Source organism: Sorex fumeus, unplaced genomic scaffold, assembly GCF_029834395.1.
Source record: "Sorex fumeus unplaced genomic scaffold, SorFum_2.1 ptg000033l, whole genome shotgun sequence".
In the NCBI taxonomy this organism is placed as follows: domain Eukaryota; kingdom Metazoa; phylum Chordata; class Mammalia; order Eulipotyphla; family Soricidae; genus Sorex; species Sorex fumeus.
Genome location: NW_026606090.1, coordinates 27,828,040 through 28,116,397, shown reverse-complemented (window position 1 = coordinate 28,116,397; position 288,358 = coordinate 27,828,040). Strand labels below are relative to the sequence as shown.

Here is a 288,358-nt window from a genome sequence, read left to right as displayed (position 1 = left end):
CTAGGAGTTTCTTTGTAGAAGTTTTAGGGTTCTCTACGCATAGTATCATATCATCTGTGAATAATGAGGGCTTGATTTCTTCCTTTCCTACATGGATGCCCTTAATATCTTTTTCTTGCCTAATCGTTATTGCAAGTACTTCCAGTACTACATGAGTGGAGAGAGTGGGCATCCTTGTCTCGTCCCTGATCTTAGAGGGAAGGTTATCGGTTTTTCCCCATTGAGGATGATGCTTGCTGTAGGCTTGTGGTAGATGGCTTTAACTATATTGAGGGAAGTCTCCTCTATCCCCATTTTGGTGATGGTTTTCATCATCAACGGGTGCCAGGTCTTGTCAAATGCTTTCTCTGCATCTATTGATATGATCATATGATTTTTATCTTTTCTTTTGTTGACATGATGGATTATGTTGATTGATTTCCGAATGTTAAACCATCCTTGCATCCTCTGGATGAATCCCACTTGGTCATTGTGTATAATCTTTTTGATGAGTCGTTGAATTCTATTTGCTAGTATTTTGTTGTGTATCTTCGCATCCATGTTCATCAGAGATATCGGCCTGTAGTTTTCCTTTCTTGTAGTATCTTTGTTTCCTTTTGGTATTAGAGATATATGGGCTTCATAGAAACTGTTTGGGAGAGTTTCTGTTTCTTCTGGAAAAGCTTGGGAAGAACTGGCAATAGGTCCTCTTTAAATGTTTGGAAAAATTAGCTAGTGAATCCATCTGGACCCGGGTGTTTCTTTTTGGGAAGACTTTTGATTACAGCTTCAATTTCCTTGATGTTAGTAGGTCTATTAAGATACTCTAGATCTTTTTGATTCAGCCTTGGAGACTATAGGAATCCAGGAATTTATCCATTTCTTCTAGGTTCTCTTGTTTCGTGGCATACAGACTTTCAAAGTAGTCTCTGATGATCTTCTGAATTTCTTTGGTTTCTGTTGTGGTATCCCCCTCACATTCCTTTTTTTACCACTCTCTCTTACCACTTTATCTGATTATAGAACTGAAATTGCTTTTCCCACCTCAAAAAAAATAAGACATTTATTTTTTTAAAAAAATTTTATTTGTTTTTTTATTTTAATTGAATCATAGTGAGATACACAATTAAGTGTATATAATGTTTACAGTCATATAATGTTCCAATACTCCTCCCTTCATCAATGTATTTTTAGCACCACCAGTGTCCAAAGTTTTGCCCCCTCCCCCGCCTCTCCCACCCACTCAATTCCACCTCTATAGCAGTCACATTCTTTTTTTTTCTCCTTGATTTTTTTAAAGTGATTTCTATATTAAAAATAGTTTCCTATACGTTTGTTCTCCTTGGGTTCTCAAATGATTACCAGTACTTACCACTCTTTTCTCTTTATTATTTCCTTCTATGGCACCAAAGCTCCCTGATTTTTATTCCTTTTTAATTATCCTTTTCTCTCTGATCTGTCCTGAATTTTCCCTCCTTAGTTACCTTTACATACTTTGTTTAAATATTTTTTCCTGGGTCTGGAGTGGTAGCACTGCGGGTAGGGCATTTGCCTTGCAAGTGGCCAACTTGAATTTGAATCCCAACATCCCATAAGGTCCCCTGAGCACCGCCAGGAGTAATTTCTGAGTGCAGAGCCAGGAGTAACCCCTGTGCATTGTTGGGTGTGACCCAAAAAGCAATATATTTTTTCCTATTACTCTTCTTATGCTTTATTTTGAGATCTGAAGATTTTCCTCTGGTATCAAACAAAAAGTATTCCCAATTGCCAACTGAATGTCTTTATCTTAGTGTCCATAAAATAAAATCAAAACTTAACTGCTTTTCTTTTAATAGTTTTTCCGATTAGACCATTACTTCAACTATAGGAGTTTATACTTTTAGTTATTCAGTTTTAAAACTCCAGGGTTATTGTGTGTTTGTGTGGTGTGTGTGTGTGTGTGTGTGCATGTTTGTGTTTGTGTGTGTGTGTGTGTGGTGGTAGTGCAGGGTGGGGATGGGAGAGTGGGGGTTAAGCAGGCTCAGTGGGGGCCCCCAACAGTTCTTGCCAACTAGATTGCCCTTGTCTTGATGCAAGGGCCACAAAGTGGGGTCCTGCCCAACACAATATCAAGCCCTTAAAACTAAAGCTCAGGGATCAAGTGTCTTTAAATGAGAGAAAGACACACTGCTCTCTTTAAATCAGGGAGCTGAGCCCAGAGATTACTAACTTTCTGCTTTCTGGAAACTGGGAAAAGATAGGAAGGTGGAATTCATCGTCATTCTAAATTAGTCTTTCACTTAATTGCCCTATTTTCAGTCTGAGGACACATATTTACACTTCTCTTGATTTGTGTCCCCAAGCTCCAAATCTCTCTGCCTCTATTTCTTCACAGAGTAAACTTCCTGTCTCCCGCCACGTGGGGAGGACTGAGTCATCACTACTCCAGGTGTTGGAGTGGATCAGCTCTCTAAATGCTTCTTACTCCGACTTTCATTCAGTTCTTCTGGTCTCAACCCAACTAAGTACACACCTACCAGCTTCTTATCTGACAAAATTTTAATACTATCTTTGTTTCATCTCTTAGATGTTCATTTTCTTGTGAGTTAATATAAATTTTCTTCATTTCCTTACATTTTAGTGACATTTTGAAAGATTCATTAGTTATCCATTGCTTTGGGTTTTGAGTTTTTTTCTGTTGTTGTCCTGTTTTATTTTGGATTTTGGCTTTTGAGCCACACCATGCACCACGCAGTGCTCGGGGCTTACTCCTGGCTCTGGCTCTGGTTTAGGGAAGGTTCCTGATGGGGCTGGGGGAACCATATGGGGTGCCACAAATTAAACCCAGGTTGGCTGTGTGCAAGGCAAGTGCCCTAAACTATTCTATCAGTCTGGCCCCAGATAACTTTCTTACAATCTGCAACCAGTTATGAAGATTCAAACAACATCCCCTAGTTAGCATTCTTATCCTGGTTTCAGTGGGTCCTCTTCACTCAGGTGCTTTTCAGGACTGGAGTTTTATGTGAAGACTTGAAGAGAGAGGCTGCCACATCTGTATTTAAGTAGTTATTGGGTTTTAGTTGCTTCTGAGCTATTGAACAGAGACCCTCCATTCCTAAGTGAAGAATGTTTGGCAGAGGTCAACCTTAGTCCTTAGTTCTCTTCTTTGGGCAGCTTGCTTCATTTAAGTAAACAATGGTGAATTTCATTTAGCAAGATGGAAGCCACTAGTTAAAAAGCCACTGTGCCACTAGTTAAAGCTCACTGTTCCGTAAAATTTATCCAAACATGACTGCCACTCAATGCCTCTCTGGCAAAACACAGTACCCGAAAGAAGAGAGAGAGAACAAGGGGGAATGCTCTGCCACAGCAGCAGGGTGCGACGGGGGAGGAGGGAATGGGGGGGAGGGATACTAGGACCCGTGGTGGGGGAGGATGGGCACTGGTGGAGGGATGGGTACTTGATCATTGTATAACTGAAACCCAAGCACAAAAATTTATAAGTCTATAAATGTACTTCATGGTGTTTCACTAATAAAAAAATGATTAAATAAAAAAAATTTATCAGAAATGTTACAGCCTGTCTCTTTCACCACATTCTGTTGGTTAGTAGCCCAACTTGAAGGTAAAGGGGTTACTTAAGGGTAATATCAATAAGTAGATTGGGGTATATTTTACAGAGTTCCAGGCATAAAGATATCTAGATAATAAGCACATGCCTAAGTTCCTTGTCTAACTGGAAGTACCCAATCTCTTTCCCTTCATTGCTTTTATCAAGAATGACTTCTATTTTTAAAAATTCAGTGAAAATCTCATCATTCTCATATGGCAAGCAGCTATTAATCTAGTCTCTTATCGAAGTATTACATTCCCCTGAATTTTGGGATACTTCACCTCCCTGCCCTCACCCCAACCCCCTGACACTGTGTCTTAGTGTTCTTTATTCATTCTTTCTTCTCTTCCTGATTTCTGAATGTCATTGAAGTATAGGGATCTATATGTAGTGCTCTAGCCTTCCGTAATCAAATGCTCTACCTTGGAAATCCAGTGTTATGACTTTAAATTGCATCTTTGTTTTGATAACTTTCAATTTTTATCTCTAGTGCCAATCTTTCCCCTGAACTCCAGAAAGCATCCTATTGGTATCTACACTTGAACTCATGGACATCTAAAAATTTAATAACTAATAGAGAATTTTTGATTGCCTTATCACTTCTGCCATCAAATCCCATTGCATTTAAGTGTCACTAAGTCTCAATAAATTTCAGTAAATGTCACTTACCCAGTTGTTCCAATGAAAATCTAGTAGACTCTTCTGATTTCTCTTCTTTTGTATATAACATTTTCTTGTTGTTGATATAATGCAGTTACAATAGTATTAATAGTAATTTGTTGGTGTATAAACTATTGCATTCTTCTTACCACTGGGTGTCAAAGTCCTTCCACCTCTGTTGTTATCTTTAGATTCCAACTACAACTTTCACTCAACATAGTTTGAGTTTTTAGAATATATAATATTCCAGCTCCGTTTTTAGAATATATAATAGTCCATTCACTTCTTCAAACTTTATTATCAATCTGTTCCCCTTTTCCCTCAAGCAAATAATTTGTCCAGTTTTCATGATTCTACCATTTCACTAAGAATCTCCCCAAATAATTAAAGTGGTCTTTAAGGTTGTATTTATTAGATCATCTTACTTTTATTCATTAAATTATCTGATAACATCATAAAGACTCAGAATTCAATTCATATTTCTACAGTTTCCTTCAAGGCCCATATACCTGGCCTGCCTTTCTCTCTTCTCTGTCTTATGATCTGTGATCACCTCCTTTCTCATATGATTCTAGTCTCATTGCATTTTCTCTCTTGTTATCAAGTTTATTTCTATGGCAAAGCTTTTCTAACTACAATTGTAGCACTGTAGCACTGCCCTCCCATTGTTCATCCATTTGCTCGAGCGGGCACCAGTAAAGTCTCCATTTTGAGACTTGTTACTGTTTTTGGCATATCATATACATCACTGGTAGCTAGCCAAGCTTTGCTGTATGGGTGGGATACTCTCGGTAGCTTACCAGGCTTTCTGAGAGAGGCCGAGGAATCGAACAGGGTTGATGGCGTGCAAGGCAAATGCCCTACCTGCTGTGCTACTATTACTATTTTTATCTGTATTATTTTTATGTTGGGGGCCACACCCGATGATGCTCAGAGTTTATTCCAGCTCTGCACTCAGGAATAATATCCTGGCAGTGCTTTGAGGACCATATGGGATCATGTGCAAAGCAAGTGCCCTATCTGCTGTGTTATCTCTCCAGTCCCTATTACTATTTTAAAATTTGATATACTTATTGTTATGATCCCAACTGGCATAATCTTTTATGCTTACTGAACTATCTCCTTAAGCTTTATTCTTTTAGGGAAGCCTTTTCTGACCACGCTTTAACAAATTGCCAGCAGTCTTTTACTGTCCTCTTTTACGATTATATTTTTCACTTGAAAGCACTGAGTGGTTATGCATTTGTTTTAGTTGTTTATTGTCGGAGTATAAATAAGCTTTACTCGAACAACACTTCACTTCAGTTACACTGTGCCCCGGTAATCCAAAACAAAGCATGGGACGTAGCAGGCAGTGTTGAACATATGAATACATTATTGGACACAATTAAACTTGTGCAATCCACAAATACAAGCATAATTTGAAGGTAGAAATCTATCTTATTCTAATACAAAGACCGTTTTTAAAAATATAATAGTGACAACAACTCTACTCATTTGTTGTGACATGGTTTCTTTTATCTTTGTTATTTTCCCAGTATGTCTTCCTTTCCCTACCTTTGAATAGAAAATGGAGGAACTGTAATATATCACTTATTTTCAGATGATGAATTATTTTAAAAACTTCTTTCTTTGTACACTGTGGTTTAGAAAATTGTGTATAACAGGGTTTCAGGAATCCAATGCTTCCCCCTCCAATCTCCCCACTCCATAATCCCATCCCTCCACTAATAAACCAAGATTTCCCTCCTAACCCTCAACCTGACTCCTTGACAGATACATTTAAAAGTTTAATTATTAGTGTTTAGATCCCATGCTTTCAGTATTGTTGGGTCTAGTGGTTTGGCAGTTATTAAAAAGGCTAGAAAAAAATCTGTTTGTCAGTGATGTGGAGTAAAAGGAACTCTTCTGCACTGCTGATGGGATTGTCGCCTGATTCCAACCCGTGTGGAAAATAATATGGGAAATCCTCGAACGACTAATAATAGAGCTCCCATAAGACCCAGCAATCCACTGAATATTCTGACACACTGACACAAAATCATTCTTTCAAAAAGGTATAAAAATACATATGTTCATCACAGCACTTAATTCAATACCCAGGACATAGAAACAACCTAGGTGTCATGAGAGAAGACTGCATAATAAACATGTGATATACATATATATACATATATATATAATAGAATACTCTTTAGTGCAAAGAATAGTGCAATCATTTGTTGCAACTTGAACGGAACTGGAATATTTCATGTTAACTGAAGGAAGTCAAATTATCATAAATTAACTTTACCGTGGAGAATTGGGTGTCTCACTCCAATCCTGATCTCAATTTAAAATTTAAACAAAAGCATGAGAGGCCAAATAGTACACTAAATATTTATAGGTTAATTGTGAAAAATATTTTCTAGAGTAGTTCAGTGGATATATTTACAAACACCATTCCCACTAAATGTTTAATTTGTAAACTAAAAATTATTTTGATAACCATGAAGTTGAATTTGGTTTTTTATCTTTATTATTTTGGGGTCATGCCCAGCAGTGCTCAAGGTTTAGTCCTGACTCGATGCTCAGGTACAACTGATGGCAGTGCTCAGGGGGCCATATATGTTGGTAGGGATTAAACTGGGTTAGCTGCATTCAAGGCTATTGCCTTAATCCCAGTACTATTTCTCTTGTGCCTCGTATTGTTGAATTTAAATTTTAGGTTTCTCAGTTAAATCTGATTTATATTTACATTTCTTTTTCTTCTCCTTGGTTTTATCTGCATGCCACATACTTTTGTGATAACCAGATAAAAACTAATGGGGGGGGGGCAAGGAAAAAATTAATATTTTAGTAAAGGTGTTATAGTAAAACTTAAAACTTAAGCATCTTGTTTTCTTGAGTAACAATTTTACTATTTCCCAAACTATCTAGTTATATCAATTAGTTATTTGGGCTAAAAATTTGTGTTTGAGTTATGCTGTCTGTGTTAGTGAAAATAAAGAGGGAAAAATAAGTAAGAAAGTACTGAACATAAAATTCTAATGTAAATTTTAAAAGCAGATATGGGGAAGGAGAAGAGAGAAAGAAAAAACCTGAAAACACTCTACAATCTCCTGGATTCTCATAGTTAAAGGAAAAGAAAAGCAAAGTCATTATAAGTACGTCCAAGGAAGCCGCTATATTTTATTCATATATGTTTCTTACTCCCCCACAAAAAACTAATTACATGTTGATCACTTTTAGATACAAAATTAGTTTGACAATATCATCAAGAAAAGTTCAAATTTTACTGTTTCTCTGTCAAACATTTTTGGCTAAGTTATAAAAGCAGATTCTACAAAAAACAAACTATGCGAATTGAATAAAAAATACATTTTCAAATGCTGTTGTGTCAGTGTAAAATGATACTCTGCTCAGATACCTAAAAATTTTGAAAATTTGGAAAAAGTTTTAGTATTACTTAAAAGACCATATCTACATAGTATTAAATAAGTTTTTAAGAACTTAAAAACTTCAGAATCTAACTTAAAAAAGGTAAAGGTAAAGGCCCTCCCGTTGATCGTCGATTTGCTCGAGCGGGCCCAGTAACGTCTCCATTGGAGACTTTGTTGTTACTGTGTCTGGCATATCGAATACTCTCGGTAGCTTGCCGGGCTCTCCGAGAGGGGCGGAGGAATCGAACTCGGGTCAGCCATGTTGGCCGCTTGTAAGGCGAACGCCCTACCCGCTGTGCTCTCCGTGGCGCAATGGATAGCGCATTGGACTTCTAACTTAAATATTTATAAAATAATACATGTTTCATAGAGTCATTGATGAAGTTTTACTATCATAACTGCATACTTAGCACAATGCCTGGCATGTAAGTCAACGTTAAATATGTGTGTGGTAACTAAATTCAAACAAAAAATTGATCCCAAAAAAATCTTTTATATCTCAAGTGACTCTAATTTATGTTCCAACACAAGCATGTTTTGATGGCACAAAGTAATTACACCTGGATCACACACCTGAATGATTCTGGGACTACTAAAGCCATGTGTCTTCACTATCAGTAATTATTATAACCATCAATCATAATGCTTTTGAAAATCACACAAACACAAAACATGCAGAGCCTTGATTCAGTAGGATACTGGTTAATTCACCGAATTTTCAAGAATTAATACATTTTGATTATGCTTTAATGATAGCTTGCATTTATCAAGTAAAGATCACCATGACCTTCAAATATGCTACTGGCTAACTTGACTTATATCTACTTTTATTATATATCAGAAAATTTCCCAAGATTTTACATTCTGCCTGATTGAAGTTAATACGGATTCCAAATGTTTTCAAAATATCTCTTTGCCCCCTCAAAATATTCTTGCAATCATTTCAAAGTATCTATGACTTCCTATCAGAAATTAAAATGCTTAACAAGAACAAAACAAGCTTTCACTTGAAATCCAATTAAATTAAAAAAGAGAAAAGAAAATTTTCTGACAAAAGTGTAAACATCTGTGTTCATCAAGCTGCCTCTAACGGTTATAATTTCTTTTATAGAAACTTTGCTTTGAGACATATAATTTTCTAAATTATAATTGATACGACTGATAATGCTCTATTCAGTAAAATTTATTTTTAGTCAAGTTATTGTTTAGAGAATTCTTGTTCTTGTAACTTAGTGGGCTTCCTTGATCATGTATTGATGGAAATTTTGTGGAGATGTATTTCTAAAGGTTTGTATATAGAAGGACTCCAGTAATAAACACATTTTATGAGCATGTTAACTATTTATTATTGTGCTATAGTTTTAAAAATTCTCCACAAAACAAAAATTTAAACACCAAAATTTAACATTTACCAACAGAACAAAATTTGCAGATAATTATTACAGTTTAGGAAGAAAATCTTAGTTCTGTAGTTTGCTACTTTTTCCCATCTTCATTGAGTTTCTTAGTATTTTATAGATAACAATCTACATCTAATTTTATTATATGTTGATGTGCCTGCTGATGAGTTTCTAAAAATCTGAAATGGGAGAATGCTTTTATTTTCATAGAGTGCTTCCCCATATGTTAAGTACTTCATAGAGTACTTAACATATGGGGAAGGTCTTTCATAGATTCCATAATGTTGGGAGAAATAAATGCTCTCTTCTGTATATATAAATGCAGATATACAAACAATAGAGGACATATGCTGTTTCCTATGATAACATTTAGGCAGATCATTACCAACAACCTACACGAAAACATTACCGCTATTAAGAGCTTGACCTTGAAAGTATAATCTTAGGACTCTTCTGGAAACAGCATGTAATGAGGATATGAAAGTTGAGAAATTTAAGTAGAATAAAAATGATTCTAATTAATTATGTAGCTATAAAAGAACTCTATATCTTAATTTTAGACTTGGTCTGCGCTGGGCAGCTAATTTTATGTTTTGACTAGATAATTGATTTTAGTCAATTTAACTTAAGTAACTCATCTCCGTGCTATTTTTCTCCTTTGGAACACTTTCTGAACAGACTTTCAGAATCTGAGACAACTCTTGAATTAATATTGTTTTATTATCATTAAAACTATTTACTTCATTCCTTCTCCAGAATACTTGTGAAAAATAGCACTGTTTAAGAGAAAAAAATTGGGATCTCTTACATTTAACACTGTGAATGAACTAAATAAATACATTAGAAATAGACTTATTCAATCTCCACCAAACATCTTCAGCAGACCAAAACATAAAAAGCACTACAGTCAGAACCATAAAAAAGACAGACTTCATAGCATATAATTCACCCTCAAAAAATTTTCCACCTATGGGACTGGAGCAATAGCACAGCAGGTAGGGCATTTGCCTTGCACGTGGCCGACCCAGATTTGATTCCTAGCATCCCATATGGTCCCCTGAGCACCACCAGGGAGTAATTCCTGAGTGCATGAGCCAGGAGTAACGTCGGGTGTGACCCAAAAAGAAAAAAAATTTACCACCTATTTCCATGTGAAATAATATGCACACATTCTCTAGAAGGCAGAGATTTAATCAGTGACATATGAGCAATATAATCAGACATAGTCCTTATTTTCTAGAATTTGCAATATAGAAAAAGATTAGGTCATGTCAGGTTAAAATATTGTTTTGTACTTAACAGTTTTTATAAGAAATGTATACAAATAGAACTGTGTTTCAGGTATTCTAAATCAAGATCATCGAGAGGAAATAGGTATGGTGACAGGAAAAAACACAATGCTCTTTCCAGTCATATATCTCTTATCCAGGAAGGCTAGGTAAAGCTTGGAAAACCATTTTCTCAAAACATAGTAATGTGGTGATGGGAACTGCAGCAAGAAAGGAACTAAAACATTCAAGGTTGATAATGCAAAAGCCATGACTTGAAAAGTTAAAGAAAAAATTTCGTCCACTATCAATAAAGAAAACCCTGTTTAATGTATCTGAATTTTTACCAAATTCCTCAAAGTACAGTTGTAGTATCCTTAAAAAGGAGTGAAATTAGGAGGAACTTTAAAGAAATAGAAAGTTAACTAAGACAAAATGAGTCAGGTCCCCAAAAAAGGACTCTAGAAAGTTTGATACACTGAAGCTTAAGTGTTATTAGTTGCATGTACGTAACTCACAGATATTTTAAAAATGGAAGAAATATGATGCAAGATCTTCATAAATAAGCATTAGTTCTTGCCAGTATAACAGAACATTTAAGGTGAAAAAGTAGACATAGTTTATGAGAAACTTTAACCCTGATATCCAATTGTGTTTTATTACAACAGTATGGATGATTCAGATACATTTCTAACATGTTCCTGTGATTTGAGGTTCAATTTGTCACAATTGGCCTCAATTTATTATTTTATTATCCGTTTCACTTTGTCTATATTGTTAGCTTGTGGACTGAGTTAAAGTGCATTATATGTCGCGTTCTGAGGTGGTTCCAGCACATGAATGTATTTTATGACTTTGGTTTCTTGGAATTAGTTAATGCATACCACAACTTTCCTTGAAAAACACATTTGAGCCAAAGCAACTTTAGGGAAGTGTTTTATGTTTTTAATGAGGTCGGCAAAAGAAGATAAGTTCATCTAGTAACCTGAGTAATACATTAAATCTTGTTCAGAGGAATCTTTATTCCCCTAAATAGCATAGCTATAATTTTATTCAAGCTGATTTTGTGGATTTGAAACATTCTTACTCTGCCTTTCCCTCTCCTAACGAAGTTCCCATTTGTGTTATTTATACAGATCAACAGATAAAACTTACGCAGTAGAGAAAAACAGCACAGCTAAGCACATAGCTCCTCCATGCCAAAATTTTTGCTGCTTCAGGACCATGGACCTTCCTTAAGACTATGTATACATTTCCCTAATGAATCCTTAGACCGTGATATATATTTTGAGCTGAAATGTTATTATTTATGTCCACACAATGTGTATCAAAGTTTATGTAGCATTCATCTCCATGGCAGGCACTTTATCTCACTGATTATTTTGGCAGAAAACATATACCAAAAACATCCCTACGAGAAATAAAACAAGCCTCCACCTTCTGAAAATAGTTAAAAAAAAGCCACAACTCGTCGGGTCCTCCTTGGAACCCGTGGACACTCATAAACCTCGTTGGAATGTGCAGGAGATGTGTGTGCGTCTGGCCAAAGCTCAGACAAAGAGTTGGAGACAAGACACTCTACAAATAAGGGAGCCAGAATTGTGAATCTAGTTTGAGCTTCTGCTCTTGGTGAACTTTTCCAAGTTACTGTCCTGATATCTAGTTTTATCCTTTCAGAAAAGAGGGGTTTCACGGTCTGAGAATATAAAATAGAACTCAAGAGAACTTTTATTTTTTCTTAAATTGAGGTTTCCTGCTTTACAGTAGTATGGATATATTTGTTTTATTTTATTATTATTATTATTTTGCTTTTTGGGTCACACCCAGCGATGCACAGGGGTTACTCCTGGTTCATGCACTCAGGAATTACTCCTGGCCGTGCTTGGGGGGCCATATGGGATGCTGGGAATAGAACCCGGGTTGGCCGCGTGCAAGGCAAACGCCCTACCCGCTGTGCTATCACTCCAGCCCCGGATATATTTGTTTTGGACATTCAGTATTACTGCATACCCCCATCACGGAAGTGTCATTACCCCACTACCACTGTCCAGAGGTTATTTCTCATTTGCGCCTCAGTCCCCACCCGTCACCCTTTTCCCAAACTCAATTCTGCTGGCACTTTCTCAGGATTGTTTCACTGGCTGTTGTGTATTCCTTTGCTTTGTTTCTTTATAGTCATCGTACAAAGGAGATACCCCAGTTTTTGTCAGCCATCTAACTCACTTTGCTTACTATGAAAACCTCCAGTCTCATCCATAGTCTAAGGAAATACAAATTTCAAAGTTTCATCTTGTATCGAGAGTAGCATTTCATTTTCCACTCATCTGTTGTTGGGCCTTAGTTTGTTTCCAAGTCTGGGCTATTGTAAGTAGAGCAGAGTGAATAAAGACTCTATTTTTTTGGAGTTAATGATTTTATGTTATCAAGGAATGGAACTGATATATTCTCTCTGTTTTCAATTTTGTAAGAAGTCTTCACACTGTTTTTCCACAGAAGTTAAACCAGGTTACTTCCCACCAATAGTAAATGATGGTTCCTTTTTTCCTCACATCCCTGCCAGGACTGATTATTTCTAGAATTTTAAGATACTTTTTTTTTTTGTTGTTGTTTTTTGTTTTTTGCGTCACACCCGGCGATGCACAGGGCTTACTCCTGGCTCTGCACTTAGGAGTTAGTCCTGGCGTGCGCAGGGGACCATATGGGATGCTGGGAATCAAACCCCAGTTGGTCACATGCAAGGCAAACGCCCTACCAGCTGTGCTATCTCTCCAGCCCCCTAAGATACTTTTAAACTCTTGAAAGTGCCTGGATGTGTCTTGTTCATTGTCAGTTCCTAATTTTGCAAGAAAATATAGGATGGGGAAGTTAAGTGATTCCCAGTAGCTATAGGACTAGGAAGTGCCCATGTTGGGAAACTTAATCTATTTCCCAGACTCACTATTTGTAATATCCCCTTCATACCTTGAGATCTAAAGTATCAGAGACATTAAAATATTTTTTGAATAAGTGCATTTCCTTACTATTATTATGCAACAAATTATAATTTGATACATATAGTATATGTTTGTTACATATAATTTATTGTGTGTAATTTATTATAATTACATAATTTGTTGCAATTACTTACTTGTCATAATTGTAGCAAATAATTATAACAGTAATAATTTGTTATAATCATTATTGTGTACCTCAATCTTAGCAACCAGAAATGAACACACATTTTTAGTTTTTAGTTATGTCAATCAGAAGGTTCGGCAAGCATAAGGGGGTTCTCAATTTAGACTTTAGGAGGCTGAAATCGAGGTATTAAACATTGTAGTACTAAAGTAGTTTTGTAGTACTGAACTACTATGTTTTAACCTGGAACTCAAGTTTTCTTCTAGGTCATTCATGTTCCCAATTCAGTTCCCCATGGTTGAAGTACTGGCTCTCTTACTGGCTTTCCCATCTGGAGGCCCTAGTTAGGACCCTCTCATCACTTCGCAGATACTCCTTCAAATCAGCAGCAGAATCTTCAGGAAAGACCTAGCCCCCCCCCCCTTTTTTAAATTTAATTTTTATTAGTGAAACACCATGGGGTACAGTTGTAGACTTACAAACTTTTGTGCTTGGGTTTCAATTATGTAATGATCGACTACCCATCCCTCCACCAGAGCCCATTCTCCACCACCAATGATCCCAGTAACGCTCCCACCCTCCATCCCTCTCTACCCTGTCTCTGTGGCAGGACATTCCCTTTTGCTCTCTCTTTCCTTTAAGGTATTGTGGTTTGCAATAGAGGTATTGAGTGGCCATCGTATTCCGTCTATAGTCTACTTTCAGGATGCATCTTCTCTCCCGAGTGTGCGGTTCCCTTTACTTGGTGTTCCCCTCTCTATCTAAGCTGCCTTTTCCCCCAGCATGCGCTGCTGGCTTCCAAGACATGGAGTAGACCTCCTGGTACTTATCCCAACTATTCTTGGGTGTTCGTCTCCCATTCTGTTACTTTATATTCCACAGATGAGTGCAATCTTTCTATGTTTGTCCCTCTCTTTCTGACTCATTTCACTTAGTATGATACTTTCCACGTAGAATCACTTGTATGCAAATTTCATAACTTCATCTTTTCTAACAGCTGCATAGTATTCCATTGTGTAGATTTACCAAAGTTTCTTTAACCAGTCAACTGTTCTAGGGCACTTGGGTTTTTTCCAGATTTTGGCTATTGTAAACAGTGCAGCAATGAACATACAATTGCAGATGATATTTTGACTTTACTTTTTTTTTTTGCCTCTCCGGGATATATTCCCAGGAGTGGTACTGCTGGGTCAAATGGGTGCTCAATTTCTAATATTTTTTTTGAGGATTGTCCATACTGTTTTCCAAAAGGGTGAACCAGTTGGCATAAGGTACATTGAAGAAAAGATCGGCAAAATCCTCCATGACATTGAAGCTAATGGTATCTTCAAAGATGACCAGCCCTTCTTTTAAGTCCATAGATCCCACCCACACTAAAGCGGCGTGATCTCATAATGTGTGTAGAGCAGAGACAGGAATCTTGTGAATAGAATTAGAATTTTACTTATTAGATTTATAACATTCTACTTATTCAAATACTAGTTTTCCCACTTACCTTATTTTCCCCTCTTCTTAGATTCCTTTGTGCCACGAAAACCCTGGGAGGAATTACAACAGGTATCAAATTAAGAGTTGTGTGGCGAAAACTTAAAATTCATAAAAATATGTGTTTATTAAGATGTTCTTCTCGATTCTTTGTAGCCTTTAGTAACAGTGGTTTGGGACAATTCATAATTATCCTTTCACTATTTAGATTGGTGTTAGGATTTTTTTTTTTTACCATAAAGCTCCCTTTAACAAAGTTGGGCTGGATTCAGTAATGTTTGGGGAAACCTTTGCTGGATTGGTAGGAGCTATAAGCAGCTGGGAATCAAGGGACAGTTGCCACCAAAAAAGCTGCCATTCCCTCAAGACCAACTATGTACTGGCCACTTGACTCTAATGACTACCTTTAATTCTCCCAACAGTGACCAGTTATGATAGGTATTATAACATCCCCCCACGTCCATCCTCCACCCATTTTACTCAAGAGGAGACAGCTTCAAAGCAGCAGCAGCAGAATTCAAGGTGCTTGTCTGACTCGCTGGTGCTGTCTTGAATATGAAAGGCAGCCCTTGGTTAGGCTTCTATATAGGACCACATTGGCCTGGGACCCTCAGAGGTCTTAGAACACATGGCAGAGACGGGGTTGGTAGATGGGAGCTGCTGAACACACACCTCTTAAAGAGAGACATCTTTAGCGATGAAACGCCATCATTTATCCAAAGAACTCATTGCTACTTTCTTCTAGATATATAATTCGAATTTCCAGAAATCAAAGCAAAGGCTATTTATAATAAATGCTTTTTTTCTCTGCGGAGGGATTCATAAATAAGGATTTAGCTGGACTCTATAATACCTCATTATGATGGCTACTGAGTAACAGGTGTTGATTTTATTATGCCTTTTTTTTTTTTAAAATAGGAGGCACAGTGTGGGTAAACAAGGGAAGACGTGGATTTAAACATCTAGAAATGTGGTTGTAAAAACCAGCTAGCCTCCTTCTCAGAACCTGTAATGAAAGTGAATCAGCAGGACTTAAAAAAGTTTTGGTTACTGAATGAAAGTTCAATTTGTATTGAAATAGAATTGAAGTCTGGAAGGATTTCAAAATTCTTCAACTGCTATATAATCTCTTTGACTCAAATTAAACATAATTGTGAATTATTTGAATACATTGATGCCTATTTGTGCGTGTGTGTTTGTGTGTGTGTCCTTTTAGGAGATGAAGAAATAACAATTGAGGCAACATTTCTTCATAACAAAGGAACACACATTTTTTTCAATTTTTATACATCTTATTTTCATAAAGTAGTTCACAAGAGCTCATTACAGATAATATTCAAAAACCCAATCTACCAGCAAGCATCTTCCCACCACAATAAGAGGGAAGTGTGTGAAGGTTGTTGTATTTCATTCTGGAGCAAATTAAGCCCATATATAAGAGAATACAAGCAAGTATGTTAAAACCAAAGGGACATACATTTTTTCAATTAAAGAAGCGGGGGGGGGGGGGTCTGGGAGAATTTTTCCCCCATTATATTAATGTAGGTGTTAAGCTGAAATGACATAATGAAGTCACAAGGACTCTAGCAAGTGGTCCTGTTTGGGAGCATTGGGAATAAAACATAAGAGGTAGATTTTGAGTTGGGTTGAAGTGTAATGGTAGAACTCTACTAGACAGAAAAGGACAAGAAAATTCTACGTAGTATACTAGTGATGTTGAAGTCATGAAAATGAGATCTTTTATTTGAATGTGACAAGAGTACACAGGATGCACATCAGATGAAATAAGCGTGAAATATTTGTGTGGCACTGAAACCAGTGCGCCATCTACCTTCTATCTACCTGCCTTATAAAAAGCAACTTCAACTTTTTAGCAACAACAATCCCACAGAGATATTATGCAAGAAAAACAAGACAAGAGCTGTATTTCAGAAAAGTAGTTAGAGGGAGGATGGACTCCAACTGAAGGAGTGAGAGGTGGACTCACAAAGGCCTGGTCAAAGGATGACAGAAATTCCAGACTAGGGAGAGAGCAAAGGAAGCTAGAGATGATCATATAAGCTGAGAACCCTGTAACTGGAAGAACCAGATGGCTAGAAATCTGGGAGGCAAGAAAGATATGAGGAGAAAACAAAGAATGATTCCTAATTTTTAATTTTGAGTTATGTGGTATTTGTTTTGGGAGGGAGAGGAGCAACTAACAGTGCTCAGGGGTCACCCAGAGTGGTTCTCACCATATGGGGTGTCGAAGATGGAATTAGAGTTGGCCACATAAACGTCAACGTTGTAACTCAACTGCCTCTCTGGTCCAATCATTCTCAGTGTTTGTGAGGTGGGGGTGGGAAATAGGGAGAGATCTTCTATCATTCCTGGTGGTGCTTGGGGGAACATGAAGTACTTGGCATCAAAACAAGCTGACAACATGCAAGGAAAATGCTATAACCCTTGTACTAAATAGTCTGACTCTAAGGATTTTCTGTAATTTTTTTTAAATCATAGAGTGAGGATTGGGAATGATCATATATATGTCTTTTGGACATGTTCAGGTTGAGTTATCTGGAATAGAGAACTGGTGATATAGAATTGGTAAACAAGTGCATTTGTGTATTATCAGTTCTTGGAGTAGTGGCAATATGTAATTTACATGGGATTATTATGATGTTGCTAAAAACAGTTTTAAATTATTAGCCATTAGCATAGTACTTTAGTGGCAGGTAGAAGGGAAACAGGAATTTTTTAAAAAAAAAAAAGAGAGAGAGAAAGGCTAAGAAAAAAAAGAGGGAAAGGCTAAATTCTACTACTGAGATATTATTGTGAGTCGGAAGAAAGGTAAATTCTACTATTGAGATTTAGATGTTTCAAAATGATGTGTGTATCAGATTCCCTAAGTAAAAGGACAGAAGAGATGTGTGTGACAGAAAGACATTGGTGAATTTTGCACAGTTCGATTTGGTAAGTAGAGATAGATTCCTGGAATTGGTAAGTCAAAGAACTAAGAGTGGTAGTGAAAGAAAGAAAAACGTCAAAATTTGGGGGGGATTTTGATACACAGTGGTGCTCAGGACTTACTCTGCACTTAGGGATCATTCTTGGTGGGCACAGGGGACCATGGGAAATGCCGTTGACTAAATCCAGGTTAGCCACGTCCAAGGCAAGCACCTTACCTGCTGGACTATTGCTCTGGCACTTAAAATAGTGTTTTAAAATCATGGCTTCTTTGTTAAAGTGGGTGAAGAAAATGCTTATTGAGAAAACTCAATACATGGGGTGACTTAAATTGGTGAGGCAGATATAAAAGTAGGACGAGGGAGGCAAAGATTTAAAAATACTCTTGTGAGAGCTTTTGAGGTAGGTAATAGGAAAAAAGGGGAACATTTTCAAATTTCAAATTTTCAAAGGGAAAAAATGAGCGGAGAAAAAGTATATTAAATTTCTTCATAGTGTACTTCTGAGGTAAGACAGTTCAGTAACTAACCTGAACACACATTGATAGAATTCTAGCACAACGCTGGCTTACTACCATGGAAATACAAATGCGAGTGAATTTCAACCTTATTTTGTCAAATTATACTTTGGAAAAAAATAATGGAGGCACAGCCATGCAATTCCGGGGCTAAACAAATGACACCTAATTAAAGCGACACTTCCTCCGACCTACAATAGCAGGGCTGGTTTGGGTCTTTCTGGAAGACAGGACTCTCCATTAGAATGATGAACTTCTGTGCCTGAAAGATCTGTGGTGGGATCTCAGAACCCTTAGTCCACTCCAAAACTCAACAAAGATAACTCAGTCCAAAACTATTTTTAAACATTCAGTCCATTATGTAGGCTTGAGGAATAATTCCTTCAGAATTTTTCAGTCCCAAAGACGTTCACACGCTGGATAAAAAAACCTAAGCAAGACCAGAGCTCTCCCACACCATTAAGTTAAGTGGTTTCCATCTTGCACCTATGTGAAAGAGTTGGGACAAATCCAAGCTTTATGATTAAGCAGAAAAGACAACATATTCCATGAGAATGTAATCTTCTGCATGATTGGTCACCAGTTATTTTTTGAACGGTCATTTGGTTTCTGTCAAGTTAGCTAATTGTTCTGCTAAATTATCTATTTAAGATGACTTGACTTCTTGCATCAATACTTGTGAAAGTCTTTTCCAAATGAATGAGAATTGAAAGATATATATATATTTTAAACACATACATACACAAAAGCTCTCCAACATATAATGTGCTGAAAGTTGGTCAGTTGCAAACTGTATTCTAGGCTGGGGTCCAGGGGTGGAGATGACTGTAACATTGCTCTGAGAAGTTTGCTCTTATTGGCTCTCAACTCAAAAAATGAAACACTCAAGACCGAAAAACAAAATCCCTAGTCAAGTCAAATATATGAAGTACTGGGCTGTATCAGGAGGTGGAGGAGGAACAAACATGGAGGGATGGGAATATTCATAAATATTTAGAAGAAAGTTAGAAGGAATTATGTGGGAAAGGAGAAGGAATAATTGTGGTGTTCTTACATGTTCTGGGGATAGAGTATTGTGAGTCGGAGTTTTATTCCATTCAGCTCAGTTATCATGATGACATTATGAAGTAATTTCCTATATGCTATAATCTGTTTTGGAAATGCTTTCTACCAGGTGTCTTTTATGGGACACACCGAAGAAAGGAGTTGATCTGCTAAATTACTCTTATATTCAAATATTTGAAGTGCTCATTTCTCACTTATAACATGAAATTTCTATTTTAATGTTGTGAAAAATTTAACACGGGTGATTTTTTTAAAATAATAATGAATAAAGTGACTCTAGACAGAAAAGAAGATTGGAAAGGATTTTGTGGAATGATTTACAATAGTGGGAGCAGATGGATCTTTCTCTCGGCTATAGGTTAGATGTACATAGAATCGGAGCCCTAAATATGCACAAAGAAATCCCTTTCATTTTGCTGCCTGGAGATGGAAAATGGGAAGGGAGTAAACGATTAGCGGAAATAAATCTGAACTCAAACAGATGTCTAAGATGGTTATTGTGCACTGTTTGTAACCACATATAAATTCATCACTGGTCTATGAAATGAAAAGTTATTTAATTGGGAGAGGAAAGAGCTTCTAACAGAGATGTATTTGTAGGTTTTGATCTGTTACCAGGACATCCTTGCTAAAAATCAGCGCTTTTTTCCCCCCTCTCTTATTTTGGTCTCTCGGAGAGCCCGGCAAGCTACAGAGAGTATCCTGCCCGCACGGCAGAGCCTGGCAAGCTCCCCGTGGCATATCTGATACGTCAAAAACAGTAGCAACAGGTCTCACAATGGAGACGTTTCTGGTGCCTGCTCAAGCAAATCGCTGAACAACTGGGAGGACAGTGCTATGGTGCTACAGCACATTTTGGTCTCACTGGCACCTTGTAAAAATGCAATGGAGGAGCTGGAGCCAGTAAATGTAATCTACAGTAATTACAGCCTAAAATGCAAAAGCAATTTAGGAACAAACATACTTATCCTTCTTGGGATAGTTTTCATATGATTTTGGCAAAATTATCATCACCACAAGTCTTAAGGTATTGAGAAGTTTTAACAAGAAGAAAGGATTTAATGGTTTTTTTTTCTTGGAAAAGATTATTAATCGTTATTCCAAAGTGTCATCCTTGGTATTAAAAGCACCGTTGTCACTGAAAAACACCATCGAGTAAGCAGAAGTACACACATACATAGTTTTATATAAAGTACTTATATTTATCCTCAATTATCAATTATTAAGATGCAGTTGGCTGTGATGAGACTGGCATAGTGCTACAGAGATAGCATGGCACACGAATAGTCAAATCTTTGTGGTGCCTCTGCAGCGTTAAGGATAATGGGAATGCTCCTGGTGATGCTCAGGGTTAAGGCAGTGGTGGAATCAAATCTAGTATCTTATAGTATCTTACGTATGCTAAGCATGTGCGTTTCCCCTTAAACCACATCCTCAGCTCCTCTTTTTTTGTGGGGGAGGGGCACACTCAGCTGTCCTCATGGCTTATTTCTGTCCCTGTACTGAGTGATCGCTCCTGGTGGGGTTCAGGGGGCCATAAGAGGTTCTAGGGATCGAGCCCAGATCAATTGCTTGCAAAGTAATGCCTTATCCACTGTACTTTCTCTCCTGCCCTTACATTTGTCTTATTAACTTTTTGCTATTTTCCTTTACAATATGTCCTCAAGTTTATGTGCTTCGGTTCCTGGAATACTGATCTGGCCCTGTTTTGAATTCTTACAACAATGTGTTTTTAAAGGCTTCTATACTAAGTTCTAACTTAGTGAGAACTTCGGGGTTTGCCTCTCATTTTTCTACTACCCAGGATTTAAGTTCAGTAAAAATTGATGAGTGAATGAACAAATCATACACAATTAGTAGTTGTTTGGGAGTTGGGTGAGTGAGATTTTCTTTTTTTTCATTAGTGTATCTTCATTAATGCCAATTTTGTTGCAAACATTCCGAACAGATATTTTTATTTAAATTAGCTCAAATTACTTCATGAAACACTCATAAAAATTAAAAAATAACTATTTCAAGAACTCTAAATTAAGTTTCCATGACTGTCAATATGCACAGTAGTTTGCCAAAAATGCACTCTATCTTCAAGTTAACGTTCTTTTACTTGATTCTTCTGTATTAAAAAACTGTCCTTGCGGGGCCAGGAGATGACTTGGAACACTAGGGTGCTTTGCATGCATAGTCCTGCTTTTATTTTTTTCTTTTTGGGTCACACCCAGCGATGCTCAGGGGTTACTCCTGGCTCATGCACTCAGGAATTGCTCCTGGCGGTGCTCAGGGGACCATATGGGGTGCTGGGAATCGAACCTGTGTCAGTCATGGCTGAGTGCAAGGCGAACGCCCTACCCGCTGTGCTATCACTCCAGCCCCACGTTGTCCTGCTTTTGGTCCTTAGCACAGCATGGCTTCCAGAGCAGTCAGGGGTGACCCAGAGCACAACCCGTGTGTCCTCATTCACTCCCCCCCAATTGTGGGGTACTTTGCAAGATGGAATTCTTGAGAGAAAGGATAGAGTAGGCTGGACTTCGCGAGTCTAAGAGTCTACATTCTTTAAAACATATACCTAGTCAAAGAAAACTGTTATGACACATGGTTTTAAACTGTCATTTAAAGACCTTAATTTTCCATCTTTATTTTTCAACTTGTTTATATAAAATCCCTACTCAAATTTTTAAGAGTTGAGGTCCGTTGACAAGTTGACATGTTATGTTACATGAGAGCTGAAATACCCATTCTGATGTATATTCTAAGAACTGAAAAAATAAAACGAATTAGTAGATTTATACCAGAAAGATAGATCATCTTATAAAAGGTTATAAAAATTCATATTTTGCTTCTCAAGAAAGCAAAAAGTCTTCATTCTTTTCCCTCCTGTTTGGATCACTTCCAAAAATGCAAAACAAAAACAAAAAAGAAAAACACAATTGTTTGCCATTTCCACAGGACAGGTATGGATAGTTAAGGACAGTCTTGGTAAACCTTAATAGTTGTTTTCACTATTGAAGAAAATATTTTTCCTTGTTTAATCTTTTAGCTAGTCTTAAATTATGGAAATGATCCCCTGGAAAAGAATTGCCATGAAGTAACAATTACTATTGTAGATTTGTTCAAATAGATCATTTGTTGGCTCTTCCATTCTTCTCATTGAAAATCACTGTGACAAAGAATTAATGCTGTTTTGTGAAGTCAAATATCTAGACACACCGGAAGTTAGAAAGTGGAATACAAAATTTTCATAGCTCTAGGCTAGGCTACTGCCTCTTCATTTTGAGAAAATCCTAAACAGTCTTTCTATTCGCCAACACAGTTATGCCTTCTAAAATAAGGACGTAACTGGTAACACTGCTGTAGAGTTCCTCTACAGAGGCCTTCAGCCTAAAGTTTAAGTATCTTGTTGAAAAGCTCCTGGTCTCTGAATTTCGCTGTTTCCTGCTTGCTGAGCAGTGGCCTCTTCTGGGAAAGCAGAGTTATTTCAGCCAACATACAGGCTTCATTTTACTGTGGACTCTGGAATATTATAGTGCTATTCAGTAATTGCCATACCCTTTTCCATTATTTTGCTATTTTTACAGCTCACTAGGACATGTATTTGGTGTTTGTTAGAAGGTTGAAGGTACTGGAATTCAAACTTGTGAGAGAGAGAGAGAGAGAGAGAGAGAGAGAGAGAGAGAGAGAGAGAAAGAGAGAGCACTCCTGCTTAGAAAGGTTTTAATGATTCAACCAACAAAATTGTTTCTTATTGAAATGAAGACGCAAAGAAAAAAATCTTTGATTTAAGGCCGTTTCAAAATGAACATTTTGGCTACTTCCATCCCACGGACCTAACAAGGAGACATCCCAGAGTTAAAGCATTTGTCTTCATTGCGTTGATTAGAAACCGAGAAGGCCGGGTGCAGGGAATGACCCAGTCGGCCTGGAACCCGGGATGGGGAATCACGAGCCAGCTACTCTGCAAAACGGAGCCAGCACCTCTCCGAGAAGGGTGGCGCGCGCTCACCTCTTTCCAACCCCCAGCCGGTCCCTGAGCTAGATCCTACACCAGCCACCGTGGCGAGGACCAGCCCTGCAAGAGGGTTTTCCTCCCGGGATTCTGGATCATTCCACAGTGCAGATCAAGCCGGTCTTTTAACTTTTGTCCTTTGCGGCAGGGTGCCAACTTTTTTTTTTTTTTTTGATTCCACCGCTTTTTAGAATTCTCCACCAGAGGGAGGACGAGGGAAGGGGAGGCTTCGTGCGCGAGTTCGGAGGGGCCGGCAGCAATGAATTAAGGCTCCCCAGATGCATCACTCTTGCCTCCCCCTCGCCCCTCGCCCCCCACCCCGCCGCAGGACTGCGTTGTCCTCGGCCAGAGCGGAGGCGTCAGGGCCTCTCGCCTTCCAGCTCGGGTTCTAGGAGTCCCTTTGCCAATTGCGCGGCGGCGGCGCGTTGCGGGGTTGGGGAATTTGCAAAGTCGAGCTCATCTCGCTACTCGTTCGGGGTCTGAGGAAGAAGGCGAGAATTTTGACAGGCACGTCGCTAGCCCCGCGAGTGGCAAACGCGCCCCGCCTCTGCAAGAAGCAGAGCAGCAGCCCGAGTGGGTGCCAACCAACCATGCCCAAGGCCCGCGGACCCTCCGGAGGGGATCCCCGCACCCCGCACCCCAGGGGCGCTTGGTACGACTCCCGGGAGAGGGTGCACCGCACACGCTCCTCCCCGCTCCCCCCGGGGTGCCCCGGCCCTGGCCGGGGTCCGGCTGCAAATCCCCCGGCGGGCGCCGTGGCTCGGAGCGCGCGGCCCCTCCGGAGCGGCCGGGCCGCGGCGTCCAGCGACCCCTGTCGGGGCTTCCCGGCAGCCGGCGGCCCGGGCGCAGGCTCCTCCCGGTGCGCGTCAGCGCCTCGGGGTGGGGGTGTGGTGGGAGCGGGAGGGGGCGGGCGGGGAGGGTGGGAGGAGGCGCCAGCCCCGACCTGCGGGCGGGAGGTGGGTGCTGCCGGGCGATTGAAAAAGGGCCGGCGCGGAGTTCCCCGAACTTGCGGGACTCGGCCCGGGCGGAGCAGGGCGCAGCGACGGCAGCGCCCGCGGACGGGAGTGGACGGACGGGCGCGTCTCGGCCGGCGACCCAGGTCCCGGGGGCCCCGCGCCACCGGCCCCCGCTGCTCGCGTGCCCCCGAGGGACCCGCTCGGCTCGCCCAGCGCCGGGCAGCGGTGCGCGTCCCGGGCGCGCGGCTCCGGAGAGATGTCCGAGCGGCGCGCAGGCCAGGAGCAGGGCAGGAAGAAGGAGCGCGGCGCCGCGAGGAAAGCCGCGGCCGCGCCGGGGGGCCGGAGCCCAGGTGAGTGCCCGGCGCCGCGCGCCCCTCCCCGCGCCGCGCCCGCACCTGCGAGCCGCGCCCCGCGCGCCCCCCCGCGCGCCCCGGGACACGCGCCCCCGAGCCCGCCGCGCGCCCCACCTGGGCGGCCGCCGCCCGGCGCGATGCGATGCGCGGGGCCCGGCTGCCCTCTAGCGAGGGGAGCCCGGAACCGGCCTCCGGAGCCCCGCGCGCGCCGGCCTGGCACCGACCCTCCCGGCTCCTCCTGGCCCGGGGCGCGCCGGGCCCGGGGAGCGCGCGCGTCGGGTCCCCTCTCCCCCCACGCACCCCGTCGGTTACCCGGCGCCCCGGGAACCCGCATCAGCTGGGAGGGATCCCTGCGGGGGGCAGCGGAGCGGATCCGAACCCGAGCCGGTGTCGGGCGCCGGGTCCGTCCCGAGTGAGCGCGCAAACTTTCGGCTGAGTAGTAGTTGGACTTGGCAGGACCAGCCCGAGCTGGGTGTTGTTCCCAAGAGGTGAAGATCTGGAGAGAAAATTAAAAAAAAAAAATCAATAAATAAAAAGGAAAGGGAAGAAAAAAAACCCATGCCAATATGAATTGTTGAGCCTAGTGCCTTACTGGTTATATAATCAAGTGGAGTGGCAGTTGAGCGAGGCTCGCTGGAAGCAAATCGTGTTGGATCACCGGGACGCATTCGAACCGTAGTTTCAACTCGAATTCTCCAAGAAGGGCTGGTTACTTGGATATTGTCCAGGACAGAGAAAGTAGCCAGAAGAAGTCCGTGCGAAAAAAATGAAGTTAATGGGAGAATTTTATTTCTCGAGTCTTAATTGATTCCCCCCGCCCCGTTTTATAAAGCTCTTCTGAACATTCAATAGCTGCTGATAAATATTAAGACTGAAAAGCATAAACACAAGTATTTTCCTGTTCCTTGCAGGGAAACAGTATTTAACGACTTCTCTTTATTGGCATCACTGATAGCATTTCAGAACCGGCTTATTGGCAGACACCAGGCAGGTTTTGAGCAAAACAGAAATTGAACAGAGAGTAATTGTTTGGCCCCTGACTATTCTTGTGCAGGCTTCCAGAATAAGATACTGCCCATCAGAGTCACCTTTAATTACCTTTCCTTTAGACTTCTAGCGGGTGTGTTCAGTTTTTTTCTTGCCGTGTTTTTGAGGTGGTAGAGAGTCTTTTATTAGCAAGCATCCAGTGGGGAGCTGCATTCTCACTCTAAGTGACTTTTCCTATCCTCCTTTCAAAAGTTCATCATGGCAAATTGTAAGAGATCTGAAACTGCACTGAAACTGTAAATTGGAAGAGTTATTCATAGGGCCACCGTTTGTGATGTGGTTCTCCTGCCCTGCCTTAAGGTTCTGTGGCCTTCTCAAGGAGGCCTGGTGAATCCGAAAACAGGTGGCCTTTGAAATAGCATCCAGGTCAGGTAATAGGTTTGCGTTTTGTCAAGGGTTAATCCAGTAGTGCCTTAATTGGAGCATTTTAGGTGGATAGTTCTGGGAGTCGGGGAAGGGGACAGAACCAGAACAAGCAGGCGTTTCTGTTCCCTGCAGATTTGATCTTCTAGAGAGACAGCTGTGTTGTGACTTCTTAATATTCTCTCTTTACACAGTTCTAGCACTTTCTTGGAGGCTCTCCCTCTCTTTTCCAGTCCCATAGTGGTTATTTTCTCTAAGCCAAAGAGGTTGGCATCTTTAATGCCATTCTGATACCTTTCTGGAAATATTGGGGGCGGACCTGGATCAAGGTTCTAGGGTGTGTGTTTTGTATCTTAGTCTTTGAGGAGGGATGTTCTAACCGCCCCACCCCTACCTTGCGCTTGTTAAATGATTTAAGGATATATGTTCTCTCTTTGATTTGTAAGGAATGGTAAGACTGGGGAGATGTCCAAATGGTTGAAGGGCATGCTTTGCTTTCAGGAACTTTGGGTGGGGTCCCTGAACACCACCAAGAGCAACCCCAAACACCCTCGGGTGTGGCCCCAATCCAAGCAAGTCCATTTGAAACCATCTTTAATGTGAAAGTACAAGGTTGTCAATAATATTACTTTGAAAGTCAGGGTCTCTCCTTCCTTGTCACTTTGCTCGTAAGTTTCTGGCTACATTATTCCTGCAGGGAAGTATGTGACTAGCAATGACAAATGGTGGCAGAAACCCATTACTCTTTCTCAGACTTTTCTCACACTCCTTTTGCTGGAACAAGCCTCTAGGTTTGCCATAACTACCTAGTGTTGTCCTTTGCCAAGCCAGCCTGAAGACTCACGACCCGTATTTGTGTTCTTCAAACCCCCATTTTACCCATGTTTCAAAACCACCACTGAAGATACACATGCAATAGCCTGTCAGCTCTGTGGCAGTGATGACATCACCTCACGGCAGTCAGGGGAGATACAGTGCTGAAAGAACTCAGCCCCTCTGTGTGCGGTATTTGTGCAAAGGCATAAGCACATCTGTTGGAAGGACATTTTCAGGGGAAAAAGACGTAACTTTCATGTGATCTGTGTGACTGGTATGTGACACATCCATGGCTATGTTTCATAATATCCACATTTTTATACAAATAACTGAAGGTCGAATTACATACTGTGGGGGCTACAGATACTCACTAGGATGATCTGTTCCATAATGATGCATGTAATAGGTCTCCAGCCCTTAGGGTCACTGATCCTCTTCTTTTCTCAAAATAAGCATCCTCAATGTAATCGGGGCTTTTACACAGATTGTGCCAAGTGCCCTGTGACTTCCTGGGCCTTGGAGATGGCTGGGTTCTCATATCGAAACTCTTCCTAGTCAGCATGACTTTTTTGTTCTATTAAAAGCTGAATTACAAAAACCAGAACTATTTTATTTCTTTGGGGCAGACGATGGATCACACATGATGGTGTTGAGGAGTTATTCCTGGTTCTGTGTTCAGAAGTGACTCCTTTGGCAGTGCTCGTGGGAACGCAGGTGGTCCCAGGTCTGGCACAAGTGCTGGCAAATGCTTTCTGCTGTAATTATGTCTTAGGCCCTTTATTTTGTTTTTATTTTCCCATTTGGTATTTGGCTTTAAACTTCCTTTGCAGATTTATCTTTCCTGAATTTTCTTTTTTCATGGAAACACGGCACATAGTGAATAAAGTGCTAACCTTGTGTATAGCTGAATCCATAAAGTGCTAATCCTTGTGTATTGTTCGATTCCCTGAGCACCACCATGAGTTAACTCCTGAGCACAGAACCAAGAGTAAGCCCTGAACATGGCCGGGTGTGGATGAACCAAAAACCCCTTCCCCAAAAGCAGACAAACAAAAGCACTGTGAAGGGCATTTTTTTTTCTTTTCCCAGTTACTCTAGAATGATCTGGAACAAATTCATTAAACCTCGTGTTAGACCTATTGGGTCTGACTTCTCTCCTGGCTGAAGGGGCGTTTGTGAGACCAAGTGGTAGAAACATCAAGTGATCAAAAGCCCCAGATGACATCACCCACCTGTTGCCTTAACTGAGTGACTCCGCCAGCGTTCTTGGACTTAGAGTGCCCTGTCACCAACAGGGCTGTGTTTGTTGATAGAGCAAGAGGAATGTCCAGTGATCTGTTTCAACTTGGTGACTTGTGAGCACTTATGTAACTATTAAAAACACTAAATACTATTCATAGATGTAGTAGGATTTATTGTCAAGAATTAGTTTGAAGTCGTGTGGGAGAAATTGAGCTATTGTGTTCATATCTGCAAAGTGATATAATGACACTGACAAAAGGGAGGAAAATAATTCAGAGGTTATGTACCAGTAGAGAGTAGCAAACTTCCTACTACGTGTCAGGCACTGTGCTGGTCACTGTATATTTATTAAGAAGGGAACTGTTTATCTTTGCATGTTCTAGGCAGTCTAACAGATGATTTTTGTATCTTATTACTTCTCATTTAAAATGCCAAATGCCTAACTAACTTTGAGGCAGCAAGACACAGGATAGCCTAATTTTCAAAAGCATTTCAACCAGATTTTCTGGGTTTAAATCTTAGTTTTGCTGTAGCCTAAACACTTTAGCCATTGGAAAGTTCCTTGATCTTATTATGTAAAACTCCCTTATTTGTAAAATTTTGATTTTATTATTATTTTTATTATAATCATCATGAAGTTGTTATGAGACTTAAAGAAGATAATTCATGGAAACTTTCTAAACATTTCCCACATGCAATAAGTTAGCTCTTACCCAATAAACGTTAGCTCTCTTTTAAGAAACAATCTTTGTGTCTCTGCAAAAATATTTGATATAATTCTCAAAATTTGCCTTTTATGGTAGAAAATAATTCATAGCTGGCCTTAGATTAGAGTGAGTATAAATATTAATATATACTACCTGTAAATACAGAGAAAAATGGATAAGCATGTCAGATGCTATAACTGCACATAAGTATTATGAAAACAGCTCTGATCTCAGTCTAAATATTGAAAGTAGAGTGAGGTGCCACCTAATTTTATCTCTGGCAGAAAAACGTTGAGGTTTCAAGCTCCGAGGAGATTTTGAAACCTCACTCCTCTAAAACACTCAGGAGTTGATGGCCGAAACTCACTTTATTATAGAGAATTCATAATCTCTTTAGGGACCCATACAAAGTGTAGGAATTTAAAAGGAAAGTATGTGTTAACATACTCTTAAAAAAATCTTTCTATCAAGTTTAACAGTACAATATTCATAGAACAAGATTCTATCATAAAGTGCAGATGTTCCTGAATAGAAATAGAATTATGCATATAATAAATTCACATTGTTCATGATTTTCTTCCCTCTTCTTATTAGAATGTCTAATGTGTACTATTCAGCGTTTAAAGTTCTTGGAGTAATAAGAATATTTGATTAGTATTCTTAAAGTCAGAATTTAAATGTGACCTTAACAACCAATATTTAACATAGCCTATTTGGCAAAAAAAAAAAAAAGCAACTAATAAGTGTTTTTAGTGAATTAATTTATTTGCTTAGAGAAACGAGTGAACGTTCAGTAGTTTAATTAAGCCTAGAACTGTCCTCTGGAAAACAAACTAAGACGAAAGATAAGAGTATTTGAATTAATTTATTTGCTTAGAGAACTAAGTAAACTTTCAATAGTTTAATTAAGCCTAGAACTTTCCTCTGGAAAACAAAATAAAACAAAAAATAAGAGTATTTGATTAAAAACAGTTCTTTTTTCAATTGAGGAAATGATCTCTATTAAATATCTAGTGTTCTCAGAATTCTTCCAAGTTTCCAAGGGATGTTAGGGAGTTATCCTAATTGTACACATACCTGTGTTTATGTGTTTGTTCTCAATGAATTTTAATAAAGATTAAAAAAACAAATAAACAGCAAGCTACCTAAATGCCAATAGATGTCAGTGTTCGTTGCTTTACAGATAGTAAGGTGATAGGAGAGAAATAAGAGTAGCTTTTAACAAAGTTTAAGAGACAATAATTTTTGGTATTTCCTTGCTTAAATTTCTTTATGACAATATAATATTTTTACATACCAGCCTTCCCTGTATTAAAAGATGCCTCCATAGTGCATTTCATTAAGAATTCTTAATAGAGCCTACAAATACTTGAAGCAGTGTTCTTATTTTGATTTAATGTTATTAATAGGAATATTTTGCAGTTTGGATTTATCTTGCTATTTTAACCAGATTATTCATATTTTTATGTCATCTCAGTTTTGGGGTGTGTCGTTGCATTGTCTTGCTGCAGAAAGCCAGGGATAATCAGAATTCTCTTCTTGCTTGAGCTCACCAGTGTCACCTTTCTCTGGCCTCCAGAGGGTGCTCCAAGAGCATTGCACAGCTATTCCCCAAAGGACGACTCCTTTTAAGTCTTTTCAGTTACTGCAAGGTTCTGGGTGGTTTAAGGAAGAGCAGAGACCTGACCACTTCAGATTGAACCGCATCTCCTAGTTTATTTTTCTATATCAATTAGCCCAAATGAGCTAAGAATTCTGAACATTCTGAAATGTTACGATGATAATCCGATTTTCGTCCAAGCGAGAGGAGACATCTGTGAGATTAATTTCAGCCAGCACATTTCCCCCGGGGGACCAGCAGTTTATAAGCACCTTTGAGGTGACTTTTCACAGAGGTATAGTCTTTTGTACAAAGAGGTTTAGTTTAAAAAATTATTTATAGAGTTTCATGTCTTATAGAGTTTCAGACGTACAGTGTCCCACCAGTGTCAGCATCTGTCTGTGAATGTTCTGTAGCCCACCCCCCATGCCCCAAGCACCCTTAGTCTTACTTAAGTAAGTTCCACCATAAGGTAAAGGTAAGGTAAAGGCCCTCCCGTTGATCGTCGATTTGCTCGAGCGGGCCCAGTAACGTCTCCTTTGGAGACTTTGTTGTTACTGTGTCTGGCATATCGAATACTCTCGGTAGCTTGCCGGGCTCTCCAAGAGGGGCGGAGGAATCGAACTCGGGTTGGCCATGTTGGCTGCGTGCAAGGCAGACGCCCTACCCGCTGTGCTATATTTTGTGTTAAAGCATCAGAGATAAATAGAGTTAAACAGAGTATTTGATTTCATTATTTCTCACTGCACAGTTTGGGCAACTCTGGCTTGATGTTTTTTTCTTTTTTTTTTTTTTTTTTGCTTTTTGGGTCACACCCGGCAATGCTCAGGGGTTACGCCTGGCTCATGCACTCAGTAATTGCTCCTGGCGGTGCTCAGGGGACCATATGGGATGCTGGGAATCGAACCTGTGTCGGTCATGTTGGCTGAGTGCAAGGCAAATGCCCTACCCGCTGTGCTATCACTCCAGCCCCTGGCTTGATGTTTAACTTCTTTGGTTTACACATTTTGAAAACGAGTCGAAGGGCTGATTTTGGGGGGAGTACGGGATGCGATTGTAGTACTTTCAGGTAGCCCGTGGTATTTGCTCCTGACTCCTGCCTCATCACGCTTGTCATCTTCGCAGTGAGTTTCTCCCGTTATAATACCTCATCCTCGGTTTGCTTGTTTGTTTACTTAGCCTTTTGGTGCTGCACCTGGGCGCTTCAGAGTTTATTCCTGGCTCTGTGAAATGACTCCTGGTTTGACGCAGGGGACCACATGAGGTGCTGGGGGTGGAGCCGGGGTCTGCTGCATGCAAGTGCCTGCATGCTTGTCCTCTCTCCAACTCACACTATTTCTTGAACAGAAGATTATTATTTTCTGGGGGAGGGGGACGCCCAAGGAGTACTCAGGAGGCTTGAGGGTTCCACAGCTGTTCTTGGCACCTGAACCTGTTGTTTCCATGCCAGGACCTGAAGAGGTGGTTGTGCATGGGCCTTGTGCCAGGCATACCTAGTCCACCCCGGCGGGGGCCTCCAGTTCTGTACCTGGTTATGCTCAAGGAACCTATGTGTCAGGAATTTCAAGAGAGGCTTGATGGGCAGAAAGTAACCTTGGCCCTGCACCCTGTCCCAAGCCTTCCATTTCCTCGCTTCGGCTGACTGGCAGCAGGCTCCTCTGGTCAGCTGTTAGGCTTCGTTTCAGTGATGCTATAGCCAAAAGTGTCTTATTAGGTTGACAATTACATTGTCAGGTCTCACATGGTAACTGTTGTCACTGTCATAAATTGTAGTCTAATATGAGCTCGAGTAACTTGGCATTATTTGTGCTTTATGTGTAGTTATAAGTAACATAGAAATGACAACTTTGATGAGGCTAAAGCAATATATGAGAGTTGTCTGGGCCAGGGAATCAGTGAACCGGTGATATTTCCTGGAATAAACAGAGCAGGTTCTTTACTACCCGCATAAAATGAATTTTGCATAAAGTGTACCAGGACAACTACATTGTTCTCTTGCAGAGATAAATAATACAATTATTTGTACAAACCTGTAGCACACTGGCATCATGCTTCGTCTTCCCCAGCACAGTTCTACAGAGATCCTAGATTTGTGTGTAAGGATTATTGGCGATGAATAATCCTGGGTTTATTGAGATCTTTTTAGCTTTAATTAGTAGTTGAACATTAAAGGAAAAGTGAATCTCATTATGAATGGTCTCTACTACTTTATGAATGAGGTTTACATTTAGAGCCAGTTGTTTTATTTTGTTTTGATTTGGGGCTCCTCTCAAGTCCTGCCCATGGGGCACAGGGGCCCTTCCTGTCATTGCTTTGATACTGAGCAGGTACCTCAGTACTAGGACCTGTGTGGGTGTTGCTGTTCTCAGGCCCTGAGTGCTGGGATCACCAGGTCATCTGTGTGTTGGCACAGAGTTGGGAATATTAGGGTGCTCAGGATACCACTTGGTGCCGGGGGTCCAAGAGCTGCAATGCAGGGCATGTGCCTTAGACCATGGACGGTCTCTCCGGCCATTCAGGCCAGTTTTTAAAGACCTCTACAATTCTGCTTGCTACTCTAATGTTCTGTTTGTTTCAAATAATTCCACAATTGTGTTGAAGGACTGCATTTTTAAAGTATACAAGTCTCCCCAGCTATTCATCGCTATTTAGATTTAGAAAACCTAATAGTCATCTTTTTAAAAAAGGCCTGCTTTTAAATGAAATTCCTTTTGTTCAGAACAAATATATTTTATAAATATAGTGAGTTTTTAAAACTGAGTGTCATACATACTACAGACCCCAAGATTGAAAGTTAAAGTCCTATGTGTTATGGATCAAGGTATATATCTATCTGTGAATATTATGTATAATTCATATACATATATATGGATATCATATATTTATATGCATATACATATATAATATTCACATATTTGAATATTGATCATCCATAGAAATGTTTGTCTAATAAAGCCCTAATTCTTAGAACCTCAGTTTTTTTCTTAACTCCTTAGTTTTATCACTCATTATTGTGTTTTTTATTTGTACAGAATAGTAGTAAATTTAGTTCGCTCTTACATGCTAGTGCATCCAGAAATCAAAGAACAAACAAGTACTTGGCATCAACAAGTATTAAAACTAAAACTAATATTTTATGACAAGAGAACCTTTTAAAAACAGATAGATATGTTGCTATTTAATGTTTAGAATCATGTACTTTGTGAATTCAGCCTTCTTGCTGTTCTCAAGTTACTCTCAAGTTGTCAAGAAACTTGCCGTGGGCTCAGGTGAGTTTCTGGTTGTCATGAATAGAGCCGCGGAGGCTTGGTGACTTGCTCTCAGAGTAGAGGGTGTGAAGCGAGCTGTGTAATGAGCTGAGGCGAAGTGCACACCCTTTTTGGGTCTAATGTGAAGATCTGTACTATAACACTGCACTGTGGCGCCGTCCTCCCTTTGTTCATTGATTTGCTCGAGCGGGCACCAGTAACGTCTCTATTGTGAGACTTGTTGTTACTGTTTTTGGCATATCGAATATGCCACCGAGAGCTTGCCAGGCTCTGCCATGCGGGTGGTATACTCTCGGTAGCTTGCCAGGCTCTCTGAGAGGGGCGGAGTAATCGAACCCGGGTTGGCCTCATGCCAGGCAAACTTCCTACCTGCTGTGCTGTCGCTCTAGCTCATCTGTACTATGTTTTACATAAATTGGTATATCAAAAAAGGTTTCCTTTTTTCCCTCCCTTTAGCATGCTTTCCACATGAGGAGTATATGTGACATTTGAAAGAAAGGGATTCTGGTTTTAGCTCTTTCCTACATTCATGTAATGTGGTAGTCTACAGTTCGAAGACTTTTTTGGATGAAGGAGACTATCATGTTCATTTGTAATCTTGACTACGACCTTTGCTGAGGTACCTGGCACTTTCATGAAACCCAAGTTTCATGAAATGTAAGTTAGTACTCTGATGAGCTTGCATAAGTTTGCATAGTCACGATCACGACCATCCTGTTGTTCGTCGATTGCCTCGAGCAGGCCCCAGTAACGTCTCCTTCGTCCTAGCCCTGAGATTTTTTAAAAAGTGCCATATTCAAGGCTCTTTCAAGGTTAGGAGAATGAGACCCATCATTGTTACTGGTATTTTTTGCATAGTACTTGCAAAAAATATTTAACTTCTCTCTATACACACTGGAGTGAAGTGCAAATACTTATGTACTCTTCAGGGAATGGAATGATAAAATTAGATTAAAAAATGGGGCGAGGGCATACCTGACTGCCTAGTCTCCTAGGGTCTGGCCCTGAATATAACTTACACCTTTGATCCATCCTTTTCTAAACCAGCAGTACCCTGGCCTTTGGTAACATCATAGAACTGAGTTGTACTTAATTTCTCTTCAAATTGTCTGATCTATCCATCTTAATGTCGCCATTTAAATAGGAATAAAAAAAAGTGGGGGCCATTCTCTTTTGATTTAAGCAGCCAAATGAGAATTCTCATGTTTGAATTCAGTGCATGTGAGAAAATAAGATGGGGTGTGGGGGGGCAGGGCTGTAGCTCAACACCTCAACACATGCCTTGCATGTATGAGGGGCTTGATTCTATTTCTGGCATTACAGAAAATGAAGCAAGCACAAAAAATCAGACCATATTGGTTTGAAAGTTTGACTTGAAGCAGCACTAAGAGGAGGTTTGACTCCACAAGTGCTAACCGCAGTATCTGTCCCACACTGAGAGGTGACGGTGCGGGTCAGACGAGCAGTCGTGGGGAGACCAGATACTGGCTCACCCTCTCATTGTGCAGATAAAATGCCAGGCAGCTCTCCTGCTGTTGTGTTTCTCACCCAAACTCTTGAAGCCTCAGTTTCCACCTGTCCACACACTAGAAGGTAGTACTGTGGAATTCACATGTCATTCTATGGATCAGTATTTACTATATGATCTGTTTCAGTAAGTTGAAATATCAATAAAATCTGAGCATTCATTTTTTGACAGTTTCTCATCTCATATGGTCTCCTTGGTATGTGTGTCCGTATCAATGTTGTCTGAGCTTTAAGCTCTTAGAAGATGAGAATATAGACACTGCACATCGTTTCAGAATCTTATAGAGAGGTTCTGTGTGAATAATGACTATGCTACTGGGTTGGAGTGAGATAGCACAGCGGGTAGGGCGGTTGCCTTGCACACCGCCGAACTGGCCAACCAACCTGGGTTCGATTCCTCTGCCCCTCTTGGAGAGCTCAGCAAGCTACCAAGAGTATCTCACCCACACGGCAAAGCCTGGCAAGCTACCCGTGACGTATTCAATATGCCAAACACAGTAACAGTAAATCTCACAATGGAGATGTTACTGGGTCCGCTCGAGCAAATTGATGAACAATGGGAGGACAGTGCTGCAGTGCTACTGGTAATAAAGCCCAAATATTTATTTGACAGTTTCTCTCACTTTGTAGTACACTTAAGATTTGAATGCCAAATATATTGCACATTGAAGAACTGCTCAGTCTTCTCACCCGGGGTTAGTTTGAATTTTGGTCTCTCTTTAAAATAGAAAAATTCACTTTTGGAAAATAGATGAGCACTTGTGGTACTTTGTTGCAGTAATAGGTTATGTGTTATTCTGTGAGCTATGTGTACCTTAAAAATAGCATAAGCACATACACAATTGCTTCAAGTATATATCAGTGTACCTAAAGCAGAACACATGTGTTTGGTTTCAACACGCTTGCCCGTAGTCTCTCATATACATTCTCCATCCCTCTCGGAGAGCCTGGCAAGCTAACGAGAGTATCCTGCCTGCACAGTAGAGCCTGGCAAGCTCCCCCTGGCGTATTCGATAAGCCAAAAACAGTAACAATAACGGATCTCATTCCCCTTACCCCGAAATAGCCTCCAGTATGTCACAGTTGGGAAGGACGAGTAAGGAGAGGCTGCTAAAATCTCAGGGCTGGGATGGATGGAGACATTACTGGCTCCCGCTCAAGCAAATCGATGAAAGATGGGATGACAGTGATACAGTGACATATCAGTTTCTTCTTTTAATACAGTTTTCCCACTTCTAGTCTCTAATATCTTGACACCAAGGACAGTTCATTCCTTATTTCTTCATGGTCTTGCAATAATGTGTTTCTATTCTATTTTTCACATAGTAGAATACTTTGCATATGGATATTTACAGGAAAATTAATGAAAATCATTTTATATACCTTTATTAAATACTGAGTTCGTTCAGTGAGTACAAAGGTAGATAATTATACTTTATTAATTGATTTGATTGGAGCCTGTTGTGAAGGATGGTAGGCTTATTCATATTTTTTCATTGTTTCTTAAGTATGCATTGTTTTGCAAATATATACCAAACCTGCTGTTTCTCTTTTGTTATTTGCTCTATTCTCTGCCAGTCTTTGGTTAAGCACAGCATTCTTCACATTCTGTACCATATATTATTTTTAAATAAATGAACAGTGGGTGCTTCCTTGAGATTCATGAAGTGGGAGATTATTATAAAGTCATAATAGCAATAGCATTGAAATTTGTCATATTTTTCTGAGAAACATGTTGGTGGCTAGTATATTGTCCCCAGAAGGATTAATTTAGATATAGAAAATAGGATTGTGATTATACCATGTGCTAGTGAAATCACCTTGCTGTATACTTGTCATCTTCCCTGAGGGAGAGGAGTAACTACTCAGATGATATCTTTTTGGGAAAGAGAGATACATATCTCTTTGGAAATGAGTCGGTGGGCTTGTCAAGAAAACACCAATTATTGAATATGGAGTGTAAAGAGAGATTAGAATATAATTTCTATATATTAAATCACTTAGAAATGAGAGGCTTGTATCTTAGTGGTTGGGATTTGTGTGTGTGTGTGTGTGTGTGTCAGCCGCATACAAGGCAAACGCCGTATCTGCTGTGCTATCGCTCCAGCCCATTTGTAGCTAAAAACATTAAGTAATAACTGATGATTTAGTGGAAAAGATCACTTTATTTCTGCCATTTGAGGAAATAGGGGAAACAGGAACTGTACATATTGCTATACATACACAAGGTTCTAAGTATTAAATTTACATATCGTCAGAATTAGGGGAGTATCATTTTTTGAATACAGACTTTCTTTTCAATTGCTTAGAAAATGTTAACAAGTGATCAGAATTGACTAGACATACAGGGCTGGAGAGATAGCACAGCGGGTAGGGCGTTTGCCTTGTATGCAGCCAACACGGCCGACCCGAGTTCAATTCCTCCACCCCTCTCAGAGAGCCCAGCAAGCTACCAAGAGTATCTCACCCGCACGGCAAAGCCTGGCAAGCTACCCGTGATGTATTTGATATGCCAAACACAGTAACAACAAGTCTCACAATGGAGACATTAGTGGACCGCTCGAGCAAATTGATGAACAATGGGAGGACAGTGACAGTGACAGACATACAATTCAGAGATCATATTAGGCTTACTTTCTTTAAGATTGTTTTGGTGATGACTACTCCTATATGTCTTATTTTAGGAATTGGTACAAAGGCAGAGTCATTGGATTATAAGGACTTTATAAATTGTGTTTGCATTCATAAAATGTCATTTGCAAGATTACCATCTTTTATCTATGATTCAGAAATTACAATTAGAATAGTGTTATTGTTTATCTTTTTTGGTTGGCAGGTTAGAGAGCAATGCAGTCTCTTCTAATTTTATGTTTAAAATTAGATATTTCAATTTTATGGTTTTAAAAATATATTGCATTAATATAATGTTTATTTTATATTTTCTCTGAAGTACATGAGGACTGTGAGATTAATTGAATGAATGCAATTCAAGGAGTCATTTTTTATAAACACTTAAACTTTTGCTTGGAAAATATTATTTGTTAAGAGTTTGTCATATAAGTAAATAACATCTGTTCATGATAAGAAATGAAAATTATCTTAGATGATTTTAGCATTGCCTGAAAGTAAAATCTTGACTAAAAAACTCTGGGGTTGGGGGTGGCGGGGAATCATGGAATATTAAAACTGAAAAGGTTACCTTAGAGGCTCTCTGTTCCTGGCAAAGCTTTTTGTATGAGATAAACCATAAGATTCTTCAAGAACAAAAGTCTGGTGCTAATCTTTGGCATCTAAATTCCAGGAACCATTTAAAGACTCCTTAGCTGCTTACTTTAACATCTAAGGTCGACACCTGTGAGTTCAGCTTCATTTTCACTGTATTTGGGGTGTTGTTATTTTTCCAGATAATAGAGGTAGATTTCTGCACCATATAATAGCATCGAACCTGGGCTGACTGGGTTGGCCGCATGCAAGGCAAATGCCTTACCCACTGTGCTACTGCTCCAGCTCTTAATAGCATCAAGTATACTATTCATATGGATTTAATTATGCTGAGGGATGTGGTAAATCAGTCCAAATTATCAATTTTTCCTTGTCATATTATTTTTGTACCAAAGTAGGTTAGCACTGTAGCACTGTCCTCCTGTTGTTCATTGATTTGCTCAAGTGGGCACCAGTAATATCTCCATTGTGAGACTTGTTACTGTGTTTGGCATATCGTATACACCACAGGGAGCTTGCCAGGCTCTGCCATGCTGGTGGCATACCCTTAGTAGCTCGCCGGGCTCTCCAAGAGGGACGGAGGAATCGAACCTGGGTCGGCCGCGTGCAAGGCAAATGCCCTACCTGCTGTGCTATATCGACTGTCAAGATAAAATAGCAGAAAAAAAGTAAATAGTACTTATGTCAAAATCTGGAAATAGAGGGTAATGTGAATGCTCATGATTTAAGTTACAGCATGGATGTGAATTTGTCTCAATCTCTGAAATTTCCTTTGCAGTTACCCTTTAATGCCAGAGGTGCTAGCAATATGCAACAGTGCCATGAACTTTCTGGAAACTCTGTGTAGAAATGCTGCATGCACAAAAATGGGTTGTGGACACTTGTGCCTTGGCAGCTGCTTCGGGATCAAGTTAGTCACTCAGTCCAATTTGTGAGTCACTGATCACGGAGACATTTTATCACTAATAACCTGAATTATCTTTGACCCGGGGACCTCGGGGTCAAAGGTCTTCTGGTCCATTACTTAATTTCCAGGATGGTAGTACAGTTTCCATTAGGATAGCTATTTATTTTTTATTTCGGTCTTTGGTTGGGTCGGGGGTGGGGGGTGGGGGATGGTGGCAGAGAAGTGTAAGAAAAATGAGAGAAGTGTTCCCTCCCCCCCGTCCCGTATTGGATTGTTGTTTTGTCCAGAGCTTTATTTGTAAGATTTTTGTTTGCATCCTAAAAGAACAGGGAGTTCAAAGACCATGCACTGTCGTTCTTGTGTGGGTCCTACATGGGCTGCCTTGTAAGTTCCTGGGAACCTGCGTCACACTGGAGCATCACAGAGGAATGGCACTCTGCTGGGTGCAGCAGGGAGGAAGGTGCCTGGAGGAGAAGGCAGGTCCCTTGAGGGTGGCAGGCGCTCAGAAAGTGTGCTGATTCATATTCCTCTGGCCTCCTTAATGAGGGACTTAAAAAGTGGCTCAGAAAGGACCGAGTTCACTGGGAGCCCATCCAGGTTGCTGGGAGGACAAAAACTGCTGATTCCCAGCCAGCCACGACTGAAGGGCGCTCCCAGGCCTCAGCCTGAAAGGCTGCTGGTGGCAGAGGTGGAAGGCCAGGGGTGCAATTCTGCTTGCAGGCAAGGTCATAGAAGCAAGGAGCCAAGTGCCCTCCTTGGGGAGGAAGGGCGAGGCAGGAGCTCTGGGAAAAGGCTCACGGATATCTGGGATGTCTGTTGCTATGGAAATAGCATTTCATTCCGCATGATGGGAGAGAAAGGAACCTGCCCTTGGGGTTTTAACCGTCCTTTAAGACATCTGCGCTTACGAGTTTGTTCACTAAGAAAACTAATTTCGTTGGGGTCGAAAACTTTCAGCTGTAGAAGAAAACTGGGATTTGATGTTTGCGTTTTCTTAGGTCGGTGGCCTCTGCAAGGTCACGGTGCACGGTGCTGTGTGATGCTTTCCTGGAATGCCTCCACTTAGATCTTCCCAAGTGAATGCCTTTTTAGAAATCCATAGTTGAAAAAGCCTGATCACAAGAGCACTAGGCCGCTGAGCTTAGGTTGGAAAGGGTTTGACTTCTACGTAATCATTTGTGATGGGTGAAGTAGCAAAGTGGTTAATTTATCTTGGCAAACACGTACAACAGTTCACCCAAGTATGTGAAGTAGTTCGTGAAAGTAGACAAATATGATTGCAGCTGCATTCATAAATTACCAGTTATAGAAGCCATTAAAATGAAATTCCCAATGGAAAGTGGGTACAGATTATGAAATTCCGTCTGTTTTGTCTTTGACATCTAGATGTTTCTTGAAAGCAGGTTGTCACAGGAGAAAAAGGAAGCAGTAGGGCTCCTTGGGTGTCTTGCAAATAATGTTGTAGGACAGCTCATTTCTGGTCATTGTCCCCAGTGCTGCCGAGGACAGGGGAGGGAACTTTGTCAAAGAAACAGTGTTTCTACTGCCCTGCTCAACCCTTGGTCACCCAGGGAAATGCGTGTGTTTCCGTGTAGGCTTGGTCACATCGGCTCTGAGCAGCATTGTGGAGTGATGTAGCTGTCCAGCTGCACCTACACCCTAACTGTTCTTTACTGTGTGGGAACACTCAAATTCTCAGGGACCCTTGGAGTGAGGAATTGCTCTTTGCAAGAAAAGGAAGTCAGTCCTAATTTCTTTTGTTTTTTGTTTGTTTTTTGCTTTTGGGGTCACACCTGGCGATGCACAGGGCTTACTCTTGGCTCTGCTCTCAGGAATTACTCCTGGCGGTGCTCAGGGGACCATATGGGATGCTGGGAATCGAACCCGGGCTGGCTGCGTGCAAGGCAAACGCCCTACCAGCTGTGCTATTGTTTCAGCCCCTCTGTCCTAACTTCTGCCCAGATAGAGATTTTGCCTTCTTTGCAGAAAAGAATGCCAGGAGGAAACCAAATAGTGAAGTAAAATAGTTTTAGTTCAAGAAATTTACTAAGGGGCAGAGTGACAATGCAGCAGGTAGGGTGCTTGCCTGGCATCCCGTTATTGTTCCCTGAGCAGCACCAGACGTGATTCTTAAGTGCAAAGCCAGGAATAGACCCTTAGCACAGCAGGGTTGTCCCAGAACCAAGAGAGAGAAAGAAAGAAAGAAAGAAAGAAAGAAAGAAAGAAAGAAAGAAAGAAAGAAAGAAAGAAAGAAAGGGAAAGAGAGGAAGAAAGAAAGAAAGAAGGGAAAGAGAGGAAGAAAGAAAGAAGGAAGGAAAGAAAGAAAGAAAGAAAGAAAGAAAGATAGAAAGAAATTTACCTAGAGAAAGGTGAAGGGAGACATAAAGAGATGTGTTCAAGATAGAACATGGGCTTTCCCAGAAGTGAACGAAGTCCAGAATACTTCCTTGAGGTAAGTATTCTTAGGTCAGTGACTCTGCAAGGTCATTTCAGACCAATGAGCCAATCTCCAGGGTGGAGAATAGGCCCTGCAGAACTTCACAAAAGCGATTGCTCTGGCCTAGACTTCTCTAAATACGGAAAAAAAAATACTTTTTTCTTGTATAGTCTTATCTTGACCTTTGAACTCTGTTGAAGCTTCTTTCCTAAGGACTTTTATCCTTCTCAGGGAGGTAGTTCATTTTGTCTATCTTGTAGGAACTCAGGATTCCCATCTCAAAGGGATAAGGTCATCTTGTTTTCAGGCTACTTCAGAGTGGGCAGTTTGTTGAGTTCTGAGATTAGCCTGCACGGGAACCAGAATGGTGTGAAGCAGTAAAGGCAGAGTAGCTCAGAGCTCCTCAGCCTTAAAGATTCATTGAACTGGGCTGGAGGGATAGTTCAGCAGATAGGGTGCTGCCTTTCACACTTGTGACCCAGGTTCTTCTACGACACCTAATGTGGCCTCCAGAGCCCCCATCAGGAGCAATCCCTGAGCACAGAGCCAGGAGTAGACCTTGAATTGAACACCATGGGGTGTGCCTCCCCCCAAATAAAAGATTATGAAATTATTTTTTAAGGTTTTAATTTTATTTTTTTAATATTTAATTTTGGTTTTCTACATTTAACTAGATAAAATACTTTCTTTTTTTATGGAATTTTATTTTATTTATTTATTTATTTTTAAACTTTTTTAATAGTGAGACATCATGAGGTACAGTTGCAGACTTGCACATTTTTGTGCTTGCGTTTCAATTGATAAAATACTTTCTTAAAAAATTCAGCTTATTTATTTATTTTTTAAAATTTTCTGGAGATCAAATTCTGCGCTCAAATTTTCAGGAAGCTTACTTAGTATTACTTACTGTCTTAATGGAACAATCATATTGTTAATTTATGATATAGTATTTTTCTCCACACTAAGTCTGAATTTTCATTCATTTGTTCATTCATAAGATACCTCTTAGGGCCAAGGAAATAGCTGAGATTTATTGTGCATGTGCTTTCCGTGCTGGGTCTATGGCACCACAAGGTCCTGTGATATTGCTGGGAGCAAACCTTGAGCACCCAATCAGGAGGAACCACTTAGCATTGCTGGGTTTATTAGAAAATCTGGGATTTTGCAAGGAAGTGGATTAAGTTCTGTGATTTTTATGGTGTCTCAGCCACTGCCTTAAAAGGTCTTCTTAACGTCAAAATCACAAAGTTCCACATAAAGAAGTATAAAATTCATTTCTAGCATTTCACAGTTACAATTAAGTATTTATTAGTAAGATAACAAGAATCTGAAAAATATAGCACTGTAGCACCGTCCTCCCGTTGTTCACCAATTTGCTCCAGCGGGCCCAGTAACCTCTCAGTTGTGAGACTTGTGTTACTGTGTTTGGCATATCGAACACATCACGGGTAGCTTGCCAGGCTTTGCTGTGAGGGCAAGATACTCTGAGTGGGCCACACAGCTCCCTGTTCCCCAGGACACTGGCTGGCCCTTGGGTGGTCTTGGGTGCAGTAGCTTGGCGTGGAACGGGGCTGTATGTTTTCTATTTGTTCACTTAAAGAAGGTAGATTTCTGGGAAGGTGCGGAGTGATGATGTTTTTTTTTCCTGAAAAGGGGGTAGTAGGATATACAGGTTTGGGAAGCTCTAGCTGTCCACTTAAGAGCAGAAAAGAATCAATCCTACTGACTCTCTTTCTCTGGGGCACAACTCCAGAAAGGTATTGTGATTGATTGGTGGGAAGATTTTTAACTCAGACAAAACGTAGAAGCCAAGCACCATTATTTCTAGTACAGTGACTTTACCACATTATTGGGTAATATAGCTAAAAGCTGCCAAATATTTTAGAATTATTTTCAGAAATTCACATCCTCTTTATCCCCATTAACTTAAGAGAGAGTTCAGAGAAAGGTCTTAGTCAGCATCCAATTATGGGATTAGGGAAGATATCTCAGTTGGGTCTGAAACCTCCATGCAGCTAATTGGTTGTGTACTTTAATCAATCAAGACCCGTTGAGGAGTTGGTTGTCATTCTGCCTGCCACTCCTTTGAAGGTAATCTGCCTTTTTTCTTTGGGTACTTTTAAGGTTTTGTCTCATTTTTCTTTTATTCCTTTACAATCTATTTAGGTGTAGATTTCCTTTTTATTTTTTCGGCTCAGGAGTCACTGAACTTCTTCAACCTGTACATATGATTTATCATGGGAAATTCTCACCCGTATCTCATTAAAAATTTTGTCTCTCATTCCCAACTCTTCTTCTGAAATTTTAATTAAACTTAATTAAACATATGTTGGATCCGTCTGCTCTAATCACCTCTTATTCACGTGTTCTGGTTTTTAAAATATTTTAAAAACTTTGGTTTATAGCCAGTGCCACTCAGGGGTTGGGGGTCACTCCTGGAGGGGCTTGGTGGCCATATAAGGTACCGGGCTGTAATCAGGGCTTTCTGCATGCAAGGCAAGTGCTCTATCCACTGTACTATGTCTTCAGCCCTTCTTTCACGTTTATGTTTATTTTTTATTATTGTTTTCTTTTTCATTTCTCGCAGTCTTTCTTGATCCCTTTTCATATCTTTGTTATTGCCTTTTATATTTTTCTGGTTCCCAAAGGTATTTTTTCTATTATTTCTTTTCAAAGAGTGAGCATAATTGCTTCATAATTCAAGAGAACTCATTTCGATATGAGCTAATTTTCACTCCATGTAGAATTTCTTTTCTTACTTGATGTAGACTCTGCCCTCTTACTGTTCTGGAAAAATGATCTCTGTGGCGTTTGTGAAGGCACAGGATAAAAGTGCAGGAGGTTGTGTTGTTCCTGCTGGATCTTTGGGACCCTGCCCGGTCTATAGCTTATGGTTCCATAAACCATACACTTTTCTTACCCGGACTTCAAGACTCTGGGTATAGACTCAGTTTTCCTTCCCATTTTTTTAGAGTTGAGATATTGTCGTTTAATTATCTGGAACTGTAGAAGGGATAGGTTTGGTCTTGGTTAGTGGGAGTAACTATTGAAAGCTTCTCTATAGGACAAGCTGTCTTGGAGTGCCATCTTCCTGTGGGAAATACCTTGGTAGGATTTTCCTTGACGTAACCTTGGACTTTGACCTCAATCTCTTCCCCGAGGATAGGCAAGTTTCATAAAGAAACAAATGGGATAGTGACCAGGCATTTTGCTTAATTTCTGTGTTCAGTATTTTCCAAGAATTTGCCTCCAAAGCTCCATTTTTATGCCAATACCTTTAAAGAAGATTTTATTGTATTAATTACGTGTTTTCAGTTGTCCATAGCAGAGTATTTTGGGGAAAAACATCTCTATTAGTGGAAGAGATAATTATTAGCAAGGAACTAAAAATTTTCTTTCAGGCAATTTTGGGTGGTGATCTTGAAGAAATGCTTCAAGTAGAAGTAGGGAGGACTTTATAAACCAGAGTTTTACTGGAATTGATCCCAAAATATTTCAATGAAGTAGAAAGAAAATTGGGTTTAAGGTCTTATTTTGGGCCAGGAGAGAATAGAGGGGTGGGTACTTGCTTTGCAAATGGCCTCGCCAGGGTCATTCTCTGGCATGGCATAAGTTCCCCCAAGCCTGATAGGAGTGATCCCTTAGTGCAGAGCCATTTCTGAAGGGAGGAAAGTGAAGGTCAGCTTCTGGGTGTGGTGGAAGGACTGAACTTGGTAAAGGTATTCATTGGGGGCTAGAGATAATAGTACTGGGGCTAAGGTGATTACCTTGCAAGCAACCAATCATGGTTAAATCCCTGCACCCACAAAATGTTTCCCATAGCACCACCAGGAATGAACCTTGAGCATAGATCTAGGAGTAGACCTGAGTACCCCTTGGTGTGGCCCACCCATAGGAAAAAAGAATCATCAGGCCAAGAGTAAGTTTTATCTTGACAAGATATGGGTGGTACCCTGGCTAATAAATGGTGTTAACAGAACTTTCAGGTATTTCCATTATTTTCTATGCCTAAGCGTTTTTCAGCAAACCATGTTTTAGATATAAAGGGAGGGAGTTGGTCATTGACTGCTCGGAGACCAGTAAAAGTCACTTACTTCTTTTGGAGCCTGTCTTCTCTGGACTGATACTTGCAATAATCCATGAAATTTTATCTGGATAGGTTGTTGTCATTTTTGTTTTTGAGAGAATGCTAGCTCAGTAAATCCCTTGGAGCTATTGGTGGGTCTTCATGGGCTTTTACACTGAGGAATTTGAATTTTGCATTGGCATAGCCACAGTACCCAAATTAAATTGGAGAGGAAGAACATTTAAATAATTGTGCTTGTTTTTTAAAACCTCAGGTTTTACTGAATGATGAATGATAGAAATATGTTTTAGAAAGTATTTCCAAGTACTAAATTGTAGAAATTAGAGCACAATGGGATTCTCTCTCTCTCTCTCTCTCTCTCTCTCTCTCTCTCTCTCACACACACACACACACACACACATACACACTTTTCTTCCCTCTCTTCTCCTTTCTTCCTTTCTTTTTCTCTCTCCCTTCCATCCCATTCTCTTCCTTTTCCTTCCCTTTATTCCCTTCACCCACGTTTTGTTGATATGGATCAAACGCGGTGTCTCATACATGTGACATGTGAAGGATGTGCTCCATCACTAAGCTGCATCTCCAACCTTCAGCATTCAACATGAAATGGTTCTGCTGTTTGAAATGATGGTTTCAGTTTGTTAACTTGGCACAAAAAATATAAAGGGCAGTTGGCAGTGACACTTAAGACATTTTCCCCCATAGGCCTTTTGCTTATTTTGATCTTAATCTGGTGCTCTCCAATCTGGGATGAATGGAGATGCTACTGGCACCCGCTTGAGTAAATCGATGAACAACGGGATGACAGTGATACAGTGAACCTGGTGATATGGAATTAATAGAGATACTTCCTCTTTTTGAGGTGTGGGGCTCCCAAGTGATGCTCAGCCACCACTTTCAGGGAAGACCTTCCTTCGCTTGTCCTGTGGCAACTCTGCTTTGTAAAGCACCGTTGCGTTTCCTGTATCTAAGTGTGTCATCTTAAGACCCCTGAAATCATGGTCTTTGTACCGCTAGGTATTCACAAGATATTTTTGTGCTACTCTTTCTCTCCAGCTGCACACTTACCTCTGTCATATCGAGCTTCTCTGTCTTCTTAGAGATGTGAGACCAGTTTCATGCTCGCACCCGTGTGGTTCCTCTTCCTCCCTTTTCCTTCTCCCATCGTTAACGTAGTCAGTTCCTATCTTCAGTCTTTAAGTTTAAGATTCCTCCTTTCTAAGCCTCTGTAGACTCCTTTGCAAAGCTAATTCCATCTTTCATTATGCCTCCAGAGTTCCATTTTCTTTGTTCTTCTATTATGGTCTTTTTGATAAGTTTGTCTAAAGTATTGATTCCCTCACCCCCTCCTGAAAAGATTTTTCAGTCTTAGAGCACATTATCACCATGCAGAAGGCCTGCTGTATGTGTTGAAAGAATGACAGTATCGAAATAATAGTTTCTAGAAGGATCTGCAGCCTCTTTCCTAGGAGTTAACCTTGCCATTTATTCAGGCAGTTATTCTATTAGCATTTAGAACGTATTGGCCACATTACAATAATATCTTCAAGGTAAGACCTCCATGAAGGGTCATCTTAAAAAACCTCATTCTGCAATGTTAAACTTCTTTCAGTAATATATATATTAAATTGCATAAATAAATATTAGAAGTTTTTGTTTGTTTGGTTATTTGTGTCCATGTTGAGGTCAAAGGAATACCTTCATGTCTTAGGCTTTTTCTTAAACCATTGTTCTGTGGTTTTAGGAATTAAAAGATGAATTGCTGGTATTGTTTCAGTAATCTGCTATCACTCGAACTTCATCATTTCTCACAGGTGGCCATCAGTTCTATGTTAATTAACTTGTTTCCCCCACATGTACAAATCCAGTGCAGTCTCTGGACACTGCACCAACATCCCCTGGAAACAGGTTGGCCGTGGAGAACCGGCCTCACCCCTGACCTTTTGAATCAGAAACTCTGGAATCAGGCCTCAACCTTTGCCTTAGCAAGTTATTTTTTCAGTACTGATGTTCATCAAAGTTTGAGGATTATGCTAGGAAAGAATGCTTTTTCATATCAAAGTTTGCATCTCTGAGCAAGTGAGAGTTCTTTAAAAACAGTGTCCTGGGGGCTGGAGTGATAGCACAGCAGGTAGGGCGTTTGCTTTGCACGTGGCCGGCCGGCCTGGGTTCGATTCCCAGTATCCCATATGGTCCCCTGAGTACTACCAGGAGTAATTCCCGAGTCCATGAGCCAGGAATAACCCCCCTCCCTCAACCCCCCCCCCCCCGGCATCACCAGGTGTGACCCAAAAAGCAAAATAAATAAATAAAAATAAAAACAGTGTCCATATCTTAGAGACTTCTGTGATAATGTAGTTTCAACAAATTGGTCCAAATTTATTATGCAGGCTGTGATTTACTACTGGTGCAAGGAATTTTAAAGAATAGGTGATAATACGCACATGAGTAATTCATCCAAGGTTCTTGTGACTCAGAAGTAAGGTAAGGTAAAAGGTAAAGGCCCTCCCGTTGATCGTCGATTTGCTCGAGCGGGCCCAGTAACGTCTCCATTGGAGACTTTGTTGTTACTGTGTCTGGCATATCGAATACTCTCGGTAGCTTGCCGGGCTCTCCGAGAGGGGCGGAGGAATCGAACTCGGGTCGGCCATGTTGGCCGCTTGTAAGGCGAACGCCCTACCCGCTGTGCTATCGCTCCAGCCCCTAGTAGAAATGAAAATCATTGAAAAAGAAAAACAAGTCTTAGTATCCTGTGGAAGCAACCAAATTGCACATTAAGACCAAGCTGTTCTTTAAGTGATTTTGTTAGTGTCTGTGTATACACCGATACAGGAGTATGCATTAATGTGTGTTTGTTTCTCAAGGTCTAGGTACTTTGGCAATACGGCAGTTAGAAGTATTAGTTGGATGTATTAGTAGTTGGATGTATTTAGGTAAAACCTGCTTCAGTTGAAGGTGATGAAAATATTGTCATAATTATTTTTGCTGTTTTGCTCAGTTAGATAAATTTTTACAGAAGACACACTATATTTGATATCTGTCAGTAATACATACATGGAAGCTATGATTTCTGCAGTTGAAACACTCTTTTGTTCTTCATATCCCTATTTCCTCTGCCTACTCCCCTGTCCCCTGTCACCTCCCCGTATACATTCACGTGGTACTTTTCATATTATGGCCATCTTTGTTGATCCATGAGAAAAGTTTTGCATCAATCTCTGATTTATTTCAGATGTGCATTCATTTATTCAAACAAGTAATTATTCGTTGTGTTCCTTGATATGTGCTCAGAAATAAATGGCATTTTTACCCATGAAGAGTTTATATTTTAAAGATGCATCAGAGTGCTTTGTAGCCAAGTTCTTAGTTATAAACGTAAATTTCAAGAGGACTGGGTTCTGTCTTTAAAATTTATTTTGTTTCCTTACTTGAACTTCCTTTGACTTATCAGAAAGCTGAAATGCTAGATTCTAAGAAAATATTTTGCTCCATTCTATTATATAGTGCTAAGAAATATTACTAACTTTGTTTTAAAAATTTATTCATTGTTTTTGTTTGGGGCTACATCTGACAATGCTTATAGCTTACCCCTGGTTTTATGCTCAGGGTTCATTCCTGATATCACTTGGGTATCCAGTGCTAGAACCCAAACTTGGGTCAGCTTTGTGCAAGGTTCCTTACCTGCTAGACTCTCTGTCCCTTAAAATTTATTTTTAACTATTGTTGGGAAAGCAATGTTGTTGATGCTTGAAAGGAATTTAGAGTACCAGAACTTCTACTTGAGCTCCATCCCTGATTCATTATTAATTTTTTTGGGGGGGTATGAAATATGGTTTTGCTAAGTGGTTGTTAGGTGACCTGGACCCCCTCTTAGTAATTCTTAGCTAATCTCAGTTTGATGCAGTGACCTAAAGATGCAGTACTGCTCGGGCTCTGCAGAGCCAGGGATTATCTGGAGCAACAGTCAGTGCTCAGAAACTTCCAGGGATGCTCCAGAAGATGCTTTGTGGGGACCATGTGGTTCAGCGATCAGTGTTTCTGCATGAAAGGCATGAGCCTGAGCCCCCTGGGCTAGCCTTGTACATTAAACATTATCAAAATAAATTTCATCAAGAATATTTTTAGTTAGCACCTCTGGTTAAATTTCTCAGCTACTTGGAAATTAGGCAGAAAACTCTAAATTCTTTTTTGTAAAGAACCTTTTAAATTAAAGATAATATTTTTACATCTTTTTTTATTATTGATCATCTTGGTAATTAATCAGTGCTAAGGTAATTGAGTTCATATACATTGTGCCTATATGGTATTGGTAAAAGACAGGGTTGGAGGTGATAGGCATCCATTTACGTTGAGCTCACATACCTATAAAGCCGTTTTGTGAGGCAGGTCCCTAAGAAGTGCTTTCCTTACTGCTTATGTTCTTTCAGGAATAAATATAGTTCTTATATGAATATATAGCAGTATATCTATAGATATATGTGTAATCCCATCAATGGCCAAGACCCAGAGACTATAAAACCCTGCTCCCGGAAGAGAACAGCGTAGTCTCCTGCCTCTGTTCCTGGCTATCCTCACCGGGGCCCCTTGGAGGAGGGTGGGTTGAGTTTCCCTCCCCACCCCGAGCAGAACTCCGGGAGCTGAAGACCTCTGGTTGCAGCCACAGCCATGCTTAAGACCACTCTCCACATGTTTGAACGAGCCTCATGCCTGAAAGACCCGGCAGAGGAACCCAGGTGTGCAGGACCTGGGGTGTAGATCTCCAAGCCTGCTCGGATTGGGACTGGGGCCTCTTCTACCCAGATCCCCCATCTTCCAGTATGTAGGCATTACACCCACCAACTGCCCCCGGTGCCGTGTAATCCCATCAACGGCCAAGACCCAGAAACTATAAAACCCTACTCCTGGAAGAGCAAGGCCATACAACATCTTATTATCTAGTTCTTACCCTGGAGAACCTGGCAGGCTACCAAAAGTATCCTGCCCACAGGGCAGAGTCTGGCAAACTCCCCGTGGCATATTTGGTATGCCAAAACCCAGTAACAATGATGGGTCTCATTCTCCTGACCCTGAAAGAGCCTCGAATGTGCCACTTTTTAAAATCTCAGGGCTGGGACGAAGGAGACATTATTGGGGCCTGCTCGAGGCAGTCGATGAACAACAGGATGACAGTGAGATCTATAGATGCCCATGTAATAGCTCTGACTGGTTAAGTTCTGGAAAAGTCTCTGGTGAGAAAGGTAGAGTAGGAGGACTGATGGTGTGAAAGAATTTGTAGCCTCTGTGCTATTTTTATGAACAGGAAAACAAACAGTAGTTTTAGTTGACGATGAGTAACAATATCAGTATTTGAAATCAATAATAATGTTTGCTGGACTTGATTGTAAGTTCTATTTAGCTTCTTTTATTCATTAGAAATACGGTAGGACCTTGGACTTTTGAGAGTGTGCAAGTTCATTAAACTCTGTTTCAATGAACGTACTTACAAGGAGAGCGTAACTCCACCTCGCAAGGGTCTGCCAGCACCCCCTCAACTGTGCAGCACCTGAGGAGATGCCCACTTACAGGATTTGACTGGCACCTTTTTGCTGCTTCCGTCCTGTCTTGGCATCTCTTCACCTTTTTGTTCATTCTCCACAGTCAGGTTTCTTTCATCTTAATACTTGCCAGTCGTTACTCAGAAGGAAAAGTAGGAGTAAGTTCGACGGTAATTCAACTCATTGTCATCAAGTAGTTACATATAGTGATCATATGTGTGCATTTATTTTAGTTGCATTTATACATATGTATACTCTGTGATTCTAAACCATGTAATATTTTTACACAGTTTATGGCTATATTTTTTAAATTTTGTATTTGATTTTTATCTTACGTGTTTTCTATATTATTCGGTTGCCTGCATTTTATAACCTTGTTTTTCTAACTTCTTTTTCTAAAATCGTTTTCCCCAATCCTCCTCTGGTCCCCCTTTTAAAGAAACAATTGTAACCTATTGTTGAAATACTATTTCTAACATACTTCCCAGGTTTTTCTAAAATCTGCCTGCCTCAACTGCTTACTTCCTGGGTTTTCTTTTAGCTTTATCCTGTTAACCCCTGTTACAAAAACAGCATAATTTTGTAAACAGTGTAAATTAATGCAGAATCTTCCCAGGAACACACTGGGAAAAATGTCTTCCGTATGGGATAAGCAAATGTAGAATTAAAAGTCTTTAAGACATAGTTTGAAAAATTTCCTAATATTGTTACTGTCCAGTTTGATCCATTAAGCCAGAGTTTCATTCTTTCTAAAATAGTAATTTATAGCCATAGTTCCAACTCTGCCACAGCTCCTTCTTAACTGCAACATACTATTCCAGCTTACTTTCGTCTATCATTGTGACTATTGTTGGAATAATTAACTGTTACTGGAGAGGAATGTCGTATTCTTTCAAATTTAAATGGCGAAGGTTATCTAGAACCAAATTTCCTCTGTGTGGTACACACAGCACAGATTTCAATTAGATTTTTGTAAGATGTCTCTAATTTTTTGTCCTCTCGTTTCCTCTCTGATAGCCATCTCCACCTGCTGAGTTTTCTTTAAGGTTTTGAATCAGTCAGACCTTTTTCTTTCTTGGGCAACATCATCATCAAATAAAGCCACCTATGCCAAAGTAAGTTTGTATTGAAGTGTTGATTCAAAGATTCATATCTTTTTCTACTTTGAGATTGGTTTCCCTGGCTTCTTTTTCTAATGCATATGTTTCACACTCATTAATAGCTTTCTTTTTTTTCCCCTGGATTTGATAATTCCAACATTTATCCTAAACATATCATAGACACTGATGCTTATCTGTGAGAAGCAGATTTATTTCACATTTACAGATAATGTTTTGGTCATTTCGTTCTGTTAACTTGGGCTTCAAAATGTATATTCCACATTAATCCTTCCCATGATATACTCTGCTTTATGAAAGCAATCAGTTCTAATTGCTAAATGAAGTTATACTGACTCTAAAGACATTCGCAAACATTTCTGTAAAAAATCCACTCAACATTTAACTGTTAAAGGAACAGTAGACAATTTATTTTAAAAATGGGTATAATTGTTCCTATAAAACTTTATTTACGAGTAGAGATGGTAAGTGATTTTTAGCCAGAGGACCATATTTTGCCTACCCCTGTTCTGTAATATCTGAATAAAAGTATATCCAGAATAAAAATGTATATCCTCCTATTTACACTAGGAATCCTTACTCTTTTTTTTAAAAAAAAATACTAATTATTTATATTGTCAGCCAGTGCTATCTTTTTACTAGGAATATGGTTCTCACAGGGTCTTTATCAGGCCTTCAAAATGGTCATTGGTAAAATGACTCAAATATAATTCTAAGAAATCACAGATTCGGTAGTTGATTAGATCACTGAGTAATCGTATTTCAAGAAATTATGCTCTCACCTCTGTCCTACACTTTTACATTAGAAGAGAGAATTGATGAACCTTGAGTTCTGTTCAGAGTGCCATTTTTGGGGGGAGATAATCAGTTATCCTTTCCTCTTCCGATAAGGAGTTTTGTGCTATTAGGGAAACCCAGATGGCTCAGGAACAGAAGCAAACACTACATAAAGCCAAAAGGAAAGTTATTAATCTTTCTGTGGTCTCCACCTAGGGCTACATAGGACCTGAGTTCTCATCCTTTTCAAGTTTGCCTTGATTGTCATACGGATGGACTCCACCGCTGTGATGTGGGTGCCCACAGTGAGGACCATGATGCTTCACGAGGGCTGTCTTTTCTGGCTCTTACCTTCTCTCTAGGATGCAAGATTTAGCTCAGTGAATACTCATAATCTACTTTCCACTTCAAAATTTTACTTCTAGGAAGGATTGAGAAAGAGGAGGTAAAATTGAATGAATTTTGTACAGAGCCCCATATCATTTCGGTTCAGCCTTGCTCAAATGAATGGGTGTGTGTGCCACTTTTTAAGAATTAGAAACAGTGACAAAAATGTAGAGATCAAAGTAGCAATTGAGGCTGGAGATAGTAGAATCTCTGGGCATAAGTAATGCTCCTGGTTGCTTAGAAGAGAAATGTAAGGTAAGAATATTTAGAAGTAATATTTCTGTAAAGATTGGGTAGTGACACTTAGGTAGGTTTTGAATATCTTATTGGAGGTTAGCTAGTTCTGGGAATAAAAAGTTCTCAGACCTTTCGTATTTTCAAACTATCATTCCTCGATCTAGTCTTTCAAATCTGAGAGCGGGTATATTACAAAGTGCACAAATTTAAGGTGGGTTATTTCTTTCTCATCACAGTTTTGAGGATTAAAAGATAGGTATTTTTAACCTCCATGTGAACACTACTGGGTTTGTGCCTGATTAATTTAAATTTAAACCATTTTTTTTAATGTTGTTTTTTGCTATTATTGAATTTTCGCTTTTGGTGCAGTACACAGGGATTGCTCCTGGCCTTATAAGTAACTATACACAATACTGGGGATCAAATCCCGGTTGGCCCTCTGCAGAGCAAGTGCCTTATCCACTATACTATCCCTCCAGCCTCTTAAGTAAGGTTTTAGAGTACTATAAAATTACACTTGGCCCATATGTAAAAATCAGTGTATTGCTTATAATACATAGGTGTGGATACAGGTTTTTAGTTTTGAAGAAAACCTTTTGGAATATCTTATCCCCCCCCCCCAGTCGCCCCCCCCCCTTGCATTTTCACTTCCTTTATTATTCCAAAACATTTGAACTTTTTTTCTTTAATTAGTGACAAATCAAGAGGTACAGTTGTAGACTTACAAATTTTTGTGCTTGGGTTTCAATTATACAATGATTAAGTACCCATCCCTCCACCAGTGCCCATTTTCCACCACCACAGAGCCCAGTATCCCTCCCACGCCCCATCCCCCCATCCCACCCTGCCTCTGTAGCAGGGCATTCCCTTTTGTTCTCTCTCTCCTTTTGGGTGCTGTGGTTTGTAAAAGAGGCATTGAGTGGCAATCATGGAGTTGAACTGTTTTTTCAAAATGTTTTTTAAGCTACCACTCACTCTCAGTTAACTGTTATTATGGAAATAAAGGCTTTAAATATTGTAGATAACTAGCCATATGCTACCCATTTAGTTCTACTTACAAATCTGTAAGAATTACGTTATATACTTTCTTCTGTGAGATTATCATTTCACCAGAGAAGTTTTTTCTTGTCTCTTATTTATCTCTAATTGTATGGGATAATCAACTTTAATAATTCAAAAAATTTTTTTTCTGTGCTTTTATTTTGCAAAGCTGGAGATCCCACCTCCGGCCTCAGCTGGCAAGACAGCTGCTCTCCTGCTCAGTTCCATGCCTGAGCCTCAGGAAAATCAGGGATAAACTTTAATATTATATTTAAAAATGTGTTCTTTATAGGTATCTCCCCAAGTCCAACCCTCAAACATGGAACATTCGTATTTGATATGATTTGATACATTGCATTGGAGTCTGGCAATGCTAAAAAATATTTCCATATAAATTAATAGTAATAGCATTTTATCTGGAGAGTAGGTGAAGAGAAATGAAAACTTACAGAAGTGTAACTGAAACATCAGTAGAATAATAATGATACAGGCTAGGAATATGCTAAGCAGAGATATATACGTATCTAAACAGAGAGCACTGGCCTTACCTGTTCAGGATCCTCTTTTTAATCCCTGGCACCACAAAAAGGCAAACAAGCACAGTAATAATGACTGATTTATAACAGTTACAGGACCATTAATATTTATTCTCAAACTTTTCTATATCCTTCCTCCTTATACTGATACTTATTTTTTATGTCTTTGTTCTTGAGAGCATTCTGTTTTTTTTTAGAATAAGCAGTTTGAATCATTTTTTCTAAAAAATAAGGTTGTTGCTATCATTATGGGGAAATTTCTTTGCAACTTTTTCACTTATCAGCGTCTCGTGATTCTTGAGCCACTAAGCCAGCCCCGTGGCAAGCCAGCCAGTGAGGGTCCATCTGATCGTTTCAGCTTCCCCCCCCATAAAGTCTTCATATATTTTTAGGGATCTCTTGTTAACCATAAAAAAGCTTAGTGCTTCTGATCATTAGTGTGCTGATCAGAGTGGTAGGTAGGATTGCTTATCATCACATTTCTAGGACAGAAGCTTTATGAAAATTTTCACTTTTTAAAAAAATCTTTAATTTGTCACTATCACTGTAATGTGCTTATAAGTCTCAATTTTTGCGTCTCATGTAAAAATACAAGTGGCCCACTGTGGTGTTGGCGATTTTTTTCCAGAATGCTGATATAGCACTTGATTAGGAGGGACCTTGGTGACCTGTTTATAAGTTTGATCTGGGCTAGGCTCTTAAGTGTTGTATTTCTATATAGTTTTTATTTTCCAGAATAATTTCCCTTGTTCCTAGCCAGAGCATTGCTCTATTTATTCACTTCAGACTTCTATCCCTCTATTCAATTTCTCTCTGTGTTATGTGGAATATTTGAGGTAGACCAAAGTGATTCAAGCAATAACTTTTTGAGCAATAAAATTTGAAGCAGAAATTAGGTCATCTTACCAAGATCTTTGGTTCCCAAGGGTGAATTTCATTCAGCAGTGAATATAATGTTAGTGTATGGACTTCTTTGTGAGAATTTTCTTAAACTGTTGATAAAATTCCTAGATGATTATATTTTCAAATAATCAAGAAAATAATAAAAGCCAGCTACTCGGATAGTAAAATCACTAGAAAGTCTTGTTTGCTTAACTGTCAAATTGAAGCATATTCCTGACATTTTTATAATTTGGATTCTTGAATGCCTTGAACATGTAAAAGTCCTTGCTTAGCCATTTTTTTGGAGGTATACCATTGCTACTGAGATGTAAATATTTCTAAATCATATTTAGATATAAAAACTAGGTTGGTTTTCTTAAATTCTTGAAAAACCATGTGCAAAGGAAGATGAGCCCCTAACCCTCACACCAATTCCCTCTGGAACGTAACACCTCTGAGTGATGATGTCACCTACAGGAAACTGTGTGCTGGAGGAGGAGAGAATGCTTGTCTGACCACACTGTGTGAGGTCAACTTCTCGACCTGAGCTTCAGTTCCTGAACTAATGTCCTCCAGACTCTTCCCTTAGGCCTATGATTCCTTTGTTGTGGACTGACTCTTGGACCTCAAATAGAAGGAATGAAAGAAGAGTGAAGTGATGCAGATCTACTATGCCTCTAACTCATCCTGGCTCACCGACTTTTATACCCCCAGGTCCTTTATAATATTTCACAACATAGTGTTCTGTATTCTTCCACCCCTCTCGGAGAGCCCAGGAAGCTACCTAGAGTATCTCGCATGCACAGCAAAACCTGGCAAGCTACCAGTGACGTATTTGATATGCCAAAAACAGTAACAAGTCTCACAGTTTGTTGTAAGACGTTACTGGTGCCCGCTCGAGCAAATCCATGAACAACGGGAGGACAGTGCTACAGTGTGCTGTAATTATTAATATTGGAAAAATCAACACAATTGGTCTATCTTTGGGAATAATACTAGTTTTCTGCGGCTTCTGAAATAAATTGCCATAAACTTAGAAGCGTAAAGCAACACCCTTCTGTTGCATCAGAGTTCTGTTTCTAAGGCATTTCCTAGAACTGAAAGAGAGAAATGTGTCCATAGACCTCATTCTCTTCTGCTGTTTCTAGGAAAGCATCCATTTTCTTGGCCACTTTCAGATTTTAGAGGAGACCTCAGCTCAGGTGCTTTGTTCTGAGTTCACAGCCGGCTGTTTTAGATACTACACCCTGCTTCTTGAACTGCACCAAAGAAAGATGAGCTGCTACTAGAAATTTACATGACTGGATTTGTAGTATGGACACTGCAGCATAAATTCTTCACCTTAATTGCCTTTGCACCTCCCTTTCCATGTGATGCCTCATACTCATTCAGAGGTTCTAGGCATTTGTCTCAGCTCCAAATGGACAGTTTCTTGAAACCTGTATTGATTCTGAAAGCTTCATGAACCTTTCTAAAACTTGTCAAGCACTTAAATGGCAATATGATAAAATAGCTATCAACATTTTCTGAATTCTTGCAATGTGACATACATTGACTGCTAAATGCTTTCATTGTATTATCTCGTTTAGTTGTTTTTAACAGCCCTGTGAGATAGACTCCGCTATAATTTATTTTACATTTCAGGAAACTCAGACCTAAAGACTTTTAATATATATTTTTTGTTTGTGTGCGAGAAGCAAGGTAGATTATATAGAGTGAAACTTAATTAAAAGTGAGGGGAGCGGAAGGACGTATTCAAGAGAGCATACACACTTCTCCAGAGTGAAAGAGGCAGCAAAGAGATGTAGAGACCAGCAAGAGAGAGAAGGACTTCTTCAAGGAAGAATATGGGGTTGAAGAACAGGGTAGATTTTTTTAAAAATTTGAATTGTTTTATTTATTTTTATTTTTTATTAGTGAATCACCCTGAGGTACAGTAACAGACTTACAAACTTTCGTGCTTGCGTTTCAGTCATACAATGGTCGAGTACCCATCCCTCCACCAGTGCCCATTTTCCACCACCAGTGGTTCCATCATTCCTTCCACCACCCCTACCCCGTCCCCTCCATCCCACCCCACCTGTGTGGCAGGTCATGCCCTTTTGTGCTCTCTCTCTCTCTCTCTCTCTCTCTCTCTCTCTCTCTCTCTCTCTCTCCTTTTGGGTGTTGTGATTAGCAGTTGAGGTATTAAGTGGCCATCATGTTCGGTTTGTAGTCTACTTTCAGCCCGTATCTCCCATCACGAGTGTGCCCTCCGAGCACCCTTTACTTAGTGGTCCCTTCTCTGATCTGCTTCCCACCCCCACTGTACCCCCCCTCATGTGAGGCTGGCGTCTAAGCTGTGGAGTAAGCCTCTTGGTACTCATCTCTACTGTTCTTGGGTGTTAGTCTCATAACAGGGTAGATTTTTAAAATTTTTTGAAGGTTTACAACTATGGAATAGTGGCATTTGAATTTAGTCCTGTCCAATTCAGGCTTTTGTTTGTTTGTTAGGTTTGGTTTCTGGGCCACATCCATGAATGCTCAGGAATTACTTCTTTCTCTGTGCTCAGGGATCAATCCTGGCAGGTTAATGGGACACCAGGGATTAAACTCAGGTTGACCACGTGCAAGGCATCAGTCTATTCGCCATCATATCTCTCAGGCTCCCCCAACTCAGATTTTATTCATTATACTTTACTACTTAATTCATAGAGTTGTGAAAACATAATATATAATAAATTATTAAGAATACAATGTATGCAGATAAAGCCTATTTGTTGTTTGTAATAGAAAAATGTTATTGTAAATAAATTCTTTCAAAATACAGTATACCAATTGAGCACTATTTAACTGATTAATGTTAGTTGATTATATATAGATTTAATTCTCAAATTCTCAATTTAAATAGAAAGGCTATGTTGCATGATTAAGTGGGAAAGATACTGCTATTGCAACAGTTTTTTAGTGTTCACCTATTGTAGGGATAAAGAGTTTATTTGACAAATCACATATTCTTTTTCTCTTTCTGCACCAGAAGGATAATTTGTATATGTTCATAACTATATCTTGAGTTCTTAAAACAGTGGTAGACATGTTATAGGTACACAATATTTGTTGAATGAATAAAAATTAAGAAATATCTCAGAGAATAGAGTCAGTTACCTATATTAGCACTAGTTCAAAAGATACTCGGAAGAATTTATTTTCTGTATAGAATATTTTAATGTGTTAGACTCAGCTGGCCATATGACAGTTAAATAGCCTTTGAGAAAGCAGTGATGATAATACTGACAGTGGGTACTCTGTGTACCTGTGCGTTAGAGAGAAACCCTCATTCTCTTTCAATTACTTGAGTTACAGATTGGCTATTTTTTTTTATTTTTTTCTTCAACAAACATTATTAAATACTGTGCTAGATACTAAGTTAAAAAATGAGTTTAAAGAAAAAGTCCTTGGTTGAATAAAGATGATACTTATGAAATGCATTATATTGAATGGAATAAGGACTTTATGAGAACATAATGATGTATGTTTCATTTTCTTTTAGAAAATGTGTAAATTAAGCTAGTGAATTTATCTTGTGGGGGCAGGGAGATTGCTAAGATCTATAGGAATATTGCAAATATAGGAAGATTTCTCTGTCTTTTCTAGAGCTGCCATTTAGGGATAAATCCCAAATGAATGTAATACTGATTAAAACTAAGGAGTTAGCTGGTCACAACGCTTCACCTAAAATTAGAGACCTTATTTATATTTCACTGTCTTGAGTATACCTGTCAGTGCTGAAATGAGATGAGATATGAATTTGTCTTGTACACAGTAGCATATGTCGTTGTAATAGTTATGAAAAATGCCATCTAGTGAGGCCTGACTAGGTCACTGATGGAGTAAGTTGCATTCTCTGAGGGCAATTTTAATAGCCTAACCATAAGATTATATTTTTAGCTTCCTTTTAATAAGATACTTGGTTTCATCTGTTTCACCTGAGTGTAATTAATCCCTTATGAATATGCTATCTTTTAAAAAATGATATTGATGTGGTGCTTATTGTGTATCTGACAGTGCCGTATTCAGAGACACATGGTGCAGTACCCTGATTCTTTCACTCAGCCCTGTCAAAGGTGAATTATCATGCAAATGGGGAACTGATAGATTCATTTTCAGTAAAAGATTGAGTCAAGCTGGATTTGGAACCTGGGCTTGCCTGACTAGAGCTCTTGTTTTCTTCCTGTGTATTGCAACCTGATTCATTTTCTTGTTCATCCAACCTTCCAGAACAAGCATTGCCCAAATTAGGCTCTTGATTTTTTTCAATTTTATCTTTCCTTTTCTAAAACATTTCAACGTATTGTATCATTCTGTGATTCTAAAAGGATGCTTTTTGCTCCAAGATCTATGATGTTTGCAACTCATTGCTTCCTTTCTCTGCAGTCTTACAACAAGTATTAGTTTTTTTGTCATTGTCCTCTTTTCTTCTGCTTCTTCCTTTTCCTCTTCCTCTTCCTCCTCTTCCTCCTTCTCTTCCTCTGCCTCCTCTTCTTCTTCTTCCCCTCCTACTCCTCCCCCACTTTTTTCTTCCTTCTTCTCCCTTCTCCCTCCCCCTTCTTCTTTCTTCTTTTCCTCCACAACTAACCAGTGGTCTCACTGTTACACTCTTGGCTCTGCGTTCAGGAATTACTCCTGGTAGTCTCCAGGAACCCGTGAGATGCTGGTGGTTGAACTTGGGTCAGCCAGGCAAAGGCCCTACCAGCCGTGCTATTGCCCTGTCTCCTCCCCTCTTCTTTAACACAGTCATCCTTTGCCCTTGAACATCTTTTTGATACTACTTATTAGCTTTTAGATGAAGATTTTTTTTCTTATCTTACAAATACAGGATAGAAAGGAATAGTTCAAACCTTTGCACTTTTTCCTTGTGTTATATAACTTTGTTCCATCAGGACATGTGATCTGATATTTTCTGGCTTTTCAGATGATTATAGCTAATGATAATCAAATCAGTACTATATAAAATAATTATTTTTGTAAGATACAAAATGCGCTTAGCCATATCCTTGTAATACTTTTCATGACTTTATTTCAAATGCAAGGCAGATGCTACTGTTCTACTGTTACCAAAGCACAGGATTATTGAGGTTTGGAGCAATTATGTGACATCTTAGTCCTACAAACCAAGTCAACACTATATCCCTGTTTTGCTAAATCTCTGTTGTTGCTGTTACATGAGAGTCTCAAGAGCTTGAGGCAGAAATGCTGGTTGTCACATAAATTAAATAAATTAAAGTCATTTAAATTCTTGGGCTAAGAATCTGATTAAATATACTTCTAAATAAAAACAAACATTTTTAGTGGCATTTCATTGTCTCTCTGGAGAAAAGCTATATGTTGACATGTTATGTAAGTATCATTTAGGTTTCTTTAGTATGAACTCTATGGATTTTGTGTTGATAAGATTTTATTGCAATTTAAGAGTAAGTGAAGACAGCGTCACACAGTGTATAGGTAGCTCACTCTTACTCTCAAAAGATGCTTAAATAAATATATTTATGAATATAAAATTAAACAGATAGTTATTCTCTCTCTCCTGTTGTAACATCGTTTTGTGCATTGTCTGAAACAATCTGACTTCCAAGGACTTTGCTGGATTGGGAAGCAACATAGCCTTGTAGTTACTGTTAAGTAGGTCACCAAATTTGATTGCTTTAGATAGTGGTTTTCAACCCGTGCTTATCCTTAGTGTGAAACAGTTTAAAGATACTCTTTGAGATGATCGGTAACACAGAATAAATTTTCTTACTACAAATAGCCCATCTGATTTGACTAAGTACAGTCTCTGCTTCTCCAACTAAGTAATCGGACTGGGATCCCTATGATAAGAATCTTGCTTTTGTGGGTTTTCCTTGTGTGGTAGAAGTAAAAGTTAATAAGGATTCAACTTATAACTTGTTAAGTTATTGATGTACCTGCTTTAAAATGCAAGGAGTGGGTCAGAGACACAGTGCAGCAGGTGAGATGCTTGCCTTAGATATGGTCCCCTGAGCCTGCCAGGAGTGATTCTGAGTGTAGAGCCAGGAGTAAGTTCTGAGCACAGCTGCATGTGGCCTCAAAACAACAACAACAAATGGAATGTAAGGAGACTTATTCACAGTCACAATCACAAATCATCCTGTTATTCATCGATTGCCTTGAGCAGGCCCCAGTAACATCTCCTTCATCCTAGCCCTGAGGTTATATTCAAGGCTCTTGAGGAGAATGAGACCCATCATTGTTACTGGTATTTGGCATATTGGGTACGCCACGGGGAGTTTGCCAGACTCTGCTGTGTGGGCAGGCTAGATTCGGTAGCCTGCCAGTTTGTCCAAAGTAGGGATGAGATGTCATAATTCGCGGCCGCGTGGTTCCGGGAGCTGGTTTTTGTAGTCTCTGAGTCTTGGCTGCTGATGGGATTACACGGTGCCAGGGGGCCAGTTGGTGGGTGTGACCCCCACCTACTGGAATTTGGAGGATCTGGGTGGAGGATGCTCGGCCCAAATCCGAGTAGGCTTGGAGATCTCGGCCCCGGAACCCGCGTGGCTTTGTCCCTCTGCCGGTACCTTCAGGTGTGCGGAGAGTGGTCTCAGCATGGTGGTGGCTGGTCCTGGAGGTCTTTGGCTGCCGGAGCCCTGGTCGGGGCGGGGAGGAAAGCTCAACCCTCTCCCCTCCAATGGGCCCCAGCGAGGACAGCCAGGCACGGGGGCAGGAGACTGCACTCTTCTTCTAATAAGGAGACTTATTAGGCTTCATTAAAGATCTTCTGCATGTCTACGTTGAGCCCCACTTAAAAAGGGATGCTAGGATGTTTATTATATTCTGTAGTCACCAGAACAGATAGAAATTTGATTTTGATCTTCTGGCCTCAAAGAATCAAGAAGGCTTTTGTCAATCCTGACCTACATTTTTAGTTCAGTCAGTTTCATAAGTTAGTTATCTATGAATAAAATGTAAAACCAGAAACCTGTGGATTCCAAGAAAGGTGGCCAGCTTAAAAGGACAGATAAACCTTAGAGAAACTGAAAGAACACAATTATTTAATGATTAGTTCTGCTGCTTTTTGTTTTATTCACAAGAAAGCATAAGTTTTAAACGCATGCCGAAAATAGATCTAGGAAACTACTATTGGTAGATCATTCTGGCGCCTTTTTTTGTTTATGTACAGTACTTATAGATTTATAAAAGACATTGACTAAAGCTAATCATATTCAAGTAGGAAGTTATTTTAGCTAGAAATTTTTTCCAGTTGGGAGTGTCTAAAGAAATTCAAATGGAAAAGAATGTTCATGGTGTACTTTAAATGACTGTAAATAAATGGGAATAAAGAAATAAAGGCTATAAAGACAAATGTCAGCTCATCATGTCATAATCGCATAATGCATTTATTTAAGCAATAAAAATATCCAAGCATAAAAATCTTGTTAAAATAAATATATAACTATCTATCAAAACTAGTAGGTCCATTGCTCTGTTTAATGTCATATTGCAGGTAAATATAGCAGGCATGACAAAAGAGAAAAAAAGGAGAAAACTGCTTTTTAACAACAGAAAAGATCACATTTGTAAACTCTTGGCAAATGAAACTTGCTGCATATCAATTAGGTTGTTCTGTGATGGATCCATTTTTAATCCTGAGTATTGATGACCTTAAAGGAAGTGTGTGGGGGGAAATCCTTGCGTCTGCTTGTGAGATGTTCATATAATTAGAGGCAGCCTTGGTGACAGCGTTAATTAGGGTGTCCTGTTGAACACTCACCTTAAGAGTGCTGGCACAAATGCTGTGAAGTACTCCAGCAGCCTTGTCAATGTGCGTTGCCTTTACAGCTTGAAAGAACAACTTGAATATGTTAAGACACTCTCCGGGCTCTATCCACGGGGGGCTATTGGGTTTCAGTCAAGGCTGGAGTGAGTTTACCTTGTACCATTTGCGGGATGGCAATCACACGGTTCAAAAATGTCTGTAACACCAATGTCAAGCATTCTGCCTCATGTCATTTTCTCATAAACTATCAAAGTAGTTCAGAAATGTTCATGTCTCTCCCAGATGATTTTCTGTACTTGGAGTAAGTGCAGCAATGATTTGTCACATGATGGATGCCAGGTCTCATTTTTTAAAATATAGTCACTATTAATATATAAAAAAATAAAATCTCAATTTTGAGTCATACATGTCAGCAAAGTATGGCATAAAGAATTTGGTTTATTGCTTAGTTGTTAAAAGAGAATAAACCCTCCCTTCCTTCCTTCCTTCCTTCCTTCCTTCCTTCCTTCCTTCCTTCTCCGCTTTTTTTCTTTCTTTCTTTTTTGGTTTTGGGGCCACACCTGGTGATGCTCAGGGCTTTCTCTTGACTCTGTGCTTGGGGATCACTCCTGGCAGGCTCAGGGGACCATATGAGATGTGTGGTCACTCTGGCCACTAAAGCAGGAAATCTGGAGTCATCCTCCTATGCTGATATGGGCTCCATGTCAGCTGCGTGCTTGCAGGCCACTTGCCTTTCTCTGATTCTGTTTTAGTACTTGTGAGTTGGAAGTAAAAGGAAATTATATTTTTAAAAATTGTTATAAAATTTAAAGGAGTCCATTAATATCAAGTTTTTAGAACTGTGTCCGGCACATAGTAGGTCCTTGACAGTGTCAGCAGCTATTATTCTGGAGGAATTTATGGTTCAAAGTACTGTGAGAACCTTATTTTAACTTGATTTCTTGGAGGCCTTGGGAAAGCTATTATAATAGTTTTATAATTTTATCTTTTGGCCTCAACTGTGAAATGCTGGAAAGAGAGCTATGGAACTGTGTAAAAGAGGGGATTGCAGAGCCAGGAGTAAGCTATCAATTTTCAGCCTGGAAAATTCTCTTACCTAATAAATCTATACTTATTTTCCCTGGTAGAATTTTAGTATTATAACTCTTTCGCAGACATGTGTGGCGAGGTGATCTGGTTTATATAGCTTATAATAAGAAACAAAAAAATGGCTTCTTCCCGACATTTTTCCTCTATTGTCCTCAGCTCCCTCTCACACCTCAACCTCCAGCCGCGCAGAGGCTGAGCAGAGAAAAGTCTAGGTGTCAGTGCTGACCTGCAGCTTGTTTGTCTTAGGACATCGAAAAAGTTGCAAAGTAAGTCCCTCCATCCTCACTTGCAAAGTGGAAATAATTATCCATTTTGCATGAAACACGTACAAAGGTTCTTGGCTGGAGAAGAGAATTAAACGCAAATGGCAAACTTGGAGGTCAAGGTTGGGTGGGGGGGGGAGAGAGAGAGAGAGAGAGAGAGAGACAGAGACAGAGACAGAGACAGAGACAGAGACAGAGACGAGACACAGCAAGATATAGAGAGAGATAGAGACAGAGACACACAGAACGAGACAGAGACAGACAGGCAGAGACAGAGAGATTCAGAGACAGAGACATAGAGCGAGACAAAGAGAGCCAGACAGACACAGAGAGAGTTCTCACAGTGAGTTGTGAACACAAGAAACAAGTAGGAGCTGTGGAGTTAACCCATTTAATGTAAAGGCAGCAGAGGAGATGGTGTGAAATGTGTAGGCTTCTCTTGCTGGAAGCGTGCAGAATATGATCTCTATGGGGAGACTGAACTAAGGCAGACTACATAAGACTGGAAGGAACCTAACCTTCTTCAAACCTGGGCTAAGGTCTTGACTGAAGTGAGGTCCAAGGGAGCAGTAGATAAGAGAAGCATAGGAGAATATAAAATTTCCAAGCGAAGACAATTCTGTTTACTTGACAGGTTTCCAGTTAGTATGACATATTCTTTTCATTAGGTTTATCAGACAGAATAATGTCAGAGTCTTAATCTAGTGGAATGCTTAAAAGCAACAATAATGTCACATGACCCTTCATTCTTTTGAGAGTAGATGTGGCTTTTGGGATCATTTTTGTACCTGGGATTATTCTATACTTTACCTGAATTTTCAGGCTCCTTTTTCATACTTAGAATATTTTAGTGAGCATTTGAGGTTCTATTTTGTACTCAACCCTTGAGAGAGTATGTCTTTTGGTCAGTGAATGTTGTCATAGGATAAAAACAGGTAAACATCTTCCCCCACGTCAGCAGTACCGCCACCATCTCCAGAACCACCACTCCCAGCTGCATCCCTCTGCCAACATCATCACCTTCATCATCACCACCACCACCATCACCATCACTATCACAGTCACCATCAGCACCATTACCACCACCAACATCACCATCACAATCAGTACCATTATCACCACCAACATCACCATCACCGTCACCATCACCACCATTACCACCACCATCACCATCACCACCACCACCATTACCATCACTGTCACTATCACTACCACCACCACCACCATCTCCGCCATGACTGTTACCACAAATAAACTAAGCACCAAATATGGACTGTGATCACATACTAATAACAACCCACCAGTTAAAGTGGTCTGTTTGGGAAATGGCAGCTGCCACTAGATAAATCCAAGTGTGACCTGAGGCACTATCATAGTGAATAATAGAAGTGAAATGCTGACATATTGACCCCCAGTTTTATTTTATGATTTGCAACACGTTCTGTGTGTATGTTATGAGAGTTATTTATTGTGCTCATAAAGGGATCCAGTAATACACATACATACTTGCACTTTTTAAAGAGTTGGACTTGGACTGTTAAAATGGTATTTCTGGAGCCCAGGCATCTCAGTTTTTCTTGACATATAGACCCTGTATGCTGACTGGCTTGGGTTAGTTGACTGCCAGCGGTGGTCAGCTTAAAACTATAGTGCAATGGGTCTCTGAGTTAAAGAGCGGCTCATCACAGGCACCATGTTTTTCTGTATCTCTCATCTAATATTCTTGCTGAATACACAATGACAAAGAATCCCATTGTTGTTCCTGGAAAAGCAGAGGAAGAAGAGAATATTTGAACGCTGATTAGCTGGAACCGGGGACAGTGTGAGTGGGGGACAGTGTGAGCAGGGGCCAGTATAAGGGGAACGGTATGAGAAGTGGGGAGGGGCAGGGTGAGTGGGGGACAGGGTGAATGGGTTGCAGCCTGAGCAGGGGGTGGTGTGGCACAGGTTTGACTCCTGGTGACCATGTTGGCTGGTTCTTAGCCGAATCCTAGATCTGCCACTGCCTCAGATAGTGCCTTTAGTGCCAGGGATATACAAGACTCTTCTGAAATGCCAGTGCCACTAGATTTGCTGTTTGGTACTTGACTCTATTTACATATTTTAACCCTATAAGAGAAAGGTGCCTCTTAAAGTCAGATTTGTGAGTGTGGCTCCGAAGAGAAGACCAGATGGGAGAGCTTAAGCTTTCTTCACCCTGTGCGTGGCCGTAATCTTCTCCGTAAGTCAATCCAACATAGAAATATGGTAGAAAAATGGAGTTTGGGGTCTGTCCCCAGTAATTAATTATTTCTAACATGAACCTGTTTAAAGGACAGCATTATGCCGGGCAGTGATAGCAGGTTGCACCTTCCCGGCCTAGCACGATCTGCAGTCACCAGCTCTCACCGTGACATCTGCACATCTGCGAGGCAGGCTCTTAAAAGGTTTTACGCAGGGAAGAAAGACTTCTCTGGGGTCACAGCTGAAAGCTCGCTGTGACTTGATAATATTTTGCAGGTTTCCTGTTTAATTTGTTCAATGTGCTGAAGTGCTTCAGATTAACTACACAGTGAAACATGGAGAGTAATGATAGGAGCTAGCTTTGCATTGTCAGAGCCTTTAGAGAACAGAACAACAACTTATCTTGTGACAAATGCTATCACCATATCTCAGCAGCAAACACATGTTAAAATTTGTTTCCTGCTCTTAACAATGCAGTACTATATTTGATATAGCAGCACAGAATTCATTTGGAAAAAGATAAAAAAAAACCAAGAGAATTGCTTGCTTAGATGATCTTTTCAAATACTGGTTTTATTTTTATGACCAATACCTATGCACACATTATTATTGTAACAACTAGGCACACTGAGGTAAATTTTTGTTATCATAATGTGAAAGAAACACTTTGGATTGCGGTTATCATTTTTCTACATTGGAGGACCTGTCAAATACGAAAAGTTGATGTAACAAAAATAGGCTTTCAAAAAGTGGGTCTAGAATACTACTTGCCTTGAGTTTGAGTGGGATAAATATATCTGTGAAGTTTTAAAAAGTTTTTCAAACACTTAAAACCTGTAAAAAGACATACCTATAAAATGTGTAGCATTGCTCTTGGGGATTTTGAATTTCTCTTCTTAAAGCCTGCTCTTTTTATACTTTACTGTGTCTGGTAATACATTTCTACGGGTGTGGATATGTTCACATGAATGTCAAGCATATTTGAAGTAGAATTAGGTAAAGTCTGTGTAAAACTTGCTCTATCATTAAATTGTTTCAGGGCGTAGAACGTCTGCTTCATTTGAAAACACATTGAAAGCAAAAATATGAACCGTGGTAGACCAAATGCAATTTAATCAGCCCAGAGAGTCTCAGAACACTTACTGCATTTAAAGCATTAATTTAGTATTATATTTGTTTTAACTAATTATTAATTAACAGGTTATTTATTCTTAGACAAAAATAAAAAGACAAGTAGAAGTTTTTTGCAGTTTTAAAATAGCACTGCATTACGCCGTCCTCCTGTTGTTCATCTATTTGCTTGAGCAGACACCAGTAACGTCTCACAACTAATTGTGCGATTTATTGTTACTGTTTTGGGCATATTGAATACGTCACGGAAGGTTTGCCAGGTTTTGCCATAAGGGCAAGATACTTTCGGTGGTTTGCCAGGCTCTCTGAGAGTGGTGGAGGAATCGAACCCTGCTCGGTCATGTGCAAGGCAAACGCCCTACCTGCTGTGTGCTGTGCTATCTCTCCTGCAGGTATATACATAGTAAACTTTCAGTATGTATTGCAAACCATAATGCCCATTGGGGCGGGGGTGGAGGTGTGGGGGAAGAGAAGGAGAGAGAAGAGGGGAGGGAGGGAGAAAGGGAGAGAGAGGGATGGAGGAAGGGAGGAATAGTGAGTTTGGTGGAAGTATGGCAGGAGGAAAATTGGGGACATTGGTGTTGGGAAGTGGACACTGGTGAAGGAATGGGTGTTGGAACATTATATAACTGAAACCCAACCCATGAACAACCTTGTAACTGTGTATCTCACTGTGATTCAAAAAAAATTTTTTTAAATAAAGTAATAGTACTGGTAAAGATAAAGGCCCTCCCGTTGATCGTCGATTTGCTCGAGCGGGCCCAGTAACGTCTCCATTGGAGACTTTGTTGTTACTGTGTCTGGCATATCGAATACTCTCGGTAGCTTGCCGGGCTCTCCGAGAGGGGCGGAGGAATCGAACTCGGGTCGGCCATAATAGTACTGCAAAAAGGCTGGATAGATATAGTACAGCAGGTAGGGTGCTTTCCTTCCACATGGCTGCCTGGGCTCAATATCTGACAACCCGTCAGGAGTGATCCCTGAGTACAGAGCTGGAAAAAGCCCCTGAGCATTGTTGTATGGGACCCCAAAGCCAAAAAATTAAATGGAATAAAATTAAAATACTCCAAAAAAAGTATTCCCAAGTTTAGGAACTACCCCAGCCTTATAAAATCATATCTGGATGCTAGAAAGTGCTTTGTAAAGTCCTTAGAGTATTTCCATTGAATAGATTGTTTCATGTTGGGTAAACCATATGCCAGAGAAATACACAAACTTTAAAATGGATTTCTTTGACATGTAGTTGCTATTTTATAATCAAAAGAATTGGATGTATTGAAAATTATCTCATTATGGAAAGATGAGAAAAACCATACAAGCCATATGTGCTCAATTTTAGTTTCTATTTTTGTCAAAATATACATGAAATATCTAAGGCAATTCCATCAGTACGACAGTATTGGAAGACTGAGGAGAATTTAAGTTGTTTGTAGGTTTTCAGAATGTTCGAATTTGAATTCCCCCAGGAACAACTTAACAGCTTTGTAGTACTAGTGAGGCCAGAACTTGTTCCAGCCCTGACCCTCGTCCCTGGCTCTGTTGGTGATGCCCAGATTGTTTCTCCATTTGTGCCATGGATATGCTTAAGTATGCCATGAGTATCCCTAAATTTATATTTATCCAGTAGTTTTCCTAAAATTATTCAAAACTATTTTTTTATGCCAGAGCAAGATTTCTTTGTGAGTTTCATAGTCATCTTTTGTCGCACATGACATTGACTTTTTTTTTAAAACTAGTTTCATAAAATATCTTTCAATTTGAATTAGTCTCTTCTGATTGTTAAATCACATCTGAGATTCGCTGTCACTGTCACTGTCCTCCCATTGTTCATAGATTTGCTCGAGCAGGCCCAGTAACATCACCATTGTGAGACTTGTTACTGTGTTTTGACATATCAAATATGTCACGGGTAGCTTGCCAGGCTTTGCTGTGTGGGTGAGATACTCTTGGTAGCTTGTGGGCTCTCCAAGAGGGGCAGAGGAATCGAACCCGGGTTGGTTACGTGCAAGGCAAACACCTTACCTGCTGTGGTATCACTCCAGCCCCCCATCTGAGAATTAAGATAAATAAATAGGAAATAAAAAAGGAGGAAGGTGAAAGAATGGAACAAGGATGGGAAATTAGAGGAAATAAAAGAATATAAGGGTTAAATTTATTAAAAATAATTTATTAAAACAAAAAAAAAGGCTAGTATGTTTATTTTCAGAGTGCATTGATAGGTCACTTTATTGAGTAGTGGGTGAGAGAATTGGATACTATGTTTAGAACATTTTGCTTAGAGGAAAAGAGATAAATCATTAGCTTTTATGGTGTACCAAATATAATTTAAAATTCAGTAACAAAATTTGAAACTACTTATTTCAGCCTATTTGATAAAAAGGCACTTTATTTTCTATGGTACTGGATGAATGCATTTCTTTGGTTCCACTCAGCTCTAACTAATTTGATTCTTTAAAAATTCACACTTGCAAAATTAAATATTTTGTGAAGTTAATTAGAAATATTCAAACAATCTTCCAGATATGTGATCATTTAAATTTTTTCAAACCTCCAAAGCAGATTCCTAAAGGGCATCTTAAAATATGACTCCTATGAGCTGCTCAGGAAATAAATCTTATTTTCGAGCTGTCAAAAATAGATACATTAAAAAAATAGACATAAAAAAGAACCGTGGACAAAATCATCAGCTCTCAAAGCCTCAGAACAGCTGAATCACGTTTTCTAACTGGCTGCAACTGAATATTCACATGAAATCCTTGCTTTTCCTCCTCACCTCCCAGCCTCCAGATAAATAAATAAAAGAAAGGGAGTAGGCAATCAGAAGAGTTATGCTAAGAAATCACAGTGTTCAAATGCTCCTTGCTGTAATTTATTGAAACCTTCACCCACTCATTTCTGACATTTGGGGGGGATTTATTTGGTCAGGGCAGAGTTGTAGAAAAACAAACAACCCTGAGTAGGAAAAGTGCTCCATTTCCTGTCCGTGTCTGCCAGGCTCCGAGGCTGTCCTTGGAGCTGGGCCTCAGTGCTAGGGAGTAATTGCCCGCTGGAGTGGGACCCTGCGTTCTCATTTGCCTGGGTTGGTTTGCTGGACTTCCTTCGAGTTCCTGAAAGGCAGCAGATGTAGACTTTGTAGTTGTATTTTTTTGCGGCCCAATGGAAGCAGAGTTATGGAGATTGCTGTTTCTGCAACATTGATTATCAGGTCAAACTTTGTATGCAGAGAAAAATCTGTTTATTAGCTTTAATTAAAAATATATGTACAGATTGGGGCCAGAACAATAGCAGAACGGGGAGGGTGCTTGCCTTGTTTGTGGCTGACCCTGTTTTAATTCCTGGTTTAATTCCCAGTGATGGAGCAGAGGTCTACCACATGAAGACAAGAGCATTACTCCCCTTTACTATCTCTCAGACCTAAAAAAAGTCTTTGTGTGTGTGTGTATGTGTGTGTGGGGGGTGATTTGGGGGCCACACCCAGGGGTGCTCATGGCTTATTCTTAGCTTTGTCCTAAGACACTTCTGCTGGTGCTCAGGGGACCATATGTGATGTCGGAGAGCAAACTGGGTCCTTACTTGCTGTACTGTCTCTCTAGACCCCTTAATTCTTTTTGTTTGTTTGCACCTTATGTGGTTGTGCTTAGGGTTCTCTCCTGGCTGTGTTCGGGTATCACTCCTGCTGGGCTCAGGGAATACCTGTGGTGCAGAAGATCAAACATTTTTTTAGCCCTTGCAAGGCAAGCTCCTGGCCTCCCATACTGCCTCCTGACCCTTCATTCTGATTCTTCAGAAACGTAAATAAACGTGGACAAATTAGCCACTTTCCAATCTCAGAAGTTAAAGTTCCTTAATTAAAAATGAGTCTAATACCTACTCTTCTGAGAACTGTGATGAAGATAAATTTGTGACCTGGACTGCGCACGTACTTTAGAAATAAAGTCTGATTACATAGGTCATTGTTTGAAATGACCAATGTTCAGAGTTGTTAATGGTATAAGACAATGAATGTAAATATTGAAGGAAGATCTAGAGTATTTTTAAAGAAGAATTTTTATAGTCTAGGTTCTCTTTTTTTCCTCCTGAATAGATTATCCTTGGGCATTCAATGTTTGTCTCCAAATTGAAATCCATATTGGCTGACCTGTTTTTTTTTTTTCTCTCAAATGGCAGAGGCATTTGGAGTATTGGATCTCACAAGTTCACCTAAAATGAATTTATGTTCCTTCTTGACAGATTATCAGGTGATCAGAAGTTTCTTCTTTTTTCTTCTTTAGCTCTGCCTCCCCGGTTGAAAGAGATGAAAAGCCAAGAGTCTGCGGCGGGCTCTAGACTGGTGCTTCGGTGCGAGACCAGTTCTGAATACTCCTCTCTCCGATTCAAATGGTTCAAGAATGGGAATGAATTAAACCGGAAGAACAAGCCACAGAACATCAAGATACAGAAGAAGCCGGGGTAAGTAGAATGCATGTCAAAGCACACGCAATGATTAGCTAGAGAAGGAGAATTATAAAGTTGGCTAAAAGTCTAATACATACATCATTTTTTTAAAAAGCATGATATATACTGAATGAAAAGATTTTAAAATTTATAGTGATCAGAAATTACATCATGATGCAGAGAAGAATTTGAGTTTTCTGATGATTGTAACTTTTGGCTGAGGAAAGAAAAAGATGCATGTTGAAAGAGCTATGGGCTTTGGGGAAGCAAAGAGACAAAAGACAGCATTTGTGGTAGTTGTTGTAATTATTAAAAGTTAGCTGGATCTCATATTTAATTTTAAATGTAGATAAAGACAAGAGACTAAAGAGAGACGTGCCCAGCTTCTACAGGGCTTTGAATTTGAAATTTGTGCTGGGTGTGGTCCTGATGACCTCCCTATCACCCGGTCCGTATCCCACAAAAGTCAGATAGTACGGGGGTTAAGACACTTTTCTTATGGGAGACTAACACCCAGGAATAGACTAACACCCAGGAATGGCTGAGATTAGTACCAGGAATTTTGCTCCATGGCTTGGAGGCCAGCCACACATGCTAGAGGAAAAGGTAGCTCAGATAGAGAAAGGAGCACCAAATAAAGGGTGTTGGGAGGACCCTCCCAGGGTGGGAGAAGCATGCTGAAAGTAGACTATAGACCAAACATGATTGCAACTCAAGGCCTCTCTTGCAAAAAACAGTACCCAAAAGAAGAGAGAGAGAACAAGGGGGAATGCCCTGCCACAGAGGCAGGGTGGGATGGGGAGGATGGGGGGTGGGAGGGATACTGGGCTCTGTGGTGGTGGAAAATGGGCACTGGTGGAGGGATGGGTACTTGGTCATTGTATAACTGAAACCCAAGCACAAAAATTTGTAAGTCTATAACTGTACCTCAGGTGTTTCACTAATAAAAAAAAAAGACACTTTTTTTGTATCCTGCTGAAACCAGCTCAAATACTTGATAACGCATGTGGTTCTCAGAGCACTGTCAAGTGTGTTCATTCACCTCCAAAAGAAATCAATGCAAATGAGAAGTTTTAAGGTGCATTTTCCATCTTGGATGTTGCTAGCATCTCAACATGAGATATATAATTCCTTTTATTTTATGGTGTGTTCTCTGTCTTAGAGAGTCACCCTCATCTAAAGTAGATGACCTCTTCCCTCTAGAGAAAACATTTCCCTCTTAGATTTTTTCCTCTGAAGAAAACATTTTTTTCTGTCTCTCTCTTCCTCTCCCTTTCCCTTCCTTCTTTCCCCCCTCCCCTCTCTTTTCTCTCTTCCTCTCCCTCTCTCTCCTTCTCTCTCCCTCAATATCTCAGCTTTCTCTGAATAAAACTATTTTGCATGAGAGAAAATTTAATTGGCATTTCAGTTAAGCTACTTACCAATTTAAAAAAAATGATTAAATGAATCAGATAGACCTAGGTGGCAAGGATCTTAAATTCTCTGATCTTAAGATTTTGATTTGAAAGGGCTTCATGAAATTCTTCTTACATGTTTGTAGATTATTTCTGTAGTTTCTAATATGATGCTCCTTTTTTTACTCCATACTTTTGGTTTTTATTAGTCTAAGAATTTCTTCAGGACAGAGAACTAGTTTAGGGGTTCAGGTGCTAGCCTTGCATGTTGCAAATCCCAAGTCGATCTCTAACACTGCAAATAGTATCTTCTGTACCTCCAGGAGTTACTCTTGAGCACCAAGCCAGGAGCACCACCAGGTGTGGTCCAAACACTTTGTTCCCCACAAAAACTTTATTTCTTAAAACCAAAGAGCTAAATCAAAGACCTGTGCTCATGCTTCATATGCAGGGACTTCAGATTGATCATTTGGTTACTTCATGAAATTTGTGTTAGACAGTTAAGTCCCAACTCCTTCCACACAAATAATTTCTTCTTCTTATATATCAAAGTACATTTTGAAATAAACAAAGAGTTGAACTTTTGATTTTGATCAGTTCTCTTTTCACTGTGACAATTGTAATGATGGCTTCAGACTCAAAGATTGTTTCCTTTACTCATATTTTTTAAGGATTTTCAAAAAAATCTAAAGCATATGATAAAGATACAACAACAAAAGTATTTTCACCTATATTTTGATTGTATAAACTCTTGACCACAAGCTTTTATGAGTGAAAGAAATTAAAGTGATTATAATGGAAATATAATTTGATTTAATGAGAGACACTTTAGATGGCTGATGAATGATGCTATGAGCCATGAGAATTGAAGGAGGGGGAGACCCTAAGAGTGGGAAGCCATTCTGAGGGTTGGAAGTGATTCAGCTGGAGGGAGAGAATTCCTAGTGGCTGGTGGGTGATTCAGGTGGACAGGTACAAGACAGGAATAATAATAATCTGATTTCATAATCAGATTTTATCAGATTTTATTTAATGACGATAGCACAGCGGGTAGGGCGTTTGCCTTACAAGCGGCCAACATGGCCGACCTGAGTTCGATTCCTCCGCCCCTCTCGGAGAGCCCGGCAAGCTACCGAGAGTATTCGATATGCCAGACACAGTAACAACAAAGTCTCCAATGGAGACGTTACTGGGCCCGCTCGAGCAAATCGACGATCAACGGGAGGGTCTTATTATTTATTTAATAATGACAATTAGAGAATTTTTCTACTGTCCAGTTCGGTGATGCTGCTTGTTCTTATTGCAGAGGGTGATAGTACGGTGTGTTGATTTGGACATGTAAAAAGGCATGAAAACCAGTATTGGCATCACACAAAATATAATACTGTAGCATGATATGTTAGACATAAACTAAACTATGTTTTATAATATCCCCACTGGTGGTAAGGCCAGTTAAACTGTCCGTAAGGGACTACCTAATTTTATAGATCTAGAAGTTTGGAGAGAAAGTCTTAGCATGCCAAAGCCATGCAGCCAGTAAGTACCAACACTGTAACGTAGATTTACATTAAAATGAGAAACATGTGTTAAATAGTAGGCATACATGTGAGGAGGAAGCGATATATAAAGGAAGTAGAGTGAGAGTAAAAATGTTGTCCTTAATAAAGTTTAGGAAGGAAAGAATTAGATACTGGACTGAATAGACTTTTGTTTTGCTTTTTTGTTAGTCACATTAGGGAAAAAACAAATTTATCTGCGCGCACAAGGTGGACTTTTTTTATGTGACTGTCTGATGATAATGGGCTGGAGCAGTAGGACAGCAGGTGGGGCATTTGCCTTGCAAGCAACCGACTTGGGTTCAGTTCCTCCATCCCTCTTGGAAAGTCCAGCAAGCTCCTGAGAGTATCCCGCCCGCACGGTAGAGCCTGGCAAGCTCCCTGTGGCATATTCGATATGCCAAAAATAGTAGCAACAAGTCTAACAATGGAGACGTTACTGGTGCCTGCTCGATCAAATCCATGAACAACGGGAGAACAGTGCAGTGGTACAGTGCTACAGTCTAATGATAATAATATTTAAGTACCCACAAAGGGCTTTATGCTAGGAATAGGGGGGATGGAAGCAGTATAGAATTTCATCTCTATACATAGTGTTTGTATGCATTATGTAGTTTATCTTTATATAATCTAGAGGTCATGTGCTAACATTTTTAGAGCTAAAAGTTTTGGGATACACACACACACATACACACACACACACACACACACACACATACATATAGTACTGGAGCAATAGCACAGTGGTAGGGCATTTTCCTTGCATGCAGCCGGCCCGGCCGAGCTGAGTTCAATTCCTCCGCCCCTCTCGGAGATCCTGGCAAGCTACCAAGAGTATCTCGCCTGCACGGCAAAACCTGGCTAGCTACCTGTGATGTATTCGAGATGCCAAACACAGTAAGAATTGTCACAATGGAGACGTTACTGGGCCCACTCAAGCAAATCGATGAACAACAGGAGGACAGTGCTATAATGCAGTGCATATATACATATATGTGTGTGTATAAAATGTATGTATATATATATTTTTTTAAGTTTATATAAAGGATATTTTATTATGGAGAGGAAAATATAACTTACTAGTCTTCATACATCTTAAAACATTCAAGCAAAATAATAGACTATGTCGATTGAAATATCTTGTGCATAAATTCAAATTTATAGCAAAACATAGTAATCATGGAGATTTATTTTTGTAACCTATACAAAATAAAGCTCTTTATTTTGAGAGCAGAAATCCAGAGCAAAAATTTTCATCAGTCTCTTAGTGGTTTTAAAAGAAATTATTACATATATTGGGGGGACAATTCAGCTTCATTATCAGTGGAGTTTTAATTAGAGTAATGAAGTAGCTAACACACCATGCATAAAATAAAACTGCACTTTAAATGGCTGATGGATGATGGTATGGGCCATGGGAATTGAAGGAGGGGGAGACCCTACGAGTGGGAAGCCGCTCTGAGAGTTGAAAATGACTCAGCTGGCGGGAGAGAATTCCTGGTGACTGGTAGGTGATTCAGGTGGACAGGTACAACAAAAGGAACAGAGAAACACCAGTTAGTAGCAAGTTCTGTAGGTAGACAGCATAAGGTCAGTTACATCCTGACAGTGGGAAGTATAAAAGCAGTTTTGCTTTTCATTGGGCAGGCTGCTATGTGGTCAGGGGTCCTGGCTAGAAGCTGGGAACATTGTTATAAGATGTGCCCTCTGCTCCCAGGAGTCTTCCACTAAGGAGGAGATGTAAGCTTTTAGAATACTAGGTTTTGAATTCTGCAGTGTGTTCATCATGGGATACAGTAAAAAGACTCACGCACAGATGGGGGTTGGAGAAGACCCAATGAGCAGGGTTCCCTACAGAAAGGAGGTGGAAAGACAGAGGGAAGGTTGATGTAGCATGAAATATCTTATTTCAAGGAATGAAACAAAATATTTGCATAATGCACATAGTCATATGGAAGCCAGTGAAGTTGAGCAAATAAAGTTTTTTTTTTTAAAAGGGCTGGAGCGATAGCACAGCGGGTAAGGGCGTTTGCCTTGCACGCAGCCAACATGGCTGACCCGAGTTCGATTCCTCCGCCCAGCTCGGAGAGCCCGGCAAGCTACTGAGAGTATTCGATATGCCAGACACAGTAACAACAAAGTCTCCAATGGAGACGTTACTGGGCCCGCTCGAGCAAATCGACAATCAACGGGAGGGTCTTTACCTTTACCTTTACCTTTTTTTTAAAGGATGAGCTTTCTAGAATGAATGTGGTTTTGAACGAATACATGTGCACTTGCATTTGTAATTGGTTACAAGACTTGGATGTCATGCCCAAGTATCATTGGTATTAAGAAAGCATTTTAATGTAGATTGCATAGATCCAGATTGCTAAAAGTTCTGTTTACACATTCATAAAATCTCGTTATCCTGGAAAAGCCAAGATCAAGAAATTTATTTATTTATTTTATTAGTGAAACACCATGAGGTACAGTTGTAGACTTACAAATGTTTGTGCTTGGGTTTCAGTTATAGAATGATCAAGTACCCATCCCTCCACCAGCGCCCATCCTCCAACACCACGGGTCCCAGCATCCCTTCCACTCCCCATTCCCCCATCCCACCCTGCCTCTGTGGCAGGGCATTACATTTTGTTCTCTCTCTCTCCTTTTGGGTCCTGTGGTTTGCAAGAGAGGCATTGAGTGGCAATCATGTTTGGTCTATAGTCTACTTTCAGCATGCTTCTCTCACCCTGGGAGGATCCTCCCAACACCCTTTATTTGGTGCTCTCTTCTCTATTTGAGCTTCCTTTCCCCCTAGCATGAGTGGCTGACCTTCAAGTCATGGAGCAAAATTCCTGGTACTAATCTCGGCCACTTCTGGGTGTTAGTCTCCCATTTTGTTGCTTTATGTTCCCCAGATGAATGCAATCTTTCTGTGTCTATCCCGCTCTTTCTGACTCATTTCGCTTAACATGATACTTTCCATGTAGTACCACTTGTATGTGAATTACATGACTTCATCTTTTCTAACAGCTACATAGTACTCCAGTGTGTAAATGTACCAGAGTTTCTTTAACCAGTCATCTGTTCTCGGGCACTCAGGTTTTTTCCAGATTCTGGCTATTGTAAAGAGTGCTGCAATGAACAAACAAGTGCAGATGTCACTTTGACCATACTTTTTTGCTTTTCTGGGGTATATTCCCAGGAGTGGTATCGCTGGGTTAAATGGGAGATCAAATTCTAATTTTTTGAGAATCGTCCATACTCTTTTCCAAAAGGGCTGAGCCATTCGGCATTCCACCAGCAATGAAGGTGGGTCCCTTTCTCACCACATCTGCACCAACACTGGTTGCTTTTGTTCTTTTGGATGTGGGCCAGTCTCTGTGGTGTGAAGTGGTATCTCCTTGTTGTTTTGATCTGCATCTCCTTGATGATTAGTGATGTAGAGCATTTTCTCATGTGCCTTTTAGCCATTCGGATTTCTTCTTTGTGAAAGTTTCTGTTCATTTCCTCGCCCCATTTTTGATGGGGTTGGGTGTTTTCTTCTTGTGGAGTTCAACCAGTACCTTGTATATCCTTGATATCAATCCATTGTTGGATGTGTAATTGGCGAATATCCTTTCCCATTCTGTAGACTGTCTTTGCATTTTGGTCACTGTTTCTTTTGAGGTGCAGAAGCTTCTTAGTTTAAGATAGTCCCATTTGTCTATCTCTGTTTTCACTTGCTTGGCCAGTGGCGTGATGTCTTTGAAGATACCATTAGCTTCAATATCATGGAGGGTTTTGCCAACTTTGTCTTCAATGAACTTTATGGATTCTAGTCTGATGTTTAGGTCATAAATCCATTTTGATCTTTTGGGCAAGGCGTTAGGCAGAGATCTGAGCCCACTTTTTTGCATGTAGCCATCCAGTTTTGCCAGCACAATTTATTAAAGAGGCTTTCCTTGCTCAATTTCACTTTTCTGTTTCTTTATCGAAGATTAAATGATCATATTCTTGGGAGGAGATGTCAGTATATTCAACTGTCTTCCATTGGTCTGCAGCTCTGCCTTTGTTCCAGTACCATTCTGTTTTAGTTATTACTGCTTTAGTAGAGTTTGAAGCTGGGGAGGTTGATTCCTCCCATTTTCTTTTTCCCAAGAATTACTTTAGCTATTCATGGGTCTTATTTTCCATATAAATTTCAGGAGTGTATGCTCCATTTCTTTGAAGAATGTCATGGGTATCCTTATAGGGATTGTATTGAATTTGTACAGTGCTTTGGGAAGTATTGCCATTTTGACAATGTTAATTCTCCCCATCCATGAGCAGGGGATATTTTTCCATTTCCTACTGTCCTCTTTTATTTCCTGAAGTAGTGTTTTGTAGTATTCTTTATAAAGATCCTTTACTTCCTTAGTTAAGCTGATTCCCTGGTACTTGATTTTCTGGGGCACAATTGTGAATAGGATTGTTTTCTTCTTGTCACTTTCTTCTCTTTCACTATTTGCGTATAGGAAAGCCATGGATTTTTGGGTATTGATTTTATAGCCTGTCACTTTACTATACAAGTCTATTTTTTCTAGGAGTTTCTTGGTAGAGGTTTTAGGGTTCTCTAAGTATAATATCATATCATCTGCGAATAGTGAGAGCTTTATTTTTTCCTTCCCTACCTGGATGCCCTTAATATCTTTTTCTTGCCTAATTACTATTGCAAGTACTTCCAGTACTATATTGAACAGCAATGGAGAAAGTGGGCATCCTTGTCTCGTCCCTGATCTTAGGGGGAAGGGTCTCAGTTTTTCCCCATTGAGGATGATGTTTGCTGCAGGTTTGTGGTAGATGGCTTTAACTATATTGAGGAAAGTCCCCTCTATCCCCATTTTGGCGAGGGTTTTCATCATAAATGGGTGCTGGATCTTGTCAAATGCTTTCTCTGCATCTATTTATATGATCATATGATTTTTATCTTTTCTTTTATTGTTATGATGGATTATGTTGATTGATTTCCAAATGTTGAACCATCCTTGCATCCCCGGGATGAATCCCACTTGGTCATGGTGAATGATCTTTTTGATGAGTTGTTTAGTTCTTTTTGCTAGTATTTTGTTGAGAATCTTCACATCCGTGTTCATCAGGGATATCGGCCTGTAGTTTTCTTTAGTTGTGGTTTCTTTGTTTCCTTTTGGTATTAGAGAGATATGGGCTTCATAGAAACTGTTTTGGAGAGTTTCTGTTTTTTCAATTTCCTGGAAAAGCTTGAGAAGAACTGGCAATAGGTCCTCTTTAAATGTTTGGAAAAATTCTCTAGTGAATCCATCTGGACCTGGGCTTTGTTTTTGGGAAGACTTTTGATTACAGTTTCAATTTCCTTGTTGTGAATAGGTCTATTCAGGTACTCTATTTCTTCTTGATTCAGCTTTGGGAGATTATAGGAATCCAGGAATTTATCCATTTCTTCTATGTTCTTTTGTTTTGTGGCATACGGACTTTCACAGTAGTCTCTGATGATCTTTTGAATTTCTTTGGTTTCTGTTGTGATATCCCCATTCTTATTTCAATTTATTAGGGTTCCCTCTCTGTTTCTTCGTGAGTTTTGCTATTGGTTTATCTATCTTACTTTTATTCTCGAAGAACCAGCTCTTGGTTTCGGATTGTTTTGTTTGGTTTCCATGTCATTGATTTCCGCTCTAAGTTTTATGATCTCTTTCCTTCTGCTATGATCTTGAGCTGTGAAATCAGGTTGTTTATGTGCATCCTTTCTTCTGTCCTGAGATATGCTTGCAGAGCTATAAATTTTCCCCTTAATACGGCTTTCGCTGCATCCCATAGGTTCTGATAGCTCGTGTCTTCATTCTCATTTGTTTCCAAGTATCTTTTGATTTCGTCCTTTACTTCCTTCCTGATCCACTCGTTGTTCAGCATTGAGTTGTTTAATTTCCAGGTGTTTGATTTGGTTCTCCATGTCTGTGTGTGATTCACTTCTATCCTCAGTGCATCGTGGTCTGAAAAGATGGTTGATACTATTTCTATATTCCTGATTCTGTTGAGGTATGTTTTGTGGACTAGCACATGATCTGTTTTGGAAAATGTTCCGTGCGCACTGGAGAAGAATGTGTATTCTTTCTTTTTGGGGTGTAAAGCCCTGTATAGGTCTATAAGTTCTTTCTCTTCTATTTCTTCTTTCAAAGCCAATGTTTCCTTGCTGAGTTTTGTGCTTGTTCCTCTATCCAGAGGTGATAAGGTGATGTTGAAATCTCCAGCTACTATTGTGTTGCTAGCAATGTCCTCCTCCTTAAAATCTGTTAGCAGTTGTTTTAAATATTTAGCTGTTCCCTCATTAGGTGTGTATGCATTTAAGAGTGTGATTTCTTCCTGTTGTATGTATCCCTTGATGAAGAGAAAGTAGCCTTCACTGTTCCTTCTAATCTTTTTCAACGCGAAATTAATGTTGTTGGACACTACTATGGCCACCCCAGCTTTTTTGAGGGAGCTGACTGCTTGCAGGATTGTTTTCCATTCTTTGACTTTGAGTCTGTGTTTGCTCTGGCTGTTGAGATGAGTTTCTTGTAGGCAGCAGAATTTGTTCTGTCTCTGAATCCATTTTGCCAGTCTGTGTCTCTTAATTGGTGAATTTAGACCGTTGATATTGAGAGAGATTATTGTTATGCAATTTTGTGTCATCTTTCTGTAAGGTTGTGTTGTGCTTGTAGGGTTTGTGTTGTCTTATAGTAGCCCCTTTAGCCCTTGTTTTAGGTTTGGTTTTGAGTCTATGAAGTTCCTGAGCTGCTGTTTGTCTATAAAATAGTGTACTGTTTCTTCGATTTTGAGTGAGAGTTTAGCCGGAGAGAGTATTCTTGGTGAAGCATTAATTTCAGTGAGTTTTTTCACTATATCTCGCCACTGTCTTCGGTCCTGGAGGGTTTCCTCTGATAGATCTTCTGTGAATCTAAGGGGTGCTCCTTTGTATGTGATTTCCTTCTTTGACCTTGCTGCTTGCAGTATTGTATCTCTATAGGCAGCATCAATCATTCTAACTATGATATGTCTTGGAGTGTTTTTGTTAGGGTCTCTTTTAGCTGGTACCCATTGGCTCCTTGAACCTGAATGGCTGCATTGTGGAGCTCTGGGAATTTTTCAGCAATGATTTGTTTAACCGTGTTTTTTTTTCCACTGGGATTGTTTCCCTGAGCTTCTGGCAGTCCAATGATTCTAATGTTGTTCCTCTTGGAGTCATCTGCTAGGACTCTGATTCTATGTAGAGCTATTTTGAGGTCCCTTGCCACTGTTGCCTGTTGGCTACAGCTGATCTTCCAGCTCACTGATTCTCTCTTCAGCTGTGGTCTTTCTATTGTTGAGAGAAGAGACTGAGTTTTTCATTTTATATACGGAATCTTTTAATCGTGACATTTCTGCTCTCATTTCTTCGCGTAACTGGATGTCTCTCTGACTATTTCATTGAGTTGATTGAACATCTTCATGACTTTGTATCTGAATTCTATGTCAGAGAGGTCCTTTAGGTGAGCAGTATTCACAGAGTCTTCTGGATTCTTTTCGTTGTCCTCCCCTTGTGGGGATTTGCGTTGTTTCTTCATATTGCTATGTAGGTTGGGGACTAGGTTCCTTGGGGACTTGGTTCTTTAGTATGGCTAAACTACCTGTGGCCACGTAAGCACTAGCCCGCTGAAAAGGCCACGCCCACTCCTATAGAAGCCACGCCCACTTGGGAGGAGGCCACGCCCCCACTCCCACAGAAACCTGGGTTTGGGAGGAGATAAGCACAGAGTGAGGAGTGAAGAGGGGAAGGCAGACGCTCAGAACTGGTTTTCTCCAGGCTTCTGGGAGGACACCTGGGGTCTTGCCGGGAGAGAGATCCAAGTCCCGGGTTCAAGTACCGGCAGATGAACTGACCTGGATTTGAGAGATCCAAGTCCCAGGTTCAAGTACCGGCAGATGAACTGACCTGGATTTGGGACGAGATCAGCGCAGGTGAGGAGTGAAGAGGGGAAGGCAGACGCTCAGAACTGCTTTTTCAAGAAATTACGTTTTTTTAAACAAAAGCCTTGCATCTTGCTGAAAAGAACTAAGTGGAGGATAGGAGGGACAGATACTCAGGTTAACTCACAAAAAAGTGCTCTTGGCATAACAGTGAATTATTCGACCTCCTTAACTTTAGTATATTTCGTGTGAAGTGGCCTTTCACTTGAGAAGGCATTCATTTATCAGGTTTCAGAATTGGGTGTCTAGTAATTTCAAAAAAATTTTTTTGTGCTCTCAGTGTTTGTCTTGTCGTATAGTTTCTGAAGGCTAGCACCCCTGAGAGGGCCTGGGAACTTCTCCTGGCCCTGTGCTCAGGAGCCACTCCTTGTGCAGTTTTGGGGACCATGAGCAACTGGGGAATCGTCTATACTAGCAACTAGGTCTCCTGTATACTACCAAGTACTCAACCTCCTGTGCTGCCCATTCAAGTATCTTTCTGGCTCTTGTTTTTGCTTTAGTTGTGTTTGGTGGAAGGACACACCTTGAGTTTCTAGGGCTTACTCCTTTCTCTGTGCTCAGGAATAATTCCTGGCAGGGCTCTAGGGGCCATTTGAGTTTCTGCAGATAAAATTCAAGTATCTATGTGCGAGGCAAGCACTTGACCTGCTGGACTATTGTCCTGGTCCTTTTTATACTTTTTAAGCTTAAAAAAAACAAATGAAATCTAAGTTTAATATCTGTAGGTGCTCTATTACTTTAACTTATATTTTTCATAAATTTATTAGAATGAGTGTATTAATATTATGTCTATTTAAAAAATCAGTGCCCTGAAAGTTAAGAAAATTTGGGAAAATTTGTATTTGAAACGTTTGACCCATTTATTTTTTTTGCCCAACAGCTTGTCTTATTTTTTTTTTTTTGGTAAAAAACCACAACAGACTAAGACTATGTTTAGTCTTTGAGTAATGTATCTTAGGAAAAAACTTTCTTGTTTTAAGGTTTTCTCTAATTTTCATAATTTTTCATTACTAAGATTATCTAATTGTAACATTTGTACCAGTTATTGGTTACTTGACTAAAGTTAAGTTAGGCAGTAATCATGAAGGAGAGGTGAGTTATGGTGTGAGGGTAAGGATTATTTTGAGATTGTCAGTGTTTAAAATAAGATTTTGACTCCTTTACAATTCTTCATGTTGGTTTCTTTATTCACATTCTATAATCTAGACTGCGTATAGCCAGAATTTCCTATAATCTGTGTTCTGACACGACTCACACCAGAAAAACCATTGCTAGTATTTTGTACTGTTTTATCTCCACCTTTTCCCTTTCTAATTACTCTGCATGCCTGCATGTTCTTCTGATGTTTCTGATTCATATTTAAGCCTTTGTTTTATTTCGCTCAGCAAGGTGTGGGACCAATTAAGAAAAATAGAAACTGCCTTCGTGTTATGTGTCTGCATATGTTTTTGTTCTTGTTTCCGTCACTTGGTGTATGATTTTGATAAAGAAACTAGTGAAGGTGTTCATTTTGGGTGTTCAAATATCTGTTCTATCCTAGCGCTGGTGAAGAGGGACTTCCTGTTGTCTGTGCATGGCACAGTTTTGTATTCCTTTGTTTTCTCTCAACTCTGTCACTTTCTCTTACTTTAGCTCTTGTATTGTTTTTTTTGTTTGTTTGTTTGTTTAAAATAGACTTTAATTTGGGCCAGAGTGACAGTATAATGTGTAAGGCTCTTGACTTGCATTCGACCTATCTAGGTTCAATTTCCAGCATTCCACATGATCCTCCGAGCATAGCCTGAATACAGGGCCAGGAGTGACCCCAAAACAAAAAACAAACAAGCAAACAAAAAAACAAGAAAGGCTTCACTTGGTTTCTTTATATTTTAAAAAATAAATTCTTCTTGTCAGTTGAAATTTTTGTTCTATACTAAAATGTAAAAGCATTTGCTTCTCATTTAGTCCAGTCATCCCAGCAAGGCTTTTTAGCTATTGCACGTGTCAGAAAAAGTTTGAACTTCCTTGAATATAAAATGGGAATACATGAGACCAATTTCTTAAGGCTTCTGTGAGTTATTTGGGGCCATGCCTGGATTTAGAAAGCATAATAGTTACCTAAGAAGTCCCTCTCTCCTTCTTTTCCCTTCTCTTATTGAAGAATACAAAACTGTGTTAAGCTAGCATACATACATACTTAACATATGATTATCCAGAAATATGAGGAATGAAAGTATATAAATTGAGATCTTATTTTAATGCATTTAAATCATCCATGGCGAAAGAAGCAAGCTAAATAGAAAAACAAGATAATATTGGAACTGTTCAAGTTTATAAATTGAAATTTATCTTACATGTATTAATTTGAAAAAAGTACATAACTTAAATGATAAAATAATTGATATGTAGAACTTTTATTTAAAACAATATTTTACATCTGAAATCCTATTTTAAACCATCTAGTCATGGGGTCTAACTTCACCCTAACTTCACCCTATTTAAAACAATTTAGTCATGGGGTCTAAATAAAAAGAAAATTAAGTGCAAAAAAATTGGAAGTAGATGCTGTGTTTTAAAGTGGAGTGTGGGTGTCCAAATCAACCTTGCCTGCAGAGTATAGGGAGGAGAAGGAAAACAAAGAGTGGTGGTGGGGGGCAGGGGGGCGGAAGATGAGAAGTGACAGAGGCCAGGACAGGGGGTTAAGGAATGTTGGTCACTGTCACGGTCACGGTCCTCCCGTTGTTCATCGATTTGCTCGAGCGGGCCCAGTAATGTCTCCATTGGAGACTTTGTTGTTACTGTGTTTGGCATATCGAATACGTCACGGGCAGCTTGCCAGGCTCTGCCCTGCGGGTGAGATACTCTCGGTAGCTTGCCGGGCTCTCCGAGAGTGGTGGAGGAATCGAACTCGGGTCAGCCATACTGGCTGCGTGCAAGGCAAACGCCCTACCGCTGTGCTATTGCTCCAGCCAAATATCCAACAACACTCAAATCTACAGACCTAAACTTGAACAACTGGATGTAAAAAGATTCCTCTTAAGAGGGCAAGCCACCCCTTGGGGGATTGCAGGTTGAGGGTACATTGGGATGGGGGAAGATCTGGGATGGAACCTGGGTACATTGGTAAAGGGACTTGACACTGGTGACGGGATGGGTACTGCAGTATTGTACATCTAAAACTGTGAATAACTTTGTAAATCACAGTGTTTTAATAAAAAAATGAAAAAGTAGAAGTAAAAGTGTTTTATTTTTATAATTTTAATGGTATTTTTATTATTCTAAAAATATTCAGCTGGAGCAATAGCACTGTGGGTAGGGTGTTTGCCTTGCACACAGCTGACCTGGGTTCCATTCCTCCGCCCCTCTCGGAGAGTCCAGCAAGCTGCTGAGAGTATCCCGCCCACACGGCAAAGCCTGGCAAGCTACCCGGGAACGTATTTGATATGCCAAAAACAGTAACAACAAGTCTCACAGTGGAGACGTTACTGGTGCCCGCTTGAGCAAATCGATGAACAATGGGAGGACGGTACAGTGCATTGCAGTAAAAATATGCTGCATGTGTGCTGATTATACAAATCTACAAATTTATTATTCTAAAAATAGTATTACTCTAAATGTCTGCTGATTATGCAGACTAAATATTTCAGAAACATTGGATGTAATTATAATAATGAACACTTATCAGAGGCTTATATTTGCAAGCGTTGTTTGAAGCTGTTTACATAAAATAACTCTCAGTTCTTTTGGAAAAGTAAAATTCCTCTCAGTCTTAACCTTTCTTAGATCCCAAGATAATTAGTCAACTAAAGAGCAAAATGTTAATTACTTTATTTTGTTTGAAGGCTGAGGTTAAAATATTCGCTAAAAGTATTTCCTTTCTCCGGATTATGATATCTGTACTTACAAAAGCCCCAGATCTTGTTGCAATATGTAGTCTTCCCAAAAAAAGGCTTGTTTATATGTATAAAACCTCTTCCTACTTCTCATTTCTACTCTAGTCCTCTAGGAATAAAAATTATATTTATAGTTAAAGTTTCACGGTGCCCTTGTGATCATGCAAAACTCTAGATCAGTAATTTTCCCTGATTCCTTGGAGAATCTTAGAAATCTATTAAATTGTAAAAAGAGTTGACAAGTCGGCTGGAGAAATAATACAGAGGTTATTTCTATACTAGTATAAACACTTCACAGTAGTATAAACACCCTCTCTTAAGGTGTTTGCCCAGCGTGCATTCCATCGCGGTTTCATCTGAGACACAAGGTTCCCAGATAGTCACCCAGGGCAGGCCTGGAGGGCCACCCCCGACCCGGCATCATGAGATGCTCGAACCCTTTTGAATATCCCCCAAATTCTATCTTATAATAGCATCCAAAACATACCTTCTTTTTTTTTTCTGTTGAAATTAACTTTTCTTTCTAGAACCTTCCCCAGAAAATATCATTTTGCAGATGACAGCCATGAATTGTATTTGAGTATCTACCTACATTTTGTTCATAACTGCCTGCATTGGGACTTCGGTTTCATTAACAGTCCTCTATTGCAATTCTGATTACCCTCTCCTAAAGTACTCTTGTTACTGATATTTTTCATCAAATGCTAATTCAAAGCATAACTTTAACGTAGAGTTCCGTGTTCTCTATGGGATCCAGACATTGAGTAGTATATTGGGACTTTTATCAATTTTGACTTGTACTCTGTTTTAATATTAATTTGGCCAACAATGCTTAAGCTTCTTTTGTTGTTGTTGTTCTTTTCAATTGTTGTTTAAAATGGAGCAAAGTAAAATGTGTGACTATTTGAAATCCCTTGTTCTGCGTGTATTATTGTTAATGCAGTGCTCACTCACATTCTGTATTTTTGCTACAGATTTTTGAACCTGAATGTATTTGTTATGCTTATCTTGATTAAATCGAATCTTAGTCTTGGCCCATTGATGTTCAGGCCTAGAATTCCCAGGAGTGCTCTCTTCAGAGGCCCCTGTCATGTTTGCATCGAAATTTACTGCACATATTTGCATAAAAGCAACTTAGAGATACTGTTGTAAAAAATCCATTTGATGTTATTTAGGCATAGAATATTTTCCTTGCTTTTCCTCTCTGTGTATTCTTCTCTCTCTCTTTCTGTCGCTCTCTCTGTAACATTTACTTACTTGATTTGCTGTAGTTTTCCAGGAAGCCCTGCTCTTTTCTGTTGGATAACACTGATTTTTAGAACTATTCCTATAAAATTATGTTTATTATAAAGCTTCCTATTGTTTAGTCTTACTGGACAAGTTCACTAGTTAAAATATTAAAAATTAAACTCTGTCCAAAAAAAACCTCTAATGTATTGAGGAACAAACCTTCTAGATTAGTACAAACTAGAAAAAATTATTATAATTCTCTGGGAATCATAATATTTTGAGGGATCTTCTTATCTACTTGGAATACTCAATAATAATTTAAGGATACTAGAGCATAACAATTGATCTGACTTGATCAAGGTTTAGTCTTCTCTGAAATGAAGATGAGAACATTTATTTTACCTACTTAGTAAAGCTATAGTTTTTAATGAAATGTAAAGAAATGTGAGGGGCGAAATAGAAAATGTGTTCAGAAGAACACGCAGGCTTCTCCAGAAGGGAAGAAAACCCAAAAATTTATTTTAAAAACCTGTAGGATGTATTTTATGATCAAATTTTATATAATTTTTGAATTGTATTTTAAAAAAGCAAAAACCCATGCTAATTTTTTGTCTTTTTTCCTTCTTGTTGCCTACTTCCTGATATTCCAGTCAGTAGTCGGGTTTAGCCTAAAAGGAAAACTTCAGAAGGTTTTAATAAATATTGAATCGATCTCAATAGATTTGAATTTTTATTTATTTTAAAACAATTCATATAGCGGTCAGGACTGGAGAGACAGTATAGTGATTATGGGGCTTGCCTTGCATGAGGCTGACCTGGGTTCAATCTCTGGCATTCCGTATGATTCTCCAAGTATTGCCAAGAAAGATTCCTGAGTGCAGAGATAGAAGTAACTTATGAGCATTGCCAGGTGTGACAACAGCCTGCCCCCTTCCCCGAACCCCACCCCTGGCTAAAAAAAAAACAAACCCAAACCCAGAATTGTACAGGAGCCTCACTAGCAGTGCTACCCTCCCAGGAATACAAGTATACAAGTTGGTTTGACAGTGTGGATGGGTGATTGGCTGCTCGGGCTGGCAGTGTGGCCCTTCTCTGTCTGGTAGTGCTACTTGCATAACAGGGGTGTTTTGCAGTGCCAGGATTGGACTTCAGGGCATTGCTCCTACCAGATGAATGAGTATCACCAAGTGTTCCAACCTTTTGAGTCGTATTCTTGACCTTGGATCTGAGTTTTTAAAATTCTAAGTACTATTTGAATTATTTGCTATCAATGACACATTGACACCTCTGTTCAAGAAAGGGTCTGACTACTGATTAAATATTCATAATTTTATAAAATCTGGATTATTGTTTCAAAAATATTTATTACAACATTAATAGTCTTTGTGAGGTACAGTGTTCCTGGCAATGAGATTTTTAAGGAAAGGCATTCAGTGTCTTTTGGAGTGATAAATTCACTTCAAAATTTTCATAACTTCTGTTGCTACTTTTAAGTGCATAACCTATCCATTCCATCCTTCATTGTCTGTTCTTACTGGATTTGTAAGAAATGAGTTTACTCTTTAAAAAAAAATCATGTCTAGCTCTAGGAGATGGTGACATGTAGGTAGAGAAAAAAATTATGGAGTTTAAATACATTTCTGATGCATAATATAGTTATCGGTGAGTAATAATAAAGGAATAAAAATATTTGTTAAAGAAAACCTTCGTTAAATCACTGATCTGAGTGACTAAATTAAGATTATGTCCATGGTGTAAATTAAATGTGATCTATTCTTTTACTCTTGTTAAATTCATACAAGCAAATCCTTTTGCAAGTAAATTTATATGCATAGAGTAGAGAAGGGGAGCTTGAGGGTCTGAAGCTCCAGAGAATTATATTTTTATGCTTATTGTTATTTCAATGAAATCTACTTAAACCACTTTGATCCTGTTCTTACAGGAAGTCAGAACTTCGCATTAACAAAGCTTCCCTGGCTGATTCTGGAGAGTATATGTGCAAAGTGATCAGCAAATTAGGAAATGACAGTGCCTCTGCAAATATCACCATTGTGGACGCAAATGGTAAGAGATATCTGCTACATCTTATTTCTAAATATCTTCAAGACCTGTGACAAGGCTTGTATTAAGTGGGTGAGTTAGATCTCACCAGGGACAAATAAAAACACACGAAAGGAAAACCATCTATTTCAAGTATCTTGTGTGTCCTTCATAAAACCCTTCACTCCATAAGGTGGTATAGACTATAACAGATCTTGTTAATATAAAGGATTTAAATAAAGTCACTAATAACCTACAGTCGTCAAAAAGAAAGGCAAATGATTATTTATTTATGTAAAGAATGCACATGTACATAACATACTTGTATATGTATCTTATATGCACATTGTGTATCTTGGTGTGTTGTGTAAACAATACAATCCTGATTCAATCCTGGGGATTTTTATGCTCCTGAATCGCACGATTTTATTACATTTGACTAGAGCTATTAGAAAACTCTTCATGTTTTTAAACCTATTAATTTAAAAATTAGGAGCATCTTAGAGTATTTTCTGTAATTTATAGACTTTGGCTTCAGAGTGTCTGAGAACAGTGCAGGGGCTATTTCGTTGCACACATTAATAATCTAGAGTAGGGTAAAAGTGCCCCCTACCCTAGGAGAGTGTTTCTGAGTCATCTTAGTGCAGTCGGTGAACAACAGCTGGTGACTCTCTGGTGGCAGTATTCCTGTGCTCCGGAGTTGGATAGTCGTCAGTGGGAGCTGCTGGGGTCCTAGTGGCAAACATATTGGCATACACAGTTTAGGGGCTGGAGGGATAGCACAGCGGGGTATTTGTCTTACATGTGGCCAACTCGGGTTTGATGGCCAGCATCCCATATGGTCCCCTGAGCACTACCAGGAGTGATTCCTGAGTGCAGAGCTAGGAGTAACCCCTGTGCATTGCTGGGTGTGACCCAAAAAGCAAAAAATAAATAAATAAAAAGTAAAAAATAATTAAAAAAGAGAAATACACAATGCCATAGAAACCCTGGGTTCTGCCTCTCCTTTTTGAATTACTGCACTCCTGTCTTTACAAACAGTGTCATCAGTCATAAAACCAAGACTAATTACTTTGATTGTTGGTAAGAGATGGGGAAGAATACAGCCAACGCAGAGGTATGGCCAGAGTGATGGTGCAAAATGCTTGGTCAGCAAAGGAAGTGTCAAAATAACTTTTTTTTTTTTTTTTTTTTTTTGTATTTTATATTCTTTTTTTTTTTTTTTAAATTTTTTTTTATTTATTGAATCACCTTGGGAAAGGTTACAAAGCTTTCAGGTTTAGGTCTCAGTCATGCAAATATCAAACACATTTCCCTTTACCAATACTTTTTTTTTTACCATGAAGAACCCCAATAAAACCCCACCCCCCACCCCTCCCAGTCCCTGTGGGGCAGATGAATTCTAGTTAACACTCTATCTGCTTTGATTAGATTCATTGTTTCAATAAAAGATTCACCACTATAATTTAGAGTTTACCCCCCCCCCAAATCAGACATGCTGAAAAAGCATTGTGACGTGATTTGCGTTCTACAGCTGGGTTCAAGAATTAAATGTTGGTTTTGGATTTCTGCTATTTTACTTATTGACCCTGGAAGTATTTATACTGAAAGTCAGATAGTTAAGAAATTGGTTTCTGTGCTCTGGAGTCGTGGCCGTGCTGGAGAGCCGCTAGTGGGGGGCAACTGGTGACCTCGGTAGGGTGTGAAGGGCGGACCGAAACGCCCCTTTCCCATGAGGTTTTAGTCGCCCCCCCACTCCCCCGGCTCATACCTGCTGTCCACAAGGCTCCCATGCGGCCGCCATCTTTCTTTCCAGAGAGGAGAAGGCGACTGGGGCAACACCCTTTCCCCTCCGGACAGACATGATGGCCTGGATTAACGCATAGTCCTTTCACTTTTCTGCTCCAAGCTGCCGGGTTCTGCATTAAGTCCCTGTGCTTCTGGGGCTGTGGCCGTGCTGGAGAGCCGCTCGCGGGGGGCAACTGGTGACCTCGGTAGGGCGTGAAGGTCCGCTCGCGGGGGGCAACTGGTGACCTCGGTAGGGCGTGAAGGACGGACCGGAACACCCCCCTTCCCATGAGGTTTTAGTCGCCCCCACACCCCCGGCTCGTACCTGCTGTCCACAAGGCTCCCATGTGGCCGCCACCTTTCTTTCCAGAGGGAGGAGGGCGGAAGGGACCAACACCCTTTCCCCTCCGGGCAGACATGATGGCCTGGATTAACGCATAGTCCTTTCACTTTTCTGCTCCAAGCTGCTGGGTTCTGCATTAAGTCCTTGTGCTTCTGGGGCTGTGGCCGTGCTGGAGAGCCGTTCATGGGGGGCAACTGGTGACCTCGGTAGGGCGTGAAGGACGGACCGGAACGCCCCCCTTCCCATGAGGTTTTAGTCGCCCCCACACCCCCGGCTCATACCTGCTGTCCACAAGGCTCCCATGCGGCCGCCATCCTTCTTTCCAAAGAAGAGAGGGCGAATGGGGCAACACCCTTTCCCCTCTGGCAGACTTGATGGCCTGGATTAACGCATAGTCCTTTCACTTTTCTGCTCCAAGCTGCTGGGTTCTGCATTAAGTCCTTGTGCTTCTGGGGCTGTGGCCGTGCTGGAGAGCCGCTCGTGGGGGGCAACTGGTGGCCTCGGTAGGGTGTGAAGGACGGACCGGAACGCCCCCCTTCCCATGAGGTTTTAGTCGCCCCCGCTCCCCCGGCTCATGCCTGCTGTCCACAAGGCTCCCATGTGGCCGCCACCTTTCTTTCCAGAGGGGGGAGGGCGGAAGGGACCAACACCCTTTCCCCTCTGGCAGACTTGATGGCCTGGGTTAACACATAACCCGTTCACTTTTCTGCTCCAAGCTGCTGGGTTATGCATTAAGTACTTGTGTTTCTGGGGCTGTGGCCGTGCTCAAAGCTTAACTATGATTTTCAGAGAGAAACGTTAGGTGGTTTACTTCCCATGGATCACTTTGTATATAGAGAGATGTTTTGAGGAAAAGTCCTAGTTCCCGCATACTCGAGCTGTGCTTGTAGAGGTTTCTGGTCACCGGGGTTCCATCTGGGGGAGGCGGGATGCGGTACCTGCCCCATCTGGGACTTCCCGATGATCTCGGCTCTTTTTGGAACCTGTTTTTTTTTTTTTTCCTTCGGGATCTGTGGATCCCGCCCTCCATGTTGTCCTTCTCTTCGGCTAAATGCTGTCAAGATGGCGCTGGGGGGCGGGCTGTGGGCGTGACTTCCGGAATCTGAGGTTACCTGGGAGGTGTAGTCCCAGCATTTTTGAGGAAAAGTCCTAGTTCCCGCATACTCGAGCTGTGCTTGTAGAGGTTTCTGGTCACCGGGGTTCCATCTGGGGGAGGCGGGATGCGGTACCTGCCCCATCTGGGACTTCCCGATGATCTCGGCTCTTTTTGGAACCTGTTTTTTTTTTTTCCTTCGGGATCTGTGGATCGCGCCCTCCATGTTGTCCTTCTCTTCGGCTAAATGCTGTCAAGATGGCGCTGGGGGGCGGGCTGTGGGCGTGACTTCCGGAATCTGAGGTTACCTGGGAGGTGTAGTCCCAGCATTTTTGAGGAAAAGTCCTAGTTCCCGCATACTCGAGCTGTGCTTGTAGAGGTTTCTGGTCACCGGGGTTCCATCTGGGGGAGGCGGGATGCGGTACCTGCCCCATCTGGGACTTCCCGATGATCTCGGCTCTTTTTGGAACCTGTTTTTTTTTTTTTTTCCTTCGGGATCTGTGGATCCCGCCCTCCATGTTGTCCTTCTCTTCGGCTAAATGCTGTCAAGATGGCGCTGGGGGGCGGGCTGTGGGCGTGACTTCCGGAATCTGAGGTTACCTGGGAGGTGTAGTCCCAGCATTTTTGAGGAAAAGTCCTAGTTCCCGCATACTCGAGCTGTGCTTGTAGAGGTTTCTGGTCACCGGGGTTCCATCTGGGGGAGGCGGGATGCGGTACCTACCCCATCTGGGACTTCCCGATGATCTCGGCTCTTTTTGGAACCTGTTTTTTTTTTTTTCCTTCGGGATCTGTGGATCCCGCCCTCCATGTTGTCCTTCTCTTCGGCTAAATGCTGTCAAGATGGCGCTGGGGGGCGGGCTGTGGGCGTGACTTCCGGAATCTGAGGTTACCTGGGAGGTGTAGTCCCAGCATTTTTGAGGAAAAGTCCTAGTTCCCGCATACTCGAGCTGTGCTTGTAGAGGTTTCTGGTCACCGGGGTTCCATCTGGGGGAGGCGGGATGCGGTACCTGCCCCATCTGGGACTTCCCGATGATCTCGGCTCTTTTTGGAACCTGTTTTTTTTTTTTTTCCTTCGGGATCTGTGGATCCCGCCCTCCATGTTGTCCTTCTCTTCGGCTAAATCTCAAAATAACTTTTTGATGTTACTGTATTTTATAAAAGTTTAGGTATCATGGCGGTAGTACTGTTATTGTATAATTATTCTGGGGTACACATCTATGCAACACCACACTGATGCCCTATGTCCCTTTTAAGTAAGTTCCACTGAAGTGTGATGTAGTGCTTTCACAGAAGGGGAAGGAAATGAGATAAAAACATGAAGCAGAATTTGGACTATCCAGGTTAATCCCAGTTCGCTCTGGACCCCCCAGAGAACTGACCTCTCACAGTCTAATCAAAACTTATCACTTTCCCTTAAAACACCTCCCTCCGTAGAGAATAAAGGAGAACAGTGAAAAGTAGTTTCTATTACTATTTTAGGAACTATGCTTATAATTTAAAACTTGAGAGCCATTTACAATTTCTATGAGTTCATATGCCTTTGATTTACTTTTAATCAACCTGGCTAAGCAGAGCTATTTTGCTTGTGTCCTTGAACCCCACTTGGAATTATTTTAAGATTCTACTTGAAATAAAAAGTTTAGAAATGAATTTCATTTATTTCTTTTCTATTAGGTTTCGCAGCTTGTTCTCAGTTTGTCAGTGGTTTGATTCAGTGTTTCTCGCATCACAAATGATACTAAATTGTGATTTTGACACTTGGATTAGATTTGTGCCGCTGTGCATGCTGTATAGTCCCAAGAAATTAAAATGAGAATTAGTGTCATCATCTCACTGAGGGCTTGTTGCTTCTTCCAAGTTTTCTGATTTGTAGAGCTAGGCAGTTAAAGTTATTTACCACAATTTTGTTTCTGGCACAAACCCATAGGATTCCTTTTGTTTATTTAAAAAAAAATAATTTGGGTGTGCTTTAGTTTTATAATATGACTTCACATTTCTTAGGGAGAAACCAATTTTTACCTATTCATTCAAGTTGCTTTAGGTGTTCCATTTGAATATACATATAGCACTGACCCATTATATTATAAAGAAATCAAAGAAGAGACATTTATGACCGTGGGTCTTTTTCATGCTATAAAAATGAAGTTAAGAGAAGGTTATAATGAATTTTCCTCTATAATGGGTACCGGGCAGGTAGGACAGAAATTCAGGTCCTTGCCTTGCATACATCGGCCCTGGGTTTGATTCCCAGGAGTTGGGCCGAAGCTCAGAGCTAGAAGTAAACCCAGAGAACCACAGGTTGTATCCCAAAACCAAAAACATTTTTTTTTCATAAATAACTATTAAAATTCTTTAGGGAATGGCTTATGCTTGGTTTATTTACTGCATCTGTAAGAAAAGATGTAAGAATCTCAGTTGTACTGCAAGGTGGTACTGCGTGGTTTTTTTTATATAAATTATTATTATTAGAATGTTAGCAATAAATCATCATTACCTAATTCTTGGATTGTATTTAAAAACTTAAAATGAGTAAGTGTTGGGGTCAAAGCAACAATGTGTCAGGTAGGGTACTTGCCTTGCAAACAGCTGAACCAGGTTCAATCTCTCCTATTCCATATGGTACCCTGAGTTCTACCAGGACTAATTCCTGAATGCAGTAACCACTGAATTCAAAAACATTAAACAAAAAGAAAGAGAGAAAAATTCGTGAATTTTTTGAATTTAGAATTCTAAACTTTTAGAATCTAGAAGAGTCACATGCAAGATCACAAAATATTTAGTAGCACAGGATACATGAACATACATTTCTTTAATTACTGGTCTAGTAGAAGTCCTCTACTCTTAATAGTATGTTAAAGAATGGTATGGTAAGATTCACTGTCACTGTCACTGTCCTCCCATTGTTCATCAAATTGCTCGAATGGGCCCAGTAACATTGTGAGACTTGTTACTGTGTCTGGCATATCGAATACGTCATGGGTAGCTTGCCAGGCTTTGCCGTGCGGGCAAGATACTCTCAGTAGCTTGCCGGGCTCTCTGAGAGGGGTAAAGGAATCAAACTCAGGTTGGCCGTGTCGGCCACATGCAAAGCAAACACCCTACCCACTGTGCCATTGCTCCAACGCATGGTAAGATTATTTAATTTATATATCTAAACAATTGGATATTTCCCAATACACTTCATTATCATTCTTTAAGAGCAGAAAATAAAGGAATGATATGAGGTATAAGAGGAGAGGTCAGAGAGATAGCAACGTGGGTCTGGTGCTTGCCCTGCACACTGCTGACCTCGATTTGATCTCTGGCACCACATACGGTCCCCTGAGCACCCCCAGCAGCGATTCCTGAGAGCCACGAGTAAGTCCTGAGCATAGCCACAGGTAAGCCTGGAATGGCCCAACACCCTTTCTGCTCTCCAATAAAAGCAAGTGGATTCAAAAGAAAGAGTTGGATCTTCACGATGAATGAGCTTCAAGAAGATGGAGTAATACCTAGTACATCTCCAAGGACCTTACAAGCAAAGGGCATCTGTGGCGCTTCTATTTTCTCTGTCTTTAACATTCGCCATATTTTTTCCACTCTTCTATTTCTTATGTCTCCTGGCCCCAAATGCTGTCAAATATGAGTCATTATCAACATCAATCTTATTTTATTCACACATATTTTTCTATGTTAGTTTTTTATAAGACATTCTGTTTAAACATTTTATTTCCATATTTCCCTAATAAAATTTCCTATAGAAAGTATCTTATTAGCATAACCTGTTGTATCAAACTACATGAACATTTACCAGAAATTATGAGTCATCTTCCTCCTCCTCCTCCTCCTCCTCCTCCTCCTCCTCATCTTCCTCCTCCTCCTCCTCATCCTCCTCCTCCTCCCTCCTCTCCCCTCCCCCCCCTTCAAGGGCTTTGCTACAGTGCATCTGATTCTGATCCTTCACATGTTCCCACCACTATCTATGAATTTGCTCTATTGCTATTTAGTCATCAAAATCTAGTCTCAAGCTCTGACCTTTTGAGACTCAGAAGCAATGCCTTTCTGTTGCCATGCCCTTGTCTTGTTATGATCTAGGGAAAAATTGAACAGAACCCTCTCTCTAGAGTAAAAGAATGTCCAATTGTTAAATTTCTTCTTGAATGTATATTAACTGCTGATTTGGACTATTAGAGTGTTGTTATCAATAAAACCCCTTTTTTTACTCATTGTGGAGGTCCTAGGGGAGCAAGTCCTAATTCATGAGCCCACTGTTAAAATATATTCTTTAGAATCCTTCTTGAGATTTTGTTTTCTATGAAATATTCATTGTTCCATGTATATTGGTCTCAGTCATCTCTCCCATTATTTCTTCAAGAAGTACACAAATAGGATTGGATCATTTTTATCTCTCCTTGATGAATGATTCTGTTATGTTGCTGCAAGCTAATTATCTTGATTCCATTCTATGCGTGGGATTCCGGTTATTTAAATTTTCACCAAGGTTTTTTCTTTGTGTTAAGAGATTTGGAGTATATGTTAGTATGGAATTCTAGAGTAGTGTGAGGAGTAAGAGAGAAATGTGAATAAAACTTCTTTCTTTTGCCCCGCCCCCCCAAAAAAGAGAGAAAAATGTAGTAATACGACCTTGTTTGTTTGACACTGCATTAGATCCGAGTCAGCCAGCTCCGTTATTATGGGAAGAAAGCTATCTTAGATCACAAAACTAACTATGAGCCATTTAATGCCATAAATTTTCACCAGCAAAAGTTATTTAGAATTTTCTTAGGTTAGCAATAAGATATAAATGGAATGATTAAAAAAAACCCTAGGAATTTCTTTTATATTATTATGTGGCTGAGTGAAACAATGCCCATTATTCCGCTACTAACAAGAATTTAGAAAAGCGTATGTGCAGAGCCAGTTTAGAAATTTAAATATTTTGCCTTTTATAGTGATTTTTAATTCCTTTATTAATTTATTGGAAATTTTGTTTCATACAGTTGACAGATATAAATCCAAGAAACTTGCTAATTACTTCTGGGGATATGTAGGTATAGCAGTTAAGTTTCATATGAAAAAAGATTTCATAGGCAGTTATTACATGATGAATTACAAGTGAGTTCCTTTCATGAATTCAAATGTGTTAGTGCAAAAAGCCATGAGCACGATTAGCGCATAGCTCAGTATTGTATTTGTGCTTATTTTCAGGTTATTTTATTTTACCTTCTATGGGAAGCCTTAATTTAGTACTGAATTCTTAACTAAAAAAGAGCTCTATGAAGACGCCTGGGCATTAAAGTAGGGAAAGAATAATAGATCCAACTGGTTTTCAAATTAATTAAATACTTCTGCCTTTTAAAAGATTAATACCAGAGAATATATAGCTAATCAATCATATATTCTACTAGGTTTCTTTTTTAATCAGAAGAAAAATTAACTTAGAGATTCAAAATCCCATTGGAGCAATTGAATTCATAGCAATAAAATAGCTGTTTCATATAAGTGAGCAGAAAAACAATATAGTTCTCACAAAATTTTGATTCTTTTAATATTAATCGATCCTTGAAAGAATTAATTCATATGGGTAGTAGGCTTAACGTTGCTGCCTTTTCCAAATGGACATTGTTGTTGTTCGAAATGCTTTGAATAAAAGTGCACAGCCTAAAATTAGACTGCAGACCATGTAAAATGTATTTTACAATTTGTGGAATAGCCTTTATGGTACATTATATAGAGTTCCCATGAAGTCTAATAAGGAAGATCAGTATGAGTGAGAGAATAACTTGTCTTTTCAGTGTACGGAATTCACACTATTTTTTTTTTTCACTTTAAAATATCTTAAAGTAAATATCTGCATAAGAGTAAGAACTCATTTAGAGCAAAAATATCCTCAAAAAAGTGTTGCTTGTCTGTGTAAACTCACACAAAGGGGGCACAGCACACACACAGTGGCGATGGCTCTATCTCTCCCGCCGCCCGCGTTTGGTAGTCTCACCCTTCTCCCACCCCTGAGAGGTCGATGGTGATGGTCAGGCGGAGGAAGGAACGAGGGCCAGGCTGGTAGGTATTAGTCGTAGTTTATTCTGATTCTCTCCTCATCTGTCTCTGGCTCCCTCTCTCCTTCTGTCTCTCTGCTCCCCCATGCCCAATCTACAGTCTCATTATATCTCTCTCCAAGAGGAATTGGGGAAACAATTACACATAGCTGAGGTCACAATCAATAGGGGTAGAAATCAATAGGGGTAGAAATCTTAGCCTCAGGGAAGACCACTCCTAGGACAGATCCTTCCTCAGCAGGAGGACCCACCCTAGAGCATAATCCCATGGGCGTGCCTCTCCTCTCCTTGTCCAACAAGCATATAAGAATATAATATAAATCATTTTGTATGGATACAGTAAGAAATACTTTAAGCTTATAGAATTGATCTCCTAGGGCCATCTCGATCTCAGACTACGGTGCTCAGGCCAGATAGTCTTTCCCACCCCTAGCAGGATCCTAGTCTTGTCGTTACCTTTGGATCATGACAGCATTTGTCTATGATCAAACTCTTAATTTATAGTTAAGAATCGTGGCGCTTTGGCCTGGCCCATTTCGCTGCCAGGGTAGCTCACCGCTTGCCCTGGGTCCATTCAGTCCCTCGTCGGGACCCTGCTTTTGGGGTGTTAGGAACTAAGGGCAACTGAGGCTTAAGTCAAGAAAGCAGATGCCCAGGAGTGAATAATATTCAAGGCCAATCAAATCCTAAGTTACAAAGCATGATGTTAACGGTCTTCCTGTATCTATACAAAAAGGATATTACTTTAAGGTAAACTGTTCATAAGGCATAAGGAGAGGAGAAAGGCAATATTTCACTCATACATATAAAATCATAGATTTCTGGGAAACTGATCTTACAAATTAACAAAGTCTGATTAAGGGGAAAGCTGATTAACTGGGTGGGAAGGAGAGCATAGGGAAGACTGTTTACAGATAAACACGATGGAAGTGGAAGTGCTTCAGGAGCACTGTGATGGGTGTAACCAGATTGATGGGTGTAACCAGATTAATGGGTGTAACCAGATAAACCTAAGCTTCTTGTAGAAGGACAAAGCAATGTTACCCAACACTTGTTATTTTTACCAGTGCTAATAAGTGAATGCACCTATTTTTGATCTTCAAAAATATGACTGGGTCAGATGTTTTGTTCAATACATAACTTACAATTTTAGAAGGACAAAGTCACATTATTGGATTTTTAAATACAGACACGTTATATATAAATATTATATATATGTAAATGTGTTTGGCTTAGTAGTTATGTATAGTTTATTATGCTTATAGTGAAACCCTAAACAAGTCAGGCATACATAATAATTAGAAAATTTTTTTCCAGAAGTTGATAATTTTCAGACACTGCAGATTTTTCTTGAGACAAGATCAAATTTATTTTTAAAAAGCATTTAAATGTTGTAAATAGACTAATGCTCCTATATTTACTTGACTAGTCAGCATACGTTGATCAGCTGCATTCAATTCCTGATGTTTCTAAATCATTATTTTTACACTAATGAAGAGAATATTCTTTATGAATTAAGAAATTTAATAAACCAAATCATATGAGAAAAATACGGTGCCTGAATACCAAGGTTGTAAATCTGTAATTGAAATATAACATTGTTTTTAATCATGCTTACAACAAAAGTTGTTTTCTACATCTAAATTAACACACATTAAAATTCTTCTGAGTAGTTTGAATGAAAAAGATTAACTTAATTTTAGCAAGATAATTTTAACATAGAAGTAAATAACTTCAGAACTTGTTTTTACTCCCAATATTAGAAGGTTTTACTCTAGAACTGTAATCATTAAAGGTATCTTTAAGATGTCTAGGAGCAATATTTGATTTTAGGAAGAGAGGTTATTTTAAGTTATCCCTTGTAATAGCCTCCTGTTGGGTTATTTTCATATAATGTTCAATTAAAAAGGAAATATTATGGTCAGCCTTCCCTCTGATAGGGCATGTTTTGTGCCAGAGAGGGAGAAGCTCTGATTTATTTCTCCTTGGAAGGTCACAGTGGTCAACAACTTAATATGTCAGAACTAAATGTAAAAACACTCTTGATATACTTAAGGGGTTTAGAACTTGTGCCCAACCCTTCTGTGACCTGGAGATCCTATTTGAGTTTTGCTTTCAAGTCATTGATGGCTCTTGAAAAATGGAAGGGAAAAATACCTCTCTGATGGTGTGAGCATCTTGTTTGGAAATGTGGATCTTCTAGATATTCTGATAGAAATGTAAACACTCTGAATCCTTGATTAAAAACTTTCACTTAGACGAAAATTTCCCCCCAAAATAAGACTCAATTTTTATTTTACTTTTAATATTTAATTCAAGAACCATGATTAAAAAACTATTGATAGTTGAGTTATAGTTGTATAATATTTCCACACTAACCCCAACACCAGCATCAACTTCGCTCTGCCACTGTGCCAGTTTTTAGAACCTGAATCAAGAAAGCTAGTAACTTCACTCCAGAAACAGATAGTGTCTTAGCACCCATTCAGGGTATCTCCTTTAATACATGCTCGAGCGGGCCCAGTAACGTCTCCATTGGAGACTTTGTTGTTACTGTGTCTGGCATATCGAATACTCTCGGTAGCTTGCCGGGCTCTCCGAGAGGGGCGGAGGAATCGAACTCAGGTCGGCCATGTTGGCTGCGTGCAAGGCAGACGCCCTACCCGCTGTGCTATCGCTCCAGCCCTTTTAATACATGCAGCGTGGGAAAATCCAAGTCTACCATGCATACACTGATGCACCTTATATACCCTCACTTTCTTCTATTTTTTTTCTGTATATAACAGACAATGGAGACAACTTGCATGACTTAATAATAATTTCACACTTTCAATGTTTGCTCTTCTCATGCTTGATAGAGAGGACCATATATAATTTGCAACAAAAAGATTTGTTCTGAGTAAAGGCGTATTTCTGATCTTTATATATTTCTATTAAATTTGATACTTAAGAAACCCCCCCCAGAACTATTATGGAAACCCTAACCCTAATAGGGTCTTTATTGTTAATGATAATGCTATTGACCATGACATCTTTTACTTAATCATTGATAGACTATTAATTTAAATACATAATCGGGGCTGGAGCAATAGGACAGCGGGTAGGGCATTTGCCTTGCATGCGGCCAACCCGGGTTCGATTCCCAGCATCCCATATGGGTCCCCAAGCACTGCCAGGAGTGATTCCTGAGCCAAGAGTAGCCCTTGTGCATCGGTGGGCGTGACCCAAAAAAGAAAAAAAATTAAAACACAAAATAAAAGCATATCTAATCTTAGGATTTTCATTTGGATCTAATAACTTTTGCATTATAAATGTACATATATATATGCATATCTCACAATGAATTCAACATTTTTTTTCTGGGTGACAAAGAATTTTATAAAATCAAGTCATCTGATATTTTTACTCAGTGAAGTAAATGCTGTTCATCATTGTTTCTCTGCATCTTTTATGCCCTTAAACTTATCACTTACTGAAAATAATTGATTATACATCGAATCCCTTTTTCGAAGAATAAAATGAATACAGAATTAATACATAATAAGAAATCAAGTTCCAAATTGGTATAAAACTGTCGCATTTCTGTGATAGGGTACATCTGGAATCCAGAATTGTGTACACTGTTCCTTTGGTGGGAGCAGAGTTACCTACTTAGCCCTGTGCCAGTGCTAACATTTCTCTCACATAAGTTTCCCAGCTTGATCATCACCACCAATTCATGTATAGTTTGGTGCCTTTACTTGATGATTGCACAAGTCTCTACTAGAAACATTACTTGATTGCTCAAAATATTTATAATTTAAATATTCTGGCCATTACTTTGATCTGTAGCTTTGATTTTCTTAGGTCCGCTATTCTCCCTTCCTTTTGGAAGGGCTCATAGCCTCTTTGCCATTTATTCTTTCCTTGATCCTACTAGGAGCAGAGAATTTTTTCTGACTATTCTAATATTATTTCATCTCATACTCTTTGCTCAAGACGGAGCTACTTACTTGGATAGCCTTTTCTTCTTATTTGTAAACACTTGTCACTCTCTAGACAGATAAATCCTCACTCTCACCATCTTCCCCTACGGGTTATTCATCATGATATCCTAACACCTTTTCTTTTTTGCAGAGGTCATCACTGGTATGCCAGCATCAACTGAGAGAGCATATGTGTCTTCAGGTAAGGAGAACAAGTTAGCCATTACTAACCAGATTCACAGAATAAGTTAGTCATCACTAACCAGATTCACAGATCTAACTGCTGGCTGCTCCTTCTACTAATCAAAATCCCTTCTGCATCCAAATTTCACTGCTATTTTTTTTCCTCCTCCAATATTTTCCTCCAGTTATTCTTTCTGCCTTTTAGGATTTTACATAAATCAGTGCAATTTTCACAGTGTCTTCTGAACTTGGGCTTGGGAAAATGAACTTGATCTGGATACGGCTTTGTGCTATTAGAATTGTAAAGGAGACATCTGGGTTACAAATTCAGGGTTTTTCACCCAGTATTTCTAGCTGCTTCTCTAGGTTGCCTCAGCTCTCTTTCATCCCTCAGAGTTTGTATCTGGGTAATGTATCAAAGTCTTGTCATCATTCGGGAGATCTAGTGACAAGTTGGTAGGTCACTAAACTTAAAAACGGATATTTTAAAGCTGATTTTTTTCTTAATATTCATTTGCCTATGCTGTTTGTTGATGGAAATTATCCTGAACATCTGTCACTGTCACTGTCCTCCCATTGTTCATCGATTTGCTCGAGCGGGCCCAGTAACGTCTCCATTTTGAGACTTGTTGTTACTGTGTTTGGCATATCGAATACGTCACAGGTAGCTTGCCAGGCTTTGGCATGCGGGCGAGATACTCTCGGTAGCTTGCTGGGCTCTCCGAGAGGGGCAGAAGAATCGAACTCGGGTCAGCTGTGTCGCCGCTTGGAAGGCAAATGCCCTACCCGCTGTGCTATCACTCCAGCCCACTTAAAACCCACCTCTGTTATCACTTGTATAACAATGACTCATCAATTGGTCTGCTGTATATAGTTTAACTTCACTCTTTTTGTATGCTATTTTATAGTCAACAGAATATTTTAATTCTTAGAAATTAATCTTCAATTGGGAGCAAGTTTTTCTAAATCAAGTTTCAAAATGTTACCTTGAAGTATAATGACAGCTTGTTTTTAAGTGGTATTTACAGTTGACAAAGATTTTACATCACACATATATTGCAGATTACCACAGATTTGTGTGAAAAGGCATCCTTTTCCTATTTACAGATGACAGCATTGAGGCATTAGAAATGTTAAGTCACATACCTTAGTAAGTGAAAGAACAGATGCTTCCAGCTCAGTTTCTTCCCATTGCTCCATATTTAATACTTTGACTTCATTGATTGTTTTTTCCATTGGAGGAGATACACTCCAGCACAGGTTTTTTAAATTTTATCTTTATCAGGTTTTTCTTTTCTGTCAAAATCAGAAAAGATTGCTTTGGTGATATAGAATTTTTATGCATAATGCCATTGCAAAAGAGTTAGTATTTGTTGTAGGATAATATACTGGAGTCTTAGAGGATCTTATACTTAGGAGGTTGGGAGGAAGAGTAGAAAGGATGAGAGAAGGAAGATACAGAGGGAAGAAAAGGAAGAGATAGAAACATATTGAATTTTCTGTATTCATTTAGGAAATTTTTAAGTTCAGATACTTTATTCTTTGGCTTTGTATAAGTCTGATTCAACCTGAACTTTTAAACTCATGTAACACTTTCCTTAGAACTTGTAGTGGCTGTCATTGTTATTTTCTGATATATTGCTTAAGTCTTTATGGCTGCTAATTTTTCATCCACCTTTGATATTATGTTGTTCATGTTCCTTACTAATTAAAACTCAGTTCCTATTCCTTATTTCTGCATGAACGATGTTTTCTCCTTGGAATGTTTCTCCCGTTTCTTCTCTCTTTGTCTTGCTCCTGTACATCTCCAATAATCATATATGTGGGTTTTTGGCATGTTACCTTTGCTCACCATGGAATATTCAAGTGGACCTTCCTTGCATGACTTTCCTTCAGCATCATTTGTTGTCAGGATATTTCAGCAGACCAAGTTGCCTAAAACTATTCCCATTCTTCTATGTTTTTCTCTCTCTGAAAGTTGAATTTCATTCTCTATGAATGTGGAGATTGTATTTTGGATTCATATTTCTCAATATTAAGACCACATTTAAGAAAATAAGCTATCAACCTTCCTTCTACTATGTATTTTTTTAGCCTGATCGATATCTGAAGTTCATGCCTCTGTGCATGGAATATCTGTGCACAAGGAACTGTACACTCCTTTCTCAGCTCTTCCAAAAGTCTTGGGGTGGGGTAATTTGTATATCTTGAATATTGTTTATATAATCCTTTGACTTCGAAATGCTTTGGCCTCTCTGTTGCACTGTTTCTAGTGCTCCTTTTTTCTAACTGCTTCCGAAGCCTGGCAAATTTCTAGTCTCAATCCAAACAGCATGACACAATAAAACCTCATTCCACTTTTGTGTTTTTGTAGAGTCTCCCATTAGAATATCAGTATCAACAGAAGGAGCAAATACTTCTTCGTGTAAGTATATTTAAGTATACTGTTCATTAGTTGTTAACCCAAGGTGCTACCTGCTTCTGAACATAATGTTTTGTCTTCCCTTGCCTTTGTTGAGGATCAATGTATTGAGTTTATAAGACTAGCTCTGGCTTTGAGGATGAGATATGGCCTCCTGCTATGCTTGCAGTCAACCATATACTCCTTCTCCATAAGAAAAAGTATATTTCAGAAGATATATCACATGTTTATTTTAGTATAATAAAATATTGTTTTCAGATATTGGAAGATACCTGAATAGTCTCCAATGCCTGGCACTGGGTGAGAAGCTGAGAACATTGGGGAGTATTTTTGTGGTTTTTCTTAAAGGATACTCAGGCAACTGCTTGAGACATGCTATCTAGCTTTCTGGAGCTTCTATTGCAAAACTCCTAAGTTCTCATATAAAATTGGCAGTGATGGAGAAGGGAAACTATATATAGATGTCCTTAATTCAAATTTGATAACAAGTGACTAATTAAGAAGGTTTTTGAAAGCAAGTCCCTAGGCAAGATCTCATATTAGTTCTCATCTGTTTAATGTGAAATGTGCTTTGAGCTGGTGGAGTTCTACAACTGCTAGATTGATTGGGGCTTTGTGCTGCATCAGGGGAACTTCAGAAATTAGCAAGGACTTGTAAAAAATAGTTTTGGTACTTATAAATCGTGAATAGCGTAGTATTAAACTTGGATACCCAGCAGGGGAATTCACCAGGCCACGAAAATACAGCCAGTCTTTTTCTCCCTTGTTTAAGTTCTTGACTTAAAGTAATTTCTGAGTTTGATAAGCTCCAAAATGAATAGATGTGCCAAAGTATTCACTTCTAAACTGGAAAGTGTGTTTAAGGAACAGTTTCATTTTCCTCTAAACATGGTTGTAAAGTCTTGAAAAGAAGATCTGTACTTTGGGCAGCTACAGTTACTTTGCCAGTTTCTTTGGACTCCTTTTAATCCTATTTCCTTTCCCTTTAGTTTGGGGTACCAAGACCATAATAATAATATTCATTGCATGAAGTATGGCGCTTTGAGTCTTTTTTGGCTGTATAAAACACCATTTTCCTAGATAGGTAGGCATAACTTAGTAAGACAGAACTGAAAATAAATTGCTGGAAAAGGCTAAGTTGATTTCCTCTGTGTTCTAAGTATCCTTGTTACATACTCAAACGATAATGCCTTCTAGGGAGCCTAGGATATTTATTTAATTCTACCTATAAAAAGATTTAGTAAGATTGTTTAGCTTTTAGCTAACTAGCACTGAGGAATCATGTTGAGCTTTGTTTTTATATTTTCACATGTTGATTATATAAAAACAAATACTAGGTCTTTTTTTTTCATTATTTTTACACTTTCTGGAAGAACTTCTTCCATATATGATTCGTAGAATAAATGATTAACACTCTTGAAATTGAGACACTTCATGCTGTCATTAATTGGATGCTGTTCTTTGGTATATCTGAGTAATTTTAGAATGAAATTAATGCTTCTTTTGGTCTCCAGAGTTTTGAAATATGAAAAGAAAATTTTAATTTACATTTCCAATCATTGTGATACTTTGGACAATGAAATAATTTTGAAATCCAACTCTGCTTTCTCTCTCCAAAGAATTAATTCCTGCAATAAGAATGTTAATAGTTAAACCAAGAACAAAGGCTCTGTGTCTTATTATGCAAAAGTACTTTAGTACTCCCATTTTTGTACTACTCCTTGTTGTAAACTGGAAGTAAATATAGTCAAGCTGATAAGTGAATACATCTCTTAAAATGTCACGAATATATTCTTTGTAATTTGAAAACGTGAACCAATAGCAAGAGGCATTTAGGTCTGTTCTTGATGAGAACAATTCAGTGTCTGACACTCAACTCAAAGGAAGCATCATGCAGAATTCTGCAGTGCAGAATCTCTGTTCAGTACAGGCTAAAGACGGAACTTGAAAAGTTAGCAATGACAATGCATGAAAAACAATAGATATGGAGCTGGTGAGATCGTGCAGCCTGTAGGGCACTTGCCTTTTATGCAGCCAACCCGTTTCAATCCCCGGCATCCCATATGGTTCCCCAAGCTCTGTTAAAAGGAATTATTCTTTTTTAAATTTTTTTGCTTTTTGGGTCACACCCAGCGATGCACAGCAGTTACTCCTGGTTCATGTACTCAGGAGGAATTACTCCTGGCCATGCTCGGGGGACCATATGGGATGCTGGGAATTGAACCCGGGTCAGGCCACTGCAAGGCAAACATCCTACCTGCTGTGCTATCACTCCAGCCCCTCGTTTTTCTTTTTTTTTTAAAGTGTAATTTTCACTTTATTTTTCCCGAGAGGAGTTTGTCTTCAATCCTTAAGGTCTGTACTTGCCTTCCATGGGTTTTGGTGGGGGTCTTGGGGCAGCACCCACAGGTCTGATTCTCGGTTGGGGTTTTTGGTTCTTGAGGGCTTCACAAGACCAGTTTCTTACTACCTGGCTGCAAATGGCGCAACTCACAAGGCAGTGTAACTTCATTCACAGCTTGGGATGCACTTAAGCTTTGAAAAAGGCTAGCTTTGGGAAAGACCCTCACGGCTGTGGTCTCATACAATGTTTCTAATGACAAATTTGTTATTTTTTTAAATTTTTCTTTTAAGTTTTTTTTATTTTAATGAATTATTGTGAGATACAGTTACAGACTTTCAAACTTGCGTGATTTCGTTTCAGTAATACAATGTCCCAGTACCCATCCCTCCACCAGTGCCCATTCTCCATCACCAATGTTCCCAGTATCTCTCTTGCCACTCCCACCCACTCCCACCCCCTGCCTCTGTGGCAGGCACATTCCCTCTCTGTTTGGGTGTTATGGTTTGCAGTACAGGTGCTAAGCGGCCATCGTGTTTGGTCCATAATTTGCTTTCAGCACACCTCTCCCATCCCGAGCGAGCCCTCCAACCATGACAAACTTCTTAATAACCTCATCCCTGAACAGGCACCAGGCGCAGTGGGTGCCGTGCATAGGCGACATGGCCATGGCCCTTTCTGACCCCTCCTCTGTTTATTCTTTTTTGGGTCATTTTGCAAGTGGATGTATGAAAAAGTCATTCTTGAGGGCAGAGCCAGGGGTAAGCCCTGAACATTGCCGGGTGTGGCCCCCAAACCAAATAAAGCAACACCAAAGAGAAATAGATGAAAATTTAAGAGATACACAAAAATCAAAGGCCTTGGAAAAATTCATAAAAGATTGATATATGAAGCCCCGAAGAACATGTTTCTCTCACATTATTTCAGCCAGAAGGTAGACACTTTTCGGTGTGTGACAGTTAGATCCTGCTACGATATCATGTCTGTGTGGGTGACTCCACTGATATATTGACAGTGTTTTTTTTTTCTAAGTTTAATTTTAAGGAGGCTTTCTGGAGTCGTATGTATTTATCAGATGTGTTAAGGAGGTTGATGTGCTTTAGGAGAGCAATAGGAATGACAGATAACCTTTCACTTTTTTTTTTATTGAATCATCATGAGATACAGTTACAAGCTTTCGTGTTTGAGTTTCAATCATACAATAATCAAACACCCACCCCTCCACCATCAATGTCCCCAGTATATGTCCCCTTTCCAACCCCACCCCTGCCTCCATGGCAGACAGTTTCCCCCATACTCTCTCTCCCTACTTTTGGGCATTATGATTTGCAGTATAGATACTGAGAGGCTATCACGTTTGGTCCCTTATGTACTTTCAGCACACATCTTCCATCCTGAACAATTCCTCCAACCATCGTTGACTTAGTGATCCCTTCTCTATTCCAGCTGCCTTTTCCCCCAGCTCATGAGGCAGGCTTCCAACTTTGGCAGTATTCCTGGCTCTTGTGTCTACTGTCCTTGGGTGTCTGTCTCATATTATGTTATTTTATATTCCACTAATGAGTGCAGTCATTCTGTGTCTGTCCCTCTCTTTCTGACTCATTTCACTTAGCATGATACTCTCCATGTTCATCCACTTATAAGCAAATTTCATGACTTCATCTTTCATAACAGTTGCATAGTATTCCATTGTGTAGATGTACCAAAGTTTCTTTAACCAGTTGTCTGTTCTCAGTCATTCAGCCCTTCACTCTTTAGGTATGTGGGTACAGATGCGAGCCTCTGCTCAGGGGAGCTCACTTTCTTTGCTGTTCTAAGCATCTCCCTGCTGGGTCACTGAGTGAAGATGTTCAATTAAGGTATGTTCTTGGCTCTCTTGAGGCATGGTTTGGAATGACAGCCCTATAGACAATCCTCTTTCTCCCCCAAACTCTCCCAGAACATTCCAGGATCTGAAGTTCTCCTTTTCTCCTTTGTGATATATTAGAAGAGCGAGAAGAAGAAAAAATTGCCCCTGCTTGTTCAAATATAGTTACTAAAATTTGCAGTATATTTTTTTCCTAAGAAGCATTTTTCATTTTATCGTCCTCCGCCTATTAACTTTGTTTTTGAGGATTTTCTCAGGTTATTGAATACCAACATGAGTTATTTTTTAAAAATATAGAAATAAAATGTCAAATAACTGTTTTAAATCACTATAACAATAAAGAAGTTGTTTTGACTAGAATTTTAAAGAGGTTTTTTATTCCTACCAACACCTTTTTTTTCTGCCCTTTTGACCACTTTACTTACTTTACTTCTTTGTAAAGATTGGTAAAGCATCAAAGTTAATAATCCTTTCATTTATAAGACAAATCTTGCTACTTATTTTTTAATTTTAGTTTACTTTTTCACTTTTTGGACCCAAACCAGTTATGCTCAGGGTGTATTTCTGGTGTTGTGGTCCAGAATTACTCCTGAAGGTCCCTGGATAACTTTGGTGGTCCCGGACCCTGGTCAGGTGTCCGTGAGGAAGCAGCTTACCCACTGGACTATCTCACATGGCCCCACTTCTCCTTTTATATTGGAAACTAGAATTGGACATTCATTATTTTGGGAGTCACAGCCATTTTTCAAGTTTCTAATCATAATCACTAATTTTAAATAAATGGACATTATTTTCCTTTATCTCTTTTTGCAAACTAGATGTCTGTAATTTAAAATGTAATATTTGCTGAGTGTGTGTTATACTATATGTTAGTGACAGGAGTTAGATAAGAGCTTGAGCTTTTAGTAGGACTTCCTTTCACTTCTTGAGATAGAGAGTCCATAAGAAGTAAGGGTTGTTTTAGAACTCCCTTTAGTGACTTTTCTCTGAACTGCCATTGACCCCATTTTACAGACATTTTTATTGAATGCAATGAAAAGTACAATTGCTATACCAACCACTTCATTGAATTAAACACTCATCATGGTTCAAATTTAATATATAAGTGAGGGAAACAAAAGAGAGAACTCATTAACAATAATGGAAATAAAATAAAAGTTTCTGGAAAACAGTCTCGAATAGTAGTGTATATTTCAAATAATAACACTGGGAAACAATTATTGAAGCCTTCTTGGTGCCAAGATCTGTGTTGGACCATTTACCTGGATGATGACTTAGGGAAACTTACTCTGTTTTTCATATATTGAGATCTTGTATTTGGTCTAAAATGATACAAACCCAGTTCTGGGAATACTGCTCAAGCGGTAGAGCATATGCTGGTCTTGTTCCAGGCTTAGGAAGTGATCCCTAATTTTGCATAAAACTCTCAGCCACCACACCAAGTACTGCTGGGGTGGCCCCTATACATAAAAATAAAAGTTATTACACATGTAGAATTAAAATTGTTTGCTGACCTACTATGGTGTGTGAAGTTTTGTGTATCAAAGAAAACTACTCTGATATTAAATGGAATGAGTCTGTAAATGAAATGACATGTAGTTTTTTTTTAGTGGGGCGTTGGGGTTTGTGTTCTAGATTAAGGTAAATGTATCACCTTGGAGCAGCGTGTGACTTGTCACAGGACAGGTGGTCTGGAGTGCACACAGCCTTTGCATGAACTCGTGCTCTTGAGTCTAAATTACTGTGTGAGTTTGTTGTAAATTACTGTGTGAGTTTGGGCAAATTCCTTAGCTTTTCTGAGATGCAATATAATCTGTTTTATCTCGATTTACAATGGGGAGCGTAATATGAGATGATGAATATGAGTCATTCAGCACACAGCACAACTTTGCTTTCTTTAGATGATTTCCCTATGTAGAGATCATGCACTTGAAAAAGTGGTGTGACTAAAGAGAGACTGGAAATCACGGGAGTCCTTGCACCTTATTTGAACAATGAAGAAAAATATCCCTTAATGCTGAGAAGAGGGAAGAGTTTATGATTTTCTATCTAAATGATGCTGCTAAAAGTTCTTGCCAAGAAATCACTATGTCTTTTCAAAACATTGTATATTTTCGGATACAGATGCATTTTCAAACTATGTATGCAGGAAGTTATCTTTGAAATCTCTGAATGAAATGAACAATTTAATCTTTAGTTTGGCACTGAAAGAAGCTTGCTGAAGGAAAAAGGCTTTTCTCTGTAGAAACACTTCTGGTATAATGAGATAACATCGTTCTCACTTGGGAATAGCACAGTGATACGATACTGATGAGATTGGACCAGGTTGCTGGTGCTTTGGTGAAATTTGGAGTGATGGTTCTTACATTCCTCCCTTAGCTGTAACTGACTTAACTGTTTTAATGGTAGTGAAGCTGCCAGGACCTTTACTAAATTATTCTCAGCTGGAAGGATGGCATTTCAATTCTAGATCTTTTACTGGTGGCAAAATATGAACTCTGTACTGTCACTGTAAGAGAGCTGCTTCTAGTTGAATGCAAATTGTGTTTCCAGATTTCTATAAACATGACATTTTTCAAGACTGTGGAGACTTCGTCTGTTGTGGAGAGTGACAAACAAGTTATGAGGCATCATATAACAATAAAGGGATAATTTAGAAAAGAAATTGCTCAGTGGCATTACCTCCATCTTTCTGGTTGTTCAGATTTCTTTTCCAGATTTTTAGAATGGTACAGTGCCTTCGAGTAAGAGCTTTATGTCAGTACAGTTCATATAACTAAGACAAGTTACTGTCCTATAGTTGATTCATTAATTTTTCTTACAGTCCTGCCTTCAACTGTAATATAATGTCCAATTTCGTCTGCCTTGGCCTTTCCTATAGTTAACACCTTTCATTGTATCCCTCTTCTGCAAAAGATAATCTCAAAAAAAAATTAATCTTACAATCTGAATTTATTTAACATTTTGTATTTAGTTGGCATTAATCTTTTAAAAAACATATTGCTTTAAACCCTATAATTATATGTGGCATTATATATATGTATAATATATATATAACTGATATTTCTATCACAGTATTTGAGAGGCATGATTTCCTATACCGAATTATGCATTGTGTAATAACTTTATGATATTAGTTTTATTTCACATATAGATGAATGAGTCTAGTTTTAGCAATATGTAGACAGATTGAAAGATTATGGTAGTTGGTAGGGCAGAAATTTAAACCTGAAATTTTTTTTTTTCTTTTTTGTTCACACCCGGTGATGCACAGGGGTTACTCCTGGCTCTACACTCAGGAATTACTCCTGGCAGGGGACCATATGGGATGCTGGGATTCAAACCTGGATTGACTGCGTTCAAAGCAAACGCTCTACCTGCTATGCTATCTCTCCAGCCCGTAAAATTTTCTGATTTCAATCTCATGTTTTATTTTTTTTGAATTACAATTTTATAGATTTCCTAAGCTTGAGAGAAGTTCTTTTTATTAGAATTTTTATAAAGTAACCAGGATCCTTTAATTTGATGAAATGAATAGGATACTCCTCAATGGTGACAGAATTCAAGCACTTAATGTTGTAAAAATAAAAGAGAAAGTTAGTCTAGAATCACCTGACTAATTTGTTTTTCATTTAGAAATTATATGCTTAATTTATTATAAAACATGCGATCTATAAAGATAATCTTAGATAATCAAGTAGGCAACTCTTTGCACCATTAAAGACTACTATTTAATTTGTTGTGTAGTACTATAAATCATAGAAATAATTTTTATCATAGCTACACTCACTGGTTGAAAATCGTCTGACCTGGAATTTTATTCCAGGAATTTTTATTGTCCGACCAGGAATTTTGTTAGAAGAATAATAAACCCCAACCATTCATTGGTGGATTTCTCCGTTTTACTCAGGCCTTTTCTTACTATAATTCACGTAGCATGTGAGGTGCTGAGGTACTTAATTTATTTCTTTAATAAATGGGCTCCCTATACATAGTTCAACTGATCTTCAAAAATCTGCTGGAATGGCACTTCCATTTGATCTCTCAGTCAGCCAGAGGTCAGCAAAATCTCAAAAACCAATTATAATGGCCAGTAAGGGTTAAAGCCTAAAGCTCTACTCATCTGAATTTAAATCCATGACTGACTGTCTCTTACTCAGTTGTTAAGTTTATTCAGGAAATACAAGGTATTGTTTTGTTCAGGGTTTAGGTGTTTCAGAGCTGCAGCTTCAGTGAACAACAAGCTTTATAAAGGATCTGTGACAAGAGAGGCAGAGATGGACAGCCTATGACTGACTTTAAATATTGCAGGAACTTTTATTCAGAATGAACAATTTTTGTCGGTTGTTTTTAATGTTTAAACAACATGTTGGACTATTGATGTCCCTGTCAACAACAAGGAAAATAAAATATCAGGAAACACAGACGGAATGACAGCTACGGGTCAGAGAGCTAGTAAATGGTGAGGTGGGGATTAGTTTGATATCTTTTTCTCTGATTCTTGGGTTATGGAGTATTTGACTTGGCTTTAGCGAAAATAAATAAAATAATTCAGCCCTGATTTTATTCCAGGATGGCATTGATATTTGTGATATGTTTTTCCTGGAGGGTAGGATATCTGGGAAAATGAGTCGAATAGTCTTTGGGCTGAAGGAGTGTGTTTGTGGTAAAGGAGAAAGGATAATTGTGGTCAATTGTGGGTATACTGACAATCATAATCCAAGTAGATGGGGATGATGGGATGGCAGACTTTTATGTAAAATTGTTTTAAGATCATAATGCTTAAGATAGAATATTTGGTCGTCTATTTTGTGGCCTGTAATTTAAAAGTTTAAACATTTGAGTAATGATTTTTCTTTCTTGAAGCTTTTTTTTTCTTTTGAATTAGCCATTTGTTCTTGCTTCATAATAAAACTCAGCTTTATTTGGGGCGGAGAGGGGATGAATATGAACCATGATCAGTGTTCCTTAGGGCACACTCCGAGATCTGTGCTCTGCGGTGACTGGTGATTCTTGGTGGACAACGCACTAGCCAGGAAGGGGACCTTATCCCGTTCTATGCAAGGTATGCAGGATAGGCCCTGTACCATCTCTCCCATCCTGAAGCTTAATTGTTTTTACCTAGAAATAAGAATTAGGAACTTTTTCACAGTTTAAAATTAGGGGGAGACTCTATAATATACCATATGAAGAAAATCACTAAGGTTAAGAGAGATGTTAGATATTCATTGACATTTACTAGGGGTGTGAAAGTTTTTGAAGAATTTTAAAGGAATTACAAATTTATGTTGAGTTTAAAGAAACATAATCACAATATGGTAAAATAAAATTGTTGTTGGTATCAGAAAATTAGCTTTGATACACAGATGAATTTTCAGAGATAGATATCTTTGATTATGTAATATTTTCACTATAAATTAGAAATATATAATGGAAAAATTAATTTCTTGATTAATTTCATTTTATTTTAATACTGTGTTTGGCATATCGAATACTCTCGGTAGCTTGCCGGGCTCTCCTTTAATTTAATTAGTTTAATTTATTTTAATGGTTTTATTTTTATTTTCTAAAGTCATTGTTTATGCAACGATGGGTAAAGTAGTACACTTGAATATGTTTGTCAAAGTTATAGCTAATTGAGTGAAATGCACTGTAGCACTATAACACTGTCGTGCCCTTGTTTATTGATTTGCTCAAATGGGCACCAGTAACGTCTCCATTGTGAGACTTGTTGTTACTGTTTTTGGCATACCGAATACACCATGGGGAGTTTGCCAGCTCTGCTTTGCCGGCAGGATACTCTCTGCTGTTTGCCGGGCTCTCTGAGAGGAATGGAGGAATCGAACCCGGGTTGGCCACGTGCAAGGCAAACGACCTACCTGCTGTACTATTACTCCAGCCCCTAAGGTTATGATTATTAATTTACAAAGAAGGATTTTACTCTATTTAAAGATTGTATTGTATTTTATGTTATTTTGGCTTTTTGGGTCACACCCAGCAATGCTCAGGAGTTATTCCTGACTCTGCTTTCGGGAATTATCCCTGTCCGGTGCTTAGGAGACCTGTGGGGTGTCTGGGATTGAACCTGGATTGGTTGTGTGCAAGGCATACATACCCTCCCTGCTGTGCTATCGCTCCGGCCCCCAAATTGTATTTTACACATAATGTAAAATATTACATGTTCCATCTCTGATGAAATGTATCAGGAGACACACCCTCTATCCAACAGAATGTATTCTGATAAAATGTGGCATAGAGGGAATATAATACATATTTATATATCTACACAGATATACAATTTTTCTGAGACATTAAGTGTCCATAATAGCTGCTGTACAAAATTTGTGAATGTTAGTTTAGTTGATGCAGAGAGATTTATTTTCTCTGCCTGACTCATAGCAACTCCTCAATTTCACATTCCCAGTGCTCCAAACAAGATGTGTTTCTTTGTTGAGTTATCTGTAAAAAATAAAACATACCCTGGTATATGTTTTAGGATAAATAGATCATGGGCAGGAGGATTAAGTTGTATGTGCAAATGAGATGTGAGTGTGAAAGCAAGATAAGCCCTGGGAACGAAATAGGTGACTCAAGGTCACGGAAGAGGATTTTTTGCAAACTCTCAATTTGCAGGTAAAGTGGATCAAGATATTAAACTATTCAGCTTACTGAAGAATCACATAAAAATGAAATACAACATCCACCACATGTTACACGAAGAAGCAAGTATGACAGTGAGATTATCCACTTGCTTTTTTTTTTCTTTTTTTTTACTGTTTTCTCGAGTACTGGCTATGACTTTTGGGCGGAAAGTTCACCGAGTTTACTTCTGTAAAGGGGCATTCGTAACAGACAGGGCAGCTGTTGTCTTCACCGTTGTGGAAGCCACTTTAAACTCTCCCCTCTCCTCTTTATAAAAAGAGAAATGCAGACTTGAATATGCATCATTAAAATTATTCTCAGGCAGGAGCGATAGCACCACAGGTAAGGCACTTGGATGGCAAGTGTTCAGCCCAGCTTGGATTCCCTGCAGACTATCTGGTTCCCAAGTGCCTCAGGAGTCATCCGTAAGCACAGAGCCAGGAATCAGCCCCGAGCACAGCCAGGTATGGCCCACAAACAAAGATTAATAATGTAATAAAATTGTTTTCTGAAATTATGGAAGATATTTTTTCAATCTAAGAATAAAGTAAAACTCTTGATTATTTTGCTGTTGTAACAAAATATTAAGTGCCCTTCTCCCATCTACAGCCATTTCCTATTGGTCCTGTCACACTTGCTTCAAACTTGTCCTTTACAGAGGACACAGAGGGGCCTATTCGCATGAGAATCTTGAGGGAAGGATTCTAGGTGTTAGTCTTTCCTAACATTAGAATGCATCACACAGTAGAAGCGATATGTTTCTACAATGTATTACCATACTCATTGTGAAGTACTTACTCAGTGAATTCAATATTTATACCAAGTGATTTTTTTCCCGTTTATCACACATAGATAATTATAAGAAAAACAGTAAACCTTAAAATAAGAAAAGACTTGTTCATTTTCAAAGAGAAGTTAATTTTTGTATTATTATGTTTATTTGTATTAAATAATCTATCATTGACTAACTTTTAACATTTTAATATTTTGCATTTCATATATTTGCATTTTAAATTTACTTCTGGTATTAATATATAGAATATTTATTTATTTTATAAAAAATAGTTATTTACAATGCTATTTACAAGAATGTTTTTCCTGTGATTGGATTACTGCAAACTACCTGAAAATCTGTTAAACTGGTTGGACACAGTTTTCCTTGTGGTGCTGAAAAATTTCTTGCTTTAGAATAAGGGGATGCCATCCTACCATAATATGGTTGATCTTCTTTTATTTTTGTTAAGAATAAAAGTCACAATAATAACTATATTTTAATGAATAGGAATTAAGATATTTTATCTAAGAATAGTTATTATGAGTCACATTAGACAGATGTAATTGGCTGGACTTACATAATTCACTGAGTCAATATTACATAAACATTTGTCAGAAGCAGGATTCTGCCTTGGCCTCTTTTACATATGTGTTGTGTTCTTTTTCACATGTTTGGTCAAGGTAGAGAGCGAAATAAAATCATAGGATTCCTCTTGTAACCTCTATACTACTGTCAAGGGCATATAATGATTTCAGCTCTTTCACAAATGAACTTTTACTTTAATGAGATTACTTAGACTAGATAATTTTATGAATCAGGCTTCCTGAATGAGGTACAAAAATGTATGGGTACATTTGCTATGATTGAAGGTACTAAAATTAATAAGATTCAGGCACCAAATTATATTTAGCACTTGGATAATTTGGAATATCATAAACCCTCATTTTTTCCAACTTCTAAATACACACATTTGGGGTGGAGAGAGAACATTTCAAGGTAAAAAAAAAAATGTGTATTCCAAGCAATGCAAGGACTGCCCCTGTGTCCATTAGCCCTGCCAAGTATGCCCTCCTCACTCCCCCCCCCCCCCGCTCCCCCCAAAAAAAAAGTTTTGTGGCTTTTTGAGCTCTTTCACCTGGTTTTGAGCTCGAGAATCTCTTCCGACTGGGCTGGGTTGCCTTAACCCTTATTCCAGGGACTGAATCTGGGTAATACTCTCTTTTTGCTCCTGCCCCCAGACAATTATTTAAACATCTAAAACTTGGGTTACTTAAAGAAAGGAATTAACATGATAATGCCGTAAGTAGCCTCAAGTACTTTATATTTGATTTTAAATAGTATTTTCGAAGATTTGTTTGAGGTACAGTAACACAAAGCTTTTTGTTTAAATTTCAAGTTGATATGGGAAATTCTTTGGATTTTAGCAGCTCTACAATCCTATTTTTATATGTGCTTAGATTGATTTATTTTGTCACTTTTAGGGTTATTTTTTCTTTTTCTTCTCTTTAGTCAAGATGGCACTCCCTTCCTGTGCTGCTATTAGTATCTAAAGCTTGCAGCTTTATTGTTGCACAGTGGTATAAATTCCAAGTGACTGACGATTAAATAGAAAGTGAAACTTGAATGGCACTATCTCAAAATCTGCTTAAAGCCATGACAGGTATCTGTCGGTAGTGATATGTCATTTCAAACAGAACAATAAGAAAGCAGTGCTTTTATAACTGGGTTTCTTCTCTGAAATTAAAGGGGGGATGGGTGGGGACATTCAGCTTTTTCTGACTCACTGAAATAGTGCTAGGGATTGCTAAACAGAATGGATAAATGCACTATTAATTTTACCTAACCTTAAAATACAGTACCATACCCATTTTAGGCCAGTTGTAATTTTCTTCTTTGTATACAGATTCTGTAGGAACATTTAAAAGTAATGTATAACTATAATTAAAAAGCAAGCACTCAAGAATGATAAGACACAAAGAATTAATTGGGATTACAATTCTTCTTTCTGCATTGAGTGCAAAAGCTTGGTAATCCAAATTCTGCTTCTGCAGTGAACTCAGGACTGCCTCCAACCCCCAAGGCTCTTCTTTAACATTTGTTATTACTTAGCTATTTTATTTGGCAGGGATCCTTCTATCTCATCATCTAATGCACTGGCAAGATTCCGACTGCCAATCGCTTAGAGCACAGTGCTGCTAGGGTAAGCTGCATTGCCGAACTTTCTAGCCTCTGCATCCTTATAAATAATGTATCTGGTTTCCTGTAACTACATGAACCCTTAGATTTGGTAGGCATGTCTTTGTTAGTCAGGGTAAAGAGTTGGGAGATGAACAGTTGAGGAAATGGCTATAGGCAGTTATTTTCACTGATTAGAACCTGACTACATTATGTGATCATTAATCAGTGGGTTAATACTAATGGAATGCTAATGATATTTATAGAAGACATAAACAAGGTACAGAAAAATATTTGCTGACTAAACTGCTGCTTAATTCATGCAGGTACTGGTTAAAGATAATAAATACCTAATGCTCCAGCTATCTGGATGGCATGAAAAATGACTGGATTTGAAAAGAAGACAGAATGTTAACAAATGAATAGCAAAGAAAATAGTATCTATAGCAGACTTTTAATTTCATGTTTATCATTAGAAATGATGTTTTTCATAACATGAGACTGACACCCAAGGAGAGTAGACACAAGGGCCAGGAAGATTGCTCCATGGTTGGAAGCCTGCCTCATGAATGGGGGGAGAAGGCAGCTGGGATAGAGAAGGGATCACTAAGAAAATGATGGTTGGAGGCATCGCTCAGGATGGGAGATGTGTGCTGAAAGTCGATAAAGGACCACACATGATAACCTCTCATTATCTGCATTGCAAACCATAATGCCCAAAAGTGGAGAGAGAGTATGAAGGCAGTGGGAGGATGGGAAAGGGGGTGTGTACAGGGGAGATTGGTGGTGGGGAATGAGCCCTGGTGGAGGGATGGGTGTTTGATTGTTGTATGATTGTAACTCAAACATGAGAGCTTGTAACTATCTCACAGTGATTCAATTTTTAATAAGTTTTAATATAAGGTATATGAGTATTAAAATATAATAAACCAATTTGAGGGGTGTCTGAAGCACTCCAGGTGGTGCTCAGGAGATACTCCCAAATCAGTGCTTAGAGGGTCACTGCTGGTTATCCTTGGGTACCATGCTGTGCCAGGGATCAAACCGGATCTGCATATCAAGCATACTGTTGCATTGAACTATTATTTTCTGGATGGAAAATAATATTTTAATTCAATCATTTTAATAACGTGCTGAAGAAATGTTCTCGTCAAATGTGTCATTCCAACATGTGATGATTTTTCACCAGACAAGTTTTCCCATTATTAGACATTAGCAGAATAGCAGAATATTAGTTTAAAATTATGTTATGAGGACCAAAAATTAAATTTAGATATTGAATGAGAAGCAGGTTGCTCTGGCATATCGTATATTTTTATCAGAATTATGAGTATAGAGATTTAGTACGGGGTTTAAGGCATTTGTCCTGCTGGTGGTCAACCCCAGTTGACCACGTAGTCCCCAGAGCAATGCCTCAGATAATCTTTGAGCTAGTAGCAGACCCTAAGAACCATTGATTAAGTGTACTACCTTCCAAACCGATGGTATATTTTAAAAAATAGAAGAATTGTGTTTCTCAGTTTATAATCAACATTTTATCTAGTAGCACAGCTATAGGGTGTTTGCCTTGCACGTGACCAACCTGACTGACCCGGATTCAATTCCTCCGCCCCTCTCAGAGAGCCCAGCAAGCTACCAAGAGTATCTTGCCCGCACAGCAAAGCCTGGCAAGCTACCTGTAACATATTCAATATGCCAAACACAACAATTAAGTCTCAGAATGGAGACGTTACTGGGCCCGCTTGAGCAAATTGATGAAAAACGGGAGGACAGTGACAGATTTTATCTTAATCATTTTATTATTTTTATCATTTTATTATTGCTTATCATCAGCCCGTATCTAAAGTCATATTTGACCTCATACACTTTCATGAAAGCTTCTAATTTGAATTATAAAACTTACTTGGTCCTTTTTGGCATTTGCCATGTCAGTGCTAATGTAGCGTCTGTGTAGTTAGCAGAACTAATGTTAGATGCTTGACACTTACGTTTTGAATGATGATGGTTCCCTATCTGTTAAACTCCTCATTTCAAAATCAAGTTAGAAAAGATTAATATGCATGTGAGAATTTTTCTTTTGATTTTGACTGCAAATTTTTTTTATCTTTAAATGTCAAAATTTTTTATCAAATTAAAACATTTTCTTGAAACTTCAGGAAATTTGGCTAACTCAGAAACTGTTGACATCACACACAAACTAGAAGTCTTCAGTTCACCTAAAAATATGTTAGTAAATGTACTCATGCTCTATTTGATTTATTCATTTTAACTCTATGTACCAAAATAAAATCAATCTAATAATTTTTTTCACTGTTTTAAAATGAGTTTATTAAAGAACGTTCTTAGGAAGGCAACAACAGTGTCTGATTTGTCACTTGAAAAAAGTTGCTTCTTCATGCTGTATCATAACAATTATGAGATGTTACAGAAGTACAGGTGTCTTTCTAATGGGATTCTGATAGTCTAGCACAGTGTAGTGATTTCTGCGATGCTAGATTAAATAAAAAAAAGTCTCTTCTGTGCTTCTCTCCAAATAGTGAATAATGAGAACGGCATAAAAAAAAAAGTCACTGCATTTTCTATTCATTCTGTAGTATTGAATCCCGTATTTTTATCATCACAGGCTACAATTTTCACTTTATCCACTTTAATAAGTTCTGTCACCTCTCTGAATTCAACATCATTCAATACAAAAGTCCACACATTGTCGCAAAATCTGTATGTATTTAGAGAGCCACTGAAGTTGATTCGGTTCCTGAGCCTCTGAGCCAGTGCTGAATTTTAGAGCCTTACCAAACTAGAGTGTCACTTGGAGGGCAAGTTGCGGGGTGATCTACTGAGACTGTATGAGCTCATCAAGGCTCTCCTGAAGACTGTTTCCCAAAGTAGTGTTTCTGTGCAACTGATATGCCATGGTTCAGGAGAAGAGGTTGTTTCCTTATTCAGGCTTGCATTGATACCCTGGGGGGTTGGGGCTTCCTGCCACCGAGCACAGGGAAACCTGGCAGGAGATACCAACGTCCATGACCTCCTCTCCAGCTGCCGCACGACTCTAATAATTTTTAAAACTCAACCCACCATTAAATTACAGCAAGCCTCATCTGTTTGGTGGATGTTTTGTTTTGATGGTCACTGAAGCTATAAATAGATGGATTATGTCTTCTGCCTCTAGTTGTCCAGTAATTTCAGAGCCATCTTGCCTAGGCATGGTCCCCTTGGAATTGAATCTCTTTTATCTCTAGTCAAAACAAAACACTATCAGAAGAAAACATTTTCATAACTGGATCCTGAATTAAGGAAAATCTCAGAAATGTAGATATTCATTTACAGTAAACAATGTTTTCTCACCGACTCATTAATAAAGTCACCCCAGAATGTTTCTATCAAACAAATAGAATTCTTTGTCATGCCCTGGAATCTTACCTCTGAAATATTTGTCTTGTGCTCAGTTGGCTTTAGGAAAACTCAGCCTCCCAATAGAATGTGACATGATGGGGTCTGGCAGTGGTGCAATCCATATTTGCTTTCTGGTTCCCATCAGATTTTCCCCTTTCCTAATTCATGTCTCTCAGTCTTAAGTGTAGCTTACCACATATTAGGAAGTTGCTCAGTAATGATTGAACGAATGAGAAAATAATATACAAGGAAAGGCATATCTGAAAAAAATCAAGGTGAAGATCTAAAAGAAGATATTTTAATGAAAGACCAAGACTTCCCTTTAAACTTAAATTAAAATATTTTAACTTGTTATTTTAACTTGTTATAATTAGTTGTTTCAAATACATATTCAAAGTAATTTTTAAAGAATTGCCAATGAAGTTAAATTTCCTGTTAAATTCTGGCCTTTTTCTTTATCTTGTTCATATACTACTAGAGCACAATTGAGAATATTGTACTGTGTAGTATTAGTTTTTTTTTTATTTCATGTATTTCTGGTAACATCATTTAAGTAATTGATTTCATCCTGGCCAGAGTTATCACCCAGAATAATTAAGTAGACCACCTTTAATGTTGCAAACTAAATTCTAATATTGGGGAAAATGCACTCATCTGAGAAGCAATCTGTTCAAAGTAGAAATTGTAATGTGAGCATGAACATAAACATTCTCCTCATGTACTTTTGTTCTCTCTCTTCCTCTCCTCTTCCCTTCTTGTGTGGGTCAGAGTAAGAATTTCATTGTACAGCTCAACAGAAATTATTTTTTATGTCATGCAAGACCTTTGATCTAAGTCTTCTTCCATTGTTGCACTTTCTAATGCAATTCTCAAGAAGAGTGAAGAGGATCCTGATTGTGAGCATATATAATTTATAGCAGATTAGCCCCAAAGCCAGACCTGCTTCTGTTTTCCTTTTAGTCTTTTCTTCTATTTTCAAGGTGACTTAACCTTAAGCACTCTGGAAATGTGAATCATACCTTCCCTCTTGGCAGATAATCTTACCTGTTACTTCAGAGAAAAGAGACTGTAGATGGGAATGTCTTTGACCTTCCTGCTTCCAAGCTCCAGCACAATGCCCAGAACATAAGGGGTCACTTATTAACCCATTTTTGGCTTGGCACTGTGTCGGGTGGGATGGATAACTAGATAAATTATCACGTGTCTTGGATCTTTAGTAATGGTGGTAGCTTTTATGATATATGATACAGTGATTTTAAATTTTGAAATTTGCTACGATTAAAAAGAGAGTTGTCTTGAGATTTTTCCCTTTTTTCCCTTCCAGAATTGAAAACAAAAGTTAGTTGAAATGCTGAATAACAAATTTCCTAATACGTTGGCATATGTTGTCTGAATTATACCAATGACATTTCATTTTGGGTTGAACAACTCAAGTATTTAGCACTGATTTTCTTTATAGCACATGTATCAGGAAAAAAATCATTATTTTTGTCCCTGTTCAATATATGTTTCCCCCGATCATGTTATTTTAAAACTGCCTGTCTTAATTAGTGCAGATAACTATGAGCTAGAGGGATATTTTTTCTCTAATTGCGAAAAAAAATGTTTTCCTTCTCATTTGTACTTTTTGTTGTTGTTCTTGTTCTGGGAGACAGCCAGAAGTGCTCAGAAGTTACTCCTGACTCCAACCTCAGTAATCACTCCTGGTAGGGCTCAGGAGACTATATGTGGTGTGAGCGATTAAACGCAGGTCAGCAGTGTGTAAAACAAGAGACTTAGCTGCTGTGCTATCTCCCTGGCCCTTCATTACACAGTTATTTATTTATTTATTTACTTATTTTCTATTTTCATTTTGGAGATTTCTTCTCCTATTCTTTTTGCATCACCAAATTGTTAGGTACAAAATATAAATGTTTAACAACTATTTAACCTCCGATATACCCACCCAGTTGTGTGTGGGTGGTGGTGGTGGTGGTGGTGGTGGTGGTGGTGGTGGTGGTGGTGTGTGTGTGTTTATGTGTGTTTGTATGTGTTTGTTTGATTTGTGTGTGTATGTGTGTGGGTGAAAGAGGAGAATGAGAGAGGTCTGGTTAGAGGGTGGTTGGTTATAGGGATGCCTCCCGAATGCCTTTTCTGTCAGTCAGTAGAAGAGACAAGTTGTAGCCATTAGGAAGGACAAGACAGAGGAAGAGATTGGCTGAATCCAAGTATTTAATGTGGAGTTAAGGAGACTTTACCTGAGGATGGACTGTTTGTCTGACCTCTGGTGAGTTGTGGCCAAGCTTCAGGGAAGAAATTTTGAGAAATACTTCAAAAGATTTATGTTTCATTTGAGCGGGCTGTCTAAGAAAGCTTTCAAATCATTTAAATTAAGCCTTTCCTTCTTAAGGAAGGTTTGTGGGGGCAGGAAGAAGCATATGGTTGAAACTCTCCGCACTGCAGCGATATGTAAAGAAATACATTCCCTGCTAGGTTAAATTGCTCTGCGTGCCTCTTGCTCTTAGTGACATGATTTAGTTAAATACAGATGCTTTTAGAGGGACTTTGTATGGATCATAAATATTTAATAGTTCTGTAAAATATATGTCTGCCTAACTGGGTGGGAGATACTGCAGCAGAGACACTTAATCTCCATATCAAAGTCTTTGGTATGTTCACTGGCCAGTTGACCTGGACAAAGATCCGAGTAAGATGGGATCAGAATGAAGAATCCAAATTCTTTTTCCCAAAATCATATGAAACTTACTGTTAACCCTTCTGACATCGTTGGCAGAGTAAATTTTACAATTTTCCTGTTCATCTTATGTGTTTTCCCAATGATTAAAGTAAGGGTGTTAAGAAAACTCCCTAGTCAGGGCGGGAGAGATAGCATAGCAGCAAAGAGCTTGTCTTGCATGTGGCTAACCCAGGTTCAATCCTCAGCATCCCAAATGTCCCCCGAGCACTGCCAAGAGTTATCCCTGAGCACAGAGCCGGAATAATCCATGAATATTGCTGAGTGTCCCTAAACAAAACAAAACAAAACTTCCTTCTCAATAAAAAAAAAAATGGCATGCCGGAGGGCATCAGAAAAAGCTCTTGTGATTTCTGTAGCAAATAACGATTTTCCACAAAGAGATTCTTCACTCTCATTAGAGAATGGTCAGATTGTATGATTGATAGTCTCCGTAGAATCATGAAATTTACTTTAAAAGTCATTTCATGAAAATAAAAGTTATGGGGGACTTACGGTGAAAGGGATGTAACCTAGTTTGCTGAATGTGACATGGGTAATTTATTTCATTTATTTTTTTATAGACTATAGAGTTTTAATAATGTTACTATTTTATATATTGCAGTGAGTTCTCTGTCATATGGTGGCTATTAACAAATAACCTTAAAATTTCTCCCAACATTTTATTATGAAAATTTTAAATACACAGAAAAGTTGAATGGATTACTTAATAAACAAACACATACCCGCTATTTATATTTCACATTTGATATTTTGCTTTGTTTATGAAAATCTGTCAACTTTTACTTTTAAAATAATTTCAGGTATGTTGCACATATGAATGCATTTTACCCCAAATATCACCATATGGGTAGTTATTACATTGTGTTACATTTGTAAAATGCGTATACATGTGATGATGGATTATGCCAGCAAATAAATATAGGTATTTCTGGAATGAGTCATTATATTTGAACTGGAATTTTCTGTGCTTCATATTTCAGGGTACAACTCAGCTTATATAGTTCAACCACCATTTTTTCTCTGTTCTTGGCAATAGAACCCTTTCCCCTAGCCCAGTCTACTAATGCCAAATTAAAAAAGAATGTAAGGCTGGGCTCACCTGTTCTTGGATACTGGCAGACTTAGGTATCTTAAGTCTTTGAACCTCTGCAGTGTGGTAAGCTGATTGCTATTTTGAGTGATCATCCTCTTTTTTGATGATTAACCCCTTCCTATCTTCTAGTCCCACCTTCCATGTAATTGTAAAACTAATTGTAATACTTCAGTTTTGGTGCTATCTACAGTTCACATTCTGCATGCTCCTTTAATGTGATAAAGTGCTATTAGAAAACTGAGTCCAAATATGGCTCTCACTTCCTGAGTAAGTTCCAGAAAAGGGCTCAAATATTCATTCAGTAGAATTGTGACAGAAAATGGCCATAGGTGCATTATATAGAGTAAACTTTCAAGTAGAAACAATTACTGTGAAAGTTCAAAATAGGTCCATTCTATTAAAAAAAAAAAAGAAAATGACCGTTAAACAGTCTCAGTCTTACAGTGAACTGATCCACTCTGTGGAATTAAAATGCTTTCCTTAATAGAATGAATTGAATGGAAGGAGTGCGCCTGAATTCCAGCCTTCACTCAAATCAATATTGGTGTGACTCCAGCTAGGTTAAGTTTTACTTATGGAACCATTCTTCTCATAAAAAATCATAGATAAAGACTTTGCCAGCACCTACATTGCCTATAAAAAATGTCTAATAATTTTTCTGATTGTAATTTATCTTTATTTTAAACCTAGTCTTTTAACTCCAAATAATATCTGAAACAGAAAAAAAAGAGCAGAAAACAAGCGAGTTGTTTTTAGACAAATCTGATTTTGGCAACTTTTGTCAAGTTTTTGTGTTAGAAAGTTTGGAAGTCTAATAAACATATTTTTAACATTTATGTTAAATATTACGTTAAATATTTTAACAATATTTTTAACAAATATGACTTTCAAATTATTGTGAATTGAAACTTGCAGGAAAAGACTCCTGCATAAAATGAGAAGGAGATATGAATACACACACACACACACACACACACACACATATATATACATGCATATATATGCACACACACTTATATGGTTGGCATTTTATTTTAAGTGGAATACTTCCACTTCTTTAAGAATCATCAGACTTGTGACCTTAAAGCATTGCAACTTAGGTGGCTTACTCAGCATACCGGATCAGTTCTGGAAGCTGAATTTATTTTTATTCCTCCTCCCGTTTTTAAAATCTATTTTATTGCAACATTGTATTTTTATTATGATCAGAAACATGGAGAGAGAGAGGTGTGTAGACTCACTGGGAAATGTGTATTGTATTGTAAGATTCTTCCGTTGGTTAAATCCCTACAGATTCAAATTTTGGCCTGTAGTTAGAAGGGAATAATTTAGTCCTTTGATTAATCATCCTTTATTCTAGGTAAATTGTAGTGATTTTTTCTGTGCATAGATTTATATTTCTTGTCAGTGCCTAAATAGATTTTTTTCTTGTTTATTCGTGGGTGGAGGGTGGGCAGGGGATCTGGGGACTGCTCAGAGGTATTCAGTCCCCCACCAGATGGTTCAGTGCTAGGGCACAGCAATGCAGAACTGCTACGACCCAGGAGATGAGGCCACAAAAGTGTTCTTGTGTATGATTCAAGTAAATCCAATCTTCAAAACTATTGAGCCTGGTCTACACTGTCATTGATTATCAGAAATAGTTTTATGTTTAATTCCTCTTATTGTACCAGAGTCACTGTCACAGTCACTGTCCTCCCGTTGTTCCTTGATTTGCTCGAGCGGGCTCAGTAACATTGTGAGACTTGTTACTGTGTTTGGCATACCAGAGTATCACAATAAAATATTTTAAGGAACTGGAGAGATAGTACAGGACCTCAGCTATTGGCTCTGCACTTCATGGGCCCCCAGCACCACTGGGAGCAACCCTGAACACTATGGGATATGGTCCCCCCACCAAAACAAAAGCTTATAAGGGTATCTGCACATAAATGTTCTAATTATTCCTTGTGTTTTTGTTACGCTTATCTTACATTTACCTCTTGAAGGTAAAACAAACAGAAATTCTCTGATAGTTGTGCTACTTGGTGCCCTGATTTTAATTATAGTGATCACTAGTAATGAAGCAAAATAGATGTTTATTCACTGTCCTCACTTTGTTCATCGATTTGCTCGAGCGGGCCCAGTACCGTCTCCAGTATTGTGAGACTTGTTGTTACTGTGTTTGGCATATTGAATACATCACAGGTAGCTTGCCAGGCTTTGCCGTGCTGGTGAGATACTCTGGGTAGCTTGCCAGGCTCTCCCAGAGGGGCAGAGGAATCGAGCTCGGGTCGACCATGTTGGCTGCTTGCAATGCAAACGCCCTACCTGCTGTGCTATCACTCCAGCCCAGATGTTTATTCAAGATAACTAATTCAACCAGTGTGATTTTGGCAAATTATATGAATAGGCCTCCCCCCATATAATATTTAACCCTGTAAAACTCACCTTGCTTTGAGTTTTCATCTTTCCATCACATGAATTCCATCAATGGCCAAGACCCAGATACTATAAAACCCTGCTTCCGAAAGAGAACAGCGCCGAGTCTCCTGCCTCTGTTCCTGGCTGTCCTCACTGGGGCCCCTTGGAGGAGGGTGGGTTGAGTTTCCCTCCCCACCCGAGCAGAGCCCCGGCAGCTGAAGACCTCTGGTTCCAGCCACAGCTATGCTTAAGACCACTCTCCACATGTTCACATGAACCTCACGCATGAAAGAACTGGCAGAGGAACCCAGGTGTGTGGGACCCGGGGCGTAGATCTCCAAGCCTGATCGGATTGGGACTGGGGCCTCCTCCACCCGGATCCCCCATGTTCCAGTATGTAGGCGTTGTACTCACTAACTGCCCCTGGCACCGTGTAATCCCATCAATGGTCAAGACCCAGAGACTATAAAACCCTGCTCCCAGAAGTGTGCGGCCGCATTTGCGGCCGTGCAACATCTTATTATCTAGGTCTTACTCTGAAGAACCTGGCAGATTACCAAAAGTATCCTGCCCACACGGCAGAGTCTGGAAAACTCCCCGTGGCGTATTCAATATACCAAAAACCAGTAACAATGATGGGTCTCATTCTCCTGACCCTGAAAGAGCCTCGAATGTGGCACTCTTTATTCAAATCTCAGGGCTAGGACAAAGAAGACATTTCTGGGGCCTGTTTGAGGCAATCGCTGAACAACAGGATGACAGTGATACAGTGAATTCCATCATTGAGTATTATGTGCTTTGAGGCTGGGGCTGTAGCTCTGTTGAATGTGTGAAGCCCTTCAATCAATTCCTGGCACCATAGCACTGTAGCACTGTCGTCCTGTTGTTCATCAATTTGCTCCAGCGGGCATCAGTAACGTCTCCATTGTGAGACTTGTTGTTACTGTTTTTGGCATATCGAATACGCCACAGGGAGCTTGCCAGGCTTTGCCGTGTGGGTAAGATACTCTCACTAGCTTACTGGGCTCTCTGAGAGGGACAGAGGAATCAAACCTGGGTTGGCCACGTGTAAGACAAATGCCCAACCCGCTGTGCTATCGTCCAGCCCCCTGGCACCATACACACAAAATATTGTCAGTTACCTGTGTTTAAATAAGTAAAACAGTACAGAGTAAGTATGTATTTCAAACATTTCCCATAGTTTTAGCATTTCATGGTTTTAGCACTATTTCCATGTTGAGGCAATCACAGAAGCCTCTTGTGTCAGGCATGTCCTAGGTAGTAGTCACAGATAGAAGTAACACATAATTAACACAGAAGTTTAGTTAACTCACTTTCTAGTGGGCAAGTTTATCATGCATTGTGATCAAGTGTATCATGCATTTCTTATAAGAGCTCATTGTATAGAATTCAGAATAATAAGAAAAATTGTTAATTCTCCTTCATCTTTTGCTCGCATTTAAGTCCTTTCTAAATTGGGAAATGCAATGAAGTTGAACAATGTGAAATAATATTTTAGGTAGAAAAAATAAGACTGAATTATAGCTCCTTATTTTCTGTACATCTTATTTTTAATTGAAAGTTTCAGTGATATATCAGTTTACAGCATGCATGAGCTTTAGAGTTCCATGGCAGACAGTATTACATCATTTTCACAGTTTTGGGTTCATAATTAATAATTGTCAGAAGTTCAATGCCATATGATATATTAAAGTTTTCTAGAAAATAGAATAACCTATATATAATAAAAACTCATTTTTAGTGCTGCCTACTAGTAAAACTGGTTAGATGAAACAGTTTTTTTCTCTTAAAATTAAATTTTGGAGAAAGTGCCCACTGGAGTTACTTTTTTAAAATTGAGTTTGGATTCACATAAAATTAACCATTAAAATTAAAGTGAATAACTCAAGAGCATTTACCAGAGTCTGGTACATCTTTATCAAATCCCAAAACATGTTCAGTGCAGGCTTAACTGAAAAAAAAAACTGGTAAAATTAAAAATAATATAATCTATTTGGATAGATCTAGTGATTTCACTTTGGGAATTAAGAAATTAATAGGTTCTATCAAAGTATACTCACTAACTCTCACAGTGAATAAAAAATACTTCTATTTAAAATTTTCACATGCTCATCTTTGAGGTTTTTTACTGTATTCTGAGGTAGGAAAGATCTAGCTCAAGACAAAAGAAAAAAAGATCTAATACAGGGCAAAATGTGCCAGAGACAATTGATCATTTTGTTTCAAAATGAGAACATTGACCTACAATCGATATCAAACATTTACTTCAACATCCTTTAAAATAATGTTTTAGTTAAGAATATTTTTTTTTCTGAGAAAATTTTCACTAAGAGTAATCAGTTCTGACTCACCCTCAAATTGAGGACAAAATACCTACCCAGTAAGAGGAGTAAGTTGCATCTCATTGAACATTTAAACATAGTACGGAGGCCCATCAAATAACATGTTATTTTTGGTTTGTTCTTTTATGTTGAGTAGCAGAGATGAAATATAAGAAGATCAGTTAAATATTGATTTTTAACATCCCATCCTCTGAAAAATCTATGTGACTAAGAGTTAAACATAGTTGGATGACAGAGTTTCAAACAAGATCATGTCTATCATATGATATGTTTGGGGACAATGAGAAAATTTTGATAAGGGGGCATTTAAACTATAATAAAATATTTGAAAAACTTGGAGGAGAGTATCAAGGAAGTTTTGATATTAAAAAGGATATGACAGGGGCTGGAGTCATAGCACGGAGGGAAGGGCATTTGTCTTGCACTCAGCCAACCCGGGTTCGATTCCCAGCATCCCATATGGTCCCATGTGCACCTCTAGGAATAATTCCTGAGTGCAGAGCCAGTAGTAACCCCTGTGCATCGCCGGGTGTAACCCAAAAAGCAAAAAAAAAAAAAAAATGGATATGAGGAAAAGAATACTAGTTAATTAAAGGCAATATAACTTGTGTATTTCAACCTTAAAAACTAAAACTAGGAAATTCATATGGATTGGGATGGGCTGTTGGCACTTCAGTAGTAGACATGGTGTGTAAACTTTTTTTAATTTTAAAACGTAAATGTTCAGAGGCGTGTTAACTTGTATTACCTCAATAAATAATAGAAGAATAAAATAAAACTAAACAAAAGCATGCACTAAATAAACACCACAACTCTGGAATGTGGAATCAACTTGGTTTTTAAAAAATTGTATTCCTCAGTTCTCATTATGCCTCATGATTAATATAGAGCAGTGTCATGAAGATTTTCTGCCTCATCAGTCTATTTAAAAATATTGAGTCTTGGACTGGAGCCATAGCACAGCGGGTAGGATGTTTCCCTTGCACGCGGCCAACCCGGGTTTGATTCCCAGCATCCAATATAGTCCCCTGAGCACCACCAGGAGTAATTTCTGAGTGCAGAGCCAGGAGTAACCCCTGTGTGTCGCTGGGTGTGACCCAAAAAGCAAAAAAGAAAAATAAATAAATAAATAGAAATATTGGGTCTTGAGCCCGAGGGCTAGTAAAACTGATAAGGCACTTACACAGCACTTACTCAGATTAGCACACTGGGTATAGCCCCTATACAAACAAACTAAAAAAGAGGGAGGGAGGGAGGGAGGAAGGAGTCTGTGACTTGAGAACATAGATGGGCTGGGAGGAGCAGGGATGTGAGCTGGGACTGTTAGGAGAGAGATGGGAGGGGGCTGACCCTTCCACCTGAGTACTTTGTCCCTCTCATAGGAAGGAGCAAGCATTGTTGTTGTTGTTTGTTTTTTTGAGGGGAGGACTCCCAATTAGTTCTCAGGAGGCTTGGGGATCCTCTCAGGGATTTGTAGTCGATAGAGCTGTCAGTTTATTTGAAAGTCCAAGGCCGTGGTGCTGCTTGGGCCAGGTGGGTCCAGGGATCCCCAGGTCACACCTATGGTTATTGGGATCTCCCATTGTTGCACCTGGAAGTGCTCAATGATCCCTGTAGTGTCATCAGGAATTGAGCCAGAGTCAGCCACTTGCCCGGCATATGCCTTCATCCCTGTCCTATCACCTCAACCCTGGATGATGGTTGTAAGTTACACTTAGGACCTGAAGCTTTCTTGTTAAATTCTATTTCCTAATTTACTTATACATCCCAACTATCATAATCTAAAATGGGATAGGACTGTTTTCATACTGATAGATAAGTAAATTCTACCTTTTTAGCTATAAACTGTAGAATAAAGAATAAAATTATTAACATTGGAAAACACTGAAAGAAAAGTTTTGAAAAGAGAAAATAAAGATTGAGTGTTGGGGTAAAAAAATGGCACCACCATCCATTTTTATATGTGGGACATAGGCTACTATTTTTTTTTTTTTTTTGGCAAGGGGAGCATACTCAGTGATGCTCAGGGGTTTTACTCCTGGCTCTGGACTCAGGTATCATTCCAGTTGTGCTTTGGGAACCATAGTGGATGCTGGATTGAACCCAGGTTGGCTGTGGAAGGTGAGCACCCTCTGTATTATCACTTCAGCCCAAGATAGGCTAGCTTTTTATTGTATTAAAACAAATAAAATTAATGCAGAAGTAAACAGACACAGCTTGTAGTGAAGTATCTTAGGAATTTGAGTTTTGTCATGACATATTAGTATTTTTGCTTTACCAACAGCAGCTCAGAAAAAGCTACTGGAGACTTGTGAAAATGGATTTGAAATAAGACTTTGCTTGCCAAGTCAAATTGCATATTGTTGTGTGTCTTCATGATCCAGGTTTACTTGCTAACATTTTCTTTGTGTTGTGGATTAATTGTGGCTCTGGATTCATTGTCACTTTCTCTATCAAGATTAATTTCACCTGTCCTAGAATCTCAGCTGGCGCTATGATTGCTTAACCAATAGGATGTAGTGTAAATTATCTGAATAGCTTCCAGCTCCAGTCCAGAGCGAGCCGTGCAGCTTGAGTTCCTTCCCTTTGGGGATGCTTCTCAGAGCCCAGCCTCGTGCTGTGAATCCGAGCCACATGGAGAGCACATGTTGATGCTCCTTCCAGCAGCCCCGGAAGAGCTCCCAGATGACATCTGGTCTGAAGCATCCCCGTGTGGGAACCATCTTGAATGTTTCAGCCCAGTTGCCCCTCCAGCTGGTTTTAGCACCTGCCGACATCCAATGGAGCAGAGGAACCACTGAGCTGAACCCTGTAGATTACTGAGACATAATACAGTCGTTGCTTAAAGCTATCTCTAGGTGGTTTATTTCACAGTAATGCAGAACTAAAAAGCTTCCCAAAGGAAACCTGTGGACCAGGACTGTGAAAGAGCTCTTTCAGTTTTAGCTATAGTAGGTAAGAACCTTAAGGGTGACAGGCAGGGGCCTTAGGAAAAGGATGGAAGGTTCTTGGCATACTGGCGGTGAGTCAGCATGAGTAATAGCACTGCAAAAGTAAAATGATAATACTGATACAATTATAAAATAAATAATAAATGTAGTATTTATGGCCTATATTTTAATCCCCATGTCTCCTAAAGATTTTTAGGCCAATTTTTAGAAATCTCTTATTTAGGAAATTACGTCTGTTAAGTTTGTTTACCCGTTACATTAAGACTTTCTCATCACTACACTTTCTGGTTCGCTTAGCCGCCTTATTCCTGTCCCGTGTGCCAGGGTCACTTTTGGCAAGTGCTTGAGGAACCATAAGTGCTGTTGAGGATCAACCTGGGGTTGGCTGTTGTGGGAGAAATGCGCATCTTAGCTCCTGTACTTCGGTGCTCAGGTTCCTACATCTTTAGGTGCATTGTTTTCATTCCGAACAGAAGCATTTTTGTTTTGGAGTTTTGTTTTTCAGCGAAATCGCGTATTAGAATTGTTAAAGACTTCATCCTATCACATAACCGGCCTGGGTCCATGGCTTAGTTACTGTTGCCGGGATCTGTTTCTTTGTTTTCAGAATAGTATGTATGGTATAGTACTGGTGAGATCAGAAATTACATATGGCAGGAACTGGTAGAGTCGACTGAACTCTGAGAGGAGCCCAACGTGGAACTTGTTTTATGAAGAAGGTAGTCAGGTATTTATGAAAGCATGGCAAAAATGTATCTTTGCTAAATTTTAGAGGGCATGGACATATTGCTGAGCTTTGGGGGGGCAAGCCTAAAGGGTTAAATAACATTCTTGTAACTTTTCCCGTGAACAGGCGTTTATACTACCCTTCCACATTTTATTATTATAAGAGGATTTGATAAGGGGATAAAAGCAACTTCTGGGTACCAGTCCCCGGGGTAGAACTAATAGAAAATTTCATTTATTCTTGCCTCCTGTTCTGCTCCCCTTTTATCAATTACCTCCACCTTCAAATTTGATGGGAAACAACTTTATAGGAGTCTGGCTCTCTGCAGACTGACCTTAGTTGAAGGTTCTATAAGGTTCATAGAATCCAATTCCAGAGAGGACACATACACGGCAAGTCTAATTTGAGTAGTCCAGGGGCAAAGACAACTGTAGCAGCCCACAGGATTTCTCTGATGTTTTGCCTCAGCCTTACATGTTATGTTCTTAGCCTTTGCAAGTGCCTGGAGTCTATTAGGGCAAATAGAATAATAACCAGCAATTTCTTTGTCTGCCAAAGACATTCTTAATACTGGTGAGGTGAATAGTTGTTACTGGTGCAGATTCCCATTTTCCGAGCTATGGTTACTAGCTGATTTCCTCACTGGGCTTCCTAAACCCTAATTTGATCCTGAAATTTGTATGACCTTGGTGGTGGATGAAATGCTAATATATTGCAGTTGAGCATAATATTGGATTGGGGCCAAACTGAAGAGTCAAATGCCATGTATTTAAACTGGGTGACCTTTGAAGAAATTATAAATGATCCTGATTGTGTGTAAGAGTTACTTGCTTACTATTTTTTGAATATGTACATTAATACTATAATTAAAATTTTCAGACCTCTCAGTTTTAAGACTGTGAAAGGTTCAATTATGAATTTTCCGCAATACAAGATTTGACATTTATTGCCCTAATCCTTAATTTCATTTTACGACTACAAAATGAAATAGTTAAAGCTAGAATGTAGGTATAAGGATTATTTAAAAACATTGGTTCTGAGCATGCAAGTGCAGATTATATAAAGGTGAATATAAAGATTACTCATTTTTCTCATAAGCTTGTCTGAGTAGCAATTAGAATTACACACACAAAAAAAGGTTGAGGTATTTGCTGTTGTTAGTTATAGGTCTGCAAATGTATTTTAAGAGAGTGATTCCCTTTTACATCATTTATAATTGTGAAGTCATTTCACTTTGAACGAAATGTTGATACTCTGATCATGCCCACTTAAAGCTTAAAAATATTTTAAAGCGATAAAAACATTGTGGATCAAAATAGAATGTGCTTAGAGCATATTTTTTTTTCAGGACTTGAACTCTGATTTTCATAATTTTCTGGGATGCATATGATGATATGCAGTTTTTTTTTTAATAAAAAAGGCATTGTCAAGAGTCTGGCTTACATAGGTGAGCAAGATGTTTTATGGACTCCCTCCGGGTGTCACAGTACAGCATGGACTCATGGGCCAGCTGTATGTAGTGTGGGCACGGAGCTGGAGGGTCAGGGCCCTTCTCTGTAGAGGACACGGCGTGCCTTCCAGTATGTAAAGGACTACTGTTGCAAACGGGAGGGAAAGTCGGGCACAGAAACAATTCGTCAGGTAAAGCCACCCAAACCTAATTCAGTGGGCAGGCACTTGCAGAAAACTCCCTGTCAGTCATACATGCAGTGCAGCAAGAAGTGAGGATGAGCGGTCCTTATTCCAGCGCCTGGGGAATCCAGCTCACCGCAGCGGTACCGAGTCACCATCAAGGCTCCTTTCAAGACGAAAAAGTGTCAGCTTTGTGCCCTTGCTGCAAGTGTGTCTCATTAGCTTGACCTTAGTCTAGGGCAACTGTGGGTGGGACAAGGAAACGACCCTTTAAAAGGGGCCTGAGTGGGGCTCTCAGGAGCTCCCTCGGCTCCCCAGCAAGCCCCCACCCCCTTCTGCCTCCAGCACCTGCTCAGCCCTGGGCGCTGGGCATCAGGAACTGCATGCAGTGTTGTCCCTGGTTTGGAAAGGAAGAAAAAAAATGTTCTGACTGTTGGTTGAAAATCAGGTAACAGTTCAGTGGGTGAGCGAAACTTCATTCTAAGAGGGCCGGGGAAGGAATGCTGTCTCCCAGCAGCAGGCAGGAGAAATTGCTGCTGAAAAGCTCACCTCTCCAGGGAGGAATCAGATATCAGACTTCGCCAAGCCCCAGGTCCAACCCTGAAGGTCCCACCTACCTCGCCCCCACCCAGCCCAGCTTTGTTCCATTGCAAGCTTGCCTCAATCAAGCCCGGGCTTTCTCGAACCCATCCGGGGCTGAAGGAGAAAGAGAGCGGGGAGGAAGGCTGCAAACAGGGTGGGGGAAGGAGGAGGGGGGATTGCTAGAGACACCAGAGGCAAGGAAGGAAGGGGGGTGGGGGCCAGAGGACTAAGCTTAAGCGGTGCTGCCTGCTTCCCTTTGATTTGATGGCCTTTATTCCTCCTAATTGGATCACATAGGAAGTCTCTGGCGGCCCTGGGTTTCTGGGATGCTGATTTTCCCCAGACCGGCAGCAGCAGCGGCTATAGAGTGGGGCTAGAGGGTGGGGAAAGGGGAGGAAGAGAGCAGCAAGAGAGAGAAAGAAAGAAAGAAAGAACGAGAAGGAAGGGAGAAGAGGAGGGCGCAGGAAAAAGAAGAAGAAGAAGAAACAGCAGCAGCAGCAGAAGAAGAGAGCGTGGGAGAAGGAGGCAGGAGAGCAAGAGTCTCGGGATTGGAGGGGCAAGAAAGAGAAAGAGTCTGCGGAGCAGCGCCGCTGAGGGAGAAAGTGAATGAGCGCCCCAGAAGGACAAAGAGGAGTGGTTGGGGTGGGGGCGGCGGCGGGGAGGGGCCGCGCGCCTCCCTCCTCCCGCGCGGGTCCTGCGCGCGGTGATGCTGATGCTGATGCTGGGCGGGCAGGCACCTGCTGCTCTGTCATGATTCAGCTTTCGGCCGCCGCGCCACGACCACAGGATGCTGTTGCTACTGGCGCTGCTGCCTCTCCTGCCGCCGCCGCTGCTGCCGCCGCCGCCGCCGCCGCTGCTCCTGTTCTTGCTTTTACTTCTCCTGCATGACAGTTGTTTCCTCCATCTGGGCCGACAGCAGCTCCCGATGCTGGAGGTGAGGAACATGCCTTTCAGTTTGGGCTACTGGTTTACTTAATCCACCTCTGCGCTCTGCTCCCGTCTCGTCTCGTCTCTTTCTCTCTCTGTCTGTCTCTTTTTTTTTTTTGTTTGTTTGTTTTGGTTTTTGGCCACCCATCCCCTGGACCTTCCGGGATGGTCTGGAGAAGAAGCCTTTAAAAGAACTGCCAAAGTGGTCCAGGCGCAGCAGGAAAAGAATTACCAGGTGACTTTGATTTGCTAGTTGCTAGAAGCTTTTCCCACCCACCCCCACCCACGGCCTTTTCTCCCGAACTCCTCTTGCTCTGGATAATGGCCTTGGACTTGGAGGACTTATCGATTTCCCCCTGTAAGATGCTGTCTCATTGGCTTGGGGGGGGCTTTGCATGGTAATGGACCGCGAGAGAGCCCAGGCCTTCTGGAGGTGAGCCGATGGAGATTTATTCCCCAGACATGTCCGAGGTCACTGCCGAGAGGTCCTCCAGCCCCTCCACCCAGCTGAGTACAGACCCATCTCTCGATGGGCTTCCGGCAGCAGAAGACATGCCCGGGACCCAGACTGACGACGGGAGAAGCCCGGGGCTCCTGGGCCTGGCGGCTCCCTGCTGTGTGTGCCTGGAAGCCGAGCGCCTGAGGGGTTGCCTCAACTCAGAGAAAATCTGCATTGTCCCCATTCTGGCCTGCCTGGTGAGCCTCTGCCTCTGCATTGCTGGCCTCAAGTGGGTCTTTGTGGACAAGATATTCGAATATGACTCTCCAACTCACCTGGACCCCGGGGGGTTAGGCCAGGACCCTATTATTCCGCCCGACCCGACGGCAGCCTCAGCTGTGTGGGTACCATCTGAGGCACACACTTCACCTGTCTCTAGGGCGCAGTCTGAAACGGAGGTTCAAGTTACAGTGCAAGTTGACAATGCTGTCGTGGCCTCCGGGCCGCCCGCAGGGCCCACCCTGAAGAATCGAGCTTTTGCGTTTTCTTTCCTGCCTTCCACTGCACCAGCCTTCCTTTCACCCACACGGAACCCTGAGATGAAAACACCCAAGTCAGCAACTCAGTCACACACCACAGAAACCAATCTCCAAACTGCTCCTAAACTTTGTAAGTAGAGAGTGAGCCGATGCTGAGTGAGGAGAAGAAGGGGTGGGGGGTTGCTCCAGGTCTGACGAGGCAGCGGCCGCCCTCTCGGCTGGCAGTTTCAGTGCATGGGTCTGTGTCAGCACCTTCAGCGAGACTGGGGTGCTCAGGGTGGCAGAGAATAGGAGGATCCTGCAAACTTCTGGCAGAAACCAGTACCCTAAAACAGCAGTTTCCTCCAGCTGGTGAATCCTGAGTGGGGATACCCAAAACGTCAGCCTCTGCTAGTCCTGCTGAAATCGAAGTGAATTCAGCTTATTTCAGACACTTTAAAAAAGTAAGACATTAACCCGTTATGTGTCAATGTGACCTCCTTAGAGCAAGGAGGGTTTGTGTCCTCTCTTTACCCGCCCTCCCCCATCCCCCCTGTAAATGGTCTCTTGTTTCCTTGACTTCCCTTCTGACCCTCTCCCTCTCTACAGCCCTAGGCTCCTTGTTGTCTTGTCCCATCTCTTCCAGATTCCCAAGCCCCCCCTTCATGCCCCCCACATTTGTACTTCGTTGGTTCTTTTGATCTTCATCAAGTCTTTGCACATCACCTGTGCTCATTTTCCATCAGTGCTACACTCTCGCCGTCTTGTCTAATTGTGCTTCTGGGTCCTGAGCATTTAGGAAGGACAGTTTTTATGTTGCTCAGGACACAGTGGAATTCTGCATGAAAGGATTTCTCCCGCTTAATCTTGTCTGCTATAGTCAAGTGCTTCAAGAGCTTCTTGGGCACTCATTAAAGAGTACAAGTCCAGCAGTAAGGTACATTGTTTTTTCAGGCACATGTCATTTTTGCCCATCAGACTGCAGCACTGAGCACCCGAGTTGAATAACGTGTGAGTGAGGAGAGCTCGTGCTCTTGAAACAAGACAGATTGGCAGGGTACTGTGTGTCCTGGGTCATCATAATAGACAGTGGACAAGGATGAAACCATGACTGGTCAGATTGCTCTCAAAAGATTTTTGTAACTTCAAGAAAATATTACTTATTTAGATCTGTTCTCCTCTCACTTTTTACCAGGTATGAGTATGGCATTAGTGGAAAACGAAAAGATTTTGGTCTTCAATAACACGAGTAAAATTTATTAAAGGAGATCTGGGGGTTAAGAATTCTGTGTGATGAAATACCCCTTCTAGTTTTCCCTTTAGGTAGTGAAGAATAAAGACGATCTTTTCCAGATATTATGGCCAGGATGAGATAAAGCTGTGTGTTGTAGAGAAACTTGATTTGTGCTTGTGATTAGAGATTATTTTATACACCCCTGATTTAGCAGCAAAGATTTTTTTTTAAAGAGGCTTGTTTTTCAGGTGTAATTAGGAAGAACCTTCTTTCTGCAGACACTGCTTCGTAGCTCTGTTAAATCCCTGAAGCATCATTAAAGGTCTGACAGACATCACTGCATTTGCTGCCTCTTCCCACCTGGCAAAGTGACCGGGAAATAATACCCAGATGAAATGACAGGCTATAAAAAGCAAGTGTGGATCCTGCAAAGAGAAGCAGAATTTACCGGGAAGGCAAGGTTACTTATTGGTCTTTCTCACTTTAAATTTGTCTTGACTTAAAAATGTGCCCAAGCAGGTTTAATTGTGCAGAAACAAAAGGGGGACCTTTTGCAAAACTCTTCAATTAGATTTTTCAGATTTTCATCTAAAAAAAAAAACAGACAAAGAAACAGGAAAACCTTTTCGTGTCTTAGGACCACGTCAGAAAGTATCTTGTGACATTTTGAGAGTTTATTTTGGTAGTAAAAATTTCTACTAAGTGTTTTAATAGATTATACATTCCATATAGTTTTTTTTTTCCTCCATTCTTTTTTTACCAAGCCAGGCATTGATTTTTGTGGCATTTGCATTGAGTGGAAAAGATTTACTGCTGCCTAAAAGCATCACTAGTGGCCAGTGCTGGCCAGACACACAGCTGCAGCTTCTCAAGTACGTTGGAGATAAGCCTGGAAAAGCAGTCTGGGAAGTAGTTTTCCCCAGAAAAGTTAGGGATAGACAGTTGGTTAACACTTTGCAGTTGATAGTATTTTCTGTGTGGGAAACTGTTAATTTTGGAAATGAATTGGTCCAATGTGCCTTGTTTTCAGACACTTATAATTGGCTGTTTGGATTGTTTAAAAAAGCTTGTCACCATTGAATAAAGGAAAGCAGGAAATAAGTGAAACCTCGAAGTAGATTGTAATTCCATAGTTTCTTTATACGTCCCCCTTCAGCCAGCAAAGTATTGACTAATCAGAGAGAATCAGAGCTCCTTTCATTATGTGTATTTTTGGTTTTGGACATGAAGTCGGCTGTCAAGACTTGCATTATAGAATGACATTATCATATCTGAAGCAGACTCTTCAGTGGTCGCGGGACTCCATCCTCTTTTTCAGTCTGTCTCAGCAGACTCAGCACATTATGCACAGTGCTGGACCCTTCAAGGTCAGAGTCTGTGGAGGGCTAATTGATTCTTCTTTATTCTGGAGCCTGGAGAGAGCAGGAGAGAGATGGTCCTAGTCACTGTGTCTGCGTTGATTCCCCAAACCCATCTGCTTACTAAATATTAGGCTTTTATTCAGTAAATACTAGAATTACTCCCTTGCTGACTCTTTATACATCATTCTTTGTCTTTATTAGAACAGGAGGCAAATGTAATGTTTTAAATTGCAGCAAAGTTTACTATGTCAGATTTTCCAGAATGGGTATTTATTTCATAAGATAATTGATTTTATGTGTACTCTATCAATCTAGGCATGCATATAGATCATAAAAAATCTAATACAAGATTTAAATTAAATATACATATGCATATAGCTATGTGGATTTCTGTATGTGGTTAGCAGTGGTTTCCTGTTACCAGTCATCATATTCCTATAATAATTATTGTCTTTTAGTTATTTTGTGAGGTTTCTTTTTCTTTTCTTTATTGTGGGAAGAGAACAAACCCAGGCCTCGCATATGGGAAATGTGCTCTATCACTGAATTGCACGTGTCCCCAGAATAGTTAAGCTTTTATTTTTCATTAAGTCAGTCACATACTATTTGACCCAATAGTTAAGCATGGCTTTTTTTTTTCCATTTTCATCAGGTAACATACTCTTTGAACCGTTCTTTCTTTGCCTTTTTTGGGTAACGTTTCTTTTATTTATATGGAAGCACTTACTCAGGTTGATTGCAAATTTACATTGCTGTAAAGAAGAACTGATTAATTAAACTGCAGCCAGGTCACCATCATGCTCTCTGGAAAGACAGTGTAGTTTTGAATGGGAGAGCCTGCTTGACAACATATGGGTGGGAACATAACTGTATTAGTATTTTCATCATAGACCAAATTTGTTTTGCTTTGTATTAGATCCTTGTTTGGGGTGGGCTGCAATGCAAACCATTGTTACCACAGTGACAACGTGAGTCATGACCATTTGCTAAAGCTCAACCTGATCAATTAAACGCACCACAGTATGTATTCCCTTCTGTCTAAAAATCACAGTCATGGCACACCAAGTAAGTTCCTCTAGTTGCTAACGATTCTGCTTGGAGTGATTACAGAATGGTGATTTCAGTTACCCTTTTGACATTTTGCCTACAACATTTCAAGCTACAAGGAAGAGATTCTCATTGTGGTGGGGAATGTGAGCTCTGAAAGACTTCATGAAATTCTTGAATTAAAATTTACAAAATACTGAAAGGTTTGGTAAAAACCCCAAAGAGTGGAAAACAGAATAGTGTCCCATTTCCCAAAATTAACCCGTCCATGCAGTGCAGTCTCTGCTGTCATCTTTTCTCTGCCTTAGAGATGCAGAACAGACTGTTTCCGGTGGTTTAAGTGACATTACTGACAAGGAAGAACTTTCAGTGGAACTCAGTCAAGTGTGCACCATGCAGACTCGGAAGAGTAAACGTTGCTCCTGCTTTCTTGTTTCCTCTAGACAGTGTTCATCTGGCTTTTGAAACAGCTTGTGTTTTCCAGGGTGAGTTCTTTTCCAACGTGTAGCAGATGGCTCCGTGGCTCACCTCTTTCAGGCACGTGATACATGGACTGTTTCTTCTTACTCCTTCATGACATACTCAGATCAAGTTCTCTTCCTTCCTCCACCAATTCCCATCCTTCAAATTGTTCTTGAGTCTTCCTTGCTTTTCTAATTATGCCTCCATTTTTTACTTTATGTGTCAGTATTTCATTGCAGTCTAAGAAATTAAAGTATCCTCATCCTTTCTTTCAAATACAGATTTTACTGTATTTGAATACTGAATAGCATTTATGTGTATTACAAAAGCTTCAAAAAAATCTAGACTGTGGACAATATACTGAATTATTACTGACAGATTCACTTCAAACTTCTGTCATATTTTTATCACCCCCTCCCACCTGTCCCATTGTATACCTTTTGTAAATTTCTCTGTTGACACTTTTTATGTGCTTGTAAAAATTAGCATTTCTGCATTCCTGGAAAAATTGTATCTTTCAGGGTGTCTGTCTTAATTTTTTTCCTTCCCATTTACTTTTTAGTAATACATGAGAGGATCTTTTTAAACCATGAAGAAAGAGATCGTTTGTAGGTTGAAAATCTGACACATAAAGAGATTACAACTTGTCGTGGGCCTGGAGAAATATTCCCAGGGGGTAGGAATTTGTCCTCCATGCAGCTGACCCCAGTTCGATACCCAGTAGTGCCTATGGTCCCCAAGAAGCATCAGAAGTGATCCCTAAAGGCAGAGCCAGGAATAATTCATGAGCACAACTGGGTGTGACTCTCTCTGTCTCTCTGTCTCTCTGTCTCTCTCTGTCTCTCTCTGTCTCTGTCTCTCTGTGTTTGTGTGTATTGTATGTACATATAATATGCACATACATATTCACAAGGATTTTTTGTTTTACTCTCAGAAATGTTATAATCTGCTGCTACAGTGTAGTTTTCAAGTTGAATAAACAGTTGAATTCATGTCATTCACATGAAAACTGTGGAAGTATGTAATAGTTCTGGGTCATGTGAAACAGTTATTGCTTATTGCAATCTTTACTGCAGTGAATATAGTCCTGTGTGATAAGCATTAGGTCTGGTGTGTGTATGTGTTTGTGTGTGTGTATGTGTGTGTGTATGTGTAACTGATCATCTGTAATTATAGAACTTCATATATTGGACATTTGTCAAGATTATCTGAGTGACTTGTAGCATGAGAAATTTCAGATTTTGAAGAGGAAAGTGACTTGTCCAGGACAAATGCCGCTAATTAATGGCCACACTGAAGCTAAAGCTGAAGTGATACTTTCTTTTCTTTTCTTCTACCCTTATTTTCTTCTCCAAATGGGTTTCAGCATTTATATGAAAATAGTGTATGTTATTTCCATTTAAATTACTTTTGTATTCTGCTCAATATTTAAACCTTAATTAGTAAAAAATGTTATTCCTCTGTCACAGATACCATATTTAGAAGATAGAATATCTCCTCTGTAATTTTGAGCTGTGTAATAGAGATTGGCTTTCCACAGGGTTGGACACGCCCCCTCCCAAAAGCATAGTATACATGTATTCACACACACACACGCACACATGTATATAAACATTAGCAGAGTTTAACAATCAAGTGCTATCAACTGCAATGTGCTATTCATTTGGAAAGGATTTTGTTTCTTTTTTTTATAAATATTTTCAAGCAATGGGCCTTTTGAGAGAAACTTATGCAGTGTCTCATGGATCTGTTAGAGCTTTTAAATGAGATACCAGAAAACACCAATCCCGGATTACAATATAGTAAGGATGAAACCAGCATTCGTTTTCTCCATCATTTTACTTTGATCATCCTTCCTTACTTTATTCTTGTCCTCCTTTAATCCTTTTAGAGTGGTTTTCTAGCAAACTTGGGGAATTGAGGGAGTTTTAGAATTTATGATATGAGCTGAAGAGGTATCATAGTGAAGTGTGCATTTGACTGAAAGTTGACATCACTATTTTTCAATACTGCTTACTTCTGTAACCTTGAACCAATTACTTCACTTTTTAAAAATTAGTTATTAGGGGCTGGAGAGTTAGTACAGTGAGTCAGATGCTTCTTTGCATGTGGTCAGCTCAGGTACAATCCTTGCCACCCACATAATCCCCTGAGCCCTGCTAGGAATGATCCCTGAGCTCAGAGCCAGGAATAAGCTCTGAGCACCAACAGGTATGGCCCAATAACCAAAAAATAAGTAAAAGGAAAGAAAACAAAAGATACTAATTTTTATGTCTAAGAATATATGCCTGTTAATACCTAAAACTCATAAAATTGTACTTAGCTACTCTGCATGAAAAAATTATCTGCAAGTATGACAGGCCCTTAGGAAATATATATATGTATATATGTATATATACAAACACACGCAAATTCACAAATATCAAAGAGTATAGGAATAAATTGTGATTATTTACTTGCATAGAACTTAAAATGGTATAGAACTCTAATAATTTGAGCCCTGAGTCACTAATGAAACATTTCCCCAGTAAATACTGGCTAGAATATTTAAATTATTATTCACTAGTTAGTATAAAAAATTCTGTGTGAGGGACTTTCCTATCAACAGACTGATAAGAAGTTATTTGTGAGAGACAGATAGTAACTAAACGATGTTTGGTAAGAAAGGGCCTTCTTTGAGAAGTTAGGGGGAATGAAAGGAATCCATATAGCTTAGATGCAGTGTTGGGAAGAATTGGGCTGAGATGACATGGATCCTTCTTCATCTGAATGTAAATTATATTCCCCTAAATTTTCATTGTTCCAAAATGGTATTTCCAGACCCCAGATGATATAGATTATATTGATTTAGCATTCCACAAAACCCTTGAAAATGAAAGATAATATAGAATATTTTTTAACCATTTTTATAGCTATACTGGGATTTACAATACTGCTAATTACACTTTTCTGTCATACACCATTCCAGTACTGCACCCCTCAATAGAGAGCCTGCTTCCTTCCATCAGCATCCCAAGGACAGTTCCCAACCCCCCACTCCCATGTTAGCTTAGTTCTGTAGACAAAATCTTCAGTTCCAATGACTTTGAACTTTTTGTTGTTATCTTGCCATATTTCTTTTTTATTCCACATATGGAAGAGATCTCTTTTTGTGCATGTGTAAATGTTGTTACAACTACTCGTATACAGCTGAATAATGCAAATCTCCTAAAACTCCACAAACACGTAAATCAGTGATAGATTAATGAAGAGTTTTTCAAAAACTTTTTGTAGAGCTATATAAATTTAAAGAAATAATAGTATGGATAACTCTGCACTTAATTTTGCACTAACCAATCATAGTTCTTTTATGCTGATATATATCATACTCATGATATCATAAATAAAGGGGAAATAATTTGATGATCATAGAGAATTCTGTTAAATTCAAAATGTAAGTCTTATAATTATATTATTATTTATAAACCTACAAAAGTTTTGTGCCATTCAGGACATGTGCACTTAAATGATTATATGCACATATAACCTAGTGGCTTTTCTTGCATACAGATGTAGTTTGTCATTTACAGAAATGCAATCACTAGAAATATGTGAAAACTTTTATGCTTTGGTTTTCTTGATTTTTACTAATTCAAGCACAGACATTTACTGCAGAAATTGGAATCAAATCAATATTTAGACAATGAGGCAGCCCTCTTTATGGGAAAATATTTAATAACAATCTAAGACAAATTTTGTGTGTGTAAAGGGATTTCCGACTCTACAATAGGAAAAAGCTGAGAGACTTTCTGTACTAATAAAGTTTGGTAGACTAATGAAAAACTTTCCTACCTTAAATACTTTTTGTTACTTGCCAAAACTATAGTGTAATTTAAGACTTGGTTTACAATAATTTCAGTGATTTTTGAGCTACTGTTATCGCAGATGAAAGGAAAATTGGCAAATTCTACCTTAATCATAAATTAGTCTAGAATTTAATACTCATCTCATACTCTAATAAAATATTTTATAATATTTATTTTATCTTAAAAGCTCATAATTTAAAATTGAACAAATATATGTATTTACATACCTCTTAAAATATGACAAAAGCAATACTGAGACAGTAATACTAGGTCATGACAGTTGTCATCAAAAATAAGGGTAAATAGGCAAATTACCCTAGAACTCAAGTCTTGGCACCCGTACTGGTGTCAAATAACGATGTGGCTTTATTTCTCTAGATATTCGCCCTTCTCCTTTCCTTTGTTTCCTTCTGATTTGCTAACCCAGTTTCTTTTCTCTGTCTCATGGTCCACCATGTTTGCAGTGATCTCACTTGTGTGTGTCTTTTCAGTTCTGCCACGCTGCTGTAAAGCCAGTGCATCAGAGATTAGGGAGCAGATGGTTCAGCCGTGTGGTTTCTTCCTAGATGGGTTGGGGGAGAGTGTGAGCGAGACCTTAACCACAGACGTGAATACTATTAGCCTGATGACTTTCAACGTTGCCTCTTCCTTTGCTAAGTAACAGGAAGTATTTGTTTTATGAAATATGTTGGTGTCACAGTAATAAAAGCTCCATAAATAAATGGAATGTTCTAAGGACAGTAGAATTGAACTCTTGTTAGCATTTGTTTGTAATCCCTTGGTGGAACTTCCTGGGTCATAATTGCTTGCTCTTCTGGGAGCAAAAGGAATCAGTAACCATTGATTGTTACATGATGCTAAATATTGCCTACACAGCAAATCTGGAGAATGATTAGCAGCAGCCTTCGCCATTACCACTGGGATCTCTCGTCACCATCATCCTTAAAGTAACGGGGCTTTGACTTTCTCCATCAAACAGCTCTTAAGATTTTTTCAGAAAAGAGCAAAAACGATGTTATGAGATCTTGTGAGGTCTTCTGTTTATGTAGAAAACAAAAACAGTAGCTAAAATAATTTCTTTCGTCTTTTGATCTTGTCAGTTCAATGATAACAGGGAAATCTCTAGAAATTAACTCTTGCTCAGGAAGGTCAGTTTCATATAACCTGTGTTCCTATCATTTTAATTGAACTGCATTTGGGAACCTGGAATTTACAGGATTATTGTCCTGTGTGTCTGCTATTTATTAAGTATACTATGCATTAAAGAATTAGGAGTGAGGCTTGAGAGAGGGTACAGCAGGTAAGGTGCTTGCCCTACATGTGCCAACCCCAGTTCTAGCCTCTCACTGCATGTGGCTCCTGAGCACTGTCATGGTGCTCCCTGAGCACAGTGTTAGGAGTAAGACATGAGAACAGATTATATAAATGTATATTCATATATTCAACTGTTAATATTTAGCTATTGTTACATATATAATGTGCTGTAGCAATAGCACAGTGGGTAGGGCATTTGCTTTGCACATGGCTGACCCGGGTTCGATTCCACAGCCCCTCTCGGAGAGCCCGGCAAGCTACTGAGAGTATCCCGCCCACACAGCAAAGCCTGGCAAACTCCCTGTGGCGTAGCTATATGCCAAAAACAGTAACAACAGGTCTCACAATGGAGACGTGACTGGTGCCCTCTCGAGCAAATCGATGAACAATGGGAAGACAGTGCAGGGCAGTGCTATTACATATATAATATATGTATATAATGGATATGTTCTACACATATTATGTATATTTATATTATATGCATATATATGATACACATATATACTATATATACAAGTATGTATATATTAATGTGTATATTATATGTTCTGATAAGAACTTTTATCAGAACTTTTTTTTTATGACATCTTATTGTCTCATTCCTACTTTGGATAAACTTGCAGGCTATCGAATGTAGCCTGCCTACAGGGCAGAGTCTGGCAAACTCCCCGTGGCGTACCAAATATGCCAAATACCAGTAACAATCGCACAGCGGGTAGGGCGTTCACCTTACAAGCGGCCAACATGGCCGACCCGAGTTCGATTCCTCCGCCCCTCTCGGAGAGCCCGGCAAGCTACCGAGAGTATTCGATATGCCAGACACAGTAACAACAAAGTCTCCAATGGAGACGTTACTGGGCCCGCTTGAGCAAATCGACGATCAACGGGAGGGGCCTTTTACTTTTACCAGTAACAATGATGGGTCTCATTCTCCTAAATAGCCTTGAATATAATCTCAGGGCTAGGATGAAAGAGACGTTACTGGGGCCTGCTCGAGGCAATCGACGAATAACAGGATGATGAAATGAAAAAAATGAAATGAAAAAAATTATATGTAGGGCAGTCTTTAACTTTTAAAATTTCATAGAGGGATTAGTTCTAAATTGTTGAATTTTTTAGATATTGATCTGTCAGATTAAAACTGTGATTATATCTTTTGGAAGTAGAAAAAGTTTAATAATCTATAATACCTGATAAATGGAATTTATTGAGTATGGGATCTTTATAAGGTCGATTACTGAAATTTCTTGAGGACACAGTGGGCTCATTGTCTTAAATATTGTGATCTTATTAGGACATAGTGAACTATAATAGGAATTATAATCTCAGGCTGATACATAAATAGTAGTTGAATTATTGTATAACCAAAATTAGAATTTCAGAGCTTCAGGACATTAGGGAGACAATTTAAGCAAATATTTTCTTTTAATGCCAAAAAACAAAGCCCACCAGGCTCAAAAATGTTGAAGTCCTTGCCGGAAAACGAGAAAATGCAGAGATTTTAAAGCACAGTTTATGCTTTTATCTACCAAGTCACTTTACAGTCAGTTTATGTCGATAATTTTAAAAACTTCTTTTATAGTTTTGTTCTCTTAATGGGATTTGCAAATCAAGTTTTATACAGGTTAAACAAGCATTTAAATAAAAGGCAAAATTCTCTCAATTTTCTCTTGAGAAAATTCATAAGTTTTGATGATCCAAAACTGTGATCTGAGTGTCGGAGGTGTCTGGTGAAGAAGATATGCTTCTTAAGTCCTGTTGCTTAGATTTAAAATAACTGGACTTAGTTCATAGTTAATATTTTTGGTTTACTTTGGTTTTGGGGGCCACACCTGGTGATGCTCACGGGTAATTACTGGCTTAGCACTTAGAAATTTACTGGCAGAGGTTTTGGGGGGACTATATGGAGTGTCAGGAATCAAACCTGGAAAGGTTCTGTGCAACACAAGCGACCTACCCACTGTGTCATTACTCCACCCAGGTCCTAGATGTCTCATCTGCTTACCTGGTCATTCTTTCATAATATGTAGAATGGGGATAATAAATACCTAGAGGCTGATAATAGTACAGAAAAGAAATTTATTTTTTAGAACATACCAACTCTAAAAATTAGCAGTGCCCTTCATCTCTTACAAAATTATTTTGAGTAATCTTTGATTCATGCAACAGACATTAATTTTATTTCTTAAGTTCACCATAGCTGACACATAACAAATGAGTGTTTTCGATCTTCACATCACTGGATAGCACCAACCCAACGTTCTGCCTAGACTAACTTCCACTGCCTGGACTATGTTCTAATCAGTGCAGTTCTTCCAAAAATATTACTTTTACCCCTCTCCATTCTTTTGCTATTCTTTTACTATTACCATAAATGTTTTCTTCATAGTGTCTCTACCTTGCTACACATTTGTGCTGAGAAATTCTTATTTATTCTCCTCAGATTCTGTGGCACTTGCTATATTACTTGTAATTAGTGAAAAGTTTGTGAGTTAGAGTTACAGCTCATTTCTTTTTTGTGCCAAGTACAGTGTCTAGCAAAATACAAAATCAGTATCCAATGTGTAAATTTTTTTGAGTAAAGTTTCAGGGACACGGGATTAATATATTTAGAGTAACTTTGGAAGGAAGAAATTGATCTGAAACCATATCTTAGATTTCTAAAATTTAATTTGGAATTTAATATAGAATTTTGTCATTACAGCTTTTATTGGGACTTGATTCTAGGCTTTTTAATGATTTGCAAAGACTGTATATATTGTGTTCTACAAAATTCGCGTTGTGAAGTAGGAGACTTTACATTAAGGAATTTTATTTAATGATAATGTAATGCTTAATACCACAGATTTTGGGACCAGATTGGGCAGGTTCGTATCTAAGCTCTGTCTATCTAAGTGACATTACTAGTGATATAAAATATTGGTGCTATTATTTGTTTGGCTGTCAAGTGATAACAATGATCGTACTATTCTCATGGGGTTGTTAAGAGGATCGAATGAATTAACACATTTGGGCTAGTCCCTAACACATTCACACTATGTAAGTAGGCACTACCATTACTACACATTTGAAAACTGAATCATGATTCCTTAAACTCCAGATTTGTTATTTGCTCTTGCCATAGCTATGACCAGAATGCCAAGGATCATATTGATATATATGCTATTTTGGTTTGATTTATTCACGTAACTTTTCCTCCATAATTACCTATGTCACTGTCATATCCCCATTGTTCTCAAGCATTAGGAGAACTTGGAAGTGAAATCATAAGTCTCCCTGTCAGCCAAGAAATGGAACTACCTCGTTTAAAGAGAGAACACCAGCTTCAATCACAAAATTTTATTTCTTGACCCTGCTGTGTGCAATCATATGTGTGCACCGTCAAGTTTATTGACTGATATATAATCTGTTTTTTTTTTTATGCGAGTCCACAAAGATAAAGAACTTCAGGTAATGTTGAAGCACAATCACAGACTCACACGTGCTTTCATTTTAGCAGAAATCTCCTCGTTATCCATCGCAATCACTAACATAATGTGATCATTGTTGTTGCCCGTGATGGGATTGTATCTGAACTTTATTAACAGGCTCATAACAGAATCATTGACATTTTATATATGTAAGAGTTCAGGTACAAATATTTAACTCCACTTCCAAGGATACAATATATAAATCTGTGTGAAATATTTTATATTTTCATAGTTAATAAGTGAGAGAGGCTGCTCTAAAATGGGGGTGCTGCCTCACTGTGCTTCTTTTCAACGTCTCATGCTACTTCCTTTTGCCAGTCACACCCAGTGATGCTCAGGACTTATTCCTGACTCTGAACTCCAGGATAACATTGCTGGTTTCAGGGAACCATACGTGGTGCCAGGGATCAAACCTGAGTCAACAACATACCAGGAAAGCTCCCTGCCACTGGATTACTGCTCTGGCTCTCATGCTTCATGCTACTTTTCTTAGATTAGATTGTTTTTAAAGATCTGGAGAAGTTTATTTTCTTCCATACTTCCATATTTCAAAGGAATCAATAGGCGAATATTTTCTTGTTTAGGACCCTGGTGAATTGTATGGAAAAAATAGTCTCTGTGAGGTTGTCGGAGTCATGAGTGAGAAGCAAGACAGTTTTTTTAGAATGACGAGCACGTGGAGAGGGTAACAAGTAGTTATGCAAAAACTGAAAGAAATTAGAGAGTTCATCATGTGGAAATGGGGAGGGAAAATCATCCAGGCCTATGAAATGGGCTGGGGCAGGAAGAAGAACCACAGACCAGATGTGGCTTCGGTACAGTGTCTGAGGAGAAGATGGTTAAGAGATGACCTCAGAAGAGGGCTGGGGGCCTGACTAGGTAATACCTGGCTTGCAGGTAAGACCTGTAAGAATGGTGACGCTCTGACTCTGATTCTCACACCAAGGTGGGTAGGGAGTCACCATGGACATTTTGGAAGTGATGTGACTCAGTAGGCCCTGGTTTTAAAGGAATCACTGATGGCTCTGGGGAGAATAGATTATGGAGAAGGTTAATGATAGAGATCAAGCAGAAGATTTTTCAAGCATGGCTGGAAGAATGAGGCATTTTAAGCACAAAATTAGAAAACTAGTTTGATTGGTATGAAGGAATTTGTTAATAGCTCAAGTATATTAAGCAGGCGTTGTGTGCTTTCTGATTTACATCCAGTCTTTACATAAAAACGGTGAGCTATTACTGTCTTTTAGTAGAAACTGGTGGTGCAGAAAACAATCATGCTCTAGACATTAAAATAATAAGCATGGTAATGATTGATAATCTAAGTGGCGCAGGAGAACAGAGGAACAAAAACATAGGTATGGAGAGAATATGTAGAAAGATTTCCATAGGACTAATTGAATGCAAAGAAGGAAGGAAAGGATTCTGCACACATTATGATTTGGTGGCTTTAAATGAGTAAATCTCTGAATGATAACTTTATGCATTTTTTAGCATGCATTTATTTCTACCAACTCTCTATTAATGTACCAACTCAGTATGTGTATGATAGGAAGTAACTTGCGCCCTGATTTCCAGAAAACATTCACGCCTTCCTGATGAGACCACTAACAAAAATTAAAATTGATAAAATATAGAACTTAAAGGCATTTTATTCTGTTCTTGATTTTATTCACTATTGCAAATAGGTCAAAATCACTTAGTATGTGTGCTTTTTAAAAATAGTTGCCGGTAATTATATACTGTGATTTATTTTCATATAAAAATTACATACTGAATTTGCAATTAGCTCATACTTTTTGCATAATGTGTCTATAGTCTGTTACTGCACATGATAAATTCTTTCATGTTAGTGATTCTATGTGTACAGTTTGTAATTGTGCAATTATTGCTAAAAAAAGAAAATAGTGCCCAAGAACAGATGACTGGTTAAAGAAACTTTGGTACATTTACACAATGGGGCACTATGTAGCTGTTAGAAAAGATGAAGTTATGAAATTTACATACAAGTGGTACTACATGGAAAGTATCATGTTAAGCGAAATGAGTCAGAAAGAGCGGGAGAGACACAGAAAGATTGCATTCATCTGGGGAACATAAAGCAACAAAAAGTGAGATTAACACCCAGGAATGGCTGAGATTAGTACCAGGAATTTTGCTCCATGAATGGAAGGCCAGCCACACGTTCTAGGTGGAAAGAAGTTCAGATAGAGAAGAGAGCACCAAATGAAGGGTGTTGTGAGGACCCTCCCAGGGTGGGAGAAGCATGCTAAAAGTAGTCTATAGACCAAACATGATTGCCACTCAAAGCCTCTCTTGCAAAACACAGTACCCAAAAGAAGAGAGAGAGAACAAGGGGGAATACCCTGCCACAGAGGCAGGATGGGATGGGGGGGATGGGGGGTGGGGGGGATGCTGGGACCCGTGGTGATGGATGACGGGCACTGGTGGAGGGATGGGCATTTGATCATTGTATAACTGAAACCCAAGCACAAAATTTGTAAGCCTATAACTGTACCTCATGGTGTTTCACTAATAAAAAAAGAAAAAAAAAAAGGCAGATTTTCCAAAATAAAGAAAAAAAAATAAAAAGAAAAAAAAAAGAAAAAAAGAAAATAGGAGCAATAGCACAGAGGGTAGGGCTTTTTCCTTGCTCACGGCCGGCCTGGCCGAGCCTGGTTCAATTCCTCCACCCCTCTCTCAAAGAGCCCGGCAAGCTACTGAGCGTATCTTGTCCGCACAGCAAAGCCTGGCAAGCTACTCGTGACATATTTGATATACCAAACAAAGTAACAACAAGTCTTACAATGAAGACATTACTGGGCCTGCTTGAGCAAATCGATGAACAATGGGAGGACAGTGCAGTGCTATAAAATATTGCTAGTTTTTAATTTTTCTATAAGATTGTCAAATGAAACCATATAATAATTAAATCTTGCAAATTAGTTCATTCAATTTGTTAAAAATATAAATTCAAACCTCAGTATAAGATTTTGGCAGTCTATTAATAACAGCAGTCTCAATTTGTGACTCTTTCATCCTTGTAATTTTTGTGATATATGTATAATGTTGCAGGGTAAGGAATATTTCAAGATTAAAGGGGAAATCAATTGCTTATTCATTTATCAGTTTTGCAGAAGCAGGTGAATGGAAAGAGGCAATATAGTATCTGCTTGACATTGTTCAAAAACAGGCTATTGATACTGGAGGTGTATCACAGAGTGACTGTAGATGTAATTAGTCAATTTTAGCAACGCATCCTTAATTAGTTGGTACAGCACTGTTGCTTGTTAAAATATTAAGCAGACTATCATTTTCATAATCAGTTTTTAAAGTAAAAGGAAAACACTCATAGCAATTAAAGCAATATTCAAAAAAGAAAATATGGTAAAAAAGACATTGAATACACTATTTTTATGTGATTACAATGTAGACTGTGTTCTTTTCAAAGAGGCATTTTCTTTGAACTGAAAATTAACTTGATGCAAAGATTCCTTTTTCTATTCCTTCTTGCATATTGCCTGATTTTGTGTTTCTTGGAAGGGGAACTTGTGAACTGTACTTTTACTTGCAGACATTTAAGAAGAAAGCTGAATTTCCCTATTTTGGTTGAGAAATTAGGAAGTGCCTGGGGATTCCCCCCACCCCTTTTATGCTTATGAAATATGTGTAAAGTCATGTGGAGAGAGACTTCACAGTCACAAGGTCAGAGGAACATGGGGTGGAGGTCAGACAGACGGACTGTTGGTTGGTGTGGCACTTCCTGTCTACCCTCTTGTGACCTGCTTCCAGAAGAAGAAATGGAAATAGCGGTAGCTAAGTGGAAACCATCTCTAGGAACACTACAAGCAGGGATTCCTTTAAGATCCATTGACCTCAAGCTTGCAAGTAGAAACAGCATTTTCATATTTTTAAGGGAAAAAGAGTGTGCTTTCCTACCCCTCTAAAATCAGATTCCTCCTTGAAATGTCGTAATGTCCGAGAAGCACTTGGAAACACCCCAAAGTTCTAGGTGGTTATTTCTGTCAATTTTGTTTTTTGAAACAGCTGTATCATTTATTCCAATAAATGTGTGAAATATAGATTTTCCAAAAAAAAGTTTATGTAAACATAATTTCCATATACATTAAAACTGTTCCTGTCTCTGATCCAGTGGGTTTGGTAAGATGCAAAAGTTGCTAGGAAGATGCTTTTAAGTGGAGCAAGGACAGAGAATTCTCTTGTTTCTTTGCTCCTTATCTCGTTTGATTATTTATGACATCATGTGATCCGGAATCATTCAAACAGACAACTTTGATGGTGGCTGATGCCCCAGATGATTACAAATAGATGATCAGTTCTTGATGCAGATCCTTCCAAGTTTTCCATAAAAGGGCCTTACCACATCTTTTCATAGACGGTGATGATGGTGAAAAGAAAGCTTCAACATACAGTGGAGGCAGATAAAAATTCCAATTCTGCCTTGGGCATAATTGATTTTACCAAACATATTCTCACATTGTTTTTTTATTTCCTGATTTCCAGAGAAAAGCATTAGTTTTCTGTTTAATTTCTGTGCCATGAAACTCTTTTTATCTGAAAGAAATAGAAGTTGTCTTCTTTTTTTTCTACATAGCATCACTGACTCCATAGATTTAAGACTTTTGTTTTAAGATGGAATAAGGAGGAGACTTGATAGTCATGATTACAAATAGTATAGTTATAATATCTGCTGGAATAATAATGTTCTCTTGTTTTCCTTTCACTTAATAGTTCCCTTTCTGTTATATAGAATTCTTTCCTTGATATTCTTTGGAAAAGAATATATCCTTTCAAATGCAAATAAAAAGAACCCCCCACCTCACTCTCCCCAAAAACGAATCTTCTCTTTAATACAAGGAAAGTGCCCAGAGATTACAAGGCAGAGTGTCTTCCTGAGATATACAGAAATACACGTGAGACTTTGGCACCGGATTTTTGGGGGAATTACCTTAAGTCTCAAATCTCCATGCTATCATGCTGTTTATTTTACATTTTCTAGACATTTGTTGTCTGTCCATTTCTTATTTTCAATGGGAATGGGAGTGATAAAAAGCCAATGTTAAACTTACAGGTAAAAAGACACGAATGATTGAAGAATAGGTATAGACCTCATGATCTTTTTTGCCAATTTATTTGGACTCATTCATAATGTATCAAATTCATTGAGGCTTTGTCACCTTTTAATGGTTCCTTCTTGTGAAGATACAATTCAGAACATCCTTATCTTGACCCTTTCCCAGAAGAAACTGACAAGAGTTCTGTAGTTTAGGAAATCTTACTTTCTGGGAATATAAAAAGTTTTCCTGCTGATTCACTAAAAAGAAAATGGCCGAGAGTGCTGAAAGCTACATGTATTTTAAATTGTCTAGGATGCTTACAACTTAGCCACTCTGTCCAGAAGAAAGTAGATGCGATGAGGAAGGTCAGATTGGAGCCTGGCATTTGGAGTTAAGCGGCTTTCCTCTGCTGTGGACTGACATTTCAGTTCACAGAGTGGCTTCTAATGGGTTTCTCTGGGATATTCCAGTTCACCTGGCATTTGGTTAAAAAGCATTTCATTACATACTTTGGAAAGATCATTGAAGTTGATCTTAGTGTTTGAGTTTTCAAATCCATAGTTTTGACTTATGACCTGAGCTCTAAAAGTCAAGGGTCCCCTTTCCAACAGTCACTTTCTGTTACTCTTGTATGATCTAGGAAGGGTTAGGAAAATGAAAATTGAGAGAGAAAATGATATGTAATATATTTCAGTCTTCCTCATCTAGGGATGGAGCAGTAATACATTGGGTAGGGCACTTGCCTTATAGACATCTGACCCAGATTCAATCCCTGGCACTGCATATAGTGCCCTGAGCCCCACCAGGAATGACCCCTGAACACAGAATCAGGAGTAAGCCCTGAACAGTGCCAGGTATGGTCCAAACACACACACACACCACACACACACAGTGTTTTTCATCATATTCTAGAGTTATACACAGGTATTTACCAATATTATATTTAGCCATATTTTAATTTCATATATTTGCTTTGCTTTTTGAAATTTAATAGTTCATTATGAGCTATTTATATAATCAAATTTATGTTTTATTTGTTATTATGGACCAAGTATTTTTGTTTATTTTGATGCATCTTTTTTAATTAAAATATTTTTGAAGTCTCTTATTTTCTGACTTGGTATACTAATCATGACACAGGACTCCAGAATAAACTTGAACTACTTTGACCAGAAAATCAAGTGCAGTTATATTTAGATGAGATTTTGAGGTTGAATTGCATACCAGTGAGATTGCACTTCATTTCAAGAGGGTCTAGGAGAAAATCCATTCATTTTAAAAAAAATTTTTATTGAATCATTGTGAGATAGCCCATTACAAAGCTGTTCATAATTTGATCTAATGCAATGGCAGTTGAAACAATCCTTTTGTTTTAATTCTTTCTCCCCAACTCCCTTTCTTATCTTCATCCAACTTCTCAGATCTGCCCTCCCCTCTATATGCTCCAAAGAGAATGATGGTAAACATTGCTAGTGTTTTTTTTTTAAATAATTTCATTCCTTTCCACTAGGAATCCAAACTCCAACTTTTCATACCCACCAAATTTTAGCTTCTCTAAAAACAGAAAAACATAACTAAGGCTTAAAAGTTGTAAATGTTCTGGGGCCCGAAAGATGCCTAGCAGTAAGATGCTGGCCCTACACATGGTTGACCAAGGTTCAGTCCCCAGCGTACCATATTAGACTCCAGCTCTGCCAAGAATGATTTCTGAGTGCAGAGCCAAGAGTAACCCCTGAGCATTGTTACGTATAGCCCCCACACCAACAAAACCAGCAACAAAAATTTGTCAATGTTCTGCTTGGAGAAAGTGAAGGAGCAATGGTTTTTAGTAAGTTAAAAGTGTTCAGGTGACATCTTAAAAATATGGAAGTGCTTGGACATGTGTTAACCATGGATCACCTAAGGGACTCCAAGAAACTTGTATGCCTTAGAGGCTGGGGGCTGAAGGAGGGCAGTCAAGTCCAAATTCGTATTAGAGCAAAGATCGAAGAGTATCATGGGAGTCTTAGAAACTTTGATTATCTCTCCTTCTTTCATGAGTACTATTCATGGGTTTATCTGTATATTGCTTTACTCATAAATAAATTTACAAGGGAACATCATCTTGATTGGATCAAGTTTTAAGTCTTTTGACGAGTGGATGTTGGAAGGAAGCATGGTGACAAAAGCCAGCTGCTATTTTCTTTTTCTTAACTCTTCCTTTGTTCATCCTCGTATTACTTCAACGAATTGTTTCAGGATTCCTTCTGTTTTTAGCAGGATTAAGATGGGAGGCCTTGTCCAGAAATACAAAGGCTCTGATTTGATTAGGGGCTTCTTTCTACAGGTATCTTGTTTTGATCAGAGAGCCTTTGCAAGAGTGAGAGGGCTGGATTAGGAGTATTCTAGGATAATTTTAGTTCACAGGTAAAGGAAAACTTTGTCTTTATTAGTTCATACTCAAATTAACCTTATGGACTATAGCAGTTTCAAAATGATTTTTATCATAAAATGTTTAAAACTATTCATCAGGTGGACTGGGAGGGCTATGCAAAGGGCTAGACAGCGTGCTTCGCATGCAAGAGCCCTAAGTGCAATTTCTAGCACCATATGGTTCCCTAAACACAGCCAAGAGTAGCCCCGTAAGATGGAACCCCTGATCCCACATATGGATGCCCCTTTTTTTTCTCTTTTCTTGCTTTGAGTAAATGTAAAAAAAAATCTGAAAGTGGCAACTGATAGTATCAACATTTCATGGATTGCTAAGAATGGGTGGTTTAAATGGGACTTCTGGAACTTTTCAGTAAATATAGGTGTTTTTATTCAGTAAGATATTGGTTTAATAATTTAATTTAAAAACTAATGTGACATGAAAATGTAATTAGAAAAATTATTACATACACTTGAAGTGAAAATAAAGATTTAACTTTCAATGTTATGTTTTTCAGACTTCCTCTTGGTGTCAAATTACACTTGGTAGCAGTATCTTTGACTTTCCTTTTCTTTCTGCATCATCACCTTTGCTTGTCTTGAAATTAGAACCGTGGGGGCTGGATTGATAGCACGATGAAAGCCTTTGCCTTTGTGTAGATGTACCAAAGTTTCCTTAACCAGTCATCTGTTCTAGGGCACTTGGGTTGTTTCCAGATTTTGGCTATTGTGAACAGTGCTGCAATGAACGACAGCACAGTGGTGTAGGGCGTTTGCCTTGCACGCAGCCAACCCTACTGACCCAGGTTCAATCCCTCCGCCCCTCTTCGAGAGCCTGGCAAGCTACTGAGAGTATCTCACCCACACGGCAAAGCCTGGCAAGCTACCCATGACGTATTTGATATGCCAAACAACAGTAACAGCAAGTCTGTAACAATGGAGATGTTACTGGGCTCACTCAAGCAAATCGATGAACATCGGGAGGACAGTGGACACAGTCATTTCTACTGTGCTTTTTGGCATCCTCGGGATATGTTCCCAGAAGTGGGATTGCGGGGTCATATGGAAGCTCAGTTTCTAGTTTTTGAAGGACTGTCCATATTGTTATTCAGAAAGGCTGAACTAGTGGGCATTCCCACCAACAGTGAAAGAGATAACCTCTCAGGGTCTGTATTGCAAACCATAATGCCCAAAAGTAGAGAGAGATTATGGGGAATCATGTCTGCCATGGAGGCAGGGGGAGGGTGGGAAAGGGGGGATATACCAGGGATATTGGTGGTAGGGGAATGTGCAATGGTGGAGGGATGGGTGTTTGATCATTGTGGGATTGTAACCCAAACATGAAAGCTTGTAACTATCTCACAGTAATTCAGTAAAATTTAAAAAAATAAAAAGAAAGAAAGAAAGCCTTTGGTTTGCAGGCAGCCAACGCGGATTCGACTCCCAGCATCCCATATAGTCCCCCAGCACCACCAGGAGTAATTCCTGAGTGCAGAGCTAGGAGTAACCCATGTGCATCGCTGGGTGTGACCCAAAACACACACACGCACACACACACACACACACACACACACACAGACAAAGAAATTAGAACCATGTCTTTTATAACCTCTGTTCCAACATACGATTTTCATCTCCTACTTTATTTTTATTACCAAACATTTTTTTTACTCACTACTATAAACATCTTTTGCCTAATATTCTTCACTCTGCTCCTCTTTCAGTATTCCTATAGTGTGAGAATATCCCTTAGAAAGATATTGAAAACCCCAAAACCCCCAAATGTAAATGAATTAGCATATACACTGTGGTTTGTAAAATCAGCACCACCTAAATCCCTGCCACCATTTATTGATTAAGTAATTTATGGAATATTACATTTTGAATAGTCATGTAGTCAAAAATTAATATGAGTATTTGAGGGATTATAATTTTAGTTTAAGAGATGTTTCTTTTCCTTGCATTGTCTTTTTTCATCTTAAGATCAAGGCGCATCTTGCAGTACTGACTTCTTTATTCTATCCTCATTAAAAAAGTAACAGTAATATTAATTATTATTACTACGATTATAGTTCTTGTATGTTATGAGGCATTTAGCACATAGAACCTAGTGTGGTTGAGTCCCTCTGATGCCCAACTCTTCCCCTCTTTGTAGGTTTGAATGGAAACAACTTTTTCCGTATATAAGTAGCCTTAGTGATAAAGTAGTTATTTTATAAAATAAGAATGTAAAAATTATTCTCATTGCATTTAAGGTTTAATATTGATACTTCTTTTTCAAAATATGCATCTGGGGTGACTATAATACTTAAACATATAGATGAAACAAGCACCAAACCATAGTCTTTTGAAAAATTCTAGTTCAGTGTTAGACATCAAAGCACATTTTACTTTTCGGTGGAGAGACCTTCTAAGCACTGCTCGGGAGGCCCCAGTGCCCTTCCCACAGTTCAGAACCAGGCAGGCCTGTGGTTAAGGATTCAGTACTGTCCGGATTCTGCAGTGACAGAGATTTCTTATTCAAGGCACTTCCTAGTGCTCAGAAGTTTCAAGGATCACACTGGATATGCTTATGCACCTGCAGGGCTGCACACAATAGCTCTCAGGGGACCATGCTGTGCCGGGCATCAAACACAGGTTGTCCTCATGCTAAACATACGTTTTAATCCCTCTGCTCTCTCCCCAGCCCCAAAGCAAGGTAGTGCACATCTGGTCAATTGTAGTTTAATAATGTATCATACTCTGTAAAGTACAGTCCCTTTCAAGTCTCCATAAAGTTTTTAATTAAATCAATAATTATAATAGAGCCTACACTATTATTTGAAGGTGTAAATAATAGAGATTAAGTATCAGTTTATTAGGTAAAGAACACCTCTCATAATAATAATAATAGAATCTGATATTGTGAAGCCGGAGGGTTTATCCTTAGTTGAACAGATTAAATATTTGTGCAGTGATAGCGCATAGCAAGTAATTTTTTTAAAAATGGGTATGATAAAAATCACCATCTTCCATTATTTTTGCTTCCAGCATTTCCTTTTGCTAGGTTAGAAAAATAGTCAGTTAGAATCTTATGGCTCTTTGGCGGTAGAAAAGGAATTTTTTTTTAAAAAAAAATGAGACTCTCTAGCCTTGTTTACTCCCATGGGATCTATTCCTATGTGGAGACAGTAAGCCTGACACCTAGAGGATAAAAGTCTACTCTTGAGTTGACTGCTGTGATGAATTTGGAACCGTCTCTGCACCCTGAGCATCCCTTCATTGCTCCACATCATTTCTAGGGATCCATGGATTAGGCAAAGAAGTGGACGTCTCCTGTTTCCAAATTGAAGTTACTTGACACTGCACCAACATGACATTTGATCTGAATGTTCTCTGTCCAGTGCCATATGGGTTCAGATGAAACCTCACATATTAATATAACATTATTTACATAAATGGGAGTTTGCTGGTGCTTTTTATGAAGCTGTTTTTCTTAAGCAGGATCATAATCAAATATAGTAATTTTAGCTCTTTTTGATATATTTTACCCATTTCTGATTCCAGCTTTGAACAAATGTACAAGTATTTCAAGAAGTATTACTTTCAAAGCATTTACCCTGTTCTAGAATCTTAGAAGAACTGAATGTAACTTGATACACACTGTTGTCAGTGCAATTCTCTTCTATTTTTTTAAGTGAAAAATTATTGTTTGTGTGTATGTTAGAGGTCATCAGTACTTTCAGATTTCATGAGTTAAAACCTATAATCATTTGAGGTTTATGGCAAACAGAAAGTTAAAAGTAACATTTGATAAACCAAGGAGAGCACATTTGAATATCATTAGTCATGTCAGATACCCCCACCTGGTCTTATCTGAATCTGGACTTAATATGAAAATTGACTTCTTTATATTTCCTGTCTAATTATAGAGAACTTTAGGGAAAATAATAGGCAAAGTGATTAGGCATTAATTATAGTAATGCAGTATTTTTCTTTAGTAGCTGAAGCATTCAACTAAGGGGTTTGTTACATTTTCATTGAAACCACTGGAACTGCCTGAATAAATTCTTTAATGCTCTTAAAAGCATCTGACACTAAGTAGAAATATTCTAAAGATCAATGAACAGACCTGAGTTTAATCATGAATACACGCCATTTTTAATTCAGAGCAAATATGGCCTTTAAAGTAGTAATACATTACAAACCATAGGATTATTTAATATACACCTTTCTTTGTCCTTGTCCATGTTGACATTGGAAAGTTGATAAAAGATTCAGCTTCCCATTCCCCTACCTTTACCTGCTACATGAAGGCATTTACCAATTTCATCTGTGGGCCAATTATATAGTACAGCTGGATTGTGTATTATCAGAAATATTGCTGCAAAAATGGAAGAGTGGGCACGGGTGGAAGGAAGTTGACACTGGTAGTGGGACTGATGCTGAAACATAGCATGCCTAAAACTCAACATGAATAACTTTGTAAATCATGGTGTCTTAATAAAACTTAAAGAAAAAGAACGCAAAACTAAAATTTCTCTTCCTCCAAGTAGGGATTTACAGAGTATTTATGGCAAAAAAAAAAAAGCAAGTGGTGAATTGATTAGTGTCAGCTGGCCCAAATTTTTATTGGCTATGTATCTTAGATTGTGGATTCAATAGGAAGGAAATATCCTATTTGAATAAAATTTCATAATCATAAAAAAATAGAGCGGGGCCTAAGGATGTAGCTTTAAGCATAGGGCACACTGCCGATACTTAAGGCCCTAGTTCGACCCCTACTACTACAATACTCTTGAATACAGCCAAAAGTGGCCCCTAATTTTTTTGAAAAAATTAAGTTTTTTGTTTGTTTTGGATTTTTTTTTGAGGGGGGGGTTGGACCACATCAGGCAGGATGCAGGGCTTAATTCTGGCTCTGCACTCAGTAATCAGTCAGGTGGAGCTCGGAAACCATTTGGGATGCTGGGGATTGAATCCTGGTTGACTATGTGCAAGGCAAACATCCAACCTGCTCTACTTATTGCTCTGCCCCCCCCCCCAAATTAAAGTTTTTATTAAAGAGGGAATGGAAGTTTAACCTTACCGGCGTATTCCCTGCTTTTCTCTAGTTTACTAAATAAATAAATAAATAAATAAATGTGGTGAAGAGGGAATGGCCTTCGTAGCACTGAAGTGAACTCAGGCCAATGGTGCAGTATTATCCTCTCACTGTCCATAGATGAGCAAGCCTACACTAAGCACGTTCTGGAAATTTATTTAGGTGTTCCTCTGTCACCCATCCAAATCAGATTGATTTCTCTTGAGAAATTTGAATTAATGGTGCTGTATGAGATAGAGTAAGACTAATTTATCTTTGTATGGATTTTTAAAAATTTTTGTGTATATTCAGAGATAGAAAGTAAAAAATTCCTAATTCAAATATGGACTATCAAAGCTTATCATTTTTCTTGAGCGTCATGCTGTTACTAACCTTTTATTGAGCAATAGCCATCTTCCAGAATTAATTTTAATGCTTGAAAAAAATAGAATGAGAGGAAGAAGCTGCCTATTTGGGGAAGGTGTATTGGAAGTAAGTATTATAGGAAAGTTCAATAAAATGAAGCATCTAATGAAGGCAGAGAAATGTTAGCTAAAATGTATAGTTTTTTAAATTAAGTACATACTCTTGTTAGTTAAATACTCTTCTTATTTATATTAATTTTGACCACATTGTACAGACTAAAAAAAAACTAATAGGGCATGCTTTATCTAATTCACTATAGACCAAGAGAATCATTTTTAAAAAATATTTTTCATGTTTCATTAACTTGTTTGTGATATATATATGTGAGAATATGATATGATTAGTTAAATGAATAATATGTCAATATAAATTATTGCTACAATTTTAATACTTATCTAGGTGAATGGTGCTGTGAAAGTCAATATTGTAACAGCCAAGATAATCTGTCTCATTCTGGCATTTTAATAGGTACCTAATTAAAACTATTGAGTGATAAAGCAAATTGGTCACTGCTACTCTTTCTACTGGCATGGGAGAATGTTCCGATCACAATCACTTGGGAACTGATGTCTGACTGGTCAACAGACATGAACACAATGTTAACACAGCATGGCCATGATTGACGCTCTGAGACTCAGTTCACTTCACTCTGTAGAGTTGTGTAACATTTGCTTTGCAGCTGCCCTGCTCAATAGCATGTTTCCTCCCTTTTGTTTAGTCCCCCTCAGAATGGTGCTCCAGATTTCTCCATGTGATGAAAACTTCAAACCTAAATTTTAGTTCCAAGTCTCTCATTTACTGACTATCTCCCCTTTGCCAATTTAGTTGCATTTTAGCATTTTTAATATTTTCCTCGCCCATAACAGTGATAAACTTCTCTTATATAAGTGGATGAAGTGAGATCATATAGGTGAAAGAGATTTTGTAAACTCTCACAATGACTGGCATTTCATCAATGTGAGCTATGGTTTTATTACATGTAGTGAGCAGTTCCTCTGTTCGCTCTATGCTTACCTTGACCTTTGACCTTAAGTCTGGTATTGAGTATCAGTTTCAGCTGATACTCAATCGTTGCAGCTACTGTCAAGAAGACATTGGTACTGGCAAGAACAAAAATCATGACTAAAAATAAGTTTGCTCCAACTTGTTTACCCCAAATGTGTTAGACCTAGAAATAAATGTATGAGATCTATTCAAGTGGGAAGGATACAATTTCTTAACATTGCTTATAATAATTAAAGGAATATTGTCCCCTTAATTCTGCAGTACGTTCTGTTTAAAATACCAGGGAGCTGGTCTTTCTTATCATCCACAGTGTTTTGCAAGTGTTAGATTCTCAGGAAATAATTTTTTAATGACTTTCTCTTAACCTCTAAGAAGAAAGACTGAATCTTATTAAAATATTGGCATTCTTGGAGTTTATAACTACATAGAACATATTTTTTGTAAAGGTAAGGTAAAAGGTAAAGGCCCTCCCGTTGATCGTCGATTTGCTCGAGCAGGCCCAGTAACGTCTCCATTGGAGACTTTGTTGTTACTGTGTCTGGCATATCGAATACTCTCGGTAGCTTGCCGGGCTCTCCGAGAGGGGCGGAGGAATCGAACTCGGGTCGGCCATGTTGGCCGCTTGTAAGGCGAACGCCCTACCCGCTGTGCTATCGCTCCAGCCGGTGAATAATTTTGAAGTAGATTATTGGCTACTTAATCTATATCCCAAATACTACCTACCTTCTCTTTTTTTTTATTATATAATTAAGGAAGGTAATTTGAGAAAATAAACTCTTTAACCTCTATAGTATAAATGCCTACTAAAATAATTTACAAAGATGACTACTAAATCATTGACTGTGAAAACCACTACTAAGCAGTGATCCTGTTAGAATATTTATAAATTCTAAACTGTTGACTCAGAGCAACAATACAGTGGTTAGGGTGCCTGAATTGCATGTGGCCAACCCAGGTTTGATCCCCAGCATCTTATATAGTGCCCTGAGCACTGCCAGGAGTAATCCTTAAGCATTGCTGGGTATGGCCCCCAAACAAAACAAAATTCTAAGAACCTTGCTCAATATTATATTTTCTGGAATTTCCCCCATATATTGTAGACATGCTCCCTCAAACTATTTCTCCTTCTGCAGCATACCACTGAGACCATATGAAAGAAACCAAGTTTATCAGCTTCTCTCCCAGTTTATCACATTACCCAAAGTTCCTTCAGTAAACTCAAAAGTTTACCCATTTCTGATATTATCCAAACTTTTTCCTCTGGTGTTAAAAAAAAATGCTTATCCATTTCAGTATACCTAGTCACACCTGTCATTGTCACTAGCAAAGATGAGGTAACATTATCATTGTCACCAACAATAACAAGCATGACATCATCTCATCTTTTCCATCTAGATTCTATTTTGAAAAATCTTCTAAACTCATAATCTTGTCTATATTGTTCAGTTTATATTGTAAACAAATGTAGAAAAAACTCACTTTTGAATGGGTGAATCAGGCATATCAACTGCTGATTGGCAGGAAGGTCAAAAGAAACATACCTTTTAGACATTTAATTAGACGAATTCTTTTCAAGTCAAGTGGAGCATAAGTTCACCTTTACAATAGTTTAACATGGAGCTTGTGTTGAATCTTCATTTTTCAGCTGTTGCTTTAAGTCATCTCTCGAGAGTATTACTTACTAGGGCTAAAGCATAGAGCAGAGAACTGGCTGCATGTTTGGGAAGAAATAGATGATAATGTAAATGTCACCTGTGGTTTAATATTATTATCTATAAAGTATTTTGGCTTCAACTTTTTTTTTCTATTGGCCTTGTAAAGAACTTTTTCTGATTTCAATTAAGGTTTCTTTAGAGTATTCATCCCTAGCATTGTAGGGTGGTCAGATTTAATGAGTGCTTCAAAATATCTCATTATATGCCAGGCTTTTGAAATAAGTGTCTACTTCAATCAATTGCTTCACCTTTAAGGCAATTAACATAAGAATAAAGGAGGTTAAATTAGACTTCAGAGCTTTGGTGAAATTAATTAATATCATTTCACCTGTGGGGACAAGAGTATATAACCATTTTCATTACTTTATTTGAAAGGTATTATCATAATATGAGTAGCCATCTAGTGCAGAGTTAACTCTTGTGAATATGGTATGTTTTAAATCTGTTTTCAGAGATTTTTTTGTAATTTAAGTATCTTAAGATAAAAATGTTCTAACTATTGGTAAACTGAGCTGGATAAAAGATGGTGGTTAAATACCAACTATTGCTTGCATAGGATAAAAATAGGAAAATAAAAGAAAAATAATATAGAAAAGGGAAAAGTAAATATGCTCTTAGATAATAAGCCCGCTGTTCCAGACAAATTAGGGTGGGTTTGTCTTCATTTGTATCTTAGTATTTCACACTTATTTCTTTTTAATTTTTTTATTAGTGAAACACCATGAGGTAGTTACAGACTTACAAATTTTTGTGCTTGGGTTTCAGTCATACAATGATCAAGTACCCATCCCTCCACCAGTGCCCATCCTCCACCACCACAGGTCCCAGCATCCCTCCCACCCCCCATCCCCCCCTATCCCACCCTGCCTCAATGGCAGGGCACTCCCTTTTGTTCTCTCTCTCCTTTTGGGTGCTGTGCTGTGGTTTGCAAAAGAGGCATTGGGTGGCAATCATGTTTATAGTCTACTTTCAGCATGCTTGTCCCATCCTGGGAGGATCCTCGCAACACCTTTATTTGGTGCTCTCTTCTCTCTCTGAGCTTCCTTTTCACCTAGCACGTGTGGCTGGCCTTCGAGTCATGGAGCAAAATTCCTGGTACTAATCTCAGCCATTCCTGGGTGTTAGTCTCCCTTTTTGTTGCTTTATGTTCCCCAGATGAATGCAGTCTTTCTGTGTCTATCCCGCTCTTTCTGACTCATTTCGCTTATTTTTGAAGATTAAAATGTGAAATAACTGGGCAATAGCACAGCAGATAGAGTGTTTGCTTTGCATGTGACTGACCAGGTTCATTCTACAGTGTTTCAAATGGTTCCCCGAACCCCTCCACAGAAATTGTCTATAGTCTCTGAGTCTTGGCCGTTGATGGGATTCAGAGCTTTGGGCCAGAGAAATAGTACAGAGGGAGGGTCCTTGACTTTTGCATGACCAAGTGTGTTATTTCCCCAGTACCATAGATGGTTCCCTGAACTCTGACAGGAGTTTTCCCAGAATGCAAAGCCAGAAGTAAGCCCCTATTGCTATGACTCAGAAACCAAAAATAAGTGAATAAAAATAAACAAAAAGAAGAGAAACTTTGAGCTGCTGATGAGTGTCACTATATTTCACTGGGTCAGATTTTATAATAACTTAGAAGAAACCAAAAGTTGCATCCTGTTCAACCCCTGCAATCAGCAAAATAAGTTTCAATAGGTAATTTTCTATAATCTGATAAATTGGACCTAAGAGTTAATATAGAGACCAGAGAGATGGTACAAAGATTCAGTACCCTGATTTTTGTTCCCCAGCACTCATGGTTCTTCAGCATCACTGGGTCACCGGGTATAGTCCTGGATGCCCTTGAGCACCACCAGGTATGTCTAGTTGCCTTGCTAGAGCATTGTTGGGTCAGCCTTGGTGGTCCCCCAGCGCCCCAGGACCAAAGCATCACCATATCCATGGATGCGTGGATTGAACCATTTGCCCTGTTGGTTATAGAGTGGCCTTTAAGCCCCAACTGAGCAGCCTGGGAAACACTCCCCTCATTCCGCCTCCACAAAAAAAAAAGAATTGAATTGGAAATCAAACTATAGACAGGGACCCAAAAAGGGAACATAAAAAATCTGCAATTACATCTTATTATGAAAAGTGTATTCTGTAGTATACGCTATACTTATGCATTTTTAGAGGATTTTTTTCTTTTGGTAAAAATTCCATATACTATTAGCTTGCTTAGTTCTGTTATTCATTGTTTAATATAGGTGCATTTTATTTTTTAATTATACACAAAAATGCACAGCAAGAACAAAATAGCTAAATGTAGGAGAGTTCAAAGGTTACCTGAAATTAGTTAATGAATTTCAGGTGATCTTTTTTTACTTAAAGTATTCCTAGATTGCTTTCAATTTAACTTAATGCATTTTTTGAATATGTATTTATATATTAAACCCATTCTAAAAGTTGGACTCTTTTTAATCTAATCATTATAGCCCTACGGATTAAATTCCAGCTCACTTTAAAGACATTTTAAGTGAGTGTCTTGACTTACCTGTTCTAGAAATAGCAGTAGAAGCCAAGAAGGCCGCTTTGAAATGTCCTAGATAATGTAAATCAGACTGTCACAGAAAAATACAAACTTATTTGATCAAATGTAAACCTCAATGCCTTGAGAGATTACTTCAAAAGATCTTGACAAAACAGAAGGTTTTGCAGTTCTTTGTACTTAAGTGTTGAGCATAACTCAGCAGTTCTGAACTTTTTATATTTCAGTGTACAAAGAGAATAAAAGAGGGAAAATGAACAGTGCCATGCACAGTGTTGTATCCTGTCAAATCAAGAGAAGTCTTTAGTTCAGGGTGGAATTTTGAAAAGTAAACATTGGTGGAGCACAGGAAGCTCTCAAGGATTCAGAGGCAGAAAACTCTGCAGTTAATTTCTTATGTGTCAGGAGCATAGGTCATGTGTACCGAAGAGCACACATTGGGATGGAGAGGAAAATAAGGAAAATAAGGTTAGGATCATAGTTTGGGCTTTATTATTAATGACATAAAATGGCAGGTTGGAAAACCTAAACATAATGGAGTGAGTATTACAGAGTCTGTGATGCTGTTTAATAGGGAGACTGGAACATTTAGCTAATTCCCATTAACCAGACAGACTGCATCATAATTATATAGTTAGGGAATATAACTATATTTACCGCAAAAGAAAATAGTTAAACTAAAACATAAATAATTTATTCTTCATCTTACAGATAGAAAAATTATGTATTTATCTCCCAATCTTCTCTTTTTGAATGATGATTTCATATTTTCACATTTGTTTTCTACTACCTGAATTTTTTCATTGATAAAAAAAATCCAGTGCATTGGCATTCCCTGACTTTTAAGTGATATTTCCGCAAGCACTTCAAGTTCCAGCCATCCTAAGAACTAACACAGGATATACTACACTCATGTGAACCAATTCATTAAGTCCCAGCTAGTGACTGGAAACACTTAATAATATGCCAAATTATACTGAATTCTCATCTCTTTCATTTGTCTTGTTAGCTTACAGAAGTTGACTAAATAGAGTGAAATTCAGGGTATAGAAAAGCAAAGTCATAAGTTTTTCCTGAGATAATCAGTTCTAGGATGATGACCATGAATTTTCAGGTCTATTTTTGTGCGTTGCAAAGGAAGTCTAAGCACCAATTCTGTTGATACTTAACCATAAGACCATATCGTACAACAAACCCGTAAGTCAAGTCATAAATCCATATAGCAACAGATGGTTCAATACGTAGGCTGGCAATATGGCAATATGGTGCCGCTTACTCTGGTGATGCTGAGCCCCAATAGAGCATCGCTGGCAGTGATGGGTGACCTCCAGTCCTACACCAGCTTTAGGTACTGTAGGGTTGTGTGTGCATGGAGCATCAGATCCAACTCAGGAACCCACACATGCAAGTCACATGCTATCCTGAGGATAGGATCCTGGGGATGGGTCACGGAGCTATCCCCAGCCTTGTATTTTTTAAAGCAATGTAAAATTGGAGGGTTTTTTTAAAAATAAAATACAAAAAACACTTTGGGAACAATATAGTTGCCTATCACGCAGCATAACAAAAGATATACTATTTCTTTGACACTGAATAAGTCATGTCATAGTACCTTGTCTGACGATCGATAGCATATATACTGGTAGAATTGTCATTAGCAATTGCAATTAGCACCATGTTACTACTAAATTTAAGCTCTCTCTAATGGCAACTCTGTTTTTCTCACCAGTGTTTAGACGATTGTTTTTCTGTGCTCTGCTTAAGTTTCTTTAAGGGTAATCATTTCTACTTTCAGTAGATTTTCAGTTCATTTTAACATTCCTTGTCCATCAGTTTGCTGAACACTAAATCCTTTAGTTCCTACGAGTCTTTGCTTGCTAACGTAGAATCATACAATTAATTTGATCCCAGAGAATCAAATGAAGAAAGTCAGGCACATTTATAACCACAAATTGATTTTTTGAATTTTTGTTTGGTCCAAAAAGAACACGGCAAAACGTGAAACTTGGCCTGGAGAGATAATACAGGAGATAATACAGATGGCTGACAATGTGAATGGAATTAATTAATTCATTCATTTATTAATGATTGAATGGCTTCAACCCCTGGCATCACATATAGTTCCCCAATCATTGCTAGGGATCACTCCAGATCCCTGAACCAGGAATAGTACCTTCATACCATAGGATGTGGCTCACACCTACAAAATAAATAAATAAATATTTTCTTATTAGTAGCACCACACAGAGTGATTATTTTCCCATATTGTACATGATTGTCTTTTCAGTCCATGCTTATAAACTTAATCACATAGACCACTTTAAAAACAATAATATGATGACACAATTGAGCATTATACATCTTAGAAAAATTTATGTGTGATCCATATTATTTAGGATTAGATTTGTAAGTAATTTTGATCTAAGAATAAAATTGAAACACAAGCTTTTCACCAAACGCTTGTCAAGAATTGATTTATCTTTGAAAATAGTACTGGTACAAATTCTTTTCCCTGAAACTGAATTGAGTGTATATTAACATCCGGTTTTGGGCATTTGTGTTGCTGGCAGAAATATCTGACTTCAGCTTGGGTATAGTGGAAACATTATCAGTTAATACCTACTGAATAACTGCCAGACATAAATTAGATAAATAAATACCCAATTGGTAACATGAAAATGCTCTGTTTTTACAGAATCTCATGGAAAGAACACAAAGTTTTAGCTAAACTATATTTTATTATGTTAAAAGTGGACATTCATTTTATTAAAAGTGGACATCTGTGTGCAGGATTTAAATAACCTCCTCAAAGCCACAAAGCTTGTTCCAGCAAAATTGACTTGGTCTCAGCTGTTCTGTGCCCCGTGCAAATGTTTTCATTCCCGTTATTCTCATTGTCTCTACCAACCCTGAGTACCAAAGTGAAGCAAGTAGTAAATATTTAATACAGAATATTAGTGTGCGTAATCAAAATTAAAGATTACAGAATATTCTCAATAGCTAGAGAGCAATTTTGTGATCCAAAGATTTCAAAAAATGAAGTCAGTGAAACATGTACGTAGATCTGACTCAGAATATCAACCAACGAAGAGAAACCATTTAATAGGGAATGTTTCATGATTATTTTTATTTTTTTATTTTTAATTCCTGAAGATTTACAAATAAAATTAGCAGATTGAGTAGTAAAAATTATTGCATTAAATGATCTGTTTCCCTCTGGAGGTAGTGTGCACACAAGGTAGTGTTCAGGGGTTACTTCCAACTCTGTGCTTCAGACTTTGTGGTCCCAGGGACGAGTCCTGGTTCTCCTGAATGAAAACTCTGTATTCGGCCCAATTCTCTATCTCTCCAGCCCTACCCCTACTTTTTAAATTCAGTGCTTCTCAGGAGGTTTGCCACTCACTGATGTTTAGTTGAAATTTCTCTTGAACACCTACATCTTTCAGGAATAAGGTACTTATGAAAATATTAGACTAAATGCTAATGAATAAACCAAAATGAAGATCCCACATTGGAGTCTTGCAAAGTTTTTTTCATATTTCTAGTAAGTTTGATAGGACCAATTCTTCATGCAGTTCTTTAACTGTATAAAATTACAATAAATGGATATTAGTTTTATTTCAATTTTTCTTATGATATGGAGTTTAGGTTTTTGTAAAGTTATGGTCACTATTTAAGAATTTTTGAAGTTTTGTAAATATTTGTAAGTCTGTGGTTTTCGTTATAACTAGACCATAAAGAAATACTGTGCTGTTTAAAATATGTGGTGAGTGTATTGAAACTTAGCCATGAGTTAAATAACCTGTTAACATACCAGTAGTTTTATAATACCTGACCCTGATTCCCACTTTTGCTGTTCAGAATACATTGATACTTTTCTAGAAGTCAGATTTCATAGGCTACTATTCGATGGAAGAGTATTTTGCCACGTGGATTATCTTAACAGTTGTCATGGAGGAGGTGGTAGCAGGTGCTATTTCCCAAGTGTGTATTGTTTTTAATCTTCCCATGTACAAAATATTTGAATTATAAATAGTTATGACAGACTTATGGGAATGGAAAGTATTATAAATTTAAAATATTTAGATAAAATTTATGTAGATAAACATTGGTCTTTCTTAAGCACCTCTTTCATAATAACTTATTTGAGTCTAAAATATGTTTCTTATTTCACTTGATTTATAGAACCTATATCTTGACAAATAACTAAGGAAATTCATAGATAAACTTTGAAACCAAAAATAAATAGCCAAATACCATGTCTACTTTATACTATTAGTGTAATTTATACTTAAACTTTTATCTTTATAATGATAAATATTATCATAAACAGCTTGGGCTGACAAATTTAATTTATATCTGTTGGTTAAAAGCTTTAGCTATTGTTTAGATGAAACAAGAATTCTTACTTTATAAAACTAGTTTTAAAGTTCTGGATCAGTTCCACAAGGAAGCATGCTGTTAAGTGTAGACAATCCTGAGGACCTTGCCATTTCTACATTATGACCAGAAGCCAGAAGAGTCTGTTTTTGTTTATGAAACACTCTTTGTTTTAGCGTGTTATGTCAGTTGCAGTATTCAGGACTTGTGTCCATGTAAATTGCCATAAAGCGGAGGCTATAGAACTGTCAGCAAACCTCAACACTGCGGAACAGCACGACTTCAGGAACACATTTGTAGAAAAGAGTGCAGTGCAGTGTTTGGAAATTGAGTCTAAATGCAAATTGCCTCTGGAACAGTAGAGATGGGAAGGGAGGATCACCAATCCGAATGCACTTTTAGGCATAGCTGCTTTTGTGAAGACAGAAATAGGATCCCATTTGTTCTATCACAGTGGAGATTCGGGCTCAATATGCTGCCGTCCCTGTGTTTTACTGGAGCCTGCAATAGTCCCAAGAGAAGGGTTGCCTCATTTGAATTCATCTCAATGTTTTCCCCCCTTTATACACAGGAAGGTCTTCCTTCCCTCCCCTCTGCTTCCTCCACCCCCGCTTTGTAGGTTAGAATATGTTATGTCCTTTCCAATTGCTTTCTTCCTTTGTACCTTTTTATTGACAAAATACTGTTATGTTTTACTCAAGTTTTGGATATTTCCCGACACCTGCTGACTCATCTTTCATTGTAGCCAGGAACTAGATCTAAATTCCTATTTAAAAATCCCTGGGCTCTTCTCATAAGCTTTGTGAATAAAAAAATGATGAAATGATTTATAAAATCTGTAGTTCAGAGGAGAGGGTCAAGGGGAGTCATTCAGAAGACATATAACATTTAATTTTTTTGTGCTGTTGTACTCAGACCTCCTTAAACATTAAATATTGAAACATATAACATTTAATTTTTTTCGGTTGTTCTACTCAGACCTCCTTAAACATTACAAACAGTTAGAGAATTATTATATTTAAGATATAATTCCGTAGAAAATGAGCGGTTGATTGCTACAAATTTTGCTTGTGATCTGTCTCTTCAAAATAGGATACTTTGGACTTTCTCAGAAAGCACTGTACTTTAAATAGAGTAGTGTGCAAAAAGTGATTTTAGCAAATGTTCAGTTTTTCATTTGTAATGGTAGGTTATTTATATTTATCTGCTTATCAGTATAGCAAACATCTTTTGATGGAACTGAGATATCCTTATTTTCTCTATGTAAATTTCTGCTTTCTTTACAGATTTTATTATCCAGAGAGCGTTGAGGAATATTACTTGAGAAATTAAACCTAATAAACTATTTTAATCACGATCACAATCACGATCATCCTGTTGTTTGTCAATTGCCTCGAGCAGGCCCCAGTAACATCTCCTTCATCCTAGCCCTGAGATTTTAAAAAGTGCCATATTCAAGGCTCTTTCAGGATTAGGAGAATGAGACCCATCATTGTTACTGGTATTTGGCATATTGGGTACGCCACGGGGAGTTTGCCAGACTCTGTCGTGTGGGCAGGTTATATTCGGTAGCCTGCCAGGTTGGCCAAACTATTTTAATAATTTCTTCAAATATGAATGCGGAGAACCTAACTAATTCTAAATTAGTCTAATTGACAATGAATTTTCTTTTGACAGTTCCTGTTTGTTTTATGTGAGAATCTAGTAAATTAATTGGAGAAGAAATGGGATTATGTAGATGGCACAAATTTTTGACAGTTTGGTACTTTCTGTCCATTTTTGTAAGAAGCACATACTTTTCAAGATGAATCTAGTAGTCAACTAAATACATTTTCTATTCAGCGTAATATTTTTAAATACAGATTGTAGACCACACAGTTAAATACTAGAGTGAGATCCCGAGATCCCTGTGCTTTTTCCGTGGTGTCCCCCTTTGATGATGTCCTGCGGCACACATGAAGGAAACTGGCATTTCATATCACATGCAGGAGGTTGACATCGATTTAATCAAGATATAGTGCAACATGCAGTCCTCACCCAAGGAATATGGTTACAAAAGAACAATTAAATAGACTTTTTAATAATGTGTCATTTATGAGTTTGTTAGTAATAAGTATTTTTATGTCTAAGCAAATAACAACAGAGTTTATACAAGAAATCATTTGACTAGAAATCAATGAGCTTGAATTCAGCTCTCAGCCCAGCCACTATAAATGGCTTAATCACACGTAGGGGATTATCACCTTAATATGATTATACCTTAATTTATTCTTTTGTAGAAAGTTGTTCTAAATCAATGACTCTCAGCTAGAATGAAAGTGAGTGATATCTCCTTCTCTCACAAAGACTAATTTTGAAGTTGAAATGTAGCTTTGAAAAGTAAGAAGAAAACTTGACAGAATTCTGCTCAGATTTTGCAAACACAGACAAACTCCTTGCCCTTCTCCATCCCCCCATCTCCAGCCATTAGCACATTTCTGACTTTTGCCCTTTTACTCTTAGGATGAATACTCTGTCGTCCTCCAAGGGAATTGTTTTTGGAAATAACTAAATGTTATCATTGTTAGGTTATAGACATGTTTGGCTAGCAGCTATTTCAGCAACTCTCTCAAGTATTTCGAGGTTACTTTTTGATTTGAAAATAATAAGAAAAAAGTATATACATATCACATTTAAAACCTTTTTGTTATCTGACATTAATTGATAACTCATAGGCTTGGAGGAAAAATGACTAAGCTCTGATTGATGTGTCAAGGTTCTCTTCAGGATATAAGATAAAGAAATATGAGGAAATACACTTCTTAATATGGAATGTTCCTACAGAAACTGAGTTGCCTGGATGACAAACATTAAAAAAAAATATTCAGCATGAGAACTTGATCCTGCTTGATGCCTAGTATACAGTTTTTTTTTTAAAAAAAAGCTAGCTTTCCCTATAACATTGCTGGTCTAATTTCAAATCAGATTATTGCAGAATTATAAAAAGAAAGATACATTGGGGGCTGGAGCAATAACCCAGTAGGTAGGACATTTGCCTTGTACGTGGCTGACCCAGGTTCTATTCCCAGCACCCCATATGGTCCCCTGAGCACAGCCAGGAGTAATTTCTGAGTGCAGAGCCAGGAGTAACCTCTGTGCATTGCCAGGTGTGACCAAAAAAGAAAAAAAGAAAAAAATATTTTCATCATTTTTAACATTCTCATTGATGTGTTAAATACCACTTTCTAGGATCCAGTTAACCACCTTATATTGATTGATTGATTGATTGATTGATCTTGGTTTTTGTGTCACAGCTGCCTATGTTCAGGGTGTACTCCTGGCTCAGCACTCAGGGATCATTCTAGAGGGGTTCATATGTGGTGCCAGGGGTTACTTTTGGTGGGGACCTTATATGGCTCTAGGGATTGATCCTGTATCAGCTCCATGCAAGTCAGGTATTTTCTTTACCTGCTGTAATATTTGTCCCGGCCCAGACTGCCAGAGTTTTATACTTCTGGGTATAGTCTCTTTGTGGTCGATACAAGTTAGCAATGTGACACTGTATCTTTCTTTAAGGAATCAAAATGTTGGGGGCACCTAAAATTTCAAACTACACATAACCTATATCATACTGTAAAAAGATTAGAATAGCAGAGACTAACAAATATCTATAATAACAAAGAGGCCCAAAAAAGGAAAGGAGGAAATAAGGTTATCCATTTCTGTACAACAAGAGAAATGAGACATGAAAACTAATGTAGTCCCCAAATGGATCACTAAATTCGATTTTTTTTGGTACAACATTAGAATAAGCTATGTCAGAGATGTAGAACAGGAAGAGATGGTGAGAAAGGGTAACGGCTCTAGGGTGACCCTCCAGATCTATGTTTCTCTACTGTATTAATTCTACACTGAGATGCAGTATTGTCTGTGGCACACTTGTTTGCGCTGTAGGGGTTCTCTGGTGCTAAAGGAAGACCATCTAAATCTGGGTACAAGCTTTCAGCAAGATGCTGTTTCATACATGAATGACACAGCTGTCCTAAGAGATGAATTGCTAGCTCCCTAGTATTGTTCTGAGGAAGGTCTGAGGGAGGGAGCCCCAGAGACTAAAACAGACCAGTTCTGTGCTTGGAGTGTCCAGGGATGACTAATAGGCAGTAGAAAAATTGTGCTCAATTTATGGGCCAGATTGGAAGTAGTGCAGAAGACAAATCATTTGGTATTAATGATGCAGCAGTAACACAGAAGACAAGATGTATAGCAAGTTACCACTGATGTGTATTAGCCTAATGTCTAAATCTTGATGCCAGAGTCTTCAGCCACAAAATGTTTTAAAATCTGCCCCTGAATGAATGCTGGGTTTGTTACTTAGGATTGTTGCTTTTTCTTAAAATAAAAAAATTACCTCTATAGTTACAGCAACTGCATCCAACGATCTGGAGTATATCCTGCTGTATTAAGAAAACAAGATAGATAATCTGGATATTGAGAGAAGATAAGAAATTACAAGGCATTTTTATCGTGGACATTGTTTCAATAAAGGGTGAACAATTGTATTATCTGTGAGAATTTTAGATGAGTGATTTCAGGAGAAGAGTGCTCAGATGATGACAAATGGATGAATAGATGGATGGTTGGGAAGATGTAGACTGAAGTGGAGGTGTGCATTGAAACACAGAACAAAGCACTATCCTCTAAAGTCACTTGAAGTTACTCTAAAAGAACAAAGGAAAACCAGAAACCACATCTGGGATTAGCCAAACCGAGCATGAGCCTAGCGTGCTGTGAGGAGGAAGAGCTATTAAGGAGATTGTCAAACTAGACAGATGATCCATTACCAGTGGAAACTAGAAACGCAAAACCATTAGCAGAGGATGTAATCTTTGCAAGTAGGAACATAGCTTCGAGTGCCTGGAGAGACGCTAAGAACTCACGTAGGAATGCTTATTACTTCTTGCCTGGTGATGATGAGAACATCACTAGTTCCAAAACACAAACTTTTCTTGTGAAAGATGAAGAAAATTTTTGAACTGAAGCTAATCCTAGCTCAGAAAGACTTACGAGTACAAATGATTCTTCTTAATACTAGTCATAATTGTGCTAAATTTTTTATTATCGAATTGTGTGAATGACAGTCATTATTTTCTAAAATCAATTGGTGCTGTGTGCTTTGGGGAGGAGAAGAGCTACTACCATTGATTTTAGAATTGGTATAAAATTTTTACATGCTTTATGCTACCTTATCACAGACACACTGATCAGAGACAATAAAAGGAAATATTTAAGAACACAAGCAGATTGCAAACAGCCTGGTTTGATTCTTTCTCTGCTTTCTTACTAATTTTGTGGTTTGTAAGGAAGACAATTTATTAAGTATTTGTGGTCCTCAGTTTCCCTGTTCGTAAAATATACACATAACATTTAAGTGAAGTGCCATGATATTTGAGTTATTTTGAGTAAAGGACTCAACAGTATCTAGGACTTAGCAAAGCACCATCATCAACCAATACCTTTCCCCGTTGTTAACGTCTCTTCCTGTTGTCCTCTGAACTCTGTGGGTCTTCATTTTCAGTAGGAAATCCGCTAACCTACAGGCAAAGTTTGATACAGGGCAGCAGGGGAGGAGATAAAATGGACTTCTTGGACATCCTGTCTACTTACAAATAGAAATAAGCTCTCATAGAACATGAGAAGGAAAACCTTGAGGGGACACAACGATGTCACCAATATTTTACAAGAAATGGCTTTAACAGAATGAAATAGCTAAAATATTTAGAAAATATTCTTAAGTGCTAAGACAAATTGTCCTTTGCTATTCATTCCCATTTTCAAATACCCTGTGGCTTTTCCTCCCCTTGTTTATCACCTCCACCTGGAAAGTTTTGCTTCGTGATCATTTTCCACTGAGTAATGTTGCGCCCATCTTTCAAAAGCATGAAACAGATCTACCTATACTCCCTGCAACAAGAATTTGCTGAACCTGCTTCTCATAAAGATCACTTTTAAATTGGTATTAACTTTTCCTAGGATACTGTAAGTTCCTAAAGAAAAAAAATATTTTTTCATTCCCATTTACTAGTTTTTGCCTTAACCTGCCTTCCCTGCCTAGTCCCAATCTATCATGTCGTATGTAAACAAAATCTGTTTGTTGAAGTATGACTGACTCTGTATTCTCAATGCTTTGTTTCCCTATAGAAGTACCAGAATTTTTTTTTAACTCCCAATATGCACAGTATGAAGGTAGCATGGTTTTTGACAATTACTTAATTATTGTTGTTGGAGTCATTGTTGTTTGGGGTTGTCAGTATCCTCTTCTCCTTTAAATCAGCTTGGTTCCCTGTGGATTCTTATTCCTGCTGTTACCGCGCTCTTGAAACCACTGCATGTTTCTGGTTCATCTATTGGGCACTTGAAATGGTGAATCACTTTGCATTGCATTTGTTCTTGTATTGTCTAGGCTCTCGCCGGCCTCCCAGGGTCATCACACCATAATCTTAAACACAACATGTGCCTTGTGGCCCAGATGTTTTCCAAGAGGGAGTGTTGCAGCCAAAAAAAGCATGATAGTATCATAAATACCCAATGGGGTTGATATGACTGAAAAAGCAACCACACAGCCAAACTATGTAGCTGTCCAAGAAAAAGTGAGCTTATTATTTGTATAGTTGGAGATTTTTTGTGATCAGCTTGTCAGATTTGGAGTGGGGTGGGGGGAGCATGGTAAGACCTTTTACTTCAGTGACTCCAATAACGTATGCTGCTTTTCTAATGTAGACTTGGGCATCTGGTGGTTTGTAGATAAAACGAGGATGATTGCAGAAGCAAGAAAAACCAAAAAAAAAAAATAGAAAAAGAAAAGAAAACTAGTTCATGGACTGTGTATTGTTTCTCTATAATAGTGACAAGGCATGAATTACCTTTTTAATATATGCAAGTTAATGAACAAAGATTGCCTCTAGGCCTTTACTTAGACCGAATAAATGGTTTCTGTTTCTTTTTTTTTTTAAACCCCTGGCACAATTTGCCTCCAATATTTTTGAAGTGAGAAGCAGTACCTACAATTGTTTTTTAAAAGAACCTAAGTTATATACATATATATGTATATGTATATACACACATACATATATATGAGGGTACCATTTATCTTTCATACCTATTAAAAAACAAATGGTATAAGTAATGTTACACCTGCATTGTTGTTGCATACTCTTAGTAATGGGTTTCTATCTTTTTCCTACCTGTTATCATAACTTGCAGAAAGAAGAATTTTTATATAAAGTCGTAATTATGTTTTTCTCAAGCTCAGACCTCCCTCTTACCTCTTAAAACGTTTTGGCTTCTCTGCCAGTTACTGTAGCTTGAAATATATGAATCCTGCCATAGTCTAAGAGAGAGGAGCTAATGACTGATTTGGTTCTGGAGTCTCATCTCAAACTTCAGATGTATCTTAGGAGAATAGATCTGAGATGCCTTTATCCGTCTAACACCAAACACTGAAACTTCAATTTTTAAATCCTGAACTAAGTAGCACCTTGAATGAATGAGACTCTAGAATTGGCTGTTCATGCTTGTTTAGATTACAGTGCTCCTCTTAGATTTTTAAGCATCTGTATTCCTGTTTTCTCCCCCAAGAGAAGCTGTTTGGTTCTTAAACAGTAAAATAAGATTTCCTCTTATTGAGAAAGTTGTATTGGAAGGACTCTATAATTCCGGAGGCTCCGATGTTCTGCTTGCTCACTGCTCCAATTGTTGAAGCAATTTTAATGACTCTTAAGTTGACCCAAGCACTAGGTAAAAGTGTCTTCTCTACTTTAGCTAGACTGGACCTTCCGTATTTCCCACTCTCATTCCACTGAACATGGGGGTGAGGTGTGTAGTGAGAACAACAGATTCCAGAGATCAACTCACTGCTTGCCATACGCTTCCTCCTCCTCTATGCCCAGAAGGATATGCTGTGTAACTGCAGACCATTTAAACTATCATTTTAGATCCTGCTCAGTTTTCCTCCAGCAAAGCACCCATGGTGTGGTGCAGTGCAGTAGTACAAGTCTAAAGGTCCAAGACCTCTGAGAATTTTATCATCACCTTTTCATCTTCTGGTGAAGATCACGTAATCCCCAGGGGTATATAAGGAAAACAAGAGAATTACGCACTATGACCTGTTTCTCTTTTGAATGTCAATGATGAATCTTGAGCAGAATTACCCTCCATGTCATTCTTTGTTCTTACTGACTGGAATGGCCCACACTAAATAAAGAATTAGGAATGTAAGGTGATGTGAACTTTGTCTTATATCCGTGTCGGAGTATTCGTCCACTCTCAAAAGAGTCATCTTGTGACCAGAGTCATCCTTCAAAAAGTTACTTGAAAATCCAGGATTTGGTTATGTCCCTCCTTCTAGCCATTGTGAAGCATAAATCCTTCTGTCACTTGAGGCAAAGACAATCCACAAACTTTGTTTTCCAGCCAAGATAAATTGCAAATTCTCCTAACCTCCATTCTATTTTCCCTATTGATAATATCCCCTGAAACGTGTATTTTCTCAGGTCTTTGTTTCTCCACCTTCCCTTCATTGTACTTGTAAGAATAGGGAATCTAAGCATAGTCTAAGGGAAAGAAAATTCCAACCGGCCACCAGTATTTAAGTTGTTTATTTAATTACTTATGACGACATGTTGACTGGTTTGTTTTTTTTTTTTTTTTTTTCCCCTTTGTTTTATTTTATTTTTTTTAAAGTTGTAGATTTACAATTTTTTGTGCTTTGGTTTCAATTATACAATGATCAGATACCCATCCCTCCACCAGTGCCCATTTTCCACCACCATGGATAATATCCCTCCCACCCCCATCCCCCCATCCCCCCGTCTCTGTGGCAGGGCAATCCCCTGTGTTCTCTCTCTCCTTTTGGGTGTTGTGGTCTGCAAAAGAGGCATTGAGTGGCAAACATGTTCAGTCCATAGTCTACTTTCGACATGCATCTCCCCTCCTGGGAGGATCCTCCAAACATCCTTTATTTGGTGCTCCCTTCTCTATCTGAATAGCCCTTTCCTCTAGGATACCCGGCTGGCCTCTAAGTTATGGAGTAATCCTCCTGGTGCTGATCTCAGCTATTCTTGGGTATTAATCTCATACTTTGTTACTTTATATCCCCCAGATGAATGCAATCTTTCTATGTCTATCCCTCTCTTTCTGACTCATTTCGCTTAGCATGATACTTTCCATATTGTACCACTTGTATGTAAATTTCATGACTTCATCTTTTCTAAGAGCTACATAGTACTCCATTGTGTAGATGTACCAAAGTTTCTTTAACCAGTCATCTGTTCTTGGGCATTCAGGTTTCTTCCAGTTTCTGGCTATTGTAAAGAGGGCTGCAATGAACAAACAAGTGCAGATGTCACTTCGACTATACATTTTTGCCTCTCTGGGATATATTCCCAGGAGTGGTATTGCTGGGTCAAATGGGAGCTCAATTTCTAATTTTTTGAGAATCGGTTGACTGGTTTTTAAAACATATTTATATGCTCTTGCCCGACTGATTTAAGCTTTGGGAAAAAGTTAATTTTTTAAAAAATTAAGGTTATTGCTCAAATCAGTTATAGAAATAATAGCAAGGATGTCGTGGAGTTGTGACTCATTTGTAAAATGTATATCTTTTCTTAATAATTATAGATTATGACAGAGGAGACTTCAGTGGCGTCCTTCTATTCCTTTTTTTTAGTATTATGATTTGGGTTGCTTTCTGCCTTGGTAATTAAGAGCAAATCATATGTATCCTTTTTACCCTGGTGAAAAAATATTGATTTTTGTCACATCCTCATGATTTTCATAGTTAGCAGCAAGATACCTTTATTGAAGATCCTCTATATACATAAGTAGGCTGCCCTAATTAAACTAAGGCAAACAAATCAACTTTTGGTTCTTACTTTCTATTCTTCCTACTTTAGTTCTATAATGTAATTAGCCTCCAAAGCCCACTTCTAATATGCATAATGACTTTAAGTATGTTCTAAATTGAATCAGGGTGTGTGTGTGTGTGTGTGTGTGTGTGTGTCTGTGTGTGTGTCTGTGTGTCGAGCGTTGTCCGGCCAGGGTCAGCACTGCTTATTACGTACATACACTATGAGAATTTAGCACAGTTGGCTGCTGGCAACAGATGCAAAGATTTATTCTGTGTAGCTATTTTCTAGCCTGCTGGATGCCCGCCAGTTGCCTAATGGATCATGAGTGAGTCAGTTTCATTCAGCCTCTTAGCAAAGTCAATTTGTCCTGCAGCACACGATTTTCTGTCATGTAGGCTCTCTGCCTGGCACTGCTGTGACAAGCGCAGTCTGTTTCTGCCTCCTCTAGATTCCAACTGGTTTGGGCCCTTGAAGGCTGGTCAAAGGAATCAAAGTCCCCTGTGAGGAAGAAAAATGTAATGGAAGATTCCTGGGAAAGTTGACTTTACAGCTCACCTACATTCAAAAGTGGGTCATGGAACAAAATATTTGTGGATTAGGTTAGCTTAATATTTGCATGTGCAGTGAACAACATTTGCCTTTTGATTAGTTCAAGTCGAATTGCTTTTTCTATTTTTGGTTGTGATGAAATAATGAAAGCAGGTTACATCTGGAAGGGGCTGAATAGTGTTTGCTAATAAACCTGAGTCATCTTGTCCAGTGATGAAGCCTCAGTGTGTTTCCTTTCCCAGGAAATCTGCCCAGTGCCTGTGGACAAGGAGCCCTGTCTGGGCAGGGGGTGACATAATCATTCCTTTCATCCAAGGTCACTGTGCTTGCAGTTTCTCTGGTAGGGGTCATTCTGTCCAAAAGTCCAGGTCCAGTAGAGGATCTGAGACGGAGACATCACCACACATGGTGAGTTTGAAAATAAAAGCAAATATTCACCATCTTTGTGTCACCTTGTCAGCCTTGTCACCTTATGCTTGGGCTGGTGGTTGTCTTGGTTGTTGGCAACTGAAAGTTCTTTTTTTTTTCTTAAAATATATATTGGGAGGGAGAATACAGCTATTTGCACTCACACATCAGTTTAGATGACTTAGCAAAACTGCATTATGCAAAAAAATTAGTTAATAATACAGAAGATAACCTTACTTGTTTTCTGTAAATCATTCTTTTTTTTTTTTGAAAGAGAAAGCTATATTGGAAAGTAGAAGGAAAATAGGAAACCGGGCAGGAACTTAGTATAGGACTAAGTTGGTATAAATCACTCATTTTTTATTCATTCAGTGGCACGTGAAGTCCTCACACTGAAAGTAGTAAAACAGAGGCCACAGGACGTTCATTTCTAATCTGCATTCACTGTTCCAGGAGTCATTGGAAGAAGAAGCTTCCAAAAAAAAAAAAAAGAGAGAGATAAAATTTTCATTCCCTTTGGAGAAACTGTGGTTTTAAGTACATTACTTTAGTTTTCCTTCTCTTGCTTGAATACAGTGAAATCAAAAGCCTGTGAATCATTAGGGGGAAAATGCTCCCACAGATAACACATTTTTGTTGAATCTTTTCAGACATTTTATTTGTCAAAAGTATGTACAAGAGAGCTTAGCTGCTTGTACTCTCCGCCTTCATTTTTAAGAACAAGAGCAGACCACTGTCCTCTTTGATTCTTTTTTGAAAGATTGTACATGATGCTGCATACCTCACGCTAATCTGTTTCCCCTTGGCCTTTTGTCTCTTCCTGTCTGAGCCACGAAGCAGGTTTTTGGCATCATTTCAACTGCACTGTCTTAGCTACCACACATCACGCACATTCAACCAAGCCGAAGCAAATGCGTCCTTTTCACAGGACGAGGTCGTTATCACTCTAGCCTCTACTTTGACTTTCACTCCTAGAGACTGAGTTAAACTCATAATTTAAATATATATATATTTATATACATATATAAGCGCATCTATATGCCCTCAGTTATATCCAGTACTTGCTAGTGTCAATTATTATAATACTTTAAAACCTCAAATTGCAGATGTATATCCAGAACGTTACCAGTGTTTTATGACTATTCTTTCATCTATGAGGACTCAAATTTAGGTGTTTTCTTTTCAAAAATTGTTTGTATGTAACTATTTTTACATGCCAGAGATGATAATATACTTAATACTTAACCACAGGAGGTATTTCATTTAAAAAAAAAATAAATTATTTTTTCTTGCTATTCAATCATTGCATTAGATCATATTTTTGAGCATGTCTGACATTAGTAAAGTTTATGCTCCTATCTCATATTCCATATTTTAATTGATTCCATATTTTAATAAAGCAACAGTGAAGATGCATACTGTCAGAAACCTGAATCTAAGTAAAATTAGGTCATATCTTACAGAACTTATACTGTATATTGAGCAAAATGGGATTGAGGGGTATGAGAATGTACTTGTACACAGAATACAACCTAATATTATCTTTCCTTGCTAATTTAAGATAAATTTTATTATCTTGGGCTGGAGCAATAGCAATGCGAGGAGGGCATTTGCCTTGCACGTGGCCAACCCGGGTTCGATTCTCATCATCCCATATGGTCCCCCAAGCACTGCCAGACTAATTCCTGAGTGCAGAGCCAGGAGTAACCTCCAAGCATCGCCAGGTGTGACTCAAAAAATAAAAAAATAAATAAAAATAAACTTTATCATGTTTATTATTGTGCTTTGGGAGTGCAGTAAAGGATTCTTCAGAGTATCTCTAGTATTGTTTTGTAGATGTGTACCCTAAAATTGGTGCAGGTTACTTATTTTCTTGAAATCCCACTATAGTTTTAACTGGACTTGGAATTCAGGTTTTCACCTGTTCTCTTAATCATTGCTCTTCACTTTGGGTCAATTCCACCGAAGCTGGGATACTTCCTTATAATCTGATGATTAGCAATAAATGAGGATACCTCAAGAGAGGATGGATAAACTTTTAACATAGCAATCTTAAGATTCTAAAATTTACCAGTTAGATTTTACTAAACATAACTGTAAAATATCACTATATCTCTCTCTCACAGTTTTATGGGGAAGTACAGACATAAATAAAAGCATATAAAGTTAGTGAATAAAAAATGGTGCCTTATAAACCTGGTGAATGGAGACATTACAGAGCAACTGAGAATGATTATAAGCCAAACATTCCCCATAGACTTGAGATCCCGTTTTCTGAGACCTAGTATGGAGTTAGGTGACACCACACTTTCCTGGAGCGGAACACAGGTGTGGGGCTTGATACCCAAAAAATACCTCTTCATCAGAACTTTTTTTTCCGAGTATTATCAAAATATCATTTAGTAAAATAAAGTACGTAGTAATGAGTGCTTAAATAATCAGATGAAGCAAGCTATCATGTCTCCCTTTATTGTAAGAATAACGATCCGAAGGACAGATCTAATTAAACAATTCAGAAGAGCCAAAAGTTAAGCAAAGGAATAGCCACAGTATTCTGAATCATACTGTTTTAACTCAGTGTCTGAATGCTAAAAATCAGACTGGAGAGTCAATGGAAGTGACCACAAAATTAGATGATTTTGACCCAAAAGAATGCACTGGCCTCCTTTCCTAAAGCGATTGCCAGTTTTCTGTTTCATTATTTCATTTTTTCCCTCTTCACACCAGTCCCAGGTGGAAATGAAGATGGTTTTCTATTTGTATCATTGAATTATCATGTACAGGAAACAGGAAACAGTTCCCATCAAAACCAACATTTTTAGGAAGAGAGGGACAAAGCTGTAAATAATGGAACTCTGCATTTTTTTTCATTAAAATACATTGTAACTCTCTCACGGTGATTCAATAAAATTAAAAAAAAATACAGGAAGATATAGTGCTCTTCAATTTAAAGTCTATTTTCCTCTTTTCCACAAATTGATTTTCATTGACATTTAACTTTTTCATTCAAAATATTCTCTGATGGGGTAAGGGGGTGGAGAGAGAGTGGGTAGGGCATTTACCTTGAATTTGGCCCACCTGGGTTCAATCACTGGCTTCTGATAGGAAGGAGTAATTTCTGCATGCAGAGCCAGGGGTAAACCCTGAACATTACTGGACGTGATCAAAAAAACAAAGTCATCTCTGGGATATTCCATATGTTAAAGAGAACAGGAATCTTTTAAAAGTATAGTCCTTTGGGTCAGAGTGATAATATAGTGGGTAAGACACTTGACAACCCAGATTCTATCCCAACACTCCAAATGGTTCCCCAAGCACTGCCAAGAAGCGATTCCTGACAGCAAAGCCAGGAGTAAGACCTGAGCATTGCTGGGTGTCATCCACAAACAAACAAAATAAAGCAAAGTATCATCTTTGACATGTTCTGATTACATTCAGGATCTTCAAAATATTTCACCTTTTTGATTACACCTGTCTTAATTTTTATAAGCCCATTAAAGATGAAGATGGAAGATTTTAAAGGCATTACCTTTTTCAAGTATTTTAAAATTCAGTGTAATTGAACTCTAAAGATTATGTGGGGCCAGACATTACAGGGGTTGAAGAGCTTGCTTGAAGGGGGCAGTCCCTACCAGTTGCATACCTCTGAGCATATAAGAGTGACCCTCTCCCCCCCACACACACATATATATCCTCCCATGCACAGAGCCAGGAGTAGCCTCTGAGCAATATTGAGTGTGGCACAAACATCAGTCTACAAAAAGAATCATTTATATGTCTCAGTTGTGTACTCATTAGACCAATACAGAAGTTCTATAACTATAGAATTGGATATTGCCTGAAATTCAGTTCCATCCCTGAAACAGACTTTACTATTCCATTTAACATTAGATCTGAAATAAAGAATAATTTCTTGAAGAGAACTAAGAAAAAGTAGTGACACGTGGACTGAAGTTCAGTCAGTTAATTTTATTGAAGAATTACAAAGGCACACTAGAGAAAATAGTCTTCGACTAGAGTCTGTTTCTGAGCTCTGTTCAGCCTAACATTTTCTTCATGGATAGCTCAGGAAAACTCTCAATTCCATTATTAAATGTTTTCTACTTTATATCCAAACTTATCATTACACTTTTTTGCTTGAACAAATCAGAGGATTGCTTTGTGGCAAATCCTTGCCTCTTTTTTCTATAGATAAGAACTTATGAAAGTTTACCTACTGGCTCATATAATGATGTTCAACTACCCTCAAGCATCAGAACTCTTTCCTGGGAATATCATCCCCCGGATAAATAAACGCTACAGTAGAATTTAAGCTCAGTTATGTTACTCTAAAAATAGAAGTTTGAAAAGAACCCCATATCCAGCCTATAGAAGGATGAACTCTGGCTGGTTACTGTATAGCAATAGGAAACGAATCAAAAGCATGGCATTCACTTGAAGAAAAACGATTACAAAAATAAGTGGCAACAGCATATGAGATTTTCGTAAATCAGGGAAATATGATCCTGTGACTTTATACATCATTTGAATTATGGCTTAGACTTCTTAAGATTTAAAGAATCAGATTTCAGTATATTTAGTGATACTTGAGTATGATATAAAACAATCTTTGACATAAATGTTTTGAATATATAACAGTGATTTTCAGTGAACAAATTAGTTCACATTAGTAAACACATAATATAAAATTGCTTTTTGTACCGCGTTCAAGGAACAGCTGGGAAAATAGAAGAAGCATAGAATTGCACCATCAAGAAGCACAGACTGGTGATATGGCTGTAGAAAAAGATCATTCCAAGAGAGTTATGAGGGCAATCAGGATCTTCTAGCTCTCAAAAAGCTCTATGGTAATGTGCAAAGATTCCAGCAATGACACAAAAAGACATATGCACATCTTTAGCGCGTTACAGGCAAACCTTTTTCTGATTGCATTGGACCCAGATGGCAAGAAAGTCTTAGAGAACATGAGTCCATAAAAATGCACTGCATATCTAAAAGAAAGGGTCATGACAAAGTAAAGGCTTGGAAAATCAGCTGGAGGCCTGGGTGAAAATATCTGGCCCACACTTGGGCTTAACCCAGGATGCCTTCTATAAAAAAAATAAAAGCCTAGCATTCTTAGATCAGGATTTCTCAAACCATTTTCATTCACAGTCTTTTTATCCTGAGAATTTTTTACCTGCCCTATGATATTTTTGCATATAAAATAAGTGTGTAAATCAAACATTCAAAGATATCTAAAGATAATTTTCTAACAATTTTTAGTGGGATTGTAGAAGTTTGGCCATACCCAGGGATGCTCAGAAACTAACTCTGATGGTGGTCAGAATACTCCTGCCCTGACAGGAATCAAACCAAAATGGACTGTGTACAAGACATGCCTTCATTTTGTTGACACCCCCCACGTTTTAGTTATATGATCTCATAGGGGTTGCCTCCCATGATTTAGGAAGCAAGGCTCCAGAACTTACTCTACTAAGATTTATTTAAGAGAATTTCTAATCTGTCCATTTTGTACGAAATACATCATAGGGGTAAGATTATAAAACTATTCCCCCCGACATAAGTATAGTTGTAGATGACTTATTATTTGGTCTAATGGCTAGGCTAGGAGTGATTCTCAGAGAACAATTTCTAGCCATTACCTTCAGACAAGACTTTACCTAGATACATGGGAAGAAATACTTCCATACCTCACTCATTCACAAATAAGTCCTCAAACTTCCTAGAAGAAATTATCCAACTGGACTCCAATACTTTTAAGTGAAAAAGACCTGAAAACCAGCCAGTAGTTACTTTGCCAGCTATATTTAAATGCCTTAAATAAGTGACAACCATTCTGTTTTTTTCTTGTGCAATTATACTTGGATTCCACTTCATATGTTTGCATTTCACCCTGGCCCACTAATCTGGAAGTATGTAGGAGTCATTGCGTTTACTCTAGGAAACGACAATGCAAATGTAACTCTGCTTTTAATGATGACTTAATCATTAAAAATGAAATGTCCTTTTCTTCCCATTTGGTAGTTGACAATGATCAAGAGGCTTCCTTTGCCCATGGTGATTAAAAAATGGAATCAGTAAATGAGAGGAGTTGTCAGACTCAGATTCTGATTAAACAGCTTGCCTCGGTTAGTGATTAATGCAGTTGTAAGGAATGAAATTACAGCAGTCATAGAGAATCTGTAATGGAATCGTTGCAGGATATTTGTCCAGTTACGTGACTCAACTTTGAACTTAGTTAAATATAGATGTAATTTAATTTGGGGACTTGAAAGATAGAATGGAAGCATGATTTCAGTATAAGAAATACTACTTTGTAGTACTTTATGCAGTGCTTTATAGTACTGTTAGTGATAATTTCGATTTTGCTGTAATGACAGCATGTAAATTCTTGATATAGAGATTTATTTATCAATAGAATAAGGTAAGAGAATATTCAAATATGTGTCTCTCTCCTCCTTATTTAATAATTAAAGGCATTTAAAACAGAATTTTACTGAGAATTTTATTGTGATATTAATCTAATAATCTAATTAATTAAGGATAAATTGTCTTAAGTAAATAATCTTTTCACTCATGTAAAACTATTAAATAAATTGCTTAATATACATAGAACTAAAACACATTAAAAGGTATACTTCTCTTTTTTATGATCACGATCACGATCATCCTGTTGTTTGTCAATTGCCTCGAGCAGGCACCAATAATATCTCCTTTGTCCTAGCCCTGAGATTCTAAAAAGTACCACATTCAAGGCTCTTTCAGTGTTAGGAGAATGAAACCCATCATTGTTACTGGTATTTGGCATATTGGGTACGCCACGGGGAGTATGCCAGACTCTGCCGTGTGGGCAGGTTACATTCGGTAGTCTGCCAGGTTGTCCAAAGCAAGAATGAGATAATAAGATGTCATTATTATCTCCTTCCGGGAGCTGGGTTTTATAGTCTCTGGGTCTTGGCCCTTGATGGGATTACATGGCGCCGGGGTAGTTGGTGGGTATGACCCCCGCCTACTGGAAGATGGAGGATCTGGGTGGAGGATGCTCAGCCCTGATCTGAGCAGACTTGGAGATCTCAGCCCCGTGACCCACATGCCTTTGTTCCTCTGAGAAGTACATGAAGGTACTTCTCTTTTTATTTATTAAAAAATACTTCCAGTTCACTACAAATAAAATGGGTCCATTGGTATCTTTTGTAAATCCTGAACATCAGGTAAAAAGGAATTGCATTGAAGATTCTCTTCTTTAAGAAGTTTTGGATAAATTATTTGATAATATAAAAGGGTACAAAGGAGACATACAAATTATAAATATAATTATAAATTTTATTACAGATTATAAATATAAATATAAATTACGGCGTGAAAACACTTAAAAGTAATGACTGCAGTGCTTATGCAGGGCTTTGCATGTTCTTGTCCTACATCCTTCTCAAAACCAGCCTTTCCCTTGTAGATCATTGATTTGCTTTCACTTACTGATTTTCATTCACTTACTGTAACTGGCTATACCCATTCCTGTCTTGGCATTTTCAAATGATTCTTCTCTAAATTTCCAAAATCACCCCACTTCCCACAACACCCTAAGCTTTCATTACTTTAATTATTTTGAAGTCTCCTTCAAATCTCTTTTCTTTGGTCTTTCCCTTGGGAAGCCTTTTTCAGCTTTCCAGATGATGTACTCTGCTGTTTGTGTTCTCTGAACATCCAGATTTTTATAAATAAAATTTGGAACTCTAATCTCCATTTATCAAAAATGTTACATATCTAAGGCACTTGTTCAATGAGAAGAAAACATATATCCACCTACTCCCTTTGTTTATTATACGGATAATTCAGTATCATTTTATAATATATAAAAATAATGCGTTACTTTTGGGAATTCAAAATAACTTTGTATATACTTTAAAAGAGAAAAATCTTTTTACATATGATTTTTGTATCTGTTGGTATTGTGAATTACCAACAAGAAGTTAGAATGCCAGTAATGATAATTTTCTAGTATTTAGTAAAAGACAGCATCTTTGTCTCAGAATGACAACTCAACAATATAAAGAGATTTGAAGATTAAAGTGCATTTATATCTGTAGCACTGTATCACTGTCCTTCCGTTGTTCATCCATTTGCTCGAGCGGGCCCAGTAATGTCTCCATTGTGAAACTTGTTGTTACTGTGTTTGGCATATCAAATACGTCACGGGTAGCTTGTCAGGCTTTGCCGTGCGGGTGAGATACTCTTGGTAGCTTGCCAGGCTCTCTGAGAGGGGCAGAGGAATTGAACTCGGGTTGGCCGGGCCAACAGCGTGGAAGGCAAACACCCTACCAATTATATATGAAGGTAGTTTAAATACTAATTATAGGAGGCCAGAGCAATAGGATAGTGGTTAGAGTGTTTGCCTTGCACATGCCAACCTGAATTTGATACCCAGCATCCCATATGGTACCCTGAGCTTAGCCAGTAGTAATTCCTGAGTGCAGAACCAGGAGTAACCCCTGAGCATCACTGGTTATATTGCAAAAAAAACAAACAAATTATAGGCTTCTTCAAGTTGATCAATTCTGATTTTTTTCAAGAAGTTTTTATATCTTACTAAAACTATGAATTCTCAACTTCTGAAAATCTGTTTTACAAGAGCCAGTGCAAGAAATATGCCCAATAAAATATTCACTGATAAGCTTCACAGTAATTAACTGAAAACAAATACTACCATCAGTTTTCACTTTTTTGCTTCTATAGGGATACTTTCTGTATGTACATACGTTTTACATGGATATATACATGTATAGTTATCCTAGTTGTTCCATAAGTGACTTGATATTTTAATTGTTCAGTATTCATTTGATATAGAACAAATGAGAAATGTGAATCACACTCCTTTATAAGAGAGGAACCACTTGAAATGAAAATTTCCTAAGTGCATTTTATATTTAATATATTGACGTTGGTCACCAAGTTGATGAGATCATAAGGAAGATGTTTCCTAAAACTTTCATTGCAAAATAATTCAAAGTGCTAGAAGTTATATTTCATTTTTTCTCCCAGAATTCAACTCTGCTTCCTAGGATGACTATGTCATGAAACATGCAATTCTTATCTCTGAGTTTCAACTTTGGCTCCTACTATCAAATATAATTTTAAAAAATTCCATTTTCTATTGTGAATAAAAATAAATTAATAAGCAATAAGAAATAAATATTTCAGGAAAACATGTCTCAAGTTCTATATTTTGGATGTTGGTGAGGTCCTAACAAGTAACTCTAATTCTCTCACTAGCCTCTCTCAGGAAGCTGGTGGAGAAGTCACTGTTCTATTCAGAAGCCTGGTAATCTGAGTTCCAGAGTAACTGATGCCCGTGACATCATTCATGCACAAAAGTCAAGTGAACCTTAGTAGTACACACACTTAAGTTTAGGCATTTGTGTTTATAGAATAACTCAGATAATTAAGGAGGAGGAAGAATAAATTAATGGATTCTCTGAATGCTATTAATGTTTTCAGTATTACTATGAATTTGCACATGTAAAATTAGGCTAAGTCCTGGAATTTGAGAAGTGGATGAATCCAGAAAAAATGGTGAACTCTAAGATTGCGTAGATTATATTGAAGTACCTTATATTCTTACCTTACTATATAATGGCTGACTTTTCCTACAATAAAGTAAGCGACCATAAAATTCCATTAAAAATATTATACTCATGGTACCTTAAAACATTGCGTTGGGGTATGATTGTTGAACAGAATGTCCTTTCTTTGTTGTATATTTTGGGCCAGGCTTAAAAGAAATAAGAAACTGCTGTCATTCACAGCAACATAAATGAACTTTAGGGGGGCTGGAGCGATAGTATAGCGGGTAAGGTGTTTGCCTTGCATGCGGCCAACCCAGGTTCAATCCCCAGCATCCCATATGGTCCCCTGAACACTGTCAGGAGTAATTCCTGAGTGCAGAGCCAGGAGTAACCCCTGTGCATTGCCTGCATTTCCGGATATGACCCAAAAAGCCAAAAGAAATGACCCTTAGGACATTATGCTAAGTGAAATAAGCCAGGCATAATAAAATAACAAATACTATATGTTTCCAATTATATGAGTAATCTAGGGTAGTTAAACTCACAGAAGCAGAGAACAGAATGGTGATTTCCAGGAACAAGAGGAGGAGAAAACATGGAGGGATGTGGTCAAAGGAAGTTTCAGTTATGCAGAGGAAGTCTTAAAGATCTACTATATCTCATACTGCCTTTAGTTACTAATATTAACTTGGATACTTTAAAATTTACTGAGTATATCTTGTCTTCTTAAAATAAATAATAAAATAAGGCAAGAGGAAACTTTTGGATGTGATTAGTTTTTATGTCATTGATTATGATGGGAGTTTTATCAGTAGACTTGTCCCCAAAACCTATAAAATTGGCTGGAGTGATAGCACAGTAGCTGGGCATTTGCCTTGCACGCGGCTGACCTGGCCAACCTGAGTTTGATTTCTCCGCCCCTCTTGGAGAGCCTGACAAGCTACCAAGAGTATCTCACCTGCACGGCATCCCCCGTGATGTATTCGATATGCGAAACACAGTAACAAGTCTCACAATGGAGATGTTACTGGGCCCACTCTAAATCAGTGAACAACGGGAGGACAGTGCTACAGTGCTACATTAAATATATAAATATTTTTGTATATCAGCAATAATGCAATACTATGGTTTTATATATTTAACATATTTACACACACACACACACACACACACACACACGGACAAGTCTGATGGTTAGTGCTGGGACCCAGTGATGTCGAACTTCGTGAGCACTGGGGGCCAGTAGGGAATCCCAAAAGTACAGCAGGAAGTATCGCCATACTTGTTGGGTCTCATGTATATACAGCATGCCACACCTTTGAGCCATCTTGAAGTCACAATGAAATGAGTGTAATTTTTTTGTTTGAAGATTGATCTGTTTCAACATGTATAGTAGTGGCCTCTTCGCTAATATTATTCTAATGTATGCATATTTTAAAATCTGTTCAACCATTCTTTTAATGAGGGACATTGGAGTTGTTTTTGATCCATGGAAGTACTGTTAAAAAAAAAAGTGATCTTAACTGTTAAAAGAATTCATGTATATTAAAGTGAAAATACTCTAATTTTGACACTGAGTCAGTAACTTAGCTAGGTTGCATTAAATTCCATTTTAGTTGGTTACAGAATGGTTTTTATATTTGGATCTCCTAAGTAATGGGATTTATCTTGCCCAGAGAATGGATGCAGGTGGAATTTGAAGGCTGTGTGGAGATAATCCCCACCTACCTGGCCCTGTTGTCGGGTTTAGTAGTCTTACAGGAATTTGAACTAATTGAAGCATAAATACAAACAGTATAGATTACAGAGAGGACGGCATTGTCTTCCAGTGTCCTTTTCTGTTATTCAGTAGTTGCTGAGTACTACATTAAATGCTGTTTGTTTTGAAACACCCTTTCATCTCTTTTATTCTAAAATGATCTGAGCAATTATTTGATCTCTTTTATTTCATGGTATTGTAGTACTACTGATGTGGTTCTATTGATGGTTTTTAACATTCTTACCATTTTCACAAATACTTGACCTGAAGTATAGTGCCATTTTTATAACTTACATGCAAAAATAAAAATTTAATTATTCTGTTTCCTTAACTTTCCTAATGGGATCTGAGACATCCCATCGGAAGTCAGGAAGTCCATAACAGGATGAAATAAAATTAGTATTTTCCTTAATAACAATATGTCATAAAAAATGTTCTTCTCCTAATGATACATTCAAAATCAATGATTTGGTTTAGTATTCTTCGTAGTACTGATTCCAGTCTAAAAAATAAAATGGAGTTGGCATGTGATAGAAGAAAACTAATTTTTGTATCAACAGAATATCAGTTGTATATCTGAAATAACAAGTGATGTGGATTATGAAAAATAATTTTTGACACAGAAGAACACAAATCTATTTTAGAGAAAAGACTGCATCTATTTTTCATACAAAATATTTTCTTACAGGTCTTTTGAAATTGATAGGACAGTTTTGCTTGCATTTTTAAATGTTTTTATTAAATTGATGAGTAGAAAAATGCAATATATTTTATTCTCCATTTACTCATAAGGACAAATATCAAATACAAATCTGTTACATTCTTACATAGATCGAGGTATGTCCTTTGGAATCAAAAAGTGATATTGTGTAATATTGGAAGTCAATCCCAAGGCTCACTCCCGTGAAACTGTATCTGCCCTTGACATACATCAGACCTTGAGAGCAAGCTATCAAAACTAACACAAAAAAAGTTTGCCAAGTATTTAGAATAATTATATTTGCACAACATGAAGCTCACCCTTAATTGCTAACTACCTATTCTTTTCTTTGAGGTTGTACTGGAACAGAGTCAGCCTTTGAAAAAGCAGTGTCTTCTCTGGGAAGTGCTAGACCTCTGTGACGGTGTCTTCTGCTAAGAATTACCTTTATTATCATTGTCCCCAGACTCTTTTGCATGTGTCCGTTGCAATACACTGATTAATTTCAGAGACCAGCCGCAAAAATGATCATAGCTGAACAAGCATGTATAATCAGATGGCACTTTAAAGAACAGGGCTGTGGTCCTTCAGAGAATGATTCAGAGGAAATGAGTTAATTTAACAAATTGCCAGTTGTCCACCAGCTCTCCATAGAGGAATGATATATGGAAGGTGTGCTAAAAGGAAGCGTTTTTTCCCCTTTGTCTTTTATCTCTGAGAAGGGCAGAAGAAGATGGGGAGAGTGAAGTGAATAAAAAAAGTGCAGACAGATGGGTGAATTTTATTGTGACATGTTAAACGGAATTAAGTTGATCTACAGTTGAATCTTCCAAATTACTTCGCGTTTAAAAGTCCAGATATTTATATTTGAGAAACAGTGGTCCAGTCAAGTAGACCGAAGGCTCTAAATTGTCTAAATAAGTTTGCAGAAGCCACAGTAAAAGAACTTGAGAATGAAAGACTGTAAAATCAATCTGTCACATAGTTTAGAAACAAGTCGTCTCATATTTTATGTAATAAACACAAAACAAACAAAAGGACTAATTCAACATTTCAAAGGAAGATATAGTTTCACAGTGCTCATGCACTTTATGATTTGAGAAAAGAGCCTAAGTTTTGTGTTCATTTGGGCTTCCTGCAGCTGACCGAGGTACCATCCCCAGCACTGTATATGAACACCCCCCTGCCCCCCCGACAAGCTTTGCCGGAAGTGATCCTTGAACCATAGAGCCAGGAGTAAATCCTGAGCACTGCCAGGTATGACCCAAAACAAAACAAAAAATAATTACTGTAATATAGTCCCCTCTTTTCATAGCATGAACAAGCTCATACACATCATTTAGGGGCAGGTTTTATTGGTGATGGTGCATTTAAATAAGTCTACCTCAGTCCATCTGCCAACGGCCAATGAAAGCTATAGAAAGTCTCATCGATGAAATTAGTAATCTATAGGGACAGAAATGCATTTAATGCCTGTCATTCTTGATTTGTGATCATTGGGATTTGCTTTTTATAAAAGCCATTACAATTATTGGCTTAACTTGAAAAAAATCTCGTAGAGTTGTTTGTATTGTTAGGTTTATCTTACAATTCTTTCTGAACATAAAATTATTTTTTAAAAAATATTTTAAGTATAGTCTTTAGGGAAAAAATCAGCCTGGGATAAGTGACTATATATTTTAACTATCTCCTGCTGTACTTAACAGCAATAAAAAAGGACGTAAAATATTTGCTTCAGATATTAACAAAAGTAGAAAATTTACATAGAATGTTATGTATTTTTCCATTTTGAAAGGGGTCTCTTTGGTTGACTCTTTACTTTCTGTCCCAGTGTACATGAATTATACTCTAATAAATTAGAATCAGAATTCTTGAAATTAAGAACACGGAGCTTAGTTATCTGTAAACCTCTTGCCAGACTTTAATTAAATATGGAAATTGTTGAGTTTAGCCATCACAGATAGATCACCTTTAATCCTCTCCTTAGAATCATAGAACTTCTAACTTGGAATAAATTTGGGGTGACTTGAAGTCTCTCTCTTACTCTAACTTGGAATAAATTTTGAGTGACTTGAAGTCTCTCTCATCCTGCGTCCACACCTTCACCTGTGTAATGTTTCTGTCACGAGTCTCACTCATTCATGTTCCCACCCTCCCCAAACTTACCCATTTCATCTTAGATAAGCTCTGTAATTCCCCCCATGTATTAAGCAGAAAATGTGGTAAACGTCCGCTAGCTTCCATGAATTAGGCCCAGATTGTACTTTACATCTATAAACAGTTCATATGTTTGCCTCTGATAGTTTTGAAAACCAGTGTTGTTTCCTCATTTTCGCCTGCAGCCACACTGCGTACATCTAGGTTCTTTAATCAAAACAAAACTTCTGCCAAAGCCATCGTGATGATAACAGAGGGCAAAGCACTTGCCTTGCCCGGAGCCCACCAGGAGGTGATCCCTGAGCACCGCCAGTGTGGCCCTCAAACAAACAAAATTCAACTGAAGTTACATTGTTTCTCTGGGTATTTATTATCATTGATCAGTATCTGTACATACTGTTCTAGGTTAATTTGAGCAGGTTATCTCTGTTCTTTCAACCAGTTTTGCCAATGCATATTCAATTCTTTGCTGTTTGAAGATTGCTTCCTACAATTATTGTGTTAGTGACCTGCATGGTGGCTATGTACAGACATGATGATGATCAAGCTCTTCTACCTCTTTCACTTCAGGAAACCTGGTCACTGTCACTGTCACTGTCCTGTCACTGTAACTGTCCTCCAGTTGTTCATTGATTTGCTCGAGCAGGCACCAGTAACATCTCCATTGTGAGACTTACTGTTGCGATTTTTGGCATATCAAATACGCCACAGGGAGCTTGCCAGGCTCTGCCATGCGGGCAGGTGGGATACTCTCAGTAGCTTGCTGGGCTCTCCGAGAGGGATGGAGAAATCAAACCCGGGACAGTCACGTGCAAGGCAAACGCCGTACCACAATATTAACCACATTTAGTTTGAAAATCTGTCCCAAGTTCTTTTCATATTTTCTGTGACGTCTGAGGACACATGTTCTGGTGCAGAGTCAAACTACTTTAGGGGTTCCTGAAGTGCTTTTACCTCTGCATTGTAATGTAACCTGGAGACATAGAATATTGCCAAGAATCTGACTCCAAGAATGTATTTAGTACCCATCACTAGACTTCTTTGAGCCCAAGAGCAGGCCTTTTTCAAGCTCTTAAGTTGTTATTGGCTTTGAACCTGAATCCCAAGACACCGTGTTCAAAGAAAGGAACAAGGCAGGGGGGAGGTAGATTTTGTTAGCTTGAAGTGATTTTTAATTGGATAGCACGCTGCCCTCGCTTTGGTTCAATCAAAAGAGAAACAGAGTGGAAATCCCCGAAGTACAGTAATAATCTGGAAGTGTTGTTCTAATATTTTTCCCAATTTTATCAAAATCAGCCTCAAGGCAATAAAAAATACAGCCCCGTGGTTTGTTTTTATGACTCTTTGTATAGAGAAAGAGGAGATGGATGAGCCGGGAGTCAGAGATACAGTATCTTCTAAGCAAAGGAAACGTTAAATGTATGTTGTTAGCGTTGCCTGATGAGTTAGAGTGGATCCACTTAAAACTGAGCTCTTGATAGCCAATGCATAATTTGTAAGAGTTTTTCTGAGCACTGCACAAGGTATAACTTCACAAGCAAGTGTACATTGTTTATACGAAATACAAATGTAACTGGCTATCTATATTTTCATTTGCTCTGCCTGCAGTTTTGCTTTCAGGTGGAGCCTATTAGCTAGCGAATCTTTCTGTTTGTTTATATTTTGGAGTCATCCAGAGGAGTGCAGAGCTTACTCTTGGCCTGTGCTTTAAGATCACTCCTGTTGAGACTTGAGGAGTCCATGTGGAGTTCTAGGAGTTGATCCGAAGTCAGTCAGTTGCAAAGCAAGCATCTTCCTCACTACACTGTCTCTTCAGCCCCATCAGCTAGTGAATCTTGGTCGAGGCAAGGTACTGTACTCCTCCTGGGGAAGGAAACTGAATCTTAGCTGTGATGAACATCTTTCAACTTTAAAATATGAGTTAGTTATTATTAAATAGCAGAAATATAATCTACTCTGTGGATTCATTCTGCCAGGACCTGGGATGGTGAATGAGTCCCTAGAATTTTCCTTTCTTGGGGGCATCAATTTGGTCAGAGGGATGGTCATATTAAACTTCAGTAGGGGCCACAGTTCTCATACAGTGGGTAAGGCACCAGCCGCTGTCTATGCAGAGCTGGCCTGGTTTGGATCCCCACTATTTCATATCATCTCTGAGCCCTTCCAAGAATGAAGGGTGTGCAGAACCAGGAGTTGGCCCTGATTGCCACCAGGAGTGGCCCCTAGACAAGACAAAGAATTGCAGGAGTCAAATAGTCAAAGGGTAGAGAAAATTTAAGTCAGAACTTGTATTCCAGCAATAGATTGAGAATCTTTCAGAAACTCAATGATGGACAATTAGGTAACGTGTACAGTAGAAATTTGACCAAAGTTTACTATAGGGATATCAGACACTCATGGCTAACCAATGTAAATTAAGAGAAATTTTCTTGTAGAGAGATGATCTAGAAAATGAAACAAACTGAACTAAGAATTATTTCTCTATATCTTAATGTGAAGTAAATCTCACAAATACTAAACGTTCATCTCTAATGGATCACAGTTGATAACAGAAAAGTAAGACCAAAGGTTTATGACTGTTCCGTTGTGAATAAAAACTTTGTCTTGCAATGTTCCATATAAATACTAATTATATTTTACTAATAGATGATATGTAGACATAGATTTATTTGAATATTTCACTTCTCCGATTTATCTTTTTACTACCAGATAAATGGAACTTGCAAGTACCCTGAGTAGGCAAACAAGAAAAATAACTTTACTATTTCACCCAAGATACTATGTGATATACAACAGAGCAAATCAAATGGAATTATTTGGCATTGTGCCTGGGGGAAAAAAATTCCGTGTGCATAACAGCCAGTTAGCTTTTTTTTTCTAGCTTCAGCTAGAAAATTAAGATCTTCAAGTGTGTGATTATGTATAGTATGTACTACAAACACACACCTATACATAGGGTGCTTGCCTTGCTCAGAGCACTCATGTTCCATCCCTGGCTCTCCATGTGGTCCCCTGAGCATCACCAAGAGTGATCCCTGAATATAGACAAAGTAGTAAGCTGAGTAACTGCACATGCACCCTTTTCCCCACAAAAAGCAATAATTTGTTGTAACACCTAGGCACCAGCTTGTACTAATGGTGTTCATGTTCGCATGTGGAAATTAACACAGAGTTAGTGATGTCCTTCGAAGGAAAATTTGATGAACATTTTTGTTTAAGAACATTCACTTTGAATTATAACATATATTGACAATATTCCACAAGATTTAAAAAATTCCTTTTAGTATTTCTTGAGGTCTGAAGAGTGAAAGCATAAAGAAACACTGCTGATTTCCATTTAGAATTTAAAAATTTCTCAACGATTATTCATTAAATGTCAATCTCATTTTAATCATTTCTTTTAGATAGTATTAAATACAGACTTAGAAATAATCCTTTTTTTCTTTTAGATAAATCGATGCCATGATTATCAAAGCTAATTTAATATTGGTTAATTAGTACATTTATCCAGCCTTATTGTTAGACTGGTTTTCTATTTCTTTTATTTAATTATTAGATGGAGGAAAGCATTTTTAGAAAGTTGTATATAATTTTAAAGTTCTTTTTGTGCTTATTAATAAATTATACTGACTAATTGATAGCCAATTATTATACACAGCAGACTTATCATTCTACTTATAAAGTAAATATAGGGCTGGAGGGATAGCACAATGGGTAGTGCGTTTGCTTTGCATGCGGCCAGCCCAGGTTGATTCCCAGCATCCCCTATGTTCCCCCGAGTACCGCCAGGAGTGATTCCTGAGCACAGAGCCAGGAGTAACTCCTGAGCATAGCCGGGTGTGAGCCAAAAAGAAAAAAAAAATACATTGATATTGCTTTATGGTAGTGACAGAATATTATATAAAATCAGAATTTTAATATTTTCTAAGGCAAGATAACGGTACACAATTGAAAATTAGTTTCTCTTCCGAATGTTTTTATCTTAACTTTTTAGAAGATAGGTAGAACAAAGGCCATTGTGGCAAAGTGCTTTCTCAGAGTTGTTTTCTGAGCAATTCAGGAGAAAGAAAGATGTCAGACATTGTTTCAATCAAATTTAATGTGAAATCAAGTGTTTTTTTTATAGTTCTGGGAATAACACATAATTCATGGCCAACAATATCCATTTTTAGAATTCTATAAATGGATTTCTGCATCAAATGTTGAAGATATTTTGATTTTTCCACTAAAATTATATTATTAAAAACATGTAAGTACAGCCCTCTGGTGTTTTGAAACTGTGCACATCAAAACAAATAAAACATATCTAAGAAACTTATGCTATTTGTACTCTGTTTCTATTGGAAGGAATGGGATTTTTGTTAAAATAAGTTATTCTAAAGTAGGAAGCTGCCTTTCATAAAATTGGATTTCGATATAAATAATGCTAGTTCAAGGTTTCTAAAAAGATTGTAGAAGCTTATTTAGTGTTTTTCTTCAGTAATACCAGAGGAAAACATAAACTGCTGGACAGGCTGTTGCAGTGGGAAATAGTGTGCCCCCCCCCCCCCCCGACCTCCCCTGCTTCCTTGCTCAGGGAACCACAGCTCCCAGAATCTTAAGGTACAATTCGTTTTTGACAGTTAGGGAAACGCCTTTTAAATCTGTATTCTTCTATAAATGTCAGTGAGCTATAAAATCCGATGATGTTTGTAATAAAGTTCAAAGGTCTGAACTTTAATAATATAAACTACAGAAGTTTACAGATACACTACCTTAGGCAAACATTAATTTACCGATTTATAGTGTCCTGTCTTATTATGATCTGTGATAATTCTGGAGATGTTCTTAATTTTACATTTTCTTCTAATAGAGTTAATGCAGATTATTAAGAAAGAATTCTGGTTAGAGCAAGGAAGGATATAAAATAGAAAGATGTTGAAAAAAATGCCCTTTTGTTCTCTAGAGGAATCATGATACTGAGTATTCTGAATTACAGAAGTCAAAGGTCGTTCAGATGCTGACCTCAGGTGAAAACTTCTTGAAATCCTTGGAATAACTATGTGTGTGTTTCAGAGTTTGAATAATGTTTTTTTTAAATATATATAAATAATGCATGTAAACAAAAATCTATGGCATTTTCCAGGTTCTGAAGAGTTTAGCACATTCAAAATAATTAGAACCGTGCTTTTAAATATCCCAAATACTTGAACAGTGTTTTTGACAATTTGGAGACCTTGTAATCTGAGCTCTGAATTTGAATTTTGATTACAGTTTTCCATCTGTAGGACTTTGGCAAATTCCAAATCTTTCTCCAGTGTTGTTTACTTTCTGATAAGTGGGGGAGATAATACACAACTTAACAGGTTCTTGTTAGTGCAGAATGAAGTCATATGTATTTTTCCCCCTTGTACATTCAAGTCACTAATTGTTATTTGCTTTCCTTCAGTGTCTTTCCTCAAAGATGATAGAATAATTTGCTAAAACAGCTAAGTATTAAAATGAGGTTTTTCTTGCTTTTTATTATGCTTGGATATACCTAATACTGCATAAAGAAATCTGTTCTCCAAGGAAGCTTGCTATTGTAGATTTTTTATAATGGAAAACACCACATTATCTACAATATGGCCCAGGCGACACTTGACATTTATATGTTTTTTTAATAATGTAATTTAAATTATTGCCTTTCTTTTTTATTATGCAAGAAAAATCAGGATGTTGACCATTTGCTATGACAAAGCTTCTCTTCCTGCCTTTTCTCAAGGTCATTAAACACTCTTCCTAATTACTTTCTATTGATTTCTTGATGTTTCTGCTTAACATTGACTGCTTATTTTTAGGCAACAAAGGATGCTAAACTAAAAATGTTAACGGTGCTTTGGAAAGTACAAAGTTCAGTATGTTAGTCATGTCTTTTACACACAGTTAAAATTTGAGGAACTGTATAACAGTGTGCTTTTTGGCTTGGTTGTCTTATCTTACTAGAGAAATAAATTTGAAATTTGATGAGTCTTAGATATCTTCCAAACCTATGACATACCCTATACTATTTCAAATTTTAAATGCCTAACAAAGAGACTTGGCATAGTTTGCTGAATAAAACATTAATAAACATCTACTGAATATAGAAAAGTGTGTTGAAAAATAAAACTATTTTATGCATTTTTTTTTATTTCAGTGTTGCAGTCATTTGCCATTGGTAAATACCTTAATTTGCAATTAGGAAACACCTTAATTTTGTTTGCCACTCTTGAGCTATAGAATTAATTTTGTTAGTGATGAGGAAATTTGATTAAAAGATCCCTACATGTAACTTAACCAGAAGAAAACTGTTTGGTGTTAGCTATTTAACCCATTTTTGCAAGAGTTGCTCATTTAAATTACTTTGTTGTCTAGATTTATCTTTCAATTAAGCTGTTCTCACAGGACCCGCTTAAAAGCCATCTTATGAGTGATTTATATGTTATAAGAAAATGAGGTTAAAGAAAAATTAGCTGTAACAAAATGAGCCCAATTTTAAATGTCACTAGAGATAATTTTTCATTCTATATAATTTATCTGCATCTCTTATAATGTACCTTTTTTCTTTCTTTTCCCTTATCTCTGTGCTGAGTACAATCAGCTTTAAAAGGATATAGTGGTATTAATCTTGTATTGAGGTCAATCAGAGATCTTATGCAAATATTAAATATTGCACAGGCATCATGATTAAATTTAGCATCTCCTTTGGAGTAGTTTCTGCTGCCGTAACTCCCTTATGATATTCTAACTCAGCATATTTATATTTGTAGGTGCATTTAGAATAATATGCATAATGTCCCATACTTTGCTTTCACGAGGAAATTAAAGAGGTCATTTTCTCCATTGTGATACAAGTAATGGAAACTACATTATTTTCTTAAAAATATCGAAAGAAAAATGAGAATAGCTTGGCTAGACATTAAAATAGACCCCATGAGAACAATGGCACTGTCAAGTTGCATAATTGGGTTTTGTGTCTTTTCTAGTTTGGACTTAAATATTCAGGATCACTTTAGTTTTCTAGTACTCTAGAAATTTAAGAGAAAAATAGCCGATTATTCTGAAAGAGATGATAGAATAGAGTACTAGAAAACATAGAGTGAGCATTTTTCTGCTCTAAGATGAAAATAGCATCAATTTGGCTAACATTGGCCTCCAGTTTGCTGCCTAGAATGCACTATCTAAAAGTAACGTCTTAAATCTTATTCCTTGACATGCAGTTTGCAATTATAGGGAAATATTTAGAAAGGGAAACTTTCTGGACGGTAGATGAGGCAGGTTCAGATAGTTAGTGGAGAGCATGTTGTTTTCTGATAAGTTTATTTTTAACTACATGGTCACATATTTGACTCGAGAACTACAGAATCATGAGCCCATGTGCTTTCATGGCTGTGCTACTACGTGCCTTGCATTCAGCTGCCCTTAAGATTCCTCTTCACATCAGTTACTAAACTGAAAACTCAAGCATGTCATTTAGCCTCTCTCACTGGTATTTTCTTCAAGGCTACACTGCAGTGTTTCATATATTTTAAGATTATTGTGACTTTAAACAGTTTAGGATTATTGCTTCTGACACAAGTGTAGATATAAAATGGTTCTTAGTCTTTTGAATTTTATTTTTTTTTTTGCTAATAAGGATGTATTGCATTTACTGTGCAACTATGCATATAATGTTTGAGGTCTGTCAGACTTTATTTCTCCTCCCCAAAGTAGAATCAGAAAGAAAAGTATCAAAAAACAAATCTTTACAATTTAACGTGAACATTTACTATATCAGAAACCTACTAGACTAGGTGAATATGATTTCTACTTCAAAAAACAAGATTACAGTAGGAAATGAGAGGTTTAATATATAAAAAGAAATGTGCTTTAAAAGGAATGCAGTGCCCCAGGAAATGCTCCATTATTGCAATATCAAATGCTGTCTTCTGTATTTGTTTTGTATATAAAAACAAAAAAAATGTGTTTTTTTTCCTCTTGGCTTACCTTGAAGAATATAAGAAAATCAGAATATGATAAATAGAATGATGAGTAGAACTAGTATAGGTCACATGTGTTGGAGTGTTTAGCACTTAGCTTTGTCGAGATCAAATTTGTAATAGGTCTTCGTTTAAAAACGCCACTATTAAGAACATTTATTTATATTTCTTCTATAACAAAAGGCAGCTAAAGGGGTGCTGCGTTCCCAGAAATATGGTATTAGTCCAGAGAATTTACCTGAGTAAATGACATCAGTGACCTTTTCTTCTTGTGCTAGAGAATCTTTCAACTAACAATGACTCTTATTCAGTCTCCTACACTTGTAGAAACCATATTCCCAAAAGCACTGCATAGAACTAGACTCTAGTACATAAAAAAAAAAAATGAGCGTAGTCTTTATAACTTTCATGTGCTAAGATCTGAAAATTAATGATGATGACCTAAATAAATTTGTTAGCCTCTTTTTCATTTTATCAATTTAATTTTTATTTTGGATGTCATACTTGGTGGTCATTGTCTATGAATATTCTGGTAACTTCAAGCAGAATAGTAAACAGTCTTATTTTGGGTTTTGTTTTCTAAATAAAAGCAGTTGGAAGTAGAGAATATGAAAAGTAATGTGAGCAATTTAGCTTTCCCTTCCTTGTTCGCAGTAAACGTGCATACCCTTCAACTTTCGAGAGATTTCAAGCTACTTAGCCATTTTTTAAATTATGCCTGGGAAGTGGAAACACTGCATATAGCAGTTCTATATTTGCCATCGATAAGAGAGCCCTGTCAACCTCGTTAAAATGATTACTTCTCATCTAACTTTAAACATGCCATTTTTTCTTACTAAGTCATCAAGTTTAGTTCAACATATAGGGTATATTATCTTTATCATTTTGATTATTAAATGTTCCTAATTAGCTTCCCCTCACCTCTCTCTCTCTCTCTTTCTGTCTCTCTCTTTCTCTCTCTCTCTCTCTGTCTCTCTGTCCCTCCCCCTCCTTCCCTCTCCTCTTTCCTCTCTATCCCCACATTTCTCTGAGAGAATATATTTAAATAAAATTATTTTACTTCACTAAAATTTCTCTTAATCGTGTTTCGGGACATTAATACCTAAGGCTTCAGTGTCACCCTTCGTATTTTTTGTAATTACTTACACTGGTGATGAATTTTGTTTGAACCTGTGCTTCTGTGGGTCTCTGTTCTAAGAAGGGTTGGAATTTTGTTTGAACATCTTACTAGATCTAATCACAGAGTTTCTTGTACATTCGAGCAAGCATTTTAATAAATCAGGTATAATTTTGATTCTGAAGTTGATTTATTCAGATCTTCTTCCACAGAGATTCTGGACTTGTTAGAGTCAGTGCACAGTCCTGAGACTTTGACTCGATATCTAAATTAACCAGCTTCTTTCATCTAACCTTTGTGTTTTGTATTTATACGCCTTTAACTTATATCTAAAATTTAAGTTTAGCAATGTAGCTCACTTTCCTATTTATTAACAAAAGAAACTGCATCCCACTACATTCTTCAGTCTTAGGAAGCTTCATTGTTGTCATTTTCATATTATTACAAAACTTCAAGTCCATGTCACTCTTGAGTTACAATTTTACTATAAATCGCCATTCTCCAGCTTTGTGCCTCAAGGAATATTGTGTGTTCAGCAGGAAGGAAAACCGAGAGATGTAACTACCTTTAGCACTGAAACTGTTTAGTTTCAGTAAACGTTCTTGTGAATAAATAACTTTGTCTTTGCGAAATATGACAATCCCATTTACATGAAAGTCTTTACATCATGGCCTCCCTAGTTTCATTGAACTTTCTTTTCAGTATCCGGGTTTCAGTTTTGACAATGCCAACATCCTTTTTTTCTCTTGCTGTCCTATACATCTACTATGAAGAGTCATTGTTTTGCTTGCATTTTGTCTAATATAAATGTGGTGCTCGGAATCAAATCCAGGCCTCACCTATGGAAATCAGGTACTATACCTCTGAGCCACATCTCTTGTCCCAGAGTTTTTGTTTCAGTGTGTACGGACTGTCATGACTGGCACCAAGGATCTGACAATACGTAGTTTTGATTTTAGAAGAAACTTTGGGGAGGTACCTGAACCCCTGGAAGAAATTTATTGCTGAATAAATATCAGAAACTTTCTGATGACAGTGCACACTCATTTACAGTGCCCATCTGTTCACTTGTGTGTTCTGCCTGTCTACCTTTGAGAAACAAAAAAAAGGTTACAGCTAAAATAATTCACATAGGAAATTCACAAACTCAACTCCGAAAACAAATACAGGGAACTAGAACAAACAAATGAAATGTACAGCTAAAAATTCGGAGGCCTGAATTTGGCAAAGGATAAATTGGTTTAAATTGTTTTAACATGATTATATATTCTAGTATTGTTAAATAATTGATTACTTCATACGCACATGCTTAAAATTATATTTGGCTTGATGATGAGCTAATATCAAGTGATTAGAGTATAAACTAAACTGAAGTCTAGAAAAATATTAAGGGAAAATTCTGGACAATCATGGTGCCTTTTTCTAGCTCTGAGAAAAGATCTTCCACTACAGTAGTGAAGAGATTTAATGAAGGACAAGATGGCTTATCCAATGAATCCTTCAGTTCCTGGTATTTCTTCTGTAAAATAATAACCAAAAAAAAATTCAGAGTTTTAGTAAGTGGATAGTAGAATATTTTGATTTTTCAAAGACAAGGGAAAACAATAGTCACCAGTGGGCAAACAAAACACATTCACTCATTCACTCTCTTCTCTCTCTTCTCTCTCTCTCTCTCTCTCTCTCTCTCTCTCTCTCTCTCTCACACACACACACACACACACACACACACGCGCGCGCAGTCAAGAAGAAAAAGAAAACCTTTACTATTTCAACAAAAGTGTTTACGTTTAAAAATTCTTGAGAACTAAAAATCCACTAAGGCCTGACACAATAGTCCAGTGGGTGGGGTGTTTGCCTTGCACATATCCAAGCCGGGCTCAGTCACAAGCACACACAATCGGGCTTCCCAACCCTGCTGGGAATGAGTTCAGAGCCAAGAGCACTGCCAGGTATGGCCCCAAACAAAACAGTGAAATAATAAAGGCATAGATGTGATTTCTTCCTCTTAACAGATCTCTTTGGTCTAATAAGGTCCCATTTTCTGCTTAGAAGTATAGATGGAGCCTGCCTGCCATTCATTCACTCTCTCCTAGTAGACTAACTCAGAAACAGAGCTAGCCCTGCGTGTACGTCCTCATTTATTGGTAGCTCTAAATTCTGAGCCGTTGGACTAGAGAATTCCTCACTGAGCATGACAGTGCCCATTTGAGCACTGTGGCACTGTCCTCCCATTGTTCATCATTTTGGTCCAGCGGGCACCATTGCGTCTCTATTGTGAGACTGGTTGTTACTTTTTTGGCATATCCAATTGCCACAGGGAGCTTGCCAGGCTCTGCCACGGGGGCGGCATACTCTCCGTAGCTTGCAGGGCTCTCCTAGAGGAACGGAGGACTCAAACCCGGGTCGGACGCATGCAAGGCAAATGCCCTATCCGCTGTGCTATTGCTCTAGCCCGTTTGAGCACAAATAAAAATGAAAATTTTTATAAGACATGCTATTTGGTATTGTGAAGTATTTGACTTCTTATAAGATTGTGAATGAAATGACAAATGTTAACGTAAATCTTATTTCCAAGAACTATATGCTAAAGAGGAGTTAAATTGGAAAAGTAGAAGTCTAGGATTTGGTTTTGCATGCTTCATTTTTTTGATGATACCCCCTTCACCACCACCCCCATGTTGGCTTGCTGGGTAGTCTGATACCCTATGTGAAGTTATACCTGGATCAATGTTCCCTAACCATGAGTAGGAAGAATACCAATCTATACTAAACACATACTTTCAGCAAATTTAAAACTGGTTTATGTTTAAAGGAGGAACACCTCAACCATTCTGCACTGTTATGGCTCCAGTATTTTTTATTAGGGGATTTTTATTAGTTCACATTGAATATCATGAGAAAGAATAAATGATAGCTAACATCCTTTGTATGGAAATTTATTCCTTGTTTCTGGTAGTATGGGAAATAACCAGGATGGCTAGGGTAAAGCTTTAACTTTTACTCTTTCTAATGCTGTATTTTTTTCCTTTCTAATGTCATGTTTCTACATGCCTTTTTTTGTTTGTTTATTTAACCATTGGTAGTATGCTTTCCATGGAGTTTTCCCAACAACATAATGATATGAAAATGCAGTACAGATATCTCCAACTATAAGGAATCTTTTCTTAGATAAATAATATCAAGGTTATTTTGTTTTATTTTGGGTCTTGGGGGCCATACCCAGCCACTCTTGGGGCTTATTTCTGGATCTGTATTCACAGGTCACTTCTGCTCAGAGGATCATCTGTGGTTTGGGGAAGCATGTCGGGGTTATGCCTGGCAAGCCCCTTACCCACTTACTGTCTCTCCAGCCTCAACATTATTTTATTTTGCTTAAATATAAAGTTCCTTTAAAGTAACAGTGATTGCCTATTAGTATCTCCACTAATTCTCCCAGCTGACCAAAGTAGTCAGTCAGAGAAATAAACCTGCTACAACTTAAATAGTATGTCACCAGCCAGCCTTTTTGTAAGTAGAGCAAAATGAAAATAGTGTTTTGGGGCGAATAATTTAAGATTTTGTGTTTCTTGAAATGTTTTTCTATTTCTGTTTACATTGGTCATTTGTAAATGACAGTAATTCACTTTAAAAAATCAGATTTCCACGCATTGTTTTATTACGTAAAATTTGTACTAGGAACCTAAAATGTGCTGATGCCCATTTAATAACACATCATGTTACAGGGACTGATGGTCTCCATTCTGACCCCAGACCTGGTAATAAAGAAGTGCTGGCAGTGCTGGTCAAACGTGTGGACTGCAATTGTGCCACTGTTGCAGAACAAGATTCATGTATTTGAACAAACTCTCACTATATTATATGCAAGCAACCTTTGGCCACAATAAGAAAAATGTAATGCATTTGAAACGGAATCTATGTCACAACCAACATAAAAATATAAAATCTCAGTAATTGAGCTAAATGGTTTGCAGCAAAGTGTAAACCAGGCTTAAAAAGCTACAAAGGTGACATTTTTAAAAAAAATTTTTTTATTAGCGAAACACCATGAGGTACAGTTATAGACTTACAAATTTTTGTGCTTGGGTTTCAGTTATACAATGATCAAGTACCCATCCCTCCACCAGTGCCCATCCTCCACCACCACGGGTCCCAGCGTCCCTCCCACCCCCCATCCCCCCAATCCCACCCTACCTCTGTGGCAGGGCATTCCCCCTTGTTCTCTCTCTCTTCTTTTGGGTACTGTGTTTTGCAAGAGAGGCATTGAGTGGCAATCATGCTTGGCAATCTATAGTCTACTTTCAGCATGCTTCTTCCACCCTGGGAGGATCCTCACAACACCCTTTATTTGGTGCTCTCTTCTCTATCTGAGCTTCCTTTTCCCCTAGCACGTGTGGCTGCCTCCAAGTCATGGACCCAAATTCCTGGTACTAATCTCAGCCACTCCTGGGTGTTAGTCTCCCATTTTGTTGCTTTATGTTCACCAGATGAATGCAATCTTTCTGTGTCTATCCCTTCCTTTCTGACTCATTTCGCTTAACATGATACTTTCCGTGTAGTACCACTTGTATGTAAATGTCATGACTTCATCTTTTCTAACAGCTACATAGTACTCCATTGTGTAAAGGTGACATTTTAAGAAACATTTATTTAGGCTTCCTGTCTTGCAGAGCTACTGATCAAAGAGACCTAGCTCATAGTTGGAATACTTGGGAAATTGCATCTGTGACCTAGTCCCATTTTTCTCTTCACATTTATGGGAACAAACTTATACAAAATACTGAAAGTTTAGGTTACTTAAAATATTTTTCAGAATTGTTTTTTATGTTATGAAAGTGCTCCCAGGGCTTGGTTCATCTCTGCTTTGATTGTCCTGTAAATTGGAATTTTAGTCATCTCTGGTATAGTCTAGTCTCAGCAGGTTTCTTTGTATCAGCAAGTGTCTGGGACAAAGTAGAAAGTTCTCAGTTGTGCAGTCTTGACTGTGACTTGGCAATTGTAACTGTACTCACCATTGAATATTGACAGTAGGTCCAGCTCTATAGTTTCTCAACATGCAGAGTACTTCCTATACTTTGTGAAGAGTAGTTTTCAAAAGTTAAAATGCATGTTAATCAGTTTGAACATCTTAGGGGGTACAATATTACTGTAGCACTGTCCTCCCTTGTTCGTCGATTTGCTTGAGTGGGCACCAGTATCATCTCCATTGTGAGACTTGTTGTTACTATTTTTGGCATATCAGATATGCCATGGGGAGCTTGCCAGGCTCTGCCGTGCGAGTGGGATACTCTGAGTAGCTTGCTGGGCTCTCCGCGGGGGACAGAGGAATCAAACCCAGGTCGGCCACATGCAAGGCAAACACCCTACCCATTGTGCTATTGCTTCAGCCCAATACAAGGGACAAAACACATATGGACTACTTCGCTTCTGCCTCCTCTAACTGAGTAAAGTCATATTATTCCTGAATAATAAAATCACTTTTCTTTGTCCATCATTACTGTGCTAATTTAATCAGTCTCTCTTTCTCACTGAGGCCTTCTCGAGTCCCCTCATCTCTGCTTTATTTGTTCAAAGCTATAGAATAGACCGTTAATTTTGCTGATTGTGATCCTACAAACAATCATAATTTTCTCTCATTTTCATGGAAAGCACACCCAGTACTAATCTGTGGTTTTTCTTGGCTTTGTGCCTGGGATCACTAATATGCTTGGGGACAGATGTGGTACCTGGGATTAGAGTGTGCAGCATCCAGAACGGGCACCATGTGCTAGCCCCTGTACTTTCTCTCTGGCCCCAAAAACTAATTTTCTTTATCGTCTTTAGATTAACATTAATTATCAATTATACAGATATTTTAAACCAATGCCTTACTAATTGATTGTCAATTTATTGTCCGATTCTGATAAAGGTATATTACTATTTTTTATTGACTCACAACTTATAAACATATAACTTACCAATTATAAACATAGAAGTAGTTAGATTTTAATTTATCCACTAGTCACACTGAACTATTATCTTTACTGAGCCTGACTTTAATTTTCTACCTCTACAAGTTCTTTTTTTTGTAAATGGAATGCCTTTTTCTCCTCCAACCTAGACCTAATTTTCATTCTTACCATATTTTCTATTATTCTTATTTGTTATTTGATTTATAGTTCATTGACAATTTACTTATATTTCATGGGCTATTGTGAATATTAGTCCCCTTTTTTTTTAGCTACTCCTGCTGGTGTTGGGATTACTCCTGATTTTGCACTCGGGAATCCCTTTGGGTGGGCTCAGGGACCATATGCGGTGCTGGGGATCAAACCCAAATTGGCAATGTGCAAGGCAAGTGCCTTGTCCACTTATGTCTCTCCAGTACCTCTTTATTAATACTGGCATTCATTCATGTCATCCTCAAATAATGATTGGTTGACCAGCTATACCATATTCTTTCATTTTTTGTTTGTCAGGGGGTCACACACCGAGGGGTGCTCAGGGCTTGCTCCTGGCTTTGAACTCCTGGCGGACTCCAGGAACCATATCCGGGACCAAGGATTGAGCAAGTGCCCTGCCCACTATACTATTATTCCAGGTCACATTTCTGTTCGCACCTTGTTGTTTCGGTTAGAATTTTCAAAGAAATGTTAAATAACATTGGTAGATATCACATTGGCTTATTCTTAACACTGACAGATATTCCCACTCCAGATTTTTTTGTTAAATCTGATTTTGGTTGTTAGTCAAAACTGGAAATTTGGGGAACATATAGTTCTACTTAATAAAGGCATATCCTGGAAAACTTAAAACTGATTTTTTGCATTTAAAATTTTTAAACATTGAAAGCATATATTTAAAGATTTCCCGATATGCATTCAAATTTTATACATATTAGACATAAGCAAATACAAAGAATGGTATAACTAATCTCCACATTGCCAACATCCACTTTAGCAATTATAATTTCTTTAATTTGTTACCACATACTTCCTTTCCTTCATACAGTTCTAAAGCAAATCCCAGACATCTTATCATTTAATGTATAAATATTTCATTTTATATATATTTCTAAAAGATAAGGACCATTTTTTACAAAACCATAATACATCTGACACATTAATGATAATTCCTTAGTAATATTTATTATCTAATCTCTAAAATGACTTCCTCATAAATATCATCCATTTATAATGGTTGTGTTTGAATGTGAGTCCAAATAAATTTTACATGCTACGATTGGTTGATATATGACCTAATTCTTCAAATGTTTGTTTTAGATTTTTCTTTTTTTTTTTATAAACTCCCTTTCTCTAATTCTTCTCTACTTGTCTTTGTCTTCTTTATATTTTTTTTAAAAGAGATCATTTATTCTTATAATATCCTTTGTAGTCTGGTTTTTGCTGATTGAGCCCCCAGAGGTCATTAACATGTTCTCTATGTATTTTGTGTAAATTTAACTATCTGGGTGCTTAGTTAAAGTCAGTTTTGATTTGTCCATGTATGAATGACAGTCATATAGAAAATTATATTTAATCCCATCAAATATTGATTCAGTGTTTATTGAAAAGACTGTGGCTGCTATTTATGTGTTCTGATATTTTTAGTCTTTTGAATAAGGTAGTAAATTTACTTCAGAGATTCTGTCTTTTTGACCTTTCATCTACTTGTGAGTAAATTAACCTATGTCATTAAATATCACATGGAATTTCACTCACTCTTTGAATGAATGAATTCTTAATTTCTTTTTTATTTTATTGGCTTAGTTTTTTGCTCAAAACTTTTGACTACTTTGAAAAGGGACGGTGTAACATTTTTGACATTCACCTGGTCTCTGCCAACCAAATTGATATCTATATAAAGTGCTGAGAATATAACAGAGTATGTGCCGTCTACATTTAGCTGGAGAGCTATAAATATATCAGATTAAGCCAGTCAAATGCTAATATTTGCTTTGTAGCCTAGACGGATTGTGCTCATTTAGGATGGATATTGATGGGAAAAGATTTGAGTGACAGCTTGAAAGTTTGTGGACTTCTGGCAAAGGAAATTGTGTACTTACATGAAACATCCAGTGATTAATAGAAAATACATCACAAAACTGTATTTCTGAAGTTGGATTCTTAGCTAAAAAAAGATTATTGGATTTGGGAAGAAAATATCGCTTCCTTGTAGTTCCTCCCCATCTATAATAACTATTATACGAGATCTCTCTCTTCTTTAAAAACGCTATTTTATCCTATAACCATTTATGTCATTGACATGAGACTCTAAGTTAAAGTACACTGAAATGAGACTGTGGTATGGGTGAAATCCACTGTCAAAAAAATAGCAACTTTTATGTTTGAATAATAACCTTTCTTGACAATTTTATTTTTCTAAGGATAATGTTATCTAATGACACCAAATCATTTGCTTAGCAACTGCTGGGAATTTGTAATCTGCTTTGTGTTTAGCTGCAAATGAGATCATTATTGCAATAAAAATTATAATTTGTTCTATAAGGAGAAACACCAAAGGTCACTTTCCATTTTGCTGAAAAAGGATGAAATAATATTAGGGAAGCCCAGAGATCTGGTAAGTGCGAGAGAGAAATCTAAAGGCAATCTTATCAACCCGATTCAGCCCTGAAATACATTTAATAAAACAGAAAACACACATTTCCTAATTCACTTGTGTGACCTTGAATAGCCTTCCCTGGTGTATTTTTGGTGAATTCTTTGCTAGCAATATTTTGGTAAGCATCACAGAACCATTCTCTTGAGACCATCTGTACGTCTTTTTAAAATATGAAGTAAAATACAGAAGTATATATTAAGAATCTTTCCAGTCTATCATTTTATTTAAATAAGTCCCCAGTCTGAATTTTTCACTTACCCCAGTTTATCTCCTTTGGTCTTTGGCCTGAGTTTATTTTTTGAGACACTCTCTAGGAACAAATCAGTGCCTCAAGTTTATTGGCGAAGCTTGAAGTGCAATGGAATACTCTCATTCTACTCTAGAAAGTTCTGGTTCCATTTAGGGACTTGTGATGTTCTTCTCAGACTCCTCTTAAGAGGTGATATGCTACTGTAAGACCAAGTCAGTACAGGTTTCTTTACTCGTCTTTTTCTGTTTTCACCCTTTTCAAATATCTGTTTGCAAAGGATGGATTTACTATTCACAAAGGAAGAAAAAAAAAAGCTAACCCATAATGACAATGGTTCTGCGTCTGGCTCTGTCTTTCCTTGTCATCTGTAGAAGCCACAGTAGGTAGCACAGCTTTTCCCGACACAGTTTCTGCTCCAGAGCCTTATTTCCCTATGCGTCTTTCCCAGTTGGAGTTCAAAGGGCTTCTATTATAATTGTGGAGACCCTATTTTCCAAGCAAGAACAATAATTTCAATTTGTTTTTAAACTGGAAAATCAGAGAATCAGAGGGCAAAGAAGCACGGACATCTCTAAATTAATAAGTTTTGAAAATATCACAGGCAAGGTTTAAAAAAATCTTTAATTTCATATAACAAGTGATACTCTCCTACTGAAACATAGATATTAGTAACTTTCATTGAGGAGACATTTAAACTTTTTTAATTTCATGAACGTTAAATCACTGATGATTCTGAAAACTGCTGATAAGGGTTCATTTACTCTGGGAAGACAGGATCATTAGATTCTTCATGGGTTACACTCTCATGCTAATTCCTGCTAATTGTCAAAGAAGAATAGTGTGGTTTCTTATCAGCAATTTGCATTTGTGTAATGGTTTTGGTCTGTTGGTGCTGTCTCCTTCACTGATAAAGAAAACACCACTTAAAACAAGCAAGAAGGCAAGCCATCCTTCAGCATTATTTTCTTTTCAGCCTATCCTGAACAGAAAATGTCTGGCATCTTACAGGAAGTAATGCGTACTTTGTTTGGAAAATACCCAGTAACCAGCAAGGAACACTTGATTACTGCTCAGTTTTTTTCCTCTGTATTACAAAACTTTTCAGTAGATTGTGATTGCCAGAATGTTAAGTTATAAAGCAAAAAGCTTATCAACTATATGGGTATCACATTTTCATTTGATTTTGTGGTGCTAAAACAGATGCAATAACTATTGCTTTGTTTAAGTAAGAACATTTAGAATTTGATCAGGGACATTAAAGATAAACTTTTTAATTAGGCGTATTCGTTAATTTTATCAGAAAATTTAGTAGTTACATAAGTTTATAAATTTATACTCGTCATAAACGAGTATTCATAATAGACTTGACATAATAGATAATTGATATTAATTTAACACTTTACGGTCAGAGTCCGTGGTGAACATTCCAAATTAGATTCCTTCCGGGCATTCTATAGAATGATAATTTACTGAGAAACCATTGACACTTTATTTTATATAACCTATACTCTACACAAAAATTGTTTTTTCTTCTCATCATTCTATATGCCATTCATAATAGTAGGAGTGTCATATGTTTGTGTGCGGTGTTGCAACTGACAGGGATTTTTATCAAATTTTGCAACCACTCTTTGATATCTGATTTTTGCAGCTGATCAAGTCACATAACTAGTAATGGGGAAAATTGAGCCAAGGAACTTACTATTTCACTTTATCTCAGTATAATCCCTACTTTATATATCTTGGATATATAAAGAACTCTGTGGAGGTAGAAGTGTTCTCCATCTTACCTTTCTTAAACTCCATGCATTTTAGCATACTATTACAGTGTGAAGGAAGGAAGGAAAAATAGAGCAGGGAGAAAGGCAAACTCGAAAGTGAGACTACAGAAGGATGCCAGGATTAAGCCTAGTAAAAAGTCTGCATAAGCTACTGCCCGACTTGGACACTAAGGTCCAGTCTCACTAAGGCAGCTATCATGCTGCACCTGAGTTTCACCTGATCTATTCAGTTTGGGAATTAATCCCTACCATATCCTGAGTTGAGGGAGCCACACTCCTTAAGCTGAAGTGAGGTTATGATCTTTGCAGCAACAGGAAAACTATCACTGCCAAGTTGTTTAGATTCCAGCTACTTGGCCGCATCACAGAAAATAATTTGAGGGGAAGACATAGCCAAAAGAAAGTTTTGTTCAACGTTTAGCACATACACACACACACACACACAAAAAAAAACAGAATTAGAGAGAACTTAAGCGTTTCCTCTGCTGGCATGGAGTCTGGTTATTTTAAGACTTCTCTAAGGACAGAGATGAATGTTTATGAGTACAGAGGGGCATTTCCAGAACAAGTCTGTGTCTTGGGTGTAGTTTTCTTAGCATTGGGTTCATCTGCTTTTTTACACTAATAGTGTATGGTATCTTTGGAACTGTCAAAGCCTTAGATGTATGGTGGGAGAGGAAAGGGGTTATGATAATTACATTGCAGCCATATTACAGTAATATGTTCATGATTCCAGCAATTTTTCTGCCGTCTTTGGTTGCCTCTTGTTCCAACCATTTCATTGTTGTGGTACTTGTGGTTAGAGAATGGTGTCAGGAGTAGTCCTCAAGAGCATGACAGCCGAGGATCCAAATTCCTAACCTGTAGGATAACATTGGTTTGTCCTTTCTCCCCTGCCACAGGAAGTTGAGGTTTATTGAGTTACACCCATCACAGTGCTCCCAAGGCACTCCCATTCCTCTGGGTTTATCTTTAACTTCTCTGTGCTCGGCTTCTCCTATCTGTTAATCACTATATCCCCAAGTCAGACCCTGTGACTGTTAAGGTCAGATCCTCCTAAGGACTCTGGATTTTGTATTTGTAAGTGAAATATTGCTTTTCTCTTTCCCTTATGTGCTTTGTGTAGTTTATTTTAGAGCAATGTCCTTTTTGTAAAAACACAGGAAGACAGTGAATGTTGTGCTTCTGTAATTTCGGAGTTAATTGACTCCAAGTAATATTTACTCCTGGGCATTTGTCAACTTTACTCGACTTAAGCCTCGGTTGTCCTTCGTTCCTATCACCCCAAAAGCAGGGTCTTGACGAAGGGACTGGATGGACCCATGACAAGCTATAAGGTACCCTGACATCGAAATGGGACAGGCCAAGTGCCATAAAGCTTAATAATGAGATAAGAGCCCGGTCATGGACAAATTCTGTCATCACCCAAAAAGAAGTGACTGAACAAGGATCCTGCAAGGGATTATGAAGGACTAATCTGTCCTGAGGACTGATGTCCCCAGGGGTGCTACTCTATAAACTTAATCTATCTCTTACTGTTTCTATACAGAATGACTAATATTATTAAGAAGTAGAACTAAGATGAATATTTAAATACTTATTGGACTAAGAAGAGGAGAAACACAACCCTCAATGGTATTTTGCCCTTACGCAGATCACCTTGCTGAAGGAGAATTTGTCCTAGAAGAAGCTCCTTTCAAACTCCCCCCCTCCAAGGGCTATCATATGTTGATTATTCTACCTCACCTGTGTTAATTGCTACCCCCAGTCTGGTAATTGGACTCTTGACAAAGGCAGCTAGACTTCATGCAGGGAGACTAGCATGGGGAAAGTAGGAGACAGGAATGAGGGGCAGTGTGAGACTGGAATCGGGCGCTCAGTGAGATTGGAATTGGCACAAGGGGAGAATCGAATAAACAGTGGGACGGAGACTGGGATAAATAGCAACTGATCATCAACCAGCTTGGCTATCCTGTTTCGTCGTTCATGAGTCCTTGGCAGAGACTGCAGGCGGGGGGAGGGAAGCAGCTAGTGGCCACCAAACGCACATGACGAGAGAACACACTCTCTTATTAAATACACACTAACCTTTCATGCTGTGTTGTGGGTGCAGAATATGGAGAGGCCACAAAGAGTGGTCTTAGCCTCCAGAGACTTGGCTTACGTCAGAGAATTCTTGAATCTCTCAGTGATAATCAGGTCAAATTGCTATTGCAAAAAAAAAAAAAAATTCAAAAGCGATGCACTAAAGTGCACTTTCTGATAACAAGATGCTGCTTTGTATCTTTTTCTTAATGGTCGTATAGCTGTTAACACACTGAAGAAATGCTTTTTGGGATAAAAGAAAAGTATGTTTGAAATAAAAAAAATAGTGAAATCATATTTAGCAGTATTCCTAATTGCTCTTCAGTATGTCACCACCAGATGACAAAATTCCAAATTAGGACAGAGTAGCCCAAAACAAGTACAAGGATGTCGGGTTTTATTAAGTACTGAATGGATGAGATCTATTTCCCTTACATCCAGAACAACTCTGAGGGTCATCTTTTATACATTGAAAGGCATTCTACAAACCCTCCAGCTTTCCCTCAAATAATCGCCTCTCCACTCCCCCAGAAAGAAGGTTTTCCTAGTTTAGTTGAAGTAATTGTTTTGTCTTTCTTTTAAATTTTCTGGCAGAATTGCCCAATGGAAACTGACTTAGAGTGCAGCTTATTTTATGCCAAAGAGAAAGGCTGTCACTGCAAAATCCATCACTGTTTAGGACAACAGTGTACTGCATTCAGCTTAGAATAAAAGGAAACCTGGAAAAATCTGAAGGGTGCATCTGTCACCATCTCCTTCCTAGGTCCAGTTCATGCCTGTGTTTGGCTGTTGCTTTAGAACAGCTGTGTCCAGCCCATGTCAGAGCCTTATATCGCCAGGCATTAATTGCTGCTTTAAAACCCTATGGTCATTTTTGGTTCTTGCTGCTGTTTAAAGGGTAAAGTTAGGAAGCAGGATAGTTGATGGTTATGTGAATGAACTGCTGCTGCTTTTGCTCAAGACTTATTCTACTCTCAGCTACCCTAACCCTATTTTCAGCTAATTATCTGCGTTTTTTTAATGAATTAATCACGATGATCACGACCATCCTGTTGTTCGTCAGTTGCCTTGAGCAGGCCCCAGTAACGTCTCCTTCGTCCTAGCCCTAAGATTTTTTTTTTTAAGTGCCATATTCAAGGCTCTTTCAGAGTTAGGAGAATGAGATCCATCATTGTTACTGGTATTTGGCATATTGGGTACGCCACGGGGAGTTTGCCAGACTGCCGTGTGGGCAGGTTACATTCGGTAGCCTGCAGTTTGTCCAAAGTAAGAATGAGATAATAAGATGTCGTGTGGCCCCAAATGCCAATTAATCACAGTGGTGCTATATTTAAAGGACATTTGACAAAAGATTTCTTCCATTTTAAATGTGCGATTTAAAATCATAATGATTTCTAATGCAATTATTTTTCATCTACAAAAAATGAGAACATGCTTTTCTCTTCTTAAAAATAGTTGCAGAACTTGGTATTTGTTACAAATTGTAATGTAATTGTAATGCAAATTACAATTACATTAAAACTTTATATTTGGTAATACTCGAACGGGTCCAGTAACGTCTCCATTGGAGACTTTGTTGTTACTGTGTCTGGCATATCGAATACTCTCGGTAGCTTGCCGGGCTCTCCGAGAGGGGCGGAGGAATCGAACTCGGGTTGGCCATGTTGGCCGTGTGTAAGGCGAACGCCCTACCGCTGTGCTATCGCTCCAGCCCTGTAAGAAAAAAGAAAAAAAAAAAAACACACTGCAGGTGTTCCACTCAGCCCATCACCTGAGATCCAAGTGGCCCTGCCCAATACATCATCGCACCAAATCCTGTCAGCACATAACAGTCTTAAACACAAACTCTCCAACCTTTAATGCAATTTTCCTTCTGATATATTTTTTAAAAAGTTTCCACATATGAGCACATTAATAAAAGAAAACTTCAGCTAAATTTACCAAAAATCAATATATGCTATGAAGTGTAAAACAAGGCAGGCGTTTTGTTCCGAATATTTGTTATTCAAGTACATTATGGATGTTTTCAAAATGTGCGGAATAGAATATTATAATATAGTTTAGTTTATTTTAATTAAAATAATTGTTGACAACCTAAAAAAGTTTTGAAAAAATAAAATCATAATGATTTCTGACAAGATCAGAAAACGATCATACAAAGGAAGAGGTGTGATATGTATGCCTTTTGCTTTTATCCCTACTGATAAGGTAAAGGTAAAGGCCCTCCCGTTGTTCGTCGATTTGCTCGAGCGGGCCCAGTAACGTCTCCATTGGAGACTTTGTTGTTACTGTGTCTGGCATATCAATACGTCACGGGGAGCTTGCCAGGCTTTGCCGTGTGGGCGAGATCCTCTCGGTAGCTTGCCGGGCTCTCCGAGAGGGGCGGAGGAATCGAACTCGGGACGGCCATGTTGGCTGTGTGCAAGGCAAACGCCCTACCGCTGTGCTATCGCTCCAGCCCGATATTTACTGGTATTTTGCAAATTATATAGAGTTGGGAGTGCAGGGTGGGAGGGGTTGTTGTTTTCTTGCTCTAGATAAAGCTCAGAGTTAGTTCTGAAGGACCTGGTGCACCGTTTACCCCTCAGCTTGGGAAATTATTAACAATTTGTCAGGGATTCAGAGACCACTGGAGTCTGCTTTAGGATCAGAGGTCCCCTGCTGGAAGGGCTGGTGACAGCACACTGCAGGTGTTCCACTCAGCCCATCACCTGAGATCCAAGTGGCCCTGCCCAATACATCATCGCACCAAATCCTGTCAGCACATAACAGTCTTAAACACAAACTCTCCAACCTTTAATGCAATTTTCCTTCTGATATATTTTTTAAAAAGTTTCCACATATGAGCACATTAATACATACCACCAACTTAAACAGTTTTTTTACATAAAAATTTTATGTTCAGATTCAGTGCCATGGGACTGTTGCTACCCTGTGTTTGACAAGCCACATTGCCCAAATTACATTTACTTCTTTCTGTGAAAGTGTTAAAGTACAGCTGATAATAGAGGATTAAATCATCTCTTCACTCTTCTTATTTCCTTTTATATGTGGGTAAATCTTCAAAGAATATCTTGAAATCCATTTTGAAAAGCATCTCTTGATTGGGTATTAAAAAAACAGTTGTTAATTATACACAGTAATGAGTAAAAATAGCATATTTATTTGAAATCATTGTATTTCCATTCCATTGTCAATTTTTTTTGTCTGATAAATATGTTCCTTGTTTTCTCAATAATAACTATCATTTTTTCAGTGCCAGTTTTGTGCCAATTATTGTACCTAGGTTATTTATAATCATAATAAAAATCTTATAATAGTACTGTTACCCCTTACTTTGTAAATAGAAAATTGAGCATCTGGGTGGTTAAATGACTTGTTTAATGACTAAAATCTAGTGGTGAAATGGTCCAAAGACAAGCCTTAGACAGGAGAATGAGAGGCAAAAAAGACTCAGAAACTAAATAATCAGAGGCTGAACATTCTAACCAGTAAAACTCATGCATAGTCTGAGGAGAAATTTGGACTAAGATCAAAGCCCAAGCTGTAGTTGTGAAGAAAATGAAAAATAAAGGCAGAAAAAAAATTTACACATAATGGGTCAAAACATCTGAATTGTGCGTGTAAGCAATAAAAAAACTGATAAAGAAACCAGTTATTAAAGATCACTAAGAATGAGTCACTAAAGAAGAAAAAAATTGTGTAGAGATTTATTTATTTTCCGATATAGTACATAGAATCTATGCTATCTTGACATTGCTTTGCTTTTCATCCTAGTAATATCAGTAATGTAAATAAAACTGGCTTTTGTTGAGACTGAACATTGCGTGTAGTGTTCTCGGCGATGCAAGTAGGGAGAAGCTCTGATACGTTTTGCCATGGTGGTCTCAGGACAGACAGCTTTGGCTTGGCTTAATCCATGGATCCAAGAGTGGAGGCATAGTTTTCGGCTTTACTTTCACTTAACTATGAAGTTTAGGCAGTGATTATTAATTTCAACACATGAAGATATGGCAAATCCAAATTAAGACTTGTTCCTACCCTTCATGCAAATTGGGAAACTTTTTAGCACTTTATTCTACATTTGAAGCAACATTAGTGTTTCCATTTCTTCAAAAATATGAGAAAAATCAGACATTCAGCAATGTCCTTCTGGGTGGAAATTAGAGTATAAGTTTTAAATAATATGAACCTGGATGTTGTATGTTAATATGAATTCACATATATATATATTTAACTCTTAATATAACATATTTCCACTAAGACCAAAATATCTCCCTTGTATTTTTTTGTTACATGTTATGGATAAGATGTATAAAGTTAGCGTATATTTAAAGTAATTCCCAAAATAAAAAAATTGTTATAATTAAATATTAATATCTAAATTGAAATTTACCTTTCTTTTTATCACTCTGAGTCTTCCTGGAAAATGTATTTACTTCATGATTTACTTCATTTTATTATCTCTTAATCAACTTCCAAAATAATTGGTTATGAAAAACATTTAGTCCTTTTCCTCTTTAATTACAAGGTAATTTAATATCACTTACCTTTGTATAACCTTATTCCATTTAGCAGCCTATTGCCTTAACTGTTCCGCCCTCTTGTCCCATCATATTATTTTAATCAATTATATTCAGTTATATTCAGGGAATAGACTTACTTACAATCATTTTTTAAGCTTGCATGCTTATGAAGTCCTCTATATCTACTCTTACTTAAAATAATTTAAGACTAGTGGTTTTCTTAGAAGGACAAGAGATAATCCTTATCCTTTCTTTATTTTTTATCCAGCTACATCTACATCTACAACTGGGACAAGCCATCTTGTGAAGTGTGCAGAAAAAGAGAAGACTTTCTGTGTGAATGGAGGCGAGTGCTTCATGGTGAAGGACCTTTCAAACCCCTCAAGATACATGTGCAAGTAAGAAATTCTCTGTGTGGCTTATGTGTAGGGCTGCCTCATTCAGATGATTGCACACCTCATACTGTTCCATTGCTTCTTTGACAGTTTTGTTGCATGCTGTTGAATGATTTTTTATTTGTACATTGTTTTGAAAAGTTCAAGTGATTTGTCATTTCCTCTGCTGCATCTAGAATTGTTTTTTGCTTTTCTTTGGTGGTATTTATTTTTCTTCAAATTTATAGTTACATTCCTTATGATTTTTCCCCATTGTCACGTGGAAGAGATGTACAAATATTAAAGAGGCATAAAACATTATTGAAATCTACTTCTCCATCCAGTGTATGAATTAAGTTGTAAGGTAATATTCCTTTTTACTCCAGAGATTACCTGGCAAAAGAGTAAGACAAATTAATGCACCTGCAGGGCAGAAGACTCTTTATGGCACATCTGTTACACTTGGCATTAATGGAGTGTTTTTAACCATTTTTCAAACATGGAATTTATGTTGATATTGCTAATTGAAAAAAAAGTGAAGCCCCTGTTTGGAGATGCTTTAAGTGTGTGTAATATTCTTTAGAAGATAGTCTTCCTTTATCTACTGCAGTTACTTGTAGTTGTATGCAGCATGGCAATCACTAGTGCCAGTGACCCAAAGAAATTTAAGCACCATTAGGATGTAATATGTTTATTCTCTCTCAACAGGCAGAATAAAATAGTGATGTTATCAGTGCATTAAATATTTAAATCCTGTAGTTAAAATTAATAGGTTTAATTTAAAAACACATATTTATTGTACCCTGCATGTTAAGTTTATTCTTGATACTTAGCCTGTGTAGTATGTGTATTTATATAAGTGGATGTGATGAAATATGTATAATGTCTCATTGAAATGATGCAAAACAAATTTATTTTGCAGTTGACCGATAATTGTGTCTCATTGTTCTCATCTTCATCTTAGATAAGGGGAAAAAAAGGCATTTAAAAAAATTATCTGATGTAGACAAAGAAGTGCAAGTTTTTCAGCCAGTTGAGCTAATAGAGCACATAGAAAAATAAAAACAAAGAAATAATAATTACCAAGGTTATCCTTTTTAAACATCATGTAAACAGCATAAACATGTTTATGTATTTGTTTGTAATAAAGTGCATCTTAAGAAACACATTTATTTTAAAATCCTAATACCAGATTGAAAAGCCATTTTGTAGAAGCTATTTGGTTTTCTCCTTTGCTCTTACAGATGGACTCTCTATAGAGTCTCATGGGACTTTGGGACCTTGAACAGGGACTTTCAGTCCTCTAAGGGTTTCTCTTAATAGTGTACAAGTAGACAGAGAGAGGCTGTTGTAAAGCACAGGTCTAGCATGTAGGACCCTGAGATTAATCCAATGTACTGCAATCCCCCACTAGCATTGCAAATATGGCTGCGATGGCCCCATAGCAACACTGTCTGTGAATCTGGTGACTCCCCGAAACACTGGAAGTGGTTTCTGGGTCCTCTTCCACAGTGCCCCCTATTTTCTTTCAAGTGTAGAAGTAGCCCCAAGACAACAATGGTTATTTAGCTTTTTATTGAACACAATCTACAAAAGTAGATATGACCTGTTTGAGTGAATGAAAAACTAGGAATCAGCAGATAGATTTTTATTCTCTTTTACAGAACATTACCAGGGCCAGTGAGAGTACAACTGGCAAGGCGGATGCCTGACACATGGCAGACTAGGGTTGATCCCTGGCACCCAAGACTGTTCCCCTGAACATGATTAAGAGTGACCCCTGAGCCCTGCCATATATGGCTCCAAACATAAAAATCAAATGAATAGATAACTGTACCATTGATAAAGATAATTGTTTTAGCCAAGATAAAATGGGTGTAATAAGAATATGTTAGAAAAAATTTATTTTTTCTAGGTTTGAATTCTTTTATATGATCACCACTTACAGTCTTAACAGTCTTCATAGATCTTTTTTTCTTTTTTTGGTTTATAAGTATGTCCAGATTCCTCTGCCTAGATCATAGCAATAAAATTTGCCTACTTGATGTGAATATAGCATAAACAAGGTAACCTCATGTTTGTCATAGTTTCTTATAAGGTTTTCTCTGATTTAAAAAAATACATAGGAAATATCAGAAACTGAGAATTACACTTTGTAAAGAATAAATCTCCTAAAACTTTTATTTGGGAGAATCATCTTTTGCTGTTCTAATCTTTATCATACAAGTATTTTATTTTAATGAATCTCCTTGAAAAATGACAAATTATAGTCCCTTAAATTCCTCTCCTTGTACCTATTATTATCTATATCTCATAGGTTTACTTCTTTAGTGAAGCATGGAGCACTATGTTTTAATTATAATAGTGAAACATGATTATCTTTCATCATAGTCATTGCAGAGATTTATAAGCTGAGTGAGTACATATGATAGTTTCTGAGTACCTCTAAGGAACCAGTGCTGCTATTTTCTACATATTAATTTCAGCTAGTCTGTAGCCCTCCCACATCCTATACAAAACAAGTAATTGCATAAGTGCTGGTTCTTCCATTTTGGCATCGTGCCAACAACTGTAATTGTTTTTATCCATGCAATTTCTCTTTGTGTTTTAAAGCAATCCAGGAAAAGCAAACTTCTTTATATGTTATTTCAATCTTAAAGGAAAATACTTGTTACTGTTTTAATATATTAAACTAGCAAACCTATTGATGTAGGCAGGTAGATAGGAAAGCCCCCCCACCCCCACCCCCAACCAGGCTACCAAAAGCAGAAGCAGGCCCTAAGGCCTAGTAAGACTTCAGCTGGCACCTTAGAGACCCAGAGGAGGCTGGACCCCTTGGAGAGAACCTCCAGCAGGAACAAAGGCCAAGAAAAGGAATTTCAAAGAGGACCATCAACCCCTACAAACTCTACCCCCCTTGGCAACCACCCTAGCAACGGACTCTTGCCTAGTGAGGCAGCTTGGGAAAATATTATAAAAGTGCACCTGAGCAAAGGAAGCATTCGTACGTGCTGCCTGAGCCCAAGTGCCTGTATTCTCAAGCTAATTATCCAGTGGGTTACTCTTCTAGTCTCAACAAATTGACATCATAGTTTCATTTTTTAATGTTTATTATTGGCAATTGAAATTTTTCAGGAGAGTGCTGAAATTTAGTACTGTCTCTTATTGGAGAGAAAATCTTGGCTGTTTTGGGATAGAGAAATATTACAGCTGGTGAGGCACTTAACCTTCTATACAGCAAACACAGGTTAGACATTTGGCACTACGCACCCTCCCCTGGGCACCTCCAGGATTGATCCCTAAGTACAGAAGCCAGAAGTGACCCTTGAGCACTGCCAGTGTGGCCCCTTTTATTTTTTTTAAAGAAAAGAAAAACGTTGACATCATGATCCTGACCATTTTCCCCTCTTTAGAATTCTTTTTCATTAGTATATTCAGCAAGACTGGATATACTAATTCTCTCTTTGAGAGAACTGGTTATCCGCTTGCTGTCTGAAAAAAAAAAAAAAAGGCCTTTTTTTTGTTCAAGGAGAGTGTGTTTTTTCAAAATCCCTGTGATAAAAAGTTTAGCATTAATAACCAGGACTCAGAATTGAAACGAAGACATAATATACTTCGTCTTAAGATGATAGATTGTTCACCAGACCAGTTGAATAGAAACAGAAACATAAAACATTACATTGACTCATCATTGTCTTTTTTATGAAACCAGTTTCATAGTTTCCATATGGTGCTTCTGTCTAGAGCAAAACATTGCTGAAGCATGAGACATATCATTCAAAACTGGCTCGATTCTTGTCTAAAGACATGACTCAGGACCACCACAGGTATGAAAGTTTCCAAGTAGTCTCTCTGATCATCTAATACAGTGTTGTCTTCTTGGGAATTGAGAAAGAGGACTTTACAGCAAATTTCTTTGGTCTCCATTTAGAACGAGGTGTTCCAATTGGATTGCCATACTACAGTTAACCACTTCTCTGAGGAGAGGTTGGCTGTCCCGTTTCCCTGACCCCTGGGACACTCTGGGATTTTCAGTACTGCTTCTCATCTTTCATATTGCTCTTTCTTCTGTAGTAATTTAAATTTGTACTGGGGAAAAATAGTTACTATTGCAGATTACATGAAGATGAGAAAAATAACTGGCTCACAGGAAGAGATGAGTTGAACACAAAATTGTACATATTTTTTAATTTGCTTTTGCATATCTTAGTTTTTGCATATCTGTTCTTCCCAACAGTTTTAGATGAGAATTCTTGTTGGAGACTGCTGATGTCATTTTTTGTCTGAAAATTCTGTTATATCAGGCTGTGTTTTAAACTGATTATGTGGATAGGTGTGACCTCCTCACAGTAGAATTAGATTCTTACAGCTAATTTGGATGAAAATTTTGTATTCCCTCCATATTGACTACCTATACAATATCTTTATACAAAACATAGCAAGCAAGTTCTGCAATTTTTTCCCCAGAAAGTCAGTGAAGTAAAATAAATTCATTTCTACTAAAGTACTTTTAACTCTAGGGGTGGGCAAGTGTTTTCCCCCTTACTCTAAAAAGCAAATGGCGCATATCTTTCTATAGGCACTTAGGAAATACATATACTTATCTTAACAGACATTGCTATCATGCTTAATTCCCAGTTATTCTTTTAAAGAAATCAGAAGTTTTTATTTGTTTTAGTGGTGTTTTTATTTGTTTTACTTTGTTGAAAAGTTGAAGGAGCTACAATAATATATTATTAGAATGAATATATCCAAAGTGATAAAATGATGGCTATTATGGTAATGGGTATTTAAGATTTTTAAATTCTACAATATGGGCCAAAGAAATGGCCCAGTGGATAGGGTACGTGCTTTGCCTTGGGTTCGACTTGGGTTCAACCCCCAGCACTCTGTGAGCCCTGCCAGGAGTGATCCCTAAGTACAGAACCATGAGTAATCCCCGACTCCCACAGAGTATAGCCCAAAAACAAAATAAAATTCTGCAGTATTTGGAGAAGACTTTATAGGAGCAGTCAGCTTTTATGGAATCTCTTCTTTCCAGTAGGCATTGGTATTGCTGTAATCATTTCTTTAATAGTAACATGTATACCAGCAGGTCCTTTCTGGGAAGGAACACAGCATTAGAGTGAGTTTATGAAGGTCAGTTAGGGAATATGGACATTGTGAAAACTAGTAGGGAGTCAGATTAACTGGTGGAACAGAAGAGTGACACTACAAATACACCAAATATTTAGAGAAGACAGGTTCATTCAGTCTTGAAAACTCTGGAGGACAGGTTAAGTTGGAGAGAGAGAGAGTGAAGAACATTTGATGAAATTCATCTTATAAAATTTCTGCGTACTCCTCATGACTATGATAAGATATATAATAATTAGGAGAAGTGTCATTTCTACTAATATTAGATTAACATTATTAAACACTAGGATGAGAGTACAGAGTCATAGTTGTGTCCTATTGACTCATCATATTTAGAATAGATAACAGATGTTGGGTCAGAGCTTTCATGCCACTAAAACAGACTGCTTGAGGCAGAGAGATAGCTCAGTGAGCTGAAGGCCTTTGTTCAATCCTCGGCATTGCGTGGCCCCTCCAGTCCCTGGTCTGGAGTAGTCCCTAAGCAGGTCTGTCTGTATGCAAACTCAGTCTGGAAAGGAAAGAAGAAAAGAGAAAAAGAAACAAGGGGAGAGGAGAAGAAAAGGGAAGAGAATAGAAGGAAGGAGGAAGTGAAGGGGGGGTGAGGAGAGGGGAGGGGAGTGAGGAAGTGAAGAGGAGATCCTGCCAACTCCAGTTCCAACCTTGGAAGTATTCCTCTTTCAGAATGAGTGTGTAACTTGCCCATAAGTGTTCTTAAAAACTGTAACATTTAGTAGGTACCAAAGAGTTAGTGAATTAGACTCATAGGATCTGGACCTCGAATTGAAAAATGATCCCCAAATTCACTTGGCCTGTTGTCCCCTTTTAAGGAAAAACAATCTCTCAGAAGCCCTCTGGAAATCTGCCTTTTGTATAGAAATAAGAGCCCCATACCCACTGTCCCACCATTGCACATAAAGATTCTCTGGTCCTCCCTGAGTGGGTCCAGAACTGTCTGGAGAGGAGTCTATGACCCACTTAAAAACTAATCTAGATGACAGCCTCTTCAGACAGCACATGTTCTCTTTCTTTGGAGAACCACACCAGCCGTACTCAGGGCTTACTCCTAGTGGGCTTTGGTGAGGCAATGTGAGGTGCAGAAGCTCCAACCTGGGTCCGCCAGTGTGAGGCAAGTGCCCTGCATGCTGTACTGTCTCTGCAAGCCTGCAGCTAGTCCAGGAGCATTGACTATTTATAATAGTTTGTGTCTATGTTCCTTCCAAAATTATCTAAAAAGCCACATATTTCTCTGAGCTCCGGAGTCGTGATTGTACTTGTGTGTAGTGGTGAGTGAAACCATGCCTGTCCATGTCCACTTAGAGTTGTGTACACTAGTGAGAACAGGAAACATTTTAATGATAAACTAGGTATAACGAGCACTATGAAAGATATGTAGAAAGCTGAGACAAAATAATGGAGGAGTCTCAACTAGACAGAGAGTGAGACTAAATTAAGACTGAGTTCTATAGTCTTATCTCAAAAAACATGATCACGGTCACAGTCCTCCCGTTGTTCATCGATTTTCTCAAGTGGGCCCAGTAATGTCTCCATCATGAGACTTGTTGTTACTGTGTTTGGCATATTGAATACGTCACGGGGAAGCTTGCCAGGCTTTGCTGTGCGGGCAAAATATTCTTGGTAGCTTGCCGGGCTCTCCGAGGGGGGCGGAGGAATCGAATCTGGCTTGGCCAGGCTGTCTGCGTGCAAGGCAAGTGCCCTACCCGCTGTGCTATCGCTCCATCCCAAAGTATAATTGAAGTCTAGTGTGAATAATTTGGATGTTTCATTATAAAACAAGACTTGTGAAATAAATAGAACTATAAAGTTCTGTTCTGAGTCTCTAACAAGTTAGTTGGTGAGACAGGGAAGGGTATTCCCAAGAGAAGAAAACCAAGCCACAAATTAGCAGTCAATATGTCATTGTGTCACAGTGACATGGAGATGTAGGGGATGTAGATTGATCCCATATCCAATCAAATTGCTTGACCCTAATCTTGGGCATACATCATGTAGGGTAAACATTGGTCATGGTTTGGGTCTGCAGATGAGCATTTCAGAACAAGCTGTACAAACAGAGCTTAGGGAAGGGCACCAAGGTTCAAGCATGGATGGGTTAATTCATAAACATTGCCACTCCCGGTAAGGGGATTGTATGTCTCAGACATTGAAAGCAACATTTTAAAGCTGGGTCAATTTGGGCTTTTCCCATTTCTATTCACCTATGAGTCCTGTGTGGGCCACTCTGTGTATCACATGGATTGAGAACTAGTCCCCGGGTATCATAAAAAAGAAAAGGGGTGGTACTAACTAAACAGTGATAGGAATGTACAGAGTTGGGTTTTCATAAAATAATGTTACTGGAACATTTTTAATTTAATGTTATTTAATGAAGAAGGCATGCCTTTTAGGAAGTAAATGTATTTCGCAGATGATGCCGTAAAGAACACTAACACACAAATTAGAAAAGCATGTACCTTTAAAAATGTTATCTAAAGATAGATAACAGAATGAGATTCATTTTGTAAAAATGCATTACTAATGGTTACAATACATTTGGGAGAGAATAATGTACAACAAAAATACTCAGCGTGTGAGTGGGTGAGATCTAGCTAGATGTTTTGATCAGACTCTAAGGAGTGAGAAAAAGTCAGTTTTGGCAGTAGAATACTATGGAAAAACAGACCCACAAATTTGAGGATTGTACACACTCTGCTAACAGTGTGTTTATACAGAGTAAGAGCAAATAACCTGAACACCTAACACAAACCACTAATATCCCTCAGTAGCTATTCATTAGCACATCCAATTTTTGTTGACTATATTTTTTGTTTAGTGTATAAATATATATATATACACTAAAGAAATTCTTTCAGATGTTGTTGCAATATGAAGGAAACACCAATAATGGTATTGAGGTAGAGTGAAAGGGCAATAGTGACTAATTTTTTTAGAGAAGGCATTTTAATAGTCTAAATATTTTTCTGTGAATGATGAGTAATGGAAGAAAAAATAAGGCTGACATGTTAGACCTTATTTGTCTTCTTTTGTTTGATCTGGAGAAAGCCTGATAAAAAGTAGCATAATAAAGAAATAAAGGGAGAGTTGGCATGTCTCAGGATAGTTTATAAAATAACAAAGTTATAAAACATGAAGTGACACATAATGCTTTTGAAAATTTGCTAAATCTAAATAATCAGAAGTTTCTTGGAGATATGTAAATATGTCTGGGAATTTCCACCAAAATATGGGAAATTATTTATTCAATTAGAATGTAAAAATGTATCATTTGGCCTCAAAACTACATGGTTTTATAAATGCATGGCACATATATCAAGATAATTTTATTGAGGTTATTGTTGAAAAGTTTTAATTTTACTGATGATCTATGTAAGAATTGGTTTGTAGATCCATCAGCTAGATTGTATCCTAATTTGCATTTTTATAACAGTTTAAATTTGAGGTAATAGACTTGCTGTTGAAGAGTTAATAGAGTCTCTTCCAAATTTCAAGCACAATGTTGAAGCTTTGGTTTGGGGATAAAGTCTATGAGAAATGACTTAATAACTACTTTTAAAGAATTATTAGGTGTATAGAAAGCAATTTTCTTATAAACTATATCAGAATAAAAAACAGAAGTTTGGTATTGTCATGTATTTGGCAAATCAAGGAACTATATGAAAGTCTCTTATGATCAATTGTTCCTGGGACAGTGCAGTTGATACTCTTTGCTTCAGCTTAATACACACTGTTTGAAACAGGCTCTGAATTGAATATTAGAGATACACCCTGATCAAAGATAGTTAATGGCCTCAAACATAATCAAGGGTAATGACAGAGAACAGAGCAGGCAGTAACGTGAGGAAAATCCACACTCAGAGTGAGGAAATCGGGAAAAGATGGGAGGTGTAGTCAGGGAAGAGATGCCTAAGTGCAGATAAAACTGAATTTTCATCTTATTAAGAACAAATATTATGTATTATGTAAAGAGTCCTAAAATGAAATATTCCCAGCAGCAGTTGATCAATGAAATTTGTGTGTTTGTGTGTGTGTGTGTGTATTTACATCAGGTCACAGAAGGGGCTTGATTATTATTTAGATCCTTTTAGAAATAAATGTCTTAAGAGTTTCAGACTTAATGCCAAAGCATGTTGTTCAAAATCAGATTTAACTTACCATACTCATATCTTTCAGGAAAGTGATAGATTACATACTTAACCTACAGTGCTAATACTGAAAAATGTTAGAAGCCAGACAGTCTCCCTATTCTTTAAGAGGTAATTCCATAGAGTTAATCAGGTCGGTTTTCATTTGTATATGCCTCCTCTGCAATGTAACCTGCTGTTTGCTTCTGTTGAAACCATCTCAATTTCTGGTCTCTTCAGTTTGATTTGTAAACAACTCTGGAAGGCCACAAAAGTCACATAATGACTGTGGCTACTGAACACTTGAATTGTTTAGAAATAAATATTTTCAACCTGCTATTTAATCACCCTCAAATAGCAAGTTACAGTGGAATGAGGATTGAGGATTTTACCTTCCATCTTCCAAGGTCAATACCCCAGGACATCCTAAACTCGTCTATTTACCTGCATACAGGTTTCCCGGGGGTCTTATTTAAATGCTTATAATTAATCACTAAGTCTAAACTGGAGCTTGCTTTTCTACTACCAAAACTCCATGCAATGTGGGTGTCCTTGGTCTGTGGACTACCTTTGAATAATGATAAAGATTTAAACTGATCATTTATCTTACTGCCCCTCTCGGCGAGAGTATCTCGCCCGCACGGCAGAGCCTGGCAAGCTCCCCTTGACGTATTCGATATGCCAGACACAGTAACAACAAAGTCTCCAATGGAGACGTTACTGGGCCCGCTCGAGCAAATCGACGAACAACGGGAGGGCCTTTACCTTACCTTACTAATTTCTTAATCCTTAAATGTACATTTTTCTCAAATACAGCTTTGTCTTCCTGGGCTGGAGCCAGGAAGCACAGTGGGTACGGCATTTGCCTTGCACGCGGCCTGACCTGGCTGACCCGGGTTCGATTCCTCAGCCCCTCTCAGAAAGCCCGGCAAGATGCTGAGACTATCTCACCTGCATGGCAAAGGCTGGCAAGCTACCCATGATGTATTCAATATGCCAAAAATAGTAACAACAAGTCTCACAATGGAGACATTACTGGACCTGCTCAAGCAAATTGATGAACAACAGGAGGACTGTGCTGTAGCGTCTTCCTCTCTCTTTCTTCATCTCTTGCTCACTCACTTGATCAGTCTGTCTCAGCCACACACATATACACTCACATACACACACAAGCATACAAACACATTAGTCACATATACTATATCATGTTGTTTGAAAGAAGTTGTCTGATCACTGTCACTGTCACTGTCCTCCCATTGTTCATCTATTTGCTCGAACGGGCCAGGTAACGTCTCCATTGTGACACTTGTTACTGTGTTTGGCATATCAAATACGTCAAGGGTAGCTTACCAGGCTTTGCTGTGTGGGCGAGATACTCTCTGTTACTTGCTGGGCTCTCTGAGAGGGGCGGAGGAATCAACCCTGAGTCGGCTGGGTTGGCCTCGTGCAAGGCAAACACCCTACCTGCTGTGCTATCGCTCCAGCCAAAAAAAAAAAAAAAATTAGAAATAAAATTAAAATTCCTTGAGCCTAGAACAGTGCCCTAAACAAACTTTTTTCTCAACAAAAATTTAAATTTTTATGAATGTAAACAGGTAAGATAAAATAGTTATTATAAAGTATATCCTATTTAATTATATTGGTATTTACTGTACTTCTGCAAAAATATCCAAAAAATAAAATCTTACGTGCTTAAGATGTTACTTTGTGAAAAAAGTTCTCGTGTATTTTCCTTTGATCTTCAGAAGGAGTCTTACTGTAGCATGTAGGATGACATATTTTTGAGAAATGACCCAAGAAAGTCATTTCATAGGTCATAGTTCTTAATTTCATTAGGTAGATCTTCTGTGACTCTCTGTGGTAAAATAGCCTAACCAAAAATATCCACTCTCCTTCACATAAATTTTGAAAACTTCAAAGGGCTTTTTTGAGCTTTTCATAATGATTAAGTTCTTAATATTATTTTGAATTTTATGAATCATCCTACATTTATTCAAATATTAATTGAGGTAATATCCAAATATTTTTCTGTCTTTAACTTTGTCTCACAAATTAAATGTGCCACAATACTTGGTAACATTTTTGGCATTAATTTTGCCTTCAAGGCCCTCCCGTTGTTCATCGATTTGCTCGAGCGGGCCCAGTAACGTCTCCATCGTGAGACTTGTTGTTACTGTGTTTGGCATATCGAATACGTCATGGGGAGCTTGCCAGGCTCTGCCATGCGGGCGAGATACTCTCAGTAGCTTGCCGGGCTCTCCGAGAGGGGCGGAGGAATCGAACTCGGGTCGGCCATGTTGGCTGTGTGCAAGGCAAACGCCCTACCGCTGTGCTATCACTCCAGCCCTTTGCCTTCAAGGGAAATGATAAAAATAGTTTCCTATTTTTTTGTTTATTTTTGGTTTGGGGGCCACACTGGATGATGCTCAGGGATTACTCCTGGATCTACACTCAGGAATTACTCCTAGCTGTGCTCAGGGGACCATATGGGATGCTCTGGATCAAACCCGGTTAGCCATGTGTAAATGTCTTACCTGCTTTGACCCAGATTTCTATTTCAAATGAATATTTTTCTCCACACTTTGTTGATGCAAAAAAATATATAGTGTGTGTATTTCAATGTATTCTGAAGAAAGAAGCTTGCATGTAAAAATCTTGAGTTATGAGGACTAAATGATACTAGGTTGGTACTTTACACATACTTTACATGTGATTGTGGTGTTATTAACTATCTGTTTAAAACATGTTATGGGTGTTCAGCATCTGTAATGTTTGCTTCAAAAAATCTTCTGGTGGTCCTATTTATTAAAGCATGATATTGGTTAAAATGAATCTAATGTGTAATGCTCCAGCTAATGGTGTAATTGTAACAAAAGAGTAACTATAAAGGGCTTCCCAATTTATCACATGACCTTAGTATTACACCAAAATGTGAATTTCATAGAAATTAACAACATTCTGGGATTTTGATGTGGAAATGTATGTAAGAAAATGTAAACCTTATGCAATTTAAGAGTACATTTATCTGAAATGAGAAATGACTTCTATTAAGCACCACTGCTATAAAAAGAACTTTATTTTTTTTCAGCTGTATCTTTGATTTGAGATTATTAGATAAGGTATTTCTATTCTATCCCGAATCTGCTATCACTGTCTTTCAACACTGAAAATGTAGCAAATTTGCATTTCATTTTTAAAAACAGGGAATATGACTTTCATTGTCAGTATTCCCTAGAATATGAAAGTGCTTGATTTCTATTGTAAGTCGATTATATCACAAGTATTTTTAAATAAATTTGTCAATTACCACCTTATCTGTGCTTATAATTTCCAAGTGAAAAGACTGTGTACACTAATTAAAATGTTTTTAAAGACTGCATTGACATAATTTCATTGCAGTATAGTTGCTCAACAGTGGACCTATTGGCTTTCAAGCTGTTTTTTTCTGGGATCCAAAGATAGTTGTGGAATCACAGGGGATAGAGTGACTGCCATTTAAAACTGATCATAGGTAAAAGCATGTAAAAAAATAAAACAGGATCATTTAAATAATAAATTAGTATGGGTGAAACTATGTAAGCTCCAACTAAAACCAAGGCATTTTAGCAAAGTAAGATGTCAATGATTGGGACTGGAGTGATAATACTGCGGATAGGGCGTTTGTTTGCCTTGCACGCCGCCGACCTGGGTTTGATTCCCAGCATCCCATATGGTCCCCTGAGCACCGCCAGGAGGAATTCCGGAGTGCAAAGCCAGGAGGGAACCCCTGTGCATTGCCGGGTGTGACCCAAAAAGCAAACAATAAATAAAAAATAAAAAGATGTCAATGATCAGTGGCAAAAAAGGAAATGGCAAAGGGAAAATCCCTTAGCTTCCTAGGTCATGCCCCAGCTGTTCGACATTTTAGCCTCCCTTTAGTCAAATGTTGGGTAGTTTGTCTTTTGAAAATTAAAGCACACAGCAACTCAAACGTAGACCCATAAATCTAAAGAGATGGGCCATGATTTTCTAAATGTTTGTCTTTTCCTTCTCTTCGTGCTGTCCAGCCACCAGGTGATTTGTAGGACTCTCCATAACTGCCATGTTCCCTAGGAGGAAATTGCCAGTCTGAAAGTGCAGGATCTTAAGCATTCTCTTGCTTATCACATTTTTGCCCTCTAGGTGCCAACCTGGATTCACTGGAGCAAGATGTACTGAGAATGTGCCCATGAAAGTCCAAACCCAAGAAAGTATGTTAAAATAATATGCAATTTGCTTTCTTCCCGAAACTACAGCAACAATCACTGCCACTTGGTGCTTTTGACAGCTCAGCTGCAACTGATTCCTTTGGTTCTCATTCTGGTTTCACCACCACTCGGAGCATGAACCCATTCGGTTGGACCTTGCTGGAGCCCCAGAGGGCATAGATAGACATGATCCACCAGTGAATCACCCCAAATGGTGATGATGGTAACCAAACAATCGAAGCAAAATTGTATCTCCTTCCAATATGTGTGTTCAGAGATATCCATTGGGAAAACTAAGATGAGCCTTCCGGCATGTTTATCCAAAGATATCCAGCAGAATATGCAAATCAACAAAAATATCAATTTCAAGTGACTCCTTTCGAAAATGTCACTTAAAAATGGGTGGATTTTTGTTTCAAACCAAACTGAAAAACTCCACTTTGCCCAAATATTTAACCCTATGGGAAGAAGCGAGAGTCTGGAAACCGTAATGAGGACAAAGAATCAGTTCCTGAGAGTGAATTGACCAAGTTCAGTCAAATGACACTGAAGGAGCTTCTTTCTAGCATATATTCACCTCTTCTCTTTTCTCTGTTTTTTCTACCATTGTTTTTTGTTTCTTCTCTCAGGTGCCCAAATGAGTTTACTGGTGATCGCTGCCAAAACTACGTAATGGCCAGCTTCTACAGTACGTCCAGTCCCTTTCTGTCTCTGCCTGAGTAGGAGCATGCTCAGTGGGTGCTGCTTTCTTGTTCCTGCATCTCCCCTCAGATTCCACTAGAGCTAGATGTGTGTGACCAGGTCTAACATTGACTGCCTCTGCCTGTCGCATGAGAACATTAACCACAGTGATTGTATTACTTCCTCTGTTCGTGACTAGTTGACTCTGAGAGACTAGGAGGTGTGTGAGGTTCCGGATGTTTCTGAAATCGATCTTGAATACTGTGATACAAAATGCTAGCCAATATCAAGCAGTGCAATCCTAATAAAGGCATTTAAAAGTCTCACTTGTATTGATAAAATAAAAATCATTCCACGGAACAGTCCTTCTTCTTTATAAAGTGACAGCATCCTGAAAAGGATGTTGACTAAGTTGTAACCAACACGCACTTGAGATGATGGTAAGTTAATCTGGGTTTAGAGTGTGTAACAAATAAACATAATTCAAAGAGTTCAGGTGTTTCTTGTCATTAAATGAGTAGTTGTCATTTAGGTATTAAAAAAGCACTAAGTTAGGAAAATTAGAAACAAACATTTCACAACAAATGAAATATCCTGTCTGCTCTTCATGTTGCTTAGGAAAGAAATGACTCAGGACTGGTTTAAACCATCACTTTCTTACATTATCATTTCTTTATACCAATTTCCATGATAATTTTTTAATTTCCATGATGATTTTTAGAGGAAAATAGTTATTTTTAAAAATATGTATTTTGCATTTTGACATATAATAGTTCAACTCAATATATTTTTAAATGGACAAGTAGGGAATCGTGATGGATTTTGTGGCTTGATAAAGTCTTAGACATCACTCCTAAGGAGACTTTTCACACTGCATGAATGATAAAGGAAGCTTTGTGTTTGTCCTACAGAGACTATAATGCAGGACTATTACTTCTGAATCTTGAACTTTTAGAGCATTGTATTTAAAATGAATTCTTTAGGACTAGAAAGAGTACAGCAGGTAGGGCACTTGCTTTGCATGTGGCCAACCTGGGTTCAATCCCCACCGCCCTATATGGTCCCCTGAGTCTCTCCAGAAAAGATCCCTGAGAGCAGATCCAGGAATAAGCCAGTAAAGACAGAAAAACAAAAAAAGAATTAAATTAATTCCTTACAGATATCCATTTACATCTGAAGTTGCCAAATTTTTTTTATTGAGGATCAGATAATTAATAATTGATGGTTTGTAGATGACACTATCACTATCACAACCAGTCCACTCAGCTTCGTAGCATGAAAGCAGCAGCTATGCACACTGCATAAACAGTTGTACATGACTGTGTGCCATTAAAACTTTATTTACAAAAGTAGATAGCTAGATTTGTTAATCACTGATTTATACTGTTAATTTCACACTTATTACAGTATAAATTCACATAGTGCAAAAAGCCGTGATCTGAGATGATCATTTGGGTACCAAGAAATCATCAGAAGAGGTTTGAAAGAATAAGATTCTTTTCAATATTTTTCCTCATAGAAGGATGAATTGCATGGAAAAATAAGTCTTGTATACATTATGTAGAAGTCAAAACCATATATTAATTACTTAGTGAGATAGTATTTATAGTTCATTTACTCAGGCTAAATATAAAAAATGTTGTAGGCTTTTTTCTGTGGTGAAAAATTGATAAATCACCATAGCTAAATTTCCATACATATTCTTCACTTTATTCACTGTGTTAAAATGATACACCTTTATTGAACAGAATTTTTCTGTAGCTATAGATTTTTTGGTAGTAAAACTAAAATGGAAATCAGAAATTTTGCTTAATATATTAAAGCCATTACATCTTAAAATGTGTTTGTATTCAAATAACATAGATTTAGCAAGCCTTCCATTAAAATTACACCATAGAATTTGATAAATATTTTGAATCTATGCATTTACTTAAGTTTTTAGTATTCCAGATTTTCACTGTGCTCTGAAAGCTGTGTTGGAGCACTCTCTAGAGAAAGCAGTTAACAATGAATGTATCTCCCAATGGAACCACATAAATATTCTTTCTTTTAGACCATTTTTTATTCCTTTTTTTAAAGCTTCTCTGTATTTAATCAGAGTATAATTATTTAACACAAACAAGTAAAAAACATTCTTTAGTAAACTTCCAGAAGCAATTTTGGAAGACACCCAGAAAAGCAGCAACATCTTTAACTTATACGAGGTTTGATAGGTAGCACTTTCATGATCAAAATCCATAATCACTGTTTACCAGGAAACTTTCTTTAAGTTTGTAAAAGAGTAGGTCTCCAATCTCAAACTGTTTCCAAGGTTTTCTTGTCCAGAATTAATTCTCTAATCCCTATGATTTAAATTCTCAATTTTTACTTCCCTAAACTCCCACATAGAAGGACAAAATTAATCATTGCTTCCCAAAAAACTTTATGTTCACAGAGCAATGAGGGCTGCAAAATACAGGAAATACGTTGCCCCAGTGCTGTTTAAAATTTAGTTGTTGTATTTATAAAGTCTGAAAATGAACAAGTTTTAAAGACAAAGATAAGTCTCGCTTTAAAGACAAGCCACCTTTCAACTTACTCTAACACATTTTCAGTTGAAAAACATTCTAAAGGAATGTTTAAATTTTTAATGTAAATTTTGTAATATTTATTAACAACAAAATTTACATTTTTAGGGTTTGAGACCATTTTCAGGACAAAAGGTCCTATAGGGACTTATAGTGACTTATTAAAAAATACTTAAATATAAGATAAAAGAGCAAAAATATTTATTTCATATACTATTTTTGCAGTCAGCTATTTGCTTTGACTTAAAACATTGATAATACTTTCTAGAATTAGTAAACTTTAAATTTTGCCTGTTGACACAAAAGTTCTATTTGAAAGGATTATGTTCATTAGTGTGTGTATGTGTGTGCATGTGTGTTTGTGTGTGTGTGTGTGAGAGAGGGAGAGAGAGAGAGAGAGCCATTATGTATGTATATACCAGCAATCCATAACCAGTTTATAGAGACCATGGAGAGAAACATAAAGTCCTCACAGTATTTTTAGGTAGTCTTGTCATTTAGCAGTCTTGTCATATGTAAACTAGTGTATGGCGGGAGGCAATTACATAATATCCCAAATAACAAATATTTTTAAAAACTACAGTTTTAGAATTTTAGGCACATTCTCAGAATGAGTAAACTTAGCAGTCACTCTTAAGTACTTAAACATTCAGGGACCGTAGATCAAGCACAGCTGGTAGGGGCCTTGCTTTGCATACAGCTGACCCAGGTTCAGCCCACAGTACCAAATATGGCTCCCCAAGTTCTGCCAGCTATGATCCCTGAGCAAAGAGGCAAGAGCCAGCTTTGAGCACTGCTGGGTGTATCCAAAAACAATTTTTCGGATCTATTCAAACGTCTGTTTTGGATCATAGATTAGCCGTGCATAATCAACTAGTGTTGATTAAATGCCTTTAAAAACCTATTGCAGGGATCAGAGCACTAGTACAGCAATTAGACACTTGTTTTGCATATAGCCAACCAGGGTTCTAACCTCGACACTCCATATGGTCATCCGAACCCACCAGGAGTGATAACCGAGTGCAGAGACAGGAGTAAGTCCGATGCACATCTGGGCGTGACCCCAAAACGAAAATGTAAAGTTCTATTGCAATTATTTGCTAAATATGCATATTTTGCTGAGAGAAGAATAAAGCCATGCCTATTTTAGGACAAAATTATTAATTACTTTGATTGTGCTGGTGGTATTTTATAGCATGTACATGTGCGTGTGTGTGTGTGTGTGTGTGAGAGAGAGAGAGAGAGAGAGAGAGAGAGCATGCATGTGAGCTTGCCCAAATAAACATGGAATAAAGAGAAAGTCTCCATTTCCAAGGGCTCACTGTTATTATGGTTGGTGTATGTAAACAAACAAAAAGAGGCACCTTCATTTTTAAAGGTAAGTAGAAAATTAAAAGGGAGACACAAAATTGGTTCAGTTCGGAATTGGCATTAACATAGCTCCTTTATAAATCTCAGAGATGCAGAAGTCAAAAATACACATATGTAGTCTTTGAGATTATTTGCATAGGGTAAAATCCTGACCTTCCTATTTTAACAAACATAATTTCATGCATGAATAATTTTAGTCAAAGAAAGATTTTTTTTGTGCTTTTGTCAGATGTAATTGAAATCCTAAATTAACCTTCAAGTTAATCTCTGTTGAAACACTTCAAACATCGTAAAGGATCAGTGAGTCAATATTGAAGAGACTCCGATTTAAATTAATTTTTTATATTGCTTACTGCACAGCAGGAAATCACATGTAGAAAAGGAAACTAAATTGTTTACAGTAACCTTTGTGTTTTTGAATTATTAATTTAATTTGAAAAATGTAGTGTCTAGGCAGAAGTTCAATAGGAAGCATATGATCCGTAATGAGCCTCAGCCAACATTAGATTAAATAGAATGGATAGAAAGTAATAACCTCTTCATAAAATGAAAAGTGTTTGTGTATTCTGCTTTTCTGACTCACAGTGAAAGAAATGAAGCCACCAGTAGTAAAAACAAATTAGAGCAGGATTTACTCCAAGTCTAGAATGACTGATGCATGTTTCCTTTGCTTGTTTCCTTGTTAGGCCTTATGGCCAGAAAGAGATTCCAATTTGAAGTACCAATTTCCCTTTGAATTATTTGAAATTGGAGCTGCCTGATATGAATGACTTCCCATGAAATGAAATTATAGTTTGGCTCACAGGCTTACCTATAAAACTGTAAATGCAGTAATATGTATGCATGGGCATGCTACTAATTTTATTGAAGACTTAACCAAGCTTTCTACGCAACTAATATAGATCATTAGCAGTGTTCAAGTAGGCATGGGATAATGACTCTCTGGAAAGAGTTTCTGTAGTTCTTGATTTTTAACCCTTAAATTATTACTGACTGGTAGAAGGAAAAGGAAGAGAGATGGAAGAGATTTTTTAGGAGAAAACTGGGCCACATCCTCATTAAAAGATCGAAGAAATATACTATGAATGTTCCTAAAGTTAACCAAAGAAAATTAATGGGGAAAAGAAGGTCAAATTGTAAAATTGAGTTTTGCACAGAGACCAGAGAAATTTGATGAGCTGAATAAATTAATTTTTTTCACTTGTGCAACAAAACCCCTAAATCCTATTTTCATTTATTAAAAAAAAAAAAACAGGTTATCTGCCTGTACCCATAGCAGAGAGTATTCTAACTGTCCCATAGAGTGTGACTTTCATGATGTAGAGCTTGATTTTAATCTTTAAAACTTTGTTGCCTTAAAAGGTGACAAGTTTGGTTTGTTGATTTTTTTTTAAATTCTAAATGTATGGACACATATCAGGAATTTTCAGTCTTTCTGACCATGAAATGAGTCAGCAAATCCCTATGTAGTAAATAGAAAATGAGTCAAACTAAATGGCTACAAGTAAAAGTGTCTGTTGTCCATGCTCGGCTATTGGCAGACTCATTTCATGCTCCTTTCTTACCCCCAAGGTCACTTAAAAGGTTTGTGTTGGCATCATAAGCAACTTGTCAGTGAGAAATTAACTTGTCCAAAATCATTAAACAGAACAATGACAGACTCAGGACCAGAAGCCAGGACAGCTCTGCCCATTACCACCTACCTTGCTGACGAGGCACAAACTGAGTGTCTGTTTTGTAAGAGAAACACTCCTTAACGTTTTCAAATTCAGGACATGTTTTGCCATTCTTGGCAACCATCTCGTATCTCTACTAGACAACCAAGGGAAGAAATAGACACCTATGACTCTCTTCATTCGCTCCTCTCCACCACTACTGCTCTGCATCACCTGCAAAAAGAAAGAATTCCCAGATTATCCCACACACTGATATGATGAACAATTTTTGTTCCAAGAATGCAAAATCCCATGTCTGGAGGGATTTTTTTTCTTTGCTCCTTTTTCTCACTTGGGCTTCTGCCTGCTCTGGTGCGCCCATGGTACACCTGCCAGGATTGTGGCCATAGCTCACCACTTTGAGTCCCTTGCCCAAGCAGGCATAAGGTCCTCCTAGTCCAATGCCCACCTGGTCTCAGCTAGACATCAAACCCCCTTCTTTTACAACTTGAAAAAGCGTACCCTTAGAGATAATAGAAAACTTTTGTGTACATAGAATTCTGTTCCAGAACATGGAAGTGGGCCCTGGTTACCCATCGCCCTTCCTGGCTTTTGAAGTGAAAGCCATTTGTTGTTTACTATCTATGAAATGTTATGCAAATGAGTGAAAAACAATTTTTTAATGAATTTCTAAAAAATCACTCAAACAGCAGGATATATTAGAACATCTCTATGCACAAACATTGAAAAATCTAGAACCAACTTGACAACATGTGGGTACTCCATTACTATCTCTGGCTTCTGCTCCTGGCTCTGCCTGTCTTCAGGTAAAAACATTTTACTTCTCAAAGACTTTGCTTTGGCCTTTTAAAAAGGGGGGAGAGGGATAATGAAATCATACCAAATGCCTTTTCCGTTGATAGTACACTCATATTCTCAGACAGAGAACTAGCATTGAGGATAGCTTAGCTATGACTTCTCCCTCAGTAAGGGCTTTTAAGGGTTAATAATAAAGACACAGTCTACAGATATTTGCACACCTCTTAAAATGAGAAGTTTCATGTGTGGACTCTAGCAGGCGTACCTGAGCACTGCTTCCTTAACCACCCACCATTTGTCCTGTTTGATGTGCACGCACAGAGAGCCATTATAGTCATGTGTAATGTGTTTTGAAGTGCAGTGTATTGCTCTTTTCTGAAACTTTTTCCCTTTCTTCTTTTTTTTTTTTTGTCAACTTTCTGCATTGGCAGAGCATCTTGGGATTGAATTTATGGGTATGGACCAATCATCATTCCTTTTAGCCTACAGAATATAGAGCCTCTGAGCTGAAATCTTTTTCCCCTCCCTTCTCTTATCTTTCAGTTCCTGACTAATTTCTTTTTTCTTTAGAAGGGATCATACAGCTATAACAATGATTTGCTTTCAATCTGTGATTAGTTGACTGAATGGTACTGAGTGCAGCAGCTTTGAGAGTCCCACATTTCATTCAGAGTTTAAAATCACCCCCCTTGCTGCAGTGTCCCTAACCCAAACAATGATTGGGTCTAGCAGTGCTATTATTTCAGCGCTGGGCTAAATCAGAATTGTGCAAATGACAGCAGAGAAAGCAGTGTAGGGACCCACGAATAAGAAAGGTTTAAAGGCATCATCTTAAAAACACACCGCGTCTTAGGCTGATGGGAGTTTGGCGTACATAGTGAATAACCAAGTAAATAAACTAACAGAGCAAGCTCTAGTGTACTCTGCACATTGTTAAGAGAAGGCGCGAATGCTGCACCATATGATGGGCAAAGATTTGAATCAGATTTTTTTTCTGGAGAGATTCAATCAGTGATCTAGTCAACTTCATTTCCTTCTGTACAAAAGAAAAATAAGCTTATGCTAGTCTAGGTAAAAATTCTAGTAATGCTGGGGCTAAACTTGAGCCATGAATATCTAGGTAGAAGAATAAAAACACTAAAAATATAAATATTTCCTTTAAACATCAATTCGGAGTGTACTCTTCTGAAGGGCTTCCTCTAAAGCAGTTAAGAGAGAGAACAGTCATCATCCTAACAACTCAGCCTAAGTTCTGAGCTTTCTGAAAATCGCATGCAGCCTCCGGAGCATGGGTACAGGTCAACAAAGCAATGCCCTGATTAACAGAATCTGATCCCCACCCAGCTGATGTCAGTGACGTCATTCAGCAAGGGCCCCCTCCAGCTGCTGCTGCTTGCTTTTGGATGATAACATCACAGTCTACACAGTCTAATGTACTTTCCAAGATCGTGACAAATGAGACTGTTGCAAACTCTAGCAATCACATGAATAGACTCAGTTCAGTGCCCCATTCGTCCCAAGAAATTCTAAGAGAAAACTCTTCGTTTGGTTGGGGGAAAGGTCCACTTTTATTTGAACAGAATCTGACATATCATAGAAGATTTCCCAAGAGTGAGAAGCTCAACAAAGTGAGAAGTTTATCCAGATCATTGCGGGGTGCCGGTCATCTTAAGAGGAGAATTACAACTCAGGTCACCTCCGCGCGAATAAAAATTGTCATACTTTTAAGGGTTAATAGACCTTTCCTGGCTAGAGGAAGATAAATTCAACCATCCCTTCTCCCTTCCCCCTAAGAGCATATCTTCCTACTTTTTCCCTCTAAGGAATGTCTATAGAATTGAACACTTATAATTCCAAATAATGTGATAAGGTAAAAAGGCTAGTCCAGATTTCTCACTGCCTCTCAGTGGTAAGGACTTCTATTACTATTACTAGTAATATTATTACTATTACTAGTCCACTTGTAGAGACAAACATTAGGGGCCCACAGCCTCCTGACAGCCACTGTACTAAGCCGGAGCATCCATCAGTCAGGAAAATCAAACCCAAAAATGTCCCTTAAAACTGAGAAAGACAAGGCCCTTTCTTTAGCCCCCATCAAATCAGACTGGAAAATGACCTTGATCTGATGTATCTTTGACACATCCAGCCACACCATGGAGGAAAGACTCGTTGGGGTCAATCTGCCAAGGAAAGGGACCGCTTGGCTTTTTCAGAGCGGCTGCTAATTTCTGCTTGCCCTGTTGACCCTGTCATACTAAAGGGGGGAAACGTAGAAAGGGAGTTTTTTATATCAAAGAAAAAAACACCATTTTTTAAAAGTGGTTTGTTGGTTTTGTTATTTATTTATTTATTTATTTGGGAGGCAGTTACCTGATTTAGCCAAACTCTGGGGAGAAAAAAAAAATCGCAGGAGAAACTTAAGACACTTGACAAAAGCTAATGTAAACATTTAATCTGAAACCCGTAGCTGTATGGATTCTGGAGACCTTGGTTCCATGGGTTTATCTTTGTGTCTTTAAGCCTCTGGCCTTTATTAGGCTGCTTTTACTGAAAAATGGATGTCTCCTATATCACAGAAGAATATGTGATCATCATACACCGTTTGTTCAAAATCCAAGTGAGCCTATTCTACAATTACCAATCCATAACACATGTCAGAAGAATTCCTGAGAGCCTGCCTCACGCCCCCCAACTCTGCCCCCGACTCTTGACTTTGGGTACATTCTATTTCCGTACTCTCCAATAGCCATGTCCTAGCTTTTTCGAAAGACAATATTAGTACAGCAGCATGACCAAGCCGAGAGGTTTTTAAAGAAGGAAAGACAGCACAGATTGCAGAGGACACAAGAAAGCCGGGTGTTTTCTTTGCAGAAATGCATTGTCCCCTCCTGTCTCTTTACCCACTCATCACAGCAGGAAGAAAGGGCTCACTCTCTGCTCTGTCGGGGTTAGCAACCCAGATCTGCTTCTTCGATCTAGTCGCTAAGCAGGGACCCTGATGTCCGGCCGTGGAGAAGATGCCAGCCGCATCAGCTCCCAGATCAATACCTTATAAAACGTCATCCTCGTCCTGTTGCTGTGTGTGGGGCTGGCGGGAGGAGGGGACACAGACGACACCAGCAGTTAACATAGAGCATTCACATTGCACACCCTCACTGAACCTTGTCAGCACAAACAGCTTTCAACTGTAGGTGACACCACTCTGTGTCTCCCTGTGCATAGTGACTGCACTGCCAGCACGGGCTGCTTTGCTTTCTAATTGTGGCTTCCACGCGCCCGCCAGCCGAGGTTAGGAGTTATGCTGTATGGAATAACCCTTCCAATTCCGCACCCCCCTTCCTCCCACCCCAGCATTTCCTCTCTTTGGTTTCCTTTCCTTGATTTCTCGCCCTTTGTGTAAGGCATGCTGTGCCAGGGACTTCAGATGGCTCCCCCTGTTTGAACTATGTTTTCCTCTGTACCTGACTTCCTCCCTCTCTGTCATTCTGTCAGTCTGTCTGTCCTCTGGGTTTGTTTTTCCTTCCCACTTCCAACCGTTTGGGGTTTGTTTTTGTATAATCTGTGGCCTCCTAGTCTTTATCCCACTGACTTCTGCAATCCTTCTCCTGTTAATAATCAGTGCTATATTAATTTGATATGACAATGTTCCTGACCTGTTAACTGGAATTTGATTACCATGGGCTTGGCTTGTAGGAAATGTTTTGTTTAATGATAAGGTTCACTGTATCATAGAAATTAAAATGTTCTTTTTCATTCCAAGAAAACTTCCTCTGAGTTGCCTGCGCTCAGTAGAGAAACAAGGTGTGGTTTTGGAGACGGAAAATGTAAATGGAAACTGTTGGTTTGATAGATGTCCAGATACGAGACCTACTCTCCTACCACAGTCCAGCTCTTCCTCACTGCTTAGAAATCAGATCATAGCAAGGACAATTGCTCTAGCTGAACTTTCTTTCTCAGTGAACTTTTAAGCATACCCCAATAAATGCAGTTACACTGATGGGGAGCTCTGTTCTCAAGGGATGAAAGCTCACCATTAGATCTTCCAAAGTTCTTAAGAATCCAACCTACTCTACTATTGTAAAATTAGATTTCCCCCAAATTTATTTGGAAATAGAATTCCATGAGTAAGAGATTGGTTGCATTTTGAAGGACATAAGTATCCTTACTTAAAGTTTTGAGCCCCACAGTTCCTTAAGAGAGCCTCCAGTGGCTAATGTGTCAGTCAAGTTGGTTAAGGAAGGAGATCTACAGTTGACTTCGAATCATAGGTACTATTTTTTTTTTTGTTTTTTTGTTTTGCTATAGATCAATTAGGTCTCTAAGTACAATTGATGAAATAATAATAATTGTTCTGCAGAAGATAAATCATCTTCTCGGCTCAGGACAATTCTAACCACCATATTGGCTTTTCTCTGATACAGTGTCCTGCTATTCCTGCGATATATTGGGATGCTTGTTGCCACATTTTTACTGTTAAATCATAGACATCCTGCCTCAATTTAGTTGACTACAAGTCAAGCTCATGTTTGCAAATGTCTTTGGGAATTGTTTTTTCATTAATTGTGGGGTTTTTTTTTTTTTTTGGTGGGAGGACATTTTTTTTTTTACAATGACTCTTTGTAAAGACCACTGGAATATAAAATAGTGGGAACACAGAAAGAGGTAGAATGGAGGTGGAGTGGAGGAAAGGAGAATGGGGGAACCCCCCTCTTATCAACCCCAACTCCTTTTTTAAGTATTCCCGTTGTCTTTGCAAGAGATTTTGTTAAATAAAACTATAGCTTTAACCCAGTAGTTATTTTCTAATTAATGTTTGATTTGCCAATTAAATGTGCATAGTATAATTAAGTAACTTAATAGAATTTTTGTCCAGTGCCCCAGCTGGCTTTGCTGTTTTTATGTTCAAAGTATAGTGCAGAATATGTTGTACCTTAAGAATGTCTGCAAACAAAATGAATTGCCACGTTTTTAATTTATTGTGAATCTGAACAATGCCATGCAGCATGCCAATTGTTCATTGCTAAATTCTGGCAAGAGGAAATGACCTTCAGTGACGTCTGCTCTAATCCCTTTCCAGAGGCAGAGGAGCTCTACCAGAAGCGAGTGCTGACCATCACTGGCATCTGCATCGCCCTGCTTGTGGTCGGCATCATGTGTGTGGTGGCCTACTGCAAAACCAAGTAAACCTTCCACTTCCACGACCCTCTCTCCTGGGCACAGAGGGCTTACCCAGCAAGGACTGCACAAAATAGGCTGCACAACTTAGTTGGGGAAAAAAAATACACAAAAACTGGAGGGGGCGGGGAGTATATTGTAGTTAGAGGAAGGAAGATGAAAGGAAGATGGGGAAAATATGTCTATATGTATACTTATATTATTAAGATATAAGCATATATCAAACTAATAAAACTAAGCACATTAAAAATATACAATTATTTTACTACAACAAAAAATAAAATAATGCAACCTATGATCCTAAAATCTGAACAGTAGACATGAACAGTAAAGAGATCATTTTGATAGCATGATGTCCCTAGAACTTTGGCAAAGGTTACCTGTACATTTAAAAAAAGAAAAAAGAAACAGGGGAAGAGGTCTGGACAGACAGTTTAGTGTGAAGGGCCTTAACTTCTGTTCTACTTGTTCAGACCCCAAATATTTTTGTACAAAAATTTAAATAGAGATTCTATGATTTTCAATACTATTACAAATAGTCTCTTATGCACACAGCAATTCCAACACAACACCATCACCAGTGTACCCATCTTCTGCCCCCAAGGACCTCAACACCCTTCCTATAGCCCTCAAATATTTTTAAAATATGAGATGAATCAAAGGGTTTTATAGAAGGAAAAGCAAGCAACGGTCGCTCCGAAGATATATAAAATACTTAAATATATTTATGCTCATTCTATTTAATTCTTTAACCTAGATCCATATTTAAAAATATAATTACTATATAACATGAAATGACTTTTCTCTCATACCTTCCACTTCAAGATCAGATGAGCGTATCTGAAATGATGTTAACAGTTTTGTTGATCCATCAGATAATATTCTCTTGCCAAAACTAACCATGGGAATATTATTATAATCTGATTGCTGAATCAAGAAACACAGATAATATGCTTTTATACTCTCAGTCAAGAGCCTGGATAATGTTTTCTTAATTCTCCAAGAGTTATTGTGTTGTCAGAATTAAGTAAGTGATAGAGATAAACCTTCATGGACTCTACCTATCGGTTTTATTAGGTTTAGTCTTATGATTTCAGTATCCATTAGCTAATTTTACATATGGAAAAAGGTGTTATTAATGTAGGATCATGTTACAGTTGTGCCAAAATCTACTGGCAAAGCATGTGTCTGTTTTCACTCGTAGATAATACATATTATTGTGCTCCCAAGCATACACAAATCAGTATGGAAGGTAGAACAAAATTATACATTTAATCAGTCATCAATTCCACAGCACTGTTAACTGAGATAAATGACATATGCAAAGATAGGTTGACTGAGATTAATTTGTTACCAAATAGCAACGTGACAGATTTTTCTATTCTGTTTTCCTCTTAGTTTTTGGTCGTATTTCTGAGAGAATTGCATCTAGCTTCCTACATCTGTTTTCTAAGACAATGTGGTTCTGCTTCTACCCCCCAGGCATACCCAGAGATTGGATGACAATCTCTAGTTCCCTAGCTTTCCCCAGCAGTCCACCCCCTTGAGTTACATGCTAGTAGAAAAAAATAACTGACTATCCCAATAAATGTAAATCATAAAGAATGATGAACGCATCTTTCTTCACATCTAGGAAGCAGCGGAAAAAGCTTCATGACCGGCTCCGGCAGAGTCTTCGTTCTGAACGCAACATGGTGAACATAGCAAACGGACCCCACCGTCCAAATCCACCCCCGGAGAATGTTCAGCTGGTGAATGTATGTTGTCAAGACTCTTGCCAAAGCTGAGAATCTCTCTGTTTGGGCGCTTTGCCTTCTGTTTTCTAGAGCCCGGTTCTAAAGCTCATCTTTTGCCATTAATCACCACAGCTTCCAGGAATCCAAGGTTGTGCCAGAAGAAAATAATGGGAACATTTTGTGGATTTGGTTACTGTAAAACCAACACATTTCCTTTTATAAAGTGTTCATTAAGGGGTTGGAATAATAATGCGGGCTTTGTTCTGCAGGAAAGTCATCACTGAAAGAAAAAGAGAAAGAAAAACACAAAGAGAAACAATAAATTTAATGATGCAAGAATCAGAAGGAAATGTTTTATTTATTTTTTTGTAATTTGAGGATGAAAGTTACGTCAGTCTATAACTGATTAATCCCCAAAACTAAGCGAAGTGCCATAGAGTTATTATATTACAGACATTTCAATAGTGCCTGATGATTTACTGATTCTAATTTACAGAAAAAGCAATTAGGACATGGAAAGGCAAAGTGGCTTACCAATGTCATATCTCAATAGTGAGACCACAGGAGCATAATACTATTTCTATTCCCTGGCTCTTTGTACATTGTGGCAAGCCCTCCAGAAAAATATCATTCAAATATTTAGTTAAAGATTTACCAAGCACACAGTGTTTTAGAAGAGGAACATGGTGGGTGGATGGGGGCAGAGAGATTGTACAATGGATAAGGTGCTTGCCTTGCATGTAGCTGACCCAAGTTTAATCCCCAGCACCCCACTGGTCCCCCAAGCCCACCAGGTTTCACTCCAGAGTGCAGAGCTAGTAGTAAGACCTGAGCACTACTGCGTGTGCAACTCCTCTGCCAAATAAAACAAAACAAAATAAATGAGAGACCAGGTAACAAGCTCAACAGAGTGTAGCTCACACTTAAATGCAAGATGTCTGGGTTTGATCCCCCCACCACTGCCTGGTCCCCTGGGAGTGATTCCCCAAGGACTTAGCTAGGCATGGCCTCTGAGCAACACTGGGTGAAGCCCCACATTAAAAAAATCAATGACCAGAAAATTTCATAGTAAAGGCCTTTATGAGGTTAGGTTATGGTGCAAATATATTATCATATTTGTTGTTTTTCTTTTACTTCCTATGTTCACTGGAATTTGTCACACAATTGACAGACACAACATGCATTACTTTTTTCTTTAAAAACTTACAATATAGAAATTTTTTAAAAAAATCTTACAATATACATAGGATGTAGAATTGCTCCTTGGATTACAGTTTTGGCTGAAAATGTGTGACTTTGGGCTTTAAACTTTCTGAACCCTGTTCATTATGGAAAAAAAAAGTCAAATTAATTATGATCTTCAAAAAGTTCTTGTGAGCATTAAACAAGAGAATCTACATGACATTTGGTTCAGCATCATTCAGTGCCTGTTTGATCATTGTTAAATACTATTTTTATTAGATTCGCCAAGCTGGCATTGCCTTCTGTGTAATAGGAGTAACATGGTGGAGAGACTAGAAATTGTTCACTGTGTATCACATAGGGTCATCTTTTTCTTAAAGCCAGCTAGCTGTACTTCCTAAAACAGACTCACAATGTAACGGCCTTTGCACTAAAAGAACCAATTAACGTTTCAGGCATAATTGAAGTTGTATTTGTTTGGAGTCTCAAAGACTATACCATATTCTTTATAGCCCATAACTCATTAGATTTTTTTAGTGGCCCATTTCATTTAAGAGTATTCTTTCTCTGTTATTTAACTCAATCCAGGAAATACTAATCACATTTAAAAACACTTAAAAATGTTTTTTTTTTTTGTACTGGTAGAGGACAGAAACAGCTACTCAGGTTTAATGATGAAAGTGGAGAGACTGAGCGATAGTTCCGGTGGGAAAGCGCATGCTTAGCCTATCTGAGACCCAGAGTTCGATTCCCGGCACAGCATAGCCTCCAAGTATCACTGGGTATCTCTCTAGTTGCCTTTGACTACAACTGGCTATAGCTCCTAGTAAAAAAAAAAAATTTTTTTAAATAGGAAAGCAACGAAAGTAGAATCTGTCCCAGCCAAATCCAAGTCCCTCTATATATTATATGTAGTCTCAAGATGAGAAGCTTGACAACTCCCTAAAGCCTTCATATCTCTCACTAACCTTGTTAGTCCTATCATGGACAATAAAGTTGAAAATTTTAGGCAGCACAGGTACTTGGAAGATGTATGAAAAAGGAAGATCCATAATATAGATTTTTTTAATTAAAAATGCTTTTACTTACTTGAAATTTAAAATACATCTACTCATGTTTTTGTTTCACTCAGATATCTGTTAGTCTGTTTTTGATTTGCAAAAACCAAGAAAAAATAAGTTCTGCATGGACATTTGTATTAATTTCTAGTTATACTTTTATAATAATTGGTAACGAGATGGAAGAATTAAGTCTACTTATAATTATGTGTAATTATATTAAAATATATGTTACCTATGCAGCCTAACAGTGGTTTATTAGTCCCAATCATCTCATCTAAAAGGCCATAGCAGAAACAACAGGATTTATCATTGATCAATGGAGAAATGGAATTTATTGTGAAACATGTGGACTTGAATGGTTATTTTGTATGCAGCAAAGTGAATTGACTTGTGTGAATCTTCATGTTGTATCTCTTTGTTTATCCAGCAATATGTGTCTAAAAATGTCATCTCTAGTGAGCACGTTGTTGAGAGAGAAGCCGAAACGTCTTTTTCCACTAGTCACTATACCTCAACAACTCATCATTCCACCACTGTCACCCAGACTCCCAGTCACAGGTATGAGACATTTTTGTCCAAAAATTATTTGTTTATTCATAGCCTCTTATGATCTTTGCCTAATAAAAAGAACAGGAAACATGAATGCCAGGTATAACAAGATTCAGGGCTTAGGACAAAGACTTTGCACATCAGCTGTCTCTGTGCTTGGCATTTGGACCAAGGAGGGCAGAGATCGCTCAGCAGACCAGGGGCATGATTCACCTGTAGGAGGCTTAGGTTCTGTCCCTGACACTACATGGTTGCCCAGCATTACTGGGAGCGACCCCCAAGTGGAGAGCCCAGGGTAGCCCCAGAGCACCACTGATTGCGACCCCCACACGGAAGCTCTGGACTAGATAGATAAATAAATTTAAGGAATCCAGGAGATGACCCAAAAAGGTTGGAGTGCAAACCTTGCATATGAAAGGCTTTAAGTTTAGTCCCTGGCAGTCCATGGTCGCTGGATCATGACCAGGTGGTTTTGATGACCCAGTGCACCACTGGGCCTGAGTAACACTGTTTAGTGGCCTGAGCACTGGGCCTTTGGATCCCCGTGTACCATTGGAAGGCCTCAACCCCACCAAAATGAACACACTGGATTCTTAATTACCAAAACAAAAAAAGAAAATGACTAGAGGCCATTTCAGAAACTGACCTTACACTTTCACTGCTGCTTACTGGATTTTAGCACTGGATAGTTTGTCTTAGGAACCACGCATGCTTCGAAACTGGCTCCATTCCATGAGTGTATTGGAATTGCACGTGAAAAGTGATTGCAATGCTGAACCCCAGTTGCTCAAGTGCTCTTGTGCTCTGTATCCGAATACCTGCTACCGAGGGCCGCAATAGAACAAGGATTTCTTTAAACCAGTCAGGAGCCCAGAAGCTCTCAAGCATATGTAGTACATAGTGGCATTGGAGAAATGGGCTCTGGCAGGATGAAAATATGAGTAAACTCTGTCTTTACAAAGCCGACAGAAATCAAGATCCTTTTTGTGTATGGCACCTCAACTCTGAGACCAGTTAAAATCTCAGTGAACTGCTGACATGCCAATAATTGTATTTGTTCCTCAGATAACTTCCCTTCGTCTCTGTTTTTGCAGACAGTTCATGACTCTTTGCCTCTTCCATTTTGCCTCTAGCTGGAGCAACGGACACACAGAAAGCATACTTTCGGAGAGCCACTCTGTCATCATGATGTCATCAGTAGACAACAGTAGACACAGCAGCCCAGCGGGGGGCCCAAGAGGACGTCTCAATGGCCTGGGCGGCCCTCGTGAATGTAACAGCTTCCTCAGGCATGCCAGAGAAACCCCTGACTCCTACCGAGACTCTCCTCATAGTGAAAGGTAAAACTGAAGGGCAGAGCTACTGCAGAGGAGAAAGAACCCCAGTAAGAGAATCCCCGTGAGCATCTGCGGTCTTCCCTAAGGAAATCTACTCTAATGAGAATAAGGGGCGGCAGTGGCCTGTCTAGGAGTGCTCCCAGGTGATGAAGTCACCTTTTGTTTGACTGAACTCATTTCTTCTGATCTCCTCACCTCATCCCGGTGGCTGACAGGCAACAGACTCTTAAAGAGCTGGAGTGATGTGATGTGGAAGGTGCAGCAAACGGAGTTCCTAGCTCTGACCGTAGGCTCTAACTCACTTGGGGTCCAGATTCCTCAGTTGTAACTTTAGAGGGATGGCATCAATGGTCAATAAGGACCCTTCTCTAATTCCAGTCTGCCAGTTACCCAGACGCTGGTTGTGCTGGCCCAATGTTTTCATGCACTAACTGTCTTCCCTTCCAGCCTCCATTAAGTTAAATCAAGGGCTATGTCATTGATGGCTGTCATGGGGAACAGCCGTTTGCGTTCCGCCATGTACTTTCCTATTCTAAAAGGAGGTGAATAAATGAGTCTCTCATATGTGGAGTCTGGAAGTTTTTAGAGGTGTTTTTCAAAGAAGATATTGCCTTAACATGGCCCTTTATTTTGGAAGGTTTGGCTTTCTTCTGGGGTACACTGGACTGGGTTGGGGGAGTGATAGCCAAGGTAAAAATAAACAACAGAGCAAAGTAAACTAAAAAAGATGCCAAGTCAGAGTGCTGAATTCATACTTTATCCACGTTTACTGAAACTGGGATTTATATCTACCTTTCATTTCTAGTTCCTCAGTAGGCTGTTATGTATTGTTTACAAATCCAGTGGATCTTTGTTTGTTTGCTATCATCTCAGTCTAATCTTGATCACTTGCTGAAAGGTTTACATAATGTTGAATCCATATTTAGTTGAGAGAACATGGATGGAGATAATTTTGACAATTTTCAATCTCGGGCCAGGAAAGACTTATAACAAACAATTACCATTCTGGATTTCAAGTCCTAGGCGACCCACTGATCACTTCCTCAGGGGTCTTTCCCCAAAATTGGTTTTCCAGAGATTTACAAAATTAGAAATATCTATGTAATTCATGTATACGAAAAGTAGGCATGGTCCAGAATTGGTTTAAAATATTAGTTCTAAATTCATATAATTATGCCTCCGTATACTAAGTCTCTTAGTTCTAATTCAGTCCTTTTTGAAATCTGAAAAAAGGATGATAGGGATAAAGTTTTGCTTCTTAACTATTTGTGATGTTACCTTCAAAGCTTGGCATTTCCCAGTTACTGTAGGCTTCCTCTCACACCTGTTTTACTTCTAGAGAAGTGAAATACACCTGAATCCGGAAAGCACTGAGAGGGAGATGAATCACCGTTGTTAAGTGTTGGTTGAATTTTGATTAGCTTTTCTCAGATAACTTAATTTAAGTATTCCCCAAAGCAAAAAACTGAAGACTTGAGCCCCAAATATTTCAATCTCTAGACACGTTCCCATTTTAGGCACAGCTAGATCACACATCCATATGACTCTGAATCATGGCTAAAAAGCAGGAAAGTTAATACATTTCCTGTTCCTGTTAGCTAGAGTTCAGATGATGGTGTCCTGTGTCATCACAAGTTAAGTCAAATTAAACTCTGTGAATGCCAATGTGAAGAAAAGAGTCATGTAGTGCTATGCATTGGTAACATTTTTATCAAAAGCTGAGAAATGTGACTCTGAATAAGCCACATCTTCCTCCGTGCCAAGTCAGGTCTTCTTACTCTGTGGGGAGAAGCGTGATATGGTGAAAACAATGGATTCAGTGTCTTGACGATGAGATTCAATGGGCATTTGCAGACATAGCGCTGCAGCGTAACATGGTACAGCCAACTCTTGAGCAGTTGCAAATGATAAGACCAGGATTGTCTTTGCAGTTCATGGGTTTGGAGAGAAAGACAGAGACTTGACCTAACTACAGAGTCAACCTGAGGTTCTCTGAGTCTTACCTTTGATCACTGGAATGTTTGATCACTGGAATGGATAGTTGCAAATTGAATGTTAAGTGGCATTTCATGGAAAAGTTAAAATCACACAAAATGTATGACACTGTTATCAGGAATAAATCTAAGTTACTATGCTCTTTTTTTTTCATAAGACATAACCTTATAGCTGAGCTAAGGAGAAACAAGGCACACAGATCCAAATGCATGCAGATCCAGCTATCAGCAACTCATCTTAGATCTTCTTCCATTCCCCATTTGGGCTTCATTCTCTAAGACCCCTTGGCCTTTAGGAAGGTATAGTATTTAAGAAATACTTCTTTCCCTTCCAAATCCCCGAGCATTGCTGCGTATAAACTGACAGGTTTCCAGCACCTAGTACCCGCCTATCTTGACTCATGTGCTTATATTTGATATTTGATATGCCAATATCATGATAAGATTGAAAATCTCCAAAGCTTTGATAAGCCAGGTACTTTAGCTGGTCTTTGTACAGACTCTTGTGCAGAGACTCTTGGCTACTAACTGTGGAGTCCAAGGATGATGACTGCCCTAGTGTAAACAATCGAGCCCTATACTATGTCTAGAAATTCTTGGTTCTCTGGTCATCCACCATGACCTCTACCCCCTCCCCCTCCCTGCTCCGTGTCTCTTATTCCATCAGACTTATGCGGGGTATTCTGTGCTCACACAGGTATGTGTCAGCAATGACCACCCCGGCTCGTATGTCACCTGTAGATTTCCACACGCCAAGCTCCCCCAAATCGCCCCCTTCGGAAATGTCTCCACCTGTTTCCAGCACAACGGTGTCCATGCCCTCCATGGCAGTCAGCCCCTTTGTGGAAGAGGAGAGACCCCTCCTTCTCGTGACGCCGCCGAGACTGCGGGAGAAGCACGACCATCACCTTCAGCAGTTCAGCTCCTTCCACCACAACCCTGCGCATGAGAGCAGCAGCCTGCCCCCGAGCCCCTTGAGGATAGTAGAGGACGAAGAATATGAGACCACCCTGGAGTACGAGCCAGCTCAAGAGCCTGTTAAGAAACTCGCCAATAGCCGGCGGGCCAAAAGAACCAAGCCCAATGGCCACATTGCCAACAGGTTGGATCTGGACAGCAACACCAGCGCTGAGAGCAGTAACTCAGAAAGTGAAACAGAAGATGAAAGAGTAGGTGAAGATACGCCTTTCCTGGGCATCCAGAACCCCCTGGTAGCCAGTCTTGAGGCAACGCCTGCCTTTCGCCTGACTGAGGGCAGGACTAACCCAGCAGGCCGCTTCTCTACACAAGAAGAAATGCAGGCTAGGCTGTCTAGTGTAATTGCTAACCAAGACCCTATTGCTGTATAAAGCCTAAATAAACACATAGATTCACCTGTAAAACTTTATTTTATATAATAAAGTATTCCACCTTAAATTAAACAATTTATTTTATTTTAGCAGTTCTGCAAATAGAAAACAGGAAAAAACTTTTATAAATTAAATATATGTATGTAAAAATGTGTTATGTGCCATATGTAGCAATTTTTTACAGTATTTCAAAAATGAGAACGATATCAATGGTGCCTTTATGTTCTGTTATGTCGAGAGCAAGTTTTGTACAGTTACCGTGATTGCTTTTCCACAGTATTTCAGCAAAACTTCCCATAGGTCCAGATTTTGCTGGCTTCTTGTGCATTACATTATGATGTTGACTGGATGTATGATTTGCCAGACTTGCAGCTGTCCCTCTGTTAGCTTCTAGTAGCGCCCTGTCAGTCTAGTAATGGCACATCCATCCAAATGCTCTTCTCTTTTGTAACCAAGTTCTCTTTTGCTTTCACTATATGAAATGAGTTGTTTCTACTCTGCCAGCCAAAGGTTTGCTTCACTGGGCTCTGAGATAATAGTAGATCCAACAGCATGCTACTATTAATTACAGCAGGAAACTGCATTAAGTAATGTTAACTCTTAGGAAGAAAGTAATATTGTGATATTTTTAAAACTATATTATTACTCAGAAAACAGCCTGCTTTCCCTACAAAGAGCTGCCATGTATTTTATTTTCATTTCTTTTTCTTGAGAAAAAGCAACAGTGTTCAGGATAGCATAGAAAATGGGATCTGCCTTGCTATCAAGATACATCAGACACCTTATTTGAGAATCCAATTTCACTTTTTTTTCTGGGAAGAATGTTACTGCACCTCATTAAACTGAAGAAGAAATGATGGCTTTAACAGGTGCCATCATTCCAGAACTGTGTTTGTCACCAATTTGGGGAGTTAGAGATGACTTGTGACTCCTCGGCCCATGAAGAAGTGGGTCATGGCACCAAAAAGCCCAGATGAAAGCACACTCAACAGTTTGTCTGAAAACCTACTAGAGAGAGGTGTGCGTGCTATACAGATCCGGCGTGACTGGGAGTTAGAGTGAAATTTTCCATCATAGAGTGCCACGGAGGAGTGAGTGCGGAAAGGCACCAGGAAGGCAGCACTGTGATTTGGTTGCAATTTTTCAGTAGTTGGTTTGCCCACTCCTCATTCTTTCTCTTTTGCTTTTCAATGTTGCCTTGATTCGGTCATAACAATGCATGAACATTTTTGTCAGGTATGGCCAAAGTGCATGTGATGTGTGATTAGTAAGAACTTCCCATGAGCGCTGGTTCATGGAAATGGTGTTAGAAAGATTGCACCTTTTCTTGCAGAAGCGACCCCACATATGTGCTGACATCTCACTTTGCAGCTAAATCACCCACTTCTCTTTTGAAACATTTTGTTTGACTGTCCCAAAGCAGGTCTAAGATTAGTCTCAACTGTGCATGTTCTTAGTGACTGTAAACCCAAGGAAGGCCTTTAGGTATGAACATTTGAAATAACGACTAATTCAGGAAAATAAGGTACCTTTTGAAATGCAAATCATGATCTGCCACTGATCACTGTCAAATCAGGCTGGAGTTTCCTTAGGTTCCCAGGGGCTCCCTAAGAGCCCTGGGACTCACCAGGAAATAGATTATTAGGGGGTTCAGAAAACCAGGTTTGAAGGCAAGGAGAGTAACTATGTCTTTGTTTACAGGTGAACTGAATCTATTTCTTCACCAAATCTGTGTTAAAAATAAAGGGGAGTGACATGCAGGTCGATTAGAGGGAGCAAAAGAGGTTGGACATGAGTCGTGTCAAAAAAGCTTCTACATGTGTTCTATGATCCACAGAGGTCTCTGTGTGCTGGTCCTTGAAGTTACTCTCAACAGTGGGGATCTGAAGTTGCCCTATATTATTTGCATAAACACTTCTCTCTGTCCAGCAGGGTCTTCATTTGCTTTTTAACCTAGACTCCAGCATTTATGCGAGGTTGCATTAGTTGCACTGATTTCCTGATCCCGTTAAAATGGATAAATTTATAGGAGAAGGAAGATTATAGTCAATCAAAAAAAATAAGTTTTCAAAATGCCTTCTAAGGCTCATCCTTAGACAATGTCAATTAAAAAATTTCCTACTATCAATTTTACCAAAATAAAATAAAAATTTCTATTATGAAGTCTTAAGATTTTCCAATATTCCTGTGCCCTATTCTGGAGAATTTCAGGAATAAATCATATCTGCAAGCAAGGAACATTTTTCTGAGTGTGAAAATTGCTGTTTATTTTTGAGTGCAAATATGTCTGAAAGTTAAGACAAGAGAAATGTTTTTTTCCAACTTGAATCTAGTTACTCACCAAAGTGATATATTAGTTAGGAGACCTTTTCATCTGTAGAACAAGAGCATCCCTGATTGGAAAGGTCAGCTGACACCTTGGGGCTATCCTCGAGCCATGGATTTGTGTCCACAGGGACACCTCTGTGATATTTAATTGCCACATGACTCTCGACCATTCCTGCTTATAAACTCAGGCAGTTCAGTGATGCTCCAAATGAGGGTATCACCTATGTTCCCAGAACATGAAAAGCTTCTCTCGGTGTTTCAATTATGGAAACTTCTCAGAATTTTGATGGCAACTTTATTTTCTAAGTCTGATATCAATTCCCCCGAGAAGTTTGCAGTGCATAGTTACACAAAATGCCTTTAAAAAACAAAAAACAACTCAAGATTCCTTGTCTGTCCTACTCTCACCCTTCTGCCTGATCTTACTCTGTTTCCAAGAGTGCCTGGATAGCCTCTTGTTTTCTACAAAATGGCACCCTGTCTAGGTGTATGTGAATGTGTCCCAATATGCTGTATTTTCCTTGTTTAAGTGTGACTGTCTTGATATAGGTGGAGTATATCCAGGGTAACTTGCGCGGTAACTATTCCTTATTTTTTTTCTTTTGGCCTGGGTTTAAAAGGTACATAACTTACATTTGGTGAATGTAAGGAAGGCCTGGTCTTATCTTTTTAGCTCTGGCTATATTCCACCAGCCATGAAGATTACTATCCTCAAAGACCCATGGAACATCGCAGAGATATGCAGACAAAAGGAAATGGCCACATATCACAAGTTCTATTATATATTCTTTTGTAAATACACATTGTACATTTCTTGGATGTTTTCTGAAATAATTTACTGTGTTTATGAGTTACTGTCAGTTCTTTTTTACTCTTTCAACTTAGACTGTGTAACAATGTAAATAACATAATGTTCTTTATTATTTATATTTAAACATCTAACATAGAGTTTTCATATAAGTTTAAGGTAAATGTCAAAAATATGGGATTTTTTTGTTTTTGCTTTGCTTTAATGTTATGTATCTTTTCTTTTTTCCTTTTTTTAAAAAGAATAATTTATTGTTCAGGAAAAGAATGTATATGTATTTGAAGAATGCACATTTGAAGGCCCTGAGGTACTGATAAACTAAAGAATTTATTATCCCAAATCCTAAGCAATAAGCAATTGTGATTTCTTTAAAGTTTTGTTCATTTACCATGAAAGACTTACTGCAATAAAATGCTACTCTGTGGAGCCATGGGATTTGCTCTGCAGACTAATAGCTCAGTCTGTTAGCCCTGCACCTATCATCTTCTGGAGATGGTTGTGCTCATTTAGGGATATGTTTGATGGACCCCATGATCATCTTTCCTGTCTGCTTTGCCACACTGTCGATTCTTGAATCATTTTCTGCCTCCTGATTCCTGCTAACCACTGTATTCCCTGGTAAGGGACCATAACCAAGCAATATGACATCCTTCTTCTCTTTTGCCCATAGTAACCTGTTGGGACATTATGGGGTATGATCGCATGGATCCTGGTTGTTAACTCGTTCTGTAGTGACATCCAGAAACTTCTTCAGATGGATGGAAATGTTAGTGTGATGATCTTTCGCACCCATGATAGGAAAACCCTCTGATTCAGATCTGATCAGTTCCATGGTCGAAAAGGCAGCCCTTTGGCACCTGGCAATGTGAAGCTTCCCTGAAGCCTCAGCAAATCTATTGCCCAGCAAGCCTAATTGATTCACTCAGTTTCAAGAGAAGTTAAGGTTAAGTTGTTTTTTGCCCCCCGCATTCTATCAATAAATCAAACTAATTGCCCATCTTACTGCTCAGGGAAGGGCCGATGCATGAGAAATTTTCCACATTCTAAGACTTAGTCATAGAAATGAGGATACTACTTTTCTTGAAATTAGCCTATACTAAAGCCATATTTTAGCAAGTAGATATGTGCATGGAAGATACTTTTTTATATATTTCAGGCATTTTATTCATTATTTAGTATAGGATAAGGGCTTCTGAAACATATGGAGCAGAGGTCAGCAATTCTTTGGGATATAACAGGTACGTCTTCGGGGATTTGAGAGTACCCTGTGGCTCCCCACTTAAGTCACTCTCCACAAACGCATATGATTCCTATTATCCAGTAATGGCTCCACTAGTGTCATTTCTGAAATAATCAGGATGTCTAGGGAATTCATATGCGGCCTTTATCCTTACTACTTTTTACTCTTTGTATTCTTGAATTTTCTGAATTATTCAGAAGCTCTAGATTTGTGTCAACTTTATTTTACACACACTCACACATGCAAAGACAATTTCTAATAGTCAATCACTAAGTCACATTCTTTCACTCGTCCGACCCAGCCAGCAAGTCATTAGGCAATCAAGGAGTATGTGGGACATTTAAACATTAAAGGCTGAGACTCTTTCCTGTGCCTTTGAGCTTATACTGAGATTTTGTTCATACCTAAACATTGAAAACTATGAGCAGCTAGCTAAGTAATTTAGGATGAAATTAATTACTTAATGGTACATAAGTTTTTGAGGGAGGAACCTTTGTGATGGAGGGCGGAATGGAGAGAAAGAAGATTAACACACATGTAAATGATATATTTTGATAACTACTACAATTTCTTATTTCAATCCAACCATCTCGTCACTTGAATAGCAACCCCAGGCCTGCTCTTAAAGCTAACAACTTCTTCCTTACTTAATGTCATTTATTTCCATCATTTGATTTCTTGACTCTGACCTAAGGACAAAAGACCTTGATATCAGGGACTTAAAGCTAAATGAGTCAGTTCTGAGATCCAGAAATTCAGGATACTTGCAGGAGCAGAAATTTTTGATGATCTCATGTGAATCTCATGCTCCAGCTTACCGACTCTAAAACAGATATAACAAAGAAAATTTATGGGAAAAAATACTCCAAGAGATTAATTCAAAGGAAATAAAAATGCTTTCAGTTCATTAAATATGCATGCTATTGCTCCAGCAAGCTGCAGAATCCAACTGTATCCTGGAGGTTGTTGTTGGTCAGATTGTTCAGGCCTACCCCAGTGAATTCCCTGGGGCCCCTGATGACATCCTGCAACTGTAACTATTGATCTTATGTGGTGATTGATTGGTTGTCAATTTCAGTGAGTTTCAAACTGAACCATTATCTGGCATTTGAATAGGAATAGAATTTAATTGCTTTTCAGAGTCTTAAAAAAACAGGAGAGGGAAACCAATAATTTCTTAAAAAGTTAAGAAATAATAGCGATTAGTTTCATCCATGGTCTTTCTCTAGCCCTTCCACCATGAAAGGTCTTGCTGGGACAGGATTTGAAGGAACATACACCATCTCTTCTCATCCCAAAACATGCCCAAGAGGTTAAAGAATTCCACATCTTTAATAGTTTTTGTGAAGGCTTGATTATAAGCAAAGCATGAACTATTAATTATAAATAATTGATACTTTGTGACTTGTAAAATACTTGGTCTCTTTATTCTTTTAACCCTGTGAGATGTTTATTTACATGGTAACAGGAAAACATGGGCCCAGGGAAGATAAAAATCTACATAGTCAGAGATAATCATATCCACCTAATTTCAGACTTCACATCCTTGTTCTACTTATTACTCTCCTTTCTCCTCTAGGACCCACACACAAACAAAGCTTTTATTTTCGACACTTTTTAAAGACAATACAAATTGCATCAAGAAGCCAACTTTCTTCATTGAAAAATATAAGCTCCTTCCTGGTCTTGGTTTAGAGTTACTCTGCCATGACATCTTGACTAAATAACTCTATGCACCTTTCCCTAAACCTAGTTTCTCAAGAAATGTACGGCCAAGGGAGATAGTTCACATTTTCAATATCTTGGTAGCATCCTTCAGAGAGGGGCCTGGTGTCAGAACACCGTCCTCTGCATGTGGTAACTCTGCAAACTTGGACAGCTTCAAAGAAGCATCAATCTGTATAGCGCTTAGTGCCTATGTGAATTTTAATTTCTGTTTGCTTCTTTTCTCCAGGTTATAGATTTGGGAGCCAAAGTTTCTCACACTTTACAATGCACTGACTAACTGAATAAGTATATTATCATTTTCCTCTTCTAGAATCAATAAGCCAAATTCCCTTTTAATCGCAGTTATTTTATTGAGACACATAATCACTAATATTTTAAAGTTGTATATTAGTAAGTTAGTGTATTATATTATTTTTCTTAATAGATAGGCACATTGTATCACACAACTCATTTTTATGGCTTATCACCTTAATATTTAACTTATGAAATTTATTGAAATGTGATTGTTGGCAGAGTTTTCATAATACTATCTTCAAACTTTATTTCAAGCTTGTAAAATCAAAAGATGATTCAAAGATGATAGGTTATCTGCACAGATTATATACACCCATTTGCCTGAGTTTGTACCAGGTAAATATCTTCCATCTCTTTAAAAACCTATAATCTGGTCAGAGGTCAGCAGAATGACAGGCCTCAGAGTAACCCTTCCCTGTAAAAAACTGCATTACTTAGGAATGCTTCTTACTTATGCCTTTGATCAACCCGATAGTTCTTCAGGTTTTACTCCCTTATAAAACAGGATGCTTTAGTTTCATCTTGGGTATGAAGCAGTGACTAATATAGAAATAAATGCTATTTGGGCATAATCCTTTAAAACATCATTGCATCAGGCTGATGGATGACTTGATCTTAAGCTCTCCATCACAAAGCTTGCAGTAGATATTATTAAGGGCAAGAAGATATAATGCAATTGTTCATATGTTATTTTTACTTAAATAAAAGTGTATTTTATTAAAACTTTTTCCTAACTGTAGCTTTTTATAAAATATGCATAAGGATTTTTTTAAAGAAAGAATCTACATGTACACTTTGTGTCCTATTATTATTAGTTATCATCATGCTTTGGGCTGTCTTCTACTTAATGTGACTTTCCTTAGGTGAGTCCTTGCCTGGTCTTCAGATTTCTTGATGGAAGATACTTAGGGGCTTCATTGTCGTGTATAAAGTCAGGCTAAAGGCAGGAAAAATTGTCTGCTTTTTCACAATTGAGCCTACAGTGAACTTTTCATCTTCTGTGGAGAAAGGGCCTCAACTTGCAATGAATAAGGCAAAAGAGCAGATGTTTCCCCCTATGGATTCTAGACTCTGTTCACCAAGACTGATAGGAAAAGAAGAAATGCTATATTTGAGGGTCACTTTCTCAAAGTGTCTCAATTTCCAGTAACTTGGTTTCTCCAAATTGTGAGGTGTTCTTCCTTCTGATAAGAGTCTTCCCGCAAAGACTATGTTCTCTCCTGAAGACTTCATTATATTTTAAATAAAGGCCACTATTTAGTTAGAACACTTCTTATCCCTTCACTGATTTTTAGACTATAGAATAATAAAATTTCACAATTTCAATAGAATCATAATTTGAAAAATAAGTTATCAGGTTTTAGATCATTTTATTAGACTAGGAAAGCTCCCTTGATTTGTTGAAAGTTGTAAGAAAATTATAGGACAGAATTATACTGTATTACATCACTTCCATTATTTGCTTGTCCAAAAATTTGCAACAAGGAAAGATACCCACTCCTACCCACTATCACACATTCACATTCTGAGTTATATTCTGTCAGAGGTGCTGGATCTTGAGTCAACGTGTGAGGAAAGGAAGTTGGGTCCTTTATATTAACTGCTAACACAGTTGCTGACATTTAGGGGTTCACTCAGGGTCAAAGTCATGTCAAATACAAGAAAAGGATCAACGTAAGAAGGTTTCATGTCACCTACTAAGTAAACCAGAAACTTAGCAATAGTCTAAGTTGTGGAGGGGCTCCATATCCGATTGGTGACCATGATGATGGTACCACTGACACATCTCCTTCCGGTGCCCACTGTTTCTACCAGTGGTCATGCTTTCCTCATCTATCAATGATCCCCAACTAGCTTCCTAACTGATCTACTTCCTTCAACTCCTTAAGCCCCTCTTTTGCATCCTGCTGGAAGGTTCTCTCTAATTTTCCAAACTTACCACTCTGTTATTGGGGTATTGACCTTCCACAGCTCTTCATGAAGCTTTCTGCCTCAATCTAACCTAGGAAGCTCTTTATAATGGCACCTGCCGAACTCCTCAAGCTTGTCTCTTATTCTCATGTTTCACTGCACCTTATGATTTTCTAGTGCCCAAATATCCCACACCTGTGTCCATCAAACTCTAGCCATTGATATATCAATGTCATAATTATTACCATACCCATGTATCACCTGTATTCTTTTTTGCATATTGTTTTTAATTAACTGCATTTTTAACTAAAATAAAGTCATTTCAAATGAAATCTTGTATCAATGCTGCGAATGGAAAACTGCAATCAAAGATGCCATAATTAAAATAGAACTGTAAAAATAAACACAATAAAAATGAAACTAAGTAGTTAAGCTCTAACAAGATACTGGTGCCTGCTATAGTATCTGGACTGAAATATGTTCTCTGATAGAAAAAGGCAGAGAGTTGTGAAATATACTAAGGAAAAAATCATTTATTCCTGGAGTTAGCTGGCATTGAGAGGTAGTTCACAGAGGAGCTATGCCAAATGATTTGAGAATGTTATATAATACTAGACCCCATAATCATTTTGAATGTAACACACAGTCCCCATATTTTAATAGTCACAATGTTTTGCCGATATTTATTGGAACTCCACTATCCACTTATCTTTACAACAAACCTTTTTTTATTTTACTCCTTCTCTTGTTAAAACAGGAAACCTTGCCTTAGAACCTATGACAAATACCAACACTTCTCAGTTCTTCAGTGCTCTGCCTTTATGGTTTTTCACGCGCAGTACATTCTTCTACTTTGCATATCCATCTAGCTCACAACCTAGATCGTTGTAATTTCTCCCAAAATAAGGTATTAAGAGTTGACATGATCACAAATGTGTATATATCCAGTGCCTACCATAATGTCCGAAATATAATCAATGCTAATGAAAGAACTGGCAACTAGATATTAGAGATGTGAGAAACTTCGGTGATTAAAGGAATTTTTTAAAAGTAACTATCAAGAAAAGAGTAGCTTCTATGTTATGAAAGCAACATCAGAGACATGAGAATAGAATCATACTAGAATCATCATAATTCATGGACAAAGGCATCAAGAGGTAAGAGCTGTGTCATGGTTTAGCTTAGACTTTGTGATGAATCCATGGTTTCCTCAAATACATTTTGCATTTGATTTTAGTCCTTCTTCCACCCAGGAGCCCTGGCTTAAACTTAATCCTTTTCTATTCCCCCTTCTTTAATTTCACTTCTTGGAAAGGGTCCTAAAAATAAAGGCTTTTAATTGAGTATTGTTCAACCAGGTCAATCATAAGGAGGATTTTCACATTGACCTCTGCACTAAAAACAGCCTAAATCTCCAATCCTTTGAAGACCTACAAAGACATATAATTAGCTTTCAAAAGGCTTTTCTAATGCATAGTTGGTTGAGTCAACAGAATGCACATAATTCCTCATGATAATAGGATGGTGATTTGCAAGATCAAGTATGCCTTGATATTTTCTAGTTGATTCCTCTCACAGAAAAACTGAAAAGAAAGGCATGAGTCTTCTACCCTACAAGACTTTTGTTTCTATTTGCCTAGTTTAGAGGTGTAGTCTTTAGTGATTAAAAGTAAAACTCAAATATTCTATTCAAAAATAAACCTTTATTTTGGGGCAGTAGCTCAGCAGTAGACTGTGTGCTTCATAAGTATGAGGCCTGAATTCTACTCCTGGTACAGCATTACATAGATATATAAATAAATAAACATAAATCTTTCATTGTTTAGCTGGTGAGTCTCAAGTTGACCTCAAATTCAGTTACTCAATGATTAATAGAATATAATCATAGTTTTTTGTTTTGTTTTGGAACTGTGTGCCACATTCAGCTGTGCTCAGGGATTCCTCCTGGCTCTGTGTTCAGGGCTTCCTACTGGTTCTGTACTGGGTGCTCTCTCCTGGAAATGCTCATGGAGTCATATGTGGTGCTGGGAATCAAGCCAGAGGCAAGTTTGTGTGCAAGGCAAGTGCCTTAACCCTGATCCTATTTCTCTGACCCCAATTATAATCCTTTTTAAATTGGCTCAATGTTATGGTTATCTAGTCATCAATATGTTTCAACTGACTTTAAAATTTCAAAGGAAAGACAGTTGAATAGGGAACATGAAGTGAAATCTCTCTGCGATTGGGGGTCAGTGGCATAGAAGTGGAAAGAGCTGCAACCCTGTTGAGTTCTGTGTTTCTCAGGTTGGGTGCTAGTCCTCTCCAGTGCCACTCCCTCAGCTTCTGGACCACTGGCATCGTGCATAGTCCCTAGGATAGCAGAGACCATTTCTTCATGACACCTAAGACACACCGGGTTGGTGGGTGTGGTGCTGCAATACTGTGTTCCTGAAACATTAGTATTGACACTGTTGTGAACCACTAAATAAAATGAAACTGATTTAAATGATATGAAATGAATAAATGGCTTTAAATCAGGAGCTGGAAAGATACTACAGAGCATAAGGAGCGTGTTTTGCAGGAGTCATCCAGCTTCAATGCCTGGCACTCTAAGGTCCTTTGAATATCTCTGGGTACAGCTCTGGAGGCTCCTGAGGACAGCTGGATGTGGCCCTGGATGTGGCCACATGTTTTTTCACCTCAAGAAACCTCTAGGGGAGAGGAAGAGAGAGAGGATATATGGGAGAGAGAGAGAGAGAGAGAGACAGAGAGACAGAGAGACAGAGAGAGAGAGAGAAGAAAAGTGCCTGCCATTGAGCACCGAGATGGTGGGGATGGGGGTGTGAGAGGGAAACTGGTACATTGGTGGTAGGAAATGGACACTGGTGAAGGGATGTGTGCTGGAACATTGCATGACTGAAACACAATCATGAACAACCTTGTAACTGTGTATCTCTAAGTATAAGCCTGGAGAGATAGGCCAGTGAGTAGGCAGTTGGCCTTATATGCAGCTGACCTAGGTTTGATCCCTGGCATCCCACGTGGTCTCCTGAGCACTGTCAGGAGTAATTCCTGACTGCAGAGCCAGAAATAACCCCTGAGAATTGCTCCATATGTCCCCCAAGACAAAAAATTTTTAAAAATTAAGTAAAAATGCAAAAACAAAGAAGAAAAAGAAACGTTCTGGGTAGATTGTGTAATCCACAGAGAACAGGGCACACAGCATCCTCGGGCCCTTGCATTGACCTATCAGGCCCAACTGACAGGAAATTTCTATGAGGGGCCCCTATGTTTACTCACTGCTGGGAGAACACAAATAAATTAATAAAAATAAACAAATAAATGAATTATGCGCCAGGATGACATGTAGGTTTGACGCATCCATGTGGTCAAATATTTGTGCTCAAAGACAAAGTCAGTGATTTTTTTTTCTTACAACGTCTAGATTTAAGAGATTCAGAAAAAAAAATCAATAGATAATTGTCACTCTTCCATCTGAATGCACAACTTGAGTATCTAAGATTATAGGCCTTGTCCATAGTGATCCAGCCAATCGGGTGGAGATAAGAAAAGAGAAATTGGAAAATCTATCTTCTTTATGCTTTGTTGCTACTCAGACTTAAAGTCCTGGAAGAATATACGAAGAGTAGAAACCTCCTGAAGCCTCCATTTTTGTCCATACTTTATTTTTGGAAACTGATAAATATCGTGTGGCTTTCTCTAGAATGGAGTAGAAACCATGAACTCATAAACTGAAGAGATCTAATTTTAAGTCCATTTGTGTTTTACTTGGGCTAGAGCGATAGCACAGCGGTAGGGCATTTGCCTCGCATGCAGCCAACATGGCCGACCCGAGTTCAATTCCTCCGCCCCTCTCGAGAGCCCGGCAAGCCACCGAGAGTATCTTGCTCGCACAGCAGAGCCTGGCAAGCTACCCGTGATGTACTCAATATTCCAAACACAGTAACAACAAAGTCTCCAATGGAGATGTTACTGGGCCCGTTTGAGCAAATCGATGAACAACGGGAGGACAGTGACAGTGACAGTGTGTTTTACTTGAATTTTTCTCTGAGCCTGGAGTTTATTGTGCGAATTCCATGAACACACTGTGATATTATTGCACGTGCATTATTATTTATCATGCTTCTTTGCCACATAGTAGGTGCTCAATAAATAATGTATTTTAATTGTGGCATGTTTCTTGCCTAATTAGATGATCTGGCAAGGAGAAAGGCAAGAGTCAGTGTTTCCAAACCTAGCAAGCTAAAGCTGGCTTTGATTTGTCCTGTCCTGTTTGTGGAGAACTCCTCTTGGAAAGCTCTTGAGAGCAGATATTGCGAGGAAGCAGGACTCCAAGTTCTGCAAGGATCGTCTCCTTTGTCCTGCCCAGCTAACACACAGACACAGACCTGAGCGAGCCCGGTCAAACAGATGTTTCTTTTTCCCTGAGAGAGAAAAAAATTTTTTTTTCAAATTTAGTATTGGAAATGGTAGTGTGCTCCATCCAATTAGCAGGAGCTAATTTACATTTCAAGGTCACCATGTCAAAAGTGCTCCTCCTTCACAGGCGGGGAGCCTTGTGCAGATCCCTTCTCTGGGATCAGCACATATTGTAAGCACTCACAATTTCCATTTTAGGATTCTATCTCCCAGTGATGTGCTACAGTCCCCATTTTGAGAAAATTGATGCTTGGCAACCTATGAAAGGTTTCACAGATTAGGAAGGTTATGGCACAGTTTTCTTTTGCCTTATGGCTGAATTGAATTAGGTCTCCCGGAATAGCTCCGCAGTAAAGTGGGCTGCAGAATGGGCTGCAGTGTGCCCATAGGCAACTTCAAGAGCAGAGTCAGTATGAGATATGCTGATGACTCATCAGCTGATAGAAAATGCAGTGAAATCTTTTCTTTTTCAACAGGATCAGACAAGGTGACAGAGAATGCCTCCCTGGGAACAGACACCTGGTAAGTATGCATCCACAAGATTATTTTAAACTATGCCTAGAGTGAAGTAATCAGCAAAATCACTGTCTGACCTTGAAATTATTCTGTGGCCACTGGACCTTGAAGAGGATGATGGAGACAGCTAAGTCCTGACGACTGGGACTTTGATCAGTGGTGTCTGGCCCCCCACAGAGCTTGCGACCTCTGCTAGCAAGAAACTTCTCTGGGGACATGAGGCTCAAGCAGAGAAGTCAGGACTCCAAGATGTGTTTTATTTTGTTTTCTTTTGGCAGATACTATATTACCTCTAGCTTCTGCCAAATTTCAGATGTGAGCAAATTCTGATATTGCTTATGCTTGTTGGACACTGGCTTCACAGACTGCATTTCCCAAACAGGAAAATCCCAAGACCCTGAAATCACTGACTGCTTTGGCAGCCATGGTCAGGCTGGATAGGAAGCCATTCCCAGTAGACCATTGCTTTTCTCTGGTACCATTCAATTGGCTGTCTTCAAAAGGAGAAGATGGAGGAGAAACTGTTTGGGCACAGGCTGTGTGGTGGAGATTTTCTGTTTAGCTGGGAATAAATGAAACTTTAGCAAAATGGCAAATAACCCTCCAAATATTTACGTAACCAGTCATCCCACAAGGTTGAAACCCAAGACTGAGTGCCAAAGGTAGCCTAAAAGACAAGGCCTCCTGGTGTGGTCAGTTGGTATAGAAAATCTACCTCAGGGGTGGAAAGGAGACCTATTCTCTGTTCCTGCTCTTAGCAGATGAACTGCCTGCCCCTGGAATGTCTACGTTTCAATTTTCAGCACCGTCCTGCAACACGTTGCAGAATTAAACCTCAAAGATGCACTTGAACTCCATGTACAAAGAGTTGGTTCTTTCAACAAACATTTACTGGGAATGTGTGACATGCCTGACAATGGGTTAAGAGCTAGAGATACAAAGAATAATAAAATACATCTTATTTGAACACATGTAAACGTTCCAGGAGAACAGGTTTTTAGTTCTGGAGACTAATGTATACATAACTGTAATGTGACAAGTTTAGGGGATTGTGCTTTAGTGACAAGAATATAAGACCTTGGAGCTTCCATTATGCCTTTTACTGCCAACACTGCCCCATAGGTGCTGTGTGAACTGTGACATGTTTCTAACTGTCTTGGAACCCAGTTTATTTGCCTGTATGAATTGATGATCTTAAAAGGTTTTTGTTAGGGTTACTAATACATATCTAAAAGGGTCCAAATGATCATCTGGCACAGATTGTACGCTCAGTAATAGCTTTAATGCGAATTCAAAGGTTCTGTGATGATGATATCAGAAAGTGCTATGAGAGCACAGAAAAGTGAGCTCTAATGGATAGAATTCAGCTATGTTTTAGATAAATGGGTCCCCTAAAAGAGACCTGCATGAAGATTACTGTAAAATTTATTTTCATAAGAAAAATGACCACAGAAGTGAAAGAGCAGAATCATTTCAAGATGTATAGAGGGCACAACTGGTTAATAGAGTTGGAAGTAAATGGGAACATTAGTCTGAGAAGGGAGACTAAATTTTGTTATAGGACTTTGTTTTACCACACAAAACATTAATACGGTAGATTAGAAGGTCATCAACAACGTTTATGCTAGGGATATGGCTTGATTCTGGAGCACATGGCTTAAACGTGTGATGCTCTGGATTCAATCCCCAGTACTGCTCCTCAAACTAAGACTGACAGAAATATATATTGTAAATATATATTGTTACTGTGTCTGGCATATTGTAAATAACATGCCCACACGGCAGAGTCTGGCAAACTCCCCGTGGTATACCCAATATGCCAAATACCAGTAACAATGATGGGTCTCATTCTCCTAACCCTGAAAAAGCCTTGAATATGGCACTTTAAAAAAAAAAAAATCTCAGGGCTAGGACGAAGAAGACGTTACTGGCACCTGCTCGAGGCAATCGACGAACAACAGGGTGGTCGTGATCGTGAAATATATATATAAAGAAATATGTATATATTTTTATATATAAATATATTTAAATATAAATATAAATAAATATATATTGTATATTCCATGATGTATATATCATGGAATCAGGTAACTAGCACAAAAAGCTAGAATAATATTTAGAAGGTGAAGATAATGTAGAAGACTTATGATTACCAGTACGGAATGTGAATTGTGTCAAGGAAGATGGAGACTAGAGGTTAGAGCAGAAGGTGGGGGGTCTTTATGAGTTGGAGGAAAATAGATTTGATGACCAAATAGAAATGGGGTGTGAGATGGGAGAGATCCAAGTACATCCTAGAGGCTAACATCTGTTCTAAAACGTCTGATAAAGCACTCTTCATGCACTTTTGGAGTCAATAAGGCTGGGACTGAGACAAGTCCACACTCTGTTCCTCAGAACCAGATACTGAGTGTAGCTGTCTTCAGTGTCCTGTGCTGTGCGAGCATCTCCATGGTTATCTTCACATTGTCTTCTGAACAAAACCATAAGGTCATATTATCTTCTTACACTACAGATGAGAAGATGAGGCTCAGCTGTCCTCAGAAAACCTTCACAAATATTTGATAGCCAGAAAATATTGGAGCTAGGTATGAATCAAGATTTGCCTGATATCAAAGCCCCTGCTCTTAATGATTTCTCTCATGAACTCCTTTTATGTAGATGCCTACTTTATAGGGGCCATAGCAGGAGACTACTTAAGAACATCACCCTCTCCTTTTTGAAAATCGTTACAGTTTAAATCACATGTTAATACTGATTTTTTGTACAAAGTTATCATATCTCCACCAATGTGTTCAAGACACTCCATCAATGCCACCATGTTACTGTCAGTCAATTTTATTCCTGCTCTCCCAGACCCTTTCTTTTTTGGTTTGCTCAGTTTTGTAAGACAAGGGTTAGAATGTGACATCATTTGAGACTGTCTATTCCCTTATCTTGTAAGAAAATCACCGTCTTTGAATGAAGATCATCTCTCTATACAATAGATGTCTTTCTGAAGTTTAAGAAATGTGAGATAAAATCATACCTGAATCCAGTTTGCCTTCCTCTTTCCAATCATTTATTACAGAAGCCACCATATGCTAATCCAGGCACCCATATACACATTGAACCCTAATGAAGAAATGAAGTAATTCTGACACATTGTTGGGTGAAGAAAAGAGCCAGGATGATCTTTAAATACTCCAGAACTTTCTGAACTGTTCAGAGAAGACTTCAAGCAATAATCCTATATTGAATGAAATGAAGAACTGGTGTAAGATATTGTCAATAAACTTAGAGATTAAACTATGAAAAAAACAGTTCCAAACAGAAATGAATTAAGGACAGGAGTACAGTAGTGAAACTAAACAAATAAAACAAAAATCAACAACAACCAAAAAAACCTAAGCAAAAAACAATAGTAACAACAAAAACCCCACAGTTAGTGGATCTCTACAGCAGAGTGGAAGAAGTTGACGACCTAGGTAATGAGGTAGAAGACACCATCAAAAAGGAAAAGAAGTGAAAAAACAGAATAACTAAAGCATGTGCTTTATGGTACAAACTAATAGGGACAATATTTGCATCATATGGATTCTAGAAGAAGGAAGAGAGCATGGGAAAAATTGGTGGTTGAAGAAATAATAGCTGAGGATATTCCCCATCTGAAAAAGAACGATTTACAACATGGCCGACCCGAGTTCGATTCCTCTGCCCCTCTCAGAGAGCCCGGCAAGCTACCGAGAGTATTCGATATGCCAGACACAGTAACAACAAAGTCTCCAATGGAGACGTTACTGGGCCCGCTCGAGCAAATCGACGATCAACGGGAGGGCCTTTACCTTTACTTTTACCTAGGAAGCCTCTAGAGTTCAAGCAAAATAACCCCAAACGTATTCATTCATTCGTGCCATAGTATCTTCCATCTTTATATTCCTCTCTCGTAACTCACACACCACCTATTGGTAGCATTCACTTATTGCTGTTTACTCTCCTATGACATGTTTGGCACTGTCAGTTATGTGAAGATATTTGAAATGTTTTGGGAATTTTCTCCCGCTGCATGCTTCTATCTTAAAATCTTTCATAAAAAAAAGAAGTTATCTGTTTACCCCTCTTACCATTCATAGAGAAATAAATAATTCCCTTCATTCCTGGCATTGCTAAAAAATGCTAAGTTGTTTTAAAGTTAACATTCAAGGAACTTGGTTGGGATCTGTCTCCAAGTCTTTCTGGAAATTCAGATTCTAGCTTCATTTATGTCTTCAAAGACAATGACAACCTTTCAATCCAGGAAGTTTACCATTGGTTCATAAAACCTCAGTAACTGTTTCATTTATAGAACACGAGGCTTAGTATGTTTAGTGCTGTTATACATCTGGTCATCCAGATATGCGTGCCGACTTTGAAAATGACATATTTGTTTTTGTTTTTAAAATTAGGGAACTTGTCTTAACATGAATATATAAATGGAAAGCAGTCTGTGTGACTATCAAAACAATCACTATGATTTATTAGGCAAATTCTGACCACTGTGAACGAAAACCCCCGAGACCTCAGGTTTGAGGATTAAGATTGGAAGGGACAGCTGAGTACGGTTTCTTTAGGAATTTGTACAACTTCTAGAAAGATTGAACACAACTTTTTTTCCTTGGATTTTCAAAATTTCAACAACATAGCACATCATTTTTGACATTCATTTAAGGTTGATTTCCAACTAGTCGTGAGTTCCTGATGGATAATATTGTAATTCCTTATAGCCCTAATGCATTGCATAGCAAATATAACTTAAAGAAGGTTCTAAAATATATTATTCAGAGTTATTGCTTTGGGCATGTTGATAGGGACAATCATAAGGCTCTTCAGAAGAACATAATTAAATTCACTCCCGATTGTTTCTGCACTAGTTTTTCCCAAGATAAATAGCAAAAGTGTATGTCGTTGGTGGGCTGGGGCAAAAGAAGAGGCTGGGGTGGATCCTGGTATTGTAAAGAAGGCAGGTTATAATCTTGTGATGTTGTTCTTCTACTGTGTATCTATCATGAAAAAAATCTCGCAAGTAAAGAGCAGAAAGAAGAATATGTGGTCCTTTCAATTATTGTAATGGGGATCTCATTTGAGCTAGAAGAGGGAGTCAGCCATGCCTGGGCCTGCCTGTTGAATTGGTGTGAGCAGCTGCCAGGAGTCTGTTTGCATATAGATTGAGGGTCCTCTGGGGAGAGTTCTCATTTTGAAGGAAGAAGTTGCTTGGCAACAAGAGTTTGACCGTGGAAACAGCCTTACCTAACAGAGAAGCAAGGAAACATGAATTCAGTGCAGTATCTGTTATCTAGAACCATCTTCCAGCTGATCAATGAGAATATATGCCTAAGGAGAGTACAGCTTCTCTACATGGAGAAAAATATAATGGCTTTACAGTTTTAATATTTTCTTAAACCATTGCTATACAAATACAATGTTTCAGGTCCTTCTATTTGACTAAAATTGAGATGGGAAGGGTATTTCCTCCTTGCTTACTAAAAATTAGCTTGAGAATAGTGAAAATTTATGACAGAACATGCTATAGTAGGGATAGCCAATGCCTAGGATTGTGGGAATGTTTGTATCCAGAGTACAGCAGTAGAATGTGACAAAGTGGTACACAGGAGAGCTGCTGGTAGGAACAGAGCTTTTGAGGCAGTTGTCTTGAGATTTTAAAGTATACTGCATGCATAAGTAATACAAGCATAAATAAAATGACATTTGCTATTGAGCTTGACCAGATAGTAGTAATTTTCTAGCAGAAGTTAGAAAAGAAAGATCCCATGTCCATTCTTGAAAAGTCACTGTCATTTGACTCTTTGTAAATGAATATTTTTTAATTCAGAGAGTTAATGTTCACTTCAAATGAATAATTTAGCAAAAAAGAATCTTGAATTCATTTTGATTCTAGAAAGGGAATTCGGAGAAGCCTCTTGGCTGATATATGGATCAATTAGTGATCATATCCACATCCTAGTTCTTTTCTACTCTTATTCACATACACAGGAATTATAAAGATAATAAATAAAATGATATTATAAATAATATTCATAAATATTTAAAATACAATTATGTTTCTATTTATAATAATTAATATTTATAACACAATTCCATTTATAATTATAAATATAATAAATATTTGGGCTGGAGATATAGCACAGCAGGTAGGGCGTTTGCCTTGCACGGGGACAACATGGGTTCGATTCCTGCGCCCCTCTCGGAGAGCCCTGCAAGCTATCGAGAGTATCTCATCCATACAGCAAAGCCTGACAAGTTCCCCGTGATGTATTTGATATGCCAAAAACAGTAACAACAAGTCTCACAATTTGTTGTGAGACATTACTGGTGCCCACTTGAGCAAATAGATGAACAACAGGAGGACAGTGCAGTGCATAATAAATATTTAAAATTTCTGCATATGCGATAGCACAGTGGTAGAGCATTTGCCTTGCACCGCAGCCAGCCCGGCCGAGCTGGGTTTTATTCCTCCACCCCTCTCGGAGAGCCTGACAAGCTACTGAGAGTATTTTGCCTGCACGTCAAAGCCTGGCAAGCTACCCGTGACGTATTCGATATGCCAAACACAGTAACAACAAGTCTCATGATGGAGACTTTACTGGGCCCGCTCGACAAATAAATGAACAACAGGAGGCCAGTGACAGTGACAGTGTGAACAAGATAAATCTTTATAATTCCTACATAGGTGAACAAGATGATACCTGAAGGGAGACTATGGGTACCCAAGTAATCTGGCTAAGTAACAGCTAAAAGAGGTGTAAAAAGATGAAAGAGGAAAAGTAGGGGAGGAGTTCACATCTAAGAACATAAGCCAAACAATCACAATGTTGTTGTCATTGTTTATTGGGGATAAAAGAGAAAGAATCTGAGGTCCCAGATATAGGTATTACTGAATAGAAGAAAGCAAAATGGGAAAATAAGAATTTAAGAACTTTTATCAGCACGGCAGAGCCTGGCAAGCTCCCCATGGCGTGTTTGATATGCCCAAAACAGTAACAATAATGGGTCTCATTCTCTTGACCCTGGAAGAGTCTCCAGTATGGTAGTTTTGTTGGGAAGGACGAGTAAGGAGAGGCTGCTAAAATCTCAGGGCTGGGACGAATGGAGACATTACTGGTGCCTGCTCGAGTAAATCGATGAACAGTGGAATGACAGTGATGCAGTGATACAGTGATCTGAATGTTTAAACATCTTATATAATTGGCATTTTATAGAATTTCATTATAATCTTGTATGTGCATACATTATAATTTCTTTGGGGGAATAACTAAAACAAAGATTCAGTGTACTTTGTTATTGTTTTATTAAAATTATCATTGCGATGAGGGGCTGCTTACCCTTGCTTGAAGATCTGAGGTCAGATCCAGAGATGCAGTACTGACCATGTAGGACTGACTCAGGCCCAATAGTGTCATGCTGTTTGGGTTCTGAAGTGCTGGGTTACTCCAGAGACACCCAGCAGCTTAGAGTACCTGCAGGGCTAGGGATGGGGGTTTCAGAAATGCGGAGCCCAAGGACCATCTTTTGGAGGCATCTTCCATGTCCCCCTATTGCTTTCGTCCTAGGTGATGCTTCTTTGGATGCAATTATAATGTCATTGAGTGAGGGTTCAGCTTTATACCTTTATATTTGAAGCTCGTGGTAGTTTTTGACTCTTTTGTAAGAGACAGCCCACTGTAGACCAAGAAAAGTTGGGAGGGCACCAGTGCGGAATTAAGGGCATCATCCATGTGGGAGGGCATCTGTGGCAATGTGTCTCCGAGCCCAGACTGATAAGCTCCAAAGAAACCCTCTGACGTATTAATTAGGCCTTGGTCCCTTTTCTCAGGACCTGAGGTGGCAGCTGTCTTCCAAGGAGGTATTTGGAGGATATTAGTGGGACACTTTTTGCAAGGCCAATCTGGCACACCTGTTATAAGATATATAGCAATGCTGAATCACCAGATATTAAGAGGAGCTATGGGGTTTCCATCATCTTTTTTGGATGTGGAGCTGCTGATTTCTTGGGGAGAGCACAGATTGATTGCAAGCGAATTTCTCTCTGCAGAAAATAGGGAAACTTGTAGGCAGCAGGACCTTTTGTTCAGGATGCTTCTTAGACGCTCTTGACTTTCGCCCTACCATTCCTGTTTTTTAACTCTGTGCAACCAAACCCCAATCTTTGCTGATTGGGCTAATGGACTCTATCCACCAACTTCAGAGTTTTGTTCTGTGCCTGAGAGTGTATATCCAAACCCTCCATCTTCTGATGGTCCTTAGTGAATGACTACGTGACCCAGGAGTAGAAAAGCTCACCTTCCTTACTTCAAGCCATAACAGAGCATCGGAATCATCTAGAGGTTCTGTGAGAGCAGATTGAGATCCACTTGTGATCAAGTTCACACCTTGTTTCTTTCTTTCATTCTCCACTTCTCTCTATTCCTTTGAATTTCTGAGAGCACTTAGTAAATCACTGCACCCTGCTCACTCCTTTTGGGCTTCAGGTCATATTGAGTGCTAGAAAGTAAACTTGGGTCAGCTGCATGCAAGACAAGTGCCTCAACTGATGTACTAACTCTCCAGCTCCTCAAATTTTAAAGCAAAGATTATGCTTTCATGACTTGAGACTGAACTAACATAGAAGATAATTAGACTGGATAATGCAAAGTAATACTTTATCCTCTAATCTTTCGTTGAGATAAGTTTGCTGGTTATAGTTTAATTCTTGTTTCAAGAAAAATAGTGAAAGAATTCCTAGGCCAAGAATTTTTATAAATAATCTCAATTACTTAATTCCTTCTGAAAAAGCAAATACAGGCTTATTTATTATTCAATCTAGTGAATTGTGACCACCTCTGCATCTGTTCAAGGATTCATCTTAACTGCAATGAATGAAAAGAACATTCTTGCTTGAAAGAATTATTGGTTCATCGTATATCCAGAAATGTAGGAAGAGAACTTTCATTTAATTTTAAAAACTTAACTGCATGTCAGGTAACCAATTGCAACAGATTCAGTTGTGTCAAAATAGAATTTAACCCCTCGAATATTTCCTATATGTTGAGTAGCTATAGGAAACACTTTAAAATTAAGAAAAATCACAAAGTAATTAATCTACCCACCTGCAATAAATTTAAGAAGCTGGGAGAATTTTCCAAATATATTGATATTTTAAAATCTAATATTTTAATAAAAATGCCTTTACATTATATATTTCTCAGTAATATATGTGCAAAATATAGCACTGTAGCACTGTCCTCCCGTTGTTCATTGATTTGTCCAAGCGGGCCCAGTAATGTCTCCATCGTGAGACTTGTTGTTACTGTGTTTGGCATATCGAATACATCATGGGTAGCTTGCCAGGCTTTGCCGTACGGGCGAGATACTCTCGGTAGCTTGCCAGGCTCTCTGAGAGGCGTGAAGGAATCAAACTTGGGTCGGCCGCGTGGGCCTCATGGAAGGCAAATGCCCTACCCTCTGTGCTATCGCTCCAGCCCATATGCAAAATATATAAATAAAAATGTGGTGATAATATTAAAATGTATATGATGGGCATTCCTAGATGGTAATATCATGGCTTATATCTGTTTTCCTCTTAGGTTTTATGTAATACATGTACATGTTTTCTGGGAGAGTGTTAAGAATTCATACATGTGAGGCATATGTTCTAGTACTGAGTCATATACCCAACACTCTCTAAATGTAATTTATATCTTGCCGTAGTCAGGTGAAGGTAAACCAAAAGGGTGATCAGAGGCAATCACAAAGGAGAGTCCCACAGCAAGGAAACCCTAGCAGCAGACAAGTCCAAGCTCTATGAAATGGCAAGAAAAGCAGGGTAGAACAAGAACGAGAGAGCTTGATGGTCTGCTTCCCAGTGGAGAGGACCTCTCCTCACTACAACAGCATCACTTCATGTTTTTTTTCTAGATACTGACAGTCTGGGAAAAGATTTAGCACCAGAAAACGTCATGAATCTAACCTGCATGAGAAAAATGAGTTTTGAATCATTAACAAGGCAATCGCTACTACATACTAATGATTCCATTTCCTGGTACTGGTTTTATTCATCAATGCACCCTGTGGTGAATTGAACGATATAAAAATCATTACACACTTTGGAGATATTTCTGGGCTTGATTGTTTTATGCCATGTACTACTTGTTTAGCTTATGAATTAACTAATAAATCTGTGTTATTTTCTAAGTTTTAGGATGGAAAGGCTTTCCTCCCTTCTCTAATACCACATTAATGTTACTCTCTCTGATGATGGCTAAAGGCCATTAGTATGATTCAGTTCACACACACCTGGCCCCCTGAAATACCACTCATCTCTCTTAGTGATCGAGGCATTATGTCCCTAGTATCATGAATAATTTATCCTAGACTGAATTTCATTTATTCTCAGTTTAAAAGACACTGCATTGTACCTAGTAGACTGAATACATATTTATTTTAACTTAATCCATTGTTCAGATAGTTTGACCCATATTTGAACTCTCTTCTTGAAAAATAATTCTAAATATGACCAACAATTATGCCAAATGATGTTCTCCTCATACTATAACTTATGTTTTATAAGTATAAATAGGTTCTGGTGAGAATCTCAAGTAGAAGAGCACGAGTTTAGCAGAGATGATCTGAGCTTGCTCCTCTGCACTGCATGGTCCTCTGACCACTGTAGGGAGATGCCCTGGGGTCCCTTGAGCACTTCTGGCTATGGCTTTCATTACTCTCAGAACCACCAATCAGATATGCCCTTGTAAAATGAACACATCTGGGTGTGACCCTTTGAAAATTATAATAATTGGGCTGGGGAGATAGGACAGGTGTTAAGATGCTTGCCTTGTACGTGGCCATCCTGGTTCCATACTGAGCACTGTGTATGGTTTACTGTGCACCACCATGAGTGATCCCTGAGTCCAGAGCCAGGGATAAGCCCTGAGCACCACCATATGTGACAACAAAACAAAACAAAAATAACCAATGTCCTCCAAATTATAAATAATCCAATTATATCTACATATTACATTATTAATTTCCTTTCAAGAAATAAAATACTGAACAACCATTTAGAATTTTGTAGCTGAGACATAAGCATATGGTAAAGTGTAATGTGATAAACTGGAGAAAATGTAGAAGTATTATTATTATAATTATGTAAAACAAATATAGAGAAGAAACCCTCTATCAAATTAAAATTTTCATAGGTTATTACTGAATAATTAATTTTTATAATTATTATATTTGATCTTTCTGATGTAACTGTGAAATATTTATAATTATTTTTTCTGCAGTTGGTAAACTGCGATAGAGATTAATTTAATTGTCCAAAGAGAAAATAATATAGTGGTGATATATTTTAAATTCTAGTTAACTGGGTCCCTATGTCATCATTTTTGTTCTATATCTTGTAGCTACTGTAAGAATTATGGCACAGGATTTTCTGTTTTTGAATTGAAAAGACTTAATGCACTATTTTTGATTCATACATTAAACAAGGTTAGCCCAAAATTTGAGAGTAGTAAAAGATCTCTTTAGGACTTTTAGGACAAAATCTTGGAGGTCATAATTTGCAAGCTGTACAAATTTCTGTCTTAGATTTTTTATTAGCACAGCAGGTAAGGCGTTTGTTTTACATGTGGCAGACCTGGGTTCCATTCCTCCGTCCCTCTCAGAGAGCCCAGCAAGCTACCGAGAGTATCCCCTACCCTCCCCCCCTCATGGCAGAGCCTGGCAAGCTCCTCGTGGCATATTCAATATACCAAAAACAGTAACAAGTCTCACAATGGAGTTGTAACTGGTGCCTGCTTGAGCAAATCGATGAACAATGGGAGGACAGTGCTCTACAGTGCTACAGGTATTTTATTATTATTTCTTGCTTCCAATTTTATCCCCTCTTCATACAAACTTGCTTCAATTTTTTAAAAGTAAAACTAAGATGGAAATTCATTTCAACATGATGTCAAAAGAAAGTTAATAAATCTAGCCACCCAAGAAGCAGTATCAAGTTGGATAAAAATGTCAAAAACTGGCTTTTCGGTGCTCCAGAAATTGGCCACAGAATTATTTTTCTTTTTTCATGAAATTGAAAACCTTCAGGTAAAAGCAGGATGAGTGATGTTCTTTCTGAAGCAATTTTATCCCCTATTTCTCCATGCCCAGCTCTGCAGTCCTCGTAGATTATTTTGAGAATGAGAATCTATGAATACCAGCAACTTAACTC

General features: G+C 38.5%; 1 protein-coding gene and 1 pseudogene across 3 annotated transcripts; one reads left to right on the top strand and one right to left on the bottom strand.

Annotated features, from left to right (window-relative positions):
* Positions 1-123,664: 123,664 nt before the first annotated feature.
* On the bottom strand, positions 123,665-123,998 carry LOC130025966 (transcription initiation factor IIA subunit 2-like; annotated as a pseudogene).
* Positions 123,999-140,022: 16,024 nt separating this feature from the next.
* Positions 140,023-263,040, top strand: NRG1 (neuregulin 1). Of its 3 annotated transcripts, XM_056116635.1 has the most exons (10): positions 140,023-141,003; positions 227,803-227,932; positions 242,039-242,097; positions 248,934-248,957; positions 253,583-253,685; positions 255,314-255,437; positions 258,087-258,217; positions 259,342-259,548; positions 261,698-261,839; positions 262,237-262,356. In XM_056116635.1, the coding sequence occupies exons 1-9, from the start codon at positions 140,337-140,339 to the stop codon at positions 261,816-261,818; spliced, it is 1,566 nt and encodes a 521-aa protein (XP_055972610.1). In that variant the 5' UTR covers positions 140,023-140,336; the 3' UTR covers positions 261,819-261,839; positions 262,237-262,356. The 3 variants fall into 3 exon arrangements, with proteins under 3 accessions (XP_055972610.1, XP_055972609.1, XP_055972608.1); XM_056116634.1 differs by lacking the exon at positions 261,698-261,839 and having other exon boundaries at positions 253,583-253,658; positions 262,237-263,040; XM_056116633.1 differs by lacking the exon at positions 261,698-261,839 and having other exon boundaries at positions 262,237-263,040.
* Positions 263,041-288,358: the final 25,318 nt, after the last annotated feature.

Bases quoted from the DNA above. Each gene is read 5' to 3' on its own strand.
- NRG1 (XM_056116633.1), top strand. From the start codon at position 140,337: ATGGAGATTTATTCCCCAGACATGTCCGAGGTCACTGCCGAGAGGTCC. The intron at 253,686-255,313 runs GTAAACCTTCCA...CTTCACATCTAG, and splicing joins GTGGCCTACTGCAAAACCAA to GAAGCAGCGGAAAAAGCTTC. The intron at 259,549-262,236 runs GTAAAACTGAAG...GTGCTCACACAG, and splicing joins GACTCTCCTCATAGTGAAAG to GTATGTGTCAGCAATGACCA.